Below are 284,128 nucleotides of genomic sequence, written 5' to 3' on the forward strand. Positions count from 1 at the left end.
CTGTGCGGATTTGTTCTTAAGCAAATGCTGTAGTTTCTTTTGCTGAATTGGAATTAATTTGCAAACTGGATACAATTAACTTGGACTTGAATAGAGACTGGGAATGGATGGGTCATTACACAAAGTAAAACTATTTCCCCATGTTTATTTTCTCCCCCCCCCCCCCAACCCTTCCTCAGACATTCTTGTCAACTGCTGGAAATGGCCCACCTTGATTATCACTACAAAAGGTTTACTTCTTCCTTCCCCACCCCCACTCTCCTGCTGGTAATAGCTCATCTTAAGCGATCACTCTCCTTACAGTGCTCAAATAAATTTTAGTCTCTAAGGTGCCACAAGTACTCCTTTTCTTTTTACAGTGTGTATGGTAACACCCACTGTTTCATGTTTTCTGTATTTTCCACTGAATGCATCCAATGAAGTGAGCTGTAGCTCACGAAAGCTTATGCTCAAAAATAAATTTTAGTCTCTAAGATGCCACAAGTACTCCTTTTTTTCTTTTTGTGAATACAGACTAACACAGCTGCTACTCTGAAACCTACTATTCCTTGGTAACTTATTCCAGGAGGGCAACAGAGCTGGCTTTGTGTGCACTTGTTTGGGGGCCTGTGTGAACAGCATCAGATGTGTCTGAATACCCAACTGCTCCTCGAACAGACAGCTCTGTATGTGCTGGATAGCCTCCTAGCACCACCTACTGGGGAGGGCGGAGCAATGTCTTGTCTCCCAATAACACTTGCTTCCCTCTCCCCACCCCAGATAACGTGAAGGACTGGAGCAAGGTGGTTCTTGCCTACGAACCAGTTTGGGCTATTGGAACTGGTAAAACTGCAACTCCCCAGCAGGTATGAATAGGGTTAAGGAGCCTGGTGTCCATCTCTCTCATCCCCTTTCAGAGGGTCTCTCTCTAACTAAAAAACACTCTTCCCTCAATGAGGTTGGTGTTCCAGTAATGCAGCTCTGGTTTCATTACAGGCTCAGGAGGTTCATGAGAAGCTGAGGGGGTGGCTAAAAAGTAATGTGTCTGAAGGTGTTGCTCAGTCCACTCGGATCATCTATGGAGGTAAACAACCCCGGCACCCCTCTCTTCCCCTGCTCATTTCTGCCTTTTGTCTCTTCAGTTGTACAGCTGTTTGCTTGTTCTGTGCCAGGCCAGTGGGGCCACTGTGCTGCCTGAGATAGTGTGGCCTAGTAGACAGAGGGTCAGGGACTCAGGAGACCTGGGTTCAATTCCTCACTCTGCCACTGGCTTGTTGGGTCACCTTGGGCAGGTCACTTCATCCCATGCCTCAGCTTCCCATGTGCACAATAGGGATAATGAAACTTGTTGCCTCTGGAAAGCACTTGAGATCTACAGATGAAAAGTGCAGTCAAGCATGGTGGGGGTATTATTATTACATACTAATGATACAAGCTGGACTCAGTGTGCACTAACTGCCTGCCTGTTCTTTGAAGGACGCTTCAATATCACAACCAGTTTTCCATTGAACTGTAATGATAGGAAAATGCTTCCCTTCCCCACTCCCACCCCTGTGGCAGTGAACTAGCTACTCAGCTTGGTGCCCTGTAGATAGGTAAAAGCTGTTGTATTCTATGCCCCAACCCCATAGCTAACCAGTCACTTTCCCTATCCCACCCACAGCATTGACCATGAATATCTAACCCTTGTTTGGAATCATGCCCACCTTTTGTAGGTTCAGTCACTGGTGGCACCTGCAAGGAACTGGCCTCCCAGCATGATATAGACGGCTTCCTTGTTGGCGGCGCCTCCCTCAAGCCTGAATTCCTGGACATTATCAACGCAAAACACTGAACTGATCCATAGTCCAAAAGGGAAAACCATCATGGAAGGGAAGGAAGGAGAAATAAAGAAACTATATAAGGAAGCTCACCCCTTGCCCCCTCACCCATGACTCCTCCTCTCCCCCCCACCCCCCATTCACTGTAACTGTTCCTCTTGCTAACTGCTGTCATCCTGCTGGATTCTGATTGGCAGAGAGTCTTTTTCCAGAAACAGGGTTTTATTAGTCTCCACCTCTTGCCTGCCCTCTCACCCTCTTAAGCGGGCAAAACTCTGTGTAGGCTTGTGGGTGGGTCTGGCTGGCTGTGCCCATGTGCCTGGTAGACCAATCAGAGTCCATAGCCTGTCTGTCCCTCGCTCCCACCCATCTTCCTCTGCAGTGCTGCAATAAGGAGGTCACTTGGGCTGGGGAGAGGAGGAAAGGCTGCCTCTTGCACCAGGCAGCCTCTGGTTTGATCAGCTAGGAGGGAGGGCTGGCAGCTGACATCCCTGTGAGACATTGTCACTTTTCCATGTACCTTAACCAACGGTGAATAGAAATAAACATGGCACCGGCTTGTGTCCCAGTGCAGTCATTACTATGGGGGGTGAGTAAGGAGGGTGGAAGAAATGGAGTGCCTCCCTCAGGCAGGCCACAGCTGTATAGAGAGGGCTTCCTGCAGGATGAATGTGGTAGGGACAGCATGCTGAGCTGTTTCATACTCCCTTGCGTTCCTTCCCCAGTGAGCTGGGCACTGCTGTGAGAAGTGTCAAGTGTTGGAACTGCCACTGGGGTGAGAGACAGCTGTGGAGGAAACTCAGGCACCCATCTCTGAGTCTAGCCCCTGTGCCTTACCACTGGAGGATTTTCTGCAGTGTCTTCCAGCATGTAAGCTCTCATTTCTGAAAGAACCACACCTGGCTCTCCTGGCTGGGAAGGAACAGTCATTTCATGTTTTGATGACTGGCAGCTTCAGTAATATCCCCTCCAGCTGGCAGTGAGGGGGAAATAGAGCTGCACTGTGAATTGCTCCTATTCATCTCACTAGGGGTCTGACTTGTAAGGATGGATGGCAATGTGGTTATCTTTCACTGACTGGCTCAGTACTGCCCTGATCCAGAGAGGCTCCACTGCCTTGGTGGGGGGGAAAGCAGCGACAGCCTACTCCTGCAGCACTTGTCAGCACTAGTTTCTGCAGGGTATTACATTTGCAGTCTGAGGGGCTTATCCACTTTCCTATCTACTGTGAAGAAACTGAGTTCACTTACTGTACCCAGCACTGTGGGGGGTATTCCTGAGGCTGTGCTACAGGGCCTTCTGTACAACCTGGGTCCTGTTTTCTGATGGTCGTAGGAGCCTTCACACTCTGTTTCCATCCATGGCAGTAACCCTTTCAACCCTGCTGACTTTCCAATGTCCTCTAATTGTTTAAACGGTCAGAGTGAGGCCAAGGGTGGGGCCAGTGAGCATGGGAGGGGCCTGTACTTCCCACCCTACCACCACCACCACCTATAAACCTGGCTAAGAGCCCTCCCTGTCAAATCCTTCCCCCCTCTGACAACTGTTAGTCCAGCTGCTAGCTTGGAGGGGGGAGGGTTGCCAAGAGAAAGCAGCATCCCTTGTCAAACTGAGAACTAGGGGAGGTGCTTATGGTAGAACCATCTCAGGAGAAGGTGCTAGCCTTGGGGACCTGTCCCCTTTAGGAAGCCCTTCCAATGGCACTATTGGTACAGCCTGTACCCCCCAGCTCACTTGTGCTGGCGGTGTTGCTTCATAGGCAGGGCAGAGGAAGTTGAGGGTGGGAGATTGAGCAGGGCTCTACTGGGGGAAGAAAGAGGGGAGATGAAGTCAGATTCAGGTTTGCTATCTCCATCTCACTCAGAGATCCCCACTTGCTTCTTAGCATCACCTCCCTCCATCCTATAGAGATTTCACTCCTTTCACAATCACAGGATCTTTTGTCTTCACTAACTCTACCAGTATGCCATCATTTACCTTGCCAGTGGTGTCAGACTCCTCCCCAGTGTCTGGATGCTGACCTAGCCTTGCCTCTGCACAGAGCTGGGTAGTGTCTGCCTTTCAGCCCCTGAAAGTCTGCTGCTAGATGAGTCCTGTCTGTGATATAGCTCAGTGTACCTGCCTCCTTGGACAGCACCCCTACCTCTACTTTGACCCCTTTGCTGGGTAATGGGGGCAGCTAGCCCCTTAGCTCCATGACATTCTATTGCTGCCCAGCAGGGCCACATACTAGTTAGCTAGGAGGAGGCCTTCAGCCATGGCCACTTTTATCGGGGTAAGGCCTCACAGTTCCTGGGCCCATCAGATCCCTGAGCATGCAGTGCCCCAAGTGGCCTTGTGTTTCCTGTACCCCATTTGTGCTGTGGGCTACAGGCAGTCACTTGGGGTCCTATGCTTTTTGTTCACTGTAGTGTTTTCAGCGCAACTGCTGGACTTTCAGCTGTGTTTGCCCTATATCCCAGTTACTGGTGGGAGCCTTAATTCCATTCAGGGCCATCCCTAGGGGGGTGTGGGGCCTGGGACAAATCAACCTCTATGGGCCCCCTTAACATTTTTTATACAGGTGAAATCTGGTTAGTGAACTTCAAGGGAAGCTGCAGGTTAAATATTGATAGTGCCCAGCTGTATAATTATGTAGTTATATTGTAGTTCTTATGTATAATTATAATGAAGTTCATAGAATTTAAAAAAAAAAAAATTCACCGTGAGGCAGCCCTGCTCCAGGCCTGAGCTTTGCATGGACCCTCGAGCTGGGGCCTAGTGTCTGAGCTGCTCTGCATCCCTGCGGGGAACTCATGGGCCAGGGCCAGGCAGGCTGGAGCAGCCCCATACCCGGCAAAGAAATAAACAGCCATGAAGGGCCTCTCACAGGTTCCCTGAGCTGGGGCCTTCCTGTGAGCCAGCAGCCTTGGCCAGGGACCCCAGGATAGCAGCATTGACCCCTGCCAGATGGGGCGGGGAGGTCCCAGCCTGTGGGATGCCCTCATCCAGCTGTGCCCCCTCCACCTCTGCACTCACCTGCTCTGCTGGCGCCACCTCCTGTCTCTGATCCCACCGCCACCACAGCCCTCTTCTTCCCCCTGGTCTCCCAGACAAACCAGCCATGGAGCCTACACAAGGACAATCGCTGCCACCTCCAGTGCTGTGGGGCAAACCCAAGAACCACTGTCACGATCCCCCCATGGTTCACCCCTGGGATCCCTCAGCCCCTGGGATCCACAAACCCCCCCCAAGCAACACACACGCACACTCTGATGGGTGTGGGCAAAGTATTGCATCTGACACCATGATGTCAAAGCATGGGGCCCCCAAAAGCATGGGGCCCTGAGCAGTGACCCTGATTCACCATACCCAAGGGACAGCTCTGATTCCAGTCTCTCAGGGAGAGTGGGGGGCTTTCTCTGCCATCTGACCCAGCTCTGCCTACACTGGAGCCTGAGTCAAATGTAGGGTTCCTCTTACCTCCACCAATATTTAGGCTCAGCTCCCTTCAACTGAGCAGTGCTATCTAAGGTAGAGATGAGGAAGAATCCAGGGAAATCCTAAAAAAAACAGGCAAGAGTGCACACCTAGTGTTTAAAACCTTTCAGCACCCACGCTATAATGGGCAGAAGGGACTTGCTCTGATATCTTAGGCCATGTTTGTGCACTTCACTCAGGGGTCTGGAGAGAGACAGTGCACCTTCAGGTGAACTTCCAGACTTTCTCACTAAGAGGTGATGTAGAGCAAAGCAGAAGCTCCTTATCTGGTCTATGAATATTACCCTGCAAGGCCTCCCTTTGTCCTGGGTCAGCTGTAGTTAGGGGCTAATTCAGGGATAGGCAAAGGGCCACATCAGGGTTGTGAAATGGTATGGAGGACCAGGTAGGGAAGGCTGTGCCTCCCCAAACAGCCTGGCCCCTGCCCCCTATCTGGCCCCTCCCACTTCCAGCCTCCTGACTGCCCCCTCAGAATCCCTGACCCATCCAACCCCCCCCCCGCTCCTTGTCCCTTGACCACCCCCTCCCAAAACCCCCCCGGGCCCTAATCACCCCCTCGGTATCCCACCCCCTATCCAACCCCCCCTGCTCCCTGTCCCTATCCACACCCCCGCCCCTGACAGGCCCCCTGGGACCCCTGACCCATCCATCTCTCCACCCTCACTCGTCCCCTGACTGCCCCCTCCCGGGACCCCCATCCCTAACTGTCCCCCCAGGACCCCACCTTCTATCCAACCCCCCCTGCTCCATGTCTCCTGACCACCCCACCCCCCCGAACCTCCACCCCATCCAACCATCCCTGCCCCCCAGGACCTCCTGCCCCTTATCCAGCCCCCTCTTCCTCCACCCCCTTACCAGGCTGCTCAGAGCAGTAGGTCAGGCTTATTGGAAAACCTGGGAGGTGGGTGGGTGCAAGCCACGCGGTGGCATGACTGCCGGGGAGGGGGGACAGCAGGGGAGGGGCTGGGGGCTAGCCTCCCTCGCCCGGGAGCTCAGGGGACACGCAGGATGGTCCCGTGAGCCACAGTTTGCCCACCTCTGGGCTGACTACTGTGTCCTCAGTTGGGAGAGTGAGGCAGTTGCTTCGTTCCCTTTCTCCATTCTTCCCTCACTGTTTGTGATGCAACCAATTCTCCCTGGAGCAGGGGCCGTGCTCTCAGGTGGGGCAGGATCTAGTACCAAAGGAGGGGAGACGAAGGTGTTGATCCTTAGCATAGGCCTTTTCCTCAGAGCTAGTCTACACTAGACGTCAGGGCTGGATTAAGACCTTTAGCAGCCCTAAGCACTGAAAAGATTATGGTGCCCCCCCATGTAATTCAAAATAAAAACAATACTATATCGTAAAATACAATTTTATTTTTCAAAATGACACAAAACTTACATATATGCTGAAATTAAAATAGCTTCTGTCTAGATTTTCTGATTGCAAAATTCTAGGTAAGTTCATCGAAGCTGATTCGACAAAGCATGTCCGCTTCCATACACAATAGGGAAAGTGAATCAAGTTGGTCCTGACACGTTGTTCTCTGCGGGTTTTTTATTCATTTCAGCTGAAAAAAAAGAGCGTTCTGCGGAGCAGTTAGTAATCATCAATGTTAGAAAAATACATAGTGCAATCTCTACATTTGGAAATACACATTGTATTCAGTCTTTCAGTATTGTGCCATAAAGATCAATGTGACTGAATTTAATTTTTCCTGTTTCATTAAATTTTGCGCGCATATAACAGTGGAACTGCCATACTTCACAGAGATTCATGTTCAAGTCAACAGGGTATGAGTCAACTAGCTTTTGGGAACCTTGTGAATACTGTTAATCAGATAAATCAATATCATTTAGAAAAATGAATATCTACTTGATACTTCTTTGTACACTTCACCTCTCCTCTTCATATGAGCTTCAAGTGTATCAATTATAGCGTAGTAAGTAGATATGCAAAATTTGTCTCTAGGATTCAATGCTGTTTCTGTTGCACTGCTATCATTTGCTTGTTTTTTCCTGATTCGCTTGCGGGACTGGCCTTCTTTGTAGTTAGTATCAGGCAAGATATCTTTAGGTATGTCTTCAAATCTTTCAAAATCATTCCTCAAAGTGTGTAAGTGGTCTGCTAATGATTAACAGAGGACCGCACATGTTTTCAAATCCAATTCTTTTTCTTGGAGAGCTTGACTTGTGTGGTAAAAGTGTGGTAAAATTTCACTCCACATGGTCAACATGAATACAAACTTTAGTTCTTGTATCTTGTTTGCAATGTTTTCTGCCTCTGTATAGTTTCTCCCTTGTGATTGGTCTTCAGCTATACTTTCTAATGCATCCACAATCTTTGAGTAGGACTCCAGAATTGCACTGGTTGCTACTGCATGTGCCTCCCAGCGAGTATTAGAAAGAGATTTCAACACACAATCATTGCCCAGATATGTTTTAAGAACTCCCCATCGGTGTGTTGAAGCAGAGAAAAATGTATAAAGTAACTGGACTGTTGAGAAAAAACTTACTGCCATCCGATAACAATCAACAGCACTGCAGTCAACAAGATTGAGAGAGTGTACAGCACATGGTATGAATATGGCATATTTGTTCTGTTCTAAAAGCTTCTTCTGCATTCCTTGATAACACCCTGACATGTTGGTAGCGTTGTCGTAAGATTGACCTCTGCACTTTGAGAAATCTATTTTGCAAACTTGGCACAGATAATGCAGTACTTGATTTGCCATTTCTTCACTGGTGTAGCTTTTTAAATTAAGGAATGTTATAAATCGTTCAACTGGTTTTCCATCTGTGGGAGACACATATCTTAGTACAATACTCAATTGATCAATATGTGAAAGATCAGGTGTAGAGTTGACAGATAAACTGAAGTACCCAGCAGTACTTATTTCATCCACAATAGCTGAATGAACTTTGTCACTCATTAGACCAATGAGTTCATCACATATTGTCTTGAATAAGTATGATGGGTTACCTTTGTCAGCATTCCCATATTTTGAGATATGGCTTGCTAAAAATGAGTCAAATTGAGCCAATGCCTGAGATGATGGGGCGTCCAGGATTTCCAGGTTTATGGATCTTGGGTAGCAAATAGAATACCCCAGGTCGGGGTTCCAGGGGTATGTCTGTGCAGATTTGTTCTTGTGCTACACCATTTGCTCAAGAAACTCCCTGAAAAAGCACACATCCACGCCTTCTAGAACAATGTCTGTTTTACCACCAGGCGTAGGATGATCAGTTACAGTCTCTGACACATCCACATGTTCTGGAATGGTGTTTGTTTCACCAATAGAAGAAGGGTCAGTCTCTGAAACACCTACAGGAACGATGACTGTGCTACTGAAAGAAGATGTTGCTTCTGAAGGATTCACTTTGAAAAATGATGTCGACTTTGGAAGATTTTGGAAAACGTCACTAGTTTTTTGTTTCTTTTCTTCCGCCAGTTACGTTTCTGTGCTCTACTCAGTTGGTTATGTTTCATTCTGCCCATTTATCTCAGTTATCGGAACTTAAAAAAAACAAACAAATTACACAACATTATACATATATACACACACACACACACATATAAAAATAGTATAATATGTATATATATATAAGAAAGAAAAAAATTAATCAAGTACATATAATTTAGAAGAATATATCAATAATAAAACAAATGTTTTGCAATACATGACAGGATCTGATTTCCTCACATTATTTCAATCTACATTAGTAGGACTCCCCCCTGGTTTAGGTGGAGATAAGTAATAAAAAGAGAACAGAAAAATGGGGGAAGAGTGCAGTGGAGTGTAAGGAAGTCTAACAAAGTTCTGATTTTTCCCATGATGACTACTTCAATGCTTTTTTTGAAATATCAAATATCAAATTTTTTCCAAAAAAACCCAACATTTTTTTGGTGCCCCCTGCTTTGCTGGTGGCCTAAGCACATGCTTCGTCTGCCTATTGGGTAATCCATCCCTGCTAGGCGTGCTACAACTGCACTGATGCAGCTGTGCTGCTGCAGCGAGTCTGGTGAAGACGCTCTATGCCGATGGGAGAGAGCAACCCTTGGCATAATAAAACCACATTCTTGAGAGGTGATAGCTATATCAGCGGGAGAAGCTCTCCCACCAACATAGTGCTGTCCAAACCAGCATTTAGGTCAGTATAACTTACTTTACACCCCTGAGTGACATAAGTTATACCACTATAACCTGTAGTGTGGAGAAGCCCTCAATAAAAGGCCCATGAAATGGACTTGTCTCTGAATTTGGAAGCACCATTATGTTAAGAGGAGTCACTAGCTGCATCTGGGGCTGCAGGACAGGGCTGGGGGCTTTAGCAGAGCTGGGAGGAAGCCCAGGCCTGGAATAGGAGGCAGTTCTGTGAGTCAGGATTGATGTGAAACCTCTGCATGCTCCTTCACCCTCTTTTGATTCTCTTCTTGCTGTCACCTGCATTTCCACAAGGGATGTCTACTTAAATCTTCAAGGTTTTGACACGATTCAACAAGATTTCCCCCTTCCCTACCCCAATGGTCCTTTTTGAAAGAGGGTATTTATGCCCAGAAGCATGCAAGAAACCCTAGTTCCATTCCTTGTCCCAGGCTCTTGCTAGCTGGGAATGCTGTACATACACAGGCTGCATCTTTATATTCACTCCCCATTTTATGGGCTCTCCAATCTGGACCTAAACTGATTGCCTGTCTTGGAGCGCCCTCGGCTGGCCAATAAGCAGAAATGAAGCAAATTTCATATATTCCATACCCACAGCAATCTGCCACAAAACAGATAGTGTCTGATTCATATCCACTTGTGACCCAGTGCTGGGCTCCCCGCATTCAGCTCTTCAGCTTCCCCTTGGTCATGAGCCAACAATGAGGCAATAACTGAGACCTGTTTGTGACTTCTACCTAGGAGGTTTTGTGTCCCTTGCCTTTGTTTCCACATGGATGTGCAGGGCCTGAACACAAATCTCATTGTAAAGTTCCAGTTCAATCCAAAAACATGATTCCAGAAGCAACAGAGCTCTGGGCATCACAGGGAGTAACACTGCATTAGAGTCAGCTTCACCCAGCTGGCTCAGGCCTTCCTATTCTGCTCTCTCCAGCTCAACAAAGAAAATGTCTTTGCTTGCTGGACTGTTCAGAAACATACCCCAAGGATATTTAGCATCTTCAACTCCCCCTGTTTTTAATGAGAACTGATGACATTCAGCAGCTTGCAGACTGAGGGCCTTTATCACTGCACACCACAGCTGGTCCAAGAGAGAAACTGCGGGGGAATGGGAATGCTGAAGAAAAGTTTTATTCCTCTTCTTAGTTACCAACACAGTGAATGGCCTTTCTGGAGAGAAAAATGACAACCGCTGATAAAGAAATCCCAGGCAATATCTAAGTTAAAATGGAGTTATACGTAAGAGTATGTGTCAGTAATTTAGGGTAAACTATGTTAAAGTGATGGGGTAATTATCCCAAAATCAGGCATTACAAACCAGAAAATTCAAAGGTCGGGTTAAACTTGAAGCCAAATATGTAAAGAAACTATGAGACATCATCACTAAACACACAGAACACCTCCACAGGTCTGCCTTGTGATACCAAATATGATTAGTACAAAGTAGGGCTTGTGGTCCCAGAGTAAAGTGATTTAGCCACAATTTCATAATGAAAGAAATCACAAGGACTAATCACAAGAAGGAGAGAAAAGACTAAACTTCAGTGTGGCAAAAACCACCTTCCCTGGGAACATGGTGTGTGTATGTGTGTAGGGAGTGGGGCATTTCAAGGTGGGGGAATCATATAATCTGCAAGATTCACAGATTTTCCATGAGAAGAAAGCAGAATAATGCCCACCTCTGACAGGGGGACTGTGTGACTTATCCCTGGCAGGCACCAGGCAGTGGGTGCTATGTAAGTAGACAGACTAAGGCTATGTCTACACTACAAAATTAGGTTGAATTTATAGAAGTCGGTTTTGTAGAAAGCGTTTTTATACAGTCGATTGTGTGTATCCCCATACAAATGGTCTTAATGCATTTATCAGGCATTTAGTCGGTGGAGTGCATCCACACTACCGAGGCAACCGTCGACTTCCAGAGCGTTGCACTGTGGGTAGCTATCCCACAGTTCCCACAGTCTCCGCTGCCCATTTGAATTCTGGGTAGAAATCCCAATGCCTGATGGGGCAAAAACATTGTCGCGGGTGGTTCTGGGTACATATCGTCAGGCCCCCCCCCTTCCCTCCCTCCCTCCTTCCGTGAAAGCAAGGGCAGACAATCGTTTTGCGCCTTTTTTCCTGGGTTACCCGAGCAGACGCCACACCACAGCAAGCATGGAGCCCTCTCAGCTCACCGTCACCGTATGTTTCCTGGGTGTTAGCAGACATGGTACTGCATTGCTACACAGCAGCCACTCATTGCCTTTTGGCAGCAGACAGTGCAGTATGACTGGTAGCCATCACTGACATACTCCTGAGTGCTCTTTTAACAGACCTTGGTGAGGTCAGGGGTGCCTGGGCAAACATTGGAGTGACTCAGCCAGGTCATTACCCTTTTAAGTTTCATCTCATAGTGATTCAGTTATGCCAGCAGTCATACCGCACTGTCTTTTAATGAGCAGCGAGGAGATGATGATGGCTAGCAGTCCTACTGCACAGTCTACTGCCAGCAAGATGTATAAAGACAGATGAAGTGGATCAAAACAAGAAATAGACCAGCTTTGTTTTGTATTCATTTTCTCCTCCCTCCCTCTGTGAAATCAATGGCCTGCTAAACCCAGGGTTTTGAGTTCTATCCTTGAGGGGGCCATTCTGTTTCTCCTTGATGCAAAGCCACCCCCTTTGTTGATTTTAATTTCCTGTAAGTCATGTTGTCAGTCGCCCCTCCCTCCATCAAAGCAACGGAAGACAATCGTTCTGCGCCTTTTTTCAGTGGAAACGCCATAGCACTGGGAATATGGAGTCCACTCAGATCACTGTGGCAATTATGAGCACTATAAACATCACATACATTATCCAGCAGGATATGCAGGACTATAACCTGCAAGAAAAGTGAAACCAGGGGAGGAGGTGACTGCAGCGTGGTGACAAGAGTGATGAGGACATGGACATAGTCTTCTCACAAAGTACGGGCCTCTGCAATCTGCACATCCTGGTATTAGTTGGGCAGGTTCATGGCATGGAATGCCGATTCTGGGCCCGGGAAACAAGCAGAGCGGTGGGACCATACCGTGTTGCAGGTCTGGGATGATTCCCAGTGGTTGTGAAACTTTTGCATACGTAAGGGCACTTTCATGGAACTTTATGACTTGCTTTCCCCTGCCCTGACGCGCAGATGAGAGTAGCCCTCACAATTCACAAGCGAGTGGTGATAGCCCTGTTGAAGCTTGCAATGCCAGACAGCTACCGATCAGTCGGGAATCAATTTGGAGTGGGCAAATCTTCTGTGGGGTCTGCTGTGATGCAAGTAGCCAACGCTATCACTGAGCTGCTGCTATCAAGGGTAGTGACTCTGGGAAATGTGCAGGTCATAGTGGATGTCTTTGCTGCAATGGGATTCCCTAACTGTGGTGGGGCGATAGACAGAACCCACATTCCTATCTTGGCACCGGAGCACCAAGCTGGCAAGTACATAAACCGCAAGGGGGTACTTTTCAATGGTGCTGCAAGCACTGGTGGATCACAAGGGATGTTTCACCAACATCAACGTGGGATGGCTGGGAAAGGTACATGACACTCGCATCTTCAGGAACTCTGGTCTGTTTCAAAAGCTGCAGCAAGGGACTTTATTCCCAGACCAGAAAATAACCATTGGGAATGTTGAAATGCCTATAGTTATCCTTGGGGACCCAGCCTACCCCTTAATGCCATGGCTCATGAAGCCATACACAGGCAGCCTGGACAGTAGTCAGGAGCTGTTCAACTATAAGCTGAGCAGGTGCAGAATGGTGGTAGAATGTGCATTTGGGCATTTAAAAGCACGCTGGTGCAGTTTACTAATTCGGTTAGACCTCAGCAAAACCCGTATTCCCATTGTTATTATTGCTTGCTATGCACTCCACAATATCTGTGAGAGTAAGGGGGAAGACGTTTATGGCGGGGTGGGAGGTTGAGGCAAATCGCCTGGCCGCTGATTACATGCGGTTAGACACCAGGGCGGTTAGAAGAATACAGGAGGGTGTGGTGCGCATCAGAGAAGCTTTGAAAACCAGTTTCATGACTGGTCAGGCTACAGTGTGAAAGTTCTGTTTCTCCTTGATGGAAACCTCCCTCACCCCCATTTCATTCTACTTTCCTGTAAGCTAAGCACCCTCCCCTACCCCCTTCGATCACCGCTTGCAGAGGCAATAAAGTCATTGTTGCTTCACATTCATGCATTCTTTATTTATTCATGACACAAATAGGAGGATAACTGCCAAGGTAGCCCAGGAGGGATGGTGGAGGAGGGAAGGACAAGGCCCCACAGCACTTTAAAACTTATTGAATGCCAGCTTTCTGTTGCTTGGGCAATCCTCTAGAGGGGAGTGGCTGGTTGTCCAGAGGCCCCCCACCGCATTCTTGGGCATCTGGGTGAAGAGGCTATGGAACTTGGGGAGGAGGGCGGTTGGTTACACAGGGGCTGTAGTGGCGGTCTGTTCTCCTGCTGCCTTTCCTGCAGCTCAACCATACTCTGGAGCATATGAGTTTGATCCTCCAGCAGCCTCAGCATTGACTCCTGCCTTCTTTCAGCAAGCTGACACCACCTACCATCTTCAGCCCACCGCCTCTCCTGGTGGTCATATTGTGTTTTCCTGCACTCTCAGATTGTCTGCCTCCACGTATTTTGCTGTGCTCTGTCAGTGTGGGAGGACAGCATGAGGTCAGAAAACATTTAATCACAAGTGCGTTTTTTTTCACCTTCTAATCTTCGCTAGCCTCTGGGAAAGAGAAATGCATCCAGCTGGTGGAGGGAAAAAATAAAAAGGGAGTGGTAGTTAAAGAGACACAGTTTATAGAACAATGGGTAGCCTTTCACGGTAAACCTTGCTATTAACATTACATAGCACATGTGCTTTCATTACAAGGTTGCATTTTGCCTCTTATTGAGGGTATGCCGGTTTGGTGTGAGAGATCACACACGCAGTGCTGGGCAACAGAATTCGGCTTGCAGGCAGCCATGGTAATCCACAGTCTTTTGGCTTCTTTAACCTTCACAGCATGTGGGAATGGTTTCAAAACAGCAGTGCCCTCATTTCCCATACGAAGTAGCCGTTGGGTTGGCCATTAAAAATGGGTTGGCAATTTAAAAGGAGGGGCTGTGGTTTCCGGGTTCACATGCAGCAGAAACCCAACTAACACCCCCCCCACACACACACACACACACCCAATTCTCTGGGATGATGGCTTCACCCCTCCCTCCACCACATCGCTAACAGCGGGGAAGATTTCTGTTCAGCCACAGGCAAACAGCCCAGCAGGAACGGGCACCTCTGAATGTCCGCATACTAAAACCACCTTATTTCAACCAGGTGACCATGAATGATATCCCTCTCCTGAGGGTAACACAGAGAGATAAAGAATGGATGTTGTTTGAATGCCAGCAAACACTGGGACCATACGCTGCACTGCTTTGTTCTGCAATGATTCCCGACTACGTGCTACTGGCCTAGTGTGGTACAAGTGTCCTACCATGGAGGATGGAATAAGGCTATTCTCCCCAGAAACCTTTTACAAAGGCTTTGGGAGTACATCCAGAAGAGATTTATGGAGATGTCCCTGGAGGATTTCTGCTCCATCCCCAGACACGTTAACAGACTTTTCCAGTAGCTGTACTGGCCACGAATGCCAGGGCAAATTAATCATTAAACACGCTTGTTTTTAAACCATGTATAATTTTTACAAAGGTACACTCAGCAGAGGTCCCTTCTCAACCTTCTCGGTCCAGGAGCCCTCCTTGGGTGGGTTCGGGGGGTACTGGCTCCAGGTCCAGAGTGAAAAACAGATCCTGGCTGTTGGGGAAACTGGTTTCTCCGCTTCCTTGCTGCCTGCCACTTCCTCGCCCCCAAAACCTGCTTCCATGTTGCCTGCCACTTCTTGGACGGAGTCAAAGCACAGGGTTGGGGTAGTGGTAGCTGCACCCCCTAGAATGGCATGCAGCTCATCATAGAAGCGGCATGTCTGGGGCTCTGAACCGGAGCGGCCGTTTGCCTCTCTGTTTTTTTTGGTAGGCTTGCCTGAGGTCCTTAATTTTCACACGGCACTGCTGCGGGTCCCTGTTATAGCCTCTGTCCTTCATGCCATTAGAGATTTTTTTCAAATATTTTGGCATTTCATCTTTTCGAATGGAGTTCTGCCAGCACGGATTTGTCTCCCCATACAGCGATCAGATCCCATACCTCCTGTTCGGTCCATGCTGGAGCTCTTCAGCGATTCTGGGACTGCATGGTCTCCTGTGATGATGAGCTCTGCATGGTGACCTGTGCAGGTGAACTCACCTCGCTGGCCAAACCGGAAATGAAATTCAAAAGTTTGCGGGCCTTTTCCTGTATACCTGGCCAGTGCATCTGAGTTAAGAACGCTGTCCAGAGCGGTCACAACTGAGCACTCTGGAATAGCCCCCAGAGGCCAATACCATCAGACTGTGTCCACAGTACCCCAAATTAGACCCAGCAAGGCCGATTTCAGCGCTAATTCCCTTGTCGGGGTGGAGTAAAGAAATCGATTTTAGGAGCCCTTTAAGTTGAAAAAAAGGGCTTCGTCGTGTGGACGGGTGCAGGGTTAAATCAAGGTAACACTGCTAAATTCAACCTAAACTCATAGTGTAGACCAGGCCTGAGACCAGAGACCCTGGAATACTCAGGAGGAATTGTGTACTGGGATGATCTTTTGATTTCTTTGCCACCACTAGAACAAAGCACATCTCATGCAGGGATTAGAGCAAGATGAGGCTCTGGTCTGTTGGTCTCCTGCTCCTTCTATCTTGCTCAGCACTGCCAGATGAGGAGTTGAGCAAAAGCCCATGCAGGTGAACTGAAAAGAGGAAAAAATGGAATTTGTGCCATTATTTTGCTTCTTTATGGAGAATAGAGAGTCCTGAAAAAACTTTAAGTGGGAAAGAGTGGGTGGGGCTCTGCTTAATTTTTAATTTTAGAACTGTCAGGAATGCCAAATCTCATTTTCCCTACTTTTTGCTGCCAGCTCCTTAGAGGACACAGATACATGGAGTGGGAGTTCTCTTATTGGGTCACTGAAGAGTCACAGAGTGTTAACCTCTTTTTGTTAAAGATCCTTCTCCAAACTATTTGTTAGGCATTGTATATGGTTAGGTGTTAAAAAAAAAAAGTTTTACACAGCTTGAATTTAAAAACAAAAAACAAAAAAAACCCAAACACCCTTTCTCCTCTCAAATGAATCTGATTTCATAAGAATACACATTCTCCAATCCTCCATAGAGTCTTCCAGGAAAAAGAAAGTAGACAAGACCTGAATTGTTATTGTAAAAGTCAGGCTGGAAAAAAATTAAACACAAACAAAAGCCTTCCAGGTCTTTTTAAATCCATCAAAATAAAAGGAAAGGCGGGGGAAAGGGGGGAAAGCACACAAGCCCTTCCCCTCCCCACTCCCAGAACTGATTTTCCAGATTAACTTTACAAGGTCCTTAAACCATTAGCAATTGAATGTAAGAGCATATCTAGTAAGGTCTCTCCAGGGTTTTCTGCAGGATTTAGAGCTGGAGGGGATGGGCCAAAGCATGTGATAGATTACAAAGGGTCTGAAATGTCCTATGAAGAAACCCCCTCATGATATAAGCATAATGACTGTGGGTAAACACAGAATCAATGGGATGAGCCCCTTCACCACATGGTGTGAAATCAGTCTGGCAAAGTCCCATGAGAAGAAGGGACCCAAGGCAGGATTGTTCCCTATGAATGCTCCAGGAGTTTGCCCAAGAGATGGAGAAGCCCCATCATATAGCATCTAATCCATTTCCCCATAGGACACAGTCAGGGAGACAGCGTGGGAGCAGAGAGGTTGATCTGTGAGCCAACAAGGTAAATGGCAGTTGAAACAGTGTGAACAGAGGAAAGACAAAATGTGAGTAGGGCCCTACCAAATTCACGGCCATGAAAAACAAGTCATGGACTCTGAAATCTGGTCTCCCCCTGTGAAATCTGATCTTTTGTGTGCTTTTACCCCATACTATACAGATTTCACAAGGGGAACCAGTGTTTCTCAAATTGGGGGTCTTGACCCAAAAGGGATTTGCAGGGGGGGTTGCAAGGTTATTTTAGGGGGGTTGCAGTATTGCCACCCTTACTTCTGCACGGACTTCAGAGCTGGGTGGCCGGAGAGCGGCAGCTGCTGGCCAGGCGCCCAGCTCTAAAGACAGCACCCCGCCAGCAGCAGTGCAAAACTAAGGGTGGCAATATCATACTATGCCATCCTTACTTCTGCGCCTCTGCCTTCAGAGTTGGGCAGCTGGAGAGTGCCGTCTGCTGACTGAGGGTCCAGCTCTGCAGGCAGCAGCACAGAAGCAAGGATGACAATACCATACCATGCCATCCTTCCTTCTGTGCTGCTGCTGACAGTGGCTCTGCCTTCAGAGTTGGGACCTCGGCCAGCAGCCGCCGCTCTCCTGCTGCCCAGCTCTGAAGGCAGAGCCACCACCAGCAGCAGTGCAGAAGTAAGAGTAGCAGTACTGCAACCTTCCCTACAATAACCTTGCGACACTCCCCCACGATTCCATTTTGGGTCAGAATCCTTACAATTACAACAATGTAAATTTTCAGATTTAAATAGCTGAAATCATTAAATTTACAGTTTTTAAAATCCAATGACTGTAAAATTGACCAAAATGAACCGTGAATTTGGTAAGGCCCTAAGTATGAGGCAGCAACTGGAGTTGCAGAGGAGGTGGAGGGATGGCTGTTTGAGATTGGGGAAGAGGAGCAGGCTTGTATTAAAAGAGAAAACAAAAAGAGGTTAAGAAGGGAGGGGATCATGAGAATGGAGGCAAAGGAAGTGAGCAACCAGGAGGGGATGGGGCCAATTAAGTAGGAGGAGAAATTAGAAGTGGAGAGCCTTCAAGGAACCACAGAGTCTAGATCAAAGGAACAGGGGGAACTGTGGGGGAAGAGGAAGTAGAATTTGGCAGATCTTGTTGATCAGCACAGTCAAGTGATCCTGCGCAGAGAGGCTGCAGGAGAAAACTGGGTTTGTGGCAAGATTCCTAGGTGACAGATGGACTATGGGGGCTGGGGTTTAAGATGCACATTGAACAGTGACCAGAACAGACTGAATCAGTCCAGTCCCCTGAACAGCAGAACGCAAGAGTCACAGCTTGTGTAACAGGAACATTAGGGCCGTGAAATAGTGTACATTAGAGATCATGGAAATAGCACCTTGGACATTGGTATTAGCTGCACTCTGGTGGTGGCTGGACAGTCACTGACACCGAGCAGGGATGGGTTCTACCTGAATGTTTCCCAGCTGATGATTGTAAACATTGTGGGTTCAAAACAGGGGTGCTGGAACAATTTGTGGAGTGAGGGTGCTGAGAGCCATTGAATCAAATTGTAAACCCTATACATAATAGAAACTACTTCAAGTCAGAGGAGCAGTAGCACCCCCTGCATCCCTAGTTAAAGCACCTACGGTTCAAAATGATTTCCAAGCTTAACTGACAAGAGATCAAAAATGTCAATGCTGGATCCACAGATGCTGTTCAGCCAGCACAGTGCAGCCACAGCATGGCCTAACTGAGTCAACATTAGCACAGCACTGCCACAACCCCAGCACAGGGCAGCCACAGCACCAGCATGGCCTGGCCTGGCTAGCACCTCTCATCTGGAGCTGCTGGGCTCTACAGAGCAGGCCATTTCTGGCAGGGGTTCTGGAACAGTTTTTTTAATGGGGATGCTGAGAGCCATTGAACCAAACTGTAAACCCTGTACATGATGGGAACACTTCAAGCCAGTGAGTGCAGCAGCACCCCTAGTTCCAGCTCCTATGATTGCTGGTGCTCCTTCAGCCATGCTAGGTTGCAGCCCCCTGGGCAGAACAGAGAGTCCTTCCCTCCAAAGCTCTGCACCCCCACCACCCCTCCTTTACAGCACTATGACCACATCACAGCCACCCAGTGGCCCCGCCCCAGTTCCTAGCCCCGCTCGCTCCTGCCTTCTCCCCCCTGCTCGTTCTCAAAGGATCTCATGCAAATCACACACCACCTCCTCCTATCAAGTGGCAGCCAATCAACTTCTGAGTCTCTCCTGTCCGACTCCTGCCAATTTCCGAGGGATTCTGGCCAATGGGGACTTGTCAATCACCAACTGTTGCCATGGCAGCAGATCCTGGCAAGAGTTCCCACCCATCTCCTGGGTTTCCATAGCAGCAATAAACAAACCCTCCGCTTCCCTGCAGGTCCCAGACTCCTGGAGCAGCTCAGAGCTGGGGTCAGGGGAGCAGGTTTGTTGCCCTGGTGCCAGTCCGGACCTAGGTCCAGGGCACCAGCTGGTGCTGGGATACAGGGCTTCTCCCCTCTAGTTAGCAGGCCCCCTCTGGCCCCAGCTGATGCCCTATCCCCACCTGGTGGAGATTTCTCAGGGCCCTTTGTGTGCAGCAAGGTGATGGGTTCTCAGCAGGACTGGGTCTGCATAAGTGTGACTGGGAGCCTCTGCACAGACTGAACTCCTCTCTCCCCTCAAAGGGGGCCGCCAGTGCAGGCCAAGGCACAGCAGCCAGGAGCACGGGTGTAGGTAGGGCAAAGCTCTCCTCACTGCTGGCAGGCCAGGGTTACACACAGGCCCACAGGGGCTGCTGGTCAGGGCTCTCTGGCCGGAATTAAATTATCTTCTAATGGGGCTTTTTCTAGTCTCTGAAGATGTCAGATGAGGAGTTTGATGAGGACTACAGTGCCAATGAACAAGAAAAGGAGGGAGAGGAGGGGGAGGAAAAGAAGGAGCCAACAGAGGAGGAGGAGGAGGTAAGGAAGGCTGACATGGAGAGAAGGACCCTGAGCATGAGGGGAGGGAATTTGTAGGGGACATGGCTGGGGTTAGGGGTGAGCTGGGAGACTGACCCTGCCCAATTTTTGTGTGATGATATCTCTAAGTCTCTCTTTCTCTGACTGTTTGTTTCTGTCTCTCTCCATTCCCCACCTCCCCCCTTCAGAGCTTGTCTCCCCACCTTTTTACAGAGGAGATCTTGAAGGAAGGCCTCTCCCTCTTGTGTAAAACTGGCAATGGCTTGGCTCATGCCTATGTGAAACTAGAGGCAAAGGAAAAGTGAGTGTGATAACATGCAGTCAAATCCACCTTCCACAATACCCACTGGCAGCACGGCAGAAGCCAACATCCTTCCTGCAGCACCCTTTCTAGGTGGATGGGAGTAGGTTGGTGGAGAAATTCTGGAATGATGATTAATGGGGGAATGGATTGCACTGCCCAGTAGTGTGGGCTTCTTTCTGTATGGGCTGTCAAGGTTGGTGGGGCATCCCACTCAATATCCTGGATAGATCACACTCTGAGTTACCTCTGACTGTACCCTGGGATGATGGGAAGGGATACAGACTTTGGGCTGTCATAGAATCATATAATATCAGGGTTGGAAGGGACCTCAGGAGGTCATCCAGTCCAACCCCCTGCTCAAAGCAGGACCAGTCCCAAACTAAATCATCCCAGCCACAGCTTTGTTAAGCCTGACCTTAAAAACTTCTAAGGAAGGAGATTCCACCACCTCCCTAGGTAAGGCATTCCAGTGTTTCACCGCCTTCCTAGTGAAAAAGTTTTTCCTAATATCCAACCTAAATCTCCCCCACTGCAACTTGAGACCATTACTCCTTGTTCTATCATCTGCTACCTGTCATCTGAGAACAGTCTAGATCCATCCTCTTTGGAACCCCCTTTCAGGTAGTTGAAAGCAGCTATCAAATCCCCCCATTCTTCTCTTCTGCAGACTAAACAATCCCAGTTCCCTCAGCCTCTCCTCATAAATCATGTGTTCCGGTCCTCTAATCATTTTTGTTGCCCTCCGCTGGATGTTTTCCAATTTTTCCACATCCTTCTTATAGTGTGGGGCCCAAAACTGGACACAGTACTCCAGATGAGGCCTCACCAATGTCGAATAGAGGGGAATGATCACATCCCTCGATCTGCTGGCAATGCCCCTACTTATACAACCCAAAATGCCACTGGCCTTCTTGGCAAGAACGGCACACTGTTGACTCATATCCAGCTTCTCGTCCACTGTAACCCCTAGGTCCTTTTCTGTAGAACTGCAGCCTAGCCATTCGGTCTCTAGTCTGTAGCGGTGCATGGGATTCTTCCATCCTAAGTGCAGGACTCTGCACTTGTCCTTGTTGAACCTCATCAGATTTCTTTTAACCCAATCCTCTAATTTGTCTAGGTCCCTCTGTATCCTATCCCTACCCTCCAGTGTATCTACCTCTCCTCCCAGTTTAGCGTCATCTGCAAACTTGCTGAGGGTGCAATCCACACCATCCTCCAGATCATTTATGAAGATATTGAACAAAACCGGCCCCAGGACCGACCCTTGTGGCACTCCACTTGATACCAGCTGCCAACTAGACATGGAGCCATTGATCACTACCCGTTGAGCCCGACAATCTAGCCAACTTTCTATCCACCTTATAGTCCATTCATCCAGCCCATACTTCTTTAACTTGCTGGCAAGAATACAGTGGGAGACCGCGTCAAAAGCTTTGCTAAAGTCAAGGAACAACATGTCAACTGGCTCTGTGGATGAGGGGAAAGCAGTGATCTCGTCATAGAAGGCAATTAGATTAGTCAGACATGACTTGCCCTTGGTGAATCCATGTGGATTGTTCCTGATCACTTTCCTCTCTTCAGAGTGCTTCAGAATTGATTCCTTGAGGAGCTGCCCCATGATTTTTCCAGCAACTGAGGTAAGCCTGACTGGCCTGCAGTTCCCAGGATCCTCCTTCTTCTCTTTTTTAAAGATGGGCACTACATTAGTCTTTTTCCAGTCGTCCAGGACTTTCCCCGATTGCCATGAGTTTTCAAAGATAATGGCCAATGGCTCTGCAATCACATCCGCCAACTCCTTTAGCACTCGCGGATGCAGCACATCCGGCCCCATGGACTTGTGCTCATCCAGCTTTTCTCAATAGTCCCAAACCACTTCTTTCTCCACAGAGGGCTGGTCACCTACTTCCCATGCTGCCCAGTGCAGTAGTCTGGGAGCGGACCTTGTTCATGAAGACAGAGGCAAAAAAAGCATCGAGTACATTAGCTTTTTCCACATCCTCTGTCACTAGGTTGCCTCCCTCATTCAGTAAGAGGCCCACGCTTTCCTTGACCTTCTTCTTGTTGCTAACATACCTGAAGAAACCCTTCTTGTTACTCTTAACATCTCTTGCTAGCTGCAACTCCAGGTGTGATTTAGCCTTCCTGATTTCACTCCTGCATGTCCAAGCAATATTTTTATACTCTTCCCTGGTCATTTGTCCGATCTTCCACTTCTTGTAAGCTTCTTTTTTGTGTTTAAGATCAGCAAGGATTTCACTGTTAAGCCAAGCTGGTCACCTGCCATATTTACTATTCTTTCTACACATCGGGATGGTTTGTTCCTGTAACCTCAATAAGGATTCTTTAAAATACAGCCAGCTCTCCTGGACTCCTTTCCCCCTCATGTTATTCTCCCAAGGGATCCTGCCCATCAGTTCCCTGAGCGAGTCAAAGTCTACTTTTCTGAAGTCCAGGGTCTGTATTCTGCTCCTCTCCTTTCTTCCTTGTGTCAGGATCCTGAACTCGACCATCTCATGGTCACTGCCTCCCAGGTTCCCATCCACTTTTGCTTCCCCTACTAATTCTTCCCGGTTTGTGAGCAGCAGGTCAAGAAGAGCTCTACCCCAGTTGGTTCCTCCAGCACTTGCACCAGGAAATTGTCCCCTACACTTTTCAGAAACTTCCTGGATTGTCTGTGCACTGCTGTATTGCTCTCCCAGCAGATATCAGGGTGATTGAAGTCTCCAATGAGAACCAGGGCCTGCAATCTAGTAACTTCCATGAGTTGCCAGAAGAAAGCCTCATCCACCTCATCCCCCTGGTCCGGTGGTCTATAGCAGACTCCCACCACGACATCACCCTTGTTGCTCACACTTCTAAACTTAATCCAGAGACTCTCACGTTTTTCTGCAGTTTAATATCGGAGCTCTGAGCAGTCATACCGCTCCCTTACATACAATGCAACTCCCCCACCTTTTCTGCCCTGCCTGTCCTTCCTGAAGAGTTTATATCCATCCATGACAGTACTCCAGTCATGTGAGTTATCCCACCAAGTCTCTGTTATTCCAATCACATCATAATTCCTTGACTGTGCCAGTTCTCCCTGCTTGTTTCCCAGGCTTCTTGCATTTGTGTATAGGTACTTGAGATAACTTGCTGATTGTCCCTCTTTCTCAGTATGAGGCAGGAGCCCTCCCCTCTTATGCGCTCAGGCTCGTGCTTCCTCCCAGTATTCCATTTCCCCACTTACCTCAGGGCTTTGGTCTCCTTCCCCCGATGAACCTAGTTTAAAGCCCTCCTCACTAGGTTAGCCAGCCTGCTTGCGAAGATGCTCTTCCCTCTCTTCGTTAGGTGGAGCCCGTCTCTGCCTAGCACTCCTCCTTCTTGGAACACCAAAGCCTTCTCTTCGACACCACCTGCATAGCCATTCGTTGACTTCCACGATTCGACAGTCTCTACCCAGGCCTTTTCCTTCCACGGGGAGGATGGACAAGACCACCACTTACACCTCAAACTCCTTTATCCTTCCTCTCAGAGCCACGTAGTCTGCAGTGATCTGCTCAAGGTCATTCTTGGCAGTATCATTGGTGCCCACGTGAAGAAGCAGGAAGGGTTAGCGATCCAAGGGCTTGTGAGTCTCGGCAGTCTCTCCATCACGGCCGTCTCTCCATCACATCATGAATCCTAGCTCCTGGCAAGCAGCAGACTTCTCGGTTTTCCCGGTCGGGGCAGCAGATAGATTGACTCAGTCCCCCTGAGGAGAGAGTCCCTGACCACCACCACCCGCCTCCTTCTCTTGGGAGCAGTGGTCGTGGAACCCCCAACCCTAGGACTGTGCATCTCATGCCTTCCAATCAGCGGAGTCTTCTTCTGTTCCCTTCCCTCAGATGTATCATCTAGTCCATTCTCCGCATTACTACCTGTGGAGAGAACATGAAAATGGTTACTTACCTGTATCTGTGTTGCTGGTACATGGACGCTCCCCTTTCTTCTTCTGGAGGTCACATGCTGCCAGATTTCTTCACCATCCTCCTTTCCCTGCAGTGCAGCCTGCTCTGAATCTTCAGAACCTTGTATCCGTAGAAGCATATCCTGACATCTGTCCAGGAAATCTTCAGTTTCTCTTATGCAACGCAGGGTCGATACCTGTTGCTCCAGATCTTGAACCTTTTCTTCCAATATGGAGACCAGCTTGCACTTTGTACAGACAAAGTCGCTTCTATCCTGTGGAAGAAAGACAAAGATGGCACATCCAGTGCAGGTCACAACAGCTGAACACTCCCCATCCATATTACCTTCCTTCTACGAGCTTCCTCAGGAGTTGTAGTAACTACTCAGAGAAGCCAGCAAGATGTAAGGCTCAGTAGGCTCTCCCCAGGCAAACTTCCTCTTTTAGCCTCTGCTGTTTGCTGCTCAGCTGGTTTGCAGCTGACTGGCTTTTTATAACAGTCAGGCCCACTCAAGGCTCACCTGGAACAAAGCACTCCTAATTCACACTTTTTAAACAACCAATCAAGCACACGGTCAAACTGTCCCCACAACAGACACTCAGATACTCACCAACACAGCCTCCTTAATGCAGCCCTTAGCATACCTCCTCTCAGGCAGATCCCAGGCAAACTCCTTCTGTTAGCCTCTCTGCTGTCGTTGCGCCTTTGTCACTTTGTTAATGGACCTCCTCCCTCCCTGTGTCTACTTCTCCCCCCAGTATCTATATAGACCTGTTCCTGCTCTCCCAAATCAAAGCTGGCACCAGAAGATGACTGGCCAACTGGAGTTCAGCTCATTGGGCCAGCAAAGCATTTCTACGGCCCTGTCTCTCTGGTTGGACTCCCAGGTTGCAGCCGACCAGACATCTTGTCCTGGTGGAGACCTCACCACAGTTAACCAACCCTAAGTTACCTCTGAGATACCCCATTCCAGATCACTCTGATCAGTAGGGTCAGGTAGATGCCCAAATACATTGTTGAGAACACCAATATCAACATCCAGATAGATACGACTGGGTAGATATGATAGATGGATAGATAGATGGATGCTCCAGGAAATGCTCTCAGCAGTTCTCCTCTTGTGAGTAGTGGGGAGGCTTAGATGACATCCCTGGAGCTATGCCCTTTGCACTGATTCCTGGGGCTGTTCAAGTGACTGTGACCACCCCAAACTCAGCAGCCACTTGAATCATCCTCTTCCTCACCACCAGTTGTAATCCATGGACCCATAAGTGTCATGGGGAGGACATTCTTGGGAGACTTTGGAACTCACATCCCTGTGAACTGAGTCCCACCCTGGCCATGTCCACCAGGTACTAGAGAGACCTTCCTGTCTTTCATTAATCAGGAGCAGCCCTTTCTGTTTTGCTGGCCAGGGTGGAAAATGTTTTCTGCACCCTATGCCTGAGTGACCCTGCAAAAAAAAAAAGAAAAGAAAAGGCCAGCCAATCAGGAGAGGTTGGAGGCCCCTGGAAGTTGGTACACAGGGCAACTGCCTTACTCGCCTGCCCCTAGAACCAGCCCTTGTCACTAAAAATGCATTCCAGCCTCCTGACCCTGCAGCCTGGTCCTTCCCCATCTCCCTTTTTCCCCCTCCCAGCCCTCAATGCTAGGACCACTATCTGATGTACTTATCTCTTCACAACCTCTCTTGTTTTGCCCTCAGTTTCTGGCAGCTGACAGCTCCTTCTCCATTCCTGGGAGAGGGCTCCATCTAGGGGTCCCTCAGGGGCTCTATTTCCAACCCCTCTGCTCACTCCATCATCTGCCTTCTCCCTCCTTCTGGTCTGGAGAAGCTTCTCTGGTCATGAAATGTAGGTGAACTGCAGAGGAGGAGTCTGGCTCCCCAACAGTGGGGAGGGGCAGAGTGGAGGAGAGGAAGGGGAGGAAGAAAGCTGAATGTTTGTTTCACATTCACATCCTCATCCCGTGGCAGGGACCTGACAGATATCAGCCTTCTCCAGAACTACATTCATTTGCGTTATGTGGACTTGTCAGAGAACCAGCTGCGAGATCTGTCTCCTCTGGGCAGCCTCATCCACCTTCTGTGGCTGAAGGTGGATGGGAATCGGCTGACCAGCGCCCGTCTCACAGAGCTGCCCTACCTGCAGATTGCCAGTTTCGCCCACAACCGCATCAAGGACACAGAGGGCATTACCCACCCACGCCTGGGCAGCCTCAACCTTAAAGGTAGATGTATACCAGGCCTCACCACAAAGAAGTGCTCCTTGCTGTGTGCTGGGAAGGGAAATAACACTTTTGCTGCTTCCTTCTGTCACTCAGGGAATGAAATCCAGGTGATATCGGGTCTGGATCCAGGGAAGCTGACAAACCTGCACACGGTAGAGCTGCGAGGAAACAAGCTAGAAACCACCGCAGGGCTGCACCTGCCCAAGCTCAAGAACCTTTACCTGGTAAGAGCACCTCACCGCAGGGGCACTATGCCACAGAGAGTGGCGTAGAGACTCCATTGGGGTGTCCATGCACCAGTGTGGTGGTAGGCCAGCACTGTGCAGCCTTGTCAGCCTAAGAGATTAACATGTTTCAAAAAGTCAGGGGGTCACAATCAAATCTTTGGGGCAGATTCTATGACCTATTGTGTTCCTGTCATGCTCAGTCAGTGCAAAGGAAACAGAAACCACCTGCAAGTTCCCTACAGAGAACTGGGGAGCTGTAAACTGCTGGCTCTCAGCTTCTTCTTTTTAACCTATCCCCTCTGCTGCCCTGGGTAGTGGTATAGGGGAGAATAGCATGCTGTGTCAGGTGCTCTCCTAGGCTCAGGTGGAGCAAGTCAAGCTCCTATCCTGCACGCTTTAGGGCTCCCACAGCCGGCAATGGAACAACCAGAGCTACTCACTTCTGTGATGCAGTAGGCAGCCTGCAGGGAAGCTGCTGAACAACTGCAGCAGATAAAGCACTACAGGTGCTCAGGGACCTCCCAGCTAGACCTGCTCCTGTGGCTGCAGGGGATGTGACTCCCTTTAGCTCCCCTGTGACCCCCACTCCCGTCCCTGTTTTTCATTAGTTGTACCCCTGGAATTACTTGAGATCTGGGTCTGGCAGCTCCTCCCCTTAGGTTGGAGGAAGGGAGGGACTTTTAGATGTGGGTGGGCTTGTGCCCATCTGCTCCTAGATTCTCAACAGGAGCAAGGTATGTAGCCCACTCTGGATACCTGCACTCCCATCCTTCCCCCACCCTTGTTGTCTCTGGAATCATTTGATCTTTGGGACCAGTAGCTCCTCCCCTTAAGCTGGGGGAGGCTTTATAGATGGGCATCCCCCTGATCTTTAATAGGTGCAGGATATGAGGTGTGAGGCAGATGGTGCTGTCTTCCTTCTCCCTGACAGGGCGGATTCCAACCCCAGTTTTGAAAGTGTTGTGCAGGTTTTCTTTGAGAATGAAGACTGATAGGTCGGAGAAGGAACTTGTCAGCACCTGAAAGGATTGCCTCTTGGAACAGCTAGAGCTAGAGCAGCTGGGAGGAGAAGCTATTCTTAACTTAGTCTTAAGTAATATTCAGTGACAGGAGCTAACCACTAAGTAATAGTGACTACAATATAATTATGTTCAACATCCTAGGCAGGTAGGGTAACAAAAAGTGATAGAGTGAGTGACCTTAAGCTTTATAAAGGGGGATTTCAGTAAAGTAAGATTAGTCAAAAAGACCTTAAGTTAAAAGTAAAGTCCTTAGAAGCTGACACTTCCTCTGCTGAAATCACTGCTAGCCAGTCAGCTGACTCATTAACCAACCATTCAGTTAAGTGGACAGATTTAAAGAAAACCCTGTTACAAGAAAATACAAAACTGAGAATAGAAATGACTCTGTCCCCATTACTACATTTAAAGAAATGGCGACTCAGACTAGCTGAGACAATTTTACTAGAACAGTTTGGCTAAAATCAAAACAACCTTCAAAGCATACAATTAAAACAGTTATTTTTCCCTCCCAATTTTCTCTTGCTATAATTAGCATTACTATGCTTCCCTGTTGGAGGGTTAACAATATCACCAACCTGCTGCAAAATGCTTCACAATTAGGGACAACAGCCTGCCTCCTGCTCCTGGACTCAGCTTCTCCCAACTCACACAGGGCATATGGCCCTTTGTAAAGCAGCTACCCTCACTGCTTACCCTCATGGAGTCTGACTACAGCAACAGGGAACCTATTGGAGCAGATCCAAAACTACTACACCCAATGCCAGAAGCTTCTGGATGTGGAGTGCTTAATCTGCCTAGCAACAATGACCCAAACACAGCTTATTCCTACCTCCCCTCATTGAGTCTCCTAACGAGATATCTCCCTATTAGCATGTGTTACACTTATACACACATGCTAGAAGTCTAAATACTAAAATGGGTGAACTAGAGTGCCTTGTTTTAAATGAGGAGATTGATATAATAGGTATCACAGAAACATGGTGGAATGAAGATAATCAATGGGACACAGTAATATCAGGGTACAAAATACATAGGAACGACAGAGTAGGTTGTGCTGGTAGGGGAGTGGCACTATATGTGAAGGAAAGCATGGAGTTAAATAAAGTAAAAATCTTAGATGAATCAAACTGTACTATAAAATCTCTGTGGATAGAAATTCCATGCTTGAACAATAAAAGTATAGCAGTACAAATATACTACCGACCACCTGACCAGGATGAGGATGGTAATTGTGAAATTCCCAGAGACATTAGAGAGGCTACAAAGGCAGAATACATAATAATCGTGGGGACTTTCAACTATCCTGATATTGACTGGGTACACATCACCTCAGGATGGGATGCAGAGATAAAATTTCTAGACACCATTAATGTCTGCTTCTTGGGAGCAGCCAGTCCTGGAACCAACAAAGAGAAAGGCAATTCTTGATTTAGTCCTAAGTGGAGCACAGGATCTGGTCCAAGAGGTGAATATAGCTGAATCACTTCATAATAGTGACCATAATGTAATTAAATTTCATATCGTTGTAGGGTGAAAATGCCAAAGAAAGCTACCATAGCAGCATTTAATTTCAGAAAGGGGGACTACACAAAAATGCAGAAGCTAATTAAACAGATATTAAAAGGTACAGCCACAAGCATGAAATGGCTGAAAACTGCATAGAAGCTATTTAAAAACACCATAATAGAGGATCAAACTAAATGTATACCCCAAATAAAAAAAAAACAGTAAGAGAACAAAAAAAAATGCCACCATGACTAAACAGCGGAGTAGAAGAGGTGGTTAGAGGCAAAAAGGCATTCTTTAAAAACTGGAAATAAAATCCTACTGAGGAAAATAGAAAGGAGCACAGCCTCTGGCAAATCAAGTGTAAAAGTATAATAAGGCAGCCCAAGAAATAATGAGCAACTAGTTAAAGACAGAAAAACTAACAGCAATTTTTTTTAAGTACATCAGAAGTAGGAAGTTTGCCAAACAATCAGTGGGGTCACGGTGCTAAAGGAGCACTCAAGTGGCAGACGAGGCTGTTGCAAAGAAGCTAAATGAATTCTTTGCATTGGATTTCACTGTAGAGGATGTGGGGGAGAGCCCCACAACCCAGCCATTCTTTTTAGGAGATAAATCTGAGGAATAGTCCCAGAGTGAGGTGTCAGTAGAGGAGGTTTTGGAATAAACTGATAAATTACAGAGTACTAAATCCACAGGCCCAGATGGTTACACCCAAGAGTGCTGAAGGAGCTCAAAAATGAAGTGGTTGAGTTACTAGCAAGAATATGTTTCAGAGTAGCAGCCGTGTTAGTCTGTATTCGCAAAAAGAAAAGGAGTACTTGTGGCACCTTAGAGACTAACAAATTTATTAGAGCATAAGCTTTCGTGAGCTACAGCTCACTTCATCGGATGCATTTGGTGGAAAAAACAGAGGCTGCATAATCACAGGTTTCAGAGTAGCAGCCGTGTTAGTCTGTATTCGCAAAAAGAAAAGGAGTAAAGAAAAGGCCTCTGTTTTTTCCACCAAATGCATCCGATGAAGTGAGCTGTAGCTCACGAAAGCTTATGCTCTAATAAATTTGTTAGTCTCTAAGGTGCCACAAGTACTCCTTTTCTTTTAGCAAGAATATACAATTTCTAATTAAAATCAAATAGTTTTCCAGAGGATTGGAAGATAGCAAATGTTGTACCTAAAATATTCAAGGGGTGATGCGGGGAATTACATCCTGGTGAGCTTTATCTCTGTGCCTGGCAAATTGGTTGAAATTATAATTAAACAGAGAATAATAAAACACCTGGAAAATCTTGAGTTGATAGGGTCCAACCAACATGGATTCTGTAAATGAAAATCATGTCTCACTAATCTCAAAGCGGAACTCACATAGACTTCAGCTGCAGATATGAGCACTCAGCACTTCTGAAGATCAGCCTCCAGTTCTCAAATAAGACCCCTGAAAATGAGGAACATACAATTAGTGACCACCAGTGAAAAGTGTGGTTGAAGTGATTTGCCCAGCATCCTACAGGAACTCTGTGGCAGAGTCAGGGATAGAATCCAGTTCTCCAGTGCAGCCTTAACTATGAGACTCTCCTTTCTCTTCCTGAAACCCCCTGCTTCCTTCAGTACATGCCTTCCAATTTCTGCAACAAACAAGGTAGGGGGTCCTACAGAAAACAGTCTCCTTTCCTACACAGCTCTGATTTACTCCCTGAGCACCATCCATCCTGTTCACTGAACGAAGCAGTGGTTCTGTGGAAAAAATAGTATGTGATCATGTCACTGAAGATTGTAACATAATGCATATGCATAAGGGGGCCGAATTCAGTTTGCACAGGCAGTTTTAATTCTGGCATTTCTTAACTTTTGAGTGTAACCTTAATAATGTTCTTTTAATGTGGGGTGTCATCAGCAAAGTTGGAACCTTTGGTTTCATTGCACAGACCTCTGCCACTTCAATTAACAGAGTAACTGATAGCAGTATAAGTTGCCATCCTCTGTGTCAGGGGTGGGAAACCTTTTTGGCCTGAGGGCCTCATCTGGGTATGGAAATTGTATGGCAGGCCATGAATGCTCATGAAATTGGGGGTTGGGGTGTGGGCTCCAGCTGGGGATGCGGGCTCTGGGGTGGGGCTGGGGATGAGAGGTTGGGAATGCAGTAAGGTGCTCTGGGCTGGGACTGAGGAGATCGGAGGGCGGGAGGGGGATCAGGGCTGAGGCAGTGAGCTGGGTCCTGGGAGGGGGTCAGGGGTGCAGGCTCTGGGTGGTGCTTATCTCAAGAAGCTCCCAGAAGCAGCAGCATGTCCCCCCTCTGGCTCCTAAGTGGAGGTACAGCCAGTCAGCTATTACTTTTTGAGTCTTTGCTTCAAATTCTTTTTTGGCCTTCCTAATTATATTTTTACATTTCATTTGTCATGAGTTTATGCAACTTTCTATTTTCCTCACTAGGATTTAACTTCCACTTTTTAAAGGATGCCTTTTTGCCTCTCACTGCTTCTTTTACTTTGTTGTTTAGCCACACTGGCACTTTTTTGGTTCTCTTACTATGTTTTTTAATTTGGGGTATACGTTTAAGTTGAGCCTCTATTATGGTGTCTTTAAAAAGTTTCCATGAAGCTTGCAGGGATTTCACTTTTGGTGCTGTGCCTTTTAATTTCTCTTTAATTAACCTCCTCATTTTTGTTTAGTTCCCCTTTCTGAAATTAAATACTACAGTGTTGGGCTGCTGTGGTGTTTTCCCTGCCACAGGGATGTTAAATTTAATTATACTATGGTCACTATTACCAAGCTGTCCAGCTATGATGTAGATCCTGTGCTCCATTTAGGACTAAATGAAGAATTGCCTCTCCTCTTGTGGGTTCCTGGACTAGCTGCTCCAAGAAGCAGTCATTTAAGGTGTCAAGAAACTTTATCTCTGCATCCTGTCCTGAGGTGACATGTACCCAGTCAATATGGGGATAGTTGAAATCCCCCATTATTATTGAGATTTTTATTTTAAAGACTCTCTAATCTCCCTGAGCATTTCACAGTCACTATCACCATCCTGGTCAGGTGGGCAGTAATATATCCCTACTCCTATATTCTTGTTATTAGAGCATTGAATTACTTATTATCCATAGAGATTCTACAGTACAGTTTGGTTCATTTAAGATTTTTACTTCATTTGATTCTATGCTTTCTTTCCCATATAGTGCCACTCCCCACCCCGCATGACCTGTTCTGTTCTTCTGATATATTTTGTACCCTGGTATTACTGTGTCCCATTGATTATCTTCACTCCACCAAGTTTCTGTGATGCCTATTATATCAATATCCTCATTTAAAATGAGGCACTCTAGTTCACCCATCTTATTATTCAGACTTCTGGCATTGGTATATAAGCACTTTAAAAACTTGCCACTTTTTAGCTGTCTGCCATTATGTGATGTAATTGAATGAGACTCTTTTTCATTTGACTGTCTCTCATCAGATCCTACCTGTATTTTGTCATCTTCCATCCTCTCCTCCTTACTAGGACATAGAGAATCTCCATTAATAGATCCTCCTCTAAGGGATGTCTCTGTCCAAACCACATGCTCCTCCGCACCTGTCGGCTTTCCCCCAGCCCTTAGTTTAAAAACTAACTGCTCTATGACCTTTTTAAGTGCCAGCAATCTGGTTCCATTTTGGTTTAGGTGGACTCCATCCTTCCTTTATAGGCTCCCTCTTTCCCAAAAGTTTTACCACTTCCTGATATATCTAAACCCCTCCTCCCTACACCATCGTCTCAGCCACACATTGAGACCCTACAGTTCTGCCTGTCTAACTGGCCCTACGCATGGAACTGGAAGCATTTCAAAGAATGCTACCATGCAGATCCTGGACTTCAGTCTCTTACCTAGCAGCCTAAATTTGGCCTCCTGGACCTCTCTCCTATCCTTCCCTATGTCATTGGTACCAACATGTACCACGACCACCAGCTCCTCCCCAGCACTACACATAAGTCTATCTAGATGTCTTGAGAGATCTGCAACCTTCGCACCAGGCAGGCAAGTCACCAAGTGGTTCTCCCAGTCTTCGCAAACTTAGCTGTCTATGTTTCTAATGCTTGAATCCCCCATAACTATTACCTGTCTCTTCCTGATAATTGGAATTCCCTCCCCTGGAGAGAGATCCTCAGTGCGAAAGGTTACCACAACATAATCTGGAAGGAGGGTGCCAACTATGGGATCATTTCCCTCTGCTCCAGTTGGATGCTCTACTTCCCTGAGACTTTCATCCTCCTCAACAGCACAGCGGCTGTCAGACTGTGTCCCGGAAAGTCTCATCTGTGTACCTGTCTGTCTCCCTTAGCTCCTCCAGCTTAGCCACTCTGGTCTCCAAAGCCCGTACACAGTCTCCGAGGGCCAGGAGCTCCTTCCACCAAATGCACATATACACCACCTGCCCATAGGGCAGGTAATCATACATGCTGCATTCGGTGCAATAAACTAGATAGCTCCCTCTCTGTTGCTGGACTTCTGCCTGCATTATCTTTTTACTCCTGAAGTTCGTTCCTTTGTTGTTGTTTTGTTTTTATCAGGTGATGTCTGGTTTTAAGTTTACAGAATGTTAAGTGTATCTAGCCCCCTGGCTCAAGCTTCCTTGCAAAACTCCCCTGTTAGCTGCTCCTGTTCACTAGCTCCTCTGGTCACTTAGAAGCGGGCTTTTTAAAGCCCTGGTCCTCCTGAGTAGTCCCTGTGATGTTGCACTCCATATGACATTGCAGACCTCAGCAAGTTCGCAGATGACACTAAGCTGGGGGGAGAGGTAGATACACTGGAGGTTAGGGACAGGGTCCAGAGTGACCTAGACAAATTGGAGGATTGGGCCAAAAGAAACCTGATGAGATTCAACAAAGACAAGTGCAGAGTTCTGCACTTAGGAAGGAAGAATCCCATGCACTGCTACAGGCTGGGGATCGACTGGCTAAGCCGCAGTTCTGCAGAAAAGAACCTGGGGATTACAGTGGATGAGAAGCTGGATATGAGTCAGCAGTGTGCCCTTGTTGCCAAGAAGGCCAATGACATATTGGGCTGTATTAGCAGGAACACTGCAATCAGACAGAGGGAAGTGATTATTCCCCTCTGTTCGGCACTGGTGAGGCCACACCTGGAGTACTGCGTCCAGTTTTGGTCCCCCACTACAGAAGGGATGTGGACAAATTGGAGAGTCCAGCGGAGGGCAATGAAAATGATTAGGGGGCTGGGGCACATGACTTACGAGGAGAGGCTGAGGGAACTGGGGTTATTTAGTCTGCAGAAGAGAAGAGTGAGGGGAGACTTAATAGCAGCCTTCACTTACCTGAAGGGGGTTCTAAAGAGGATGGAGCTAGGCCAGGGGTGGGCAAACTTTTTGGCCCGAGGGCCACATTGGGGTGTGAAACTGTATGGAGGGCTGGGTAGGGAAGGCTGTGCCTCCCCAAACAGCCTGGCCCCTGCACCCTATCTGCCCCCACCCACTTGCTCCCCCTCACTGCCCCCTCAGAACCCCCGACCAATCCAACCCACCCTGTTCCTTATCCCCTGACCGCCCCCTCCTGGGACCCCATGCCCCAACCGCCCCCCCAAGACCCCACCCCTATCCAACCCCCCTGCTCCCTGTCCCCTGACTGCCCCCCCGACCCCTATCCACACCCCCACCCCCTGACAGGCCTCCCTGGACCCCACCCCCATCCAACCCCCCCATTCCCCATCCCCTGACTGCCCCGTTCCCTATCCACACCCCTGCCCCCGACAGGCCCCCCAGGATTCCCACGCCTATCCAACGGCCTCTGCTCCCTGTGCCCTGACTGCCCCCCCAGAACCACTGCCCCCCCAGAACCTCTGCCCCATCCAATTGCCCCTGGCTCCCTCTCCCCTAACTGCCCCCCCAGGACACCCTGCCCCTTATCCAACCCCCACCCCCGCCGCCACACCACCCCCTTACCATGCTGCTGAGAGCACCAGGAGCTTGCAGCCCTGCCGCCTGGCCAGAGTCAGCTGCACTGCACACGCGGCGATGTGGCTGCACGGGATGGGGGACAGCAGGAGAGGGGCCAGGGGCTAACCTCCCCGGCCAGGAGCTTAAGGGCCAGGCAGGATGATCCCGTGGGTCGGATGTGGCCCACGGGCCATAGTTTGCCCACTTCTGAGCTAGGCTGTTCTCAGTGGTGGCAGATGACAGAACAAGAAGCAATGGTCTCAGGTTGCAGTGGGGAAGGTCTAGGTTGGATATTAGGAAACACTGTTTCACTAGGAGGGTGGTGAAGCACTGGAAGGGGTTAGCTAGGGAGGTGGTGGAATCTCCATCCTTAGAGGTTTTTAAGGCCCGGCTTAACAAAGCTTTGGCTGGGATGATTTAGTTGATGTTGGTCCTGCTTTGAGCAGGGGGTTGGACTAGATGACCTCCTGAGGTCTCTTCCAACCCTAATATTCTATGATTCTATGATTTAATGAAAATATGCTAATAAGAAAGGAGCCTAGTCTGTGAAAGAAGCTTATTGGAACATTTCTGAGGGCGAGTTTTACCTGCATTTAGTTTCCTACTGTATTAGGCTTAGACTTGCATGTTTTTGTTTTATTTTGCTTGGTAATTTACTTTGTTCTGTCTGTTATTATTTGGAAACACTTAAATCCTACTTTTTATATTTAATAAAATCACTTTTTGCTTATTAATTAACCCAGAGCAAGTATTAATACCTGGGAGAGCAAAAAGCTGTGCATATCTCTCTATCAGTGTTCTAGAGGGCGAACAATTTATAAGTGTACCCTGCATGAGCTTTATACAGAGTAAAACGGATTTATTTGGGGTTTGAACCACATTGGATATTGGGTATCTGGGTGCTGGAGACAGGAGCACTTCTTAAGCTGTTTTCAGTTAAGCCTGCAGCTTGTGGGGGATGTGGTTCAGACCTGGGTCTGTGTTTGCTGCAGGCTAGTGTGTCTGGCTCAACAAGACAGGGCACTGATGTCCCAAGCTGCCAGGGAAAACAGGCTCAGAGGTAGTCTCAGCACATCAGGTGCAGTCCCAAGGGGGTCTCTGTGACCCAACCCGTCACAGTCCCGTCCCCTGGTTAAGGGTTGATGGGTGCTAAAGAGCTTAGGGATCAAAGCCTCATTAAGAAGCTTTCAGCCTTGCCTAGCAGGCTGCTAGGCTCAGCACACACATGGTCAGCACACGGTCCCCCAAACAGTATACCACATGGTATATTTCAGTTAAGCAGCAAGCACACTACAAACACAAACACGCACACTACAGACAACAATCTTACTCCAAAGGTCACGTAATCGCTCCTCCTTCACCTGGAGAACTCCCTCACGACACTTCCCTGTTAGCTGCTCCTGCTCGCTAGCTGAATAAGGAAGTATAATTTACTCCTTAACATAACATAAGAACCAGGGGTCACCCAATGAAATTAATAGGCAGCAGGTTTAAAACAAAAAAAAGGAAGAACTTATTCACACAATGGAGAGTTAACTCATTGCCAAGGGATGTTGTGAAGGCCAAAACTATAATGGGGTTAAAAAAATAATTAGTTAAGTTCATGGAGGATAGGTCCATCAATTTCTATTGGCAAAAATGGTCAGGGATGCAGCCCCATGCTCAGGGTGTCCTTGGCCTCTGACTGCCAGAAGCTGGGAGTGGACAAGAGGGGATGGATCACACAATGATTGCCTGTTCTGTTCATTTGCTCTGGGGCACCTGGCATTGGTCACTGTTGAAAGATAGGATACTGGGCTAGATGGACCATTGGTCTGACCCTATATGGCCATTCTTATGTTCTTTTATTTGCCAGTGGGTTTCACAGATGTTTGTTGACAGCCGACAAATGGTGAGGGATCTTGGGTTCCATTCCAGGCTCTGGAAGGGCGTGTGCTCTAGTGGGCACAGACTCTTCTGCCCATTTCCCCACAAGCTTTACCCTATTCTTCCCCCTCTTCTCCAAACTGTCCCAGCCTCTCCTATAACTGTAATAATGACTGGCCTAGACAAGATAAATCAGGAACTTCTGTTCTCCTGTCACCTAACACAAGAACAATGAGACATTCAATGACATTGAAAGGTGGCAAATTAAAAACCAATACAAGGAAATATTTTTTCACATAACATGTGATTAGACCATGAAATTTATTGACAGAGGTAGTTGTTGAAGCCAAGCACTTAGCAAGATTCAAAGAGGGACTGGACATTTACATGGATAACAAAAATATCCAGTTATAACAGCAAAGCCTACAAAAAATTGGAAGGAACATAACACTTCCCTGTTTCAGAGCTTTAACCATCCTGGGCGCAGATTATCTCACATTTGCTTCCTGCAGTGTTTCTTACCCCTGCCTCTGAAGTGTCTGTTTCTGGCCACTGTCAGAGGCAAGGATGGCAGACTAGATGGCCCACTGGGCTGATCCAGTCTGGCAAGCTCTGTGACCCTGCAAACACATTTTCAATTCATAATTAAACACATAGGGCCACAATTTAGAACCCGAGGCCACAGATTGTGGAAGGGCCACTGTGCTGGTAGTGCTGTGGGTGAGCCATAGGGCTCACTCTGTTCTCTAATCTCTGTTCACTGATCTCAATGCCCCAGTGTAATTCTAGGGGCCACTGTGCTGCAGGGAGGGGTGTGGGTTACTCAGTAGGGGACATGATGCTGCTGGAGGTTAAGTCTTTCACAAAACATTTTTCTTAAGTCCTTGTAGGCGTCAAAGATCCCCTATCCCTTTGCCCAAGTCAGGGTGTTAACCCTCATACTCAAATCCCAACTCAGATTATTTTAGTCTCCATCACAGAATCATAGAAGATTAGGGTTGGAAGAGACTTCAGGAGGTCATCTAGTCCAATCCCCTGCTCAAAGTAGGACCAACCCCAACTAAATCATCCCAGCCAGAGCTTTGTCAAGCCGGGCCTTAAAAACCTCCAAGGATGGCGATTCCACCACCTCCTTAGGTAACCCATTCCGGCTTTACCACCATCCTAGTGAAATAGTGTTTCCTAATATCCAACCTAGATCTTCTCCACTGCAACTTGAGACCATTTCTCCCTGTTCTGTCATCTGCCACCACTGAAAACAGCCAAGCTCCATCCTCTTCAGAACCCCCTTTAAGGTAGTTGAAGGCTGCTATCAAATCCCCACTCAATCTTCTCTTCTGCAGACTAAACAAGCCAGTTCCCTCAGCCTCTCCTCGCAAGTCATGTGTCCCAGCCCCCTGAGGGACTCATCATCCCTAAATTTTTTCCTGCACCTTCTATTGGAAACAGTATTCCACTGAACCTTCTATCCTAAGTCATTGCACAGCACTATTGTTGGATTGTTAAACAGTTATTGTGCCCCACCCCAGAGAAGGGTGCACTTTAGAGGAGTGCACTGGGGGTGATGAGTATGTGGAAAGTGAAAGGGATTTTAATACTATAACATTATTCTGATTCCCTCCTCCCTTTCTCCAACTTTCTTTCCTTCCCTCACCCCAATCTCTCCTCTCCCTTCCTGGTGCTCAGGCCCAAAACTTCATTACCCACCTTGAGGGCCTGGAGGAACTGGTACAGCTTACGACCCTGCATCTTCGTGACAACAAGCTTGAGACCCTGGATGGCTTCTCTAAGAGCATGAAGTGCCTGCAGTACCTCAATCTGCGGTGGGTCCTCCCCTGATCAACTTTGGCCCTGGAGACCCTTCTGGAGTGCTGGGAACCCCCTGTGGGCAATCGGACTGCTCTCCCGCCTTCAGTACCCTGTTGGTGACTGCAAATACACTTTTCTCCTTGGTATTTGCTGTACAGGGGAGGCGATGACAGTGGCTGATCCACAGGGCTGTCTGTACACAGAGGAGACACCTAAGGAAACCCAGAGAGAGGAAGGTCTTTCTTTTTGTCTCTCTCAGCTTGGGGAGCCCCAGGTGCTCAGGATTTTTTGCTGATGAGTCCCTTTCAGTGGGTCATGTCTGTTCGGTCACTTTATTGTTATTTTCACTGGGGGAATCTTAATAAATAGAGTTATTCTCTCTCCCTGTTTTTCTCCCCCCACCCCTCTGCAGCGGGAATGGGATTCTGAATCTTCAGGAGATGGCAAAGCTGCAGGTTCTGCCCATGCTGCGGGCACTGGTGCTGATGGACAATCCCTGTTCTGATGAAGGTGAATTCCGGATGGAGGCTCTGGTGCTGCTTCCCCGTCTTGAGCGTCTTGACAAGGATTTCTTTGAGGAAGATGAGCGGGCAGAGGCCGAGGAGACACGGCAGCGACGCCGGGATGAGGAACAGGTTAGAGCAGAGGAAGCGAGGATAAGGAGGTGGGAAGAGCCTCGGAAAGTAGAAAGACTGGTGATTTTCAGTCTGAGTGTCTTTTCTTTAGATTAAGGGGGAAAAGAAAGCCTAAAGTAGAGGCCCAGAAGAGAGTACAGTGTGTGAAACACCCTCTGAAACATGCTGCCTCACATCGGCCATAAAAAAATGGCTGGAGGCATGTGACCCCTTCGGTAATAAAAGGGTCAGCATTGAGAAACCAGTCAGAACAATTATAGAGCCACCTATCCCACAAGGAGGGAAGAAAGAAACATCTGGAACCATCCTTGTTAACTTCTCCCTTTTCTTCTTTTCCCTCAGGAAATGGAGGAATCTGCCCAAGGAGAAGTAACTGAGTGACCCTCCAGCTGCCAGTAGAGTCCCTCAGAACTCTGTGGGGGCCAGAGCAGGAGTAGGTTGGCCAGGGAGCAGGACCAGTGTTCTACGTCTCCATGTACTTGGCCCTTAGAGACCTTTCCTTTGCCCACACTCCCTGTCTCTCCTGGGAGAGGTTGGTGTCAGACACCCCCCCTATGCCGTCCAAAGGAATGCAGCTCTACTGGAGTCAGTGTAGCACAGGCTCTGCTCCTTGCAAGCCCAAGGAGAAGGAGGGACAGTTAAGGTTTGTGCAGTTTGAATTGTGGAGCCTAAAGCTCCTGTAATATTTTCTGCTTTGAATAAAAAGAATTAATGAATCTGGAGGGAGCGAAGTTCTGAATTATCCTGGGCCCCTCTCCTCTCCTTCTGTGTCTCTGTCTCACTCTCTCCATCCCCTACGTGCTGTTTGCAAAGCTTCTTCTAAATCCTGACTCATTGCAGCTCTGGGTCACATGCTGCTGTCTCGGCCCTATCAGGGGCGTCTCCATCCTGCTGCTGCTGCCGCTGTTGGCTTAGAGGACACATCATCTCCCCTTGAGGTCCTGCTCCTGCATCTTTCCTCAGCTCCATCCTCCTCCTCCTTCCAGCAGCACTTTCTCAGTCTCTTGCTCACACCTGCCTTAGAAAGGTAAGTGCCCTCCTCACATCCAACATCCCCCTTGTGCATCTCTACACTCCCCATCCTGGGGGGCCCCCAGCACGCCCCAGCATTTGGGTCTTTGGAGAAAGGGACCAGCCAGAGAGGCAAATAAACTAGCTAATCTCCCCTCACTTCCTCCTCCTGCTCTCCCCTCCCCCTGCATTCTCCGTCCTCTGCTTCTCTCCTTTCCTTCTTATTTTAATGTCATGCATTCCCCCCTGTCCTGCCCTTATCTGTGCTACATCACAAAGCTGCAGGACAACACAGCTGTGCCTCTCCATGGGGTATTTGGGGAGAGCTCAACCACCAGAGGTAGGTTCTGTTTCCAAGGGCACCCAAGGGAGATGCTGTGGCTTAGAGGCTTACTTGGGGGTAGCTGATTTCTGATGTCTCTGAAAGAGCTTGATGCTAGGAGGGGGACTAATCTGAGGTGTTGGTGAGCATCATTCATGGAGGAGGGACCAGCTTTGCTGAACCCTGGGATCAGGCTAGTTTCCTAGTCTAGCAGGGCGTTGGCAGTATCACAGAGCTGCCTCCCAGGGGGAGGGAGGGGAATAGCCTTGTTCGACATCATGTAGTTCAGAGCCCCACACCCCGCTGGGGGGCAATGATGGGAAGAGATGGCAGCCAAGCAAGTACTAACTGCAGCAGCCACAGCACTGCAGCAGTGTGAGCTTCCTGGGAGCAGTGCTGAGCCTGGGAGAATTACAGCAGTGCCAGCTGCCTTACAGCAGTGCCCTACCAGTGCTTTGTTGTGGAGGACTGCAGCAGGTTGAGGACTGGGGAGGATGGGGGATGCAGCCAGGTTAGCTTCTACAACACCATGCCCTGGCAGTGTGAACTTCCTTGAAGCAGTGCCAACCTGGGGGAACTACAGCAGTGCAAACCTCCTGCCAACATTGCCCATTCCATCGGCCACCAGTCCCTATCCCAGCACTGTGTGATGGCTCCTGTGGAAGCTATTCAGCCTGCCTCTCCCAAGGGCCTGTGCACCCTTCAACCTGATGGCTGCCCCCTTCTTCTTCAGCTGCGTATGAGTTCCAGGCTGTGGCTCTGTTCCAATCTGTTATCCCAGCTTATCCGTCCCTGACCTCCTTTCAGGACAGCACTGCTGCAGCCAGTGAGTTCCAGTGCGGCTCTTCCTCCACCTGGGGCCTTGGAGGTGGAGAACTGGACCGTGGGAGACAGAGAGAAGCAAGGAAGGAAGGGTACAGAGGGGAGAGGAAAGAGGAACAGAGAGAGTGATGAGGCCACTCATCCATGGGGATGCAGTATGGCTGAGACTAGTTCCTTTCCTGTCCTTGAGCCAGCCGCTCTGTGGCCTTTGGCAGGATTGTCTAGAAGAGGAAAATGGACAATCTGGAATGAAGCTGGCAATGTTGCTGCTGAAGGGTTGGGAAATGCTTAGTCGAGTTCATGTGTCATCATCAGGGCTCCACTGTGGGGAAACTCACACTTGTGCCGTCTGTCTCTCCTTGCCCCCTCCCTCCTTTATGCTGCCTGCTAGGCTACTGCCAGGGCACTGCCATGAGGGAAACACACACATGCAGGCCACGACCATGGGGGAAGCGCCTGTGGGGTCTGACAGACTGCGTGAAAAACTCTGCTTGCAGAGCAGCTGCTAGGGCAGCTGATGGGTATGCCAGCCCAGATGGTGGTTGTGAAGGGAGTTGTAAGGGGGAGAACAGCCCTGTGTGGGCTCTAGAGACTCTCAGCTTCACTGGCTGAGATTTCCTAGCATTGGAGAAGTTTTCTGTAACAACATTGTGATTTCCAGACACCAGGAGAATGGGCTTGAGAGCAGCTCCTGCCCCCAGTACGAGCTGCGTCTGGGCTCCCCTCTGCTCCCTCTACCACAGGCACTGCTCACAGACCCTGGTGATGTGTAAATCTCTGCCCACCCCTACCTCACTGTGCCTTGTACTGGGCATTTGTCCCCTGCGCAAAGGCTTTGTAGGGCTCACCAACTGAGAATTGAGTTTTCCCTGGTCTCAGCTTCGGATTGGGTTTAATATCCCCACTCAGAACTGGTTACCCTTGAGGGATGGGGGACTGAACCTGTGTGAACAAGAGAGGAGGGGAGGAGTGATGAAGGAAAGAGGGAGGAGAGAGGAAGCAATAAGGAGGGGCAGAGAAGGGAAGCAATAGGAGCTGGGGGGTTCAAGGAGCTATGGCTTGTGGGGGGGGCGGGAATGGTACATTGAATTCCCCCATACCCTGCTGTAGGGTACCACTCCCTAGAGTTATTGCTAGGCACCTTCTCTGGCAGCCAATAGATAGGTGGCAGTTGGGTGAGAAGACACATGGGCCTCAGATTGTTGGGAAGGGGAGCTGGGAAGGGGGAAGGGCTTCTCTGAACACCCAAAGAGCATGATCCAGCAGGTGAGCAGCCTTCAAAGCTGCTCTGCTCCGGAACTTGGTTAGCTATGACTGAATCTTCAAACCACCTCATCTCCCAACCCACACAATACAAGAGACCTCCATCCTCCCCCTCCCACCACACTCATTAGCATGACTTACATACAGAACTAAAGATTTAAAAGCTGGGACCAGCCCCATACCCCCTTCCCTCCCCCTGGGCTGCAAGACAAGAGCGTTCCCCTTAGTCCATTCCTGGGGCTCCTTAGCACCCACTTTTCCTAATGCTGGGGGTCCAGGCCCTTCCCTCGGGAAGACAGCTCCCTGGGCTCACAGACCCCTCCATGCAAGGGCCCTGATTCCTGTGTTCCTTTGCCTTGTCTCAGTCTCACCCTTTCCTTCCCCTCCCCCCCCCCCCCAAAGCAAAGGTGTCCAACCTGTGGACCTTGAGGCTTTGAAATTTGACCCTCAAGGGTGATCGTGGTATAGAACAGCATATTGGAATTGTAATGGCAAAGGTGCTCCATGAGCTGTGCCCTGCAATTTAAAACTGCAGTGATTGGATCAGCCCCACCACTAGAAACCAGGATCCAGAAGGAAGAGAGAGCTGCCTCCCACTGCTTCACCTGCAGCCCCATTAGCAATTCTACTCTGAGCTGGGAGCACACAGCAGCCGTTAGGCTTTCCCTGGCTGCTTGCCTACTGCCTTGCAGTGGATGGAGGAGAGGAGTTCTGGTTGCTCCATTGCCTGCCAGGCTGTGCGAGCCCCAGGGACAGCAGGACAGTGAGGGGTGGCTTCCTCCCCCACAGCCAGCCTAGGCAGCCCAGGAGTGGGGAAAAGGAGAAGCTGAGAACTACTGACCAGTTACAGTGACTTGATTCTCTGTCCCACTCTTGGTTAGAGCAGCCTGGGGGCTGGCTGGCTCCCAAGAGACCATATACCAGCTGGAGATAACTCCAGCATGCTCCAGCCATGCCTATTCCGGTGCCAGGGCCTCTGTGGAGGGAGATGTAGGTAGGGGTGAAAGTAAGTCGAGTGATTTACCCGTACGATGGGGCCAGCTCTGGACCCCGGAAGGGGCGGGGCCTAGGGCAGAAGGGGCGGGGCTGAGGGGGGTCAGAGCCAGCCCAAGCCCACCCTGTAAGGTAAGTGCCCCCCCTCTCCTCCCCTCCTCCACAAGGGTGGCAGCAGCAGCCCGGGGCTCTGGGGGCTATTTTAAGGGCCTGCGGCTCCCCTGCTTCTACTGCCCCGGTCCTTTAAATAGCCCCCCAAGCCCAGGAGTAGCGGCGGAGAGGCTCCAGTGGCTATTTAAAGGGCTGGGGTGGTAGAAGCAGGGGAGCCCTGGGCCCTTTAAATAGCCGCTGGAGCCCCACAGCCACTACCCCAGGGCTCCAGCAGCGGGACTCTGGAGGCAATTTAAAGGGCCTGGGGCTCCAACCACTGGAGCCCCAGGCCCTTTAAATTGTCCCCTGGGGAAGCCGGGCTGCCGCAGTATGGTGCACCGGTTCTTGCCAGTACGCTGTACTGGGGCATACCAGCTTACTTTCACCTCTGGATGTAGGCACCAACTATGCCAACTCTACACCCGCTGGGTCAGGGCAGCTCCCTTGTGCTGCCTGAGCATGAAAGGAACAGAACATGGCAGAGATTGGTTGTGGCCCCCTGACCATTTTGCAATGTGTTCAGACTTCAGGCAGAAAAGATTGGACAGTCTTGCCCTAAACAACCCCCTTCCCTGAGGAATCACACCTTCGGGCATTTGTCAGCAGTTCACATGTCCTTCCCTTAGCCATGGCTTCCCGGAGCCAGGTGGGTTTTCCCCAGAACCCAACCCCTGCAGCCCCAGAAGCGTTTCTCTGGCTTGTCTCCAATGTTGCATCTACACTTGGGGCAGATTCCCAGCTCAGGTAGATACACACATGCCAGCTCTGCTCGAGCTAATGTGCTAACAATAGCAATGTGGCCATGGTAACATGAGCAGTCGCAAGTGATGGCCTGGACTAGCCAGGCCAAGTACAAACCTACAAGCTTAGGTCGGCTAATCTGTGCTGCTGCTCACCACTGCCCTTGCTACACCACTATTTTTAGTGCACCAGCCTGAGCATGTCTCTGTGAACTGGAAATCGCACCCGGAGCTCCAAGGGAACTCCTGTCACTGTCTTTCTGGGAATGAAGGGCCCAGAGCTGAGCTCTGAATCCCAGATAGGATGTGAGGATTCTGCGATGGAGAAACCTAGAATTGAGCCTCTTTCCTTGCTTCTCCTCCCCCCGCTGCCCATCTCCAACTCTTTTGCAGGAAAGACCAGGATCACCATGTCCATTGAAAAGGTCTATGCCCGGGAGATCCTGGATTCCCGTGGGAATCCCACCGTTGAGGTGGATTTGTACACAGAAAAAGGTATGTGTGACAAGGTGGAAGGAGACTGTGCATTTCTGGACTGTCCAGCACTGGGTGGTAGTGGAATTAGTTCAGTCCTGTGGCAGCCAGGTAGGAAATAGCACCCACAATCTGGATAAGCTTTGTTTCTTCAGTAGCCAGGCACCTTCTTGCAACACCCGGGAACTTGACCACTTAATTCCTGCTGGTGAATTTTCAACTAAGAGAAGTTGGGTCCCAAAGTTGTAACCTTATCAAATGAGTGAATGCGTGGGTGAGTTTGTGCTGATGAGTGTGTAGTGAGTGCACATGCGTGTGTGTCACTGAGCTCCCAGAGAGGAGAAGGCACCTCCCATAAATTCATGTCCTCTGAGAGATCTTCTGTTAGCTGAGGCAGGAGAGGCCTGTGGTTTTGGAGCTGAAGGATCAGAGTTTGTGGCTGGATCTCTAGGTAGGGGTGTGTGTGTGTGATTTCTCTAGTGAATGTGTGCATGCTCTGCAGCATGAATATTCATTAGCCTCCAGCAGGTTTACAGTCCAAAAAGTGTTGAGCTAGTACATGAGTACCAGAGTGAGATACTCACTGGAAACTGAAATAAAACTGCTGATTTCTGTTTGTATGTGATGGGTTGTACAGTACTGTTCTGTGTGTACAGTAACAGCTACCTGTCTGTGAGTATGTTAATGCACGCATGTGTGCCTCCATGTCTGTACAATGTCACAGAGTTGTGTTTCTCTGTCTAGTAGGTATTTATAGAGTCTAGCTGTATCTTCAGGCACGTGCATGATCATGGGTCTTGCATGTTTATAGATTTATAACTCACATGACTGGAGTACAGTCATGGATGGTTATAAACTGTTCAGGAAGGACAGGCAGGGCAGAAAAGGTGGGGGAGTAGCACTGTATGTAAGGGAGCAGTATGACTGCTCAGAGCTCCGGTATGAAACTGTGGAAAAACCTGAGTGTCTCTGGATTAAGTTTAGAAGTGTGTGCAACAAGAGTGATGTCATGGTGGGAGTCTGCTATAGACCACCGGACCAGGGGGATGAGGTGGATGAGGCTTTCTTCCGGCAACTCACGGAAGCTACTAGATCGCATGCCCTGATTCTCATGGGTGACTTTAATTTTCCTGATATCTGCTGGGAGAGCAATACAGCGGTGCATAGACAATCCAGGAAGTTTTTGGAAAGCGTAGGGGACAATTTCCTGGTGCAAGTGCTAGGGGAGCCAACTAGGGGGAGCGCTTTTCTTGACCTGCTGCTCACAAACCGGGTAGAATTAGTGGGGGAAGCAAAAGTGGATGGGAATCTGGGAGGCAGTGATCATGAGTTGGTTGAGTTCAGGATCCTGACGCAGGGAAGAAAGGTAAGCAGCAGGATACGGACCCTGGACTTCAGGAAAGCAGACTTTGACTCCCTCAGGGAACAGATGGCCAGGATCCCCTGGGGGACTAACATGAAAGGGAAGGGAGTCCAGGAGAGCTGGCTGTATTTCAAGGAATCCCTGTTGAGGTTACAGGGACAAACCATCCCGATGAGTCGAAAGAATAGTAAATATGGCAGGCGACCAGCTTGGCTTAATGGTGAAATCCTAGCGGATCTTAAACATAAAAAAGAAGCTTACAAGAAGTGGAAGGTTGGACATATGACCAGGGAAGAGTATAAAAATATTGCTCGGGCATGTAGGAAAGATATCAGGAGGGCCAAATCGCACCTGGAGCTGCAGCTAGCAAGAGATGTCAAGAGTAACAAGAAGGGTTTCTTCAGGTATGTTGGCAACAAGAAGAAAGCCAAGGAAAGTGTGGGCCCCTTACTGAATGAGGGAGGCAAGCTAGTGACAGAGGATGTGGAAAAAGCTAATGTACTCAATGCTTTTTTTGCCTCTGTTTTCACTAACAAGGTCAGCTCCCAGACTGCTGTGCTGGGCAACACAAAATGGGGAAGAGATGGCCAGCCCTCTGTAGAGATAGAGGTGGTTAGGGACTATTTAGAAAAGCTGGACGTGCACAAGTCCATGGGGCCGGACGAATTGCATCCGAGAGTGCTGAAGGAATTGGCGGCTGTGATTGCAGAGCCCTTGGCCATTATCTTTGAAAACTCGTGGCGAACGGGGGAAGTCCCGGATGACTGGAAAAAGGCTAATGTAGTGCCCATCTTTAAAAAAGGGAAGAAGGAGGATCCTGGGAACTACAGGCCGGTCAGCCTCACCTCAGTCCCTGGAAAAATCATGGAGCAGGTCCTCAAAGAATCAATCCTGAAGCACTTAGAGGAGAGGAAAGTGATCAGGAACAGTCAGCATGGATTCACCAAGGGAAGGTCATGCCTGACTAATCTAATCGCCTTTTATGATGAGATTACTGGTTCTGTGGATGAAGGGAAAGCAGTGGATGTATTGTTTCTTGACTTTAGCAAAGCTTTTGACACGGTCTCCCACTGCATTCTTGTCAGCAAGTTAAGGAAGTATGGGCTGGATGAATGCACTATAAGGTGGGTAGAAAGCTGGCTAGATTGTCGGGCTCAACGGGTAGTGATCAATGGCTCCATGTCTAGTTGGCAGCCGGTGTCAAGTGGAGTGCCCCAGGGGTCGGTCCTGGGGCCCGTTTTGTTCAATATCTTCATAAATGATCTGGAAGATGGTGTGGATTGCACTCTCAGCAAATTTGCGGATGATACTAAACTGGGAGGAGTGGTAGATACGCTGGAGGGGAGGGATAGGATACAGAAGGACCTAGACAAATTGGAGGATTGGGCCAAAAGAAATCTAATGAGGTTCAATAAGGATAAGTGCAGGGTCCTGCACTTAGGATGGAAGAATCCAATGCACCGCTACAGACTAGGGACCGAATGGCTCGGCAGCAGTTCCGCGGAAAAGGACCTAGGGGTGACAGTGGACGAGAAGCTGGATATGAGTCAGCAGTGTGCCCTTGTTGCCAAGAAGGCCAATGGCATTTTGGGATGTATAAGTAGGGGCATAGCGAGCAGATCGAGGGACGTGATCGTTCCCCTCTATTCGACACTGGTGAGGCCTCATCTGGAGTACTGTGTCCAGTTTTGGGCCCCACACTACAGGAAGGATGTGGATAAATTGGAAAGAGTACAACGAAGGGCAACGAAAATGATTAGGGGTCTAGAGCACATGACTTATGAGGAGAGGCTGAGGGAGCTGGGATTGTTTAGTCTGCAGAAGAGAAGAATGAGGGGGGATTTGATAGCTGCTTTCAACTACCTGAAAGGGGGTTTCAAAGAGGATGGCTCTAGACTGTTCTCAATGGTAGCAGATGACAGAACGAGGAGTAATGGTCTCAAGTTGCAATGGGGGAGGTTTAGATTGGATATTAGGAAAAACTTTTTCACTAAGAGGGTGGTGAAACACTGGAATGCGTTACCTAGGGAGGTGGTAGAATCTCCTTCCTTAGAGGTTTTTAAGGTCAGGCTTGACAAAGCCCTGGCTGGGATGATTTAACTGGGACTTGGTCCTGCTTTGAGCAGGGGGTTGGACTAGATGACCTTCTGGGGTCCCTTCCAACCCTGATATTCTATGATTCTATGATTCTATGATTCTATGATTTATAATGTAGATTTATATGCATACATGTGCAAGTACTCCTGTGTGTTCATATCTGTGCACATATCCATGTGTATGTGTGTTTGTGTCAGGTTTCTGTCCGCTTCTTGAGCTGAATGTTTCATTCACTTCTTTATTCAATGAAATATCAAAAAAGGATCTATTACCCATCAACCACCCTTCAAACTCAGACTCCCCTAGAAGGGATGGAGACTAAGGTGTTTGAGTATGAGACTGAAGAACAGGCCTCCTGGATTTTAGCTCTAGTCTGAGATGGAGTAGGATATAGTGGGTGTACCCCAGGGAGGAGCTGGGAGTCAGGACACCTGGGTTCTTTATGTGGCTCTGCAACTGTCTCACTGTGTGACCTTGGGAGAGTCCTTTCCCCTCCTTGCGACACAGCTTCCCCACCTATATTGTGGGGAAATGCTACTATCCAAACAGCTCATGGGCTGTAAGTTACATTGAGAAGGATAGGCAAACAAGAAGTGAGCAGGGGCTTAGAATCTTCCCTTTTTCTTTCTTCTTTCCTCTCTTTTCACACCTGTGTTTTGCTTTCTCTCAGGCATGTTCCGCGCTGCAGTTCCCAGCGGCGCTTCCACTGGCATCTACGAAGCTCTGGAGCTGCGAGACAATGACAAGTTCCGATTCCTCGGGAAAGGTGGGGACAGTTCAGCTCCTGCTCACCCTCATTGAACAGATTCAGGCAACTTTGTAGCCCCATTGTGTGTACGTGCATGTGTGTCCTCTCAGGGCCTGATTCTGCACTCAGCACTCCCTGTTTTGTGCTGTATAATTCCACTGACCTCAGTGGAGTCACACAAATATAAAGCTGGTGTGACTGAGTGGAGAATTAGGCCTTGAATCTCCGTCTGTCTCTGTCTCTTTCTTTGTCTTACTCGCTGTCTCTGTCTCTTCCCTTCTCTAGGGGTCCTGCAGGCCGTGGATCATATCAACAGCACTATCACCCCAGCTCTCCTCGGCTCTGTAAGGATTTCCCTTTAATCTCCTTTCTGGGAGGTTTATTTTATTCTCTTTCTTTCTGCCTCTGCCTCTCTCTTCATTTCACCAACTGGGTTGGCACATTGCTGTTCCCTGTGACTCCAGGCACACACCCTCACAGGCCCTTGTGTGCGTGTGCATGTGTGTGTGTACAAGCGACAGGTCTCTGCTCCACTGGGTGGATGGGGTTTTATTCCATACAGCCCTCCCCCGTACCCCAGTCACCATCTGATCTGGCATCTCTCCAGCTGCCCCTCATTGTAAGACTCTCTCCCTCTTTCGCACATGCGCCTCTTGGAGCCCTGCTCATTCCTCATCCAAATCCTCCATTCCTATTCCCATTCGTCTCATCCTCCCCAGCCAGCCTGGCATTCACAATGCTTTGGCCTATGGATTTTGTTTGTGCAGAAGCTGGAATTTCCCATGACGTGTTCCATGGCCTCATCAGATAGTGACAGTGCGTTATGGCCGTAGGGCAGCCACTGTCTGGGTTTACTCAGGATCATCCCTTTTTTGAGGTAGCTGGCCTGGGAAATCTGTAAGGAGGCTCAATACACACTGCCAACTGGCCAGTTGTATGGCCTCAGGATTTCCCCGGATATCCCTTTTTTTTTTTTTTTTTGTACCTTAGAGATGGCAAACCTAATGGCCCAGACATAGAGCCAGTTCCTCACAACCAGAGCAGAGGTGTGATTGTGATGTATACTGAATCTATGTGCTACAGAAGTGTTATATAGTTACACACACAGCCCTCCCTTAGCTGAGCTTTTTTCCACACCTTCCCTTCTTAGCAGATGTGTCTTCTTGCAGGGCTTCTCTGTGGTGGATCAAGAGAAAATAGACAACCTCATGCTAGAGATGGACGGGACAGAAAATAAATGTAATTCCACTCTCCTTTGGCATGGAAAATAGAAATGTAGAATGGAATAGAAATAGAATCACATTTGGGTGATACTGCAGGGCAGACTGAGGGGCACTGGCAAAGCTGTGTGGGGAGCCCAGCACTGGAATACCAGGGGGCTGCAGAGCAGGACTGTGGGAGGTTTAGGTTGGATATTAGGAAAACCTTTTTTCACTAGGAGGGTGGTGAAGCACTGGAATGCGTTACCTAGGGAGGTGGTGGAATCTCTTTCCTTGGAAGTTTTAAGGTCAGGCTTGACAAAGCTCTGGCTGGGATGGTTTAGTTGGGGATTGGTCCTGCTTTGAGCAGGGGGTTGAACTAGATGACATCCTGAGGTCCCTTCCAATCCTGATATTCTATGATTCTATGACACTGGCAGGGCTGTGCAGGAAGCCCAGGGCTGAAATAGCAGGGGGCTCTAGGGTAGGACTGAGGATGTTTGGAGAATTCATTCCTCCCTGATTTTGGAATGTCCACAGCTAAATTTGGAGCCAATGCCATCCTGGGGGTCTCTCTGGCTGTGTGCAAGGCAGGTGCTGCAGAGAAGGATGTGCCCCTATATCGACATATCGCTGACCTGGCTGGGAACGCTGACCTCATCCTGCCAGTGCCCGTAAGAACCTTCCATCCCTGGCTTCAAAGTCCACTTGCAAACAGACTTAGAGAACTGGGGAGGGAAGGTCTGGACTGTGGGAACATGGGGACTTCAAGCACCAACTCAGCAGAGGGCCCCTCTGGTACCAGGCTGGGATATTGCCAGTTTCACCCCCTGCTTATTTCTGGACTTTTCCAGGCCTTCAATGTGATCAATGGAGGCTCCCACGCAGGGAACAAGCTGGCCATGCAGGAGTTCATGATCCTGCCCGTGGGGGCTGAAAGTTTCCGGGATGCCATGCGCATTGGAGCCGAGGTCTACCATAACCTCAAGAGTGTCATCAAGGAAAAATATGGGAAGGATGCCACCAATGTGGGTGATGAGGGTGGCTTCGCCCCCAACATCCTGGAGAACAGCGAAGGTGAGAGACATCGAGAGAAGGGAGCAAAGCCCCCATGCTGAGGCTCAGGGCAGGCTCACAATCCCCCACCCCATCAATTCCCCAGGACACCTGATTCCTAGTTCCCCAGGTGCTGGGTCCCTGCCCTGTCCTTGGTGCAGCAGCTCCCCTGGCTCACAGATCCTTCAGCCTCGAAAGACAGCTCCTTTCTTTTGGCTTAGTCTCTCCACATTTCCAGTCCCCCTAAACAACACCTTCCCTCTGGGCCTTGCACCCCTCACACACTAGCAGACAATTCTCATGTCCTTCCCCCTCGGTCGTGGCGTTGCTCAGCTGGGCTTTGCTCTTTGAATCAGTTCCTAGAACTTCATCCCTCCAGCTCCCACAGCTTGTTACTCTTTTTCTGGGAGTAAGAAGTCCATAGCTGGGCTCAGCATGCCAGGTGGGGTCTCCCCAGAGCCACACAGAGAGGGGGAATATCCCCTTTCTGCTCTGGAACATGAGACCTTGGGATATTCAGTCCCAATGTACATACCCACCCTGTGTTCTGTCCCACTGCAAACTCCTGGATAGTCTGCTGCCCCCTCTCCCCAGGCAGGGTCTTACAAGAGAGGGACCATTCCTTCCTGACCACTCTTAGTTGTCCTGCCCCTCAGGCAGTTGAATATCTGGGGTTTGGAAGGAGTTTTTCCAAAACAGACTAGCGGTGGCTGAATCTCATTCTGTCTCTCTCCCCATCCCAGCTCTGGAACTTCTCAAGGAAGCCATTGACAAAGCCGGCTACACTGAGAAGATTGTCATTGGCATGGACGTGGCAGCATCTGAGTTCTACCGTGATGGCAAATACGACTTGGACTTCAAATCCCCCGATGACCCCAGCCGCTACATCTCTGCTGATGAGCTGGGTGATCTCTACCAAAGCTTTGTTCGTGATTACCCAGGTGAGCTGCTGTGCTTTGTGGATTTGGAAGTGGGGCAGCTTTAACTCACGCATCTTCCCCTGTCTCTGCAGTGGTCTCCATTGAGGATCCCTTTGATCAGGATGACTGGGAGGCCTGGTCCAAGTTCACAGCCAATGTAGGGATTCAGATTGTGGGGGATGACCTGACAGTGACCAACCCCAAGCGCATCGAGCGAGCTGTTGAGGAAAAAGCCTGCAATTGCCTCCTGCTCAAAGTCAACCAGATTGGATCAGTTACTGAAGCCATTCAAGCGTGAGTCCAACCAGCCACCTGCTCCCAGCACCAATCTAACTACAGCACTTTCTACACCGATTAGTCAAATCGGTGCAGTTTTTGTGTTTAGACAAATCCTTGGTCCCCATCACCAGGGGTAAAAGCCCCCAGGACCATTACTGGGAGTGGGGATGTCAGGGTCCCATCCCCAGCAGGTGGAGGCCCAAGAAGGATGATTCATTTACTTAATTTCTCTCTGCAGCTGTAAGTTGGCCCAGGAGAATGGCTGGGGAGTGATGGTGAGTCACCGATCTGGGGAGACTGAAGACACCTTCATTGCTGACCTGGTTGTGGGCCTGTGTACTGGGCAGGTAAATATCAGCTAAGCTAAAATCCAGGCCCTGGAGAGCTTCAGGGAGGAAGAGGGGAGGTGAAGACTGGCACTGAATTAACATAGAGCATGAATCCCCCTCCTACCTCTCAGAGCACGCTCAGGGTCCCATGCGGGACAGCTGGTATATGGGGTGTGTGTCTCACACTGTTCTTTGTGGTGAATATTTTACAGATAAAGACAGGAGCCCCCTGCAGGTCTGAGCGACTGGCCAAATACAACCAGCTCATGAGGTGAGTGGCCTGGGGCTGAGATTGCAAAGGTGGGAATGTCTCTCTGGCTCCACTAGGGGATGGACTCACTGGGGAGGGAGGAACTGACAGTGCAGGGAGAGAGGGAGTCTCCAGGACTAAGGATGCCAGCATGGGCATGTGTCTCCCTGGTACCAAGAAGGATCCCAGACCTGAGTGCAGTACCCTAGGTGCGGTCACCCCAGAGCTGACTTGTCTCTCCCTACTCCAAGACATGATGCCTCTGTGAATGCAGTCACCGCACTTACAGTGGCCTGTTTTCCTGCTCTGCCCCATTCCAAGCTCCTGCGTGACTTGCTGTGTTGTACTTGCTCTCCATGCCCAGGACAGTCTCTTGTGTTGAGGTTCTCAGTTGCACTACCTCTCTTTCTTTCTCTGGCAGGATTGAGGAAGAACTTGGGGATGAAGCTCGCTTCGCTGGACACAACTTTCGTAACCCAAGTGTCCTTTGAACACTGCCCATGGCGCACTGCAACTCCTCAGCCAATTCCCAATGCACAGACTCTGAAGCCACCTTTCCCGAACCATGCCCCCCACCTCTCTCACCTTTTTCCACTCCACCAGCTGGTCTCCTCTCTCCTCAAATCCCTGAGTGCAGGTCTCCCTAGCTGGAATTAACCAAGGGAAAGATAAGAATGAGACTTTCCTTTTGTCTCCTGCTTATGGGTATTGTGGGTGTGTCTGATTATGCGCCGGAGGTATTTTCTTTCATTGTGTGGGTCTTTTCCAGTCATTCTGTTCGGGTATTAGATTGCACGAGCATATTTGCTGGTGTTTTTGTTGTGTGTATAGTGAGCAGATGTGTGTCTGAGTTTGTGTGGTGTCAGGTTGTGTGCATTTCCCTTTGTGTGCTGTGCTGGTTAGTGTGAATCTGCATGTATAGTTGTGTTTGACTCTGTGTGTTGTCAGTGGCTGTTTACTGTGTGGATGGGTGGATGTTTGTGTCAGCGTGTTGTGTGTGTCTCTGCTGATCTCCAAATGTCCTTTTGCCCCAGGTGTGTCTGTGCTGAAGTGTGCTGGAATCTGTGTGGTTGACTTTGAGTGTTGTGTTGAGCTGTGTTTGTCTGCACTTACCATTGAGTTTCACTGATATGTGTCACTTGGTTTGTGTGTGCATGTTATGACTCTCTGGGTCATTTGTTCCGTGAAGTGTTGTTGTGGTATGTGGGTCAGTGCGTTGTGGTATGTGGGTGTGGAAAAGCAAACATGCACACACATACACATATATATCCTTGGCTGCTTCCCTGGATCTCATTCTCACTGTCTCCCTGTCTGTAGCTCTCTCTCTCCGATTCACCCCCTGTTCCTATCCATCATATCTGCTTTGTCCTCTGGACAATCCACCCTCAACTGAGAAAAAGAGACAAAACAGAACTCTAAACTCAATTAAAATCTATTTCACACCTGAGTCCCCTGGCTGAGCCTGAAATTTCTCTCTGTGTGTTACTTCCTGGCAGACAGGAACATACAGGGGACACGATAAAAGTCTTCAGGTATGGGAAAGGTTGTTCTAAAGAGGAGGGTGATAAACTATTATTTTCCACTGGAGACAGGACAAGAAGCAATGAACTTAAATTGCAGCAAGGAAGATTTAGGTTAGACATTAGGAAAAACTTCCTAACTGTAAGGGTAATTAAACCCTGGAACAAATTACCTAGGGAGGTTGTGTAATCTTTGTCATTAGAGGTTTTTAAGAACAGGTTAGACAAACACCTGTCAGGAATGGTCTAGATCAGTGTTTCCCAAACTTGGGACGCCGCTTGTTCAGGGAAAGCCCCTGGCAGGCCGGGCCTGTTTGTTTATCTGCAGCGTCCGTCCGCAGGCTCCGCCGATCGCAGCTTCCACTGGCTGCAGTTCGTCACTGCAGACCAATGGGGAATGAAGCCCACAGTCCACATTGGCCCGCAGCGGCAAATTGCAGCCAGTGGGAGCCACGATCGGCCAAACCTGCGGACACGGCAAGTAAACAAACTGGCCCGGCCCGCCAGGGGCTTTCCCTGAGCAAGCGGCATCCCAAGTTTGGGAAACACTGGTCTAGATAATATTTAGTCCTACCTCAGTGCGGGGAACTGGACTAGATGGCCTATCAAGATCCCTTCCAGTCCTACATTTCTATGATTCTATACTGCATGGGGTTCAAGAAAGTGGAGGAAAGAACAACAAAACAAGCAGCAAGCAAAGGTTAAGAAGGAAATGGTGAGGTGGGGAGAAGTGGCTCACCCCCCATCACACACATATACACACTACTCCTATCCAATAGACTTTCCTCATGGCACTGTCAGAGGAAGTTCACTGCAGGCAGTAGCTCACTGGCTATGCATGTGTTTATATACCCAGAATGCTCTCCTAGCCACCAAATTCTAGAGAAGGAGTCTGACGGATATCTGAGGTAAGAGTCAGTACTGGGGTGTCATGTCCCACCCCATACCCTGTGCCATCCAAAGGAACTCCCAGAAGGAGAAGTTGTGCAAGGAATTTCAATCACTCTCCCCTGTCAAGTTAACATGGGTGGGAGCCATGAGCTGGCCTCAAACTGGTTAGCTGGGTGACACCTATTGGAGATAGGTTGGACTGCAGCTATTTGGGACAGATGAAAAGGCAACAACTGAAAACAGGACTCAAAAGCCTCTGTGGGGGGAGATGTTTCATCTGTGTCCTAGTTCAAAGGGGACAGTCTGCCCCTTGAGGTGTCTGGCTGATAGCCATACCTTCTGTCCTACTGCATCTGAAGGTGCTGGTCAGCATGATGTCTGTATGCTGCCTTGGCTGTCTCTAGGGTTTGTTCCAACTCTTCTTGTGTTCCTCGGATTTGATTAATCAGGTCTGAGGCTGCAGGAACTGAGGTGGCTGTGGGTAGTGCAAGACAGAAACAGGAGTGGAAACCATAATTAGCAAAAAACAGACTCATCTTGGTAGAGACCTGGTTTGAATTATTGTATGCGAATTCCATGTGAGGAATCAATGAGGCCCAGTCATTTTGGTGGTAGTTTGTGAAGCATCAACATGTTGTTCTACTAGCGGTTCAATCTTTCTGATTGGCCATCAGCTTGGGGATACACTGCTAATAGGCAGAACACCTCCCGCCAAAACTGAGATACAAACTAGGACCCCTAGACTAAGGTGATGTGGTCTGGGAGGTGGAACACATGGGTGATGAGGAGGTGAACAGTGTCCTCAGTGGTGGGAAGTTATAAGTAGGGAACAAAGTGCACCATCTTCATCAGTGAACCCTTTATTGTCAGTATGGCATCCCTCAGATTTTGGTAACTCGACAGTGAAGTCTGTTGTAATATTGGACCAAGGATATAAGGGGGTCTTGGTGGGTATTAACAGCCCAAAGGATTTGGTTCAACCCAGGGCACTTTGTTACAGCCACAGGTATCACAAGATGGGGCATAGGCCTGTACATTGGATCACAGTTTTGGCAACCAGAACAATCAACATGCCAGAGAGTGGTCTTTGCCTGGCTGAAGTGTCTGGCCCAGGGGACATCATGACAAATATATAGGGGCTCCAAGTGCGGGTGTCCCTCAGGGATTAGATATGCCTATAAATGAGGAGGAGTCCATCCTTGTGTATGAAGTTACCCTGAGGTTGAGCGCTGGAAGTTAGGAGTGTCTGGGCAAAGGGGTCATCTGGTAGGGAAGAATGTATGGTCACAAATATTTCAGATAGTAGTGATCCCCTGAGGAAGTGATGTAGTTTCCAGATGCAGGGAGGCTCTTCCTTGGGTACCTTAGGATCAGTGGCATATCCCCTTTGTGGAACAGAACATCTGCCTTCCTGTTACAGGATCCAGGGCGGTAGGTGACAGTAAAATCAAACCTTGAAAAAAAGACAGCCCAGTTTAGCTGTGGTTGGGTTAGGGCTTTAGCAGAGCACAGGTATTCTAAATTATTGTGGTCAGTGAATACCCGAACAGGGTGTCTGGCTCTTTCTAGTTAATGCCTCCAGGTCTCAAAAGCCACTTTGATGGCAAGTAGCTCTTTGTTTGAAATGTCATAATTGTGCTTAGCAAGAGAGAGATTGTGGGAATAATACTCACACCCAGAATGGTTGCTGGAGGGGTCTGCATGGGGTTTTCCTGGTGTTGTCCAGTCTCAACCTACCTTATCAAGGTTGGGCAGTCATTTCTCAGAGCCACATGGTGCAGGGGCTTGCCAGGACAGACACCATGTGGCCGGTGCCCCTGTGGTAAAAACACAAGTTCTCTTACCATCAGTTTTCTCATTCAGAAAAGTCCAGTTGGGTCCATGCCAAGTCCACCTGCATGGGCTTAGATGTGGGTGCCTTTGAGAGTGATGCCTGGACACAGAGTGAAATCCCTTTTCTCTCAAGTTGCCTTTCACTACGTCAGGTGGCGATTTGGATGCAAAGCTCAATAAACATGCCTAGATCTGTGGGAGGTTCCATAGAGGCAAGTTCATCTTTTATTTCTTTGCCAAGACCAAGATGGAATCAGTGTAGCTGGCTCAGCTCATTCCAAACTGTATCTGCTGCCAGGCATCAGAAGTGGGCCACATATATTGCAGCTGGCCCCAAGATCTAGTGAAGTTTCTATAGGGCCATCTTCATGGTATGAGCCCAGTGAGGATCATGGAAAATTGTCACAAAGGCCCTCAGGAAGATGTCCAAGCTGGCCAGTATGGCATGATCCTGCTCTAGCAGAGGGGATAGCCAGTCCAGGGCTTTGCCTATTAAAGCTGACAAGCAGTCCCACCTTTGCCTGGTCCATCTGGCAGTTGTTGGGCTGTAGCAGGAAACAGAGCCTGTACTGGTTTGCAAAACCTCCAAATTTGCTTCAGGTCCTGTCATAGGGCTTGGGTAAAGTTATTGTGGTTTTGGGTCCAGAAGGTGGCATGGGATGTGGGGCCCGGGAAGTTGTACCCACTTGCAGTGATCTGTTCCTAGTTTTCTGCCCAAAGCTGATCCATTGTGGCCTGTAAGATTTAGTTTTCCACCTGCAGGTGGGCAATCTGCTCCTAGTGTCTCAGTGCACCCTGGGGCATCTACAATATTGAATCAGTTGGTTCCATACCCTTTTGGGGTAGGATGAACCTAGGAGAAGACAGAAGTGGTCTGAGCAAACTGTGAGGCCTGATGGCCAAGGAGCAGTCCGTAGCAGTGGTCATGTGCACACAGGTGGTCAGGTAGACAGATCAATCGGTATTAGAGGCAGTCCAAGGCAGTGGTTGGAGTTCTCAAGGGGAAAGGTCAGTGAGAAGGGAGGTGAAGTGGATAAGCCTGCAAGGCAAGGTCAGGAGAAGCAACAAGGTCTAGACCAGGGATTCCCAAACTTTTTGCTGGCATGATTCCATTTTAATTAACTGTTTCCTCCCAGGACCCGAGATACCATGGAGGATGCTATTTCAAAGAGCAAAATGGTATCCTCTTTAGAGCTCTTTCACACACTATACATGTGAAGTCACAATGCATAGAGGATGCCATGTTGCTCTACAAAATGTCATCCTCCACACAATGTCATCCTCTCACACACCTTGGGAGGCAGGCCAGTCCTCGCTTACAGACAGCCCCAAAACCTGAAGCAAATACTCATCAGCAACCACACTCCACACCACAGAAACACTAACCCAGGAACCAATCCCTGTAGCAAACTTCATTGCCCACTCTGTCCCCATATCTACTCTAGCAACACCATCAGAGGACCCAACCACATCAGCCACACTATCAGAAGCCCATTCACGTGCACGTCTACTAATGTTATATGTGCCAGGAATGCCCCTCTGCCATGTACATTGGCCAAACCGGACAGTCCCTACGTAAAAGAATAAATGGACACAAATTGGACATCAGGAATGGTAACATACAAAAGCCAGTAGGAGAACACTTCAATCTTCCTGGACCGTCTATAACAGATTTAAAAGTAGCTATACTTGAACAAAAAAACTTCACAAAGAGACTTCAAAGAGAAACAGCATAAGAACATAAGAATGGCCATATTGGGTCAGACCAAAGGTCCATCCAGCCCAATATCCTGTCTACCGACAGTGTCCAATGCCAAGTGCCTCAGAGGGAGTGAACCTAACAGGCAATGACCAAGAGATCTCTCTCCTGCCATCCATCTCCATCCTCTGACAAACAGAGGCTAGGGACACCATTCCTTACTCATCCTGGCTAATAGCCATTAATGGACTTAACCTCCATGAATGTATCCAGTTCTCTTTTAAACCCTGTTATAGTCCTAGCCTTCACAACCTCCTCAGGCAAGGAGTTCCACAGGTTGACTGTGCGCTGAGTGAAGAAGAACTTCCTTTTATTTGTTTTAAACCTGCTACCTATTAATTTCATTTGGTGGCCCCTAGTTCTTATATTATGGGAACAAGTAAATAACTTTTCCTTATTCACTTTCTCCACACCACTCATGATTTTATATACATCTATCATATCTCCCTTAGTCTCCGCTTTTCCAAGCTGAAAAGTCCTAGCCTCTTTAATCTCTCCTCATATGGGACCTGTTCCAAACCCCTAATCATTTTAGTTACCCTTCTCTGAACCTTTTCTAATGCCAGTATATCTTTTTTGAGATGAGAGGACCACATCTGTATGCAGTATTCAAGATGTGGGCGTAGCATGGATTTATATAAGGGCAATAAGATATTTTCCTTCTTCTTCTCTATCCCTTTTTAAACGATTCCTAACATCCTGTTTGCTTTTTTGACGGCTGCTGCACACTGCGTGGATATCTTCAGAGAACTATCCACAATGACTTCAAGATCTTTTTCCTGCTTTGTTGTAGCTAAATTAGCCCCCATCATATTGTATGTATAGTTGGGGTTATTTTTTCCAATGTGCATTACTTTATATTTATCCTCATTAAATTTCATTTGCCATTTTGTTGCCCAATCACTTAGTTTTGTGAGATCTTTTTGAAGTTCTTCACAGTCTGCTTTGGTCTTAACTATCTTGAGCAGTTTGCAAACTTTGCCACCTCATGGTTTACCCCTTTCTCCAGATCATTTATGAATAAATTGAATAGGATTGGTCCTAGGACTGACCCCTGGGGAACACCACTAGTTACCCCTCTCCATTCTGAAAATTTACCATTTAATCCTACCCTTTGTTCCCTATCTTTTAACCAGTTCTCAGTCCATGAAAGGATCTTCTCTCTTATCCCATGACAACTTAATTTACGTAAGAGCCTTTGGTGAGGGACCTTGTCAAAGGCTTTCTGGAAATCTAAGTATACTATGTTCACTGGATCCCCCTTGTCCACATGTTTGTTGACCCCCTCAAAGAACTCTAACTCTAACTAAAGTTCATTTGCAAATTTAACACCATTAATTTGGGCTTGAATACGGACTGGGAGTGGTTGGCTCCTTACAAAAGTAGCTTTGCCTCTCCTGGAATTGACACCTCCTCATCTATTATTGGGAGTGGTCTACATCCACCCTGATCGAATTGGCCCTGTCAACATTGGTTCTCCACTTGTGAGGTAACTCCCTTCCCTTCATGTGTCATTATATAATGCCTGCATCTGTAATTTTCACTCCATGCATCTGAAGAAGTGGTGTTTTACCCACAAAAGCTTATGCCAAAATAAATCTGTTAGTCTTTAAGGTGCCACCAGACTCCTTGTTATCCTCCACACAGCGTCACCTCGTACGTATGATGCATGCAAGGTCACAATGTGAAAAAGATGGTAAAGCAAAATGGTGTGCTCCATGCATCATGACCGCAATGCACCATACATGCGAGGTCATGCTATATGGTGCAAAATAGCACCCTCTGCACACTGGGAATCATTGCGACCCCATCTGCTGATGGCACAGCCCCCTTTGGGGGCACAACCCACAGTTTGGGAACCGCTGGTCTAGGCAGCAACCATCAAGCAACAGCCTGTTGCTCAGACAGTCACAGCTTCCTGTTCCGGTTAGGTTCTTTATATAGGCCAGGTACCCAACGAGAATACTGTCTGTCCAGCCACGCAGGACCCTGGGGCATGGTTCCTGTGGGGCTGTAGGCCTTTAGCACTAAGGCTGTTGGTTAGAAGCCATAGTTAAGCATGCTGCTATGGCAGGAAGGCTAGGGATGCTATCTAGGTACCTCGTGGTCTGGATTAAATAGCAGGCTCCCGACAGCAGTGTTGCAGCTGTGTCATTGTAATGCTTGCAGTGTAGATGTAGTCTGAGCCATCTACAGTACAGTACCCGCACTGCCTCAGAGGGTCGAGCACCACCTACTGATATGGGATTGTGCAATCTGACACCATTTGTGAGGCCACATTTGGGGATAACAAGAAGCATTCTGGGAACTGTAGTTCAGAAATCACCTTGGTAAATGCTCCATTTTCCTGTCTCCCTCTCCTCTCCTTTTCTCAAAATGCATATCTCTTCAGCGGGTAGGGGAGAGGAGGTTGAAGAGGAGGATGTTTGACTGTGGATCTCCCATGAGAGGGCAGTAGTGTCCAAGGACAGAGCTCAAACAGGAGAATGGCAGAATTGCTAAATTGCCTTATTTAGTCTATCTGTCAGTGAGTTTGGCAGGATGAGCAAGGTTACTGAAGTGTGCTTAAGGGGGAGGTCTTACTGGTCAGAAATGAGGGGAATCAGCTGAGCTGGAGTGTGTGCTTGAGGGGCTGGAATTGAGGGGGCTGTAGGTCTGGACTGAGGTGCATCTGCAAATGAGTTGGGAAGGACTGGAATATCAGAAGACTGCTAGACTGGAGTATATTGGCACAGGTGTGTGTGCTGTGTCTTGATAATGATGTTTTATGTGTAATTTAATATGGCAAACATTTAGCATTTTGATATATAGTCAAATGACGTTTGCATGAATACTTGGGTGAGGCAGATCAGCATATCCGTAATGCATATGCTTATAATTTGTGTCTTTTTCAGAAGAGTTTTGTATTGTGTTTATACTTTTAGATAACCAATGAAAACGGTAATTATTTAGAATCATAGTTAATGTTGTTTTGTGATTAAATATGTATTTCTTTGCATCAGATATGAATAACATGTTATATTTATTATGTGGGCACTCCACTATTCATTTCCTTGCTTTTAAGTGCTTAGGCTTTGTAAATGATGTGATGTTGCTTAGCAACCTTAACTGTTTTTTTACACAGTTTCTTAGTTTTGGAATTTCCTAGTTTTGTTGTGTTTTGTTTTCTTCTCCTGTCATTCGTTTTCATTTTTTTCTTTTGTGTAGGTAAATGAAGATATGTTTGAGAAAAAAACTAAATCCATACGATGGGATATATCACCAAATTACTGAATTAGTGAAGTGGGCTATGCTGGTCAAGGTAATAACAGCAGTCACTGAAATTATTGTGAAAAGAATTTGTTAGTGAAGATTCATGGTCAACAAGCAATACATCACCCCAGTATGCCAATGAAGGTTCTGGAAAACACTTGTCAATGGGAACACACTACACACAAGCAATATATCACCTCAGTATCTCTGATTTTGTAAATGAAAGGATTTGTCAATGAGCGCACAATATGTACAAGAATACCTCAATATCTTTGCTTTAGTCATTGAAATAATTCCTCATTGGGAAGGGTATCCTAGACTATATTCTCCATCTGTTTTTTTTCTTTTTGCTATCAGCCTCAATTCTACAGATTCATTTCTAGTTTACATTAAATAGTAATATCATAAATAATTTATTATTTCTGCCCTTGAAAATTGCCGGTTGCACAAACCAATATCAAATGTTTCTATCGGAATATTGTGGTGTAATGTTATTTTAGTTCCAGACTGAAGCATACAAAGAGATGGTAGACACTTCATAACATTTTAAAAAAGGAAGCATTTGTAAATTGCTTAATCTCAAAATGTATTCCCTTTGTTTAGCTGACATTTTCAGAACAAAATTTAATCTGAAAACTGGAAGCATGAAGAATGTTGTTTTTCTCACTCATAAGTGTGTATATCTGTCGGTGTGAGAGTGTGGATGGGAGGAGTTGTCTCAAAATCAACCTTATCACAGGACAGCCTTAATGATGGAGAGCTACTGCCTCCTTATAATATCATACTATTTATTATTATTATTATTTTTATTTTTTATTGATTTTTTTTTCTCACACCGTAAGGGTTGGGCAGCAGTGGAACTGATCTCCTGTAGAACAACATGACCGAAGAAGAGGAGAAGCTCTTCTCCTAATCCTCCTACAGTCTTTGGGATATACACAGGAGAGGTACTGACAAGGCCCCAACTGTTACGGGCTGAGCAACTTCTATGAGATACTGGATACCATCAAGTTTAGGAGCTTGTGGTTTGGTGCTGAAGGCCAAAGACTATACAAAATAAACTATATGATATTGTAGTGGGCCAATTAAGAGTTGTCAAGGTATTGAAAGGGGGGAAAGAGGAGATAATTCGTTAAAGGGGTATTAAATTTATGAGCCAAATGTCCCAAGCCCCCTGGTCAAAGCATGCAGACTCTATGGTTGTGTGGAGCTACAGGGTTGCCTTAGAGATTACAGATACAGTGGCTAAGGGTTGGTTGTAAACAGAGCTGGAGTAAAGCAGGAGAAATGGGTTTGTGTGAACCTTAGGAAGCAGAGACAGAAAGGCAGCCTCTCCTGTTGGGCATGGAGAAGGCTGGTGGCTCTCTGGGGGATTTTCCAGGAAGGAAACTCCCTGTGTGCTCTATGTTGCTACTGCTCCTCAGGCAAACAGGACTTTGTGTATGTTTCTGTAAATAAAGAGATTCACCAAGGATTACCATCTCCTAGATTTCCCATCCGAATGTCGCCACCCCACAAGGCCTTGAATTTCAGCCTTCCACTCAGCCCAAGAGCCAACATTATTATTTCAGAACTTGTTTTGATCATATAATTAAAGACAGCATTGTAAATAGAGTTATATAAGGTGGTGCCCAGGCACTCTCACATTTCCTGATTTTTCAGTGCTTTTCTGGGCAAGTTTAGCATCCTCTTAGCATCCGTTATTTTTATGTTTATTTTTTCTAGTTTCTCTAGGAAAAGGGAGAGAAACTAAATATTCCCAGATCTGGAACATATTGGCTAAGCTGCTACCCCTGGAAAGTATTTTCGCATACATCAAAGTAAAGTGTGATCCCTGCTTTATTCAATCCATACCTGGCAAAAAAGGCACACACTCAATCTATGTGTACAACACAGGACACCTTCTCTTGGAATTCTAGAAAATCATGTGCAGAAAAGTGCTAGAAAATGATAGCATGTTAAATATCAGCCCCATGACTAGAACACAGCTTTTGGTTCTATAACCAGGGCCTGCTCCTCAATACCACCTCTGGCTGAGTCATTCAGCATCTCTGTGGTTTATTTACCCTCCTTGAAAAAAAAATGTAGCTAACAATGCTTTTCACATACCAGTAGATTTCAAAGCTCTTCACAATGATGAGTTAGTGTCGTAACTCCCACTTTACAGTAAGTCCAACTGTGGCCTTGTCTGCACTACAGCACTCATCCATTTATGCTTTAGTTGGTTGTTTGACACCCACACAAGCCGCTTGTGTATATTTGCATCCACAGTAGGACTGTCTAACACCAATTCAAGTAGGGTGGCTGCATCCTTAGCCAGCATCCTTAGCCAGCGAACCTCCTTAGTTTGTGAGCTGAGAATTCCCTCTTTGTTCCCCATCATGTCCCCTCCAGTCATGCTGCCAATGGATTCCCCCTCCCAAAACTACACCCCTGGAAAGGCCCTCTCTAGCCCCACAACCCTTCAGCTCCTTGCCATGCCTCCACATAGCAGTCTCCTCTCCTCTGGCCAAAAAATCAGCCTTACTTGTAGAAACTACTACTTCTCCATGATAAGCCGCACAAAATTGCAAAGTGAGGACTAATCACTTATGCGAATGCATCTGTATAGTTATCTTGTCGCCAATGAATCCCACTCCCATTTGTGTGCTTAACCACCTATTGTGTCTTGTCATAAACACAGATTGTGAGCTTTCTGGGACACAGACTTTGTTTTATTTGTTTGTATAATCCCTAGTGAAATGGGACTTTGATCCATGATTGAGACCTCTAGGTGCTACCAGAATACAAATAATACATTACTTTTTAAAAATACTACTTAACAGAAAGTTAGAATTTCAAAGTCAAGCACTCAGAAGTTAGGATATGTCAGAATTAAGGTTGCATTCAATCCCCTTGTGTGTATACTCTATCATACAGTCTTTAATTACAAAACCACATGCTGTTTTCCATAGGACCCCTATCTCATTCAATGCATGGAATGGATGTGTTCAGGGAATGAATTGGGTTTATAGTGAATGAAGCAGTTGTCTATAGGCTCCATGCCTCATTTGTGGCAGAAGTGGAATGCAATGGGAGCTGTGTGCTGTATATAGGAAGTGGTATAAAATGCTAAGTACTCTGAAAAATCAGGATCTTTTTTTGTTTCAAGTTGGTCACCCAAAATTAGAGTTCAGGCATGAAAATGCATCAGTGTACTTTGGCCTTACTCTCTCTGATCCTGAATTCTTCATGTGTTGTGAGGATAAGTTCATTATTGTTTGTGAAGCACTCAGATATTATGATGACGAGCACCATAGAAATGCCCATGACAAAATTAATAAATCTGTATTCATTGCAGGGTTTGGTGCTGGGCAGTAAATGAGGCCTGGGGCCACACTTCGAATGATGCAGATAAAAAGAAATATTGACTAGTTACCCATTCAGTGTGCACCATGGATCCTGTGGAAAAAATAGTTTGTGATTATGTAATTAAAGACTGTATCATAATTTATACACACAAGGGGGCTGAATTAAGGTTACAGGCAAATTTGATTCTAGCATTTCTTAACTGTTGAGCTCTTGGCTTTGCAACCTTAATGTTCTTTTAATATATTTTTAAATGTAATAAAATACTAGTAACAGGACTAGAATTCTTACGATGCAGCTCCATAAAGAAAAGCTCCTATAGGTGAGCTAAAGCAGCTGTTAGGTGCTGAATATAGAGCACCCGTAACTTCAAAACTTAAACCAACCAACTGAGGGCATTGTAGTCTCTTGATCACTTGCACACTTTCTCTTACACATACATGCATGCACACACACACAATACCTTGTCCTGCTTCCAGTGTAGATAAGGACTGAAATCACCAAGTGGCACCAGTGTGAGCAGAATTAAACCTCTATATGTCAAACCAAAACTAATTAACTACTTCATTAATCACAACTTTTGATCTCTAAATGTAGCTGGTGCATGTATTTTCAATGGCACTGAACTCTGTGGATAGTTTGAAGGGGCAGAAAGCTGCCATTTTTGAGCTAGAAGGACACAAAGAAACATTAGAGAAATTCCAATTTTTTAAAATTCAGGGTAATTTTTTAATTACTTGTAATTTAAAAATCTTTTGTTCAGACTTTACAGAAACTTCTTTTTCTTTGCAATCAGAATAAATTTGGCATTGTTTGAGGCCTATGAAATGCTTCAAGCCAAAATGATAAGATTATATAGAGGCTTAAATAAGGCCTATAATGGGTTTATTATGGATGTCACAAATGTGTTTTCATGCCTGTTCACTTTGTGGGTTTATAATTTTGGGTTAGTATCTCACATTTTCTAGGGCATTCAGCTATTTGCCCCTGTTGCCTGTTCGGCATTATTATTACATTCTATCTGTCTCTTTTGCTCTCCATCCCTCTTGCTCCCCCTCATTCTCAGGTGGAAAGACTGCGATTGGGTTACACTCTCATCCATTCTTGCAGGGCTCAGGGCCCTCTCTTGGCCTCCACGCTAGACTCTCCCTTTGTGCCGTTGCTTGGTAACTGGGAAAGGGGGATGGGACAGGCTACAGGAGGGAAAGATGGGTTGTGGGGGGGAGGGAGTTGTGTGAGCAATTGAAGTGTGTGCAGCTTGTGTAATCCTTCAGGCAGCCTCTGCATGCTGATTAGATCCAGGCCGGCGAAAGCAAAGGCCAGGCATGGAGCCTTGGCCAGCTCGCACAGACACAGGACTAAGGTATTTGGAAAGGATCCCTACCCAAGGTGCACTATGGATGTTTCAGGGAGTGGTATGAGAGGCTCAATAGGGGACACTCTCTCCCCCCCGAATCAGTACTGATCCCAATACATAAGCCCTACCAAATTCACGGCCATGAAAAATGCATCACGGACCATGAAATCTGGTCTCCCCCCGAGAAATCTGGTCTTTTGTGTGCTTTTACCCTATACTATACAGATTTCACGGGGGGGGGAGACCAGCGTTTCTCAAATTGGGGATCCTGACCTAAAAGGGAGTTGCAGGGGGGTCACCAGGTTATTTTAGGGGGCTCACAGTATTGCCACCCTTACTTCTGCACTGACTTCAGAGCTGGGAGGCCAGAGAGTGGCAGCTGTTGACTGGGCACCCAGCTCTGAAGGCAGTTCCCCGCTACCACTACCAGCACAGAATTAAGGGTAGCAATATCATACTATGCCACCCTTGCTTCTGTGCTACTGCTGAAGATGGCTCTGCCATCAGAGCTGGGCTTCTAGCCAGCAGCCACTGCTCTCCAGCTGCCCAGATCTGAAGGCAGCGCTGCCGCCAGCAGCAGTGCAGAAGTAAGGGTAGCAGTACTGCAACCCCTTCTACAATGACCTTGCGACCCCCTCACAACTCCTTTTCGGGTCAGGACCCCATACAATTACAACGCTGTGAAATTTCAGATTGAAATGATGAAATTTATGATTTTTAAAATCCTATGACCATGAAATTGACCAAAATGGGCCCTGAATTCGGTAGGGCCCTACCAATACACCAGCATGCTGCTGGATGATGCTATGCTGAAGGGGGTGGTGTCCGTGAATCAGTAGGGGGTGCTTTCCTTTGCCTCAGGAAGGACAGAAATGGCTTACCAGTACACAGGAGGTGGTATGCTACAGGGAGCAATGTGGGTGATTCAACATGGGGCATTGTGCCCTCAGTAATGACTCCTGGGCCATTGCCTTGTACTAAGATACCTGCTGGAATTCAGAGTGGTGTTTAAAAAAAAGATATACAACTGAAGCCCTAACCTTGGCTCTTGGGGTCCTAAAGATCCCCTGTCACTTTTCTTAATCATTGGCTTGTTATCCCCATGGTCCTGGCCAAATCTCAGTGTAGGAGGTTGTTTCTGCCTCTTTACGTTCCCTCTTCAGTTTCTATTATATATGAGTCTCCTTATCTTTTAGGTTAAATAGCCACTGCCCCAGAAGTGGCTGCACTTTGGTGGCCCCTGAATTCTTAGGATTTCTTTGGTGCTTAAGGAATGGGAGATATATTATTAGTAAGTTTTGAATAAAACCCTTAGGAACTGCAGTCCCATCTATACCTCTCTGGCTTGCTTCACTTGCCTCTAGGCCAGCCCCGTCTCAGAGATACATGGGGGTCTTTGCTCTCAAGCCGGACTCGGTCTGCACCATCCCTTGCCCTGGAGCTACATGGAGGCCTCACTCTCTCTCCCTCTCCTGCTTCAGGAACACCTGATCGCTCAGCACTCCAGTTCCTGAGAGATCCAATCCGTTTCTTCCCTCACTTTTCTCTCGGATTCGGTTGCTCCTGGGTCTGTCTTGCGAAAAAACTCCAGGCTTCTCCCATTCCTTTGTACTGGAGAGTGGGAAGGGAGGAGAAATTGCAGGAAACTGGAGAAAGAAAGGAGAGTGGAGCGAGACAGATTGGGGGAGAGGAGGGAGGCAGGAAAGGAGTGGGACACCATTCATTTCACCTGATTTCAGATGCAGGCTCTCAGGGGAGAGGGTCTGTGGCTCAGAAAGACAAAGATGTTCAGCTGATTCCTGATATTATCTCTGCCCCCCACACTTTATTTTGAGCCTCTGACTGAGTCCCCCTCTCCCTCTAGTACACTTCCCCCAGCCCGTTGACTGAAGGGGGCCCATTGTTAGGTCGTTCCCTTCTGTCCCTCCTGGGTGTCTGTTTTGGGGGAGTTTGGAGAGGGACTCTGAGCAAGAGCCCGCGTGGCCAGGGCCTTGTGTCGCCCATAGAGAAGCGCCCTGCTGAGGCTCGCCCCCGCTCCAGCTCCCCCCGAGCTCCCTCTTTCCAGCCTTATCCCTCTCCCCTCTTTCTCTCCTCCCCCCACCCACTCCTCTGGCTTTGCCCTCCCTCCCCCAGTCCCCGGCGCGGCTCTCACGCGCTTCCCCCGCCCGCTCCCGGCCCCTGCGCTCGCGCCGGGCTCCGAAGACAAACATTTTGTCTAGCGGGAGGTGACTGCCGGGGCCGGGGCGGGGGCGGGGGCGGGGGCGGCAGCCGCCGGGGGGGGGGGTGACAGCGCGGCGGGGGGCGCTTCGGAAATGGGAGGCGGCTAAGGGCGGCCGCGGCCGGAGCGATGGGCGAGCGGCGGGGCGGGCTGGGCGGTGTTTGAAAGCGGGGTGCTGCGCTGCTCCACGGCCCCGCGGCCATCGCTGCTCCAGCGGCCGCCTCCTCACCAGCCCGGGGCCACGGAGCCAGGAGGCGGACGGAGGAAGGGGGCGTATTTAGTGCCCTTCCCCCCCCCCCACCCCGCGCCTCCAGTCGACCTCCTCCCGGGAGCCTGCGGTGAGTCCCGCGCCTGCTCGGGCTGCGCCTGCCCCCCGCCTGTCATTGTCTCTCTCTCACCACCGCCCCCCCCCCCCCACGCGTGTCGGCCCCGGGCGGGGGGGGGGCGAGAGGCAAAGCTGCGGGGGGGGGAGAGGCAGGCCCGCTGCTTAACCCCGCCGGTGCCAGCCCAGGCTGTGCCCGCTCGCAGCGCTGCCTGCTCCGACGGGGATGCAGGGGGTGGGTGGCCCGGGAGGCTGGGTCCTGCAGCCCCGAGAGGGCTGTGGCAGAGCTCGGCGGTCCCTGCTGGGAGGATCCCTGCTGTCTTGCCCGGCCGAGGTTGCGGTCCCTGAGCGCCCCCCCCCCCCGTCCCCGTCCCCGTCCCCGGCCGGGGTGATGGACACGGGGGGGGGGGGGTGCGGCTGCGCTTGCATTGGGTCCGGGGGCCTGTCCAGTCCCCTCCCACGCCGCGGGGGGCCAGAGCTAGCACGGCGTGACGTCACCCTCCGGGTGCCTCGCTGGAGCAGCCCCCTCCCCCCGCCGCCCGGGGAAAGTTGGGCTGGGGGGGTCCGAGCGGCGTTTGTGGGAGCCGGGGGTTGGGCGCGCAGGGATGCGGGGCAGCTGGGCACGGGAGGGATGGGTACGTGGGTCTGGGTGTTGGCTGCAGCGGGGTGGGAGGGTTCTGAATGTGCAACCCGACGCCCGTGCAAGAACAACGCTGGAAAAGCACCAGGCAAACGTGTTGTATTACTGGGATGTCTCCTCCTCTTCTCCTGCCCCCCCTCAGATCATCCCCGGCTCATCTTGGCAAATTCCTTTCCCAGAATTGAGCTGTTGGTTCCTTTCCAGGTGCAGTTTGGGGAGAGGCAGAAATATTTTTTGGTTCTCTTCGGAGTCCTGGTGATTCCCACATAATCTCTTCAGGGGAATAGCCGCAGGAAGAAGGTTTACTCAATCCCCAGCTTCCACCATGGTGGGGACCCACTACCGGCCACTACATGGAAATTCTTCCAAGAAAAACCACTAGATTGCTGCCAGGGCACCAAAGTGCAGATAACTGGCCTGCAAGTGGATTGTCATCAGGCTGGCCTTTGTGGTCCATTCCACTTGGCCAAGGTCTTCTTGCTTGTTCTGTTGGCTATTCAGTTGCTGTTGGTCCTGGAATTGATCACTATGTTTTCCATGGTGTCCTCAGTGTTTTATCTGCAGGCCAGCCACAATGTTTGTTTTGTTCTGTGTTTGTGTTCATTTGTTTGTGGTTGTGCTGGCCATTGTTGTCCAGCGGGTTGCTGTAGTTCTGAGAATTTAGTCACCATTGCATAACCCTATGCATTATCATTACATACTATTGAGTTGCATTTGGATTGTCTTTTATGATGGCCATTGAGTTGCTATTGTGTTGGCCAATTTTTTAATGTTATCATGTTTCTCTTTGTGTTGTGATTGGCTTGGTCTATGTGCTGACTGTTGAGTTGCCTATACTGTTACTATGAGATTGTTCATTGCTTCAGGACTAATAAAGGCACTTCTGTCCGGTTCTGGTTATGCAACATTTTATCCTTATCCAGATACTTCTTCATTATGCCTGGAAGAAGTACCTGTATTTAAGCAAGTGGGTGAAGCCATGCTGCAAAATTCTTACTCATTATCACAGTTGGGTTGTGGATGGAGGTGGTCAAATTATTAATTGAGATTAATTTATTTGAGGAATTTAATTTCTTCTCTCCCCGTGACTATTCCTTGCCCAAGTAATTATTTTCATGTTACTTGTGATTGTATAATGACTTGTCTGTGTGAATAAATGTCAGCCGTTGGTTGCTAGTGACTTGCTTGCTCTGTTCCCTGACTGGATGATCTGGTCTTTCTCAGCAGAAGGACCCCTTTTCCATTTGTGATCTCTGGGAATTGTTTGAATTCTTGACTGAGCTTTTCAATATGGCTGTGAAGGAACCTCCAATGCTAAGGCTGTCACCCAAAGCAATAAAACTCACTCAAACATTTGCAAATTAAATGTCATGAATCCTAATGATAAAACTTGCTGATCCTCTTCTACTGTAGTAATCCCCCTCCCCTCAGATACTGGTAGATGGTTCTTATGCCTCACCTTCAGGCCTGTCTGCATAGAATTACATTGGAAATTAGTGGCATAGTTATACAGGAATAACTCCCCATGTAGACACTTTTATTCTGGAATATGCGTGTCCACATGTGGAGTTATACCAGCATAACTATAACGGTATAATATGCAGTCCCCAATACTGCACGGATCACTTTTTCAGCTTTGTCCCATAGCAAATTTCTGTGTGATTCCTCTTCTTCTCTGGTGTCTTTTTGTTGCTCCTGCTCTCCAGGCATCTCCTGTTCATTGAGAATCTGGGTTTCAGATTATTTCCCCTCAATATGTTAGCTGGATTTGTCCAGGTTTTGTTATTTTGCTGCCCATGTCTCTAATCTCTCTTGGTTATGTGAACTACTTTATTGTCCTCTGTGGGTTTTGCAACCCCTTTCAGTTTAGTATCTTCAGATCCTCAGCTACAAGGTGCCCTAGAAGTGCAAAGTATTTTTCATGTATTTATCGCTTCATCTTCACTGCATTTTCTTAAGGTGGAATTTTACCAGTGAAACAGTAACTAGTTTTACCTTTACAATTGCCAAAAAATAAGTACAAAATATCAACCCTTTATAAAATTCTTAAAGGCTAATAGCCTGAGTATGATTAAAATAGAAAGTGCCTATGAAAAAGAAGTGTTCTTAAAAATCTCCTGAGCCACTTTCAGCTTGTCTTCACTGCAGAGTTAACCCAAGTGATCTTCCCCAGGTTATCCTAGCCTGGGTGTGAGCAGCCACATTGCCAAGCCGTATCTTTGTTACTGTGTGCTCACTGGAACTGCATTCACCCATATGTGTTACTAGGACTTCTGGGGGCAAATCCTAGGATTTTTTGTGCTGCAATAAGTTGAACTGTGCTATGATTCTTTCCCAGTGAATCGTGGGAGAACTCATCTTCCCTTCTGGATACAGGAGGAATTGTGGGAAGGCACTGGAGGACTGTAAGCTCTCAAGTGATTTAGCCTGCATCCTGAGTCATGGCAAAGTGGATGGGTTCCAGCTCAAGTGAAAGTCTCACTTGGGTATTAGCCTGTACCCCCAGCCGGGCCAAATAGCTCAGGTTGAAAGCACCACTAATCTTGGGTGAGGAGGGGTTTGTTTTTGGGCAGGAGGGAGCTTAGAGACAACACCTGAATAAGAGCCTGGGTTAACTCCACAGTGAAGACATGCCCTCACAGGTCATTTGTAATGGGTTTCCTCTGACAACAGTAATTTGTTATTGTAGGGTCTTGTATGTACAACTGTTTGTTACTGTCTCCCATGAGATAACATTTTTTTTTGATGGATTGGGATGGGACCATATTTTCTCCCTGCAAACACAAGGGTAACTACTGTGTCGTCTTTGGGCAATTTTAGCCAGTAATATCCCAGTTGGGTTTTGCTGAGGGAGGGCAGGCAAGTGTTGCCACTCTTCCCCACATTCACTGCCCAGGTGATGTCATTTGTCAGGGATCAGTCTAGCTGGGAGATTTCAGGCTACAATGATTCTTTGTCTTACAAGCTGCCAGTGAGAATTGGGATTTAATTCAAGGATGCCCCTTGATTTTTTCCCCTTCTCTCTGTGTTGTTTCAGAGTAGCAGCCGTGTTAGTCTGTATTCGCAAAAAGAAAAGGAGTACTTGTGGCACCTTAGAGACTAACAAATTTATTAGAGCATAAGCTTTCGTGAGCTACAGCTCACTTCATCGGATGCATTTGGTGGTTTTTTTTCCACCAAATGCATCCGATGAAGTGAGCTGTAGCTCACGAAAGCTTATACTCTAATAAATTTGTTAGTCTCTAAGGTGCCACAAGTACTCCTTTTCTCTGTGTTGTGGAAGTGTAGGATTAGTGAGTGAGTAATTATCCATATTGGGCATCCAGGGTCTCTCTGGCTATGATTCTTCCTGCAGGCAGGCTTGATACTTGAAATGATTTTTAACAGTTATTCTATGAATAACTTCTATGAATGATAGTTTTATCCACAGTTAGGTCATGATTGTTCATTAGGCTTTTCGTGTATGGGTTGCTGAGAGTTAGCCCAGGGTTGTCCATCAGACCATGTCCTACAAACTGATTTCACTCAGGACTAGCCCACGGTCATCTGCTAGCATCTTAGTGATAGCTATCTTGGTGTTAAATTAATACATTTTAAAGCTTGAATGGACCATTATGACCATATAATATGACCCCTCCATTGCCGAGCAAAGGGCGTAGAACTCACGCAGTGATTCCTTCAAGAAGACCATAACTTCTGGTGGACCTAGAGCATATCTTTTAGGGAGACATTCTGTCTTCATTTAAAGATTTCAAATGATGAAGAATCCACCACACTACTTAGTAAACTGTTTCAGTGGTTAATTACTCTGACTGTTAAAAATGTGCACCTTATTTCCTGTTTGAAGCTTCAGTTTTCAGCAGTTGGATCTGGTGTGGTAGATTAAAGGGCCCTTTGCTTTCAAAAATCTTCTTGCCATGTAGGTACTTACAGACTGTGATCAAGTCACTTTTTAACTTTTTTTTGATAAACTAAATAGACTGAGCTTCTTAAGTTTCTCTTTATAAGGCAGGTTTTTCAGACCTAAAATCTTTCTTATAATTCTTTTCTGAATCCTTTCCAGTGTCTCAACATCCCCTTTGAAGTGTAGGCATGAGAACTGAACACAGTATTCCACTAGTGATCTCACCAGTGCTGTATACAGAAGCATCTCCCTACTGCTACTCAATATTCTTCTGTTCATACGTCCATGGATTTCACCCGCCGTCTCAGCCATAGCATTGACTGGGAGCTCATGTTCAGTTCGTTATTCACCATGACCCACAAGCCCTTTTCAGAGTCAATGCTTCCCAGGATACAGCCTTCCTTCCTGTGAGTGTAACCTACATTCTTTGTTCCTTGATGTATGACCTTTCATTTGGCTGTATTAAAATGCATGAACACATTTTACCAAGTAATCCAGATTGCTCTGTATCAGATTTATCTGTCCTTACCATTATTTATTATTCCACCAATCTTTGTATCATCTGCAAATTTATCCAGGATTTTCCATCAGACAGTGCCTCCTTCAGTAATAGTTTCATCCTGAGATAGACCACAGTTGTGCCTTATATAAGCTTTCAATAGACTGTTTGATTCCCCACATACTCACTAGGGAAACATCCTAGTTGTTCTTATGACACTGGGTTCATGTGTTAGTGTTTTCACTGGGTTCAGGGGCAGACCATGTTTGTGCCTTGAGCACTTTAGTTATGTGCAGTGGTTTTGCCCACAGGTTGTCAAAGAGTGCTTCATGTGGATGACGGTTATATCATAATTGCCAATCTGGAAGTGCTTCTGTAGGCTACTGGTGTCCCAAGTGCCTCGAGGGATTTTGGTATCCAGAGATAAATCATAGTTTTTCATTAGGCGACCTGTCTAAAGGTGATAGTTACTCCCAGGTTTAGAACACGATTGTCTCCCATGTGGTCTCTTTATGGCTGATGGTTTCATTCAGGGTTAGGATATGGTTGCTCAAAAACGTTGCCCAATAATTTGTGCACTTTGCATACTATCTTACATAGAGCTTCCTTCTGCCTGATGGGCAGCTGTGATCAAATGCTGAGTGACACGCCTTACCCAATGGGTAACTGCATGATCGACAACTGTGACCTGACCAGGTTAATTCATTACCAGGGGATATTTCCTGATGGGCAATCAAGACTTAGACCAGGATTGCTCTGTTATGTAGTGCGATGCTTCCTGATGGTGGACGATCATGACTGTGTTCTCCAGAGAAGACATCTGTTGACAAATATCTGTGGCATAACTGTAACCATAACCATCACCTTTACAGGCACGTCCTGAGAGGCTACTATGGCCTAACCTTGATTGCAGCCATACACTGTATGGGCACTGCTGAACGAGGGACATTCATATATTGAGTCTCCGGCTTTTTCTCTGGTGGCACTTAATGAGTGGGATTTGGGCTCTCAGGAGCTCAGAGGGAAAAGTGTGTTTTTGTTGTTTTTTTATTCTCCTGGTGTTGACAACCAAGTAACCTGCAGGTACAATCTTGGATGTGCCATGTGCCATACAAATGAGAGGTATCTGTACCTTCTTTGTAATATCACTAGTGAGATCATTCCAGTTAATGTACGGTATTGTGTAGGACATCTGCCCTCTCCAGCTTTAGGTGCAGGTCGGTCAATGAAAAGTCCCTGGTTAACAAGGGCTGACAGGCTTCATGTTTCTGGTCATTGAGTCCTGGCTGATTGCTGTCAGTTCTGAGGTGGCAGAGATTTTGGGGATACCCAACAACCCAAGGTTGATCTTTGCTTTGGTACTCATCTCCCAGGTTCAGGTACCCATTTAGGCAGGATGAGGCCAACTTTTGCTGCTTGCAAAGCTGGATCTTGTTGTTTAGATGTGGAGGTGCAGTAGGGTGGGGATTCTGGGACACCTGGCAGAATCTCTGTTGGAGTTGTGGAGAATTGGTGGGAACTTCAAACATTGACTGTGCTTTGACTAGGCAGGCCATGAAAACTTAGAATCACAGAACTTAGTATAGGAACACTCCATCAGGTTTCCCCCAACCCAAAGTCAAGGGACCAGGACAGGACTATTCTCCATATTCCATTTCGTAGGGTTCCTGCTTCTCAATATTCCAAACAATGGGGCTATAATCTATTCTGATGTGGAGATGACTCTCCCAGCCTTCAGATGCCTCAGTGCTATAGGACAGTTTCTGTGCTGCTTTTCCTTGGCTTATCTTACCTCTTTCCTTCTAGTTCTCCCCACTTATCCTCCCGCAAATTCTTCTCCTATTGGGGTTTTTGCCCCTCAGGCACTTGCAGAGAGTTTTTAAGTCCTCCCTCAGTCATGGCTTCAGTGACGCCAGTGGATTTTACTGTTTGAATCAATCCCCAGTACTTAACCCCTCTAGCCCCATGAGCTTCTCTGTACCTCTTCTCTGAGCTCCCTCTAGTTTGTCACTGTCTTTCTGGGACTGAGGAGACCAGAACTGAGTACAGTGTCCCAAGTGGGGTCTCCCCATAGTACCCACAGAATTAAGTATATGCAGAAAACACAAAAGTGTTCAATACATATTTCTGTTCTGTATTTGGGGGGAAAAATGATGTAGTCATATATGATAAGACTCTTTCCATTCCACTTGAGTCTCTGGAGGATGTTAAAAAGAAGGTATTAAAGTTAGACATTTTTAAATTGGCAGGTCAGTATAACTTGCATCCAAGAGTTTTAAAAGAGTTGGTGGAGAGGAGTTGCTGCAACATAAATGTTGATTTTTAGTAAGATGTGGAATACTCAGGAAGTTAGAAGACTGGAAGATAGCTAATGTTGTGCCAATATTTAAAAAGGGTAAACAGGATGACCCCAGGTAATTATAGACCTGTCAGTCTGACATCAATCCAAGGCAAGATAATGGAGTGGCTGACACAGGACTCAGTTAATAAAGAATTAAAGGATGGCATTAATTATAATACCCATCAACATGGATTTGTGGAAAATAGATCTGTCAAACTAACGTGATATCTTTTTTGAGGAAATTACAAGTTTGATAAAGGTAATAGTGTTGATGTAATATACTTAGACTTCTGTGAGGCATTGATGTGGTACCACATGACATTTGATTTTAAAAAACCTCAAATTAAATAAAATTAACATGACACACATTAAATAGATTAAAAACTGGCTAACTGATAGGTCTCAACATGTAATTGTAAATGCGGAAGATCATTGAACAGGTGATTTCTGGTGGGGCCACACAGGGTTTGGTTCTTGGTCCTACACTATTTAACATTTGTATTTTTAGTATTTGTGTGTGTATAGGGGCTTGTGCTGGAAGAGCAGCTGAGCCCTGCTTAGGGGGTGGAGCTTCTGACTAGGGGTCCTATAACGGTAGCCAGCCAGTCAGGCAGCTGCACAGACAGCTGCAGCGGCACAGGAGCTAGTAAACAGAGCTCTAAACAGGGGAGTTTGAGTGGGAGTTTGCAAGGGGAGTTTGGCTTGTGGTGCTTGTTTGGGGTTTGCTTTTGCTGGGGGGGGTGGTCTTTTTGGTGTGGCTTGTGTTCCCCAGATTAACAGGATTTAGGTGGGAAGGTGATGACAGATACGGAGGCAGCTGTGGGAGTGACTCCTGTAGTGGAAGACACATTGAGGATGACTGGATGTGGAAGCTGTGGTATGTACATGATCCTGGAGGGGGGAACCGGTAAGAGTTTTTTCTGCATGAAATGCCGTCTGATAGAGTTGATGGAGGAAAAGATCCGAGGTTTGGAGAGGCAGGTGGAAAGTCTCGTTGAGTTTAGGAAGGGGTTTGAGCAGATGATGGAGCAAAGATATGAGATATCTGAAGGGAAAAGCTCAGACTCACAGATGGAAGCAGGGCTAGGGAATTTTGAGGGGAGACTGGGTGAGGAAAGTGGTCAGTGGAAACATGTGACTAAAAGAACCAGGCAGAGGAAAAGACGGGCTAGTGAAGGAGAAATAGAGCTTAGGAATAGGTTTGCAGAGTTGGAAAATGAAGAAGGGGCTCAGCAGGTACTTGTTGAAGGTGGAAGGGTAAGGAAGAAGAGAAGAGAGGCTAGTCCTATAGGAAAAGCTGAAGAGTCAAGGGAGACTACACCAAATATGAGCCCCAGGAGGATACAGGATGGGTTGAAGAAGATTATAAGGGAAAATAGGAATGGAAAGAACTTGCAGCCAGAGGGAACCGGGGAGAGACTGGAGAATAGCACCGTCACCAGGAAAAGGAAGGTCTATGTGATCGGGGACTCTTTATTGAGAAGAATAGACAGGCCTGTAACTAGAGCTGATCCAGAGAATAGAAGGGTGTGCTGTCTTCTGGGTGCTAAGGTACGGGATGTAGACCTGAGGTTGAAAAGGATCCTAAAGGGAGTGGGAAAGAATCCCCTAATTATCCTTCATGTGGGAACAAATGATACGGCTAGATTCTCGCTGGAAAGTATTAAGGGAGACTATGCTAGGCTGGGGAAGACGCTTAAGGAAATTGAGGCTCAGGTGATCTTTAGCAGGATCCTTCCTGTTCCTAGAGAAGGGCAACAAAGGTGTGACAAGATTATGACTGTCAACAGATGGCTTAGGCAGTGGTGCTATAAGGAGGGCTTTGGGATGTATGGCCACTGGGAGGCATTCACGGACAGAGGACAGTTCTCTCGGGATGGACTTCATCTGAGTAGGGAAGGAAATAGACTTCTAGGGTGGAGGCTGGCACAACTGATAAAGAGAGCTTTAAACTAGGAATTGGGAGATGGATGGGAGATGTCCAGGAAATCTCCACGCCAGATTTTAGCATTGAGAGGGAAGAAGACGAAGTAAGAAAGGATACAGCCGTGGGTAGGAGAATGTATATAAGGAGCGAGGGCGGTGTGGATACTAGTCTAATAGGTTATACTGGCTGTAGAGTGACTGTGCCTAATAGGGTACAAAATGTGAGCGAGGCCAAACAGCAAAAATTAAGATGTTTATACACCAATGCGAGGAGCCTAGGTAACAAAATGGAGGAACTAGAGCTACTGGTGCAGGAAGTGAAACCAGATATTCTAGGGATAACAGAAACATGGTGGAACAGTAGTCATGACTGGACTACAGGTATTGCTGTAGGGTATGTGCTCTTTAGGAAAGACAGAAACAAAGGTAAAGGGGGTGGAGTAGCTTTGTATATCAATGATGAGGTAGAATGTAAAGAAATAAGAAGCGATGCAATGGATAAGACAGAGTCCGTCTGGGCAAAAATTACACTGGGGGAAGAAAACTAGTAAAGCCTCTCCTACGATAGTGCTTGGGGTGTGCTATAGACCTCCGGCATCTAATTTGGATATGGATAGAGCCCTTTTTAATGTCTTTAATAAAGTAAATACTAATGGAAACTGCGTGATCGTGGGAGACTTTAACTTCCCAGATATAGACTGGAGGACCAGTGCTAGTAATAATAATAGGGCTCAGATTTTCCTAGGTGCGATAGCTGATGGATTCCTTCATCAAGTAGTTGCTGAACTGACTAGAGGGGATGCCATTTTAGATTTAATTTTGGTGAGTAGCGAGGACCTCATAGAAGAAATGGTTGTAGGGGACAATCTTGGCTCAAGTGATCATGAGCGAATTCAGTTCAAACTAAATGGAAGGATTAACAAAAATAAATCTGCAACTAGGGTTTTTGATTTCAAAAGGGCTGACTTTCAAAAATTAAGGAAATTAGTTAGGGAAGTGGATTGGACTGAAGAACTTATGGATCTAAAGGTAGAGGAGGCCTGGGATTACTTTAAATCAAAGCTGCAGAAGCTATCGGAAGTCTGTATCCCAAGAAAGGGGAAAAAATTCATAGGAAGGAGTTGTAGACCAAGCTGGATGAGCAAGCATCTTAGAGAGGTGATTAAGAAGAAGCAGAAAGCATACAGGGAGTGGAAGATGGGAGGGATCAGCAAGGAAAGCTACCTAATTGAGGTCAGAACATGTAGGGATAAAGTGAGACGGGCTAAAAGTCGAGTCGAGTTGGACCTTGCAAAGGGAATTAAAACCAATAGTAAAAGGTTCTATAGCCATATAAATAAGAAGAAAACTAAGAAAGAAGAAGTGGGGCCGCTTAACACTGAGGATGGAGTGGAGGTTAAAGATAATCTAGGCATGGCCCAATATCTAAACAAATACTTTGCCTCAGTCTTTAATAAGGCTAAAGAGGATCTTAGGGATAATGGTAGCATGACAAATGGGAATGAGGATATAGAGGTAGATATTACCATATCTGAGGTAGAAGCGAAACTGAAACAGCTTAATGGGACTAAATCGGGGGGCCCAGATAATCTTCATCCAAGAATATTAAAGGAATTGGCACCTGAAATTGCAAGCCCATTAGCAAGAATTTTTAATGAATCTGTAAACTCAGGAGTAGTACCGAATGATTGGAGAATTGCTAATATAGTTCCTATTTTTAAGAAAGGAAAAAAAAGTGATCCGGGTAACTACAGGCCAGTTAGTTTGACATCTGTAGTATGCAAGGTCCTGGAAAAAATTTTGAAGGAGAAATTAGTTAAGGACATTGAAGTCAATGGTAAATGGGACAAAATACAACATGGTTTTACAAAAGGTAGATCATGCCAAACCAACTTAATCTCCTTTTTTGAAAAGGTAACAGATTTTTTAGATAAAGGAAATGCAGTGGATCTAATTTACCTAGATTTCAGTAAGGCATTTGATACCGTGCCACATGGGGAATTATTAGTTAAATTGGAGAAGATGGGGATCAATATGAACATCAAAAGGTGGATAAGGAATTGGTTAAAGGGGAGACTGCAACGGGTCCTACTGAAAGGCGAACTGTCAGGCTGGAGGGAGGTTACCAGTGGAGTTCCTCAGGGATCAGTTTTGGGACCAATCTTATTTAATCTTTTTATTACTGACCTTGGCACAAAAAGTGGGAGTGTGCTAATAAAGTTTGCAGATGATACAAAGCTGGGAGGTATTGCCAATTCGGAGAAGGATCGGGATATTATTCAGGAGGATCTGGATGACCTTGTAAACTGGAGTAATAGTAATAGGATGAAATTTAATAGTGAGAAGTGTAAGGTTATGCATTTAGGGATTAATAACAAGAATTTTAGTTATAAGTTGGGGACGCATCAATTAGAAGTAACGGAAGAGGAGAAGGACCTTGGAGTATTGGTTGATCATAGGATGACTATGAGCTGCCAATGTGATATGGCTGTGAAAAAAGCTAATGCGGTTTTGGGATGCATCAGGAGAGGCATTTCCAGTAGGGATAAGGAGGTTTTAGTACCATTATACAAGGCACTGGAGAGACCTCATCTAGAATACTGTGTGCACTTCTGGTCTCCCGTGTTTAAAAAGGATGAATTCAAACTGGAGCAGGTACAGAGAAGGGCTACTAGGATGATCCGAGGAATGGAAAACTTGTCTTATGAAAGGAGACTTAAGGAGCTTGGCTTGTTTAGCCTAACTAAAAGAAGGTTGAGGGGAGATATGATTGCTCTCTATAAATATATCAGAGGGATAAATACAGGAGAGGGAGAGGAATTATTTCAGCTCAGCACCAATGTGGACACAAGAACAAATGGGTATAAACTGGCCACCAGGAAGTTTAGACTTGAAATCAGACGAAGGTTTTTAACCATCAGAGGAGTGAAGTTTTGGAATAGCCTTTCAAGGGAAGCAGTGGGGGCAAAAGATCTATCTGGTTTTAAGATTCTACTTGATAAGTTTATGGAGGAGATGGTATGATGGGATAATGGGATTTTGGTAAGTAATTGATCTTTAAATATTCAGGGTAAATAGGCCAAATCCCCTGAGATGGGATATTAGATGGATGGGATCTGAGTTACCCAGGAAAGAATTTTTTGTAGTATCTGGCTGGTGAATCTTGCCCATATGCTCAGGGTTTAGCTGATTGCCATATTTGGTGTCGGGAAGGAATTTTCCTCCAGGGCAGATTGGAGAGGCCCTGGAGGTTTTTCGCCTTCCTCTGTAGCATGGGGCATGGTTGACTTGTGAGGGAGGCTTCTCTGCTCCTTGAAGTCTTTAAACCACGATTTAAGGACTTCAATAGCTCAGACATGGGTGAGGTTTTTCATAGGAGTGGGTGGGTGAGATTCTGTGGCCTGCGCTGTGCAAGAGGTCGGACTAGATGATCAGAATGGTCCCTTCTGACCTTAGTATCTATGAATCTATGAACCTTTTAATAATGACCTGGAAGAAATCATAAAAACATCACCCAAAAAGTTTGCAGATGATGCACAAAATAGGGGAACTGATACAGAGCGATCTGGATAGCTTGGTAAGATTGGCTCAAGCAAACAATATGCGTTTTAATATGGCTAGATGTATACATCTAGGAACAAAGAATGCAAGCCATACTTATATGATGCGGGACTCTGTCCTGGGAAGCAATTGCTTGGAACAAGATTTGGGGGTCATGGCTGATAATCAGCTGAACATGAGCTCCCAGTGTGATTCTGTGACCAAAAGGGCTAATGCAATGCTTGGATGCATAAATGGGAATCTTGATTAGGTGCAGAGAAGTTATTTTACCTTTGTATTTGGCACTGGTGTGATCACTGCTGGAATACTGTGTCCAGGTTTTGTGGCCACAATTCAAGAAGGATGTTGATAAATTGGAGAGTGTCCAGAGAAGAGCCACAAGAATGATCAAAAGATTAGAAAACGTGTGTTATTGTGATAGATTCAAGGAGCTTAATCTGTTTAGCTTGGTAAAGAAACGGTTTATGGGGTGACTTGATTACAGTCTGAGTCCCTACACATGGAACAAATATTTAATCCATCTAACAGAGAAAGGTATTACACAATCCAGTAGCTGGAAGTTGAAGCTTGACAAATTCAAAATGCAAATAAGATGTACAGTGAGAGTACAGTTTTCCAAGGGTCATGGTGGATTTTTGGATCATTGAGAATTTTTAAATCAAGATTGTATGTTCTTCTAAAAGGTATGCTCTAGGAATTATTTTGGGGAAAGTTTGAAGGCCTGTGTTATACAGGGGGACAGACTAAATGATCACCATGGTCCTTTCTGGCCTTGGAATCTATGAATCCATAAGTAGCCTTCAGTGTTGTTTTTTGTTGTTGTTTTTTTTTGAAGGTCAAAAGGGAATGACCATACTGAATGCTGATCATGTTAATGTAGAGGGGAAGGATGTAGCATTGTGGCTTCCCTATATGTGGACTTACTTTGGCCCATGATTGGGTTTTGGGTTCCTGTATTCCACGTATAACATGTAGCTGTGGATTTACCAGTAACAGGCCATGAAAACAACATCCCTATGGTCAACACCAATAAAGAGATGCATCACAAGTCCATAATCAGGATGGAAGAACAGCTAAGAGTGGGTCAGCATCCAGATCACTCTCACAGAGCCAGCCATCAGATGCCTGATTGGAACTGGTCCATGACTTCTACAAGACACTCACTGACCTTCCTGAATAAGTAAATTTTAAACAGTGGTCTATAATTGAAAAAAGAGTGGATAAAAGGGCCGAAAAAAGAGCACAGTGTTATTAATTATAATAATATGGCATCATTGCAGCTCTTTAGGTAAGGTTCGGTTGAGTGTTGTAATTACAGTATCCTCAGTGGAGCATTATGCCAGGGGTGGGCAAACTTTTTGGCCCGAGGGCCTCATTGGGGAATAGAAATTGTATGGAGGGCCATGAATGCTCACAAAATTGGGGTTGGGGTGCAGGAGGAGATGTAGGCTCTGGGGTGGGGCTGGGTAAGGAGTTTGGGGTGTAGCAGGGTGCTCTAGGCTGGGACCGAGGGGTTCAGAGGGCGGGAGGGGGATCAGGGCTGGGGCAGGGGTGTGGGAAAGGGTTCAGATTCTGGCTGGGGGTGTATGTTTTGGGGTGAGGCTGGGGATAAGAGGTTTGGGGTGCATGAGGGTGCTCCGGGCTGGGATTGAGGGGTTTAGAGAGCGGGAGGGGGATCAGGGCTGGGGCAGGGGGTTGGGGGTGGGGAGAGGCTCAGGGGGCTGTCCCCTGATCCAGTGCCTCCTGTAGCGGGACTGAGCCATGTGGTGCGGCCCTGACCCTGCACCCGGGCCAGAGCAGAGCCGAGCCATGTGGTGCAACCCCGGCTGGAGCGCTGAGTGGGACGAAGCCAAGTGGTGCAGGCCTGGCCCCCGACCCAGCGTCCAGGTTGGAGTGCCGGAGGGGCTGAGCCGTGTGGTACGGCCCCAGACCCAGCACCCAAGCTGCTTGGTGTGGCTCACGGGCCGGCTTAAAACGGCTTGCGGGAGAATGTGGCCCACGGAGTGTAGTTTGCCCACCCCTGACTTAGGTCCTGATCCTGTACTGAGAACAGGATTGGTGGATTGTTGCATCCATATGGACTTTCATTATGGTCTGTCCCCGGAGGAGGCCTTGCTCTGTGAGCACAAAATGAATCTTCTGATATTTTCAAGTAATTCCATTAGTTAGTTATAACCATTATAAAATGTGTCCTTAGGAATTATTTTATGGTGAATCCAACTTCTTTTGGTTCCCTATAACAAACTAATTTCTACTTCCACACTGTAAGTAAATCTAAGGCATAGGTTACGGTTAAAATTTATTAATAAGGTGAGTTTTGTATTTAACAACACACTTAGACCTAATTTTTTCTACTTCATAGTGTCATAGAATCATAGAATATCAGGGTTGGAAAGGACTTCAGGAGGTCATCTAGTCCAACCCCCTGCTCAAAGCAGGACCAATCCACCACTAAATCATCCTAGTCAGGGCTTTGTCAAGCCTGATCTTAAAAACCTCTAAGGAAGGAGATTCCACCACCTCCCTAGGTAACCCATTCCAGTGTTTCACCACCCTCCTAGTGAAAAAGTTTTTGCTAATATCCAACCTAAACCTCCCCCACTGCAACTTGAGACTATTACTCCTTGTTCTGTCATCTGCCACCAGTGAGAACAGTCTAGATCCATCCTCTTTGGAACCCCGTTTCAGGTAGTTGAAAGCAGCTATCAAATCCCCCCCTCATTCTTCTCTTCTGTAGACTAAATAATCCCAGTTCCCTCAGCCTCTCCTAAGTCATGTGCTTCAGCCCCCTAATCATTTTTACAGGTTTCAGAGTAGTAGCCATGTTAGTCTGTATTTGCAAAAAGAAAAGCAGTACTTGTGGCACCTTAGAGACTAACATTTATTAGAGCATAAGCTTTCGTGAGCTACAGCTCACTTCATCTAATCATTTTTGTTGCCCTCTGCTGGACTCTTTCCAATTTTTCCACATCCTTCTTGTAGTATGGGGCCCAAAACTGGACACAGTACTCCAGATGAGGCCTCACCAATGCTGAATAGAAGGGAATGATCATGTCCCTCGATCTCCTGGCAATGCTTCTACTTATACAGCCCAAAATGCTTTTAGCCTTCTTGGCAACAAGGGCACACTGTTGACTCATATCCAGCTTCTCGTCCACTGTAACCCCTAGGTCCTTTTCTGCAGAACTGTTGCCTAGCCATTCGGTCCCTAGTCTGTAGCAGGATTCTTCTGTCCTAAGTGGAGGACTCTGCACTTGTCCTTTTTGAACCTCATCAGATTTCTTTTGGCCCAATCCCCTAATTTGTCTAGGTCACTCTGTATCCTATCCCTACCCTCCAGCTTATCTACCACTCCTCCAAGTTTAGTGTCATCTGCAAACTTGCTAAGGGTGCAATCCACACCATCCTCCAGATCATTAATGAAGATATTGAACAAAACTGGCCCCAGGACCGACCCTTGGGGTACTCCGCTTGATACCAGCTGCCAACTAGACATGGAGCCATTGATCACTACCCATTGAGCCCAATGATCTAGCCAGCTTTCAATCCACCTTATAGTCCATTCATCCAGCCTATATTTCTTTAACTTGCTTTAAGTTGCCAGTAATCATTAGCAAATATTTTGTTCTCAGATATGATTTCATTGAATTATAGCTTTCATTTAAAAAATTAAGTTTCTAGTCCTGAGTGTGAAGAAAATCTTAAAAGAACAAAAACCATAACCTGAGTGTAATTGATGCGGTCTTATCTGCCTGAGTCTGCAGGCAACCTAAAACATGGGCTCTTAGTGGTCAGATTACCCATATTCATCTCAGAGCTGTTATTAACTTTGAAACCTGTTGATGACCATTTAAATAGAAATACTGTTAATTATTTTACGGCTGGTTATTTAAGTAGAAACATCCAGATAATGTGATGAGTGGATTTGATGATAAAAATGTTTTTTTTTTTAAAGTTGCATGTAAAGCAGAGCTTGTCTACAGTAAAGTGCTACAATAGCACAGCTGTGCCGCAGCAGTGCTTCATTATATACGCTACCTACCTCAACGGGAGGGCTTCTCCCATTGGTATGGCTAATCCCATTGGTATGGCTAAGAATTCTTTTGTTGATCTAACGCTATCTACATGGAGACTTAGGTTGGCTTAACTACACTGCTCAGGGGTGTGGATTGTTCACATCCTGAATAACATAGTTATGCCAACCTAATTTTCTAGTGTAGACCAGGCCTTAGTTATATATAAATAATATAGCATATCCCCCCCAAATGTATATAATTTACTCTGTGAGTACAAAATGAGTTTTATGAACATATACAAGTAAATTTGTTAATTAGTTTGAGCTAAAAGCATTTTAAAATGACTCCATTCTAAAAATGTTTTTGGTGGCCCAACTTTGTTTGGATTCGTCTAGCAAAGAAGTTCCTGTAGACTGAGAGCAGACTATTTATTTATTTATAGAGTATTCCAGAATCTAAAATATGGATTATTTTATAACTTGTCGGATCTTGCAAAGGCCTTGGGCTGGGTCTACACTGAAAAGTTATATCGGCATAACTACATCTGTCAGGGGTATAAAAAACCACAGCTGAACCAGTGTAGCTCTGCTGACACAGCTCCATCTACATTAGGAGTTATGTCAACGGAAGAGAGCTGTTTTCGTTCAGGAAGGTGATGTTCCTACATAGACAGAAAAACTCCTTCTGCTGGCATAGTGTCTACAAAATGAGATTATGCCATCAGAGCTGTGGCAGTATAGTCTCTGTAGTGTAAACATACCTGTACACACAAATTGATGGCATTTATGTATTTCAGCTGGTCTACACTGGGAATTTATATTGGCATAGCTACATCTCTCAGGGTTGTAAAAATCCACAACACTGAGAGACGTAGCTATGCCGACCTAACCCTGGTGTAGACAGTGCTAGGTCGACAGAAGAATTCTTCCTGCATCCTAACTACTGCCTTGGAGGTGGATTACCTACGTCAACCGGAGAACTCCTCCTGCCAGAGGAGTTCTATGCTGAAGTGTTACAGCAGTGCAGCTGCATCTATGGCGCTGTAGCAGTTTAAGTGTAGAAATAACCTGTCTTTATCTCTTTCAGTATTTTTGTAACGCAGTAACTTTTGAACCACATCCAGTCACTTCCAAAATTTTTGGGACTGTTCAAGGCATCAATGGCCAGAACCCTGTTGATTTGGGGGAAAATCTGAAAACTCAAAGGAGGAAGGAGGGGCTGGGAAGGGGCACATGGAACTCTACCATCTGCTTAGCATAGCTTCTAGCACCTCTGCAATTGTCTACAGATCAAACAACTGGTTGATAGGGGATTACTGGAGGGTGTTAATCGCTGTCTCATCTCTTTCCTTCTTCCCAGTAGAATTTAATATATTGAAACCCTGAATGATTTATCTCCCAGACAAATAACAACGGAGGGGAGGGGATCTGCTTACAGGCCCTGGCAATGGGAGGAGAATGGGGGACTGGTATGAGGGGGAGGGATAAATGGGGCACACAGAACCCCAGGTGTGTGGGGTAAATGGGGAAGCCTGCTATGGGGATGTGGGGGCATGCAACACTCCTGGCAATGGGGAGAAATGGGGAACCCTGGGATAGGGGAATGGGGGCCCTCAGATCCCCTGATGGGAAGGAGATTGGGGGAAAGAGAGAAATGGGGGCACCCATTGAGCCCCTGCCATGGGGAGAACAGAGAACCCTGATTACTCCTGGGGGAATTCTGCACCACTGCATGTGTGCAGAATTCATGTTCCATGTAGATTTCTTTGCTTCCCCACAGATAAATGACTTTCTGACAGGGAAGCCAAGGTAAGCTGAAAGAGCAGCCATGCACCACTCCCTAGTTGCGTAGGTACATTGTTTCAGGCACCCAGAACCTGTGGAGAGGTAAATCACCGCAGGGCTGGGGACACCCCAGCCAGTGGCTCCTACCCTGAGCCAGGATCAGCTGCTAGTCCCAGCTGTGCTGGACGCAGGAGAGGATGGGACTTCTTCTCCCCGTGCAAGGAGTGACTGGGGCTGTATTAGACCCACCCCAAGAAACTTCCCCCAGCTGCAAGAAGATCAGCATCCTCCCCTGTTTACTGCTCCTATTACTCCTCACCTGCGGGAAAAGGGGTCACTGTACAGGGAGCTGCTCCCCCATCCGCCCAAACCCCGTGCATCCGGACCTCCCACACCCAGACACCCCTGTCAAGCCTCACCCCATATGCCCAGAACTCCCCTAGCCCTCCATACCCAAACCCCACCCCACTGAACGTCAACACCTGCATCTGGAGCCCCACTGCACTCAGACCACCCCCCTCACACTAAGCTCCCTGCACTCAAACCCCCAGCCTAATGAGCACCACACCCCTGCACCATGCTGAGCCCCCATATCCAGACCCCCATGCCACTGACCCCCAATTAGCTGCACCCAGACCCCCACCCCACCCAGCCAAGCCCCACTCCCCCAGCACTGGGGCCCCCATCATAGAATCATAGAATATCAGGGTTGGAAGGGATTTCAGGAGATCATCTAGTCCAACCCCCTGCTCAAAGCAGGACCAATCCCCAGTTTTTGCCCCCGATCCCTAAATGGCCCCCTCAAGGATTGAACTCACAACCCTGGGTTTAGCAGGCCAATGCTCAAATCACTGAGCTATCCCTCACCCCTGCTGAGACCCTCACACCCAGACCCCTCTGCTGAGCCCCAACCACTTTTGCTTGGAAGCCCTGCCACTGCAGAGTCCCATTGCCCCTGCACTTAGAACCCCCCAACGAGCCTCTGTGCATCCAGATCCCGTCCCCACCTAGACCTCCCACTGAGCTGGTGGCACCCAGATTGTCTCAGACAGAATCCTCTCGTTTCACACCTGGATCTCCCACCCACTGAGCCCCTCCACACTTGGATCCTGCCTGCTTGAGCCTGCCTGCCTCACACCTGGTGCAGAAGGCCAGGGCCCCAGGATGTTTCTGGGGCAGGCCTAGGCCTTATGCTGTGTCAGGGTCGGGTGCAGCCTCACCACTGAGTCCGTGTCCCTGGGGGAGGGGTGGGGAGGCTGTAGGGTGATCTCCCACTTTTGTGCAGCGAGTGGCCTCGGCATTTATTTATTAACAAATAAAACTTGCAGAATTTTAAAATATTGTGCACATAATTTTTTGGTGCAGAATTTTAAATTTTTTGGCACAGAATGCCCACAGGAGTACTTGATATAGGGGAAGGAAGATGTGGGGAGCCCACAGTACCCTTGGTGTAGGGAGAGATTGGTGGTATCTAGTATGGAGGTACGGAGGACACATGGGGAAGTGAAAAGGTGGTGCATGCAGAGCCCCTGGCATCAAGGGGAGTATGCAGGACCCTGAGAGGAACAGGTGAAGACTCTCAGAGCCCTTGGCTGGTTCGGAGTCCTTGAAATAGAGGGGTATGGGAGGGAGGCACACATGAAGCAGGGGGTGGGGAATGGAGGGATGCAAAGAGCCCCTGGAGTGTGCAATTTAGTCGGCCTACATAAGCTACAAAGTTTAACAATATATTACTTTTGGATTTATGAATAGTTGTAACTGTTTCTGTTTACGCTGCAATGGTGATCCTGTAACATTTCTTTGTCGACTTGTGTCTTATAATGAATACTGTGGTCGATTATTGATTTTGTTTTTGTATCAATTATTTTCAATTGACAGTGGGTGATAGTGTATTACTGCAGGTTAAGTGATCTGTGAAAAGCCAACAGCAAACAAATTCTTCATCCATAGCTCAGCTAGTTGGGCAATTCAGCACTTGGATAGCTGAGCTGCAAACAAAGACTTATGCTCTGAGCTTATTTCCTGGACCTTGAGAAGTCTATAAGAGGGAGAAAAGAGTTCCTGTGCTTTGGACTTCTGAAGATCTGCAGGAGAAGAGCTCCTCACCTGGCCATTCTGCAGAACTTGGGAAATCCCCTTGCCAACTGCTCTCCAACCAGTGCTTCCATGAGCCCATTATGCTCCCCCCACTGCTGTCCTTCCCCCACCCCCTTCCCAGTGTGACGGGGCAAGGCCAGATGGCTATGGAAGAGTAGTGGGAGATAGATATGTTAGCTCCAGGCTAAACAAATCCCTGGTACCAGGATAAGTGAAATGGCTGCTCCAGGTCAATTAAGACACCTGGGGCCAATTAAGAACTTTCCAGAAAGCAGGGAGAATGCTAGGTTGATTGGGATACCTGAAGCCAATCGGGCTGGCTGAAACTAGTTAAAAGCCTCCCAGCCAGTCAGGTGGGTGTGCATGTCAGGAGCTGTGGGAAGAAGTTGTGCTGTTGGAGAAGCTGAGTAGTACACACCATATCAGGCACAAGGAAGGTAAGGGTGAAGTGGAGCTTGAGGAAGTGAGGGCTTCTGTGGGGGAAGTAGCCCAGGGAATTGTACATGTCATGTTTCTAAAAGGTCAGCTACCATAGCTGATACTATTAGGGTCCCTGGGCTGGAGCCCGGAGTAGAGGGTGGGCCTGGGCTCCCTGCCCCCACCTTTGCCCCCTGTTTAATCACTGAGACTGGGAGACAACAGAGACTGTGCAAGGAAGGATAACTTCTCCTCACCTCCCTCGCTGGCTTATGATGAAAATGGCTCAGTAGACTGTGACTCTTGTCTCCAGAGAAAGAAGGGTTACGTGGAGGGTCACAGTGAGCCTCGAGGCTTGCGAAATCCACCAGGAAACGCGGGACCCACGGAGGCAAGGACAGAGCTTTGTCACAACTGGTGTTGGCAGTGGGATTTCGTTCACAGTGTGGCGGAAGAAAGAGATTTTTTAAAAAAAAAGTGCACTGGGGTTTTGGATTTTATTTTGTTTGGTTTTTGTTTGTTTGCTTTATACCACAATGGAGGAGGTGGTAAGAGCTCTGGTACAAGCCACGGCAGCCCAGCAGGAGGCCACCCGGGTTCAGGCAATGGCACAACAGGAGTCTATGTGGCTACAGCAGGAAACCAATCAATTATTGATGAGCCAGGCGACCCAAGATCATTCCCTCTTGAGAGAGGTGGTGGACAAGCTGAAGATCCTCACCACCCAGGCCCGGTGAAACCCTGAGGGTCACTGGTTGTCTGCCAAAGATGACATCAGGAGATGACGTAGAGGCATATCTCCTCTCATTCGAAAGGACTGCTCAGCATGAGGCGTGGCCCAAGGAGCAGTGGGCCAGCATTCTCACCCCTTTTTTGTCTGGAGAGGCCCAGAAGGCCTACTTTGACTTGCCTGCCATGGATGCCACTGACTATACCCATCTGAAGGCAGAGATCCTAGCACGATCAGGGGTGATGGCAGTGGTAAGGGCCCAGAGGTTCTGTGAGTGGAAATACCAGGAGAACAAACCCCCGAGGTCCCAGCTATTCGACCTCATACACCTTGCATGGAAGTGGTTACAGTCCGAGGTGTGCAGGCCGGAGGAGATTTTGGAGACCCTGGTCATAGACCATTACGTGCGGGGACTGCTGCCAGATCTCCGCAAATGGGTAGGCCAGAACGATCCGTCCACGTACGACAAGATGATCACACTGGTAGAAAGACGGATGACAGCCAGGGAACTGACCTGACTACCCAAGGAAGGCCCCTTTCGAAGCAAGCACCCAACCCTAACCCTGGAAGGTTGGGCAGCCAAACTCCTGGGGAGTCCTAGGTGGAAAAATGGGGGGCCGAAAACTAGCGGGGACCCCAGAAGGAAGGGATTGGCCTGAGTAGGGGGAACCCCGGGACTAAACCCCCTAACCCCCGGGATAGGGGAGTGATTAAAAGCAATTATAGATGTTATGCATGTGAGGAGTGGGGACACATAGCAGCACAGTGTCCCAGCACCAAGGAGTCTATGCAATGTAACTTGGGGGATTGGGAGGTCCCATGCTCCCTTATCCACCTTGCGGGGGTCGCATTAGCCCCGCATAATTATACGAGGCCAGTGAGGATAAATGGAGCAGAGACTACAGTGCTTGTGGACTCTGGGAGTGCTATCACCCTCATATCAGGTAAGCTGGTAAAAAATAGTCAGCTGCTACAAGCCAAACACGTAGCAGTGACGTGCGTGCATGGGGCTGTGATCCATTACCCCACTATCCCAGTGGAGATAGAGGTTCAGGGAAACCCCATTGAGGTGACCATGGGCATAGTTCCTAAACTCTCATATCCTGTAGTCATTGGGAGGGACTATCCAGGGTTTGATAATTTACTCCCCCCTGGAGAGGCTGGAGGGAGGTGGGGACCCTGAGGACAGCGACTTATCACTGTGGGAATGTCAACCCCTGATGTTCGCTGAAATTTCTCAGGATCTGTTCTCAGGCCCCCAAAAGACCCGGAAGACAAAAAAAGAGAGGAAGGCCGCTAAGGCCTTGGGAACCCGGATCCTGACCCAGGGCCAGAAGACCTCCCTAGTAGGCAGATGGACGCGAGCAGCCAACAGAGAAACTTCCACCACAGAAGGTGAGCCAGAAGCTGCCCCCAGCCATGACGGAAGCCATTGGAAGAAGCAGAAGCCAGCCCCTGGGAGCTTGGGGAGGTTAGTCCCAGGAGAGAGACTTTTGGGCGGGACCAGGCAGAGGACCCCAGATATGATAACGCCAGGAAAGAGGTGGCCGAGATCGATGGGATACCCGTGGATGGGAAGAAAGATCTCCTGTACTGAATGGTGCAAATGCAGGAGCAAGAGATACAACAACTTCTGATGCCACAAAAACATCAAAAAACCATATTGAGTCTCGCCCACAGTCACCTGTTTGGAGGACACCTGGGGTAGAGAAAACCCAGGCACGGATCCTGCGGAGGTTCTTCTGGCCAGGAGTACATGAAGATGTCCGGCGATACTGCACTTCTTGTCCGGAGTGTCAGTTACATAGCCCTCGCCTGCACTTGCGGGCTCTTTTGATACCTCTTCCAATAATAGAGGTTCCTTTCGAACGGATAGCCATGGATCTGGTAGGGCCCCTAGAGAAGACAGCTTGGAGCCACCAACATGTGCTTGTTGTACTGGACTAGGCAACCCAGTACCCGGAAGCTGTTCCCCTGCGCAACACAGCTTCCAAGACAATAGGTAAGGAGCTAGTACAGATCTTTGCCCGGGTTGGGCTACCCAAGGAGATATTGACTGATCAAGGGACACCTTTCATGTCCAAGTTGATGAAAGATCTCTGTTCATTTCTGCAGTGGATGCAGTGGAATAAGGAAAACAATGCAAGGGTCACCAGGTGGTTCTTATCCCTCCAACCATTCCAGTTCTGCATACGGCACAGAACTGGATGCCACCAGGGCAACGCTGATGGTCTGTTACGAGCATACTGCCTGGCATCCCAAGTTGCCCAACTCTATGGTTTTGAACAGAGGGGGGGATATATGATGGGGCAAGGCCAGATGGCTATGGAAGAGTAGTGGGAGATAGATATATTAGCTCCAGACTAAACAAATCCCTGGTACCAGGATAAGTGAAATGGCAGCTGCTCCAGGTCAATTAAGACACCTGGGGCCAATTAAGAACTTTCCAGAAGGCAGGGAGAATGCTATGTTGATTGGGACACCTGAAGCCAATCAGGGGCTGGCTGAAACTATTTAAAAGCCTCCCAGTCAGTCAGGTGGGTGTGTATGTCAGGAGTTGTGGGAAGAAGTTGCGCTGTTGGAGAGGCTGAGTAGTACACACCATATCAGGCACAAGGAAGGTGAGCATCATATCAGGCCCTGAGGTAAGGGTGAAGTGGAGCTTGAGGAAGTGAGGGCTTCTGTGGGGGAATAGCCCAGGAAATTGTACATGTCATGTTTCTAAAAGATCAGCTACCATAGCTGATGCTATTAGGGTCCCTGGGCTGGAGCCCGGAGTAGAGGGTGGGCCCGGGCTCCCCCCCCCCCCTTTGCCCCCTGTTTAATCACTGAGACTGGGAGACAACAGAGACTGTGCAAGGAAGGATAACTTCTCCTCACCTCCCTTTGCCGGCTTATGATGAAAATGGCTCAATAGACTGTGACCCTTGTCTCTAGAGAAAGAAGGGTTACGTGGAGGGTCATAGTGAGCCTCTGAGGCTAGCGAAATCCGCCAGGAAACGCAGGACCCACGGAGGCAAGGACAGAGCTTTGTCACACCAGCTATAACCTCTTCTTTGTCCCATACCATTTTCTACTGGTAAATATAAGCACATACACCTTATGTGTATATATACATTTGATGTGTTATTTTCAAGGGCAACAATTCTCTTTCATTTTAACAATGTCGCCCTCAGTGCATACATCAAAGAACGGACAATCATTCTGCAACACACAACCTGAGCTCTGACCTATTAATTTGGTATATAATATTATATCGTGTGTGTTTGCATGCATGTGCACATACCTCCGATCCTCTGTTAATATTATTAAGGTTGCAAAGTCAAGTTCTCATAAGTTAGGAAATGCCAGAATTAAGATTGCCCTTATACAGCACTTTATATGTTCACTGTATAGATGTTAACTCTATTAACACCTTTTGGTATTGTTATCCCCATTTTGTAAATGGAGACCCAGAGAAAAAAGCAAAGTGACTTGCTCAGAGCCAGACACAGGATTAGAATTGCTTATTGCCTGATTCCCAGACCTGTGCTCATACCTTCAGATCATGCTGTACTCCTGCTCAAAGTGCTGAGCATGTACAGCTCTCATTGACTTCAGTTGCATTGTGAGCACTCAGCACTTCTGCAAATTAGGCCTTAGGTGTCTTAAGTGCCCCAGGTACTGCATCTGGGTGGCATTCACCTGCCTTCACCAAAAGATCACCCTTTCTCTTCCTGCAGTTCCCTACCTCATTCACTCACACCTTGCAACTTCTGCAACAAGTTAGACAAGAATCCTACACATCATTCCCTACACAGCCCTGATTGATTCCCAGAGCAGGTCCATCCTATGCACTGAAGGAAGGAGGGGTTCTGTGGAGGGGGAAAATGTGACTGTATAGTTTAAAGACTGTATCATTGCCGCTTTTCAACCCGAGTGACTAGTCAAAGTTTGGGGCCCTGTGGGTGTTGGGAGTAGAAATAGGTGACAGTCAGGTATTTCTTTGATGTAGTTTTGTTTATTTACCAAGAACGTAGAAAGTCGTGTGCCTTTCAGTGCAGAAGGATTCAAAGAGCAGGAAATGGCTTCTTTTGCTTACAGCACCAGGAACATTCTTTTCAGTTTGCACCCCTGACCCACAAACCTCCTCCCAGGTTTCTTCCAGAATCAGCCACCATGTTTCAGCTGGTCTTTTAGGCTCTGTGCCTCTCAGGGTATGTCTACTCTTGAAACGCTGCACTGCTGTAGTGCTTCAATGTAGACACCAACTATGCTGATGGGAGAAGTTTTCCTGTCACTGTAGGTACTCCACCTTACTGAAGTAAATTCCTACTGTAGACAAGGGCTCAGTCTTTTCCAGTTTAATGTGTGTTCTCCCCCTCCCACACACAATACTTGTTTGAACCCTTTAGCCACCGGGTGTTAGTTTCTGGATGGACTTTATTAGACTTCGTTTTAGGTGTTGCTCCCTGTCTCTTATAACTATATTAAATGGGGGACTCATTCACACATCAATTCGAAGGAGGTTTTAACTCAACCCATAGTTTCCCAACTTTTGAGCACTTGATCTTTGCAACTCATGAAGCTTTGTTAGCATCAGGGCTTTTTTTTTTTTTTTAGTGGTTTTTCACATTTTTAATAAAGAAAAAAGGCAAAACCTGTTTCTGTTGTATGCACCTGTTACAGCCCCTACCTGCATCGGCAGCAGGGTTTGAACTCTGAACCTTCAATACTGCAGCACAGACTGTACCACTTGAACTAAAGGACTAACTTCACTAGTTCTTAAGAGGAAAAGACTGTTTTCCTCTATGGATCGGCCCTTACCAGCTGGTACAGAGAGCCTCTTGTTCCTCCCTCTTCTGTGGCTATGTGACCCACCTAAGGACTAGTTGGCTCTGGGTTCTTTGCATCTGCTACCTCCATCTAGGTGCATAACTTAATAGACAGTCCCTGTGACTTCTAGGACATTACAGATTATAGTTACAGAGAATCAACGATAGACAGATTATAAGGCAAACATTGTATTCCTTAGAAAGATAGGGGTATGTGACGTTCCCCTGGTGTTATCTGGACTGGTGATCTGCTAGGTCACTCCAATCCTTGACTCTGGGAGCCAGCCTTACCCTGCTGTGCTGTGAGAACCCCCACTCCTGGGTTATTCACGCACAGCCTCTGGCATGTAAACTGCTTGGATTGTGCAACCTAATGACGCTAGCCAATATCTCCAGTCCCAGACACAACCCTAGGAACCTCCTTTTTGCAGTGTCCAGTTATGCCTGCTGGATGCTGCAAGCTTTAATGAGTTTGTCAATTTAACCAAGAATTGATATGCACCACACTTGTTATCCCAAGGGGAGTCTCTGGCACACTTCAAACCAAACGCACTGCTTCAGGTTGAATTAACAAACAAATTTATTAACTACAAAGATAGATTTTAAGTGATTATAAGTCAAAGCACAACAAGTCAGATTTGGTCAAATGAAATAAAAGCAAAATGCATTCTAAGCTGATCTTAACACTTTCAGTGCCCTTTACAAACTTAGATGCTTCTCACCATAGGCTGGCCAGTTGCCCTTCAGCCAGGCTCTCCCCTTTGATCAGCGCTTCAGTTGCTTGGTGGTGATGTCTGTAGATCAGGGGTGGACAAACTTTTTGGCCTGAGGGCCACATCTGGGTATGGAAATTGTATGGCGGGCCATGAATGCTCATGAAATTGAGGGTTGGTGTGTGGGAGGGGATGAGGGCTCCAGTTGGGGGTGCAGGCTTGGATGGGGCTGGGGATGAGGGTTGGGGGTGCAGGAGGGTGCTCCAGGTTGGGACCAAAGGGTTTGGAGGATGGGAGGGGGATCAGGGCTGGGGCACGGGGTTGGGGGTCAGGTGCAGGCTCCAGGCAGTGCTTATCTCAAGCAGCTCCCAGAAGCAGCGGCATGTCCCCCCTACGGCTCCTATGCGGAGGCACAGCCAGGCAGCTCTGCACACTGTCCAGTCTGCAGGCGTCACCCCTGCAGCTCCCATTGGCAGTTGTTCCCTGCCAATGGGAGCTGCGGGGGTGGCACTTGGGTGGGGGCAGCGTGCAGAGCCCCCTGGCTGCCCCTATGCATAGGAGGCAGAGGAGGTACATGCCACTGCTTTCAGGAGCTGCGTGGAGCAGAACAAGCCCCCGACCTCGCTCCCTGGCTGGAGCGCCAGACCCCGCTCCCCAGCAGGAGCTCGAGGGCCAGATTAAAACATCTGGAGGGCCAGATGTGGATTTGTGTTTACAAGTATCTTTATAGTACCACACCCTCTGTTCAGATAGTGTAGTTTGAGATTAGTTTGTTCATTACCCATGGTGTCCTTTGACTCTCTCTCATGGAATCAGTCATTGGCTTTTCTTTCCCTCCAGTGTTCCCCTCTGTGTGGTCTCTTAATTTAATTATGTTTCTGGAATTTTGGTGCCTCAGGTCTGGCAAGATAGCTGTTCAGGAGGATCCTGCACATTAGCTTGCCCTTTGGGGAGCAGTCTCCCAACTCCAGGACAGTACATATACACAAAATCCAGCTCCCTTTTTTGGGGTTACCCTGTGTTTCCTCCTCCCAGCACTGAGTCCTTTCCTGCCCCCTAGAGGGCTGTGATCTGGGCACTCTGGGCTAGGTATGTTTACCCTTCATTCAGTTGTACCTTTTCCTAGCAGCTTTTCCATAACTGCTCCCTGTCCTCACCAGCCTGGGGGAAAACCCCCTTCTCTGTCATTTGGGTCATTTGTGTTCTCACAAACTACCACCTGGCAATTTCCTGGTCTCAACTCCTCTGCTGTCACAGGTGTTGAAGCTGCATCTTGATGTAAAGAGACACAGTTACTTTCCAAAGACTTATCAGAAATAGCATGCTGAAAAACAGGGACATGATTGGGATACCCTCTATCACCCCTTTCTCTGTCCCTGAGAAATCAGCTGTGTGACTGCTCCCCTGCAGGAAGTCAGTTACACAGTTCCTTCTCAAAACCTGGCTGAGTCCCTGGGTGCACAGATGCTGACCCAGCCAACCTCTTAGTGTCCTGGGCATCCTGCCCCAAGTGACTAGTAAGGAGACATTCCTGTATCCCCACTATTCCTTCCCCAGTTTCCTCCTCTGAGCCCCCTCCTAAGACACATTTCTCTGTGCTCCCTAGGAAGGGTTCTGTCTCTTGTTCATCTGCAGAATTCTGCCAGCTAACAACTGGGACAGTTTCCTTAATCACTGACAACACCTCTCCTGACCCTGTGCCTGAGGGCACGTTGCCCTCTGCCGGAAAGGAGCTAGTCTCAGCCCCTCCCATTCTTGGAAACACACTGCTTCCCTGTGTTACAGAATCACGGGAATCCTCACCCACCTCAGTGGTTTTTGAGATCCCCTGCCCCTTCTCTGGGCTCTCCTCTGGGACACATTTCTCAATGCTCCCTAGAACCGGGTTTGTCTCTGATTCAGCTGCAACCTGCTGGCAGCTAACAACCTGGACAGTTTTTTCTCTGGCAGGCATTACACTCCCATCCCTTCCTGATGTGGTGTTGCCTCCAGCTGCAGTGCAGGAGTTGGTCTCAACCACCCTCCCACCTGGAAGCATGTGGCTTCCCCCTGCTGCAGAAGAATCAAAGAGACTATCTCCCATTCTCTCAGCAGTTCCTGAGACCTTACCCTTTCCCTTGGGGGTCCCAGCATAAAACTCCCTTCTGCTTCAGTCAAATACTTTAACCTGAGCTACACAGGAAAAATCACAGGTTGGGGTGTGGGGTGCAGGCTCCAGCCTGGTGCCGCTTACCTTGAGTGGCCCCAGGGTGGCAGCGGCATGCAGCGGGGCTAAGGCAGGCTCCCTGCCTGCCTGCCCTAGCCCCGCACCACTCCCAGAAGCAGTCGGCACCATATCCCTGCGGTTCCTGGGGGAGGGGAGGACAGAGGGCTCTGTGCACTGCCCTTGCCTGCGGGTACCTCCCCCGAACCTCCCACACGCCGTGGTTCCCTGTTCCTGTCCAATGGGAGCTGAGGGGGGTGGTACCTGCAGGCAAGGGCAGCGCACGGAGCTCCGTGCCCAACCCCACCAGGGGCCGCAGGGACGTGGTGCCAGCCGCTTCCAGGAGTGGCCCGGGGCCAGGGCAGGCAGGGAGCCTGCCTCAGTGCCACAGGGTGGCAATCCCGTGGGCCAGATCGAAAGCCCTGATGGGCTGGATCTGGCCTGCAGGATGTAGTTTGTCCACCACTGGCTTAAAGTGTGAACTCCACTTGGAGTAACAAGCTGCACATACACCCTGCTTGCTGCGCCACTGAGATGTTCCCTGGTGTTATCTGGACCGATGATCTGCTAGGTCACTCCAATCCTTGACTATTGGATCCAGGCTTACCCTGCTCTCCTGTGAGAACCCCCACTCCTGGATTGTTCACACACAGCCTCTGGCATGTAATCTACTTGGATTGTGCAACCAAATGACACTAGCCAATATCTCCGGTCCACAACACAACCCTGTGAAACTCCATCTTGCAGTGTCCAGTTATGCCTGCTGGACACTGCAAGCTTTAATGAGTTTGTCAATTTAACAAAGAATTGATATGCACCACGCTTGTTATCCCAAGGGGAGTCTCTGACACACTTCAAACCAAATGCAGTGATTCAGGTAGCATAAACAAACAAATTTATTAACTACAAAGATAGATTTTAAGTGATTATAAGTCAAAGCACAAGAAGTCGGATTTGGTCAAAAGAAATAAAAGCAAAACGCATTGTAAGCTGATCTTAAAACTTTCAGTGCCCCTTATAACTTAGATGCTTCTTACCACACGCTGGCTGGTTGCCCTTCAGCCAGGCTCTCCCCTTTGACCAGTGCTTCAGTTGCTTGGTAGTTTTTATCTGGAGATGGAGATGGAAGTGAGAGGGAGAGCATAGCAAATGTCTCTCCCTTTTATCATGTTCTTTCTTCCCTCTTAGCTTTGCTCCCACCCCCTTCAGGGTCAGGTGAGCATTACCTCATCGTAGAATCATAGAATATCAGGGTTGGAAGGGACATCAGGAGGTCATCTAGTCCAACCCCCTGCTTAAAGCAGGACCAATCCCCAATTAAATCATCCCAGCCAGGGCTTTGTCAAGCCTGACCTTAAAACCTCTAAGGAAGGTGTCATAAATATAAAGGGAAGGGTAACCACCTTTCTGTATACAGAACTATAAAATCCCTCCTGGCCAGAGGCAAAACCCTTTCACCTGTAAAGGGTTAAGAAGCTAAAATAACCTCTCTGGCATCTGACCAAAATAACCAATGAGGAGACAAGATATTTTCAAAGCTGGAGCGGGGGGGAAACAAAGGGTCTGTCTATCTGTGTGATGCTTTTGCCAGGAACAGGTCAGGAATGCTCTTCATAACTCCTTAAGTTAGTAAGTAACCTAGCTAGAAATGCGTTAGATTTCCTTTTGTTTAATGGCTGGTAAAACAGCTGTGCTGAATGGAATGTATATTCCTGTTTTTGTGTCTTTTTGTAACTTAAGGTTTTGCCTAGAGGGATTCTCTATGTTTTGAATCTGATTACCCTGTAAGGTATTTACCATCCTGATTTTACAGAGGTGATTCTTTTACTTTTTCTTTAATTAAAATTCTTCTTTTAAGAACCTGATTGCTTTTTCATTGTTCTTAAGATCCAAGGGTTTGGGTCTGTGTTCACCTATGCAAATTGGTGAGGATTTTTATCAAGCCTTCCCCAGGAAAGGGGGTGTAGGGCTTGGAGGGATTTTGGGGGGGAAGATGACTCCAAGTGGGCTCTTTCCCTGTTCTTTGTTTAACACGCTTGGTGGTGGCAACATAGGGTTCAAGGACAAGGCAAAGTTTGTACCTTGAGGAAGTTTTTAACCTAAGCTGGTAAGAATAAGCTTAGGGGGTCTTTTATGCCGGTCCTCACATCTGTACCCTAGAGTTCAGAGTGGGGAAGGAACCTTGACAGAAGGAGATTCCACCACCTCCCTAGGTAACACATTCCAGTGCTTCACCACCCTCCTAGTGAAAAAGTTTTTCCTAATATCCAACCTAAACCTCCCCCACTGCAACTTGAGACCATTACTCCTCATTCTGTCACCTTCTACCACTGAGAACAGTCTAGATCCATCCTCTTTGGAACCCCCTTTCAGGTAGTTGAAAGCAGCTATCAAATCCCCCCTCATTCTTCTCTTCTGCAGACTAATAATCCCAGTTCCCTCAGCCTCTCCTCACAAGTCATGTGCTCCAGCCCCCTAATCATTTTTGTTGTCCCCCGCTGGACTCTTTCCAATTTTTCCACATCCTTCTTGTAGTATGGGGCCCAAAACTGGACACAGTACTCCAGATGAAGCCTCACCAATGCCGAATAGAGGGGAACAATCACGTCCCTCAATCTCCTGGCAATGCTCCTACTTATACAGCCCAAAATGCCATTAGCCTTCTTGGCAAGAAGGGCACACTGTTGACTCATATCCAGCTTCTCGTCCACTGTAACCCCAGGTCCTTTTCTGCAGAACTGCTGCCTAGCCACTCGGTCCCTAGTCTATAGCAGTGCATGGGATTCTTCCGTCCTAAATGCAGGACTCTGCACTTGTCCTTTTTGAACCTCATCAGATTTCTTTTGGCCCAATTCTCTAATTTTTCTTGGTCCCTCTGTATCCCATCCGTACCCTCCAGTGTATCTGCTACTCCTCCCAGTTTAGTGTCACCTGCAAACTTGCTGAAGGTGCAATCCATGCCATCCTCCAGATCATTAATGAAGATATTGAACAAAACCGGCCCCAGGACTGACCCTTGGGACACTCCGCTTGATACTGGCTGCCAACTAGACATGGAACCATTGATCACTACCCGTTGAACCCGACAATCTAGCCAGCTTTCTATCCACTTTATAGTCCGTTCATCCAGCCCATACTTCTTTAACTTGCTGGCCGTATCAAAAACTTTGCTAAAGTCAAGGAATAACACGTCCACTGCTTTCCCCTCATCCACAGAGCCAGTTATCTCATCATAGAAGGCAATTAGGTTAATCAGGCATGACTTGCCTTTGATGAATCCATACTGACTGTTCCTGATCACTTTCCTCTCCTCTAAGTGCTTCAGAATTGATTCCTTGAGGACCTGCTCCATGCTTTTTCCAGGGACTGAGGTCAGGCTGACTGACCTGTAGTTCCCCGGATCCTCCTTCTTCCCTTTCTTAAAGATGGGCACTACATTAGCCTTTTTCCAGTCATCCATGACCTCCCCCGATCACCATGAGTTTTTAAAGATAATGGCCAATGGCTCTGCAATCACATCAGCCAACTCCTTTAGCACCTTCGGATGCCCCATGGACTAGTGCTTTTCTAAATAGTCCCGAACCACTTCTTTCTCCACAGAGGGCTGGTCACCTCCTCCCCATGCTGTGCTGCCCAGTGCAGTAGTCTGGGAGCTGACCTTGTTCATGAAGACAGAGGCAAAAAAAGCATTGAGTACATTAGCTTTTTCTACATCCACTGTCACTAGGTTGCCTCCCTCATTCAGTAAGGGGCCCACACTTTTCTTGACTGTCTTCTTGTTGCTAATATATCTGAAGAAACCCTTCTTGTTACTCTTAACATCCCTTGCTAGCTGCAACTCCAAGTGTCATTTGGCCTTCCTGATTTCTCTCCTGTATGCCTGAGCAATATTTTTATACTTCTTATTTGTCCAGTCTTCCACTTGTTGTAAGCTTCTTTTTTGTGTTTAAGATCAGCAAGGATTTCACTGTTAAGCCAAGCTGGTCGCCTGCCATATTTACTATTCTTTCTACACATTGGGATGGTTTGTTCCTGTAACCTCAATAAGGATTCTTTAAAATACAGCCAGGTCTCCTGGACTCCTTTCCCCTTCATGTTATTCTCCCAGGCGATCCTGCCCATCAGTTTCCTGAGGGAGTCCAAGTCTGCTTTTCTGACGTTCAGGGTCCATATTCTGCTGCTCTCCTTTCTTCCTTGTGTCAGGATCCTGAACTTGACCATCTCATGGTCACTGCCTCCCAGGTTCCCATCCACTTTTGCTTCCCCTACTAATTCTTCCCTGTTTGTGAGCAGCAGGTCAAGAAGAGCTCTACCCCTAGTTGGTTCCTCCAGCACTTGCACCAGGAAATTGTTATAGTCCCTGACTGACCAAGAGAAGGCGGTGACTCACTCGAGAGTCCAACAGATCCTTTGTTGCTGCCTAGGCCAGTGTCTTTTGTTCCTGTGAGCCTGAACTGGGTTTGTCCCATACATGCCCTGCTGAGGTGTGAACTACCCCTCTGTTCCTGGAGAGTTTTGCCTGGGTTCATTTTAAGCCACAAGGACACATATTCAGCCTCATAACTATATACATGAAATTGCAACCTATAACATTACTATAGCATTACTATAACAACAATGCTCAGTGTATCATGAGCCTTACGAAGATACCCGACATGACAAACTTTGCATTGGATACCAAACAGTCATATTATAAGAATGAACATGGGGGGTGTAGGATGTTCCCCTGTGGTACAGAATGTCACAGGGTAAAATAAAAGAAGGGGGAAAGGTAGGGAATTGGGGATACTAACTGAATAACTAACCAATCACACAGCAATAAGTGAGACTCCCATTAACTTCAGTGCAAACTGGATCAGGCCCTAAATGCTCACATACTAAGAAAATATAACACAAATTTCCACTAGTCTCCCCGCAGCTTTAGGTTGAGTTGGATCTGAATGAGAAGCAAGTGGTATCCCCAGCTGGGAAACCAATAGATGTCGTGTTTGGGTGGAGTGGGTCTGGGGTGGATGCCTCAGGTCCTGCCCGGCTCCAGTGCTCGGTATAGGGTGACCAGATGGCAAAAGTAAAATATCCGGACACATGACGGGGGGTGCTGGGCATAGTGGGTCTGCAGGGCTCTGGGCATAGCGGGTCTGGGGGGAGCTGGAACCACGGCCAATGGGAGCGGTGGGGGTGGGGTCTCTGGCCGCAAGCAGCACGCAGAGCCCCCTGACCCTAGGAGCCAGAGGCACCTGGCGAGGACAGGATCTGAGCAGGGTGGCTCCTGGGAAGAGCCTGGCAAGTCCCTCTGGTTCCGAGGGTTATGGTCAGCCAAGGGGCTCTGCGTGATGCTCATGCCTGCAAGCCCGACCCCTGCAGCTCCCATTGGCTGCTGTTCCCGGCCAATGGGAACTGCAGAGCTGGTGCTCGTGGCAGGCGCAGCTCATGGAGACCCCTCTGGCCTCCCCTCTGCCTAGGGGTCACAGGGTCCTGCTGGCCACTTCCCAGGAGCTGCGCAGAGCCAGGTAGGGAGCCTGCCAGCTAGGGTGACCCGTCCAGCCCTGCACCAAATATCAGGTCAAATGGTATCCCGACGGTACATCGGTCGGGACGTGGGACAAACAGGCAAATATTGGGACAGTCCCGATTTTGTCAGGACATCTGGTCACCCTAGCTGGGGAGGTCTGCTGGGGCCCGCTGATAGTTAGTCATCTCAGGTGCTGTGGAGGCTCCATCTGCCCTTTTTGGTCTCAGGCCCTTTGGCTGAGGTTTATCTACAGTACCCACTTTTTAGTGACACAGCTGTACCACTAAAAGGCGCGCAGTGTAGTTGCTGTTTGTCAGCAGGAGAGAGCTCCTCCCACCAACAAAAATCTTCCACTCCCAACGAGTGGCAGCAGGTTTGTCGGCAGGAAAGCTCCTGCCAACAAAGCACTGTTCACACCGGCGCTTTTCGTTGGTAAAACTTTTGTCATTTGTGGGAGTATCTTCCATCGACCTAGTGCTGTCTATGGATTTTCATATCCCTGAGTGATGTATTTATGCAGGCCTAATTTTCTAGTGTAGACCAAGCCTGGGCTGCTGCTCCTCAGCTGCTGTGTAACCTCGCTTCCCTGCAGCCAGCTTTCACCACACAAACAGTCTTGTGATGGGCCTAAAGCTGTTTGCCCTGCTTGTCAGTTGAGCTCACAGGTTGTTTGTGTCTCAGGCTCAGACTAGACAGGTCGTGTCCAATTTCCCCAGCCTCTGTGCTGCAGTCTGTGGGAACTGCGTTTTCAAGTCCCACAAACTGGCTACACACTGAAACCAATGGTTTACCTATGGGACTTAAATTCAACTGGAATTTAACACTGTCCGGAGAGGAGATCTGGTAAATATTTTCAAACCCGCCCTGGAGTTTTTACAGCATGTTGGGGGGAGGGAAGTGGGGGGAATGTCTGGGAAATACTCTGTAAGAATCTAAGCCCTGGTTATGCAAGCAGGAGTAGCCCCATTTTACAGGCAACTGAACCAACTACCACTATTTGGCAAACTCTTTCTGGGAAATAGTGTAGCTAAGTAGATGAGACTTGACCCTGCTGTATTAGGTGGCAAAGTCTATGCCCAGCTTGTGTAACCTGTGAGGCCTTGCTCAGTGATAAGAGTAAAGGGTACACAATTATTAGAATTTGCAGAAGTGAGACTAGAACTCATGGTCTTCTAGTTCCCAGTGGAATGCCCCTAAGCAAAAGGCTTTGTAGATTTGGGAAAGGAGCAGGATTTATTTTGTCTTCACCCTGCCTGGAGGGTCACTGTGTGCGGACTGCTGAAGTGAGATACTGGGCCGGTGCATGCCTAGTATAAATGGAATCTTGAATGGTTTTGGCAGCAAGACAGAAACAAGCTATGCAATGTGAAACACAGACATGCAATGGCAATTTTCAGTGTTTTTCAACTCAACCAAATTTGGAAAGATTTTCATGAGCCAAGCAAAAGTCAGCTCCCCATTCCTGCTGCAAAACCACGTAGGGGAGGATAGACCTCTTCATAAACAGTCACCAAGAATTTTTGATAATGGGAAGTGTAAGGTACCCACCCATATGAACATAAGAACGGCCATACTGAGTCAGACCAAAGGTCCATCTAGCCCAGTATCCTGACTTCTGACAGTGGCCAATGCCCGGTGCTCCAGAGGGAATGAACAGAAAATCATCAAGTGATCCATCCCCTGTCGCCCATTCCCAGCTTCTGGCAAACAGAGGCTAGGGACACCATCCCTGCCCATCCTGGCTAATAGCCATTGCTGGACCTATCCTCCATGAATTTACCTAGTTCTTTTTTTGAACCCTGTTATAGTCTTGGCCTTCACAACATCCTCTGGCAAAGAGTTCCTCAGACTGACTGTGCATTGTGGAAAAAATACTTCCTTTTGTTTGTTTTAAACCTGCTGCCTATTAATTTCATTTGGTGACCCCATAGTTCTTGTGTTATGAGGAATAAATAACACTTCCTTATTGACTTTCTCCACACCAGTCATGATTTTATAGACTTCAATCATATCCCCCCTTAGTCGTCTCTTTTCCAAGCTGAAAAGTCCCAGTCTTATTAATCACTGCTCATACGGAAGCCATTCCATATTCCTAATAATTTTTGTTGCCATTTTCTGAACATTTTCCAATTCCAATATATCTTTTTTGAGATGTGGCGACCACATCTGCATGCACTATTCAAGATGTGGGCATACCATGGATTTATATAATGAGGCAATATGATATTTTCTGTCCTATTATCTAACCATTTTCTAATGGTTCCTAACATTCTTCTTTGAGTGATTGCTCATATCGATTCCAATTAGGTATGCGTGTGCCGCATGCACAGTTGTCGGAACGGTTTTCCCCTAACAGCACCCGTCGGGTTGGCTGTGGAGCCTCCTGAAGTGGCGCCTTCATGGTGCTCAATATATGACCCTGCCGATCTGGCGCCTCCTCAGTTCCTTCTTACTGCCAGTGACAGTTTTGGAATTGTGGTGTCTTGCTTTGCAAGCTCTCCACATTTCCCTAGCTTCTATTTGGACTGTTTGTATTTTGTAGTTGTTTAGTTCTTAGTTAGTTCTTAGTTATTGTATTTAGTTAGTTAGCTGTTTGGTTGCGGGGTTTACCCTTCACCCTGACTGTGTTCTCCTTGGGAGACTTACATGCCTAAGTCCCAGGAGTTCAAGCCCTGCAAGTCCTGCAACAAGCCCATGCCAACAGGCGACCCCCACGGCACTTGCTTAAAGTGTCTGGGGGAAGCACATCAAGCAGACAAGTGCAGGATTTGTAAACCGTTTCGCCCCAGAACAAAAACAAACAAGACTTTTGCCTCAAGCAACTCCTTATGGAGGCGGCACTCAGACTGCAACCTACATCGGCGCGACAAGAACTGGCACCGAGCTCATTGGTGTGCAGCACCCCGGCAGCAATGGTAGAAGTGGCACCATGGAAGGATTCTGGGAGAGACCCGTGGCACCGCTGCTCCCCGGTGCTGAAACCGGCAGGATCAATCTGGCACTGGTCCCAATCCCTGAGACAGAAGTGGCACCAGAAGCAGGGGAGGAATGGATCTCCGACTCAGAGACCCACCCCTTTGGAGACTGCCAATGGGGTGCATCCCAAAGAGGAGCACCCAGGGCCAAAGTCTTTGGAGCCAGCACCGTTGACTTCGGCCCCGCAAGGGGGACCGTCGAGTTTGGTGCCATTGGGCTCCCCGAGCCAGGCCATTCAGGAGGTGGAATTGCCATCCACCCCGGACATCTTTGAGGCCATGAGGGACCTCATTGCTATGACGGCACCATGGTCCCCGGTCCTTCGAGCCAACCCTCCGGTACCGGTATGTGTGGCACCGTCTTGAGGGAAACCGGTGATGCTCCATCCCTCAGCACTACTGGTGGAATCATGGTGCCGCTCAAAGTCCTGGAGCTGCTTGCAGTCGCAGCACTGGTTGGACTCGCGGCACCGGTCAGACTCGCAGCACCACTCCAGGTCACGCCAGAGCTCCTGATCATGATGCCAATCCTCATGCCGAGCACTGTCGCGCAGCAGGTCCCACTCCCGGCATCAGTCATCCCGGCACCGGTCAGTGTCCCCACACAGATCCTGATCTCAGTACTGCTCCCCAGCATTGTGGCGCCGCTCCCCAGCCTCATGGCGCCACTTACTAGTCCAGCTCCACTCGGCACCGCCCCGGCCATCGCGGTGCTGGTCCCCATCTTCACAGTCAGAGACAGAATCTAGATACTCAGAGCGGGGCCGGCACCGGTTGGGTTGTGGAAGGCCTGAGGTGGGGGCAGGGCCATGGCCTTTGCAGTGGCAGGGACCAGTTCCTGAGCCTGATCAAGGTGTGGTTGGCCCTTACAGAGAGGCAGGACAGGAGGCCCCTGGAGACCAAAAGGGTCAGGAAGACCCTGTTTACTCAGTAGCCTCCTCGTCATCCTCCCTGGACGAGGCGGTTGCAGGCAACTCCGTCTGTGGACCGCTCCCTATAGACAGCCGTGCCCACCAGGAACTCCTTTGCAGGGTGGCACGAAATATGGGCTTGCAGGCTGAGGAGGTAGTGGAGTCGGAGGACCGTCCAAGGGTGGCTCTGCCCCTCATCAAGACTATACAGGACAATGCTAAGACCATTTGGCAGACCCTGGCCTTCATCCCTCCTACTTCCATTTCTGCTTCTACCCTCCCTCCCACGCCCTTTCCCCGTCCCTCTTCAGGGTCCCTCTTTAGGGACACTTCTCATGAGGAACTCCTTATCCAGGAGGTGCGGGCACTCCTCACCATGGGAGTGGTGGAGGAGGTTCCTCAGGAGATCATGGGCAAGGGATTCTATTCTTGATACTTCCTAATCCCCAAGGCCAAGGGGGGGTCTCAGACCCATTCTAGATCTGTGAGGACACAACAAGTTCATGGTAAAGTTGAAGTTCCGCATGGTCTCCCTGGGCACCATTATTCCCTCCCTGGATCCAGGAGACTTGTATGCCACCCTCGACATGAAAGACGCATACTTCCATATAGCTATTTGGCCTGCACACAGGTGATTCCTATGCTTTGTGGTCAACCCCAAGCATTATCAATTCACAGTCCAACCATTCAGCCTCTCAACAGCCCCCCGAGTGTTCACCAAGTGCATGTCGGTCGTGGCCGCTTTCCTCCATTGGAGGCAGGTGCAGGTATACCCCTACCTCAATGACTGGCTGCTCAGGGGCTGCACCAGGGGGCAGGTGGAGTCTCAAGTCCGATTGGTCAGATCCACATCCAAGAGAATGGGTCTCCTTCTCAACTTGAGCAACCTTGGCACCAACCCAACGAATAGAATTCATCGGGGCAGTGTTGGACTCGGTTCAGGCAAGAGCACTTTTGCCAGAGTCCCGATTCCAAGCCATGATGGACATCATTCAAGGGCTCAGGCAATAACCAACCACTACAGCAAGGGAATGCCTAAGTCTCCTCGGCCACATGGCAGCCTGCACTTGCATGCCTTGGCATGCCTGGCTGAAGCTCAGGCCTCTACAAGCGTGACTCGCTTTGGCCTATCGCTCAGGACACAACAGCTTGAATTCAGTGGTCACAGTGCCAGGGCAGGTGCTTGAGTCCTTTCAATGGTGGCTCAATCCTCGGACAGTGTGCAAAGGAGTCCCCTTCAACAGCCCTCAGCCCTCCTTGTCTCTAGTAACGGACACGTCAGCTCTGGGATGGGGAGCGCACTTGGGAGACCTCCAAATGCAGGGCCTTTGGTCGCAGGACAAGCTTTCCCTCCATATCAAAATCAAGGAGCTGAGGGCAGTGTGACTAGTATGCGAGATCTTTCAGGCCTGACTACAGGGTCAATGCATAGCAGTTCTGATGGACAACACCACTGCCATTTTTTACATCAATAAGCAGGGTGGAACCCAATCCTCTCCCCTATGTTGGGAAACGCTCCAGCTGTGGGAGTTCCGCATAACCCGTTCTGTTCACCTGGAAGCATCCTATCTACCAGGAGTTCAGAACACAGTGGCAGACCATCTCAGCAGGTCTTTCCGCAATCATGAGTGGTTTCCCCAGGTCGATCTGTTTGCCACCCAGAGCAATAGAAAGTGCCCAATGTTCTGCTCCTTCCAGAGACACAGCCCAGGCTCAATCATGGATGCATTCCTGCTACCCTTGGGAGGCTGCCTGCTCTCCGCATTTTCCCCATTCCCTCTCGTGCACAAGGTCCTACTCCAGGTCCACAGGGATGGGGCAGAGATAATTTTGGTAGCATCAGCGTGGCCTCAACAACATTGGTACACCACACTCCTAGAACTGTCAGTGGAAGCCCAGGTCACGTTGCCTCTCCTCCCAGACCTGATCACTCAGGACCATGGTTGCCTTAATCACACCGACCTGCAGTTCCTCCACTTCACGGCTTGGAAGCTTCATGGCTGAACCCCATGGAGCTTCTGTGCTCAAAACAGGCAAGGGAGGTCCTACTCGGCAGCAGGAAGCCCTGCACTAGAGCCACATATCTGGCAAAGTGGAAAAGATGTACTTGTTGGTGTGACCAGCGTGTTATACCCCCTCTCCAGACACCTGTACCTCTCATCTTACAGTACCTTCTGCGCCTGAAACAGCAAGGCTTGGCAGCATCCTCCATAAAGGTACACCTCACTGCTATCTCGGCCTTCCACCCGGGAGCATCTGGATGCTCCGTCTTTGCCAACTCTACAGTTGGTCGGTTCCTCAAGGGTCTGGAATGGCTACATCTCCACATCAGGCAGCCTGTCCCCACATGGGACCTTAACCTGGTCCTCTCCAGGCTAATTTGAACCGCTGGTGACTTGCTCCCTTCTCTATCCGTCGTGGAAGGTAGCCTTCTGGTTGCCATTACATCTGCAAGGAGGATGTCTGAGTTAAAGGCCCTTACCTCAGACCCACCTTAATGGTTTTCCATAGGGATAAGGTACAACTCAGACCTCACTCAGTCTTTCTTCCTAAGGTTGTGTCATGCTTCCACACTAGTCAGGACATTTTTCTGCCTGTTTTTTATACTACGCCTCATGCCAGTAGCCTTGAGCAGAGGCTGCGCTTCCTGGATGTTCGGCGAGCACTAGTTTTTTACATCAAGTGCACTAAGTCATTCAGGAAGTTGAACTAGTTTTTCGTAGCTGTGGCAGACCAGATGAAAGGGCTCCCAGTCTCATCTCAAAGAATATCTTCCTGGATCATGTCATGCATCTGCACATGCTACAAGCTGGCCAAAATACCAGCCCCAGCTCTTAAGGCACACTCCACAAGGGCTCAGGCCTCATCAGTGGCGTTCCTGGTCCAGGTCCCGATACAAGAAATCTGCAGGGCAGCAACTTGGCCCTCAGTACATATGTTCACCTCTCATTACGCCATCGTCCAGCATGCCAGAGATGATGCGGCTTTCGGCACAACGGTGCTCCAATCAGCGATTCCATAACTAGGCTTGAGAGTCACCTAACTGGAATCGATATGAGCAATCACTCAAAGAAGAAAAAAGTTACCTTCTCGGAACTGTTGTTCTTCGAGATGTGTTGCTCATATCCATTCCAAACCCACCTGCCTTCCCTGTGTTGGAGTAACCGGCAAAGAGGAACTGAGGAGGTGCCAGGTCGGCAGGGTCATATATTGAGCGCCATAAAGGCGCCACTCCAGGGGGCTCCGCAGCTGACCCAACGGGTGCTGCTAGGGGAAAAACTTTGCGACGACTGTGCACGCGGTGTGCACACACCTAATTGGAGTGGATATGAGGAACACATCTAAAAGAACAACAGTTACGAGAAGGTGAGTAACTGTTTTTTCTGTTATCTTTTTTGCCTGCTGCTGCACATTGAGCAGATGTTTTCAGAGAGCTATTCACAATGACTCCAAGATCTCTTTCTTAAGTGGTAACAGCTAATTTAGATCCCATCATTTTGTATGTATAATTGGGATTATGTTTTCTAATGTGCATTACTTTGCATTTATCAACATTGAATTTTATCTGCCATTTTGTTGCCCAGTCACTCAGTTTTGAGAGATCCTTTTATAGTTCTTTACAGTCTGCCTGAGACTTAACTGTCTTGAGTAGGGGTCCCTGCCATTCTCCGTGTCATTATGAATATAGATATGAAAGGCTGACCATGTTTCTATTTCATAAAAATAAAGGTCAGAAAGCACCACTGTGATCATCCAGTCTGACCCCTTATATAACAGGCCATAGAATTTCACACAGTAATTCCTGTATTGAGCCCAATAATTTGTGATTAAATTACATCATATATTTTAGAAAGATGTAGTGATTCCAGGTGATGGAGATTTTATGACAGCCTTCAGTAATCTGTTCCAGTGGGTAATTACTCTCACTTAAAAATGTGCATAATATTTATGTCTATTTGAAACTGTGTGTTGTACATTTGATCTACATATTGTAGGTATTCCAGGAAACATTTCTGATAAGAAAGAAATTTGGAGTGTATTCAGCTTTGTATTCTTTCTCTGACATGAACCTGGTATGTGGAGATAAGATTAGTTGTCATTATTAAGCTATTAAATAACAGTGTTGGAAGGTTGAATTACAATTGTGCATGACAGTGTGATTTTCAATTATTTGATGTGTCACTTGAGGATGATAGTATGTTGAATTTAAAGTGAGTGTGTTAGAGGGTGTTGGTGTCATTTATGTCTTATGATGGCACTGGGCTAATGCTTGGAAACTGAATGTGAACATTGTCTTTAGCTTAGAATTTCCTTGCTTTTTAGTATTTGCATTATGAGGAAATTCACTTGAGAAATATTAATTCTAAAGCCTTGTCTATACTATAAATCTCATCATTTTAACTGGATTAATGTAAACACAAATGACCAAATTAAGCTAAAACAATATAAGCAATATTGAAACTGATTCAAGTGTGTCTACATGAGGGGCCTGCACTGATTTAAGTAGATCAATTTTAAATTAGTTTTAGTTAAATCAGTACAATCATCCCAAGACTAGGGCTAAGTTAATTTGTATGGAAATTATAGTTATATGGGCCCCAGATGACCTGCAGCATGAGGGGCAGATAAAATATGAATGAAATTAAAGTCACAAGTGCCTTTCACCTGAGGATTTCCAAGCAATCTGAAAGTATTAATTAAATAGATCTCATACTCCCCTCACCGAGAAGTAGGTCAGTATCATTATCCCCATTTTATAGATGGGGAAATTGAGATACAGGAAAGAGAAGTTCCCAAGGTAAAAGAGCAAGTCCAAGGCAAGGCTGCGAATGGGATCCAGGAATCCTCACTCAGAGTTCCTTTGCTTTAACGCACTAGACCCAAACTCCCTTGCTAGAGCAGGGAATAGAATCTAGAGTATCCTCACTTCCCTTGCTATAATCCTCTAGGACCCACTCCCCACCCACAGCTAGAAGAGACTGTAGGAATCCTGATTCCCAGTCTCCTTGTGCTAACCCATTAAACCCCAGCTCATTCCCAAAGCTGTCAGTTAGTCATCTCAGATGCAATGGAGGCTTTGACTCCTTGCTCCTAATGCCTTATCCACTAGATCTACTTTTCTCTCTGGGAACTATCCACCCTAGGGATAGAGTCTGTGAGGGGGCGCATGTCCCAGAGCAGAGATGGAATAGTCTCTCTCTGTGTGGCTCAGGGGAAACCCCACCTGGAATCGTGCACTCAGCCATTGACCCCTCAATCCCAGAAAGACAGTGACAAGCTGGGAGAGCTCAGAGAAGAGCCACAGAAAACACTTCAGGGATCAGAGGAGTCTGAGGAAAGATTCAAAGTTAAATGGGCCAGATTTCGTTTGTGGCTTGCAAAGTCAAGTTAAAGTGCATATGCTTGTGTATATTGGGCACCCCTGCAGATGTACAGCATGAACAGGATTGTCAGCATCTCTGTATAATAAACTTGTTGCAGATGTGGTACATTCATGGGTGTGTGTGTTGTGGAGGCTGAGTTTCCATAATGTAACCTGCAGCAAAGACCACTTGGAGACCATTTCTCTGGTTGAGCTATGACTATTATGTAACTGGGAAAGAGTATTGTAAGGTCAGGACTGCACTGAAACCAGCTGCAAAGAGCTGCTTATAAAGTCAGAAGAATCATGATTGTGAACTTCAATGCTTAACATTTTTAAGCAGTTTCTTTTTTTTAATCCCCCCTTTAAATAAAAAAGTAACCAGGGAAATGAAATGTAAAAAACAATTTGAGATAATGTAAAAATTCAACACCTCAAAAAGTGAGGGGACCGATTTCCTTCCATCACATGGGTACCACTCCACTACAATGGGAGTAAGAGATAATAATCTTAAATAATTTTCTGTGGACTTTCAGTGAGCAAGCGTTAAGAATATCATCTCTTACAAGTGAAGATCCCTAGGTTTATATATAAAAGATATGGCAATAGTAGTAATTTTTTGGCATTTATATCACAAGCTGAGATTTTGGTGTGAAGTGGCCTCATACACACAACTCACTCTCTTTTTCCATTTTTCTGTCTTTGTCTCCCTCTCTGTCCTTCAGGATCCACTAAGAACCTGTAGTATCTCTGGAGTGAGCCCCCCCCCCTTCCGGAGGAGCTGACCTTGCCCTAATCCCTGAGGCCATCATCTCAGTCTCCCGGGGAACAGCGGAAGGGGGGGAAAGTGACACAAATTTATGTTTTCATCCAACTGGGCCAAGGAGAATGGGGGTCCCACACCCAAAAGAATGAAGACTCGACAGAACAAAGACTCGGTATGTGAAAGGGGAGGAGGTGGTGGGGAACCAAGGACTGGAAAAGAAGGAGAGCTGTGGGTCAGGACTGAGGTGCATCAGCAAAGCTATGTGGTGAATGTAGGACTGGAGCAATGGAATGCCGTGGGTCAGCACTGAGGGCTTCAGCAGAGCTGAAGGTGGGGCAGGGATTGCATAGCAGGGGGAGCTGCAGGGCACTCTCAGGGCCTTCCCTAGCTATTCTGGGGCCCTATGTAGCCCCCTTGTGGGGGGCGGGGCTGGCTTAGGGGAACAGAGGGAAACCACCCCCCAGCACTCACCAGTGGCATGGCTTGGGCCGCTGCACTTCCTGCCGCCGGTGACTGCAGGCCCGGCCCTGCTGCACTCCTCAGTGGAGTGGGGGCGGGGCTGGGGCGGAGCAGGGTGGGAAGAGGGGGAGCTGGAGCAGGGGTGGGGTGGGGGCGGGGCAGAGCAGGGGTGGGGGCTTTGGGGAAGCGGTGGAGTGGGGGCAGTGCTGGGGCAGAGCAGCGGTGGGAAGAGGCGAAGCAGGGACTGGTGCAGCATGCAGCTGCGCAGGGTGCCCCAAATTTCATAGATTCATAGATACTAAGGTCAGAAAGGACCATTCTGATCATCTAGTCCGACCTCCTGCACAATGCAGGCCACAGAATCTCACCCACCCAGTCCTACGAAAAACCTCACCTATGTCTGAGCTATTGAAGTCCTCAAATCGTGGTTTAAAGACTTCAAGGAGCAGAGAATCCTCCCTCAAGTGAACCGTGCCCCATGCTACAGAGGAAGGCGAAAAACCTCCAGGGCCTCTTCCAATCTGCCCTGGAGGAAAATTCCTTCCCAACCCCAAATTTTCTGTTGCCCTAACCAGCTGTGTACTTTGTGTATGGGTAAGGATGGCCCTGGGCGCTCTCAGTGTGTTTTCTCTCATTTTAGATGTCAATGCGGAGTGGACGGAAGAAGGAGACTCCGGGACCCCGAGAGGAGCTCAGGTCACGGGGCCGAGCCTCCCCAGGTGGCATCAGTACCTCTAGCAGTGATGGCAAAACTGAGAAATCCCGACAAACTACTAAGGTAGGAAACAGGAGTGTGATATTGAGTGGTACCATGAGGTCCACCAGAAAACCTGGCAGGGATTGGTTCTTCCACCCTGCCTTCAGGAACCTGCTTATCCCGCCATCATTTTACCAAGAGGTTATTCCCCCACTGACCCTTTTTCAGTGTTTGTGTTTGCCAGGTTCTGATCTGCTAGAGAAACCATGACTCCTAAATCTCCAGGGTCCTGTGTCAATCTGTCCAATCTGTCATTTTTTGTACAAATCACTTGTATGTCAGCTCTCTCTCATGTTTGTGGAAGGAGCTCCATGTGTGACCTCTCCCTTGCAGAAAGGACGGGTGGAGGAGTCCTGCACCCCAAAGGGTAGCAAGCAGGGTCGGATGGAGGAGATTTCAGAGAGTGAAGGGGAGGAGAGCAATGCCCCCAAGAAAACCAAAACTGAGGTGAGTTTCCCTTTGCACCCCACAAACACCTCCATGGTGCAGGAAAAAAGGCTCTGGGAGTTCCCCTCCCTCCCTCTTGTGCTGGATCAGGCCCGCGGACCTGTCTAGCCCGCTGCCCTGGCTGTACTGGATCACACCAGTGTGTTGATTACTGGGCCGGCCCACAACATTTTGGCCTCCTCGGTTGGGCCAAAATTTTGAAAGGTATCAATTCTGCCTTCTTCCTTTTCTACTCCTCTCATGGTGCTACTCTGCTACCTACTCCAATAAAAGAGAACTAACAACTTAAAATGCCTTGTTCAAAAATTTTAAGTAACACTTAACTTTCAAACGCCTGAACAGCAAGTGTAACTTTTCTTGTCTGCATAGTAAACACTGGTTTCAGAGTAGCAGCCGTGTTAGTCTGTATTCGCAAAAAGAAAAGGAGTACTTGTGGCACCTTAGAGACTAACAAATTTATTAGACCATAAGCTTTCGTGAGCTACAGCTCACTTCATGCATCCGATGAAGTGAGCTGTAGCTCATGAAAGCTTATGGTCTAATAAATTTGTTAGTCTCTAAGGTGCCACAAGTACTCCTTTTCTTTTTATAGTAAACACTGGCATTTTTATGTATTTGAATAATCAAAGTGGTGCTTTCTGTGCCTGCTTGGTTGCAAAGATTTGAACTGCTTCCTGAAGGTCCAAAGTCTGGGCCAGCTCATGCACTATTGAGATGGTTGCAAGGCCGACCAGCCTCTCCTGTGTCATTGTGGAGTGTAGATGTGTTTTTATTAACTTCAGCTTGGAGATGCTGCATTCTCCATTGGCAACTGTTACAGGAAGTTTTAGAAGTATGCTCAGAGTAACAAAAACATTTGGAAAGAGGGTGGTCATCTTATTTGTGCACATATATTCCAGAACAGCCTTTGGAGTTGATCCTGATGAAATGTATCTTGAAAGGGCTTTCAGTCCATCACCTAAATCACTCACATCAATATTGCGCATGTCATCATGGTCAACACTGCCTCTAGTGCCCTGCATTGCTGGTGTAGGTCTTCTTCAGGTATAGTGAGGAGTTTTGGAATATCATACAACATCCCAAATATACTGCTGTGTTCGTTCCTTGAGGTGCATGAAACGTTCTTCAACTGACTGTATTGCACAATCTAGCACCTGGTTAAAGAATTCAACTTAGAGTTGTTGTTTGGGGTCTTTTATGGGATTATCCCATGCCTCGTAATCAAAGTGTCTTCTTCTTCAGTGACTCTTGTATTCTTGAATGGGTGGGAAAATAGCTTCAGTGTGAAGTTCCTCTGCCAACTTCTGTGCACTCTTCAGAATGTTTTGAAATCCCTCATCTGACCGGTAAGACTGTATGTATGACTTTGCTTTGCCCAATTGTTCCATTGCTCCAGATATATCAAGGTCAACACCTTGGAGTCTCTTGCTTACAATATTTATTTCAAAACAGTATGTCATGCCACAACACTAAGCCACACAGAAATTTGCAGTTATGTATGTTTCTGGTGATTCCATTTCCCTCTGCCACTGTTCTCCCACGAACAGTTGCTGACATAGCATTATCCTCCATAATGGCAACTATGGCATCATCTATCTTTCCAATTTGGTGTTTCATAGGATTTATCGCCCCCACTTGACTTTCCCATTGTGTGGCACTCAGTGGTTTCAGTGTCAGAGAGGATGTTCCCAGATGTTACTTCAAAATTTGCCGTTGATGCAGAGAAAAATACATAGATGCTTCGAATTACATTAAAAAATTCAGCAGCCTCACTAGAAGCTGATGCTGCATCACTGACCACCAAGTTCAATGAATGAGAATTGAATGGGACAAAAAAAGCTTGTGGGTTTAACTCTCTGATCCGTGTCTGCACTCCTCTGTTGTTTTCTCTCATGTTCGTACCATTATCGTAGTCCTGACCTCTCATATCAGCTATCGCAATTCTCGTATCTTCCAGCTTTTTAAGAAGCACATTTGTCATACCAGCTCCTGTAGTATCATCAATGTCAATAAATTCTAGAAAATGCTCTCGGAGAGTCATCATTGCAGAGACATTTTCACTAAGTTCTGTTGTTGTTACAAAACGCACCTTTAAAGTCATTTGTTCTGTATTGCTGATATCAGGTGTGCAGTCCAGAATGACAGAGTAATATCTTGCTGACTTCAGATCTGCCACAATCTTCTGTTTGACTTTTGTTGCCAGTCACTGTATGATCTCATTTTGAATTGTTTTTCCAAAGTAGTGGTGTGTGTACATTTCTTGGGTGGTGACGCTTCTTAGTTGCTCCTGGAGTACAGCATCAAACTCAGCCATCAGCTCCACAATTTGAGGGAAGTTTCCATTGTTTGGCACATACAGCTGATCTGAAGTGCCACGGAGTAGCAAGCATTCTCACAATGGCAATAAGCCTTTTCAGAAAATTTTGCCAGTAAAGAGACTCTGATGCAATCTTCCCTTGATGCTGATCATCTATGGTGGCTGTCAAGATTCCTTCCCCACTCTGAACTGTAGGGTACAGATGTGGAGACCTGCATGAAAGACCCCCTAAACTTATTCTTACCAGCTTAGGTTAAAAACTTCCTCAAGGTACAAACTTTGCCTTGTTCTTGAACCGTATGCTGCCACCACGAAGAGTTTTAAAAAAAGAACAGGGAAAGAACCCACTTGGAGACGTCTTCCCTCAAAATATCCCCCCAAGCCCTACTCCCCCTTTTCTGAGGAAGGCTTGATAAGAATCCTCACCAATTTGTACAGGTGAACACAGACCCAAACCCTTGGATCTTAAGAACAATGAAAAATCAAGCAGGTTCTTAAAAGAAGAATTTTAATTAAAGAAAAGGTAAAAGAATCACCTCTGTAAAATCAGGATGGTAAATACCTTACAGGGTAATCAAATTCAAAACATAGAGAATCCCTCTAGGCAAAACCTTAAGTTACAAAAAGACACAAAAACAGGAATATACATTCCATCCAGCACAGCTTATTTTACCAGCTATTAAACAAAAGGAAATCTAACGTATGTTCTAGCTAGATTACTTACTAACTTAACAGGAGTTATAAGGCTGCATTCCTGATCTGTTCCCAGCAAAAGCATCACACAGACAGACAAATTCTTTGTCCCCCCCCTCTTCAGATTTGAAAGTATCTTGTCCCCTCATTGGTTTTTTTGGGTCAGGTGCCAGCGAGGTTATCTTAGCTTCTTAACCCTTTACAGGTGAAAGGGTTTTGCCTCTGGCCAGGAGGGATTTTATAGCACTGTATATAGAAAGGTGGTTACTCTTCCCTTTATATTTCTGAGAGTGGCCTTTAACCTTAGTCTCATCTCAAGCTCTTTCTACCTATGGAATGCTTTCTGGTGATTTGCTGCCTTCTCATGGCATGCCAGGTTTCTAGCCAGATTTTTCTAGCCCTTTGTTCCTGTAGAACCCAATGTGGCTGGAACATTAAACTGGAAGGGTTTGCAACAAAAAGAGTATGCAGCATTGAGTACATAAGCCATGGCCTCTCCATTTTGTCACCATTGGGGATTTCACACCAGTAATATGTTGGATGGAAACTTCTATTTTCATTGTCTTTGTGGAACATGAATTTTTTTACCTACTGTGGCCCGTGCAGTACAAGGAAGTCCCTTGGGCTACTGCTCAAGTGGGTCCACAGTCGTGGATCATCTAGACTTAAGGAAGTAAACTCAGCAGCAGCTGTTTCTTGTGCTTCTACCACACTCTTCTCTGATTTACACTTTTCTTCAGGCATGGTTACATCCATTTGAGAGATGGAGATATGGATGCTGCAGTAGTAGCCAGGTCACCTGCACTTTGACTAACTGGAAGATCAGGCATTTGTGTGTCTGTATCTCGGGAGAGCTCCTTCCTGCTTAGCTAGAAAAGCTTCCTTTGCTTTCTTTCTTCTTCCGAATGGTGCCCCAGAGGAGCGTTTTCTTCTTTCACTCATGACAGCTGTTTTGTGCCAGCTATAGTGGCTCTCAACACTCAATTGAAGGGGACAAATAACCAGGCTGGTAGCAGGGCCTGAGTGAGGGAAGATATCAGTGTCTTAAGGGCCTAACTGGCTCCTACTACTTCAGTTGGCTGCCTGTTCTCCTCAAGTGGGTTCAGGGAAGCAGCAGGAAACAGGAAGCTCCCTGAGAAGCTGGTGTTAATCAGTCCATGCTCCTCGGGGTGCTAAAGAGGCACATAAGAGGCTCCTTATCCTCTCTCTCCCTGCAGCTCTTGCTGCTTTCTGTTATTCCCTCTCACCTTTTCTCCTGCCTGCCTGTTATGTCTCTTGTGCCCTCCTTCCTCCAGCACAGCACTCCACCATCTCTGTGCATCTAGAGCAGAGAGAATACATATGCACCAGCAGCAGACACAATTTTCTACACTCTGGGTCCAAGTGGTGCAGTCCCACCCCACTCTCCCCTCCCCATCTGGCACTTGAGGCAGCTGCCTCAGTTCGCCTCATGGTAAGGCCAGCCCTGGTTGGTTGTGGGCTGACAGATTTTACCAAGCAAGAGGAGACAATCCTCACCCATGAATAGGCTTCCTCCCACATTTCAGGGGCTTGGCCCAGTCCGAGCATTTCCCTTTCTGGGGCAGGAGGTGGTTGGATATCCCTGTCAGGTCTAGCATGCCTTCCATCCAGCTCGTCCTTGGGGGTTGAGACCATGCTGGCCACAAATCAACACTTGCTGGATTTAGGTCTGCCTCAGCCAGCTAGTCTAGGACCTCCACGCAGCCCTAGATGTGATGAGCTAGCTTGCTGCTTTGTCAATTCAGGGATACTGATTGTGTGTCTGGATTGTCTGGAACTGCCTTACAGTGATTCTAGTTAAGTGGTTATATGAGGGGACTGGCATTAACACTCATGAATTCTCTTCCTGGCTCTGGGAGGGTTCTAGGGCCTAACAGTTTAGAGCAGAGGCTGACTGGGAATCAAGACTCCTGCTTTCTATTCTCAGCTCTTTCCCCAACTCACTGTATGATCTTTGCCAAGTCCTTTCCTTCTCCTTATTATTGTTTGCATTTCAGTGGTGTCTAGAAGCCCCAACCAAGATCAGGCCCATTGTGGTAGGCACTGTACAAACACGCAGTAAGAAAAAGGTTTCAGAGTAGCAGCCGTGTTAGTCTGTATTTGCAAAAAGAAAAGGAGTACGTGTGGCACCGTAGAGACTAACAAATTTATTTGAGCATAAGCTTTCGTGAGCTACAGCTCACTTCATCACTGCATCCGATGAAGTGAGCTGTAGCTCACGAAAGCTTATGCTCAAATAAATTTGTTAGTCTCTAAGGTGCCACAAGTACTCCTTTTCTTTTTAGTAAGAAAAAACTGTGTTCCAAAGAGCTTACCTCTAAATAGACAAGACAGGTGCAGGATTTTTAAGCTCTTTGGAGCAGGACCTTCTTGTTATATGTGAGTAGAGCACCTAGCACATTGGGGGTCCTGATCCATAACGGGGTCTCTACACACAACTGCAATCCACAGAATACTAATACCATTTTACAGATAGGAAACTGAGGCACAGAGAGGTGAAGTGACTGGACCAGTGTCACACTGGGAGTCTGTCGCAGAGCAAGGGATTTATTCCAGATCTCCCAAGTCCCAGTCTAATACCTTAACAACAAGACCATGTTTCCTGTGTAACAGAGATATCAGACATCTGGCCTGCATGATGTATTCATGTGGCCTGCAGAACATATTCACATTCTCCAGAATGTCTGCTTTCATTTTTTGGAGAAGTAAGTTTCTTGCCCTTCTGCTTAAAGAGATGACCTTTTAAATGTGATCCGAGTGTAACTATGCAGTGTTGTCTGCCTGGGTCTGCAGACAGCCTGAGATGAAGACTCAGAGGAGGGAACTCCTCAGTCCCTATTGGGTCTCTTGCTCTTTACACAACAAACATAATATGAAGGAACCACATAGGCACATAGGAGGAGCATCTCACAGCCTCCTTTGGTGCCTTCAGAGAGCTCCAGAGAGGAGACTCACTGGGGACTACATGTGAGGGGTGTCAGAAAAGGGTGACCTTCCTTCTCAGCTCCTATAGCGAGGGGCTGAGAACTTCAGAAAGGAGAATCTCTGGTGCTCAGAAAGGGTTAACTTTTTTGCTCATGCCCTGGGGGGCTGTCTGATATCTCCCTCCTCTCTCTACCTCAGGAGCTACCATGTCCCCAGTCTCCCTCGGATGTTGACAGCCTTGATGGCCACAGTTTCAATGATGAGATGAGCAGTGACCCACGGGACATTGACCAGGATAACCGGAGCACCTCACCCAGTGTCTACAGCCCAGGCAGCGTGGAGAATGACTCAGACTCGTCCTCTGTGCTGTCCCAAGGGCCTTCCCACTCCTACCGTCATCCCTCACTGTTCCCCCAGAGTCCCCCACCCGTCCCTCCAATTGACAGCCTAGCCCATCCACCGGAGTCAGCTTTCAACCTAGCAGGCGAGGTCCACCCTCAGGCCCCTGCAGGTGGCTACCACTCTCAACTTGAGACTCAGGCTTCAAGGATTTTCCAGGCCCAGGCACCACCAGCACCTGCCTCCTCTTCCTCTTCGTCTGCTGCACATGCTCCTCTTTATCCCTCTGCCAGTGTGGTCCAGGGGGGGCCCAAAGCCACTACTGGAGGGGGGGGGCTCCCAGTGCTGGGAGGACGTGAACAGAATCTTGGTGCCAAGCACAACCCACCACCCACTACACCCATCTCCCTGGCTCCTGTGGCAGGGGGTCTACCCCCTCAGAAGACTCCCCCAGGCAACTCCCTGGCAGCACCCCCAGCTTCTGCCCCCTCCTTCCCCCATGTCACAGCCAACCTGCCTCCCCCACCAGCCCTGCGCCCACTGAATAATGCGTCCACCAACTCCAACTCGCCTGGGATGGTGGGGCAGGCATTGAGTGGGCACCTCCCATCGCCCCATGGGATGGGGCAGGACAAGGCACCTGCCCCACCCCCCTCACGTTACCCCTATGCCCCCCCTCCACCCAGCTCCTCTGCTCAGTACCCTCCACCTCCCTCTGCCCAGGCCCTGCCCAGCTACAGTGCCTCGTATGCCCACGCCTTCCCCCCACCCAGTGGCCTCTCTGTCTCCAGCCAGCCCCCCAAGTACACCCAGCCCTCCCTGCCCTCCCAGCCCGTGTGGAGCCAGGGACCACCACCCTATGGCCGCCCCCTGGGCAACACCAGCTCCCACCCCACTGCCTCCTTCCCTGGCCAGCCCTCCCAACAGCCACCACAGCAGCACCACCATGGCCATGGCACTGGAGGGGGGGTCTCCCCAGCCACAGCAGCTCCTCCCCAGCCACCTGGAAGTTACTCCCACCCCTTGGAGTCAGGCACTCATCACCCTTCGCATGTTGCCTATGGGCTACGTCTCTACCCACCCCACAGCCAGGCCACATACAGCCAGGCTCCTTCAGCCGCCTCCTCCTCCTCCTCCTCCTCTTCCCAGGGGACATACCCAGGTGTCTGTGCTCACCCCCAAGGGCAGAGTCCTGCTGCCTACGCCTTCCCTCCGCCACCTCCACCCTCACCTGCGCATGGAGCTGGCCCGCCAGTCACCTCTGCCTCTGTCACTCTTTCCACTGTCATAGCCACCATGGTCTCCTCCTCAGCCCCCTACAAGACGGTGTCACCCCCTGCTCCTCCCTCCACTGTGGCTCCCTATGGAAAGCGGGCAGGCTCACCTGCCCCCACATTCCAGCCCCCAGCTCCCTACAAGCCGGGCTCACCCCCTTCTTCCTCTGCTTCATCATTCCGTGCAGCCACGCCCCCTGGGTACAGGATGACATCTTCCCCAGCAGCTGGCAGCTACAAGGCCCCCTCACCTGCTCCCACTGCCCCCCCATTGCCTGGCAGTATGGGAGCCCCTGCTCCCCCCCTACCACCGCTACCACTGAGCGCTGCACAGATCAAGCAAGAGCCGTCAGAGGAGTACGAGCCCCCAGAGAGCCCAATGCCGCCGGCTCGGAGTCCCTCACCAGCCCCCAAAGTGGTGGACGTACCAAGTCATGCCAGCCAGTCAGCCAGGTGAGCAGGGACGAGCGAGACAGAGAGGGAAAAATAAGACAGAGGGAGGAACATGGAGATGGAGAAAGAAGGGGAGGGAGGAAGGGAGGGAGGGCAGTTTTCCAGGGCCTGCAGCAACAAGTAACCTGCACTGGAATCAAAGAGAGCGACCTATCTGGAGGGTGGGCCTTTTTGCTGGGCATCCAGGAAGGGCTGGGTCGCTGCATCCCCCAGCATAAATTAGAGCAATGCAATTTGCACGGGGGGTGGGAGGCATAGTTGCAGCCCTACACAGTGCCTATACCAGGGAATTTTCCCCTGGCTTTTTGATTTATGGTACCTGTAAGCTGCCATAGTGGCATACAGTGGTGGGAGAGGGGATGAGACTCTCACTCTGTGTGTTTGGGAAAGGAGATTGGGCCACAGAGGTAGGGTGCTGGATGTAAGTGAAAACCATATGAAAAATAAGGGACAACACTTCATTTTAAGGGACATTTTAGGAAACACCATTTCCCTTAGCATATCATGTATTTGTCTCTCAAATGTACGTTTCTATTGTCCTCATGTATACAATACAAATATCATAAGCTTCAGTGTGCTGTTTAAAATGGTGCTTCTTATCAGTTTTCATACATTTCAATACATCTTTGTTCTGAAATCAATTCATAAAACTCTTTACATGTACAATTGAAATAAACTTTAATTTGAAGCTCAGCCTTAACAGAATCAATATTTAGCAAGTCTTCTTACACAAGAAAAATATTCTTTCCGCTGCTGCATTTGAGGTAGAAATGGACATAATAAATTCCATAAGTTTTAAGAAACTGGAAGAAAGAGCTGGCTACCATGTTTCAAAGTCCCACCCTTTCCCCTGCACACAGTATTCACTGAACCCTCTTTGCTATAACATACTAGTGCCCATATGTGGCAAGCATTTGCTATTTACTTAGTCATTAATGAACCTTTCCCTTTCCAGAAGTTTTCTAAATTCTTCCTTGCATTTCCTTACCTGTGTTACAAGTACAAAAACAGGTCTGGGGTCAAGAAACTTCTGAATATTTAATATGTTTTAACAACAGTCTCAAACATGAAGCCACAGCCAACATTTTTGATTTCAGGTACGCAATTCTGTGAGGTCTTAAGACAATATCAGAAGAAAATTTTTTTTGAGCTTTGTGGTTAGTTTTTTTAAAAAGTAGGGCTGTCAAGCAATTAAAGAAATTAATCATGATTAATCATGCAATTAATCGCACTGTTAAACAATAATAGAACACTTTATTTAAATATTTTTGGATATTTTCTACATTTTCAATATATTGATTTCAATAACAACACAGAATACAAAGTGTACAATGCTCACTTTATATTTATTTTTATTACAAATATTTGCATGGTAAAAAACAAAAGAAATAGTGTTTTTCAGTTCACCTAATACAAGTACTGTAGTGCAATCTCTTTATCATGAAAGTTGAACTTGCAAATGTAGAATTATGTACAAAAAAACCTGCATTCAAAAATAAAACAATGTAAAATTTTAGAGCCTGCAAGTCCACTCACCCTGCTTCTTGTTCAGCCAATAGCTCAGACAAACAAGTTTGTTTACCTTTGGAGGAGATAATGCTGTCCGCTTCTTGTTTACAATGTCATCTGAAAGTGAGAACAGGCGTTCTCATGGCACTGTTGTAGCCAGAGGTGCAAGATATTTATGTGCCAGATGTGCTAAAGATTCATATGTCCCTTCATGCTTCAAGAAATTCCAGAAGAAATGCTTCCATGCTGATGATGGGTTCTACTTGATAAATATCCAAAGCAGTGTGGACCGACGCATGTTCATTTTCATTATCTGAGTCAGATGCCACCAGCAGAAGGTTGATTTTCTTTTTGTTGGTTTGGGTTCTGTAGTTTCTGCATCAGCATGTTGCTCTTTTAAGACTTCTGATAGCATGCTCATTCCTCTCAGATTTTGGAAGGCACCTTAGATTCTTAAACCTCGGGTCGAGTGCTGTAGCTATCTTTAGAAATCTCACATTGGTGCCTTCTTTGTGTTTTGTGAAATCTGCAATGAAAGTGTTCTTAAAATGAACATGTGCAGGGTCATCGTTTGAGACTACTATTACATGAAATATATGGCAGAATGTGGTTAAAACAGAGCAGGTGACATACAATTCTCCCCCAAGGAGTTCAGTCACAAATTTAATTAATGCATTATTTTTTTAACAAGCGTCACCAGCATGGAAGTGTGTCCTTTGGAATGGTGACTGAAGCAAGAAGGGGCATACAGATGTTTAGCATATCTAGCACGTAAATATCTTGCAATGCCAGCTACAAACGTGTCATGCGAATGCCTGTTTTCACATTCTGGTGACATTGTAAATAAGAAGAGGGCAGCATTATCTCCTGTAAATGTAAACAAACTTGTTTGTCTTAGCAGTTGGCTGAACAAAAAGTAGTAATGAGTGGACTTGGAGGCTGTGAAGTTTCACATTGTTTTGTTTTTGAGTGCAGTGATATAACCAAAAAAATCTACATTTGTAAGTTGCACTTTCACAATAAAGAGATTGTATTATAGTACTTGTATGAGGTGAATTGAAAAATAGTTTTGTATCATTTTTACAGTGCAAATATTTGTAATAAAAAATAATATACACTTTGATTTCAATTACAACACAGAATACTATATGAAAATGTAGAAAAACATCCAAAATATTTAATAAATTTCAATTGGTATTTATTGTTTAACAGTGCAATTAAAACGGCAATTAATCGCATTAATTTTTTTAATCACAATTAATTTGTTTGAGATAATAGTGTGAGTTAACCGCGATTAATCTACAGCCCTACTTAAAAGATTAGGTTTCTTCAGGCTGAATTCTATATTGAAAACAGGGTCTAATCAACAGTTACTTTGAAGCTGCTCTGTTAAGGTTGATTCAGCCTGTCCTTACTCATACTACAAATTAATGAAATAAGGAAGTCTAGGGATGGTCCCTTAAAATAAGGGATGGGTAGTCACCCTGCATAGAGGGGACTGCGGGGGGGAGGGAGGGGACACAGCAAGGCAAGGGGGTATATCAGGTGTGTGGGGCACAGCTACTCTCCACAGCCCTCACTGGCTCCAAGATCCCTGCACACCCTCCACCTTCCTCGATACATTTCCAGACTGTGCCAGCCCCCTATTCCCCCAGTCCTCCATTTCTCTCACACTCTGACACTTATGCCTCTGTTTTTCTCCACAGGTTCAACAAACACCTAGATCGTGGCTTCAACTCCTGCTCCCGTACAGACCTTTACTTCGTGCCCCTGGATGGCTCCAAACTGGCCAAGAAACGGGCGGATCTAGTAGAGAAGGTCCGCAGGGAGGCTGAACAGAAGGCCCGGGAGGAGAAGGAGCGAGAGAGGGAGCGGGAGAGGGAGAAGGAGAGAGAGAGAGAAAAGGAGAGAGAGTTGGAGAGAAGTGTGGTAGGTGTTGCAGTGACCCCATTGGGGAGAATGGGGCTGAGCAAGGGGTGATGTTTAGGGAATCACGGTGCCCCCTACTGGGGGAGGCTCTTGTTAGCCTCCAACACTGACAAGCTTCTCTGCTCTCTTGCAGAAGATGGCTCAAGAGGGCCGGCCAGTGGAGTGCTCGTCTCTCGGCCCTGTCGCTCACCGCCCATCCTTTGAGCAAGGCAGTGCCGTGGCTACCGTCCCGCCATACCTAGGCCCCGACACTCCAGCTCTGCGCACGCTCAGCGAGTATGCCCGGCCCCATGTCATGTCCCCCAGCAACCGCAATCACCCCTTCTATGTGCCGCTGGGTGCTGTTGACCCCAGCCTGCTGGGCTATAATGTGCCAGCCATCTACAGCAGTGATCCAGCCACACGGGAACGGGAGCTGAGGGAACGGGAGGCCCGGGAACGAGACCTGAGGGACCGGGACCTGCGGGAGCGTCTCAAGCCTGGTTTTGAAGTCAAGCCAGCTGAGTTGGAGCAGCTCCATGCTGTGCCTGCTGCTGCCATGGATCCTTTCCCGCGCCATGGGGGGCTGGCTCTGCAAGCAGCCCCTGGCCTGCACCCTGCTTTCCCCTTCCACCCAGGGCTGGGCCACCTGGAGCGGGAGCGGCTGGCACTCGCCACCGGCCCAGCCCTGCGTCCTGATATGTCATATGCTGAGCGACTGGCAGCTGAGCGGCAACATGCAGAACGGGTAGCTGCCCTGAGCAATGACCCCCTGGCCCGACTGCAGATGCTCAATGTGACGCCTCATCATCACCAGCACTCGCACATCCACTCCCATCTCCATCTGCACCAGCAGGACGCCATTCATGCAGGTGAGGGGAGTGCAAGGGCTCAGGGTGGGATCCCCAGCTTCCCATGCTCTCTTTCCCCCTGTAGATTGTCTCATTGGCTCATTTTCATACTGTATCTCTTGTGTATGCCAGAAAATGTAGGTGCTTCCAGTTCTGGTTTTAGCTTCTGAGCAAGTCTTAGAATCGGCTCAGCCTGCACATGTTCAGTGCTAGTGTAAAAGGAAGGTGCAGGCAGCACCACTTAACGGGCTGTCTTGGCCCTCTCAGTGCTGTCCCTCAATGCTTATGCCCAGCTCAATGACAGCCCTGAGCACTGGTGGGATCAAATGGGAAGCTCTCCATCCACTAGACTCATGTACTCAAGTAGTCCCAGCTCTGCTTAGCTCCTCCACCTCATTCAGGATAGGCCTAAGCAGCCTTGGCTAGTCTTGGCTCAGCCCAGCCCCCCAACTCTATCTTATTAGAGGCACAGAGACCTATTCCAAATGCAATTTTATTTCATTTTTTAAAATGTTGCTGTTTAATAGTATAGAACTCTGTACAATTTTTTAAAAAGTTTTAAGTCTTTATCCTTTTGGACCAATGTGTTTCAGCTCCTGAAAATGCAAGCACAACAGAGAGAGGCTAGCGAGCCCACACAGCACCACATGGCTGTTCTTATCTTACTGGGTGCTGATTTGGGCAGTGTCTGGGGCTGCAGTTCCCAGACTCCTTGACCTGAAAAAGTGAAACCAAGGGCACTAGTAACTATAGACACAGACACACCCCTATGCCCAAAGAAATCCCAGTTCTCTGCTCACCTCCTGATGTCTCCTACTGCCTAAGTTGGGAGATGACTTTGCAGGGGAAGTTTGATAGCTGGGCTACACAGAAAGACCTAGAGGAATGTCCTCCCATCAAAGTTGGGTCCTGGGCATTTATATCTCAGCATCCTAAAGAGAAACAAGGAAAAAGAGAAGTTCAGCAATGACAAGCTCAAGAAAACAAACCCCACCTACCCAATACTAGAAAATAATTGTACCAAAGAGAGGAAGTGCGATATCCCCTTGAGCACTCAAAAGCAGCAGTGCCAGCCATACCAATCTGTTGGGAACCTGGTGACCATATGCTTTGGCATCTGGATAGTTTGTGTAGATCTGTGCCCCAGCACAGATCCACAGATGGCCCCATTCAAAGCAGTTAGAACCAATCAAAATGATAACAGGAGCAAATCAATGTCCATTATTCCCCTTTTACTTCTGCACCTCCGACCAGCATTCCAGCATCTAACACCATATAATGGTATGTGCATCCAGAAGAGGCAGCTACCATACTAAATAGTAACACGCTGATGAGTACAAAGTACTTGCAAGCTGGAGTGCCTACATGTTGGGCATCCAAAAACAGAGGCACCCAAAATGAATGGACATTTTTTAAATGTAGCCCATGCAGCGTTTGGGCTTTATGTTGTGTATGCAATATGTAGCCTCACACCTATGCTGCACATTTGCTCCAGAGGGCTGTGCCTGGAACTGGAGGGTACAGGAAGTGCCCAAATGCCAAGGTCCAGTGATGGTTGCAGAGTAAGGTGTTGCATGTGGCCTTGCAGAACAGTTTTCTGAAAGCTAGTGTGGATACAAGGAACAAATACAGAAACAAATGGGACTAAAAGTGATTAGCTGCATCAGGTGACCTTGACCTGGTTCTGCTCCTAGTACAGAACAGCCTGGCTGTGTGTCTCTCTCCCCTTCCCCCTTTGTTTCTCACTTTCTTCCACTACTTCCATAGCACAGAGTACTTATGGATATCTTCTCTCCTCAGCCTCAGCCTCTGTTCACCCCCTTATTGACCCATTGGCCTCGGGGTCGCATCTCACTCGGATCCCATACCCAGCTGGTACCATTCCCAACCCACTCCTTCCTCACCCTCTACATGAGAATGAGGTGCTGCGCCACCAACTTTTTGGTAAGAATATTGGAGGGAGCTGTGGGGCAGGACTGAAGGGCATCAACACAGCTAGAAGGAGCAGAACTGGGATAATAGTGAGATTAATAGCTGTGTGGTGCTATCACACCAGGACTGGAAAATCAGGGGGCTGACAGGTCAGGATTGTAAGGCACTGGCAGAGCTGTGAGAGGAGAACCCAGGGTTGGAATACTGGACTGGGGGGTGCAATAGGTCTGGATTGAGCAGCATTGATGGAGCTCTACTAGTGGGGCATGATTGAGTCAGGAAGGAGTGGATGATGATGGGGCTGATAATATGACATGATGTGTTCTTTTTCTTGCTTTTCTTTGGTTGTAGCTGCTCCCTACAGGGACCTGCCAGGATCTCTCTCTGCTCCCATGTCCGCAGCTCATCAGCTTCAGGCCATGCATGCACAGTCAGCAGAGCTGCAGCGTCTGGCTCTGGAGCAGCAGCAATGGCTTCACGCCCATCACCCTCTGCATGGAGTGCCACTCCCTACACAGGAGGATTATTACAGGTGTGTAGAACCCACTGCTCGTGGGATTGGGATATAAAACCTTTTGCCTGTGGGGCACTGGTTCAAATCTGGCCCCAGGATGGGGAAATTAATGGGATAAGGGAATGGGATAGGAGGTCCCCTGCCTCAAGGTATCAATTCCAATCAGATCCCAGGTTTGGGGGGACTAGAATATGGAGTCTTTCACTTCTAGGGTGCAACAGTTCCACTATGGCCCCAGGTTGGTAGCAATTGAAAGTCATTCACATCTGATGGCTTTCCATGGCCCTCATGCTAAATGAGTACGTGAGGTCTCAGCCCTGTTCTTAGGAGGGGCAAATGCCTGCTTCACAAAAGCTGGCAGCACAATTGGCACTACTAACTGATCTCCTCGTTGTCAGAGGACTGAAAGGGCCACAGAGCTGGATTCCCCCCTCTCCTCTGTGAGGGGCTGTCTCCGGGACAGGGAGAGCACATTGCAGGGGAGCAATATGTGTGTGTTCAGAAGTGACTGGGTTGTACTGCTCTGGGGATTTACCAAAGATTCAGTTACTGAGCCAGCAATTTTATCAGGGACTAAATTGACTTGAATAAATACAATTCACAATATTAAATCCTCTCTCTCTCTCTCTCTCTCTCTCCATCTTTTTCCTTCATTCTGCTATTGCCTTGCCTCGCCTAGTCACCTGAAGAAAGAAAGTGACAAACCCCTTTAAACGGACCACAACCCTCACAATGACATCATCATGTCTCCCTTTCCAGGGGAGCAACCAACCAACAAAATCCTGGGGGAGGGGAAGCTGTAGAGTGATATATCCTGATCCTACTCAGCACCGTGCAAGACAAGAAGGGGTGGAGAAAACAAGATAGCCACCCTGGGAGCAAAGTGTGGGAGGGGAGAGAAGTGGGGTAGGGAGTAAAACACCAACAAAAAGCTTGGAGCACTGGCTGGACTTTGAAAGAGGCACTGAAAGAGACAAAGTTGGTGTTGCAAAGAGCTGGTGGTACAAAGGGGATCATGGGAGTCCCTTTTCAAAATGGGTGCTGCTCCATCTTCTCTTTTAAAAGTGATTGTGTTCAATTTAAAAAAAAAATGGTGGAAGGCATCTTGAAACTTTTCTCCACAGGGCGGCAGCCCCTTCTGCTTCTTTGAGCGAGCAAACATGGCCATGAGGCAACCACTCAGACCCTGATGGAATTGCTTTTCCAACTGGCCCCATCCCACCCTGTTTGATGTAAGATACGGCTTAGAAGTGCAAGGCATCATGGGACTTTTCAAAAAATGGGCAATGCTGCTTCCCGCACTCCAAACCCTTTCAGGAGTGAATGTGGCAAAGAGATGCCAGCACCATTGGAACTCTTCAGAATGGACAGTGTGACTTTCCCACACAACTCTTGAGGGACTGGGCCTGGCCATGAGGTGCAAAGCACCACAGGACTGTTTTCAAGAAGGTGGCTGTATTTTCTCTCACCTTGAGGGAACAAACATTGCCAGAAGGTGCAAAGCACCATGGGACTGTTTTTGAGATGGTAATTGTCCCTCTCCCTCCCAGCCCACTTGGGAGGGTTGATGTGGTCAAGAGACACAGGATATCCTGGGACTGTTTTCAAGATGGTGGCTGCCCCTTTCCCTTCACCCATTCCAATTGATGTACTTTAACTCATGCACATCCCATTAGACGTGGCAGTTTTGCGTAGCAATTTGTGACTCTCCAATCCGTGTGTGTATGTGTGTCTGATCTCACAGTTGTATATCTCGATCTGTCCCCATATATATATTTACTTAAAACATTAAAAAAAGCTATGGAAAAATACCCAAAGTCCCCCACGTTCCCAGCCCCCAACATGCATTCTAATAATTTATATATATAAATATATATATGAAGCTCTTAAAAAAGAAAAGCAACCAAACAAAAAACCCTTCCAGAAACTGACTTTCTTGTGTTCATTTCAAAGGAGCTGGGAGTAAGGGGATGTGAAAAACAGCACACTGCACTGCAGTGTGTGAAAATGGAGCATGGTCCCCCAGATGCACAGTGGCACTAGCTCCAGGATGGGGTGTAGGGAGATGGGATGTGGCCAAGACATGAAGGGTGACACCTCTGAGATAGGGCCCCCAATGGGGGGAGCAAGTTGGGGGTTATAGAAAGATTTGACATGTGCAAGATATGAAGGGCAGCTTCTCTGAGAACACAGCACCCATGACTGCCAGCCTGAGGTGTTGAGATAAGGGACCTGTGCATGATATGAAAAAAAGGTGACACTTTTAGCAGCACCTAGTGCCAGGTTGTGGTGTGGAGGAGATGGAGATGGCCAGGGAACAAAAGGCAACACCCCATCAGTCAAGTACCCCCAATATTAGAGAAGTGTAGAAATCTGAGGCATAGCCAGAATATGAAGGGCAATACCTTAAGTAGCACAGCACCCCCCAGTGGCAAAACAGAGTGTGGGGGAGAAGAGGCAGGGCCAGAGCATGATGAACAATGCTGCCCCTAACAGCAGAAAACCCCCTTTACGCCAACCTGCTTGCTAGGAGATGGGGCAATATATGAAGAGTAGCACCTCCTGGAGCACAGTAGCCCATAACACCAAATTGGGGGAGGGGAGAAAGTGCCCCCTAATATGAGGTTGGAGTACTGGCAGATGCAGTATGTCTGGGGTATGAGCAGTACAGTAGAACCTCAGACTTGCGAACACCTCAGGAATGGAGGTTGTTCACTATGAACAAAACACTGTGGTGGTTGTTTCAAAAATTTACAACTGAGCATTATCTAAATGCAGCTTTAAAACTTTACTATGAAGAAGAAAAATGCTGCTTTTAACTATCTTAATATAAATGAAATAAGCACAGAAACAGTTTCCTTCCTTGTCAAAGCTTTTTTTTTTTTTAACTTTCCCTTTATTTTTAGTAGTGTATTTTTAACACAGTACTGTACTTGCTTTTTTTGGGGTGGGGAAAGGGGGGTCTCTGACTCTGCTGCTCCTTGATTGCATATTTCCGGTTCTAAATGAGGTGTGTGATTGACCGGTCAGTTGTAATTCTGAGATTCTACTGTACTTTCTGCAACCCAGCACTTCCTAATGCCAACCTGGGTATGGAGGAGATGGGCATGTCCAGGAGCTGAGAGGCAGCACCTCCACACCTCAATGCTAGACATTGCTGTGAGTTTGCAGAGCAGTGGTGCAAATAGAAATCATTTCTTGCACTCATGGGAGGGACACAAGAGAGGGCACGTGACCGCCCCACTTGACCCTCCATGTGACTCCACCCTGGCCCCAGCCCGGGGCCCCCATGCTCTTCCCATCCACTCCGACAGCCCCCTTACTTGTCTAAAATTTTACAACAGATGCAGTTGTAAAATGATGCTTTGGGCCCCTGGTGCCACCTGTACTTCCAGATGTCATTGAGGATCCAGCAGCACCCCAAATTGAAAACTTCTTAAAATGTCTTAAATGAAAGAAGGATGGGAAGGACAATCACCCCCACTTTCCCTTAACACACTATCAGTGCCTCCCTTATGTCCAAAGTAAGCTTCCCCCAAACTAAGCTTCTGCCCCCTTGCCTTTCTCTAAGTATTGCTGTCCACCAGGCATTAGGAAAGCATCTGGGTTTGATGGAAAAGAAGCATAGAACTGTGTGTGTGCCATGTACATCTCGATAGAACTACAGCCCAAATTGTTTTATTATTTTCCTCAGCATGTCATACAGGAGGAGCAATCAAAATCAACCTGGCAGAACATGCATGTGAACTGTCTCTGGACAAATAAGCAATTGATTAAAATCACATTCTCTGATCTTTTGGGGCAAAATCCTGTTCCCATTGAGATCAAAAGGAGTTTTGCTATTGAGTTCAATGGGAACAGGCTTTGACATTTGGAGAGGAAAGAACAAAACCACTCAAGCAAGGGCTATATTGCTTATACCACGGGTATCAAAGGCTGCTGGATCATATGAGAAAGCAGACATCTGATCTTTGTTCATTGCAAGGGAGAAATCAGCAATCAATGAGGCTAGAACAGTCTAGGTACCATATCCAACTCATAAGTCCATCTGCAAAGGATCAAGGAAATATGAAGGCTCCAAAAAGAAAAGGAGTACTTGTGGCACCTTAGAGACTAACAAATTTATTTGAGCATAAGCTTTTGTGAGCTACAGCTCACTTCATCGGCTTATGCTCAAATACATTTGTTAGTCTCTACGGTGCCACAAGTACTCCTTTTCATTTTGCGAATACAGACTAACACGGCTGCTACTCTGAAACCTGTCATGAAGGCTCCAGATTACCTTAAAGTCCTCAGTCCCTTGGTTAGAATGCTCCTATTAGTATATTTTCATAGTCCAGAGGCTAGAGCAGGAAAAAGACTGGAGCAGGAAAAAAGCAAAGTGGATATGGTTCCAGGCCAGGGCCTTTTAGCTTCTGCCAAGTGCCAAGTAAAGGGAAATCTGTTCTTACTGTGAAAGATGGTGTTTGGAGTCACATGGGCAAGTTACATGTCCACCACCCCCACACATATTCTAGTTAGAACATTCACAAAAAATCCATTAAGTGTAGACAGGTGTTTTCCAGGGTCCATTGTGAGCTAAGTGTTCCTTGATGGGCCATTCAACTTGACTTGTCCCTTCATGTGCTGGCTAAATACCTTGTGAGCATTACCATAGGAGCAAACATGTAGTAAACATAGCTAATATTCATAACTTCAGATACCAAGATGAATTCACCTACATGACTATTCCCAAAAGAGATTCTGAAGATTATAGCCTTCCAAGGGAAGCAGTGGGGGCAAAAGATCTATCTGGTTTTAAGATTCTACTCGATAAGTTTATGGAGGAGATGGTATGATCTTTAAATATTCAGGGTAAATAGGACTAATCCCCTGAGATGGGATATTAGATGGATGGGATCTGAGTTACCCAGGAAAGAATTTTCTGTAGTATCTGGCTGGTGAATCTTGCCCATATGCTCAGGGTTTATCGCCATATTTGGGGTCGGGAAGGAATTTTCCTCCAGGGCAGATCGGAGAGGCCCTGGAGATTTTTCGCCTTCCTCTGTAGCATGGGGCATGGGTCACTTGAGGGAGGCTTCTCTGCTCCTTGAAGTCTTTAAACCACGATTTGAGGACTTCAATAGCTCAGACATAGGTGAAGTTTTTCGTAGGAGTGGGTGGGTGAGATTCTGTGGTCTGCGTTGTGCAGGAGGTCGGACTAGATGATCAGAATGGTCCCTTCTGACCTTAGTATCTATAAATCTATGAAAAATCACACCACATACCTGAGACCCTATGTTCCAGCGCCATGCCCCACTGGAGTTTTGTAATCTGTTATGTAACAACAGAGATGGAGTCAGTGACATGACTCTCTTTAGCTAAAAGGGCAAGGTTAATTTTTAGCTATTCAAGTGACTGCACCTTTAGTCAGTGAGGGCATACTGGCTGGCACACATTCAGGTTAATGGGCTTCAGTGTTCCTTTGCAGTTTACTTTTTAATGTTCATAGACCTGGTATGTGCTGAGGTGATTTAAAGCATAACACAGGTTTTTAGGTTTGCAAATCTGTGAACCTCTGCCTCTTTGAGATTTTATTATTATTAATTATTATTATTATTTTGCTGGTCATAATGGGGGAGGGTATTCTCCCCACCCTCTGCTCATGAGGTTATGTATGTGTCTTAATAACAGGTTTCAGAGTAGCAGTCGTGTTAGTCTGTATTCGCAAAAAGAAAAGGAGTACTTGTGGCACCTTAGAGACTAACAAATTTATTAGAGCATAAGCTTTCGTGAGCTACAGCTCACTTCATCGAATGCATGCGATGAAGTGAGCTGTAGCTCACGAAAGCATATGCTCTAATAAATTTGTTAGTCTCTAAGGTGCCACAAGTACTCCTTTTCTTTTCTCTTAGAAAGCATGTAATTTTTTCAGGTTCACACTGAATAACACAGAAAACAATTGTGGCTGTTAAACTTTCTTCAAATTCCATAGAAAATTAAGTTCAGCTATATTTTCCTGTACAGTGATGAAATGGGTGTTTGTATATACAAACTTCAACATGCTTAACTACTCACTTTCCCCCAAAATATGTAGTATTTCAGACTGTTTATATGGAATATGGGAGTTGGGTGAGGAGCCATGTCAGCATATGTATGACTTATTAAAAGACAAATTTTAAATAGAACTATATCCTAAACTGCATTACGATATTGTACCTAAACATTGCCTTTCAATGGGAGATTCAACTTCCTTTATAGGAACAGAACAGACTCCTGAAACTCTTACCATAAAAGTGGTCCACAGACATGCAAATAGTCCCATTGTCTTCAATGGGATTGATCAAATGATTAAGGGTTTACAGAATTAGTTTCCAAACTGTTCTAGATTAAACTGACAATGCCTGAGCTGTCAGATTAGAAGGAGCATCATTCAAATAAAGGTAGGCAGATGCGTTATCAGTCTTAGCCCCATTGCTAAGATGAAGGACATGTTTTCAGCAAAATTCTTGGCCGATTCCTGAGGTAGCTGGTTTAAGGTCATCGGTTTCCAGCATTATAATCTTCACTTATAGTTCTCTCACCCACAAAGCTGGAAAAGGAGGCATTTGTTTTCTTTGTTTTGCTGCTCCAGTTCCATTCAGCAAAATGCATGTTAGATTAGTTTGGCTGCAAAGAATTCTATGTAAACTGGGGACAACACCTATTCCTGTCAAGCTGCAGAACTGGCCTGACATCAGAACCCGAACATCTTCTGATCAGTGCAAGCAGAGGCGTTCCCCTAATGATTTGGACTTGATGTGATGCAGTATGAATGTCATGGATAATTCAGACCAGCGGGGAGAATCAGAATCAAAACCACTGTTTAAACACCTTCTGTCCCCGTCCCCACCATCTTGAAGACTCCTGGCCAATTTAACAGCACAATACATATGCTAACAAACTTAAAGTCTCTATTTAAATTCGTTAGCATATGCATTGTGCTGTTAAAGCCCTGGGAAAAATGACTGCCCGCCCTAGCCGTGTCCTCCTCCTTTAGGGAGCGGAGCGGAGCCCCACCCCGGTCCGCCCCGCCCTTTAGGGGTGAAGCTAGCCCCAAATCTTTCAGGTTCCCCATACCCCCTAAAAAGCTCTTGCCCGTCTTGCGTACGCGGAGAGCACCGCGCTACTGGCGCTACTGGCGCAGAGCTAAATTCGCTACAGGCAGCGCACTCCCGTGCACGTACCAGGGGCTCTACCACGTCTCCCAACCTCCCTTCTAGACCGAAAACCAGCGCTGGGCGCCTGCGGCTGCGCCAGGCAACGGCCCCCTCCCTCCCCTTCCCGTACGTCTCGGCCTTTCTTCCCCTTCTCCGCACGCCAGGGCGGCCGGGGGCGCGTCTTTTCCTTTACACCAATAGGAAACCACCTCATCTACATATGGCTCATTTGTTCAAAAGGCCTATTTTGCGGGGCTCAAAATAGGAACCGCGGGGCACGGGGGGGCCCCGACGTCTCTGTGGGCGTTGTCCAGACCCGCCAAGAGCGTTACGTGCCTGGCTTGCAAGTCACCCTCAGCGGCAGCGCTGTGCGGCCGGGGTGGGGAGCCGCGCTCGGAGCGCAGCCGTAGTGATTTCAGCTCTTTTAGTATTTGTCTAGCAGGTTCCCCGGCCCGCCGGGAAGCCTCTTAGCGGGTGAATGGCAGAGCGGGAGCGAGTCCGGCTGTGCTCTGGCGCGCTGCGGGATCTTGCGGGGGGGGGACTCGGGGTTGCGAATAAGCAGCGCGGGGTACAAAGTGCTCCCCGGGGCGGGGCGGGGCGGGGCGGGGCGCCGTGCCCAGCTAATAGCGCGGCCTGCTGGCGCGGCGGGGGGCGTAGATGGGGCTACTGTGCAGAGCCTGCCCCTCCGCGGGGCGCAGGAGAGGGGCAGCGGGGACCCCTCCCCTCCCCTCCCCGTCTCCGGCAGCATCTCCTCGCGGTCCCTCCCCCACAGCCGTGATTCCTCCCAGCCGCTAGACGTCAGGAGGCGGGCCGGCGGCGCAGGCTCGATCCCTTGCCGAGGCAGCTTCCCCCGCCTGGCCGAGCCCATGGGCCTGGCTGGGGCCCGCTGCGCCGCCGGGGCGCGCTGATATGAGCGATCCCGCCCCATGTCCAGCCTGCAGCGCCCCATGGCTACTCCGGCCCAGCCCCCGCCGGGCTCACTGGGCGCTGAGCAGGTGAAAGGTGAGGGCGCGGGCGGCCGGCGGAGAGCGGCCTCCCCCCTGTGCCCCCTCCGACACTTGTCCGGCCCCCAGCAAAATGCGGCAGCAGCCGCGTGCTGCGCGATGCCCAGCGTCTCGCTCGTTGCACAGAGGGGAAGCGGGAGCCCCTGTCCCCCTCCCAGGGCCAGGAGCGGGCCTGACTCCTCGGCTCCCCCGGCACAGAGGGGAGGGCTCCAGCGCCCCGGGGAGGGCGGCTTGGGCGCCGCGGCGGCTCTCACTGCTGTGCCTGTCTGTCCCTAGCGGTTCTGGCCGAGGTCATCAAGGCCTTCGGCTCCCCAGAGAACGCCCAGCGCCTGGAGGAGGCCCGGGATAACGCCTGCAATGACATGGGCAAGATGCTGCAGTTCCTGCTGCCCGTGGCCACCCAGATCCAGCAGGATGTGATCAAAGCCTATGGCTTCAGTAATGATGGAGAAGGTAGGTTTGCCCTGGTTGGGAGGGCAGGGCAGATCTGGGCTGTGGAAGGTTTCCCTTTCCTCCCTTTGTGTTTGAGGGTCCCTCCTGGGGCAGGGAGCACACAGCCACGTGGGTCTAGGGGAATGGGCAATGCGAGCAAAATCTCAGTTTAGCTGTTGGTTCCTTGCGCAGGATTCTCCACCTACAGCTGCAGCTCCTTTGTCTGGCCACAGGATGGTATCCTTGGTAAACCTACCATCTGGGGAATCTTGTCACCATTTAGATTTGTTCTGAGTTGTTTGCTTTCTTCCCCTTCTCTCTCTTAGGGGTCCTGAAATTTGCTAGACTAATAAAATCTTATGAGTCCCAGGATCCAGAGATTGCAAACATGTCCGGGAAGCTAAAAGCCATGTTCCTGCCTCCAATGACGCTGCCCCCACATGGGGCTGGGACAGGCAGCGTGGCTGCCTCCTGAAACTGGAATCCTCTGCTGGCCTTCCTGGTCGAGGTTGCGTAACACTCGGTGTGTGGGAGTTTTTGGCTAGCTGTATTCCAGGACTGCTCCCCACCATTATCATCAGTGTGCTGCAACTGAGCAGAAGAGCCACCTGCTTCCTGAAAACTCTGCAGCAACTAGCTTATTTGTGCATCTTTGGTTTTTGTGCTTGTGAATAAAAGCTGCTTTGAAAGTGTCCCCCTGTGTTTCTGAGCAAGTCTTTGTCTAGTCTGCATCCTAGTGCTGCTTCCTGGGAAAGAGGGCACTCCCCACTGAATGTAAGGCAGAAGGGAGTTCTGGTTATCTCCTCCCCTACTAGTAGTCCCATAATCCTTGTGGCTCTGCCTTGAGGAGACCACCTTGCATGAGATAAATTTGAGAAAATCATGATTCCCCCATACCACACATCTTAGGCCTGGAAGTAAAAGGCTTGAAACCAGTTAACATTTCTAAGTATCCAGTCTTATAAGCCCAGCAGGGACTGCTGTAGGCCAGCACTGAGAGGCAGCAGAGTGAAGGGGGTTCAGAACTGGAACAGCAGTCATGTAGGTGTGGGGCTACACGTATATCTCTCAACCTGCCAAGACCCAAGCGTCGGATGCAATGGTTCTGTCTAGTTTAGGAAAATAGGTTGTGTTTAAAAATGTGGTAGCAGAGATGACAACTAACAGGTGTTTACACACTAGTTTAGGTTTGTTTAACAGGATCCTAGGGTTGACCACCACAAGGTAACATGTTTTTAAAGGTGTTAAACTGTGTCTTCTTAAAAGATAGTGTTTAACAATGTATAAGTTAAAAGATGTTGGCTAAAGTATTCTTAAACACAATTTATTCTCCTAGTCTAGACAGGGCCAATGTGTGACAAAGACCCAAAATGAGGGGCACAATATATTATTGATGCAGGAAATTTAAGAAGCTGCACAATTCTTGAAGGCCTCTATAACTCAGGGTTAGTATACAGTAGAAAATTAGATTGACTCAGCTACATCGTTCAGGGATGTGAAACCCCTGACTGATGAAGTTAAGCTGACCCAAGTCCCTGTGTAGGCAGCACTAGACTGATGGAAGAAGTCTTCCGTTACCCTAGGTACCACCTGTCAGGGAGGTGGATTTACTGCAGTAATGGGAGAACCCCTCCCATGGCTGTAGTAAGGGTCCACACTGAAGCAGCACAGTGGCATTTTAAGTGTAGACCTCCAGGTGCTTTCTTGGATTTAGAGGCTGATAAAAGGGACCTGTGGTGGGAGAAATAGATAGACTTGTAGCATTTAAAGTGTAGATTTGCCTCAGCCTCATGATTCTGCATTTCTGATGTCATTAATTTTCAACAATAAAAGTGAGGGAACACCACATTTGTGGAGAATGTAGGTACTCTGGGATTTGAATGAGGGGCATTTGACTGATGTGACTGCAGGGCAGGAATGAAGGCCAATGGCAGAGCTGTGTGGGAACCCCAGGACTGGAATAGGAGATGAGCTGCAGGACAAACTGAGGGGGCATTGATAGAGCTGTGTGGGGAGCCCAGGACTGGAAGAGTCGGGAGCTGTGGCTCGGGTGGCAGCTTCCAGGTGACCAAGTTTTATTTGTTTTTGTGTTCTCTGTGATTCTATTACCAGTCCTCCAGTGAGGGCGTAGACTTAGTGGGGCGGAGGCAGGGAGAATAGGCAGTTCCTCCCTTGCTCACCTGCCCACCCCCTCAGGTTGGGTGTCTCCTCCCCCACCCACCTATCTATTTATTAACTCCGGCTCAGGGAGAGATTTGCAAGTGGTGAGACGGAAGCCCTTTGTCCTGGGCCCGGTTGCCTGATCTCAGGCTTCTTCCTTCTCCCTCTGCCCGTGTTGGGGGGGAAGTATTAGGGCTGGAGAGAGAGGTAAGTGGCATTCAGAGCCTTACTGACTGGATTAGACACACATGAGTCAGGGGACTCTTACCAGCCCTGATCTAGGAATGTCAGGTCTGTTAACCATCTTGTCCCAGGCCCCATAAAATTAGCCATGCTTTCCCTCTAAGTGCTACCCCCACTCCATGGGTCTGTAACAATCTTCAGTCCTGAACCCCCTTCCCAGGAAATTCTTCCTGTCTCCTTGGTATCTTCAGTATTGCTTATCTCCTTTTTACTAGGATCCTCTGGCTGAGAGCTGCAGTACTCCAACCCCTTGAGCCTCTCTTATTCCTTTCTTCTCAGGGGGGACCCCTTTGGCCGGGGACCTGATGCCATCCTGTGGGTGAGTGTATTTCTCCAGGGGGTTTCTTGGCTTTAGGGTGTGATCAAAGGACGCTGTGGTGGGAGAAATAGATAAGAAGTGAGAGGCAGACATGGGGAAAGTGAAGACCCTAGAGGGAATGGGCAAGGAGGCTATAAGGGAGCAGGAGTGATGGGATTCAGCAGGGCTGTATTGGGGGGTCAGTACTGCTCACCCTAGCAAAAGTAAAGGCTCATTTGCACTCAAGCACAGATGGGGAAGGGACTGGCCCATGTCTGATGGCAAGTCAAAGGCCGAGCCAGGAATAGAACCCCTGAGGCCAGGCCTCTCCCCACTCTAAACCACAAGCCCTGCTCCCCTTCTGGAGCTGGGAATTGAACCCAGGAGTTCTGACACTCACCAGAAGTGTTTGTTATGGAGATTCCAGCAGACAGCACTGCAGGATGGCACCTTCAGAAAGCTTCCTATACAGCCAAAAGGGCTGGCAGCTGAATTGTTTTGAAACGGCCACTGAAATTCTGAATTCTGCAGAAGGGTCTGGATTTCACAGTGTCACAAGAGTCATGGAACCCAGCATACTGGGGGCCCCTCTCCACCATGGCTTGAGCCACTTGTCCCTGACTGACATCTAAGCCATGGTCAGTACCCAAGGAATTGAAGTCCTTAGCGCTGTAGAAATGTCAGTGAGAATGGAATGAGGATCTTTAATGAGGTCTCTCCTCTCCCTCCCTGTCCCCATGCCCATGGTACAAGAACACAGGGGCATAGCTCCAATGTTCATTCTTCCCATCTGTCTTCCACTCTCTCTTTTCTCCTCTGGAGGAGGGACCAGGCAGAGCATTAACATAGCAACTGCCAGATCTGGTCTGTCTAGTCTAGTCTCCTGTCTCTGACAGTGGCCACAGCCAATTACTTCAGATGAATGTGAAGAAAAGCCCTTGGTTTATTGTGCAATAACTTGTTTCCAGGAGAAGTTTCTTCCTTAGTTAGTGATTGGGTTATGTTCGGAAGCAGGAAACTTACTATCCTTCTGTTTTTTCTTATCTAATGTAAATGTGGATGTTCTTGTTATCCATAAAAATGTCCAATCTTTTTATGAATCCTGCTAAGCCCATGGTATCAGAGAGACAAGGTGGGCACGGTAGTATCTTTTATTGGACTAACTTCTGTTGGTGAGGGAGGCAAGCTTTTGAGCCACACAGAGCGCTTCTTCAGGGCCTCACCAACAGAAGTTGGTCCAATAAAAGATAACTACTTAACCTGCCTGTCGCTCTAATGTCCTGGGACTGACATGGCTACAACTACACTGCATACAAGCCCTTGGTATGGCAGTTTGCAGCACTGAATTCCACAGACCAATAACACGTATTTAAAAAACAAATTCCTTGTTGATTCCTTTTACATTACATTACATTAGCTGCCTTTCAATGTCACTGACAGTCCCCTTGCTCATATATTCTGAGAAACAGTGCATAGGAGTGCCTGATTCACTTTCATTATCCAAGTCCGTATTATTATTAGACAGACAGCATAGTCAGGTGGAGTCAGGAGACCTGGTTTCTGTTCCAGGCGCTGTCACTGACTTGCTAAGTTTTCATGAGCAAGTCACTTTCCTCTCTGTGCCTCTTCACCTCTCACTCTTTGGCCTGGTTTACCCTTAAAGATTAGCTCAACCTAGCTATTTTGCTCAGGCAGGGGTGTGAAAATGTTTTCACCCTGGGCACCATAGTTAGGTTGTAAGCCCCAGAATAGACATGGCTAGGTTGAGGGAAGGATTCTTCTGTTCACCTATTTACTGCTCTTAGGCCTGGTCAACTACCTAGCTACTGCCTCTCTGGGAGGTGGAGTACTTACACTGACAGGAGAGCTACCTCCCGTCAGCATAGGTAGTGTCTTCGCTGCAGCGCTACAGTGGCTCAGCTGCACCACTGCAGCATTTTAAGACAGATGAATTTACCACATTGACAAAAAAAATCCTTCTGTCACTGTAGGAAGTGATAGCTGCAGCCTTTGTTCTGTCTATTTAGACTGTAGGCTCTTTGAGGCAGAGGCTATCTCTGTGTCTAATATGAATGCATTGCCTAGCACAATGCAGACCTAGTCTCCAGTTGCTTCCCTACCGCTACTGTCCTGTATAACTTTCTTGTCCCCTCTTATTTGTTACCTCTCTAAACAGTCCCAGTCTTTCCAGACCTGAGAGAGGGTAATGAGAGATGAGCACAGTGTTCCAGGTGAGGACATCCCACTGATTGGTGCAACATTGGGATAGTTCCAGTAATTCTTCTTCATACCATTGCTCTGCATCTTAAAGCCTTATTGGATTCTTTGATGGCTACTGCCCATTAAGCAAACGTTTCATTGAACCTCCACAAGGACACCCAGGTTCCAGTTAATTTAGAATCCAATAAGATGTAGGATGACAGAATTTCACCTCTCACCCCATGCTACTTGCTTTTCTTAGCAGCCTCTTGTGAGGGCCTTTAATAAAGGTTTTTTGAAAGCTACGTCAGCCAGTTTTCTTTAATCCACTATTTTATTGATAAATTCAAGGAATTATAATAGATGTTCCTTTGCAGAAGCTGTGATGTTTGTCCCTGTTTGTTATGTTCACACAGAGGGTTGGTTTAAAATGCTATTTTTAATCATCATTTCAGCCAATTTTCCTGGTACATAAGTAAGACCCTGTAGTCTGTAATTCCCATGGTCACTCTTAGCGCCTTTTTTCAAGGATTGGTACATTTGCTACCCTCCAGTATAGTTGCTGATTTTAATGAGAGTGCATGTTCTTGTTAGCAGCTCATCTGGTGAGTTTTATTTTTGCCCAGGTGCCTATTGCTGTTTAACTCCTTATTCTGATCCCTTGTGACAATCAGAATTTATCTCTGTGATCTAAACCTGCCCCTGCTACAGTGGAGCTGTAATTTCTGCCTACTCTTTACTGGACAGTGATGCTTTTGAATCATTGACATCTCTAACAAGATGTCTTTGTCTAACCTGAGTGCTCCTTAGCACCTATTAGCTGCTGCCCAGTCCTAGTTGAAGCAATTCCCCAAACTTTATTATTTTCCTGTGCCAGTAATCTAGTTCTCCCTTGACTAAGGTGCTGACCATTCTTTGTATAAATTCTCTCCCTCCCCCTGCCCCCCATCAAATTCCTGTGCCTATTAAATGTAAGTCCCTTTTCTTAACATTAGTTTCGTAGCCATATGTTGAGATTCTGAAGTTCCCCTGACCTAACTGGTCTTTGGTATGGAACTGGAAGCGTTTCAGAGCTGCAAAGCCCCTGGAACTAAGCATTCTTTCTAGCAATCTAAATTTAGCTTCCAGGACTTCTCTCCTATACTTCCCCGTGTCATCAGTTTCAGAGTGTACCACAGGCTCCTCCTTAGCCACCACTAGTAGTCTGTCTAGATGTGTAGGATCTGCCACCTTTGTAGCTGGTAGAAAAGTCACTGAACAGTTCTTACAGTCACCAGTTATCAATAGTCTAATGATCAAATCTCCACAAAACACTCAGCCTGTGCACATCTCACATCTGTATCCCCATTTCCTGGAGCACCCTTCTTGTGGTGAGGAGGAAGGACCAGCCTCCTCTACCTCTGTTGGAAGATGGATCCCATCTCTTTGACCCCCTAGTTCTCCACTTCTCCTCTTCAAATTTCAGAGTAGCAGCCGTGTTAGTCTGTATTCGCAAAAAGAAAAGGAGTACCCGTGGCACCTTAGAGACTAACAAATTTATTAGAGCATAAGCTTTCGTGAGCTACAGCTCACTTCATCGGATGCATTTGGTGGAAAAAGCAGAGGAGAGATTTATATACACACACACACACACAGAGGACATGAAACAATGGGTTTATCATACACACTGAAAGGAGAGTGATCACTTAAGATAAGCCATCACCAGCAGCAGGGGGGGGAAAGGAGGAAAACCTTTCATGGTGACAAGCAAGGTAGGCTAATTCCAGCAGTTAACAAGAATATCAGAGGAACAGTGGGGGGGGGGGGGTGGGAGGGAGAAATACCATGGGGAAATAGTTTTACTTTGTGTAATGACTCATCCATTCCCAGTCTCTATTCAAGCCTAAGTTAATTGTATCCAGTTTGCAAATTAATTCCAATTCAGCAGTCTCTCGTTGGAGTCTGTTTTTGAAGCTTTTTTGTTGAAGTATAGCCACTCTTAGGTCTGTGATCGAGTGACCAGAGAGATTGAAGTGTTCTCCAACTGGTTTTTGAATGTTATAATTCTTGACGTCTGATTTGTGTCCATTCATTCTTTTACGTAGAGACTGTCCAGTTTGGCCAATGTACATGGCAGAGGGGCATTGCTGGCACATGATGGCATATATCACATTGGTAGATGCGCAGGTGAACGAGCCTCTGATAGTGTGGCTGATGTGATTAGGCCCTATGATGGTATCCCCTGAATAGATATGTGGACAGAGTTGGCAACGGGCTTTGTTGCAAGGATAGGTTCCTGGGTTAGTGGTTCTGTTGTGTGGTGTGTGGTTGCTGGTGAGTATTTGCTTCAGATTGGGGGGCTGTCTGTAAGCAAGGACTGGTCTGTCTCCCAAGATCTGTGAGAGTGATGGGTCGTCCTTCAGGATAGGTTGTAGATCCTTGATGATGCGTTGGAGAGGTTTTAGTTGGGGGCTGAAGGTGATGGCTAGTGGCGTTCTGTTATTTTCTTTGTTGGGCCTGTCCTGTAGTAGGTGACTTCTGGGTACTCTTCTGGCTCTGTCAATCTGTTTCTTCACTTCAGCAGGTGGGTATTGTAGTTGTAGGAATGCATGATAGAGATCTTGTAGGTGTTTGTCTCTGTCTGAGGGGTTGGAGCAAATGCGGTTATATCGTAGCGCTTGGCTGTAGACAATGGATCGAGTGGTATGATCTGGATGAAAGCTAGAGGCATGTAGGTAGGAATAGCGGTCAGTAGGTTTCCGATATAGGGTGGTGTTTATGTGACCATCGCTTATTAGCACCGTAGTGTCCAGGAAGTGGATCTCTTGTGTGGACTGGTCCAGGCTGAGGTTGATGGTGGGATGGAAATTGTTGAAATCATGGTGGAATTCCTCAAGAGCTTCTTTTCCATGGGTCCAGATGATGAAGATGTCATCAATGTAGCGCAAGTAGAGTAGGGGCATTAGGGGACGAGAGCTGAGGAAGCGTTGTTCTAAGTCAGCCATAAAAATGTTGGCATACTGTGGGGCCATGCGGGTACCCATCGCAGTGCCGCTGATTTCAAGGTATACATTGTCACCAAATGTGAAATAGTTATGGGTCAGGACAAAGTCACAAAGTTCAGCCACCAGGTTAGCCGTGACAGTATCGGGGATACTGTTCCTGACGGCTTGTAGTCCATCTTTGTGTGGAATGTTGGTGTAGAGGGCTTCTACATCCATAGTGGCTAGGATGGTGTTTTTAGGAAGATCACCAATGGACTGTAGTTTCCTCAGGAAGTCAGTGGTGTCTCGAAGATAGCTGGGAGTGCTGGTAACGAAGGGCCTGAGGAGGGAGTCTACATAGCCAGACAATCCTGCTGTCAGGGTGCCAATGCCTGAGATGATGGGGCGTCCAGGATTTCCAGGTTTATGGATCTTGGGTAGCAGATAGAATACCCCAGGTCGGGGCTCCAGGGGTGTGTCTGTGCGGATTTGTTCTTGTGCTTTTTCAGGGAGTTTCTTGAGCAAATGCTGTAGTTTCTTTTGGTAACTCTCAGTGGGATCAGAGGGTAATGGCTTGTAGAAAGTGGTGTTGGAGAGCTGCCTAGTAGCCTCTTGTTCATACTCTGACCTATTCATGATGACGACAGCACCTCCTTTGTCAGCCTCCTCAAATGGAGTCTTGGGAAAGTCAGTTCTGAAGTGGGACTGCTCTGTAACATCCCTATATGCCATAGCTATTAATATTTCTCTCTGCATCTCCAATTCAGCTGCTTTGGCCTTAATATGCTGTATGTGGACTCTGCATCACCCATGTTGCTTGCACTAGGTGATGCATATGCAATTTGGTTGTGTAGGTATATGTGCTGCATTCTGAACAGTAACCTGGGTAGCCCCAACCCTGGCTAATCCACTGATGCTCTTCATCTCTGAGGCACATCCCAAAAGGATGGTCAAGGGCAGGGAGAACAAGGAAGGATGGTTTTGTAGTTAGAGCACTGGACTGAAATTTGGGAGACCTGCCCGGCTCTGCCTCAGACTCTTTGGGCAAGTCACTTCATCTACCCTGTGCCTCAGTTCCTACCTTGCAAGAGTGTTGGGAGGGTACTTTCTTTCAAGCTCAGCTAGATAGTTCAGAATAGCTGGGTATAGTCTCAGCTGCTTTCGGACCTTCATGGAGTGGCTTACCTGGTGGCAATAGACATTGTGGGTTGGGACTAATTGCACCACTGCAGCTGCTGGGCCAGCATTTGCTGTCTGCATTGGCCCCATACAAGTTTCTATGATCTGCTCTGCACCATTGCAAGAAGCTTTGTGTATTTGGTGTAAGCCTGTTACTGATATGTTGGTGGGGAAGGGAGTTACAAAGCCCAAATGCGTGAGTATAAGACAGGGCCACAGAAGAGTCACCAAAGTAACCCCATCGTGGGTAGGCAGGGAACACACCAAGAATAACTGAGAAGAAAAAGGGAGGGGGGAAAAAAAGCCAAAAGGAGAAGCAGAAGTTTGTGCAAAGCAGCTCAGGGCTGAGGAGCTGATGGCTCAGCGACGCTTCCTGTTCCCTGAGTTGTGCGCTATCTGAGCCACGCACTTGCCTTGCTTCTGTCTGTGCCCTGCCACAGGGAGAGAGAGAGTGAGAAGGGGAGGCAGAGTCAGAGAGAGGAAGATGGACTGAGAGAGGGGGACACTGGAGAGGTAGATGGCCAGAGTAACGCATCGGGAGCTGAGCATTAGGGAGTTGAGCAGAGACAGCAGACGCTTACTTCCCTTTTCTTGCCAGTGTTAAAAGCTCCTTTCTTTACGTTTTTCAAGTTCCTTTGGTTGTAGCTACCTAGCCTCTTGGCTGCTCTCCCTTGACGATGGTGAGGTAAGAGGGGAGCTGAGAAGGTGGTGGGGGGTGGGACAGGTGTTGGGGAATCATTTCACTTGCTCTAGCCTCCCCCCAGTACAGTCCTTTTCTGGGGATGGGCTGGGATCATATCCCAGGGGTGTGTGACAGAGGACCTTCCCAGGCCATCTGTTCTATGACCCCCTCAAGGGTTGGGATCTTTTTCGGGGGATCACTCTGCTCACTGTACAAACCCCTCATAGAGATATGGCTGTATACCCTCTGTCAGCATTCATTCTTTTCTGCTCTCCCCTAGGTGGTTCCACAGGGACCTGAGTGGACTGCAAGCTGAGGCCTTACTCAAGGGACGAGGAGTTCATGGAAGCTTCTTGGCTAGACCCAGTCGAAAGAATCAGGGAGATTTCTCCCTCTCTGTCAGGTGAGTAACTCAGACCCCATCCTGCCACATTGTCGCCATCCCAGGGATACGTGGATGCTTTGCTCTCTGCCTATTCCCCTGTTTACCAATACAATCCCCAGGATATATAAGGGGCTGTGCTTTCTAGCCCCATCGCTCCCTCCCTTCATCCTGCCCTCTGCCCAAAAGATACCCGAGGGGCATCATTGTCTGACCCACCCTTCATCCCTACTTCCTGGCCCCATCCCCCTGCAACCCATCCTGGGAGGGACTTTACTTTCCCTTCCCCTTTTCCTGACCCTCTCCTGTACTTCACCAGACTTCTCCCTGCCTCTTCCCTCAGGGTAGGTGACCAGGTGACCCACATTCGTATCCAGAACACCGGGGATTATTATGATCTCTATGGAGGGGAGAAGTTTGCCACGCTGTCTGAACTGGTGGAGTACTACACACAGCAGCAGGGTTCACTACAGGATAAAGATGGGACTGTAATAGACCTGAGGTATCCACTGAATTGCTCCGATCCCACTACAGAGAGGTATGGAGTAAGCAGAGCAACCATGAGTCTTTTACTGAGGGGCTAATGTTCAACTCCACAGCCTCGCCCTGCACACCTGGAGACTGAGGGGCTAATCCCGTGGTATGCCCCTCTTCACCCCCCTAAACACAGTTTTAGTACCAGACTGTCTGGGACTGAAAGCATAGCCTAGCCCCAACTCCAGAACTAACTAACTCTAAAATGCCCCCCTCTCCGCTCCTTTGCACGCAAGTCTGTGAAATTTCAATGTGGGCCCTGCTTATATTTGGCAACTTTGACTTCCGCTGTCTCATCGGTTTTGCTATTTAAATCTTGTTGCTAAAAGTGAAAATTGTGATGCTAGTTATAAGAAGAGGCCTCAGTCCAGTGTATGACCCAATGCCCCTCAGTCCTGCCCTGCAGCCCCCTTGCTATTCCAGTGCTGGCCTCCCCACACAGCTCTGCCAATGCCCCTCAGTCTTGCCCTGCAGCTCCCCTTGCTATTCCAGCCCTGGGCTCCCCACACAGCTCTGCCAATGCCCCTCACTCCTGCCCTGCAGCCCCCCTGCTATTCCAGTCCTGGGCTCCCCACACAGCTCTGCCAATACCCCTCAGTCTTGTCCTGCAGCCTCCTGCTATTCCAGGCTGGGCTCCCCACACAGCTCTGACACTGCCCCTCAGTTCTGCCCTGCAACCCCCACTGCTATTGCAGTGCTGGGCATCCTGCTGATGGACTTCTCAGTCCATGCTATTCCAGTCCCCACTCGGTCTCCCTCCCCTCCCCTATTTGCATGTGTCTTTGGCACTGTGTTCCTAAATCAAATCAGGTGGTTTGCACTGTGTTGTGCTCTCAGCCCCCTGGCGGTGGGTAGCTGTTCCACAGCGGTGCCCCTCGCCCTATGGCAGGGTTGCAGTCCTGTGTAGGGCGCAGCACGTGTGTCCCTCAGCGTTTTCTCTGCTCCAGTCAGGGCCGTTGGCTTGGGCTGGGGCTCTGCAGCTTCCTCCCTTACTATTGCGGTTGGAAACTTCTCTCCCCCCAGCTCTTACGAAAGCTCCTTTTCTCACTCTCTCCCTGAGAGATTTTCCATCACGTGTCTTCCCTGAGCTGGGTCACAGGGTGGTTAACTATTTCCTCTCTGCAGAGGGGGAGAACAGAGGCCCAGCCCTGCAGTGAGACAGGGCAAAAAGAGCCCCTCACCCCGGCAGGAAGGGCTGCCTGCCTCCAGCCCCCCACAGAATCCCAGGCTGGGAGGAGCCTGCCCTAGGTATCTGAAGACAGGCCAGCTCTTGTAAGGCATAATGAGGCTTTCTTCATTGCCTGGCCCCATTCACGTGATCAAGGTCAGGGTGACAGGGGGTTTATATCACTGTTATGTGACAGCCAGGGTCCACAGCCATTTACTTCAGTGTTAGTGGGTGTGTAAATCACAAACTGAACCTCGATGGCTTCCTAATCACACAGCCATTTCTTGGTCTCCAAACAGCTCCCTCTGCCCCTAAGCTGACATGCAAAATGATCGGCTGGTAGCGTGTGCTTTTACTAAGTCACCACAACCCAATGCTCAGACAAAGAAGAAATGTTGGGAATCGTTTTGGTTTGTGAGTGGTTTCATGAATCTGTTCAAGGTAGAAACAGACTGTGAAGAGTTGGAAGCCACATTACAGCAACCACTGAAGCACAGCCTGGACTTCAGAACAGGAGCATGAAATTGCCACAGCACCGATTAAATGTGAAAGAGGGGCCAAGTGAGCAGCTTACTGTCATGTCAAACGTGCCTGGGAATAGTGGCCTCAGGAAGAGGATTTGAAGTAAAACCAACTGCTTCTAAAAGAAAATTTGACAAATTCAAATAAGAAAACACAAACAACCCCAGCTCACAACAGCTGAGGAAGTCCTTCTAGCTGGATGGTCGAGAGGAGCAGTCCAGGGACCTCCAAACCTACTGGGAGCATTAAGAGGAAATTGCTGATGATGGGACCCTGTACAGAGGATGTTGTGTTGTAATACAACACAGCATGAAGGGAGAAGTACTGATCATAATCCATGGCCTCCAGCTGGGTACTAAGAATGCAAAAGAGAGTTGGAGGTTGCCTTGTCCAGCCACACAAGAATGCTGCCACAAAGGTAATAAAATTTAAATAAGATACCTCTGTGAATAGAGGAAGCCAAATGCAAAGGGATGGTTGACATCACGAGATACATGATCACTCTGGGTCTAGGGTAGAGCTAGATCTACTAGAACTAATAAGAACCTCTTATTAGTGAGCAAGTACTCAGCTTCTTAGAAGATTGAGCTGTTGCAGACCATGCTGAGTAGAAGGGAATAACTATTATGAAGCACTGAGCTCACCAGGGGATTCCACACGTGTTAGTAGCAGAGAATGGCCCACAATTCACGAGTGGTTCATTTCTGCTCTCTGCATTAATGTATCAGTTCCGCACCGCATGCCACGCCCTTATGTGCACTCAAATGCAGTCATTTAGCAGAAGTGTTGGTACAAACAGCAAAGAACTTGAGAATCAAAATTAAAAAGGGTCGTGGCAGATTCATGGAATCCCTATTTAGCTTTGAGTCTATCACAACTCACCTCACAGGCTTTCTTAGAGTCCCCATTCAGAGACCCATGGGCAGCAGGACACAAACCTTAGTGCCACCAGCTAATAGACTTCTTCAGCCAGAGACCAGTGACCCTGGAGTGCTTACCAAAGAGCAAGAAACTGCAATAGAAGAAAATTGACAAGAATGCTGGAGTCACCCCATTGCAAGTGGGAGAGAAAGTTAATTCCAAACAGGAAGGGGCTGGAAACCTTGTCAACAGCTGCACCACTCACTGAGAGGTTGTGTCATAGCCTCTCCTGAGGGTCAGTCCTACAGGAAGAACAGAAGACATGTAGACAAACCCAAGGAGTTTCCATTGACACTCTGTATCTAGTGGACACATAGAATGCTACTGAGAAGGCTTGTGCAATGGCAGAAGTAACACACATGCCTAGTGACTGACAGTGAAAACTATCAAGAGTAGTGAACGCAGACAGACCTACCTCAATGGCCAAAGAGATCCCTGCCAAAGGACCTGTTCTGGGAACAGGAAGTGGCTGTATGATCTGAAAGCCATCAAGCTTCAGAGATGACACATGTCCAATCTGAGTCAGAATAACCTTCTCCTTTGTCAGGGGGTGCAGGTTATTTACCTAGATCAGGCAATTTAGACATCCCATCTGTGTGTGTGTGTGATATTAAACTGGCTGTACTGCTTGAGCATTTGTATTATGTTTCATTTGATTTTCCAAATAAAGGGGGAATTGTAACTGTAGCTACTTACATCACTGGATACTGACCCTGGCTGTGCCCTGCAGTGAGTCACTGGTTAGTGACCCCTGCTTTGTTAGCCTCACCCCGTGAGGGGACTGGGCCAGAACATACAGCTCTTAACATCTCTCTCCCCCCACAGCATCTCACAATTATTAAACCTGTTTTCCACTTAGCTTTCCTCGGGCTCCCTGCCCCTGGCTCACCTGTCCCTTCTGTCCCAGGCCCCATCCACCTTGGCGCTCCTCAGGTACTTTCCCTCCTGGCTTCGCTCAGCCAGAGGCACCTTCCATTCATCTCTCCTCTAACTCTTGTTCCCTCCACTTCTTTCCCCCATCCCTCATCCCCATGTGCCCCAGGTCCTGTCCCTCACTTGGCTTCCCTCTGGCCCTGCAGCCCCCCATTCTTGTCTAACCCTGTCGCATTTTCTCCCAGGTGGTACCATGGGCATCTATCTGGCCCAGCAGCTGAGTCTCTGCTCCAGTCCAAGGCCACCCCCTGGACTTTCCTGGTGCGCGAGAGCCTCAGCAAACCTGGTGACTTTGTCCTGTCTGTCCTGACTGACCAACTCAAAGCTGGGCCTGAGGCCCCACCAACTGGGGCTGCTGGCACCCCTGGGGCACGGCTTAAGGTCACCCATGTCAAGATCATGTGTGAGGTGAGAGGGATGGGACGGGGTGCAGGGAAGGGAGCAAGCAGAGTGAGGAAAGGAAACATTTATCTGTGGCAGCTGTTTGATCTATTTTTACCAACAGGAAAATATGGAAACTGCTAGAATGTTTTTGTATCCCATAATGTATATGAAATCCATGCTAAGGGCTGGGCTATCTACTGTCGGGTTCCTTAGTCCTTGCCTGGTCTGACCAGTGGCTGTGGGGGAGTGTTGATTTTGCTGCATCCAGGATGAGGGAGGAGTCTAGTGCAGACACAAGTGGCAGGAAGACCAGAAGGGAGCTGGGTAGCAATGGGAGCTCCTACATTGGAGGGAGCAGAGATATGCAGAGCCTCAAAGGCCAGCATAAGGTGCTGGTCTGTGAGATTGAAGGAGAGGAGAATCTGGAGACTGAACCAGACAGTTATGCACCTGGGACAGGGAACAAAGTGTGACACGGAGGCCAAAGAGGAAGACAGCGGAGAGAAGAAAGGTCAGTTGTTTCTGGTCTCCTTGGCTCTATGGGGTTCTTCAAAATTCATAGGGAGTTCCAGAAATGAACTACTGAGCTTTGATGAGAAACTGAGGAGCTACAAGCAGGAGAGGAGACCTTGTTGAGGTCCCTAAGCCTAGCCTGGTGGATAAGATCAACCCACACATTTACTAGGTCTTCGCTCACTCCATACCATGATCCTGCTTTGAGGATGCTTTGAGCACAGGGTTGGACTAGATGACTTTCTCAGGTCTCTTCCAACCCTAATCTTCTATGATTCTAACATGGATGGGTTTGGGACAGTGGAGAGTGTATGCAGGTGAATTATGGGGAAACAAAACAACTGACCTTAAACAAGAGCTGGGGGGGAAGTTGACTTCTCTGGGTTTCCATGCAGCAGGACACCTAGGATCAGCTCACCAACTTACAAGTTTGATGTCATCAGAACAAGCTCTCAGTTGTCCATCATGCCAGGAGGGTGTGACACATACCACATGAGATGCACTGCTTCAAACTCAACAGGGCAAGACCTACCAGGGCTTCATGTCCCAGTGTAACAATCTCCTGTGGCACTGGTTGTCAGATACACCATGGGAAGCAGTGGGTCCATTAGGGGATGTGAATAAACACAGCTTTACTCTCTCCAGAATGGGAGATACACAGTCGGAGGTGCTGAGATGTTTGACAGCTTGGCAGACCTAGTGGAGCATTTCAAGAAGACTGGAATTGAGGAGGTGTCCGGATCCTACGTGTACCTGAAACAGGTAAATGGGGTCCTTGTGTCAGGAGTAGTTTTGGGAGCTTCACCCTCTGTCCCTGACTACAGCATGTGTCCAGCTCTGTTGTATCCCTCTTGCTCACCAAACCTTTCCCTTCTTCCTTACCCAGCCCTATTATGCCACCAGAGTGAACGCGGCTGACATTGAGAACAGAGTGCATGAACTAAACAAGCAGAGCCTGGCTGAGGAAACAGCCAAGGCTGGATTCTGGGAGGAGTTTGATGTAAGTGATTGTGTTGTAACTGTCTCCATGTCCTTCTGGGAAGCCCTGCTCTCAATCTTATTCTCTTTCCCTTCTCCATTAATGGATTCATCTCTGTCATAACCTCTGTATATAAGGTCATCTCTGTACCTGGCCCCTATTACCACAGAATCTGAGCGCCTCACACTCTTCAATGAATTTATCATCCCCATACCCCTGTGAGCAAGGGCAGGGTATTAGCCCCATTTTGCGGCTGGGGAACTGAGGCCACAGGAAGGCTGTGCAGAGCAGGGAAGTGAACCCTGAACCCAGAGCAGGTCTCACAAGTCTCCTAGGCTACTGCCCTAGTTACTGGACCATCTTTCCTCTGTGTGCTCCCATTCCCCTCAGTGCTCCCCCCACAATCACAGCAGGTTGCTCTGCCGTAACGATTACCCTTCCCCTTTCAGAGCCTGCAGAAACAGGAGGCCAAGCACCTGTATGATCGGCATGAGGGGCAGAGACCTGAGAACAAGGGAAAGAACCGCTATAAGAACATCTTGCCCTGTGAGTCCTGCCCTCCCATCAGGAAAAGATCAAGGGGCTGCATGTTCTTGCCTGAGTGGGAAGGCTTGCCACATAGAGCCCTGCTTAGTTACCCCAGAGGAAGCCTCAACCTGGCTGGGGTTTATTTGCCCTCCTGTGGGGATGAGCTACAAGGAGCCCCTGACTGGGTATTTAAGGCCATAAAGGATTTAGTGAGAGACATTGCCTCCTCTGCATGGCCTTGTGGGGATGTGTGTGTGCACATCTGGATAGACTGGCTCATTGGGTTGATCCGGCTCAGAAGGCAAGTGTGGGCACTAGGTTATATGGGATTCTTGGTCTGATCTAGTATGAGGGATGGTGGGGAAACAGGGTTTGATGGGCCCATTGGATTGATCTGGAGTATAGAGAGTGGGCTACATGTGAGACCAATGTCTGAATACCTCACTGTTGTGTTAACCCCTTCCTTGCCTCCCTAGTTGATCATTCTCGAGTCATCCTACAAGGCAGGGACCCAAATATCCCCGGAGCGGATTATATCAATGCCAACTACATCAAGGTGAGCCTCCAGAAATGCTGCCATGTCTTGGGGAGGGGGGCAGGGAAAGGGGCACTGGACACCTGGTTCCTGTAACCCCTGCCCTTCCCTTGTCCCTTTGCCCCTCTGTAGAACCAGCTGATCAGCCCAGATGAATTCACCAAGACATACATCGCAAGCCAGGGCTGCCTGGATGCCACCATCAACGACTTCTGGCAGATGGTGTGGCAGGAAAAATCACGCATCATTGTGATGACCACCCGGGAAGTGGAGAAAGGGAGGGTATGTATCTCAGAGGGCCTGCTGCCATGTCTCACACCCATCCTTCCTTCTTTCTCCATTCCCCTTCCCCCCCCACAGCCACTCACCACTTTACCTTTTTTTTTCTCCCTAGGGTTTTTTCTTCTCTGTTAGTCTCCTTGATTCAGTCTTCACCTTTTCTTCTTGTTTCCTCACAGAACAAGTGCGTCCCCTACTGGCCAGAGGAGGGCAGCACGAAAGAGTATGGTCCCTATATTGTGGAGAATATTGGAGAACATGATGCCCTAGAATACAAACTCCGACAGCTCTCTCTCTCACCAACTGACAACGTGAGTACCATGCTCCTGAGCATTAATTGTTCCTGGGACTTTAACTGTGGCTAAGCCTTCAAGGTTGGGAATTTGTAACTGTGGCATTTCAGGTAACATTAGGCAAAGGGAAATGGGACCTGTAACTTCTACCTTCCTGGTTCCAGTCTGGTCCCTGATTTGGGAGATGTGGGAGACTGGCAGGCTCGAGGATCAGGGAGTGGAGCATGGGCGCCTTCACCTCTAGGTCCCTGTTCCAGACCAGCCCTCCAGTCCAGCTGGAGGGCTTCATTGACCAAATATTGTTTCCCTCTCTCTGTCATTTGTTGTTTGGGAACCAAGTTGACCTGTTCTCAGTCTGGAGGCAGAGATCCTCAATCCCTTTGTCATGCAGGATGGGAACCTAAGGGGTTGGGGGACATGGGGAAGATGGGGTGGAACTGGGCACAACCTACCATGTGTGCGTTTTGTTGCCTCCTAGTGTAAGGCTGTGCGAGAGATATGGCAGTACCAGTATCTGAGCTGGCCAGATCACGGAGTTCCCAGTGAGCCTGGAGGGGTGCTCAGCTTCCTGGACCAAATCAACCAGAAACAAGAGAGAATCCCTGAGGCTGGGCCCCTAGTGGTGCATTGCAGGTGGGTGTGGGGCAGTGCCTGCTTATTTCAATGTTCCTGCTGCTGTGCTACAGGGAGTGGGTTGGGTGAGTCTACAGGGGGCAGTCTCCCCAAACACCACACTCTGCAGGGGTCACGGTGCAGCTGGAGGTGACCTCTGTAAACTGAGCACCCTGATTGCTCACAGTCATTAAAGATCGTGTCTGTTCCCCTGTGACTCTAGAGTGAATCCCTTTGTTCTGGCAAATCCCTGTGCTGGCTCTTCCTTTCCACCTCCCGAGAATCATAGAATATCAGGGTTGGAAGGGATCTCAGGAGGTCATCTAGTCCAGCCCCCTGCTCAAAGCAGGACCAATCCCCCCACTAAATCATCCCAGCCAGGGCTGTGTCAAGCCTGACCTTAAAAACCTCTAAGAAAGGAGATTCCACCACTTCCCTAAGTATCCCATTCCAGTGCTTCACCACCCTCCTAGTAAAAAAGTTTTTCCTAATATCCAACCTAAACCTCCCCCACTGCAACTTGAGACCATTACTCCTTGTTCTGTCATCTGCTACCACTGAGAACAGTCTAGATCCAACCTCTTTGGAAACCCCTTTCAGGTAGTTGAAAGCAGCTATCAAATCCCCCCTCATTCTTCTCTTCTGCAGACTAAATAATCCCAGTTCCCTCAGCCTCTCCTCATAAGTCATGTGCTCCAGCCCCCTCATCATTTTTGTTGTCCCCCGCTGGACTCTTTCCAATTTTTCCACATCCTTCTTGTAGTGTGGTGCCCAAAACTGGACACAGTACTCCAGATGAGGCCTCACCAATGCCGAATAGAGGGGAACGATCACGTCCCTCGATCTGCTGGCAATGCTCCTACTTATATAGCTCAAAATGCCGTTAGCCTTCTTGGCAACAAGGGCACACTGTTGACTCAAATCCAGCTTCTCGTCCACTGTAACCCCTAGGTCCATATCTGCAGAACTGCTGCCTAGCCGCTCGGTCCCTAGTCTGTAGCGGTGCATAGGATTCTAACGTCCTAAATGCAGGACTCTGCACTTGTCCTTGTTGAACCTCATCAGATTTCTTTTGGCCCAGTCCTCTGATTTGTCTAGGTCCCTCTGTATCCCATCCCTACCCTCCCGCGTATCTGCCACTCCTCTCAGTTTAGTGTCAACTGCAAACTTGCTGAGGGTGCAATCCATGCCATCCTCCCGATCATTAATGAAGATATTGAACAAAACCGGCCCAAGGACCGACCCTTGGGGCACTCCGCTTGATACTGGCTGCCAACTAGATATGGAGCCATTGATCACTACCCGTTGAGCCCGACAATCTAGTCAGCTTTCTATCCACCTTAGAGTCCATTCATCCAGCCCATACTTGTTTAACTTGCTGGCCGTATCAAAAGCTTTGCTAAAGTTAAGGAATAAAATGTCCACTGCTTTCCCCTCATCCACAGAGCCAGTTATCTCATCATAGAAGGCAATAAGGTTAGTCAGGCATGACTTGCCCTTGATGAATCCATGCTGACTGTTCCTGATCACTTTCCTCTCCTCCAAGTGCTTCAGAATTGATTCCTTGAGGACCTGCTCCATGATTTTTCCAGGGACTGAGGTGAGGCTGACTGGCCTGTAGTTCCCCGGATCCTCCTCCTTCCCTTTTTTAAAGATGGGCACTACATTAGCCTTTTTCCAATCATCCGGGACCTTCCCCGATCGCCATGAGTTTTCAAAGATAATGGCCAATGGCTCTGCAATCACATCCGCCAACTCCTTTAGTACTCTCGGATGCAGCACATCCGGCCCCATGGACAGCTTTTCTAAGTAGTCCTGAACCACTTCTTTCTCCACAGAGGGCTGGTCACCTACTCCCCATGCTGTGCTGCCTGGTGCAGTAGTCTGGGAAGTGGCCTTGTTCGTGAAGACAGAGGCAAAAAAAGCATTGAGTACTATTAGCTTTTTCCACATGCCTATCACTAGGTTACCTCCCCATTCAGTAAGGGGCCCACACTTTCCTTGACCCCCTTCTTGTTCTAACATACCTGTAGAAACCCTTCTTGTTACTCTTAACATCCCTTGCTAGCTGCAACTCCAAGTGTGATTTGGACTTCCTGATTTCACTCCTGCATGCCTGAGCAATATTTTTATACTCCTCCTTAGTCATTTGTCCAGTCTTCCACTTCTTGTAAGCTTCTTTTTTGTGTTTAAGATAAGCAAATGTTAAGCCAAGCTGGTCGCCTGCTATTTATTATTCTTTCTACACATCAGGATGTTTTGTTCCTGCAACCTCAATAAGGATTCTTTAAAATACAGCCAACTCTCCTGGACTCCTTTCCCCCTGTTATTCTCCCAGGGGATTCTGCCCATCAGTTCCTGAGGAAGTCAACATCTGCTTTTCTGAAGTCCAGGGTTTGTGTTCTGCTGCTCTCCTTTCTTCCTTGTGTCAGCATCCTGAACTCGACCATCTCATGGTCACTGCTTCCCAGGTTCCCATCCACTTTCGCTTCCCCTACTGATTCTTCCCTGTTTGTGAACAGCAGGTCAAGAAGAGCTCTGTCCCTAGTTGGTTCCTCCAGCACTTGCACCAGGAAATTGTGCCCTACACTTTTCAAAAACGTCCTGGATTGTCTGTGCACTGCTGTATTGCTCTCCCAGCAGATATCAGGGTGATTGAAGTCCCCCATGAGAACCAGACCGTGTGATCTAGTATCTTCTGTTAGTTGCCTGAAGAAAGCCTCATCCACCTCATCCCCCTGGTCCGGTGGTCTATAGCAGACTCCCACCACGACATCACCCTTGTTGCTCACACTTCTAAACTTAATCCAGAGACTCTCAGGTTTTTCTGCAGTTTCATACCGGAGCTCTGAGCAGTCATACTGCTCCCTTACATACAATGCAACTCCCCCACCTTTTCTGCCCTGCCTGTCCTTCCTGAAGAGTTTATATCCATCCATGACAGTACTCCAGTCATGTGAGTTATCCCACCAAGTCTCTGTTATTCCAATCACATCATAATTCCTTGACTGTGCCAGGACTTCCAGTTCTCCCTGCTTGTTTCCCAGGCTTCTTGTATTTGTGTATAGGCACTAAAGATAACTTGCTGATCTTCCTGCTTTCTCATTATGAGGCAGGAGTCCTCCCCTCTTGCGCTTTCCGGCTCATGCTTCCTCTCGGTGTCCCACTTCCACACTTACCTCAGGACTTTGGTCTCCTTCCCCAGGTGAAGCTAATTTAAAGCCCTCCTCACTAGGTTAGCCAATTTGCTTGCGAAGATGCTCTTTGCTCTCTTCATTAGTTGGAGCCTGTCTCGGCCGAGCAATCCTTCTTGGAACACCATCCCATGGTCAAAGAATCCAAAGCCTTCTCTCCGACACCACCTGCATAGCCATTCGTTGACTTCCACGATTTGACGGTCTCTACTCGAGCCTTTTCCATCCACAGGGAGGATGGACAATAACGCCACTTGTGCCTCAAACTCCTTTATCCTTCTTCCCAGAGCCACGTAGTCAGCAGTGATCTGCTCAAATCCACCCCAAGATCAGACTGGAGATCCCATTCTCATTTCCTGTCCTAATCTCTTGAGCAGTGTTTGTGTGCTGCTGCTAAACAATGCCATGCCACACCCCAGAGGTGGCTGTATTGTAGCAGTGGGTGCAGGACAGCCTCGGAAACTCTTGGAGTTGCTGCCAGTGGCTGTAAGTTGCTGGAGGAATGTGTACATATGGTAATGACATCTCCTGACTTCTGCTTGTGCCCTTCTGTGCAGTGCTGGGATTGGCCGCACCGGAACTATCATCGTCATCGATATGATAGTGGAGATGATCTCCACCAAGGGTAAGCTATTTCCCATGCCCATGCTTTACCTGTAGGGCTCTGCCCCATGGCCAGTCTTCTCTGCCAGCTGGGTCCTAAAGGCCACTTCACTAGCTGGGAAATATCAGGCATGTGAGTGTGAGAAAGTGGTTGCCTGAATATCCCAGGGCCTTAATGGCAGGGGAAGGTGACCTCACCCCTTTGACACAGATCCCACCCTTGGGCCAGGGCTGAGAAGGGGTGCAGGGGGCTGTCACTGGGGATTGTAACTGACCCGTTGGTGGAAGTCTGGCAATGCCTGCTGTCTGTCTGTCCCCGGATAGTAGTTGGATCTCTGGTGCTCTCATTTGTGGATATAACTGCCCAGTCAGTAGAGCACTAGTGTTGCCCAGGGATTGGCACTCCCACTTGGTAGACTTAGAGGCAGGCAGGCAAGGGAGAGGGAGTAGCTCGAGAGAACTGAGGTCTGAAGGTACCAGTGTCTCCTCCCACCCTGGGGAGTGGGAACCTGCTGGGATTAGGTTCCTCTAGGATTTTGTCTGGTGACCTCGCAGGCTGGGGATAGATGTATGGTGAGGAACTCATTGCAGCAGCCTCCAGCCCATAATTGCCTCTTTGCACCCTGTCCCCCAATGCATCATCTCCAGGGCTGGATTGCGACATAGACATCCAGAAGACCATCCAGATGGTAAGGGCTCAGCGCTCAGGAATGGTGCAGACTGAGGCCCAGTATAAATTCATCTACATGGCCATCTGCCAGTTCATAGAGACCACCAAGAAGAAACTGGATGTTATGCAGGTGAGAGTGGGGACACCGTGCACTCAGACCCAGGAGATGCTGTGCTGCTGGCGGTGCTGTCTGTAATAGCCTGATCATGCCCCATTTCCTCATGTCCTAGCTTGGCATAAGGGGCCACGAGGCAGCTGCTCTTTGTCTCCTGCTGCGCCCCATTACCCCAAACCCCGGTGCTGTGCTCTGTCCCATTCTCCAGTCCTCTCTTCTCTTGTTTTCTCATGCAGTCTCAGAAGGGGAGATCCAAAGAGTCTGAATATGGGAACATTGCGTACCCACCTGCGCTGAAGAACCAACATGCCAAGGCCTCCCGAAAGTCCTCTAAGTAAGAGCTGTGGCAAATCAGGGGTCCCCACCCCTCTGGGCGTTAGCTATGCCCTTCCCCACTGCCCCCACCATCACCCGGCCTCCCCACCATTCTGTTGCTGCCCTCCTGGTTCTCCATGCCCCGCTCACCTCTCCAGCTTTCTCACTGTCTCACAGGCAGAAGGAGGAACCAACAGTCTATGAAAACTTAGAGAACACCAGAGGAAAGAAAGAGGAGAGAGTGCGGAAGCAGCGCTCATCTGAGAAGGAGAAACTGAAGGGTTCGCTTAAGAAAAAATAATCTCCCGCTGCAGGTGCGATTGGGGTCTGGGCTGGGATCATATTCCTGGTGAGTGAGGGTCATTCTTTTCTCTGGGTGCCCCAATAAGATCTTCATGTGCAGACCCATCTGACTCTATGGCCTTCTTTATGCGCGTGTTTTGCCAGGGTAACTGTACTGGCAGAGCCCCCTAACTGACACAGCATAGAAGGAATGCTTCTGTCAGCAAGTAGCACTATCCCACTGAAGGACATTTTCTGTGTCAACAGGAGCCCTCTTTTGTCAGCATCTCGCATCTAGGTGGGGGTTTTGCCACACCCCCGGACCAACATAGCTATGCCGACAACTTTGTAGTGTAGACCTGTGCTCTTGCAGTACTTTTCATCTGCTGTTTTCTCTCTCTCTTTCCAGCTCCCCTCAGCTACGGAAGACACCCTGTCCTAGGTCAAAGTGACTGGGATCGCCTCGCTGTCCCTGCACACTCAGTCCAGTAGGCACGTCTGATCTGTTCTGCTTTCCAGCCTGCTGCTTTAAGATACTTTTTAACTGTCAAATAATATCCTCTTTAATTTTCTCTGGCCTTTAACGGTTCAGGCTCATCTCCAGCTGTTTGTCCTCTCAAGCTCCTCTTATGGGAGATAGGCCCCCACAGGGGTTAACCTCAATACCAGCCTAAGACTAGCTGCTCCTGCTAAGTCAGCTGTTGTTTGATGCTGGCCCTTTAAACACCTGCTGCTTAACCCCTTTCAACTCTCCCTTGATCCAAGGGAAAATTCTCTCCATGCCCACTGCCTGTGCCATCATCTCCTCAGCCTTGCGGGTCCACTCGCCTCCTTGTGGTGCTGTAAATATTCATGGATTTGACATGTTGGTTTTGCTTTCCTTTGTAATTAAACCAGGATTTTTGTCTTATTCTTTTATTCTCTGGTGGTTTCAAAGTTTTCACCAAAAATTAGGTTTTGTTTTTTAAAATACTATTTTTATTTGTTTTTGAGCCACAGACTTAGCACAGGGCGTGGAACAGTTGGTTTCCTTGCTTCTGCCAGGGCCTGGTGCATGAATGTGTTAGCAGGTTCTCGTCATGTGCCAGTACCCCGTCACACCAGGTAGTCCATTGACCTGGGAATGGATTGGAACCAATGCTTGAGTGGTGAAAGGCCCCATATGGTATTCCAAACCCACCCTGAGCCAGCCAGTGCCTCTTAGCTGGCCCACCTAGGATCCGGTGCCCTAGAGGTAAAAGGCTCTGTATCCCATTCCCTGTCTCTGTCTGAAGCAGACAGTTCCATGAGTTAGGATATGGTCAATAACTGTGGATTTTACCCTATGTCGTCAGTGGCTGAGGTCCTAACTGCTCAAAAACATACTGTTATTCATGCAGAATAACTTTTTTTCATCCGAGTTTCTGAAATTAGCTAATTAAGCCTGGCACTCACACTGGGTGGTTGGGTAGGGCTTGTATAGGGTTGGTTTGCCAAGCACTGAAATGCAGCCACCTCTTGGTTCAGAGACAGTAGCTGTTCAGCGGCTGCACAGCAAAACCATCACTTCTTGTCCTAAATGATTGTTCAAAGAATTCCATCTCCAATTGTAGCTGCAAGCAAAACGTTTAGGATGAGAGAATGGAATGATCAGAGTTGAAATGTGTTATGGGCCCTGATTCACAGCCCAACTCTTGGGGGAAAAGAGCAGGGTCTGCTCAGTAACACAAGGTTAGTGCCTTGTTGTACCATCTCAGCTGCAGTATCAGGCTTCCCAAGAGTGTTTTCATTTGTGAACTAGATGAAAAGCTATTTAAAAAAACAAATGAGTGGGTTTGTTAACCTGGCCCTGCTGAGGCACAGGAGGGGCTGGTTGACAAAAGTGAATGATGGTGCCAGGTGCTTGGACCCTCAGTGAGGAGCACAGTGTATGAAAATGAACAGATTGGGGAAAAAGGGAAATCACTTAAAAGGCTGTGTCTGTTTCTCCTCCCTGTCTCTCTCAGCACTTTGTCCCAAACCCACCTGTCTCAGAGTCTATACTAGAACATTAAGTCAACTAAAGTTAAGTTGATGTAAATAAAGTGGTGCTCTATGTCCATGCTTGCATCTTCTCCTGGCAGGAGCACTGAAGTGGGGGCCTTGTGGGACAGCTAGAGCCTGGCAGCCCTGGGACTGACAGCCTCTGCTGTAGGCAGGGGGCTCATGTCTGGCCCCTGCCCAGCTGTTTGGCTCACAGCTGGGCCCCCTACACACACACTCCCCAACAGCCTGAGCTGTCAGCTGTGGGCTGAGTTCACAGCTGTGAACCTCTGCAGGGCTGTTTCACAGTAGGGAATCTACCAGCAGCAAAATCAATATTAATTGACAAGTTCACTGCTGCTGTTATTTCACATTTCAGCTCCTGCTCTGGCTGTCTGCCCGTGGGGGGGGAGGGGGGGCAGTCTTCACAGCTGGAGACCTCTCCCCTGCTGCTGATACCCCAAGCTTTGAGCCCCATGGGGGGATCACAACTGGAGCCCCTGGGCTGACAGCCAGGAGCCAGAGAGGTAATGTGAAATAATAGCAGCTGTGCAACTGACAAGAACGTCATTTCACCACTGGTTGGCTCCCTGCAGTGAAACTGAGCTCTGCACAGGGCTCACAGCTCCACCTGTCAGCCATGGGGTGGGATGGGGAGAGCTCCAGCTCTGAACCCTACTGCTGAGGCTGGGAGCCCTGCTGCCACTTTCCATTAAGGAGCTGGAGGGGAGCCTAAGCCTGGCTGGGGCTGACAGCCAATGTAAGTAATGCAGTATCTGTGTAGATATAACTACACTGACATAACCACCTCCATATGAGGCATAATGTGTATGTCAGTGGAAGCAGCATTGCCAGGAAGGGGTTAATCAGTGTGACTCTTGTTGTGGGAAGGGAAGAGGGGCTGTGTCTCCATACTGATAGGTGCTTTGCTGATCCATGGAGGTGCAAGGCAAAGCGACTGAACCAAAGGGCTGATTCTGCCCAGGAAAGGCAGTGTGCAGCAAAGGGTGGCTGGCAGGAAAGGCAGGGTGCAGCAAAGGGTGGCTGGGGCTCTGGCAGAAGCTGGGAATGGGAGAAGTGGTGGGGAAAAGGTAGCGCTGACTGAAGTGACCGTTTAACACCGATGGCCCCAACACCACTATGGGGCAGGGAGGGCAGCCTTGAACTGGGGGAGGGGAGCTGAGACAACTGCCCTGAGGCTCCCCAGGCTGTTGAATAACTAGCACTGTGGAACAGAAACCAGAAGGAAGGAGGCAGCTGCAGAGCAAGGCAGTGTAAAGTGGCAATCGCATTCCTGACCCCCTCCCAGAGGAGCTGTACTGTCCAGCTCCTGCTTGGAACCCATTGCCAGCTGCATGTGCACTTCATCCTAGGCCACACATACAGCCCCAAATCTGGGCTAGATGCCCCTATTTCCTTAACCCAAAGCTAAGCGTTCAACAAAATAATGGTCCTGATACCAGGCTGAAACTCTAGGCTGGGGAATGACGAAAGGAGATAGCTTCTGGTGGGAACATACAAATGGCCACACTGGGTCAAACCAATGATCTGTCTAGAGCAGTAGCCTGTCTTCCAGCAGCAGCCGGTGCCAGATGCATCACAGGGCCTGAACAGAACAAGACAATTGTTGAGTGATCCATCCTATCATCCAGTCCCAGCTTCTGGTGGTCAGAGGACGGTGCCGCATCCCTGACCACATTGGCTAATAGCCATTAATGGATCTATCCTCCATGAACTTATCTAGTTCTTTTTTGAACCCTGTTATAGTCTTGGCTGTCACAACATCCCCTGAACAGCAGCTTTGACATCACTTTGCCACATACCATAAAGGTGGGGTGTGGAGACTGAGACTCTACAGTAGTGCTCTCCTCTGATCCTCACAGATGCCTTTCACCAGTCAATTGCCATCTGTGCAGCAATGACAATTCTTTGGGGACCATCTGGATCTCTGCCAGCTGGTTCCCCTCTCACTAGCACCACATGGTACAGCACTGCACAGCTGCAGAGCAGCTTCTCCCCCTCTAGAGTTGGAATGGTCTAGGAAAAGAGATTCATGAGAGCAGGGGGGGAGCTCCCAGCTGCTGCAGTTCCCGGCTCTCCCAGGCAGCAGTCTAGAGCAGACATTATTTTGATTGCCCTTTGTGTTTTCATCACTGTATGGAAAACGAAGGGGGGGAGATCCTTAACAGGCAGAGCCCCACTTTCCTGTCAGATAGCATAGGGCTCCTACAGCTCAGCTGCTCACCATTTCCATTAATATTTATGGCATTTCCCTTTGGGGATGCCCCAGAGTTGGGAGACCTATCATTGCAGCATTCTCTAAAAACAAAAGGAAATTTCTAGTCCTTTTTCACATGAAGATCCAGAAACTGAACTCATCACGACAGGCAGCTTCTCTTCCTCTCTCCCCACCCCCATAACCCTTTTAAGAGCCTAGGATTATTACACTTTACCCCAACAGCCACTCAAATCTGGCCATAGCTTTTTGGCCATTGTGTTGTGGCAAGTCTAAGCCACTCATGCTGCAACTGAAGGCCCCATGGCTAAAACAAGCTTCAGCTCAGCTAGCTGCCTACAGCCCAAACAGATCCCCTGTAGAGCTGACATTTGGTTACAAGCAGGTCACTTGTAAGTGCCAGAAGCAGAGGTCAAGTAGTGGCCAAATAAACAGTCCAGAAATAGCAAGAACAAGGGGGCAGTTTTCTAAGTCCAGCTCTACTGCCTGGGGCTGATAGTTGCCTGTTCTGTGAAATGGGGATAATACTCACAGAATGCAGAAGGTGCAGAGGCAGGAAAGCGAGTTTAAATCCATAAAACTCTGCTGTGTCCACATGGTTAAATTCAGCCAACCCCCTTCTCCTGCCAAGGGAAAACTAAACATGGCCCAGAACACTGCAAAAATACACTTAGGAAGGAAGCAGCTTAAAATATGCAGAGTACCCAGCAAATGTCCACCCCATTCACACTGCAGCAGGAGATGGGATGGGAGCTCCTGTGTAGGCCTCCTATAGAAAAAATAATAAAAGGAGACCATTTAATTCAGAGGTTTGAGAGGAGCAGAAGGACCAAGGGGGCTCACCATCCTAAATCCAGTTTGTGGCCGAGCAAGAAAGGCAGGGAGAGGGCTGTATTAAATACAGCTCTGTTTATGCAGCCTCCCAAGCAGCATGCTCTGCAGAAAGTGCTCATAGAAGGAGTCTTGCTCTTGTGGGGCTTTTTTCATCCTCTTGGCTCATGCAGCTCAAAAGGCAGTGGAACTGGCTCTATGCAAGTCAAATAATGGACAAAACATGTATAGATGAAGCAGGTGTGAAATTGAGATAAGAGGGTGCTGAGGAAGGGAGATGACGAACCATGTAGGTTCGTTCTTGCTGTGAGCTCAGCTCCAGAGTGTATCAGGCTGGGATACAAGATTGACCCTGCCCAAGTGTGCTGGCAGGAGAGCTTCATGCATCAGCTCCATCACTCCCCCCTAACACAATGAGGGTTTCACACTCTGTCCCCTTACCATCTTGGTTCTGGTCACTGCCATACCCAAGCCCCTCTTCTAAACCAAAATAAACACAGAACTCATTCTCCACTACTAAACACACCTGGGACAAAAGTTTTTGTTCTTTTTTTACTTTTACAAACATTTGAAAGAATCACTGAGCAGATAAAATTATGTGATCTGAGAGCCCAAAAATGTCAGGAGCCTCATGAAACCTTCATTCAGGAGTTTTCCCATGGGGAATGGAGGGCTGGAAGAGAAATTAACAAGAGATTCATTGAAGTGAAAACTAGGTGCTGGTACCAAAACAAAGGCCTCACAGGCTTGGCAGACACAGCAGTTACGATTCTAGACTTTTAAAATCCAAGCACTAGCAGAGGCTGGATGTGAATAACAGGTCCCCAAGGGCTCATACTGCCTACCCCGCCTGAGTTTAAAACCACCAAATGGTATTTAATAGCACCCAAATGAAGCAGGAATTAAACTAGCCAACTGGTGAAGCCCAATGGCATAGATGGCTCCCAACACTGGGGATTGGGTACCAGCTTGGCCATTGCATTACGAATTTCAAAGTAAGTGAGAAAGAACAATCAGTGATAATTAACAGGCACCAGCAGAGGGCCCAGAAGCAGGAATCTTGGATGAGGGAAGATAGCCAAGGTCACTCACACATCTTGCTCTGTCAGTTGGTGTGAATGTTTCTAGCAGTTTCATTTCTTCCCTGGTTTGGTCAGGAGGCTGTCACTGTGGGGATAGAGGAATGAGACATTACAGTCTGGGAGGCACACATGCAGTGGTTAGAAGTTAGCAATTGATCCAGCCTGACATTTGGAGAAGAGTTGGCCTCCAGCCCTGGCTTCACTAGCATGTCTCTCAAAGCTCCATTAGCCCCCTGGGAGAGGTAAAAATTCAACCCATTTTGCAGTGGCAGAAATAAAGGCAGAGGGAAGAAATGACTCAAGATCACACAACTAGACAAGGCCACAGCTGAAATAGAACCCAGGAGTCCTGACTATCAGGCCCCCTGTTTTAACCCATTAACTTAGCCACTGAAGACTGGCTGGCCTTCCCCTGTGTCACACGTGGGATTCAGCTGGGGGACAAACTCTGGGCCCAGGAACAGGAGACCACCATAAACACCATAAGTCTTTGAGAGAATGGAGGGAATTTCAACCTGCTTGGAGAAAGCCTATGGAAAAAGGGATCCTGTACGGAGAAATACACTCCTCCTCTCCTCCCCCGCCAAAAACCACAGCAGCCAAACACACCCACAGCATGCAATTCCCATACCAACCCCTCCTCAGTCTGGGCTCTCCACACCACCTGCGTGTCTCCTCCACTTTCAGGAGCTCACACTGATCCCATCTTGGCCTGCACTGACCATGCTGCTAAAAACACTGATTCACCACCCATCTGGCCTCCAACCTCTCTCATGCATCCATGGCATTATCTCATTCCCATTACCCCAGTATTGGAGCACTTCACAGTGTGATGCATTTGTTCTCACCACACTCCTGAGCGCTACGGCAGTGCTATAAGCCCCATTTTACAGCTGGGGAGCAGACAGAAAACAAGACCTACATCCTCATAGGCCTTTAAGCACCAGACTCCCACTGACTTGCCCAAGGGCACACAGGAAGTCTGTGGCAGGGCAGAGAATTGAACCCAAGTCTCAGGCTAGTGCTCAAACCACTGGACTGTCCTCTTCCATATGGCACACCTCCCTGGCTGCCTGAAACTCTGGGATACCCAGCAGCCCTGCCTCCCATGTGATGGAAAAGGGCTCACAAAAAGTGACCTGTGCCTTACCTTCCTCTGCATATCAGGAGAGGCAGCCACAAAAGAGAAAAGAGAAAAACAATTAGATTTAACTTGATTTGAATCCTGAGCTTTAGAAATATAAGCAAGGCCCTCCCATGCTATCCATGGACTCACCCCACTCAAGAGAAATGTGATTCAGAGGGACAGAGCTCCAGAGGGGTATCTCTGGGGCTCAGAACACCTTTAACATTCACACAGAGAGGGAGTGAGTTTGAGGGAGGAATCCATCTTCTGGAGCTATTTGGAGCCTCTGTGACAACCCCCCCCCCTTTACCTGGTGAAGCCCTCATCCTGCAGGTTCAACTGTAAGTTATCAGCTGTGAGATACACACGGTTCTGCGACGCTGCAATCTGGAAGAGAGACCAAGTGAGGGCAGGGTGTCTGGCATGGGAGCGAGTTCACAAAGGGATGGAGTGAATGAGACCCCTCCACTCAACTGCCACCTTGCACACACATTTTTGGGTGGGACAGACTCTGTGCTTTTGAGTGTAGCCTAAGTCCTTGGGAGGGGATGATGTGTTAAGGCAGGGGTTCTCAATCTGGGGATCAGGAGGTTATTACATGGGTGAGTTGCGAGCAGTCAGCCTCCACCCCAAACCCCACTTTGCCTCCGACATTTATAATGGTGTTAAATATGTAGAGAAGTGCTTTTAATTTAAGGGGGGGGGGGGTCACACACAGAGGCTTGCTATGTAAAAGGGGTCACCAGTTCAAAAGTTTGAGAACCACTGTGTTAAGGGGCTTCCAAGAGAGGCCGGGGAATCCCCATCAGGTTAGCAAACACCTGTCAGGGATGCTCTAGGTTTACTTGGCCCTGCCTCAGTACAGGGGTCTGAACTAGATGACCTCTCGAGGTCCCTTCCAGCCATACATTTCTACACCTGCTAATTGAGGCAGCACCAGTTAAACTTTAAACTCAGTTTAAACACAGATTTAGTTAAAACTGGTGCAAAGTCATGTGTGGACATTCTTAGTCTGATTTAAACCTGATTTATGTTGATTTACCATAAATCAACAAAGAACTGGGTTCAGTGAACCAATATAAGCTAGGCTTACAACCAAATTAGGAGCGTCTACATGGAGTTCAGTATTGGTATAATAGCATATCTTAGTACAAGTATGAATAAGGACAAAGCCATGTCCCACATCCAGTGCCATCAGATTTTGAGAATTAGTGCTCATTTCAACTTCCCATCACATTGACCTTTGACCTCCAAGCAGGCATGTGCCCCCTTTCCCAAACCACAGGGTACTGGGGCCTCTGGGTGGCTGTGGCTGGGTATGGGGTGCTGAAGTTTGATATAGATCTGGCTTTACAGTTGGGGGGAAGCTCCTACCCCCCACACTAAGATCACAGATCAGTGCAGACAACCCCCACCCTGACCAGAATGGTGGGGGTGCAAAGGGGCAAGGTCAGGAGGAAGCAGGTCACATTCGCCTTAGACTCATCACATGGCCTCTGGGATGGGTGGGGGGAGTGCAAACAAGTTAGTGAAGGGGAATGAGACAACCCTAGCCCTCCAACTCACTGTCTTGGAGATGTTTTGGGCAGCTCGGATCTTGCGCAGCTTGATATAGCCTGGGTTCTTGCTCAAAGCTTCACCAATGTGAGGATGACAGTAAGTTAAGGGGTGAAATCTGCTAACAGACCCACCCAGCTTTCCCCTCCTGAGCATCACCAGATTCTCTGAAACAATGCTCATTAAATCACCTTGACCTTTGACCTCATGGGACAGCACAAGCCTCCCCAAGCCAAAGGCAATGGGACTGAGTGGCCGTAGCTGGAAGCTTGATGTAGATCAAGTAAGTGTCAGTTGGGAATGGAGGCTGCAGCTTATCATTTCACAAGATCACAGGCCAATGCAGACAGCCGCCATGCTCTGCCCAGGGAAGGGAGAGAAATGATAGAAGGCGGCAAGTCACATCTGTCTTCAATCCATCACATGGCTTCCAGTATGTGTATAGTGGGCTGAGACAGACTCCCAGAATCCCTGTGCTCCAGCATGCCTCCCCAATCACACCCACAGGGCATGAAAAGGATATCATCTTGGCAGCCGTGGCTTCCCCCTCTGCCTGGACAATCTTCTGCTTCTGTTCCTGCTTGGCCTTCTCCACCAGGAACTGGGCTCGCTGGGCCTCTTGCTGGGCTAGGGAGGGAAAAAGGCCAAAACCAGAGACATGAGAACCAGGTTCCGTCCTTCCAAATCCCATGGCAGGATCCTTCCTACAGTCTATTCCCTGGGGCTCGTACTTCTCACAGCCTGCAGTTATGGTATTCTGGGCCCTTGCCCAGCTAGTCATTTACTTAGATTGTCCATTTTTTGACAAAATTTATGTGTTGGCAGTACCTAGCACAGAGAGGCTGGGGCCCTTAGGCACAACCACAATACAGCTACAAACACTAATAGTCAGGAACTGAGCGTATCTCCCTGAAGCAATAGGAACTGAAGCCTGCTGCAGGAATGGAGAATCTTCTAGTACAGCTTCCATGACCAAGCACTTTCAAATGCTGCCCGTCAAATACACAGGTTCTGGATGCTGGCCAAAGGAGTCTTGCAAGACCTGACTCTGATTATATCCACATGACGTTAGTGCCATTTTAGACAAAACTTTCGGCACTGAATTTCCTTATACAAAAAGGAAAGGAATGGAACTGCCTATGGCTAACTGTCCCAGTAGGATTCCAGAGTTCACCTGTCACAGAGGCAGATGGGCTGAGGATTCCAAAACAGAAGGGCTGCTCCTGCAACATTCATCCCCTAACACTGTGCTGAGGCTTGAGAACAGCACCAACTCACCCACTTGCTTAGCCTCAACAGCCGCTGTGTACTCGCGGCTGAAACTTAGCTCTGTGATGGCCACATCATCCAAGATGAGGCTGAAATCCTTGGCTCGCTCTGTCAGTTCCCGTCGGATTAGCAGAGAGACCTGAAATGAAAAAGTGGCTAGGAGGGGCAGAAGGACTGTAACCCACAGATCTCTTCCCAGTTACCATTCCCTCCAGAGCATCATTGCCCCCCTCCCCTTCAATCCACTTCCTAGGGCCCCTAGTTCCCAATATCCTGAGTGATAAGGAGAGGATTCTTGAGCAAAACAGGACCCTTGCATAGGAACCTAAGACTTGCCAGACCAAGACCCACGGTCCATCTAGTCCAGTACCCTGTCTCTGACAGTGGCCAGGGCCAGCTGCTTCAGAGAAAAGTATAAGAAACCCTGCAGCCTGCAGATGTGGGAAAATGTGACCATATTAGTTTTCAGCCTGGTCTCTAATAGTTAGAGATCGGTTAAACTCTGAAGCATGACTTTTAACATCCCTTCCAAAATGTGTGTTGCCATTAACTAACTCTGGATAGTCCTGATACCTATATGAATATCCACTCTCTTTCAATCCTGCTAAGTTCTTGGCCTCAGTGACATTCTGTGGCAATGATTTCCTCAGTTTAGTCACTTTCAATGTCAGAGTCCTCGTGTTCTTGTGTTCTGAGACAGGGAGAAAAGAAGTTCCTGATCTCCCTTCTCTACAGGGGTCATTACTGTATAGACTTATGTCCCCTCTTATGGCTCCTCTCTAAGGAAACAATCTCAATCTTTCTGGTCTCTTTGTTTTTCCAGGCCCTTGATCATTCTCATCAGTCTTCTCTGAACCCACTCCAGTTCCGCAATATCCACTGGAGATGGAGTGACCAATACTGCACACAGTATCCAGAGAAGGCTGCACCAGTAATTTATATAAAGGCATTATAATATTCCCTGTATTATTCACAATCCCATTCCATATGCCTCCTAATATTTTGTTTTCCTTTTTTGACTACAGAGACTGTCACTAAGCTGTCTGTGTTGCCCAGGTCTCTCTCCTGAGCTGACACAGTTAATTTTGAATCCTGTATGGTGCAGAGGTTCAGCTTTTTCCCTCCCCCATGCATTACTTTGCATTCATTGATGCTGGATTTCATTTGCCATCATGCGGCCCATTCCCTTAGCATGTTTGGGTATCTCTGAAGTTCCTCCCAGTCGCCTCTAGTCCAGACTAACCCAAATAACTCTTATCTGCAGATTTTGTTTCCTCACTGCTCACCCAGGTCCCTTACAGATCATGAACACATATATTAAACAGCATGGGATCTAGTACAGTCCCTTGAATTCCCAGCTTTTAACCTCTAATCAGGATGCAAACTAACCATTTATTCCTACTCTTTACTTCCTGTCTTGTAACCAATTTTTGGCTATATGTTTTTTGGCTACAGCTATATGTTGTCTCTGCCCCCCACCCCCAATGACTGAGCTTCTTTAGTAGGCTCTTGTGTAGGACCTAGTCAAAGGCTTTTTGGAAGTCTAAAGAAATGTCAACCCTTTCTCCTTTATCCACTATTTCTCTTACATGTGCAAGTAATTCTGAGATGTATGAGATATGATTTTCCTTTGCAGAGTCTGCGCAGTTTAGACACTATCAGATCATGAAATTCTAGGTGTTTTGTTTATAATCATTTCAACCTGTGTGCCAGGCACAGATATATGGCTAACTGTATAGTAATTCCTCAGATCACTCCTAGAGCCTTTTTAAAATATAAATACACCATTTTCTATCCTTCAATTCTCTGGAGCAGAGGCTGGTAATGAGAGGGTGACTATTTTGTTAGCAGCTGTGCCACTTCATCCTGAAATTCCTTCTGTAACCAGCTGGACCTGGTGATTTTGCCTTTTAAATTATCAATTTGGAACAGATCTCATCTTCACTACCAGGAAAGAACAGATTATGGTAGGAATCCCTCCAACATTCTTAGTGCTGAAGACTGATGCAAAGAAAACATGCAACTTCTCAACCAAATCCTTAATTGTACCTCTGATAATCTAGGGGACTCACCAATTCTCTCAGGCTTCCTGCTTCTGATATGTTGAAAGAATCCCATTTGTTTTATGTCTTTCGCTATTTGCCCTTCAAACTCTATTTTGGCCCTTCTAATGTCCCTTCTACACATTGTCTCCTATAATTTATGCTCCTGTTTATTGGCTTTGTAAATCCCAACTTTTGAAAGATTTCTGTTTGGCTTGAATAGCATATTAAATCTTATTCAGTTATATTGGTTCACTCCTTGGCTCTCTGGATCCCTTTTAGTTCAACGCACCCATGTTGCCTCAATTATTGTTTTTATAAGTAGCATCAATTCTACATCTTTGGATTTTACCTCTTACTTTTATTGTTTAACTTCTAAAAAGGCCTTTTGACTAACCTACTCATTTTACTGAAATCTCCTTTTCTAAAGTTTAGTCATTTTTTTATACCCTAACTGCCGCATGGATGTTGAGCCTTATTATACTGTAGTCACTATTACTTAGTGGCTCTGCTACTGTCACTTCTTGACTTAACTATTAGTTTCTTAAGACTAAAATGAAAGTATTCTTTTTTCTCTTATGTTGTCTAGAACTTGCTTCTTGGAAAAGTTCTATCTCTCTATTTCCCCATCGTATTTCTCCCTCCCACCCCACCCCCCACTGTTCCTCTGTTATTCTTGTTAACTGCTGGAATTAGCCTACCTGCTTGTCACCATGAAAGGTTTTCCTCCTTTCCCCCCCCCCCCCGCTGTTGGTGATGGCTTATCTTAAGTGATCACTCTCCTTACAGTGTGTATGATAAACCCATTGTTTCATGTTCTCTGTGTGTGTGTATATAAATCTCTCCTCTGTTTTTTCCACCAAATGCATCCGATGAAGTGAGCTGTAGCTCACGAAAGCTTATGCTCTAATAAATTTGTTAGTCTCTAAGGTGCCACAAGTACTCCTTTTCTTTTTGCGAATACAGACTAACACGGCTGCTACTCTGAAATCTCTTAAAATGTCAATCAATTGCTTCTCTAAACTTGGTCCCATTGTGCAACTGGACCAGGCTGTGTGTGGGCAGTTGAAATCCCCCATTATCTTCATTAAGTTTTCCTGCCTCTGATGTCTCTCCACATTGTGCACTCAATTTCCTCTTTTTGATCTAGAGGCCAGTAATACATTCTTACATCTTGGGATTTGTACCCCTGGAGATTCAATGGTGTGGTCCTGGCCAATGAGAATTTTTATCTCACTGGATTCTATAGAATCTTGTAGATACAGCAGTGCTCTGCCATCTCTTCAGTCCAGTCTGTCTGACTTGTATAGATTGATCTTACGGCTCCTTCCTTAGGAGTCTACATTTGGCCTCCAGGATCCCTTTCCTACATTTTCCTGTGTCTCTGGTCCCAACACATACCAGGACCATGGGCTCCTCCTCACTAACCAGAAGCCAGTTGAGGTGTCTCATGGTATCTGCCATCATTGAACCTGGCAGGAAAGTGACTCTGACCCTAGTGTCAGAGGGCTAATCCTTCCACACTAGTCTCTGTCCCTTGTCCATTCTGTGCATCTGGGTTGGGGGTGGGGGGGGAGGAGAAGAGAAGAGAAGAGAGAAGATCACTCAGGCAGGCTCTAGCACCTCTGATAATGAACAGACCTGAGCTCGTTGAGTGATGAGTTGTGAAGCATTGAACTTGGCCACAACACTTTTGAGCACCTCATTGACGATGGAAGGAAGGACCCGCTCCTCATAGTCCAGACCCAGACGCTGGTACATTTTGGGCAGCTCTGCAGCATTGGGGCGTGAAAGGACACGCAGAGAGATGTTCACCATCTGCAGATCTAGGAGACGGAATCAGATTGACTACATTCCCAAAGCCTAGCCTGGCTCCCACCAGCTTCGCCAATACCCCTAAATCTGCAGACCCTACACCACTACTCCAGTCCTAGGCTCCCCTCTTTCTGCTAAAGTCTTACTCCTGGCTTGCAGCTCCAACTCCACTATTCAAGTCCCCTGCTTAGGCTCCACATGTCCCCTAGTATTCCAGCACTGGGCTAATATAGAAACCATGGACAAAGAACTGCGCCCTTCCCCTGTCCTGGTCAAGTAGATGGTCTCACCTTTGGAACCCGTTGGGGAGGAGATTTTTCGGGGTCGAGCTCGGATATCATAAATTATTGGATACTGAAACCAGGGGATTCTGAAAAGCCAAGAAGAAAAATCATGTTATACAAACAACAGAGGTGTCAAGAAAGAGAGAAAGGAGACTGGGATGGAGAGTGTATGTGTGTGCAATGGGAGGGAGGGGGGAACAGTGAATCCAAGGACTTAATAATACTGGAGAAGGATGAAACCATATTTAGGACACTAGCTTAGGACCTGGAAGACCACAAACCCCTTCTCTACCACAGCCTTCCTGCACGGCCTTGCCTCAGTTCCCAGACTATAAAGCAGGGATAATAGCTTCACCCTGCCTCACAGGGGCATGATGAGGATAAATACATCTAAGATTGTGATATGAGGAGCTTAAGTTCTACAGTAATGGGGGCTACACCCCCAGAAGTACCACAGGTAGATCAGTACTAATGGAGCAGTTGAACTATTACCTCAGCTGTTTCCTGCTAAAAACTTTAACTTTTTCCTGTTTTGATGATGACATTAAATTTCTAACAAGTGGATTTTTTGTAGTCTCTCCCTATTTTTTAAATCCAGAAAGTGGGTGTGTCACACTTGATACAGTTATTTAGATGATCTCAATTTAGCTGTGATGTTGCCACCTCATTGCTACAAGTTCCCAACTTTGCTGCTGCCAGGTGGCTGAAGATGGTACCCTGCAAAGCTCTGTCGGCAGCATAGGTCCTTTCAGAGGTACAGCAAGATCTTTAGAATAGTTAGGAGATTTTAAGTTAAGATTTAGGAATACAGGAATGTTTCTGCTCCTGAGATCAAGGCTACTTTTTCAAAAAGGAATTTACTGAGGGTAGCTGTTAAAGTCTTGCTGTGATACCTGCAGGTGATCACAATCAAGAGGAAGCTGGTTCAAAGGTAATCTAGGGATGCAGATGAAACCCCAGGAGCACCCCTCAAGCACCTCTGATCCTTACCTGAAGTGCAACCCCTCGGCCAGGATCGTGTCTGGCTGGATCCCACCAATGCGGTTGAAGAATATTGCCCTCTGGCCACCTTCCACTGCGGGGAGAACGGGCAGCAGTCAGGCAGGGCCAGGGCCGGGGCCGGGGGGGGGGAGAGTGGAGCGCGGGTCGGGCCGGGCCGGGCCAGGCCAGGCCGAGCGGGTGGGGGGTGGAGCACGGGTCCAGTCGGACTCACCGGTGAAGACCGACTCGCGGACCCCGTAGGCGACGGCGCCGGCTCCCAGCAGCAGCTTGAGGGCGGTGCCCATCCCGCGCGGCCCAGCGGGGAGGCGCCCCGCCAAGTCCTTCAGGTTCTGGGCCATGGGGAGTTCGGTCGGGCGCTGCGGCACAGACAGACAAATAGGCAACCGCGTAAGACAGACAGACAGTCAGTCAGTCTCGCTCCCCCGTCCCGTCCCGTCCGTGGGCCCCGACACGGGCTCCCCTACGGCTAGGAGCTCAGCCCCCGCTCCCTGAACCAGTCCTCACCTGCCCCCACGTTGCCGCTACAGGAGGAGGGAGAAAGGGCACCGGAAGTGTCCTGTTCTAACCTCTCCGGCAGGAACCGGTAACCGGAAGCGGCTCACCCCTTTTCCAACATGGCGCCCCGAGCTTAAAAAACCAACCGGGCAGACGCCCGCTTCAAAGATGGCGGACAAACCTGCCTCGCTGCGGGGAAGAAGTTCCTTTACATCACGGCTTCATAATTTCGATCATCGGGCACCACTTCGGATAATGGCAACATCCCAGTAACGGGCTAGGCTGCCGGGAAACGAGATAAAGGGAGGGTAAAGAGCCGGACACAGGGCACGTGACATCGATGTTTAGTTTCTCTTACCGGAAGCAGCCTGTCGCACACCGGAAGTGCTGGGAATATGGGCCGATTTCTAGACTCCGTCTCCGCCGCAGCTGTGACGCTGCTTCCGGTTCTAAGATGGCGGTGCCCAAGCGGCAGCTCCGAAGACCAGTAGGGGACGCGGCGGCAGAGACTGACCCGGCCCGGGAGGCGAAGCAGGCCTGGGGGCAGCGGCGGCGGCTTCTAGTGCTTCTCGAGGGAGCGAGCCTGGAGACCGTGAAGGTGCCGGGGAACGGAACGGAACGGAACGGGACTAGGCTGGGCCCGGCGGGACTCGCCGTGACCCACCTTGTCCTCACTCTCTTCTCACCCCTTTGGTTGCAGGTTGGGAAGACGTACGAGCTGCTGAACTGCGACAAGCACAAATCGCTGCTGCTGCGAAGCGGCCGGGACCCAGGGGAGGCGAGGCCCGACATCACACACCAGGTACGACCCCCCCCCCGTTGTGCAGGTCCTAGGAAGGCCCAGGTCGCTATGCCAGGAACTAGCCCCTGCAGGAGGCGCTTATGCAAGAGCCCCCCAAAAGGGAACGTTTTCTCTGGTCTCCCCCTAACGAGAGGTCAGCTTGTTCTTTGAAGGAGGATTGGCTCTTTTAAAGATTTTTCTTTTAAGTTTTATAAATCACATTACCCATGTAAACAGCCATCTTTTTTAATTCGGCTGCAGCAGAGCTTTTTGTGCACCTTTTCGGCTCTTTTCTTACTGCTTCAGCAAAATAGTCCCTTTTTGCTCACTGTGTCCATACCCTGATGTCTGAGAGCTGAGCTTTCTTTTTAGCATCAAATTCTCTGGTGTCATGTGCTTACCCCATTGTGTGCTTTCTTACTTAAGAGCCTCCTGATGCTCATGGACAGTCCCCTGAACCGGGCTGGCCTGCTGCAAGTTTACATCCACACCCAGAAGAATGTTCTCATTGAAGTCAATCCCCAGACCAGGATTCCCAGAACCTTTGATCGGTTCTGCGGTTTAATGGGTAAGAGGTTCAAACTGCTTCTTCATCCCCCTACTTATGACACTTTGACCTGCTAGCCTGTCTATCTCTTTATTTGCTTCCCCCTCCTCCACTTGCTTGAGCCCTGGGTTCAGTAGCTTTTCCCCTTAAGCTGGGGGAGGGGCCTTCAGATATGAGCCAGCACAGAATAGAAAAAAGAACGAGTACTTGTGGCACTTCAGAGACTAACAAATGTATTTGAGCATAAGCTTTTGTGGACTAAAACCTACTTCATCGGATGCATGCAGTGGAAAATACAGAAGGAATACGCACACACACCCCCCATGAAAAAATGGGCGTTGCCATACCCACTATAACAAGAGTGATCAGTTAAGGTGAGCTATTAGCAGGAGGGGGGGGAGAAAAACCTTTTGTAGTGATAATCAGGATGCGAATCATCAAGGATCTACAACCTATCCCTCACTCTCTCAGATCTTGGGAGACAGGCCAGTCCTTGCTTACAGACAGCCCCCCAACCTGAAACAAATACTCACCAGCAACCACACACCAAAAACACTAACCCAGGAACCTATCCTTGCAACAAAGCCCGTTGCCAATTCTGTCCACATCTATTCAGGGGACACCATCATAGGACCTAATCACATCAGCCACACTATCAGAGGCTCGTTCACCTGCACATCTACTAATGTGATATGTACCAGCAATGCCCCTCTGCCATGTACATTGGCCAAACCGGACAGTCTCTACATAAAAGAATAAATGAACATAAATCAGATGTCAAGAATTATAACATTCCAAAACCAGTCGGAGAACACTTGCATCTTCCTGGTCACTCGCTCACAGACCTAAAAATGGCAATACTGCAACAAAAAAAACTTCAAAAACAGACTCCCATGAGAAACAGCTGAATTGGAATCAATTTGCGAACTGGACACCATTAAATTAAGCTTGCATAGACTGGGAATGGATGGGTCATTACGCTAAGTAAAACTATTTCCCCATGCTTATTTTTTTCCCCCCTACTCACACCTTCTTGTCAACCGTTGGAAATGAGCCATCCTGATTATCACTACAAAAGGTTCCCCCCTCCCAATAATAGGTCACCTTAACTGATCACTCTTGTTATAGTGGGTATGGCAACACCCATTTTTTCATGTTCTTTATGTGTGTATGTATAGATAGATATATCTATCTTCCTACTGTATTTTCTACTGCATGCATCCAATGAAATGGGGTTTAGCCCATGAAAGCTTATGCTCAAATAAATTTGTTAGTCTCTAAGGTGTCACAAGTATTCCTCATTCTTTTTGCTGACACAGACTAACACCGCTACCACTCTGAAACCTGTCACCACACAGTATAGAAGGAAGCCATAAATATTCAGGGCTGAAAATTTTGAGGAAAGATTCAAAGAGCCATATAGACTCAAACTTTAAGGCCAAAAGAGACCATCATGCTCATTTAGTCTGACCACCTGCACGTTGCAGGCTGCAGAACCTCACCCACCCATTCCTGTGATAGACCCATAACCTCTGGCTGAGTTACTGACGTCCTCAAATCATGATCTAAAGAGTTTGTTACAGAAAATCCACCATTTACACCAAGTTAAAACTTAGAGTTGACCCTGCTGCAGGGGAAGGCAATAAAAAACAACCCTGGGTCTGTTTGCTGTGGTAAAGCAAAAGAACCTTCTGCAAGTCTGGGGCTGTAAACTGCAGCCATAGATTGTTTGGGAGAGTGGGATGAGAGAAAGGAGCCCAGGTCTGAGCCTGAGGGGTGCTGCCCCAAGGGAAGGTTCTCCATTGTTAAAGGCATTAGAAATTAGGAGGTTCAGACACAAAACTTGAGGCTTTTCCCAACTCAGCTTGCTGAAGAATAGGTACTCTAATGTTGGCACATGAAAATTTCCTTGTTCTCTTTTTCTCCGACCAGTTCAGCTGCTACATAAACTCAGTGTCCGTGCAGCTGATGGGCCCCAGAAACTGTTGAAGGTAAAAGTTTCTATTCCTAACTGTTGAGGGGGAACGTAATGACTATGTGGTGCTCTGTAAGGGCTGAGAATGTGGTAGGAAGTGAGCCTCTGCTGCTGTACAGAAAAATTGTTTGGAGTCCCAAAATCTCACGTCTAAACCTCAAGCTAAATGTGTTTGCCCATGCAGGTCATCAAAAATCCAGTGACTGATCATCTCCCTGTGGGCTGCATGAAGATAGGCACCTCTTTCTCAGTCCCCAACGTGACGGATGTGCGTGAACTGGTTCCCACTGCAGAGCCTGTTGCAATTGTTGTGGGAGCTTTTGCCCATGGCTTGGTAAGGGTAGTGGTAGCTGACACACCTCTTCTCCCATCATTGATTGCATGGTGGAGCAGACAACCTGTCATGGGAAGCAGGGGACTCTTTCCCTTTCAGTATACATCATGGTATTCCTGCTCTACAGAGAGGATGCTGTTGATGCAAGGCCTGTGCTCACCTGCATGATTGCTTATGTTAAGGGGGTATTCCCTTTCAATTCCTCTCCCAGAATTGCACTGAAATTTTATGATCTTATGCCACAGCCATGCTAACCCACTTCACCTGGATGCAAAATGGTATGAGTTAGTAGCTGTCCTGCCCTACTTCAAGGGTGGGTGCATATCAGTTTTGGGTGGATTGCTGTACATAGTGTGAAAAGTACTGAAGTGCAGCAGTAGGGTCAGTGGTTGGGGATGTTAACTGACTGGATAGTAACATGGATTTCCTACTTCCCCCTCATTCTTCTCTCTCCCCAGCTGAATGTTAACTATACAGAGAAGATGATCTCCATCAGCAACTATCCCCTCTCTGCTGCCCTGACCTGTGCCAAGATCACCACAGCCTTTGAGGAGGCATGGGGGGTGGTGTGAGCCCTCCAAATTGGCCCTGTGGAGTAGGACTCTGATCTTTCTAGAATTGGCAGCTGTTTTTCTACTCGTGTGTGTAAGGAGCACTGAGAGTCAACCTTGGCTGAAGGCTTAGTAGTAGACTTCAAGGCATACTGTGCTGAGCTTTCCTTCCATACAGGCTACTCCCATGGTAAGAGGCCCATAGGCACCCCTCTGGGGCTGCTCTTTCTCCTTATATTAAAATTACTTTTGATAAAGATGCATTTTTGTGCTGTGAATTTTCTAACTGCAGATGAGTAAAGAGGTGAGGACAGATGCTGGAGGGTCTGTGCTTATATTATGACCTTTGCTGACAAACCTATTCCTCAGCAGCAGCTGACAGTACAGTCAAGAGTAACTGTCACTCAGCCATACCCTGGTAAACCTGAGCCAGAGAGGTCTCCCCCAGCACATATTTAACATTCCTTGGACCTACTGTTCCCTGGGGAGGAGGTTCCACCCCTCCTGCTCACCAGAAAAGGCAGCTGAAGCAGGAGTGGGGAGGGGGAAAAAAAAAAACAGGAAACAATTTTTATCTGGGATGACTGAGAAGTAGAAAATTCAGAGGTGTTCCATCCCCACATGGTGGTGTTTAGTGCTTTACAATCATTTGAATTCAGCAGAAAGGAGTGTCCACCAAAGGGCAGCAGAGAGATAAGGCAACATGTAGAGGGTGCGGAAAGTGGAGGGGCATTGCCCTCTACACTCCTCACCACGGGGGGTCTCTGACCCTGTACTCTCTCTTCCCCTCATCACATTGACAGAACAGTTGAACTTGAACACAGAAAACTTGACAGGTGATGCTTTAGCAGGGGATGAGTCCATCACCTGTGACAGTTCACGCATGGTACAAACTGAAAGGAGACAACAGGCAAAGTTAGGAATAAAGCAGCCTCCATTGACATCTGTTATCCCTCAATCCTGACCTGCACCTTTGCCCCCTTTGCTTTTCTAGGCCTCATCTTTCCCTCCCCACTCTGCAGCTGTACCTAAGTCTCACCTTTTGGCTGTTACTCTGCTTTCTTTAGCTTTTCTTTCCATGGCACAAGTGCTCTGCGGATGTAAGGCAACACGAGCAGTAAGGTGAAGAATATCATGTGGCCTAAGAAATAAATAGAGCTATACACCTGTGGGGGGAGAGAGGGGATTAATTATTAGCTTGCATGCTGGTCTCTCCCATCCCCCAAAATCTTGCTGCCTTTAAGGCTTTTATGTACCTTGATCCACTTGTCCCAAGCAAAAAGGCAGAATGGCACCAGTGAGTAACCCATGAACATCCAGTGGATGGTTTGCTGCAGCACATAGTAGAGAGGCTGCAGGATGGTGATAGAGGCCCAAGCACTCAGAACAGGAGAGTCCCGCACTAGGTTGATGGCCTGACAAAAAAGGAAAGAGGGGACAGTATGATATTCCTACTGTAACTTGACATCTGTATGCATTACATTCAGGGCCCTGTGCATTCAGTAATCATGACAGAATTGACCTCTATGCTCCGAAAGATGTAGTGTTGTCAGACTGCAGACAGTCAAACAATGACTCTAAAAAAGAGTTCAGTTTTAATGTGAACCCTAAAGAGATTAGCTATAAACCAGGGTTGTCATAATAAATCACAACTAACACATTAATTTTTTTAATGACATACCTATGGGTGGGGTGGAAGGCATCAACACTGTGCTGGATGGGGTGCTGCACTGGAGCAGCCTGCAGCTGCCCCTGGGGAGGGGGGCTGAAGTCCAGAATCCCCAGCCCTGACCCTCTATTTAGCCCTCCCCTCCAAATTTAAATAAATGGTATTCTAATGTTGTTTAACTGCAATTAAAACTGATTAAATCACAATTAAATTTTTAAATAACTTGACAGCTCTACTATCAACAGTGAAATAGTTTAGTTTTAGCAGATGCAACCAGATCATGTACTTGCAAGTTTCCCAAGTGCCCAGAGCATCAGTTGCCCCCTACCCATATGCCAAACTGGCTTCCTCCCTGACATCTTCTATGATGGAATTATGGATTGTCCACACAGGTGCCAGCAATCCACTTAAGAGCAAACAATATGGTGTAAAATGCAGATACGTAAGGGACAGGTCAATTTTATATTTAATTGAGGTAAAGCTTCCAGCGTGAAAGTTTCCACAGACTCCTGGGTCCTTAGAGCCCATGGGGCCTTGGCTATCACAAGCCATCCCCCTGCTAATATACCAGACACAGCGTACCTGTCTTTCAACGATGACAATAAGGAACTCCATTTGGAAGCACACAAGGTAGCCAGAGTGCAACCCATGCCACACAGCCAGGAAGAACAGGGCCAATGCCTGTGACAGAAGCTTGTTACCCAAGAACTTCAGCCGTTTGAAGATGTAGCTGGAGCCAAGAAGAGAAACTCAGTGCAGTTCTGATTGATTAGCTCCTTTCCCCTCTGCACACTGGGGATGTGTTCTGAGAGACTGAAGGCCTCTGTGTCCCTTCAGTGGGATAAGCAGCAGGGCTGTTCCTGCTGTCTGGTCAACATGCCTCAGCCCTGCCCTGGAGAGATCCTGGCTAATGGGGAGAGGCCAACCTGCTGAGAGCATTCAAGTGCCGGGGTAGGTGAATACTTTGCATGACTGAGCACTTGTCCAATCAAGAGCTGAGTCACGTCATTTCAAAGGGACCACTGAATGGTCTTGAGATGGGAAAAAACTTTCAATCACAACTGCTTTGGGGCCACATTGGAACCAGTGCCCTAGAGACAAAGGGCTTCATACTCCATTCCCAACATCACTGCCCCAGCAAACCCTCCAACTTCTGGCCTGGGCCTAGACTGAGACTGATCGAGACTGCTCTGATTGTGAAAGGCCCCCTGCTCACCGAGCCACCCAGGCATTGGTGTTGATGTTGAAGGAAGCAATGGTCCCTGTGAAGAAGGGTGTTGTCTCGAATAACCAAACCTTCATGTTGGCACAAGCGTCCCACTGTGGTTTCCCATTCTCATCCTGGCCATTGTACCCAAGGCCAACGAGGATGCAGACGCCTTCCTGTGAGAAGCTACATATATCAGGGAAAAGCAGCACCTCCTACTGGAGAATTCAGAGTTGGGCAGTTATAGGCTCCTCCCCCACAATGGCACAGTGCCTTCTGTTGGGAATGGCAGAGATGAGCTGCTACAAGTGGCCTCCCTACTGGCTAGGAAGGGCAGAATTGGGTAGCAGCAGGATACTTCAACTCCCTGGTCTGGCTATTATGTCTTGCTCCCAGCAATTGAAGCCGGGGCCGGGGGTGAAGACAGGGAGATGGATGGATTTTTCCCATCCTACAAAAATACGAAATTTCAAAGTTTTCCCCATTCCACAAAGAGTTTTGGGTTCACCAAATCAGCATTTTCCGATTAATTTATTTTGTCAAAACATTCCCAACCAGCTCTTTGTCGCAGCAGCCCCTGTGAAGGAGGGCTGAGCAGAGCAGCTATAAGGTTCCTTGCTCTGATGCATCTGTCCTACTCAAGTTAAAAGGGGAGGTTTTTTCAGGGCACATCCCCCTTCTGGACTCACCGTGACAAGCCAGCAGGTGACATATTTGTAGAGTGTCACTTTGCCCCAGATCAATATGTAAAAGCAGCGGAACCAGAAAGGCTGTTCCTGCAGAGATATAAAGAGAACCCAGGAAGGGAAAAAAAAAAAATGGTGGCTGAAAACTGTTCAGGTGTTATATTAGCTCTGGCACAACATCTCTTGGATCATGGAGGATAGCCCCTACTGAAGCAGTCCAGTGGAGGGATTCACATTCATGACTTCAGAGAACCCAAGAGCTCAGGTACCCTAAACACCAAGCTAGCCAGCAGTACTGAGACACAGACAGCATTAGGAGATCTGAGCACGTGAGGTCTCATCTCTCTAGTCTGATCTAGTGTTTAAAAGAGAGATGCTCAATTTTATATGGCTACCAATAGTTAACCTCCTATAATCCAACTATTTTACAGCCAAACACCATCTGGAGCAGTAACATAATAGCCATTTCAGAAGCATTTTAGGGTTAATATTAGGGCTGACAAGCGATTAAAAAAATTAATCGCATTGTTAAACAATAACAGAATACCATTTATTTAAATATTTTGGGATGTTTTCTACATTTTAAAACATATTGATTTAAATTACAGACCAGAATATGAAGTGTACAGTGCTCACTTTATATTTATTTTTATTACAAATATTTGCATGGTAAAAAAAGAAAATGTTTTTCAGTTCACCTAATACAAGTACTGTAGTGCAATCGCTATCATGAAAGTTGAACTTACAAATGTAGAATTATGTACAAAAAAAACTGCATTCAAAAATAAAACAATGTAAAATTTTAGAGCCTGCAAGTCCACTCAATCCTGCTTCTTGTTCAGCCAATAGCTCAGACAAACAAGTTTGTTTACCTTTGGAGGAGATAATGCTGCCCGCTTCTTGTTTACAGTGTCACCTGAAAGTGAGAACAGGAGTTCTCATGGCACTGTTGTAATGTGCTAAAGATTCATATGTCCCTTCATTCTTCAACCACCATTCCACGGGACATGTGTCCATGCTGATGACAGGTTCTGCTCAATAACAATCCAAAGCAGCTTTCTTTTTTGGTGGTTTGGGTTCCGTAATTTCTGCATCAGAGTGTTGCTCTTTTAAGACTTCTGAGAGCATGCTCCACACCTCTCATGCCTCTCAGATTTTGGAAGGTTCTTCAGATTTTTAAATCTTGGGTCGAGTGCTGTAGCTATCTTTAGAAACCTCACATTGGTATCTTCTTTGTGTTTTGTCAAATCTGCACTGAAAGTGTTCTTTAAATGAAAAACATGTGCTGAGTCATCATCCGAGACTACTATTACATGAAATATGTGTCAGAATGCTGGTAAAACAGAGCAGGGGACATACAATTCTCCCCCAAGGAGTTCAATCACAAATGTAATTAACGCATATTTAATGAGCGGCACCAGCATGGAAGCATGTCCTCTGGAATGGCGGCCGAAGCATGAAGGGGCATACGAATGTTTAGCATATCAGACACGTAAATACCTTACAATGCCAGTTACAAAAGTGCCATGCAAATGTTTGTTCTCACTTTCTGGTGACATTGTAAATAAGAAGAGGGCAGCATTATCTCTTGTAAATGTAAACAAACTTGTTTGTCTTAGCAATTGGCTGAACAAGAAGTAGGTCTGAGTGGACTTGTAGGTCCTGAAGTTTTACATTGTTTTATTTTTGAGTGCAGTTATGTAACAAATTTTTTTTTTGTAAGTTGCACTTTCACGATAAAAGAAAAGGAATACTTGTGGCACCTTAGAGACTAACAAATTTATTTGAGCATAAGCTTTCGTGAGCTACAGCTCACTTCATCGGATACATTCGGTGGAAAATACAGTGGGGAGATTTATATACACACACACAGAGAACACTACAAGCCGTCAGGAACAGTATCCTCGATAATGTCACGGCTAACCTGGTGGCTGAACTTTGTGACTTTGTCCTCACCCATAACTATTTCACATTTGGGGACAATGTATACCTTCAAATCAGAGGCACTGCAATGGGTACCCGCATGGCCCCACAGTATGCCAACATTTTTATGGCTGACTTAGAACAACGCTTCCTCAGCTCTCGTCCCCTAATGCCCCTACTCTACTTGTGCTACATTGATGACATCTTCATCATCTAGACCCATGGAAAAGAAGCAGTTGAGGAATTCCACCATGTCAACAATTTCCATCCCACCATCAACCTCAGCCTGGACCAGTCCACACAAGAGATCCACTTCCTGGACACTATGATGCTAATAAGCGATGGTCACATAAACACCACCCTATATTGGAAACCTACTGACCGTTATTCCTACCTACATGCCTCTAGCTTTCATCCAGATCACACTACACGATCCATCGTCTACAGCCAAGCTCTACAATATAACCGCATTTGCTCCAACCCCTCAGACAGAGACAAACACCTACAAGATCTCTATCATGCATTCTTACAACTACAATACCCACCTGCTGAAGTGAAGAAAGAGATTGACAGAGCCAGAAGAGTACCCAGAAGTCACCTACTTCAGGACAGGCCCAACAAAGAAAATAACGGAACGCCACTAGCCATCACCTTCAGCCCCCGACTAATACCTCTCCAGTGCATCATCAAGGATCTACAACCTATCCTGAAGGATGACCCATCACTGTCACAGATCTTGGGAGACAGGCCAGTCCTTGCTTACAGACAGCCCCCCAACCTGAAGCAAATACTCACCAGCAACCACACACCAGAACCACTAACTCAGGAACCTATCCTTGCAACAAAGCCCGTTGCCAACTCTGTCCACATATCTATTCAGGGGATACCATCATAGGGCCTAATCACATCAGCCACACTATCAGAGGCTCGTTCACCTGCGCATCTACCAATGTGATATATGCCATCATGTGCCAGCAATTTCCCTCTGCCATGTACATTGGACAAACTGGACAGTCTCTACGTAAAAGAATACGCAAATCACACACATCAACAAATCAGACGTCAAGAATTGTAACATTCAAAAACCAGTCGGAGAACACTTCAATCTCTCCGGTCACTCGATTACAGACCTGAGAATGGCTATCCTTCAACAAAAAAAACTTCAAAAACAGACTCCAGCGAGAGACTGCTGAATTGGAATTAATTTGCAAACTGGATACAATTAACTTAGGCTTGAATAGAGACTGGGAGTGGATGAGTCATTACACAAAGTAAAACTATTTCCCCATGTTATTTCTCCCCCCCACCCCACCCCACCCCCCACTGTTCCTCAGACATTCTTGTTAACTGCTGGAAATGGCCCACCTTGCTTGTCACCATGAAAGGTTTTCCTCCTCTCCCCCCACTCCTGCTGGTGATGGCTCATCTTAAGTGATCACTCTCCTTACAGTGTGTATGATAAAACCCATTGTTTCATGTTCTCTGTGTGTGTATATAAATCTCCCCACTGTATTTTCCACTGAATGCATCCGATGAAGTGAGCTGTAGCTCACGAAAGCTTATGCTCAAATAAATTTGTTAGTCTCTAAGGTGCCACAAGTACTCCTTTTCTTTTTGCGAACACAGACTAACACGGCTGCTACTCTGAAACCTTTCACGATAAAGAGATTGTACTACAGTACTTGTATGAGGAACTGAAAAAATACTATTTCTTTTGTTTATAATTTTTACAGTGCAAATATTTATAATAAAAACTATACACTTTGATTTCAATTACAACACAAAATAAAATATATATGAAAATGTAGAAAAACATCCAAAATATTTAATAAATTTCAATTGGTATTCTGTTTAACAGTGCAATTAAAACTGCAATTAATTGCAATTAATTTTGAGTTAATCACATGAGTTAATTGTGATTAATCGACTGCCCTAGTTAACATTTTTATTTCTAAATTTTAAAGTCCTTGTTTGTTCATGGTTATGTACAAAAACTGATGAACTTTAGAGAGAAATCAGCCATGTCTCCAAGTATCTCAAAAATCAGATCAGTTTCACACTCAAGTGAGTTAACCTGAAGAGTGAACTGGACCTGCTGAGTAAAGTCACTACTTTATTTTTTTTAAGCAACAACATTGATAAACAAGCAGGACCCTGAGTGGATCCTTCGTTTTTGTGTTGGCATTAGGGAATGCTTAGTTTGTGAAGTCTTGAAAATAAATGATTCATGATTTCTTCTTTACCTTTTTTAAGTATAAAAAAATCCTAGGAAACTATATGCAAAGAACTTTGCTATGGTAATGATTAAAGGCTAATCATTACATGATCAGGAAATATAAATGGTTCCAACAGCAACAGTAACTGGATTGCAGTAAGTTTTTTGTTCAATTTATAATTCAGTAGTCGTGGTCATCATTAAATTCAATGCCACTGAATTAGTGGGGGGTGCTTAACATTTGCAGTGACTAACCTTCTGTGATATTTAACTAGGCAATCCTTAAAAGTCCTTTCATTTAGTTTTTTAGTTTTACAATTCCTGTCTTTGAGTAGCTGGTGCCACCTACAGGAATAGATTAGCTTCTAAAGCTCAACTCTTACTACTAAGATTAGTACTTACCAGGTATGCATCAGAGATGAGGTCTTCATCAGAAATATATTGGCTCACTAGGGTATAGGTTACCAGAAAGAAGAGACCTAGGGTAAGGCGCTTGACAGCAGGCACAAGGCTGGGAGGGGGGAAAGAAAGTGAAGATCAGAGATCAAATATTGGAAAGAAACTCAAGACTCCCAAATTGAACAAATTAGAAGTGGAGATAAGGGCTCAGATGGGGCTGAAGGAGGATCCACTGCCACCCCCATTGGGAACTGGGATCAAGACCCACACAAGGCTTGGGCTGGGTCTGCATTGAGTTTTGCAGAGTCAGAACAAAACAACAATACCCAAGAGCAATATTAAGGAGGGTGCTGCATTGTGGCAAGTTTGTAGGCTGCATCCCCCTGAGAGTCAGTATTGACCCCTGAGCTCCAGTGTGGTGCTAGATGGCAATGTAATGCAGGGACTAGCGTGAATATCTTGGTAAAGGGCGCTTGGGGCTCTCATGAGGGAGGGGGCCAGCGTGGCTCTGGTTACCTGTTGGGTCTTTGGCCTGGAACATCAGTCATCTCACCCCTTGCCAGTTTCTGATAGTCTGTCATGGAGAACTGGGGCCCCACCATGAAGGCACCATAGAAATAGGAGAAACCCGAGACCTCCAGTAAGGTAGGAACTCCATGGACTGCAAACCGTTTCTGCTCAGGGTTCAGGGACTCCTGTATCAAAGGGAGTGACATTAACATTGCCCTACACTAATCATGGATTTAACTCCCGCACTCCATCTCCCCTCTGGTTTGAGTTTCAGCTGCTGTGCTCAAAGGTCTCACCAATTCATTGATTCCTGCGTATGCAAGCCTCCAACCCCATAACAGCAACAGTATCTGCATTCAAGGCCCAATCATGGGGACCCACACTCCCAGCTGATCCCTCAACAAGGGGAATTGCAGCTGCCCCCTCCGCATGCCAAGTGCACTAGAAGCTGCACTCCTAGTCTCTAGTTTGCAGTGGCATGCACACACCCCAACTCATACAAAGGAGCACAGGAAGAATGACCCCATGTTGAGATGTCTGTAAGACTGGGGAGTATTTCCGCAAAAGAAGGACCCCATTGTTCAGGACATGGGGAACCTGAAGCCCTGGGGAATGGATTTTATGAGATTTGGGAGAGAATAAGATCCTGTCATGGATCCCAGAGCTGAAATGGCTAGCCCCAGCTGTGATTACTACTGTCCCAGACAATCCCTTTCCACTCTGGAGTTCATGCCCCTATACACATGCAGATGCACCCTCCCAGCCATGGCTTTGCTGAGCTTTGGATTTAGCTCTTTGTCTCTCTCCCCAGAACTTGACTCCTCTGGCCTCCAGAAGTGGAAGAGAGAGATGGGGCTTCACTCACCAAATCCTTCCCTCCATCGTAATAATCGATGGCCAAGCCTAGAGATAGAGGGAGAACAGAATTACGCTGAGACCATCTTTAGAAGGATAAGGTTGAACCCCTAAGGATTTAAACACCTCCTCATCTTTGGGGCAGGAGTGGTGGAAAGTGTATACACAGTGTGGTAAGGGAAGGGAATAGGTGGCATCACTCACCAATCAGCTTGAGAGTCAAGACACAGTGTGGCATGGTCCACTTAATGTCATAATGTTCTGTGGCAGTGAAGTAATAACCAGCCATAAGGTATGTCTGAAACAGACCATGGTATGGATTACTCAGGCTGACTACTCCAGCAAAACTTGTTCTATCCCCTCCCATGGTCACTGCTGGGAAGTAAAGAATTGGGTAGCAGCAGCAGGCTCCCCACTCTAGGTGAACACAGAGAAGAAGGAGGCACTTACTATTTGAAAGCAGAAGGTGGTCAAGACAGCAGTTATCGTGCGGCCCATAAGCCTCAGTATGAGGAACTGGATCAGGACACACAGCAGGGAGTGAGTGAACTGCATCCCTGTAGAGAGAGATGGACTGGGAATTGAACTACACAGCAGCTCCTCACCACAGGTTCTCAAACCGTAGCAAGCTCTGAGCCAAGCAGCCCATTTCTCCCCATATCCCTCTTACCGAAGTTGAAGTAGGCAATTGAGAGTCCTGTTAGGGTGTTGTACAGGTGAATGAGGTAGACCTCCTTCTGGAAGAGGAAATAGCGCTGGAACAAGGCAAAAGGGTACCCTGGGTGGGGAAAGAGACAGGAATATAAAACTTAGCGCAGACAAGAAGACAGGTTTATACAAGTCCAAGCCATAAACCTCTAGGGCCCATTAGTGGGTATGTGTGCTCCTGGGCTCTGTGTTCCCCCTCCCCAGTGGCCCAAGAATTAAGATTGCCTGTGCAATCTTAATTCAGCCCCCTTGTGTACATGCATTATGATACAATCTTTAATTACATAATCACATACTATTATTTCCACTGATTTCAGAGTAGCAGCCGTGTTAGTCTGTATCCGCAAAAAGAAAAGGAGTACTTGTGGCACCTTAGAAACTAACAAATTTATTTGAGCATGAGCTGTAGCATGCAACATACTACTCCTTTTCTATTATTTCCACAGGATCCCTACCTCATTTAGTGCAGAGGATGAATGGTGCTCACTGAATTGGCAGTTATTCAATACTTTGTTTTCTCCTCATTGAACAATGTGTGGCTCCAAGACTTATTTACTACACACTATTCAAACCCTGTTCTGAAGACAAAATTATTCGTTTCCGCATAGACTTTTCTGCAGCACTCATCACTATAGCATACAAGTGCTTCACAAATGTTAATTTATCTTCACAACACCCTGGGAGGGAATAGGATATTATCCTCATTGTGGATGGGAACCTGGGAGGCAGTGACCATGAGATGGTTGAGTTCAGGATTCTGACACAGGGAAGAAAGGAGAGCAGCAGAATACGGACCCTGGACTTCAGAAAAGCAGACTTTGACTCCCTTAGGGAACTGATGGGCAGGATCCCCTGGGAGAACAACATGAGGGGGAAAGGAGTCCAGGACAGTTGGCTGTTTTTTAAGAATCCTTATTGAAGTTACAGGGACAAACCATCCCGATGTGTAGAAAGAATAGCAAATATGGCAGGCGACCAGCTTGGCTTAACAGTGAAATCCTTGCTGATCTTAAACACAAAAAAGAAGCTTATAAGAAGTGGAAGATCGGACAAATGACTAGGGAAGAGTATAAAAATATTGCTCGGGCATTCAGGAGTGAAATCAGGAAGGCCAAATCACACTTGGAGTTGCAGCTAGCAAGAGATGTTAAGAGTAACAAGAAGGGTTTCTTCAGGTATGTTAGCAACAAGAAGAAAGTCAAGGAAAGTGGGGCCCCCTACTGAATGAGGGAGGCAACATAGTGACAGAGGATGTAGTCAATGCTTTTTTTGCCTCTGTCTTCATGAACAAGGTCCGCTCCCAGACTACTGCACTGGGCAGCACAGCATGGGAAGTAGGTGACCAGCCCTCTGTGGAGAAAGAAGTGGTTCAGGACTATTTAGAAAAGATGAATGAGCACAAGTCCATGGGGCCGGATGCGCTGCATCCAAGAGTGCTAAAGGAGTTGGCGAATGTGATTGCTGAGCCATTGGCCATTATCTTTGAAAACTCATGGCGATCGGGGGAAGTCCCGGATGACTGGAGAAAGGCTAATGTAGTGCCCATCTTTAAAAAAGGGAAGGAGGAGGATCCAGGGAACTACAGGCCAGTCAGCCTCACCTCAGTCCCTGGAAAAATCATGGAGCAGGTCCTCAAGGAATCAGTTCTGAAGCACTTAGAGGAGAGGAAAGTGATCAGGAACAGTCAGCATGGATTCACCAAAGGCAAGTCATGCCTGACTAATCTAATTGCCTTCTACAACGAGATAACTGGCTCTGTGGATGAGGGGAAAGCAGTGGACGTGTTGTTCCTTGACTTTAGCAAAGCTTTTGACACGGTCTCCCACAATATTCTTGCCAGCAAGTTAAAGAAGTATGGGCTGGATGAATGGACTACAAGGTGGATAGAAAGTTGGCTAGATTGTCGGGCTCAACGGGTAGTGATCAATGGCTCCATGTCTAGTTGGCAGCTGGTATCGAGTGCCCAAGGGTCGGTCCTCAGTCCGGTTTTGTTCAATATCATCATAAATGATCTGGAGGATGGTGTGGATTGCACTCTCAGCAAGTTTGCAGATGATACTAAACTGGGAGGAGAGGTAGATACGCTGGAGGGTAGGGATAGGATACAGAGGGACCTAGACAAATTAGAGGATTGGGCCAAAAGAAATCTGATGAGGTTCAACAAGGACAAGTGCAGAGTCCTGCACTTAGGATGGAAGAATCCCATGCACCGCTACAGACTAGGGACCGAATGGCTCGGCAGCAGTTCTGCAGAAAAGGACCTAGGGTTTACCGAGGACGAGAAGCTGGATACGAGTCAACAGTGTGCCCTTCTTGCCAAGAAGGCCAGTGGCATTTTGGGATTTATAAGTAGGGGTTTTGCCAGCAGATCGAGGGACGTGATCGTTCCCCTCTATTTGACATTGGTGAGGCCTCATCTGGAGTACTGTGTCCAGTTTTGGGCCCCACACTATAAGAAGGATGTGGAAAAATTGGAAAGAGTCCAGTGGAGGGCAACAAAAATGATTAGGGGACTGGAACACATCACTTATGAGGAGAGACTTAGGGAACTGGGATTGTTTAGTCTGCAGAAGAGAAGAATGAGGGGGGATTTGATAGCTGCTTTCAACTACCTGAAAGGGGGTTCCAAAGAGGATGGATCTAAACTGTTCTCAGTAGTAGCAGGTGACAGAACGAGGAGTAATGGTCTCAAGTTGCAGTGGGGGAGGTTTAGGTTGGGTATTAGGAAAAACTATTTCACTAGGAGGGTGGTGAAACACTGGAATGCGTTACCTAGGGAGGTGGTGGAATCTCCTTCCTTAGAAGTTTTTAAGGTCAGGCTTGACAAAGCCCTAGCTGGGATGATTTAGTTGGGGATTGGTCCTGTTTTGAGCAGGGGGTTGGACTAGATGACCGCCTGAGGTCCCTTCCAACCCTGATATTCTATGATACGGAAGGGAAACTGAGGGGCAGAGATTAATGGCAAAAAGTTCCCTCTAATTTTAGGTGCCCAATTTGAGATGCATGGAACTTTTTTCAGAGTAACTAGCATTATATAGCACTTTATGTATTCAAGTGCAGCTCCCAGTGACTTCAGCTGCTGCTGTGAGTGCTCAACACCTCTGTAAATGAGACCTCAGAAAGTGAGGAATACCCAGTTAGTGACCATCTGTGAAAAGTTTGGTTTAAGGGATTTCCCCAGTATGACACAGGAATTCTATGGTAGAGACAGACTGTGTTAATTATGAGACCATCCTTTCTCTACCTGCAATCCCCAACTTTATTCACCTCCCAGTTTCTGCACCAAACAAGACAGGGGTCCTATAGACAACAGCCACCTTCACTACGCAACCCTGGTTTGTTCTCAGGGTCCATATAAAATGTACAGAGGAGCTGTGAGGCGATAGAATCTTTGGAGATTTTAGCTCTGCAGGGCTCTACTGAACATATTAAAACTAGTTTTTCAAAGGCTTATAAACTTGGCCAAATTTGGGCAGATTTTCACAGGAACAAGCAAAAGTCATCTCTCTGCATCTGGACACAAATTTCAACCTCTGCTTCAAAGCATAGGGGCACTAGAGCTGTTCAAGGAAAATGTCTCAAGGATTAAACAAAAAAACAAAAAAAACCCAACAACAAATCACTCTCAGAAATGGCTGAACCATTTTGGTGGAAACATTCCCCCAAAAAATTCAGCCTTAGGAAGACACCCAATGGGAAATTTCAGACAAAGTTATAAACAATTGAAAACAAAATCTTATATTGGAAAGTGTCAGGCAACCCTAATAATTGCTATCACTATTCGCTCCACCTATAATTATTGGGCTGACAAGTTTACAAATTCGTGGTAGCCAGAGGAACAAACATCCTTGCCAGAGTCTAACACAGAAAATGAGGAACCACCCACAAGGTCCAGGGGCAAACAACTACTTGAAATAGGGCTCTCCATTATGAATGCATTTCCTGAGGCTCAGCAACACATTTGATCATGCTGACACTGACAAGAGTCACAACTACTTGCTTCTCTTGGAAGACAGACACTCAGTCCTATTGGTCAGGAAGTGGGCAAGGAACATCCGTACGCATGATTACATTACCCTAATGCTGCTGCTTACTACAGTCTCATCTTCTCTCTACTTAGGAATCAAAGTACTTCCAATGTCATATTGGCCCGAGTTGAGAATGACCTAAGCTGTTGACCTGGCCCTGTCTATAGGCTATCATAATAATAACAATAAGATAAAACTGTCAATACCTTACAACCTAATACAACCTAATTTATCCAACAGTCTATGCATAAGCTTTAACTATATGGAGAAGTTGAAGAATCTGTTGTTCCATTATTAAGATTATTCAGGATAAAAGAAGTGGGGCGCCAGGTTCTAAAATGAGCGCTAACTTTCTTATTTTGATTAAAACTTATAAATAAATGTGGTAATTAGGATCTAAATTCTCAGAAAATTCATTCTGTATTCCAGTTGCAAATCTCATAATTTTGGGGGAAGTTAACGTGTCCTTCATACATAAGAGGCTGAATTCTTGGTGCAAGTGCAAAACACAACACAACCACAGTTACAAAGCTGTGACCAGTCACTCTACAATATATTCAGTATCTTATTGTTGTATTCTGCACCTCTTACAGGGAAACTATGCTCCCCTTTATGATGACTGCTATTTCTGTCCTTTGTTGTTCTTCCTTCCCCATTCTTCTGTCTCTACTTCTCTCCCTCATCTTTGGGCTTATCTACACTGAGATTGGAATTGAAATAATTAAATCTGTTGCAATTCATACTTTTTGGTTATTTTGGCATAAGTCTGGGCAGAAACTCATTCCAAAATAAGACGGCCTAGTCACCGATTCATAATGAAATAACTGATAACTATTTCAATTCCACTTTCCACATAGAAAAGCCCGAAGTCTCTTTCTTCCGTACAGCATCTTACAATTCCTACACCCCACTCTATCCCCTTAAAATGATCAGCAGTAAAAATGAATCATCATCATCAGGCTTAAAGGGATATGAGACATTTGTCGTCTTCCTGAACCCTGGTACTATAAGATCTGGAGGCCATCAACATTAAGACATCCAAGTGGTGGACATTAGATGTTGTCCATCTCAACACCTGGAGCCATGGAATCAGGACAAACCCATGGTGATAATGGTGCGAAGAGTCAGGAGCCTCATGGCTCACCTTATTTTTCTTTGATACTGAGGGAGAAGACTGAAACTGAGGCTGTCTCTCTGCCCTAGTCTACACTACGAGCTTAGGTCAAATTTAGCACCATTAGATTGATTTAACCCTGCACCCATCCACACAATGAAGCCATTTTTGTCGACTTAATGGGCTCTTAAAATCGATTTCTGTACTCCTGTCCGACGAGGGAATTAGCGTTGAAATCAACATCACTGGGTCAAATTTGGGTTAATGTGGATGCAATTCGATGGTACTGGCTTCCAGGAGCTATCCCACAGTGCTCCATTGTGACCGCTCTGGACAGCACTCTCAACTCGGATGCACTGGCCAGACAGACAGGAAAAGCCCCGTGAACTTTTGAATTTCATTTCCTGTTTGGCCAGTGTGGCAAGCTGATCAGCACAGGTGACCGTGCAGATCTCATCAGCAGAGGTGACCATGGAGTCCCAGAATTGCAAAAGAGCTCCAGCATGGACCAAACGGGAGGTACTGGATCTGATCGCTGTATGGGGAGACGAATCCGTGCTATCAGAATTCTGTTCCAAAAGACGAAATGCCAAAATCTCCGAAAAAATCTCCAAGGGCATGACGGACAGAGGCTAAAACAGGGTCCCGCAGCAGTACTGCGTGAAACTTAAGGAGCTCAGGCAAGCCTACCAAAAAACCCAAGAGGCAAACACCCGCTTGGGGTCAGAACCCCAGACATGCCGCTTCTATGATGAGCTGCATGCAATTCTAGGGGGTGCCCCTACAACTACCCCACACCTGTACATGGACTCCTGCAAGGGAGTCTCACGCAACAGGGATGAGGATTTTGGGGACAAGGAAGATGATGAGGAGGGGGAGGTTGAAGATAGCGCACACCAGGCAAATGGAGAAACCGTTCTCCCTGACAGCCAGGAACCGTTTATCACCCTGGAGACAGTACCCTCCCAACCTGGGCTCCCAGACCTTGAAGGTGGAGAAGGCACCTCTGGTGAGTGTACCTTTGTAAATATAATATACAGTTTAAAAGCAAGCGTGTTTAATGATTAATTTGCTCTGAAGACTTGGGAAGCATTCGCAGCCAGTACAACTACTGGAAAAGTCTGTTAACGTATCTGGGGATGGAGCGGAAATCCTCCAGGGACATCTCAATGAAGGTGTCAGGGAGGTACTCCCAAAGCCTTTGCAAAAGGTTTCTGGGCAGGGCAGCCTTATTGCGTCCTCCATGGTAGGACACTTTACCATGGCAGGCCAGTAGCACGTAGTCTGGAATCATTTCATAAAAAAGCATGGCAGTGTGTGGTCCTGGTGTTTGCTGGCATTCACATAACATCCATTCTTGATCTCTCTGTGTTATCCTCAGGAGAGTGATATCGTTCATGGTCACCTGGTTGAAATAGGGGAATTTTATTAAGGGGGACATTCAGAAGTGGCCGTTCCTGCTGGGCTGTTTGCCTGTGGCTGAACAGAAATCTTCCCCGCTGTTAGCCACGCGGTGGGGGGAGGGGTGAAGCGATCATCCCAGAGAATTGAGGGGGCAGGGGGGTTAGTTGGGTTTGTGCTGCATGTTAACCCGCACACCGCAGCCCCTCCTTTTAAATTGCCAACCCATTTTAAATGGCCAACCCAGCGGCTGTTTGGTATGGGAAATGGGGGCGCTGCTGTTTGAAACCATTCCCATCTTATGAAGGTTAAAGAAGCCAAAAGACTGTGGCTTACCATGGCTGCCTGCAAGCCGAATTCTGATGCCTGCCGGCCCTGCATGTGTGATCTCTCACACCAAACCGGCAGACCCTCAATATAAGAGGCAAAATGCGACCTTGTACCAAATGCACATGAGCTATGTAATGTTAACAGCAAGGTTCACCCTGAAAGAGTCTACCCATTGTTCTCTAAAACGTGTCTTTTTAACTACTACTCTCTCTTTTTTTCTCCCACAGCTGCAAATGTTTCAACGCTCACACTATCATCTCCTTCCCAGAGGCTAGCGAAGATTAGAAGGCGAAAAAAAACCGCACTCGCGATGAAATGTTCTCCGAGTTCATGCAGTCCTCCCAGACTGAAAGAGCCCAGCAGAATGCGTGGAAGCAGACAATGTTAGAGTCCAGGAAAGCACAATATGAACGCGAAGACAGGTGGCAGGTTTAAGATAATAAGTAGCAGGTTGAAGATGATAGGTGGTGTCAGCTTGCTGACAGAAGGCAGGAGTCAATACTCAGGCTACTGGACGATCAAACTGATATGCTCCAGCGTATGGTTGAGGTGCAGGAAAGGCCGCTACAGCCCCTGTGTAACCAACTGCCCTCCTCCCCAAGTTCCATAGCCTCTTCTCCCAGACGGCCAAGAACGCAGTGGGGGAGCCTCCGGGCACCCAACCACTCCACCCCAGAGGACTGCTCAAGCAACAGAAAGCTGGCATTCAATATGTTTTAAAGTGCAGTGTAGCCTTGTCCTTCCCTCCTCCCCCACCCCTTGCCAGTTATCCCCCTATTTGAGTGATGAATTAATAAAGAATGCATGAATTTAAACAATGACTTTATTGCCTCTGCAAGCGGTGATTGAAGGGGGGAGGGGAGGGTGCTTAGCTTACTGGGAAGTAGAGTGAACCAAGGGGTGGGGGTTTTCATCAAGGAGAAACAAACAGAACATTCACACCGTAGGCTGGACAGTCATGAAACTGGTTTGCAGAGCTTCTCTGATGTGAACCGCACCCTCCTGTACTCTTCTAATCACCCTAGTGTCCAACTGCGCGTAATCAGCGGCCAGGCAATTTGCCTCAACCTCCCACCCCGCCATAAACATCTCCCCCTTACTCTCCCAGATACTGTGGAGTGCACAGCAAGCAGTAATAACAATAGGAATATTGGTTTCGCTGAGGTCCAACCGAGTCAGTGAACTCCACCAGCACGCTTTTAAACATCTAAATGCACATTCTATCACCATTCTGCACTTGCTCAGCCTATAGAACATCTCCTGACTACTGTCCAGGCTGCCTATGTATGGCTTCATGAACCATGGCATTAAGGCACAGGCTGGGTCCCAAGGATAACTATAGGCATTTCAACATCCTCAACGGTTATTTTCTGGTCTGGAAAGTAAGTCCCTTGCTGCAGCTGTTCATACAGACCAGAGTTCCTAAAGATGTGAGCATCATGTACCTTTCTGGCCATCCCACGTTGATGTTGGTGAAACGTCCCTTGTGATCCACCAGTGCTTGCAGCACCATTGAAAAGTACCCCTTTTGGTTTATGTACTCGCTGCCTTGGTGCTCCAGCGCCAAGATAGAGATAGGTGTTCTGTCTATCGCCCCACCTGTTAGTGGATGGCTTTCCTGCAGTGGGATTCCCTATGACCTGCACATTTCCCAGAGTCACATCCTTGGTAGCAGCATCTCAGTGATTGCATTGGCTACTTGGATCACAGCAGCCCCCACAGTAGATCTGCCCACTCCAAATTGATTCCCGACTGACCAGTAGCTGTCTGGCATTGCAAGCTTCCACAGGGCTATCACCACTCGCTTGTGAATTGAGAGGGCTGCTCTCATCTGGGTATTCTGGCGCTTCAGGGCAGAGGAAAACAAGTCACGAAGTTCCATGAAAGTGCCCTTACGCATACGAAAGTTTTGCAGCCATTGGGAATCGTACCAGACCTGCAACACTATGCGGTCCCACCAGTCTGTGCTTGTTTCCCGAGCCCAGAATCGGCATTCCATGGCATGAACCTACCCCATTACCACCATGATGTCCACATTGCCAGGGCCCGTACTTTAAGAGAAGTCTGCGTCCATGTCCTCATCACTGTCCTCACCATGCTGCCATCGCCTACTTGCCTGCTTTTGCAGGTTCTGGTTCTGCATATACTGCTGGATAATGCGCGTATTGTTTAGAACGGTCATAACTGCTGCGGTTATCTGAGTGGGCTCCATGCTTGCTGTGGTATGGCGTCTGCAGGAGAGCAGAGTGGCAGTGGAAGTGGTGGGTGGATGATGATGCTGACAGCAATATGGCGCCTGCACAGAAAAAATGTGCAAAACGATTGTTGGCCACTGCTTTCACAGAGGAAGGGGGGAGCAAAGGGTAGGCTGGCAACAGATAGTGCAGTACGACTGCTCGCCGTCGTCTCCTGGGTGCTCGCAGTGCTGCTGGCTGGGAGAGCAGCCTGAGGCAGAATGACCCCCTCAAGGATTGAACTCGCAACCCTCGGTTTAGCAGGCCAATGCTCAAGCCACTGAGCTATCCCTCTGCCAATATTTCAGACAGGACTGAATCTCCATTAGACAAAACTTAAAGAAGAGAATGACCTGAGTCACCCCCATTTATGTCCAGGCGCCTCTGACAGACCTCACCGAGGTCTGCCAAGAGCACCCATGTCAGCCCTCACCGAGGCTGGCCAAGAGCACCCAAGAGATGACAAAGGCGGCTACCAGTCATAATGCTCTATCTGCTGCCACAAGGCAATGAGCTGCTGCTGTGTAGCAATGCAGTCCCACGTCTGCCAGCACCCAGGAGACATACGGTGACGGTGAGCTGAGCAGCCTCCATGCTTGCCGTGGTATGGCGTCTGCACAGGTAACCCAGGAAAAAAGGCGCAAAATGACTGTCTGCCATTGCTTTCACAGAGGGAAGGGGGACCTGACGACATATACCCAGAACCATCCACGACAATGTTTTTTGCCCCATCAGGCATTGGGATCTCAACCTAGAATCCCAATGGGCAGTGGAGACTGCGGGAACTGTGGGATAGTTACCCACAGTGCAATGCTCCGGAAGTTGATGCTAGCCTCGGTACTGTGGATGCACTCCGCCGACTTAATGGTCTTAAATGGGGACACACACAATTGACTGTATAAAATCGATTTCTAAAAAAATAGGCTTCTATAAATTCGACCTAATTTCATACTGTAGACATCACCTGAGATAGCACTCAATGTAGGAGCAAGTCTTTTTGCCCACAGGTTTCAGAGGACAGGACCATGAAGCTGAATAGCTCCAGAAGGGCAGTTTAATAGCACCCTTCCCAAAAACTTGGAACACACTAACTAAATCCTGATATACCCAGGCCCAGAGAGCGAGGCTATCAGATCTTGACTCACCAATGCAAGCCTGAGAACTCAGAGGAACTTCTCCAGGCACTTTAGTGCCAGAGCATGACACCCCTGAGAATTGCCTCAATACAGCATAAGGCAGCCCTCCAGGGTTCACAGGTGTGGTTGGTGAACAACTAACACATGGAACATCAGTCAAGAATTAATAAAATAGAAGAAATAAGAGTTAAAGAGCTCTCTGGCCCACCGATATCAGTTTTTAATAAAACCTGGAGTATCGGGGAAATTTCAGAGGACTGGAAGAAAGCTAATACTGTGCAAATATTTATAAACATACTATAAGGTGATCAGGTTAACTGTAGGCTGGTTAGTCGAACAGTGACTAGGAAAACAATGGGATAGTGGAAAGAAGACTCAAAGAATTAAAAGGATAGAAATATAAATAATGCCAATCAACATGGTTTAAGGGAACTTAGGTTTTTTTCAATCAAATTATTTTTGGTAAGAACTTTGTCAGTTAAGCATGTAATAACTGACATATTAAGTATTATTTGTAGTATTGTAGCACCTTTAGAAGCCCTAGTTATGGAGCAGGACCCCACTGTGCTGGGGGCTGTCAAAAACGCAGTTCCTACCCAAAGAGTTTACAATCCAAGTATAAGACAAAAAGACAACAGGAGGACAGACAGATGGGAATACAGAAAAATGGGACAATATTAGAAGTTACTGACTTTGTATAGAGTTACGGTACATACTAGATCTCAAAATATGGGAAATCATCACTGAATAGAAGCATTTCTTAGGGGGTTCTGCAGGGACTGGGTCTAAGCTATTCAATATTTTTTATCAACAATCATTGCTGATAAGTTTGAAGATGATAAAGACTTGATGCAGTGGTAAATAATGTGAACAGCACAGAACAATCTGGATTGCTTGGTAAACTGAGCACATTTAAACGTGTTTTAATAACGTCAGATGCATCCAGATACAAGGTCATGCATCCAGATCATCAGAATGTAGCCTGGGGGGAGATTGTAACCAGGAAGAGATGTGAATCTGAAAAGGACTTCAGTTCACAACAGATAAACAACTAAACAAGAGTTCCTAGTGTAACAGTGTGGCTAAAAGAGATAATGTAATTCATGGATGTATGAACAGAGGAATATCAAAGAGGAGGAGGGAAATGGCATTATCTCTGTATAGGGCAGTGGTGAAACCAATACTGGAATATTGCATCAGTTCTGGTGTCCACATTTCAAGAAAGGCAATGAAAAAATTTGAGAGGCTTCAGAGAAGAGCCACTAGAATGATTTGTGATCTGGAGCACATGCCTTATAGTAAGAGGCTTAGGAACTCTGTCTCTTTAGCTTATCAAAAAGAAGCTTAAAAAGGCAACCTGATCTTGTTCACAAGCAGAAGGTAACAGATACTAAAAGACTCTCAAAACTAGCACACAAAGGTATAGTCAGATCCAATGGCTGGAAGCTGAAACTAGACAAAGTAAATTAAAAAAGAGTGCCTTTTTTTTTTTTGGACAGTGCACATAATTAAGCAGAACACATTAACAGGAATGTGGTGGATTCTCCATCACTTGAAATCTGAAAATCAAGATTAAATGTCTTTCTAAAAGATTTGCTCTAGTTCCACCACAAATTAGGTGCAAGAATTACTGGATGATGCCATATGGCCTGAGTTATGCAGGTCAGACTAGAGGATCACAGTGGTCCAATCTAATGTTAAAAAAAAAATAAAAAAAAAAATCTATGACTCTACTTGCTCCCCCTTCAAAGCAGAATAGGCATCGTGCACATTAGTCAGCAATAGGCATTGGGCCAACTCATAAGTTCAGCTTGAAGCTAATAGACTTTGCTTCATCTGTCACAGAAGTGTTTGTAATGGTACCCAAGTGACTCAGTGGAGCCTTGGGAGTTTCAGGCCATGCCTACACTACAAACATTGGTTGACACAAACCTGTACACGTGTATACTTGGCTCCTTGTGTCAGCAGTACGCATACGCACCAGGAACGCGTGTAACAACGCACAGTTGGTTGCACTATGGGGAGGTATCCCACTGTGCAACCCACCACCAGTCAGCGCACAGTCTTTTGGGAAGTTTTGGCAATGCACAGTATGGCAGAAATGAGATGCACAGGAGTGTCAACCTTTGATTTAGTGGGGATTGGTCCTGCTTTGAGCAGGGGATTGGACTGGATGACCTCCTGAGGTCCCTTCCAACCCCGATATTCTATGAACTTCCAAGTGTTTAACTGTCTACATCCCCTAATGTCATCTTTATCCCACAATCTTCATGGCTATTTTTCAAAATCACACAAATCCATGCAGCTCTCCTCGCTATTCACCATCTGAGACAGAAACATGGATCCCGCACAGCTCTGCACTACAGTCATGAGTGTTGCAAGCACAGTACACATGATCCTTTAGTATTTGCAAAGCTGCAAGAAGAACTGAATCAATGGGGAACATGATGAATTCTTAGAGGACAGAACGCTGTGGGATGTGTAGAAAAACAATTAAAGGTTGTTGGTGGTGTTCACAGAGCAGCTGTAGATCGTGGAGTGCTACTTCTGGGCCTGAGAAATGAGCACTGACTGGTGGGATCGCATCGTAACGCAGGCTTGGGATGACAAGCAGCAGCTGCAGAACTTTTGGATGCGCAAGGCCACATTCATGGATTTGTGCATCAAGCTCGCCCAGCCCTGAAGTACAGAGACACCAAAATGAGAGCTGCACTGACACTGGAGAAACGAGTAGCGATCACACTGTGAAAACTTGCAACGCCAGATTACAACCAGTCAATTGAGTATCAATCAGAAGTGGGAAAATCCACCGCAGAGGCCATTATCATGCAAACGTGCAGGGCCATTAATCATCTCCTAAGTAGGATTGTGACTCTTGGCAACGTGCAGGACATAGTGGATCAATCTGCAGCAATGGGGTTCCCAAACTGCAGTGGGACACATCCCTATTTTTGCACCAGACCACATGGCCACAGAATACATCAACAGAAAGGGCTACTCTTTTTTGGTTATGCAAGTGTTCATGGGTCACTGGAGACACTTCACTGACATCAGTGTGGGCTGGTCAGGGAAGGTGCATGATGCTTGTATGTTTACAAAATACAGGACTTTTCAGAAAGCTACAAGAAGGGATTTTCTTTCTTGACCAGCAGATTGCCATTGGGAATGTCGAAATGCCAATAGTAATCCTGGGGATCCCAGCCTACCCCTTGCTGCCCTGGCTCATCATGAAGCTGTACACTGGCTGTCATGGATCCACAGGTCTGGTGCTCTGGAACAGTCCCTGGGAGGACCCCTTCAGAGTGTTCAGCCCCTTAGGGTCTTTCACTCTCATTGGGGTAAGCCCATTAGCTTCACTGCCTCATGGGATTGAACCCTGGAGCCTTCAGCACCGCTGCTTACTCCATGAGCTACCCTCAGAGAGTCCACTTGATTTGGACACTCGGGGGAAGGCTTGCACACCCAAAGGGAGCAATGCACCCCCAATTTCCTTAGACTGGAATGACTCTCAGCCAGTGCTTAAAAACAGAAGGGCTTATTAGATGTCTGGAACACAGCATAGAAAGTTCTTGGTTAGCACAGAGAACAGAAAAGTTACAGCAAAGTCCATCTGGCTCTGTCCAGAGCTCTCTCTGACCTATCGAGTCCCGTCCAGAATCCAGAGTCCTCCCTCCAACAGCCCTCACTTTCCAACACCTGGCCCTTCCTCTGTCCTTTGTTCTATTTCCTGGGGGAAAACAGGTCACCTGGCTACCCATCCTTAACTCTTTGTTCTCCAGCTGGTCACAGTCAGCTGGCTTCCTGCAGAGGGTGTTGGCAGCCCTTGGTCATTAGTTATTGTTATGAGGTTATGGAATCTGTGACTTCTGGAGACCCCCTGTGACATTTTCCACTTCAGCCCTGGGGTAGCGGAGCTGGAGCCCCCCCCCCGCATAGTCCCCTGCTGCCACAGGGTGGGTACTGGACCCTCCTTCCTTCCCATTTTGTCAGTTATTTTTAGTAAAAGTCAGGGACAGGTCACAAGCTTCTGTGAATTTTTGTTATTGTCTGTGACTTGTCCCTTTTACTAAAAATAACAGTGACAAAATCTTAACCTTAGTTATAGTTTCCTGCTGTGTCCTGCATAATATCTGTGCAGCAAAGGGAGAAAAATTTCCACCAGGGTAAAAGGGCGGAGGTGAAGCAGTCACCTAGTGAGTTTAAACAGCCAGACAAGGGCTATTAAAAGAGCACCACACAGAGCTACACAGCTCAGGGAAGCTTTGAAAGACCACTTCACAGTGTATCACTGTGGATCACTCTTGGTGTAGTGTGTTTTACCAGGCTCTGCTGTTTTGTGGCCTGTTAAGAACCGTTTGGTGCTTGGTGTACATGTATAATTCTAATACTATCAAACACCTATTAATTTTGTCTGTGACCGATCCTAAGAGTTGTGTGACACTGTACAGCAACATATAATTGGTTGCTTTCAGAAGTGCTAGGCACTCGGCAACATATGTTGTGAACTGATGCAGATAAGTTATGTTCTAAATAATAGAATTTTATTCTGTTACCAAATCACTACACCCCCCCCAAAAAAGTGCAATTTTAAAATAAATGAATTAAAAACTTAATAAAACAAAATAAATTAACAAGAACTGAACTTATGAAGAGAAAAGAACATTCATGTCAACTTCAGCTACACAGACCAACTGTGGTTTTTACAGGTTAGCGTATGTGAAGCTGTGATTGTCTTTAACGTACCCCAGGGTGGAGTCGTATGGATAGTGCAGCAGCCCTGATGTCATATGGAATGTTGGGGGCAAGGCAGAGAGGTCCCATAATAGAGTTCTCAGTGGGTTGCAGAGGAAAGTGAGCCCGGGATTGTTGAACCTGTAAGTCCATCAGAGTTGCAGTATCTGTGATTGCTGCCTGAGAAGCCCCATTATGTCCTGGTGCATTTCACTCTCCTTTTACTGCTGGAACTCCCAGGCTCCTGTCCTTTCCACTCTTTCCTTCTCTTGGCTGTCTGCAATGTTGACCCTCCAAGCCATGTGCTCATGGTCTGATGCAGCACTGGCATGCAAGATCTCACCGAACATGTCATCCTGAGTCCTCTTCTTTCTCTTATCTGGCTCAGGCGTTCCCCAGGTGTGGTGGCGGGAAACTTCAAGGCTGCAATGGCAGCAGCTGCAGAGAAAAAACAGAGCAGTACCGTAGTCAGTATTGTCACAGTCAAGATAGTTACAACAGAAAATGAAAATTAGATTCAGATTCTCCTCTTCCCTTGCACCTCTAAAGTGTTAAACAAGACAAGCTTATGGACACTTATGTTTTTGAGTTCTTGATCACTGGTGCCATTCACAGCACCAGCCATGGTGAGTATGAGCACCATGCATGAGGAAAATAAGAGAATTGCTTGGTTGCATGAAACTATAAATATAGGGAAATGGTATGGAATACTGGCACCATTTTCCACAAGCAGTGGCGATTTTCACTGATATCTCACTCCTGAAGGTAACAAAGGCAGACAGAGAGTCCAGTTGCTCCTGGCATTCCAAAGCGACCCAGGCCTGTACTAACACGTGTACAGCAATAGTGCCTGCCAAAGTTATCGCTGAGTGGTGTGGAGAAAGTTTCCTACCTCAGAGAAAGAAATAAGGCTGCCATCCCTAAAAACCTTCGGGAGAAGATTGCAGAGTAGCTCAGTGAAAGTTTCATCCAGATCTCTCAGAAGGATTCAAGGGACATCCCAGTGTACATAAACTGCCCCACATGATCCTCCTTGCCTAACTCTACAGAGCAATGAAAGGCAGATCACAACACTCTCTCTCTTTGTTGTACCACTATCTCTTCTAGTTTGGATAAATTAATGCATAGTTGATAGCTGCATCCTGTTAAGTTGAGGGTGCCATCACTGTAATGAGAAATAAATTGACACACTTACCTGAGGTTCCTTCCCCTGCACTGGGCTTGTCTGTGCTTGGCTGCCAGGACTGAGTGGACTGCAGTGGAGTCTCAAACAGGTCCTGGTTCAAGGCACAGTTGGACTCCCCAGTTTCAGGTTCCTCCATCCTCCTCTTCTCCCTTCTCCTCGCTGTTCAGCCCAGGTCCTCTGGGTCAGGCTCCTTGGAAGTATCGATGTTAGTGTGTGGAGAGGTGGTGCCTTTGCCAAGTATCGCATGTAGCTCTTTGTATAAGTAGCAGGTCTGTGGCTTCACGCTATACTGACTGTTGGCCACCCTGGCCTTCCGATACACCTGCCAAAGCTTCTTCGCTTTCACATGGCACTGCTGCTAGTCCCCATCTTCTACATCATCCCCTGAACAATCCTCTCATCGATGTTAACATTTCTACAGCTAGTCCATAGCTGTGCTTGTACAGCCTCTTCTCCCCGTAGGCCCAGGACATCCAATATCTCCTGTCTATGCCAAGCCAGAGCATATCTGGAGTGTGCAGCCAACATGATCAGCTGGGCAGCTGCACACAACAACAATGGAGAGATGTGCTCATCAAGCCAGACAATCAGGAAAACACAAATTCATGGGACCTTCTGCTCTATGTAACACCTGGGCAGTGAAGTAATGTCAGACATTGTGGGATAGCTGCTAGAGGACTGTTAGGGTCGACATCAGTCATGAAGCGTCTATACTTGTGCTATATTGACCTTGGCTCGATACCGCTCAGGAAGGCAGTGTTACTATGTCAGCATAACAGGGTGCTTACGTCAGTGGGAGACAAATTTAACTATAGACACATGCACAATTAAGTCGACGGAAGGCCGCTTATGTCGACCTAACTTTGTAGTGTAGGCCAGGGCTCCAGATCAAAATTGGCTAGTTCTTCCACTAATGCACCACTTCTAACCACGAATAAAAAACTATATGCTGTAAACACTAATTTTCACACGTGGAAAAGGAGATCAACAAGGCAACAAAGGCCACTAGATTTCTAGCCTGTTGGTTTCCTGCTTGCTAACTTCAACAGTTTCAAGGAACTCTACACAAGAAGGTTATACTGGATTAAAACACCACCTTTGGTTAAACCAATATAGATAGATCGTCCCTGTATGAATACTCTCCCTCTGTGAATTCTTCCTTCGGCTTAAGTGTGGCTTGTTTCAGTTTAGCTTAAATTGATTCCTAATAGACAAACTAAACCAGGGGTTCTCAAACTGGGGGTTGGGACCCCTCAGGGGGTCACGAGGTTATTACTTGGGGGGGGTCGCGAGCTGTTCTCCACGCCAAACCCTGCTTTGCTTCCAGCATTTATAATAGTGTTAAATATATTAAAAAGTGTTTTTAATTTGTAAGGGGGTGGGGGGTCGTACTCAAAGGCTAACTATGTGAAAGGGGTCACCAGTACAAAAGTTTGAGAACCACTGAACTAAACCAAAGTAATAGTATCCACAAAGCCTTTTGCACTTGCTTAACTAAATCAATCTAAAAATCACATTGTTAGTTAAGCCAGGTTTGCTGTAGCTCACGAAAGCTTATGCTCAAATAAATTTGTTAGTCTCTAAGGTGCCACAAGCACTCCTTTTCTTTTTAGTTAAGCCAGTGCAACTTTGTTTAGCAGTGGTAGCCACTCAGGTTGGAAGAAATGGTAAAGGGACACATTGCTTAAACAGACCCTACTACTTAACAGTTCCAAGTTCATAAAATCAGAGCTCTCAGGAACTTACAACAGACATTCATGATACCTATGTTTGAAGAGAAACTTCAAGTTAATGTCTTTTCTCTGTGAAAAGACTTCTTGGCCCCATACAACCAGTTGGGAGCCTCAATCACTGTATATGTAGCGTCCTAGACCAGATTACAAAAAAAAAGCCCTTTTTAATATGCTATATTTTGACAGAAGATATTCCAGTGGTTCTCAACCTGCGGCCCAATTAGCTGTGTGCTAAAGGCCGCTGGGTCACGCAGCAGGGTCCAGGTTCCCGGCTGCCTGGTGCGGTGGGATCCAGGCTTGGGCTGCTACCTGGCCCCACGCTGCGCGGGTCTGGGGCTGCCACCTGGTCCTGCAGGGTCCGTGGTTTGGGGCTGCCAGCCAGTCCTGCGGAGTCAGTGTCTGGGCTGCCACCCAGCTGCCCCGCCATCTGCTTCCCCGCAGTGGGATCCAGCGGGTCAGGGCTGCTGCCCAGCCCCACACAGCAAGGTCCAGGGTACCTGCCACCCACCCCGGGCTCAGTTCCTGACCCCACTCTGTGGAGGGTTCTCTAGGGTAGAGGCACTGGCCATAGAGGTCTGTGGGGGGTGGGGAACGCTGTGGTTCTCAACCTTTGGCTCAGGTTGTGGCCCACAATGATAGATAGGTTGAGAACCACTGAGTATATTCTCTGAGGTGTACATTGATCTTAGTTATGATGTAATTCTGCCACATAGTTTCTATCCCAGGTGAGGCACGGGTGCAGTGCCCTAGCTGTTAACCAATAAACATGCAGTGTTCCCTCACCCGCCAGGTAGTTACTGGAGCGATATGCCATTTCAATGCAGTCCTGCTAACAAGGTGCCTACACCTTAGCAGGGAGCTACCTAAACAGCCAATTGGGTAGGAATGCTTCTCTGTAGAGATGTTTGGCATAGATTCATGTGTGCGTCATGTGCCTGTCCAGATGTAAGAGAGTTCATATGGAATCAGAGGTGCATGTGATATTTATCACTTACACAGAGTACCAAGGTACTTAAGCTTCAAAAACCCTCAAAATGTAGATGTATTTATCCTTGTTTTACAGCTGGGAAAACTGCAGCACAGTGGGTAAGGGACCTGCTCAAGGTTGCACAACACAGGGACAGGACAGAGAATGGAACACGAGTCCTGAGTTTTACATCCTCTGCTCAGTCAAGCAGGCAATGCTGTCTTATCTCTATATGTACACATTGGCTTTCCAATTTAAAGTGTCCCAAGGAATGGTGTTCCCAGGTCCACAGCCTCTTACACCACAGAGTGAGGACACCAAACACTAATTTTCATTACCTGGATCTCATTCCTTTCAGTTACACCCCCATTTATCATAAAAAAAAATTCTTTGCTTACTAGAGGTTTAGGCCTTTCAGCTATTTGTAAGCTTATTATACCAAACTCTTATCACAGCTTTGACAAGCCAGGTAAACCAAACTCTTTGAACCAGAGTGGGATTCTTCTAGCACCCCAGAGCATCACTTGGAGCACCCTCCAGTTTGTCACTATCTTTCCAGGACCGAGGGTCCAGGTCAAAGCAATGTCTCCGGTGGGATTGTCTGAGAACCACACGAGGAAGGACTCTTTCTTGTTGCTCTATCCCAGCATAAAACACCAGTGGGATTCGCTACCACCTGAGCCCCCTTGGATGTCCACGTTTCCTAGGGGGCTTCTCTCTGACACTGAACATGCACGTGGCATTTCTGCCCAGCCTATGATGTGTCTGCTTAGCCACCCTAGAGGATATGCCCGGGCCCATGCCCTTAACTGTCTGTGCACCCAGGAGTCTGCACTGGCCCCAGTGCAGACGGACAGAGGGCAGCGGCCAGGCACACGCGGCCACACGAGACACGCTGGGGTCTGGCCTGCAGCTCAGGCTGGGGTCCCACGCTGCAGCCGGGGCGCACACAGAGGATGCGCAGCGCAGCGCAGCGCAGCCGCCTCCAAGCCCACGCGCCGGGCGCGAGGGAGACCTTTCACCCCCCTCCGTCAGTTACCGGCTGCCCTGCGCCCGACCCCCACCCGACCCCCGCCCTTACCCAGGAAGATGGAGACGATGAGGCGCAGCGCTTGCTCGGAGGAGCCCAGCGCCTCCGCTGCCTGGGCCAGGCCCAGACCGGACCCTGCCACCGCCATGTTCTCACCGGGCCACCCGGCCTGAACCACTGCCGCTCCCCGAACCCGGCAGCTCCAGCAGCCGCCGGCGCGGCCCCCTCACCTAGGACACACCCACTCGATAGCCATTGGCTGCGCCGATCCTGCTGCGCTCTCCACGCCGCCTCCAATTGGCCAGTGTGCGGCAGCGGGGTAGGACAGAGAGCTAACTGAGGCAAAGGTTACTCCCACCTGAGGGAGAAGCGACGAACGTCCTTGTCAACCAACGATTGGCTGAGCCTCTTCCGGGAGTCAGACTCTGATTGGGCAAGATGGTGCGGGGCCCTGAGCACCGGGCGGGATCCGGCTCCCCATTGGTCATGGCAGGGACAGGAGAGAGCTAGTCGAGGGTGTGGGGTGGGGGTTACTATCGGGCATTAGGCGGACGGCGGAAGAGGGTTCCAACGGCCGCACCTCCAAATTTAAAATAACGTTAGCGTGGGCGTGGTCCAATCTTTTGCATATTTATCATATGCTAATAAGCCTAGCGCCCAATCCGCCTCATTTAGCGTTTCTCCTGCATTTTTGGAGCGTGTCCTATTGTCACCATGCCACGAGTACTGAATTATATGCAAATTAATTTAAATATCCAATGTTCGGGCTCTTCTGTTTTTATACCCTCGATTAATAATTCATCTTATACTAATATTACTTTTGAATATGCAAATATTATGTTCGGAGGTGACTTGCCTCTGCTGTGCTCTGAGCCAGTGCTTTGCGTCGCTGCAGTCGTGTGTTTCTCTTATGCAGCTAGAAAAGGAGTACTGGTGGCACCTTAGAGACTAACTAATTTATTACAGCATAAGCTTTCGTGAGCTACAGCTCACTTCATCGGATGCATTTGGTGGAAAAAACAGAGGAGAGATTTATATACACACACACAGAGAACATGAAACAATGGGTTTATCATACACGCTGTAAGGAGAGTGATCACTTAAGATAAGCCATCACCAGCAGCAGGGGGGGGAAGGAGGAAAACCTTTCATGGTGACAAGCAGGTAGGCTAATTCCAGCAGTTAACAAGAATATCAGAGGAACAGTGGGGGGTGGGGTGGGAGGGAGAAATACCATGGGGAAATAGTTTTACTTTGTGTAATGACTCATCCATTCCCAGTCTCTATTCAAGCCTAAGTTAATTGTATCCAGTTTGCAAATTAATTCCAATTCAGCAGTCTCTCGTTGGAGTCTGTTTTTGAAGCTTTTTTGTTGAAGTATAGCTACTCTAAGATCTGTGATCGAGTGACCAGAGAGATTGAAGTGTTCTCCAACTGGTTTTTGAATGTTATAATTCTTGACGTCTGATTTGTGTCCATTCATTCTTTTACGTAGAGACTGTCCAGTTTGGCCAATGTACATGGCAGAGGGGCATTGCTGGCACATGATGGCATATATCACATTGGTAGATGCGCAGGTGAACGAGCCTCTGATAGTGTGGCTGATGTGATTAGGCCCTATGATGGTATCCCCTGAATAGATATGTGGACAGAGTTGGCAACGGGCTTTGTTGCAAGGATAGGTTCCTGGGTTAGTGGTTCTGTTGTGTGGTGTGTGGTTGCTGGTGAGTATTTGCTTCAGGTTGGGGGGCTGTCTGTAAGCAAGGACTGGCCTGTCTCCCAAGATCTGTGAGAGTGATGGCTCGTCCTTCAGGATAGGTTGTAGATCCTTGATGATGCGTTGGAGAGGTTTTAGTTGGGGGCTGAAGGTGATGGCTAGTGGCGTTCTGTTGTTTTCTTTGTTGGGCCTGTCCTGTAGTAGGTGACTTCTGGGTACTCTTCTGGCTCTGTCAATCTGTTTCTTCACTTCAGCAGGTGGGTATTGTAGTTGTAGGAATGCATGATAGAGATCTTGTAGGTGTTTGTCTCTGTCTGAGGGGTTGGAGCAAATGCAGTTATATCGTAGCGCTTGGCTGTAGACAATGGATCGAGTGGTATGATCTGGATGAAAGCTAGAGGCATGTAGGTAGGAATAGCGGTCAGTAGGTTTCCGATATAGGGTGGTGTTTATGTGACCATCGCTTATTAGCACCGTAGTGTCCAGGAAGTGGATCTCTTGTGTGGACTGGTCCAGGCTGAGGTTGATGGTGGGATGGAAATTGTTGAAATCATGGTGGAATTCCTCAAGAGCTTCTTTTCCATGGGTCCAGATGATGAAGATGTCATCAATGTAGCGCAAGTAGAGTAGGGGCATTAGGGGACGAGAGCTGAGGAAGCGTTGTTCTAAGTCAGCCATAAAAATGTTGGCATACTGTGGGGCCATGCGGGTACCCATCGCAGTGCCGCTGATTTCAAGGTATACATTGTCACCAAATGTGAAATAGTTATGGGTCAGGACAAAGTCACAAAGTTCAGCCACCAGGTTAGCCGTGACAGTATCGGGGATACTGTTCCTGACGGCTCGTAGTCCATCTTTGTGTGGAATGTTGGTGTAGAGGGCTTCTACATCCATAGTGGCTAGGATGGTGTTTTTAGGAAGATCACCAATGGACTGTAGTTTCCTCAGGAAATCGGTGGTGTCTCGAAGATAGCTGGGAGTGCTGGTAACGAAGGGCCTGAGGAGGGAGTCTACATAGCCAGACAATCCTGCTGTCAGGGTGCCAATGCCTGAGATGATGGGGCGTCCAGGATTTCCAGGTTTATGGATCTTGGGTAGCAGATAGAATACCCCAGGTCGGGGCTCCAGGGGTGTGTCTGTGCGGATTTGTTCTTGTGCTTTTTCAGGGAGTTTCTTGAGCAAATGCTGTAGTTTCTTTTGGTAACTCTCAGTGGGATCAGAGGGTAATGGCTTGTAGAAAGTGGTGTTGGAGAGCTGCCTAGTAGCCTCTTGTTCATACTCCGACCTATTCATGATGACGACAGCACCTCCTTTGTCAGCCTTTTTGATTATGATGTCAGAGTTGTTTCTGAGGCTGTGGATGGCACTGTGTTCTGCATGGCTGAGGTTATGGGGTAAGCGATGCTGCTTTTCCACAATTTCAGCTCGTGCACGTCGGCGGAAGCAGTCTATGTAGAAATCCAGGCTGCTGTTTCGACCTTCAGGAGGAGTCCACCCAGAATCCTTCTTTTTGTAGTGTTGGCAGGAAGGTCTCTGTGGGTTAATATGTTGGTCAGAGGTGTGTTGGAAATATTCCTTGAGTCTGAGACGTCGAAAATAGGATTCTAGGTCACCACAGAACTGTATCATGTTCGTGGGGGTGGAGGGGCAAAAGGAGAGGCCCCGAGATAGGACAGATTCTTCTGCTGGGCTAAGAGTATAGTTGGATAGATTAACAATATTGCTGGGTGGGTTACGGGAACCATTGTTGTGGCCCCTTGTGGCATATAGTAGTTTAGATAGCTTAGTGTCCTTTTTCTTTTGTAGAGAAGCAAAGTGTGTTTTGTAAATGGCTTGTCTAGTTTTTGTAAAGTCCAGCCACGAGGAAGTTTGTGTGGAAGGTTGGTTCTTTATGAGAACTTTATCCAGTTTTGAGAGCTCATTCTTAATCTTTCCCTGTTTGCTGTAGAGGATGTTGATCAGGTGGTTCCGCAGTTTCTTTGAGAGTGTGTGGCACAAGCAGTCAGCATAGTCTGTGTGGTATGTAGATTGTAATGGATTTTTTACCTTCAGTCCTTTCGGTATGATGTCCATCTGTTTGCATTTGGAGAGGAAGATGATGTCTGTCTGTATCTGTGCGAGTTTTTTCATGAAGTTGACAGATTTCCACTCTGCAGCTATAAGGGGAGTGTTGTGGGGGGGTGTTGGTTGGCTAGCTCCCAGTATCAAATGAAAGAGTGGATGGGGAATCAGGACCCTGAGACTGACAGGCCCCGGAACAATGGGGTGAGGCCAATGCTCCTGGTCAGCCCGATTGACAGGCTGGCAGGCTAATCAGGGAGTCAGGAGGTGGGGACGGGTTCTCTCCTTTATGTGAGCTGGAATTGCCTGGGTCAGACAGAGTGGGGCTGAGCTAAGGAGAGAGCCTGAGCTCAAGCTGAGCTGGGTCAGATCCAGAGGGGGTCAGAAAAGCAGCCCAGGAAACAGGTCAGTGCTGGGAGCAGTGTTATAGAATCAGCCCACAGAGCAGTCCTGTCCTGGGAGGAGAGCTGCAGCAACCAGTGCCAGAGGGGCCAAAAAAGCAGCCCAGGGAGCTGGAGGCAGAGCAGCAGCAGCAGCAGTGCTGAGGCAGAGTGGAGCTGAAACAGACAGCTAGAGCTGGGGCGGGGCTGGAGCAGCTGGCGAGAGCGAGGGGGACCCAGGGCAACGGGCCCAGTGCAGGGAGTTGCCCCCAGCCAAGACGCCATGCAGGCCTGACTTGGAGGGGGATCGTAACCTCAACGGGGCAGGGTGACGCTGGGAAGAAAGGTCCTGCCACCTAGAGCCTGAGAGTGTGTGGCCACTGCCAGAACAAGTGTCCAACGGGCAGCATCCCTGTAGCACAGCCAGGGCCTGAGAAAGAGGCCTGGGATTTGTGAGGAACAGACTGTGAACTTCCCTTACGTTCCAGAGACGCTGGTTGTGATGTCCCTGTGTCATAGAGCAGGGTTATGTGTTTTCCTTTAACCTTTCCCATTTTTTCCTTATTGTTTTTAAAATTGATTGCTGTTTAATAAATTGTATTTGCTTTGAACTGTATGTAATTATCAATGGGTCAGGGAAGTGTCCAGTGCAGAGAGAGCACTGTGGAGTGGGGACACCTTGGCCCCTAAGTGACAACAACAAGGTTGGGGGTTGAGCCCCCGAAGGAATCCTGGGCCCAGCCTTGTTGGGGTTACGAGGACTCCACCACACAGGATAAAGGAAGTGGGAGCAAGGACTTAGATCCTTTTGCTAGCTATGTCTCCAAGGATCTCAAAAAATCAGATGACTTTCAAACTCAAGTGAGTTAATCTGCCCTTCACCAGGGTAGTGTATAAGCCAGGAAAGTTCCCCACAATAGCGGGACCATTCCCCCACTTACACATAATTAACTGTATGAAAGAGACCTTGCACATAATTAATAAGATGTAAATATTCTCATGCATAATTCATTTTATGCAAATTATACGTTTGCACATTTGTAACATGATTTCCTCATGCATAGCTAAATGTGCATTTTTTCCCCATGTACGTAACTCGTATGGTGCACCTTCATCACTGTCATCATCATCATCGTTCATATATATTTTCTGTGCACAGTGGCTCCCAGAGCAGATAGGAGAGAGATGATCCCTGTCCCCAAGGGATGGCAGACAAAATTAGACATACAGTGGTAATGAGGGTTTGTGGGAAAAGAGAGGGGCCCCAGCATTGTAATAACCCAGTTCCCTACATGGGATGGGTCCATCCGGGGGGAGGGTGTGAGTCTCGCAGGGCTGTGATGCTTCCTGGGGATACCCAGGGGTGTGAGGCACCTTGCTACCACCTGCTTTTAGCCTGAGGAAGCCTAATCCATGTCTGCTGGGAGTCATCTCTCTGCCTCCACCAGCCATGGGCAACACAAGCACTCTTCCCTTAGCCTGCACAGGCTCTGCTGTCCTTCTGCAGGTAACCAATTGGCACACTCCAACCCTTGAGCCCTCTGAGTGTCCTCCTGGAGTGCCCAGCCCTTGATCCACTGGACACTCACAGAATTCACAGATCCGCTGCTCCCAAAGGAACTGTACACCCCAGCTTACCGGTTTCACCTCAGGATCACTGCTCTGCTCAACTCACAGTACTTAGATTTTTTTATAATGAAAACAAGTAAAAGTTTATTTAATGAAGAACAGAGATTGAAATAACAATCTCAATAACAAGCAAATAGGTAGAAATACCAGAAACAATTGGGTACACCCAAAACAAAATCATAATATGCCTTCTAGAGTCTAGACTTAACAAGAAACTTTCCTGGTCTAATGAAGTTTAAAGTTCACCCAAAGACTTTCTCCCAGTATTTAACAGCCAGATCAGCTGTGATCCTCCATTCACAAGACAATTCACAGGCAGCTTGTCTCCTAGGTGAAGGCTACCAGGTACACCCCTATACCCTAGCTATATTTCAGCAATCCATTGTCTGTACTCTTAAACAGGATTCCTTCCCCCCACACTGGTGTTTTTTTCCTGTAGGCTTCTTTCTTGCAGATTTTGCACATTTTATTTAGCTGATGGCTCTGTATGTAAATAGACTCACATTGTAAGACACAATACAAAATGGTCCGCCAGGGAGATCAGGGTCACAGCAAATTTCTTGGAGCCGAGTTTCCTGTTCAAATAATTTTTCTTTTGTTATGTTGTCTCTCACTCAGCCAGTTTGTTCCGTGTCAAAGTTGGGGTGAGTCTGGAGAAGGAAGGAGCAATGACTTTGCAGGTCAGTTTACAGAGGATGTTCCACATACCTGGGACAGCACCGCAGAAGGAAGGGACCTTCTGCAGGAAGTGGATAAACAGGCAGACAATGGCATCACTGGGGAGTGGAGAGCAAGGGGCCATGCAATAAGAGACAATAGTGAGTAAATTGGGAGGGACAAAGGTGTTCGGGCCCTTGAAGGCAGGGACAAGAATCTTGGTCTTGAAACAGTGTAAAGAGGCAAGATAATGTGGTCAGCATGATGAGTCAGGGAGATGATTGTAGTATCTGCGTTTTGTGTGGACTAAAAGGATAGTGATCTGTGTTTCAGGGAATCTAGCAGGAGAAGGTTGCAATAAGTGAGACAGGATATGATGCGGCCCAGAAGAGTTTTCCATATATGAGCAGGGAGAAAGACTTTTGAAAATCTGTGATTCTTTTTTTTCCCCCCTCACCATTTTGCAGATGTAGTGGTTTTAAAACACCTCATGGGTAGCTGGGTCTATGTAGACTTAACTCACAAATAGCTGAGCTCACAATTAACCAAGTTGTTTGAAAAGTTGAAAAGGTTATCGAATACAAATTTATGTCATCCCTCATGTTCAATTAATATTATGTTGATTTTTCAGATGTGTGGTGTTTGTATCTCTTTCAAAAACACCCCAGTGTTTAAAATCTGTTATGGGCAATTATCCATATGTAGATTTATCTCATAAATAATAAAGATGTTGGAAATGTATGTGCACATCAGTATTACAGTGGTGTAGGAGCACCCCTATAGATAAGGTTGTGCCATGACATTTGTTTAAAAGGTGGACCTTTCTAAGTCCTCTAAAATTGACATGTTCAGTTCATTTTAAATTTGGTGTGCCTCAGGAGGGTGAAGAGTAGGATTAGTAATCCAAATGTGGAGTCATTTTGGCCAGGGGTTCCAGAGATATAAGGGCCCATTTAAAAAAAAAAGTCTAGGTTTTTTGGGCTTTTTTTTTTTTTTTTGGGCAGAGTTGGAGATCAAATTATTGACGTGATGCACAATGGTCTCAATCTGTTGAGCTTTATCACAGAGAGTTCATGGCATCTGCTTAATCTTTGAGGGACCCTGTGACCGGGATCCAGTGGGGGCCAGCTGAAGTCACTCAATTAGGGTGAACTGCAAACAGACAATCCCCAAAGCTGGTGGATATTGCAATACTTAGATTTACCAAGCCAGCACAAATCAGCTTCTTTATTACCTCACTGGTTGTCCAGAAGCCAACAACACAGTTCCCTTAAAGTAACCCAGTCTCAGGCCTCCATCCAGGTACTCAAGTCAAATATGATGATTTCTGAAAATCTTATTTCATCTTATAAAAGAAAAGGTTCTTCTCCCAATCCCAAAGGATCGGACACATTACCTTCCAGTTTAATGAATAGTCCATATCTTACCCAAATAAACACTTACATCCCATTCTTATTAACTAAACTAAAATTTATTAAAAAAGAAAAAGAGAAAGTATGGTTAGAAGATCAATATACATACAGACATGAGTCAGTCTTGAGATTCAGATTCGTAGCAGAGATGGTGAGCTTTGTAGCTGCAAAGGGTTCTTTCAGAAATAGTCCATAGATTATAGTCCAATGTTTCTCTTCAGGGTGGTCCAGTCAGAACTGGGATCTCAGTCCTGATGGCTTAGGCTTCCCCCGCATGAAACCTCAAGCAGATCGGAGATAAAAAGGATTGGGACCCAAACATCTTTTATACAGTTCAGGCCTTCTTTGACAGGTCAGAGTCGCTTGGCTTACAATAGGTAATTAGGACAACTTTGAAGTAGGTCCATCACTGGTACTTAGCTATACGAATTATCATAAGGCAATTGCCTGTTCCTCCATCATTCACAGATGGTTTGCTATACATTTCAAAGAGAGATGAATACAGCGATATCCTGTGTTTACAATTCATTTAAATCAAAATGTTCTTTTGATCTCTGAATTATCGTAATACAGCATAAACAGGGACTGTTGATTACATTGTTGACCACTATCCATATATATGTAAATACTACAAAAACACAAACATTATCTCCCCATATGTCTTTAAGGGTTGAATTTGAGTCATTGAGTCAACAGGATATTTAACCCTTTCCGGTCATGCGTCACAGACCCAAACTGAGTACAAAGAAGAAAATGTATTTTTTTTTAAACACTATGGATGTGCCTATTCCAAAAACAGTAAGATCAGTGGTTTTCAGCCTTTTTCATTTGTGGCCCCCTAAAAAGTTTCAAATGGAGGTACAGACCCTTAGAAATCTTAGGCCACAGGTCAAAAATCACTGAACTAGAGGGTTTCCATTCCCAACTGTGACACTGCACCCCATATTCTTTGCAGTGATATTCTCATATGATTCTGACATAATTATAATGTATTTTATGCAAGATAAGTCATGCAAGGTGTCATTGAAAAAGCTATGATTTGCTGACTATGATTATCCCATTTGTATGTGTGACGGGATCCCCGAGGTGCAGCCTGGGACGGTGGGACTGCCAAGCCCCCTTAACTCTCCAGCCTGGGCTGTCTCTCACAATGCTTCGCTAGTGACAAGCAGCAAACCCCTCTAGGCCCTGTAATCACTCAGCACAACAGCATGTGGAGCCCCACACCTAGCTAGATTGCATGAGTGCTCCCAGAGCAACTCATGAGTCACACAGAGATAGGCATCAGCCAAGTCCCCCATCTCCTCACCTTGTACCTCAGGAATATACTGTCTTGCACTGCCCAGACCAGTGCAAATTTATTAATTGGTTCACCACTTCATCAATGGAAAGTGGATATACACCAGCCTTTGTTAACCTGAGCAAGCACACCCTTACCAAACACTTCAGGAAAACTCACGGGTAAAGATAAACAGTAAAAGAAGTTTATTGATTACAAAAGATAGATTTTAAGTGATTATAAGTGATAGGCAAAAAGTGAGAGTTAGTTACCAAAATAAAATAAAATATAAACACACAGTCTAATCCCTCCACCCTATTAGACTAGGCAACATCTAAATTAATCAATTTTTTCACCCCTGGATATTATAGTCTTTAATATACAGGTTTGTCCCTAAAACCTGGGCCGGTCTCCTCTGTTGGAGTCTTCAGTCTTCTGAGTGTCTTTATTGCTTTCAGCATAGGGAAGTGGGGCAGGAGAAAGGCCAAGCATGGCCCCTGTGTTTTGTTTTATACCCTTAGTCCCATGTGCTTGGAGAACACAAGTCCAGGCATGTCTGGTGGGCATTGCTGATTCCACAGGCAACGTTGAGCAGTTCCCCTGGTGTGGCCTGATGCAGATGGGTCATCGCATTATAGCTCCCTTGTTGAACAATGGCTGGTGATTTCTGTTCAGCAGAACCCACCTGGGTGTTGGTGACCTCCCTTGTCACAGACGCCGACTTTCCAAAGCATCAGGGGGTGTTCGACCCCCAGCTCTGTCCCAGGCCCCGCTCCCACGCCACTCCTTCTCCCAAGGTCCCACCCCCGCCTCTTCCTGCTCCCTGCTCTACCCCCACCTCACCTCTTCACACCTAGTTCTGCCCCCTCCCCCAAGCATGCTGCGTCCTCGCTCCTCCCCCCTCCCTTCCAGCCTCCTGTATGCTGCAAAACAGCTGTTCTCAATGGGCGTGAGGCATGGGGAGGGAGGCGAGGAGGCACTGATTCATGGGGCCCGCCGGCTGGCCAGAGGTTCTGAGGAGTGAATGTGGAGGGAGCTGCTGCTGCTTCCTGCAGCTCCCATTGGCTGGGAACAGTGAACCACAGGGAGCTGCGGATAGCTGTGCAAATGTAAACAAACTGATGGCCCACCAGTGGATTACCCTGACGGGCTGCAGGTTGCCCACCACTGATACAACACAGTCTCATAATTTCATATGCATTAATGATATACATATTTAGATAGAAAAATGACTTTCAGCAGATCATAACCCTTCCTCCGATACCTCACATAGCCTGCTTTATATGCAATATTACACTTATATATAAATGAGGAATAAAGGGGGCTCCCCCAAGGTATAGAATGTCACAGTATGCATGTATCATTTTTGTATCTGAAGATATTGACTATGTATCTATTTCAAATATAGTTACCCCTGGGTAAAGCTCACTAGACAAGAAGCTTTCAATCTAGATAGTTGGTGGGAAAGGGCCTATACAGGCAATGGGCCATTAGGAAAAAACAATAGGCCTTAGGAGCTTATCTCCCACCAGCGGAGCCTTCCTGGGAAGGTTACAGACAGCCTTCGAGTAATGGCTGCTGATTCTATAGGGATATGTGATCAGACCACATGATTAGGGCCCTACCAAATTCATGTCCATGAAAAACGTGTCACGGACCATGAAATCTGGTCTTCCCCTGAGAAATATGTATAGTATAGGGTAAAAGCATACAAAAGACCAGATTTCACAGGGGAAGACCAGTGTTTCTCAAATTGGTGGTCCTGACCCAAAAGGGAGGTGCAGTGGGATCAAAAGGTTATGGGGGGGGGGGTCGTGGTATTGCCAGCCTTACTTCTGCGCTCCCATCACAGCTCGGTGGCTGGAAAGTGGCAGCTTTTGGCCAGGAGACCCGCTCTGAAGGCAACACCCCACCAGCAGCAGCACAGAAGTACAGGTGGCAATACCATACCATGCCACCCTTCCTTCTGTGCTGCTGCCTTCAGAGCTGGGTGAATCATAGAATATCAGGGATGGAAGGGACCTCAGGAGGTCATCTAGTCCAACCCCCTGCTCAAAGCAGAACCAATCCCCAACTAAATCATCCCAGCCAGGGCTTTGTCAAGCCTGACCTTAAAAACCTCAAAGGAAGGAGATTCTACCACCTCCCTAGGTAACACATTCCAGTGCTTCACCACCCTCCTAGTGAAAAAGTTTTTCCTAATATCCAACCTAACCCTCCCCCACTGCAACTTGAGACCATTACTCCTTGTTCTGTCATCTGCCACCACTGAGAACAGTCTAGATCCATCCTCTTTGGAACCCCCTTTCAGGTAGTTGAAAGCAGCTGTGAAATCCCCCCTCATTCTTCTCTTCTGCAGACTAAATAATCCCAGTTCCCTCAGCCTCTCCTCATAAATCATGTGCTCCAGCCTCCTAATCATTTTTGTTGCCCTCCGCTGGATGCTTTCCAACTTTTCCACATCCTTGTTGTAGTGTGGGGCCCAAAACTGGACACAGTACTCCAGATGAGGCCTCACCAATGTCAAATAGAGGGGAATGATCAAGTCCCTCAATCTGCTGGCAATGCCCTACTTATACAACCCAAAATGCCACTGGCCTTCTTGGCAAGAAGGGCACACTGTTGACTCATATCTAGCTTCTCATCCACTGTAACTCCTAGGTCCTTTTCTGAAGAATTGCTGCCTAATCATTCGGTCCCTAGTCTGTAGCAGTGCATGGGATTCTTCCGTCCTAAGTGCAGGACTGTGTACTTGTCCTTATTGAACCTCCTCAAATTTCTTTTGGCCCAATCCTCTAATTTGTCTAGTTCCCTCTGTATTCTATCCCTACCCTCCAGCGTATCTACCACTCCTCCCAGTTTAGTGTCATCTGCAAACTTGCTGAGGGTGCAGTCCATGCCATCCTCCAGATCATTAATGAAGATCTTGAACAAAACCAGCCCCAGGATTGACCCTTGGGGCACTCCGCTTGATATCAGCTGCCAACTAGACATGGAGCCATTGATCACTACCGATTGAGCCCGATGATCTAGCCAACCTTCTATCCAACTTATGGTCCATTCATCCAGCCCATACTTCTTTAACTTGCTGGCAAGAATACTGTGGGAGACCATGTCAAAATCTTTACTGAAGTCAAGGAATAAAATGTCCACTGCTTTCCCCTCATCCATAGAGCCAGATATCTCATCATAGAAGGCAATTAGATTAGTCAGGCATGACTTGCCCTTGGTGAATCCATGCTGACTGTTCCTGATCACTTTCCTCTAAGTGCTTCAGAATTGATTCCTTGAGGACCTGCTCCATGATTTTTCCAGGGACTGAGGTGAGGGTGACTGGCCCGTAGTTCCCCGGATCCTCCTTCTTCCCTTTTTTAAAGATGGGCACTACATTAGCTTTTTTCCATTCCTCCGGGACTTCCCCCTATCGCCACAAGTTTTCAAAGATAATGGCCAATGGCTCTGCAATCACATCCGCCAATTCCTTTAGCACTCTCAGATGCAGCACATCCAGCCCCATGGACTTGTGCTTGTTTAACTTTTCTAAATAGTCCCAAACCACTTCTTTCTCCACAGAGGGCTGGTCACCTCCTCCCCATGCTGTGCTGCCCAGTGCAGTAGCCTGAGAGCTGAACTTGTTCATGAAGACAGAGGCAAAAAAAGCACTGATTACATTAGCTTTTGCTACATCCTCTGTCACTAGGTTGCCTCCGTCATTCAGTAACGGGCCCACGCTTTCCTTGACTTTCTTCTTGTTGCTTTTAACATCTCTTGTTAGCTGCAACTCCAGGTGTGATTTGGCCTTCCTGATTTCACTCCTGAATGCCTGAGCAATATTATTATACTCTTCCCTGGTCATTTCTCCAATCTTCCACTTCTTGTAAGCTTCTTTTTTGTGTTTAAGATCAACAAGGATTTCATTGTTAAGCCAAGCTGGTCGCCTGCCATATTTACTATTCTTTCCACACATCAGGATAGTTTGTTCGTGTAACCTCAATAAGGATTCTTTAAAATACAGCCAGCTCTCCTGGACTCTTTTCCCGCTCATGTTATTCTGCCCATCAGTTCCCTGAGGGAGTCAAAGTCTGCTTTTCTGAAGTCCAGGGTCCGTATTCTGCTGTCTCCTTTCTTCCTTGTGTCAGGATCCTGAACTCAACCATCTCATGGTCACTGCGTCCCAGGTTCCCATCCACTTTTGCTTCCCCTACTAATTCTTCCTGGTTTGGTGAGAAGCAGGTCAAGAAGAGCTCTGTCCCTTGTTGATTCTTCCAGCACTTGCACCAGGAAATTGTCCCCTACACTTTCCAAAAACTTCTTGGATTGTCTGTGCACCACTGTATGCTCTCCCAGCAGATACCAGGGTGATTGAAGTCTCCCATGAGAACCAGGGCCTGCGATCTAGTAACTTCCGTTAGTTGCCAGAAGAAAGCCTTGTCCACCTCATCCCCCTGGCCTTATGGTCTGTAGCAGACTCCCACCAAGACATCACCCTTGTTGCTCACACTTCTAAACTTAATCCAGAGATGCTCAGGATTTTCTGCAGTTTCATACCGGAGCTCTGAGCAGTCAGACTGCTCTCTTACATACAGTGCAACTCCCCCACCTTTTCTGCCCTGCCTGTCTTTCCTGAACAGTTTATAGCCATCCATGATAGTACTCCAGTCATGTGAATTATCCCACCAAGTCTCTGTTATTCCAATTACATCATTATTCTTTGACTGTGCCAGGACTTCCAGTTCTCCCTGCTTGTTTCCCAGGCTTCTTGTATTTGTGTATAGGCACTTAAGATAACTCACTGATCATCCCACTTTCTCAGTATGAGGCAGGAGCCCTCCCCTCTTGCGCTCTCCTACTCGTGCTTCCTCCCGGTATCCCACTTACCTCAGGGCTTTGGTCTCCTTCCCCCCGATGAACCGAGTTTAAAGCCCTCCTCTCTAGGTGAGCCATCCTGCTTGTGAAGATGCTCTTCCCTCTCTTCGTTAGGTGGAGCCCGTCTCTGCCTAGCACTCCTCCTTCTTGGAACACCATCCCATGGTCAAAGAATCCAAAGCCTTCTCTCCGACACCACCTTCGTAGCCATTCGTTGACTTCCATGATTCGATGGTCTCTACCCAGGCCTTTTCCTTCCACAGGGAGGATGGACAAGAACAGCACTTTCGCCTGAAACTCCTTTATCCTTCTTCCCAGAGCCACGTAGTCTGCAGTGATCCACTCATGGTCATTCTTGGCAGTATCATTGGTGCCCACGTGGAGAAGTAGGAAGGGGTAGCGATCCGAGGGCTTGATGAATCTCGGCAGTCTCTCCGTCACATCGTGAATCTTAGCTCCTGGCAAGCAGCAGACTTCTCGGTTTTCCCGGTCGGGACAGCAGATAGATGACTGGCCAGAGAGTAGTGGCTGCTGACTTAGGCCCCAGCTCTGCAGACAGCAGCGCAGAAGTAAGGGTGGCAATACACCATACCATACCATCCTTACTTCTGCGCTGCTGCTAGTGGCAGCTCTACCTTTGGAGCTGGGGTCCCAGTCAGCAGCCGCCGCTCTCCAGCTGCCTAGTGCTGCTGCCAGCAGCAGCGCAGAAGTAAGGGTAGCAGTACCGCAGCGCCCCCCCCCCCCACACACATCTCCTTTTTGGGTCAGGACTGTGAGAGGGTGTGATAAATGGAAGGGGAGGGGGTAGCTCCCGTTTATGGACACCCAGCCATCCAGTTAGCTATAAATCCCTCTTGGTAGTTGTTCTCTACTTACTTTACCTGTAAAGGGTTAAAGAGTCTTCTTGCATAGGTAAAAGGAAGGGAGTGGGCACCTGACCAAAAGGGCCAGTGGGAAGGCTAGAACTTTTTAAAATTGGGAAAAAAGTTCCCTTGTCTGTCTGTGTTGTTCTCCCAGTAAGCAGAGACAGGGCTGGAACTAAGCTTTGGGTCAGGTATGAAAATTCACCAGATCTTACCTAGAAACTACTCATTTGAAACCTCAGATATGTAAATAGATCAGGAAATGTCTAGGAAGACACCATTAGGTTTATCTCTTTTCTTTCTTTATAGTTTGTGAACTCCTCTGTGCTAACCCCAGGTCCTTTTGTTTTGCTTGTAACCTTTAAGCTGGACCTCAAGAAGCTATCTTGATGCTTAATCCTTGTAATTGTTGGGTTTGTTTTTTTTTAAACCTAGCAAAAAGCCTAAGTTCCAGATGTATTTTGTTTCTTTTTGTTTTTAATAAAATTCACTTTTTTAAAGAACAGGATTGGATTTTTGTGTCCCTAAGAGGTTTATGCATATGTTGTTCAATTAGCTGATGGCAACAGCTGATTTCCCTTTGTGAAAGGGCTTGAGGGTATCCCACAGGAAGGAATTCTCAAGTGCATCTTTCTGAGTTCTCAAAGGGGTTTTTGCACTTGGGTGGTGGCAGCATCTACCCATCCAGATCAGAGAAAAGCTGTAACCTTGGGAGTTTAATACAAGCCTGGAATGGCCAGTGTTAATTTTTAGAATCCTTGCGGATCCCCACCTTCTGCACTCAAAGTGCCAGAGTGGGGAATCAGCCTTGACAGAGGGCTTTCCCTTTACCCTCTCCCCTGGTTTTCGTCATGCAAAAAGAAAGCAGAAGACCAGAAATCCAAAGTGCAGACAATGCAATGTTTATTGGGATTAGTTTCCAGTAAGCATGTATACCATAACTGTGACGCTGCAGAGCCTTGTTTCCCAGTGTTCCGCCTCACCCTCTTCAGCAGGCATAATTATACCTGAAATGCACATCCACAGTCCCACCTCTTACAACTTATGAACATGTTCTGATTTGGGAGGTTGTGGGTCTGGGGTCTTTATCCTATCTTTTTTGTACCTCATGGGATGGCTAAGGAGTGAGGTTGTGCTATGGTCGGGGCAGGCATTTTTCTGGCCTTTTAGTGTTTTACCTTCATCCCAATCTCCTCTTGTCCCTCCCGACTGGTTGCTTGACCTTGCCTTGAGATAGGAGTTGAGGTAGTCTTCAGGTGTGTGCTCATATATTATACTCCCATCATGCCCAGTAACACTTTAACTGTTCTTATCTGTTCCCATTATACTAACAAACCCATCTGGCTAGGCAGAGGCTACATACACAATGTTTTTGTCTTTTGTTTACACATATTAGTAAGAATGTATGTGTATCAAAAAAATCAAACTCAAAATACTATCTCAGGCAAAAGTACATGCCTGAATCCTACATTGGCACTAGCACTCCTAACAAGGACCCCTACAATTACAACACCATGAAATTTCAGATTTAAATAGCTGAAATCATGAAATTTACTATTTTAAAAATGGTATGACTGTGAAATTGACCAAAATGGACCATGAATTTGGTAGGGCCCTACACATGATGCTGAACTCCATCTTTGGATGTCAGTATCTTTCCACAGACGGGTCTGGGAACCAAGCTTTGAAACAAAGGGTTCCTGCCATATGCAAAAGCTATTAAGGCAGGGAGTGTCATCATCTGGGATTCTTCACTCCCCACACAAGAAGGATCCTGAAAAGACCTGAGAAACAAAGACTGAAGTGGGGGAAGTGCTGGACCCAGGCTAAAGGGATTTCTAGCCTGTGAATGAAATGCCTGGGGATTCTAAGCCCCTTAAGAAACTGCCACCTGCTTGTATCATCTCTTTGGATATAAATAGCAGATTCTCACCCTATTTATTTAGTATATTAAGCTTAGTTTGCGTTTTGTGTTTATTTGCTAGGTAACCTGCTTTGATCTGTTTGCGATCCCTTATAATCACTTACAAATCTATCTTTTGTAGTTAATAGACTTGTTTTTGCTTTATCTAAACCAGTGAGTTGGAGTGAAGTGTATGGGAATCATAATTCAGGGGCAAAGGCTGTTGTATATTCCTCTTCACATTGAGGGAGAGGGCGAATTTTATGAGCTTATGCAGAGCAGTCCCCTGTGCAGTACAATGGTATAATTTTGGGTGTATACTCCAGGTGGGGTGAGAGTCTGGAAAGCTGGGAAATTGGTTGCTGTATGTATTTGAGTGGCTTGGGTAAAGCAGCTCTCTCAGATAGCTCAGTTTGGGTGTGTTGGCGCCACCTACTGTCGTGTTGGGTGATAACAGGGCCTGGGTTAGGCTGGTTGTGTCCCCAAACAGTGTGAACAGTGCCAACCCAGCTGGGTGGTTAGAGGGGCCCAGCGGTTCCTATAGCTCCCAGACTTGCACCCCAGGGGTGACAACTTGTCACAGAGGTGCAGACCCCTTTGTCAATCTTAGACCACAGGTTGAAAGCCACTGAACTAGAGGGTTACAATTTCCACCATTTTATATACTTTACACTCACTCAATAATCATAAGTGCACTAAAATCCAGTTTGTCGGGTTGCTTTGAAATATAGTGTGCCTCATAGGGATAAAATTTGGGGGTCATTTGACCAAGGGGTTCCTTAGTTATTACAGGCCTCCCAGAAAAAGTTTCTTTCTGTTGCCTTCTACTGAGAGGTACTAATGACTGAATGAATCAAAATTCTTTTGATGACTGTGAACTCATCCTTCAATTAACATAACTCAGGGTATGTCTTCACTACTCGCCAGCTCGGCGGGTAGTGATCGATCTATCAGGGATCGATTTATCGTGTCTCGTCTAGAAGAGATAAATCGATCCCCGAATCGATGCCTGTACTCCACCTCGCGGAGTTGACGGTGGAGCCACCGCGGTCGACTCGCCGCCATGAGGACGGCCAGGTAACTTGAACTAAGATACTTTGACTTCAGTTACGCGAATAGCGTATCTTAGTTCGAACCCTCCCCTAGTGTAGCCCAGGCCTAAGGATAAGTTAATCACAACTCCGACCTAACACAAAAGGAGTTTTGAACTGAGTGGCTGGAGGTGCTGCAATTTGTGAGTCATGGGTGCCAATTTTGCTTTGGAGGGAATGTTCCTGGAGGTGGAGGGATAGCTCAATGGTTTGAGCATTGGCCTGCTAAACTCAGGGTTGTGAGTTCAATCCTTGATGAGGCCATTTAGGGATCCAGGGCAAAAATTAGGGATTTGTCCCGCTTTTGAGCGGTTGGACTAGATGATCTCCTGAGGTCCCTTCCAACCCTCATATTCTATTATTCTGTGAGGGGGGGCATTAGGAGGGAGAGAGCAGGCGGAGGGGAATAAATGTAGGTGGATGGAAAGAGAGGTGAAGAAATGCATCCCCCAGCTCTGCCAGTGCACCCTGCTCCCCCTGCACCCCAACCACCCTGTAGCCCCAGCTCTGCTAGTGCATCCTATAGCAGAGTTGCCATTCACCAGGCGCCCCTTGTAGCCAGAGGTGTTTCTACAAGGCCCTGCCTCTGTGGATGGTTGGTCCATCCTTGTTGTGGTCCATCATAACAACTGCAGTTCATACCCATCTCCCTGCTTCTGTCCTCCACAGAGACTTTGCTCTTGCAGAAGCCTAGCCTTCTGGCTTCCTTCCTCTGTCCATGAACACCATGTTCTGAGACAGATGGAAGCAGATATACTACCCTCCTTCTGAGAGCTTCTCCCACTTGGACATGGGAGTGGGGAGCCCTGCTCCACCCTACATTACAGAGCTCCTGATTGTGGGCCCTTAAATTGACGGTGTCCTGGGATCTTCCCATCCCACTGCTAACACCCAGGACCACCTCTTCTCTTCTGGTTTCTGATCCTGTGCTCACAGTAACATCCCTGGAATGGGGTCTTCTGGCCCCCCTTAGTGTAAGCGGGAGAGTGGTCCCACTATTGTGGGGAACTTTCCTGGCTTATACTTTACCCCAGTGGAATGGGCTAGCGAAAGGATCTGAGTCCTCGCTCCCACTCCCTTTACTCAGAGGCCTTCCTCACCTCACAGGCTCCCCTTCCACTCTCCTGTGTGGCAAAGTCCTCGTAACCCCAACAAGGCTGGGCCCCAGATTCCTGGGGGGCTTGACCCCCAACGTTGTTGTGGTCACTTAGGACAGGGGCTAGAGTGTCCCCACTCCGGGGTGCTCTCTCTGCACTGGATGCTTCCGTGACCCACTGATCATTACATACAGTTCAAAGCAAATACAATTTATTAAACAGCAATCAAATTAAAAAAACAAGAAAAAATGGGAAAGCTTAAAGGAAAACCTGTCACTCCACCCTGTGACACAGTGACATCACAACCAGCGTCTCTAGAATGTAAGGGAAGTTTAGTCGGTTCCTCACAAGTCCCAGGCCACCTTCTCAGGCCCTGGCTGTGCTGCAGGGATGCTGAGGGTTGGACACTTGCTCTGGCGGAGGCCACACGCTCTCTGAAGGCTCTCAGACCATTCTTCCCAGCATCGCCCCTGCCCCATAGGGGTTACGATCCCCCTGCAAGTCTGGCCTGCAAGGCCTCCTGGCTAGGGGCTGTGCCGTTATTGACATGAATTGGGACCGTATAGATCACTGGTGCAACCAAGGTCCTGTAGTGGCTCCAAATTTTGTATAAAGGGGGTCAAATAAGGTGCCTAAGACAAGGTTATGGTTTGCTGGTTAGGATTTTGCTATCTGTATGCATGTATCATTTTTGTATTTAAAATTATAAATATTGGCATTATACTGTCTGTATTTCAAACTTGTGCTATGCTTCTGGTTGACACCCCAGACAGTTTGGCATCAGCACTGCCTAGCCTGCTTGATGGCCCATAAAGGACCATCAGCTATACAACTGACCCATTGAAAGAAGGCAGATACACCTTGTGACTCAGCAAGGTATGCAGGGACATGCCTATGGACAGAACGCTAAGGTTTTTTTCTTGCCATGTGCTGGAATGATTGTCTTTGGAACAAAGAAAGAAAGGCCACATGACAAGAGACTATAAAAAGCTGCTGCAGCTCCTCTATTTTTTCTTCAATCCTGCTTCACACCTCTGGAGGGACTCTGCTCTCTGTTCAGAGCACTACAAACTGAAGCTCTGAACAAAGGACTGAATAACCCATTCCAGCTGTGGATGTACTCCAGAGACTTGATTTGAACCTGCAGTTTATTCCATCACTGCTACAAGCCTGAACCAAGAACTTTGCTATTACTGTATGTAATGGATTTCATTTAACAAATTTTAGCTCTCATCTATATCTTTTTCCTTTTATGAATAAACCTTTAGATTTTAGATTCTAAAGGGTTGGCAACAGCGTGATTTGTGGGTAAGATCTAACTTGTATATTGACCTGGTTCTGGGACTTGGTCAAGAGAACCTTTTTTCTTTTATTGGGGTATTGGTTTTCATAACCATTCATCCCCATAACGAGTGGCACTGGTGGTGATACTGGGAAACTGGAGTGTTTAAGGGAAATGCTTGTGTGATTTGTGGTTAGCCAGTGGGGTAAAACCGAAGTCCTCTCTGTTTGGCTGGTTTGGTTTGCCTTGGTGTGCAAAGGAACCCCAACCTTGGGCTGTAACTGCCCTGCTCTGAGCAATTTGTCCTGAATTGACACTCTCAGTTGGGTCTCACCAAAGCCAGCATCGTTACAGGGGCGTCTCCCTATGCTGGGCCCTTGGTTCAGGGTCCGCCTGGCTCTTCCAAGCTACTCACCACACCCGGCTCCGGGCTGCTTCAGCTCCACTCTGCGCCAGCACTGCTGCTGCTCTGCCTCCAGCTCCCTGGGCTTCTTCTCTGGCCCCTCTGGCTCTGGTTGCTGCAGCTCTGCTCCCAGCGCAGGTCTGCTCTCTGGGCCACTCCTGTGACTCTGCTCCCAGCACTAACCTGCTTCCTGAGCTGCTTTTCTGGCCCCTTTGGCTGGCGCATCTCTGTTCCCAAGCTCAACTTGAGCTCCTGCTCTTTCCTTAGCTGGGCTCCACTCTCTCTGACCTAGGCAATTCCAGCTCACATGGAGGACAGGACGCCCCTGGCCTCCTGACTCCCTGATTAGCCTGCCTGCCCTGTCAATCAGGCTGACCTGGAGCACTGGCCTCTCCCCATTGTTTCTGGGACTGTCAGTCTCAGGGTCTTGATTTCCTGTTGACCCTTCCCCTTCCTTTTGATACTGGGAACTAGCCAACTGAAAAAAACACTGAGTTTTAGTAAGGGGACAACATAGAATCATAGATTATTAGGGTTGGAAGGGCCTTCAGGAGGTCATCTAGTCCAACCCCCTGCTCAAAGAAGGACCAATCTCCAACAGTCCCTTTACATTAGATTTAACTGGCTAGGACACCTCATTACAGACCTCAACTTCCCAGTTCTGCCAGTGCACCCCAACCCCCCTGCACCCCAACCGTCCTGCACACCACAGCTCTGCCAATGCACCCCAACATTTCACAAAAGCTATTAACAAGTGTTGGAAGGACATTAATCAGAAAATTGGAGGGTTCATTTCTCAGAGATGAGGTACATGTGTTTGGGGTGTGTGTGTGAGAGAGAGAGAGAGAGAGGATTCGTCCCTCAAACAAAAAACTATCAGTGTCTTGGAACAGAAACTCTGTCTGTAATTTCTCTCACTGGCCCTGCCACAAACTGCACACCCTCCCAACCAGTCTGAAACACATCCAGGAAAACCATTCCACTGTAACATAATTGTCCTTTCCTCCAAGCACTGCATGTGAGTCATGGGAAGTAACAGCAATAAAAATGTTTGTATACTAGAGAATGAAGACTTCAGGGAGATGAGTTTCTTGCTTGCAGGAGCAGGGTACGGTAGTGTGGAAGGCAGCAAATGAATCAGGGGCATAAATGAGGAGGTGTGTTGGCACTAGGCTGATGGAGTCCAGGCTGTGTGAGTGTACTGAGCTGGGTCAGTGTGTGTCATGACTGTGGATCCTAGTTTTCCACAATAAAAAAACCCCCAAATTCTTTGACAAAAAACAAAAATCTGCACTTTTGCACAATTAAAAGGAAATGCTGAACTTTAGTTTCCCTTGCCACTATATATATAGGTATCAGTTGAACAGAATGATTTATTGATATATTTACAATTTTTAAGCAAGTTCAAAGCCTACCAGTTCCATCAATCATTATAAAATAAAATTAATAGAGTTGTGTCAGGGTTCCTTCCCCACTCTGAACTCTAGGGTACAGATGTGGGGACCCACATGAAAGACCCCCAAGCTTATTCTTACCAGCTTAGGTTAAAAACTTCCCCAAGGTACAAACTTTGCCTTGTCCTTGAACAGTATGCTATCACCATCAAGCATTTTAAACAAAGAACAGGCAAAGAGACCACTTGGAGACGTCTTCTCCCAAAATATCCCCCCAAGCTCCACATACCCCTTTCCTGGGGAGGCTTGAGAATAATATCCTAACCAATTTGTTACAAAATCATCAAAGACCCAAACCCCTAAATCTTGGAACAATGGAAAAATCAGTCAGGTTCCTAAAAGAAGGATTTTATTAAAAAAAAAAAGAAAGGTAAAAATCTGTAAAATCTCTGTAAAATCAGGATGGAAAATATTTTACAGGGTATTCAGATTCAAAACACAGAGGATTCCCCTCTGGGCAAAAGCTTAAAGTTACAGAAAACAGGAAAAAACCTCCCTCTTAACTCTGGGAAAATTCACATAAAACAAAAGATAAACTAATCCGCCTTGCCTGGCTTACCTATACTGGTTGCAATATTGGAGACTTGGATTAGGATGGGTTGGAGAAGATGGATTTCTGTCAGTCCCAAGAGAGAACATCCACATAAACAAAGAGCACAAAAAAAGCCTCCCCCACCCCCAAGATTTGAAAGTATCTTGTTCCCTTATTGGTTCTTTGGGTCAGGTACCAGCCAGGTTAGCTGAGATTCTTAGCCCTTTACAGGTAACAGGATGTTGCCTCTGGCCAGGAGGGATTTTGTAGCACTGTATACAGAAAGGTGGTTACCCTTCCCTTTATATTTATGACAAGTTGCAATTTGTATTTCTTACAAATACCAAATACTTCTATGTCTATATTCTATATTTCAGAAAATTGTTTTTTACATGCACAAAAATACTGGATGATCCAGTAACAGTGCATTGTTTCTTTAGTGTTTTCAATGGCCCTACTGTTTCAGCCTCTTGTTTTCATTTCTTTTCATTCAGTTTATGTTTAGTGCTTTTCATGAGTTTTACAATTGTTTGCCTTGGAAAGTAATCTGCAGCCTTGCTGCATACAGCACAGAATAGCACATTACCATCAGCGTGAAATTTGTCTTTGCCAAACTCAGTGACATCGTCTTTAGGATGAGTTTTAAAGTTTTTGGCATCTTTTCCTAACTTTAATTACTCACGTCTGAGGGCTGAAGTGAAATTTGAGATGCATTAAAACACGAATCCCTATACACCATTGAATAACCTCTGTATGCCGGAAGCAGTTTGTTGGAGTATGTTTAGCTATGTAAATTAAAAGCACATTCAAAACTCAACCACAGGAGGGGACGTTTGCACACATTGAATAAGTGACAACTGGTACTTTCAGTAAAATTTAGTTAATAGTTAATATGTTTTCATTTTTTCACAAAATGTAAAAACTAAAGATTCTCTGTAAAAATGCAAATTGCACATTTTTCTGTGGCAAATGGATTTTTAGGACACCTGGTCATGACCTACAGGTCTCAACCCTGGATCTATAAGGGTCAGTGGTACAGCCATGTGCCAACTCTCCACCTAACAGCCTACTAACAATAGCTTACCTGAGACCCATGAAGCCCAGCCTCGGTGTGAGGCCCACCACTGATTGGCAAAGTCCCAGAGTGCCTGATTGGCCCCACGGGCCCTACTTAAGCCAGCAGCAGGACCAGGAAGCTATCTGAACAACTGGGCTACACCCTGCTCTGGACTATGTGGCCCTTCCCTCCCTCAGCTTGATCTCCTGGCATCTGACTTGTAGTTCCTGACCTCCAGTTTGTCTCCCGCCTCTGACCCCCTGGTATCCTGACCCGACCTGACTCTGGTTACCGACTTGTGGTTCTGACAGTTTGTCTCCTGCTTCTGATCTTCCAGTATCCTGACCCAGCTTACTCTTGACTCCTGTGTCAAGACATCAGACTCTGGCCACCAGGTCTGGCCACCCACAACCTGGCTGTGGCAGCTTGTTTGGACCACAAAAAGTCTGCACGACCGAACCCTGTGCAAGAAGGATGGACCTAGCAGCATCAACACAGCCACCAGAAGCACTGGACTGACCCAATGGGCCCTCCGTCTCCAGGAAGATAATCAAGCACTGAAGGCCAAATTGAGCAGCTGACCTTGGACAACCACCAGCTGTAAAGCAAGGCAGCTCAGCACTGAGACTACTGTGCTGTGAACACAGTGTGTGGCACTTTGCCCCAAACAGGGGCCTGCAATACCCTTGACTCAATGTGTCAATGGGAATTGCTGGTGATTACAGACAGGGTTTTGTGAACCAGTGCTGCCTTCTGTTTCTGATGCATCCCCAAATCTATGCCTCTGACTTGGCCAAGGTGGCCTCGGTAATCAGCCTGCTAAAAGGAGAAGTGTTAGACTGGCCCTGACTGCTGGCGGGCCGTAGTCTGGTGCTGTCAAACTGGGATGCCTTTCTTCAATCCATGTCAACATCTTTGATAACCCTCATTGAGCTCATACAGCTGAGGCCGTGCCCAGAGAATTCTGGACAGAGCAAAGCATAGTGGCCTCCTATGCAGCACATTTCTGCCACCTCATGGTGGGTACAGAGTAGAATGAAGCAGCGCGGGTGTACAAGTTCTGGTGGGGCTTGTGGGAAGAAATCAGTGATGAACTGGCCGATGTAGAGACAACTATGGGCCTACATACCATTGAGTGCTTTACCATCTGCATTGATAATTGGCTGCAAGAACAAAGGGAGGAGAAAAGAAGTTTTTTGCGGCCTCCCTACTTTCATACTGTGACCTCAGCTTCTTTATCGCCTGCTGAATCTATGCAAGCTGATTTGGCTCATCAGCAACTGACATCCAAAGAACAGGAATGGTACCGTCAACGTCACCTATGCCTCTACTGCGATGAACACGGCCATGCTATCTTGGCCTGCCCAGTACAAATGCCTCAGAGCTCGGGGAAACAAGCCAGCCCAGGCCCTTGAGAGAAGAGAATATCCCCATTCCCTAGTCCTCACTGAGCTGCACCCTGAGCCCCATTTAGGGGCTTCTCATTTGCAGGTACCTATCCAGCTATCCAATGGATACTCCTCCAACAGATTCTCATCGATTCAGGAACAGTGAACAATTTCACAAATGCAGCTACTGCTCAGGTCCTACAGATATCCCTGCTATGCAAAGCCATGCCTGACACGACTGAAGGTACTGATAGTTCCAGCTGTCTTCAGGTCCAGTTGTGGAGGAGACTGTACTTCTGGAGTTGATTATTCAGGGACATGGAGAAATAATGCAATTCGGCATGATCCATTCCCCGCATTTTCCCCTAATCCTTGGCATCTCCTGGCTAACACTTCATGATCCCTCATGCATTGGCAAGAGCAGATCACTTTCCCCTCAGAATTCTGCCGACAGCATGGCCAGGGACCAAGAAAAGTTGCACCTAACTCTAAGAAGGCTCAGGTAGATGTAGTTCCCTGCATTGAAACATTAACTGGGGGAACTATGGAACACTCTTTCCCTCACATACCATGACTACACTGATGTCTTTGAGAAGAAGAATGCAGAAAACCTCCCCCAACGTCAGGACTACAACTGCCCCGTAGAACTTCAGCCAGGGTGAAGGTACCATTTGGGCGGATATATGCAACATCAGAGCCTGAAATGGTGACATTGTGACACTATCTCAAAGAGAACCTGGCCTGAGTGTTCATCCACAAGTTTACTTCACCAGCTGGCACCCTGGTCCTTTTAGTAAAAAAGATGGATGGCAGCTTCTGCCTCTGTATTGGTCACTGACCACTAAATTAGATAACAAACCAGAACCATCACCTGCTACCTCTGATCCCTGAGTTGTTGGGCCACATGGGGGCTGCTCACATATTCACAAAACTGGATCTCCTGGGAGCTTACAGTCTCATCTGTATCTGAAAGGGGGACGAATGGAAGATTGCCTTTTGCACCCGCTATAGCCACATTGAATATTTAGTTATGCATTCGGACTGACGGATGCCCCAGTGACATTCCAGTACTTCATTACCAATATGCTACAAGACCACTGGACCAGTTTGTGGTGGTATACTTTGTAGTGGTATACACTGATCTTCTCAGATGATCTGGACCAACACACCGCTTATATCTGCACAGCCCTGGAGACACTATGACAACACAGTCTCTATGCTAAACTTAGGAAATGCGCTTTCGATCAGACCTCTACTGAATTCCTGTGTTTTATCCTGTCCCCAGAAGGAATCAAGATGGATCTGCACAAGGCTCAGACTGTCCATGACTTGGCAGCACCCCACAACATACACGACCTACAACATTTTTTAGGCTTCGCAAACTTCTCATGGAGGTTCATGTTGAATTTTTCAAGACAAGACAAGCCCCTCACTGCTCTACTCTGAAAAACACCTGGTTCCATTCGTTGCTTGAGGCCCAGCATGCATTTGAGCAGTTGAAGCTTGCTTTCACTACTGCTCCAGTGCTGGCTCATCCAGACATGATATAAGCTTTCATTGTAGAAGCCAATGCCTCTAGTATGGTGATCAAGGCAGTCCTCTCTCAAAGGCATGGACCTGAGCAGATGCAGCACCCCATTGCTTACTACTCAAAGAAGTTAACTACTGCTGACCAAAACTGTGAGAACCCAAACAAGGAGTTCCTGGCAATTAAGACCACCTTCAAAGAGTGGTGACAGTACTTGGAAGGGGCTCACCATCCGATCTAAGTATTTACTAACCATAAGAACCTGGAGTACCTGCACAGGGCCTAACAGCCGGAGTCCATATAAATTGCTCCCAGCATTGGAGCAGTGCGGCCCAATGCCCAGAGTTCATATAACTCCTCCCTCTCAGGCTGGGTAATGTGGCCTAGCAGCCAGAGTCCGTATGATTCCTGTGGTGTGAAGGGATTGTAGGGGGACCTGGGCTCGCCCTCTCCACTGGGTCCCAACCCAGGGCCCTGGTTGTGGCAAGTTCCCCTTGCCACCAGCTCGGCGGGGATCCACCCGAAACACGCTGAGCCTCTGTGTGGCTTTAACGCCGTTTTCCTCTAAAGTTCCCCTGGGTCACTTCCTACCATAACCTCTGGGTTCTCCGATTTGGGGGGTCCTCTGATCTGTTCCCCTCCTGTGACGTACTCCGTCTGGGCATCAGGGAGGATGCTTGGCTGGCCTCTGGATCCTGGAGCACAGGCTGTCTCTCCTCAGGAGCTGGCGGCATGCCTCCTTCCCCTCCAGCAGTCAGCCCCAACTGAGTAGCTCTGCAGGCTTTTATACCTGTTCTCCAGTTGGAGTATGCCCAGCAGAGCCTCAGGGGCGTAACTTCCTCTGCTAGGAAGGAAGGTTAACACCTGTGGTACCAGTTCGGGGCCGTTTTTCCCCGTCACACACCTTCCCCCTTAAAATAGTCTCCAGGACCAGCTGACCATTGATCGTTTCCTCTTCCCCAACTCAGGAAAAGAAGTCCGCATTCCCATGGGCCTTCCTCAGCAGGTGTAACATGTGGAAGGAATAAGGTTGAAGGGGCAGGAACCACTGCATGATTCGTGTATTCATTTCCTTCATGGTATTAATCCATCTGAGGGGTGCATGGTCAGTCACCAAGGAGAAAGAGTTCCCTAATAGGTAGTACCTCAGTGTGTCAACGACCCGTTTAACTGCAAGGGCCTCCCACTCTCTGGTGGAATACCGGGTTATTCAGGGGAACAGCTTGCATCTTAGGTACAAGACGGAGTGCCCTTCTCCCCCGACCTCTTGTGACAGCAGGGTTCCCAGCCCTACCTCTGAGGCATCGGTCTGGAGGATAAATGGCTTTGTGAAGTTGGGCTGTATCAGTATTGGCTCCCAGGTCAACCATTCCCACAGGGCGCAGAAGGCCTTCTCGCAGTCTTCTGACCACTGGACCTTTCGTGGCTGGGAGCGTCTCATCAGGTCTGTCAGGGGGGCAGCGAGTGTGGCAAAGTTAGGTACAAATTGACGATAGTATCCAGCCAGCCCTAAGAAGTGCCGTACTTGTCTTTTTGTTGGGGGGGGGGGGAAGGGTAGTTCTTCAAGGCTTCCACCTTATCTATCAAAGGGCGGAGTTTCCCCTGGTCCACTATATAGCCCAGATAGGTCACTTCTCGTTGGCCCAAGTGACATTTGGCTGGGTTTGTGGTAAGGCCTGCCTTGCCCAGAGCTCATAGCACATTGGCGAGGTGCTGGAGACGTTCCTCCCAGTTGGCACTGTAAACAACAGTGTCATCGATGTGTGCCACAGTGTACGAACTGTGGGGGTTCAGCACTTGATTCATGAGCTGCTGGAAGGTTGCCTTAGCCCGTGTAACCCAAAAGGCATCATCGTGAATTGGTAGAGGCTGAATGGTGTTGGAAAAGCTGTCTTTTCTCTGAGGTGGGTGCCAAAGGGATCTGCCAATATCTCTTGGTCAGGTCTAGGGTGGAGATGAATTCTGCCTTGCCTAGTCGCTCCCCAGCAGCTCATCTACCCAGGGCATGGGATAGGCATCAAAACGAGAGATCGCATTCACCTTATGGAAATCAATACAGAACCTGACTGTCCCATCCAGCTTGGGGACTAGTACTATTGGGGTCCGTCATTTGTTTCTTGACTCTTCGACCACTCCCAGGGCTAACATCATCTCGAGCTCTTTCCACACTGTCTCCCACATCTTCCTGGGGAGCGGGTGGTGGTCCTCCCTCACTTTATGGCCGGGGATGGTGGTGATATTATGGCTGGTCAATGTGGTCTTCCCTGGCTGGGCTGACAAGACAGTGGGGAAGGCTGATATCAATTGTTGTACCTGTTCCTGCTGTACTGGGTCAAGCTCCTGGCCTATGGCTGCTGCCCCTGGTTCCACCAGTTCACCTGCCAATGGCCCCAACTCAGGTTCTGGATGGTATGGGGCAATCATCAGGCCTGTCCGGTCTCTCCAGGCCTTGAGGAGGTTCACATGGTAGACCTGAGTGTCTTTCCTTCACCCCGACATCCGAACTTCATAGTCGACAGGCCCTATTCACCTGGTCACCTTGAAGGGGCCTTGCCATTTTGCTAACATCTTAGATTCAGAGGAAGGTAGCAACAAGAGGACATGGTCCCCAGGCTCAAAACTTCTCATCTTCGCCCCTTTATTGTACTGAGCCTCTTGACTATGTTAGGCCTTCACCAAGTTTTCTCATGCCAAGGCTTCCAACTCTTGGAGCCGCTCCCACAAGTGGAGAATATTTTGAATGGATCCTCTGACCCAGGTCCCCTGTTCTTCCCATGTTTCTTTCAGGAGATCCAGGATTCCCCAGGGTTTCCTCACATAGAGGAATTTGAAGGGGGAGAACCCTGTGGAAGCCTGTGGCACCTCTCACATAGTGAAGAGGAGCTCTGGGAGCAGCTTATCCCATTGCCGAGGGTTGTCTTCCATAAACGTTCTCAGCATGGCTTTCAGGGTGCCGTTAAATCTCTCTACCAACCCATCCATCTAAGGGTGATAGACTGAGGTCTTAAGGGCATGGATATTCGACAGAGGACATAGCTCCGCCATCAACCTAGAAGTTACATTCGTCCCTTGGTCCGTCAGTATCTCCCATGGCAGACCAACATGGGCAAAGATCTGCAGGAGCTCATTGGCGATGACCAGGGCCGTGGCAGTCCATAACAGTTCCGCCTCTGGGTACCGCATTGCATAGTCGACCACAACAAGGTTGTACTTGTGGCCCAAGCTGCTCTTTCCCAAGGGCCCCACCAAGTCCAGGCCAATCCACTTGAAGGGTGTTCCAAACACCAGCAAGGGCACAAGTGGGGCTTTTGGTATCCCTTTCGGGCTGGCCTTCTGGCACTCAGGGCAAGAGGCGCAGTAATCCCACCCCTCTTGATGGATGCCTGGCCAGAAGAACCTCTGGGTCACCCGTTGCAGTGTTTTCTCCCTCCCCAGATGCCTGGCCCAAGGTACTGAGTGAGCCAAGTGGAGTAAGTTCCGCTGGAACCGTCGCAGGACCAATAGTTGGCGCAGGTCTTCTTTCATTTGTGGTTTCTGGACCACCCGATAGAGTAAGTTGTTATGGATCTCGAAGGGGGGGCCTTGCTGCCGGTGTAGGGGTGGGTCTTCCTCCCCACGGGAGCCAGTCACCTGCTCCCAGGCCCAGCTGAGGATAGTGTACCCCCTTTGTTCTTCAAGGAAATCAGCATTGATATCCAGCCCTCCTTGGCCTTCCCTTGTCGGGGCCTCAGCAGGGGCTCAGCCTCCTTCGGCTATCTTGGGATTCTCCGAGGGCCCCTCTAGGGGGTCGGCTGATGCTGGTTGGCCTAGTAATCCAGGCCTTTTGGCCCGCACACCCCTTTTCCTCACAGGCCAGGTAAGCCACCCTTGCAGGAGGTCAGCGAAGCCCAGCCAAGCACGTCCCAGAATCACTGGGTAAGCTAATTTCGGGGCCACCCCAACTAGGCACTGCCCACCTTGTTGAGCAGCCTCGAGCTGCACCCAGACAGTGGAGTAGGGCTTCACATCCCCATGAATACGCTGCAGGCGTATGGGGGCCCCGGTGGGGCCAGTAGGTTCTACCAGCCCTGCCCGGATGACTATCTGGCTACAACCTGAGTCCACCAAACCCATGGTAGGTGTCCCGTCCACTCTAACTGGTACAACGATCTTACCAGGCTCCCACTTCCGGGCACGTTGACCTGCGGCCCAAACCTGCCCATAATTATAATCCATGTATAGGCACTCCCTCTGGAAATGCCCTATCTATCTGCACTCGTAACACCGGTTTCACTTTCCTTCTCTGGGTGGGATGTTTTGGGGGGTGCTCTGCCTTCCTGACGGGTCATCTTGACTCTGCACGAGGTTCATCCCTGTTGGGTCCCTTGCACTGAGGGTTGGTGGGGTCCCAGATGGCTGGGCATACAAACGGGCTCCCCCCACCACCTTGTGCGCCCCCTGTGCTGGGGTTGGGTTCTGTTCACCCGAGTTCCCCAATTTGGAGTTGGACTTCTCATCTCCCTCCACTGCCAGGTAATCCTCCATTATGGAGGTCGCTTCAGTGAGGGTCTTTGGGCAGTGTCGCTGCACCCACGCTTTCCCCACCGTAGGAAGGGTCTGGAGGAACTGATCTAGGGCCACAGTCTCGGCTACTTGAACGCTTGTCCGGTGTTCTGGTTTTAGCCACCTCCAACAGAGGTCACAGATTTGCTGCACCACGGCTTGTGGTCTGGCCCTTGGCGGGCTCCGCTCTTGGCAGAGTTGCTGGCCATAAGTCTCGGGGTTGACGCCCATTTGGTCCAAGATGGCTGCCTTGACCTTAGAGTATTCCAGCGCCTCCTGCGGATTGAGGTTGCGATATGCGGATTGAGCTGGGCCAGTTAAGTAAGGGGCTAAGATAGTGGCCCAATGTGCAGTGGGCCATTGGATGGAGGTTGCAACCCTCTCGAAAGTCACGAGAAAGGCGTTGGGGGTCGTCCCCAGGCCCCATCTTGGTTAGGCCATCTGAGTCCTCGTCCCCAGCCGCGCCTGGGGGAGGACTTGGTGCGTGTCCTAGCCACGTTGCCGTCTGCTGGAATAGTTGCTCCTGGTTGGCTTTTTATTGAGTAGTCAGCTCTCAAATCAGCTGCTGCTGCTGCTCTTGCTGCTGCATCACCTGCAGTTGCTGTTGTGCTGCTAGCTGTTGGAGCAACTGTTCTTGCTGCTGCTGCTGTTGCACTGCGTACTGCTGTTGGTTGTCCAGCAGCCATTTCAGGAGCTTCTGTAGCTCCGTCTTGGATGTCTGGGTCCTTATTTTAGGCCCTGATCAATGCCACATTCTCCAGCAGTTGTGGCAGGCCTGGCACTGCCCCTTCCCTTTGTGGCAGGGGTGGGATGGGGTGTCGGAACCTCACCACTCCCAAGTTCATACGCTCGCATCTCTGTGGGCATCCTAATGCAGCCTAATGGCTTCCCTCCACGCAATCACCCCTTTGTCGGGGTAGTGTGCCATAACAGTCAGAATTCATATAACTCCTCCCTTGCAAGTGGGGTAGTGCGGCCTAGCAGTCACTAGGGGGTTACATTATTAGGGGTTCATCTCTGCCTGTCATCCTCAGTTGAATGTCCAAATGGAAAGAATCAACCAGATTCTTGAACAGTAATGCTACATCAGCCATCATCAGGATGACTGGTCTTCACTGTTAATCTATGCAGAGTTCTTGTACAATAATGTGGATCACACATCCACAGACCACAGCCTCTTCTTTATCAACTGTCGTTACCACCTGTGATTTCACCCACTACTATCCACATCTTCCTCCAACCCATCTGTCTTCGCCCTAGTATAACCCATCTATCACATCCAAGAGGATGGGAAGGGATACCTTGAAAAGGCGAAAGAGTACTACAAAAGGCACACAGATGAATGTGGGCAACTCTATAGGACAGAAGGTATGGCTTTCAACAGAGCACCTCTGTGCAGAGACCCTCTTGGAAACTATATTGTCTGTTCCTTGGCCTGTACCAGATTCGGCAAATCAACCTGTTCATCTTCAAGCTCCAGCTCCCTTGATCCCTTAGAGAGACACACTTGGGAGCCAGCTGACAATGTCCATGCTCCCACCCTGGTTCAAGGCTTTTGTAGGAGCCACCCCAAGAAACCTGGAGTCATGTCATCCAGAGGGCAGCCCTGGGAGAGGGGGTGATGTCATGACCCACAGGTCTTGAGCCCTGGCCCACAAGGTCTATGGGAGCAGCCAAACACTAATCCTCCACCTGGCAGGCTGCTGACAATAGTTTACCTGGAACCCACTAAGCCTAGCCCCAGTGTGAGGCCCACCCCGAGGTCCGATTTGCAGAGTCCCAGAGTGGCTGATTGGCCCACTGGCCCTACTTAGGCCAGAAGCAGGAACAGGAAGCGGTCTTAACTATGGTCTCGATTCCACTCCTTGCTACCCATTCCCACTACCTGCTCCTGCTTCCCTGGCTTAAATTCCTGGAATCCTGACCTGGCTTGACTCCTGGCATGTGACTTGTGGTTCCCAACTTTCAGTTTGTCTCCTCCTCTGACCCTCTGGTATCCTGACCTGGCCTGAATCTGGTTCTCAACTCATGGTTCTGATCTCCAATTTGTCTCCTGTTTCTGACTCCCAGTATCCAGGGCCGGCCCACAACATTTTAGCACCTGAGGTGGGGAGCTCAAATGACACCCCCAGGCCCCCTCGTTTGGGCCAAAACTTTGAAAGCTCTTATTTCTGCCTTCTTCCTGTTCTACTCCTCTCATGGTACTGCTCTGCTACCTACCCCAATAAAGGAGAACTAACAACTTAAAATGCCTTGTTCAAAAATTTTAAGTAGCACTTAACTTTCAAACGCCTGAACAGCAAATGTAACTTTTCTTGTCTGCATAGCAAAAACTAGCATTTTTATCTGTTTGAATAATCAAAGTGGTGCTTTCCATGCCTTGGTTGCAAAGATTTGAACTGCTTCCTGAAGGTCCACAGTCTGGGCCAGCTCATGCACTATTGAGATGGTTGCAAGGCCGACTAGCCTCTCCTGTGTCATTGTGGAGCGTAGATGTGTTTTTATTAACTTCAGCTTGGAGATGCTGCATTCTCCATTGGCAACTGTTACAGGAAGTTTTAGACGTATGCTCAGAGCAACAAAAACATTTGGAAAGAGGGTGGTCATCTTATTTGTGCACATATATTCCAGAACAGCCTTTGGAGTTGATCCTGCTGAAATGTATCTTGAAAGGGCATTCAGTTTCATCACCTAAATCACTCGCATCAATATCGTGCATGTTATCATATGTCAACATTGCCTCTAGTGCCCTGCATTGCTGGTGTAGGTCTTCTTCAGGTATAGTGAGGAGTTTTGGAATATCATACAACATCCCAAATATACTGCTGTGTTCGTTCCTTGAGGTGCATGAAACGTTCTTCAACTGACTGTATTGCACAATCTAGCACCTGGTTAAAGAATTCAATTTAGAATTGTTGTTTGGGGTCTCTTATGGGATTATCCCATGCCTTGTAATCAAAATGTCTTCTTCAGTGACTCTTGTGTTCTTGAATGGGTGGGAAAATAGCTTCAGTGTGAAGTTCCTCTGCCAACTTCTGTGCACTCTTCAGAACGTTTTGAAATCCCTCATCTGACCTGTAAGACTGTAGGTATGACTTTGCTTTTATCCAGTTGTTCCATTGCTCCAGATATATCAAAGTCAACACCTTGGAGTCTCTTGCTTACAACATTTATTTCAAACAGTATGTCATGCCACAACACTAAGCCACACAGAAATTTGCAGTTATGTATGTTTCTGGTGATTCCATTTCCCTCTGCCACTGTTCTCCCACGAACAGTTGCTGTCATAGCATTATCCTCCATAATGGCAACTATGGCATCATCTATCTTCCAGATTTGATGTTTGATAGGCTTTATCGCCTCCACTCAACTTTCCCATCGTGTGCCACTCAGTGGTTTCAGTGTCAGAGAGGATGTTCCCAGATGTCGCTTCAAAATTTGCCATCGATGAGTTGATGCAGAGAAAAATAGATACATACTTTGAATTACATTAAAAAATTCAGCAGCCTCGCTGGAAGGTGATGCTGCATCACTGACTAGCAAGTTCAATGAATGAGAACTGCATGAGACAAAAAAAGCTCCAGGGTTTAACGCTCGGATCCGTGTCTGCACTCCTCTGTCTCTTGTGCCCTCTCATGTTGGCACCATTATCGTAGCACTGACCTCTCATATCAGCTATCGCAATTCCTGTATCTTCCAGCTTTTTAAAAAGCACATTTGTCATACCAGCTCCTGTAGTACCATCAATGTCAATAAATTCTATAAAATGCTCTCGGAGAGTCACCATTGCAGGGACATTTTCACTAGGTTCTGTTGTTGTTACAAAAAGCACCATTAAAGTTATTTGTTCTGTATGGCTGATATCAGGTGTGCAGTCCAGAATGACAGAGTAATATCTTGCTGACTTCAGATCTGCCACAATCTTCTGTTTGACTTTTGTTGCCAGTCACTGTATGATCTCATTTTGAATTATTTTTCAAGGTAGTGGTGTGTATACATTTCTTGGGTGGTGACCGGAGTACAGCATCAAACTCAGCCATCAATCTCACAATTTTAAGGAAGTTTCCATTGTTTGGCACTGTCAGGGTTCCCTCCCAACTCTGAACTCTAGGGTACAGATGTGGGGACTTGCATGAAAGACCCCCTAAGCTTATTTTTACCAGTTTAGGTTAAAACTTCCCCAAGGTACAAAGTCTTTGCCCTTGGATTAGGTAAATGCTGCCACCACCAAGTGATTTAACAAACAATCAGGGGAAGGACCACTTGGAGTTCCTATTTCCCCAAAATATCCCCCCAAGCCCTTACACCCCCTTTCCTGGGGAGGCTTGAGAATAAACAAGATGAGCACAAACCAGCCTTGGATTTTTAAGACCCAAAAAACCCAATCAGATTCTTAAAAAACAGAACTTTATTAGAAGAACAAAAAAAAAAAAAAAGATAAGAGAACAACTCTGTAAGATCAGAATGGAAGATAATCTTACAGACAGTCAGATTCAAAACACAGAGAATCCCTCTAGGCAAAACCTTAAGTTACAAAAAGAGACAAGATCAGGAATACACATTTCCTCCAGCACAGCAAATTTCACAAGCCAAAACAAAGAAAACCTAATGTATTTTCTAGCTAGATTACTTACTAACTTTACAGGAGTTGGAGGGCTTGCATCCTTGATCTGTTCCTGGCAAAGATATCACACAGACAGACAAAAGCCTTTTTCCCCCCTTGAGATTTGAAAGTGTCTTGTCCCCTCATTTAGGTCAGGTGCCAGCCAGGTTACCTGAGCTGCTTAACCCTTTACAGGTAAAAGGACTTTGCCTCTGGCCAGGAGGGATTTTATAGCACTGTATACAGAAAGGTGGTTACCCTTCCCTTTATATTTATGACAGGCACATACAGCTGATCTGAAGTGCCACGGAGTGCTAGGTTTAGAGTAGCAAGCATTCTCACAGTGGCAATGAACTGTTTCAGAACATTTTGCCAGTAAAGAGACTCTGATGCAATCTTCACTTGATGCTGATCATCTATGGTGGCCTTTAACCTTAGTCTCATCTCAAGCTCTTTCTACCTATGGAATGCTCTCTGGTGATTTGCTGCCTTCTCATGGCATGCCAGATTTCTAGCCAGATTTTTCCAGTCCTTTGTTCCCAACGTGGCTGGAACATTAGACTGGAAGAATTTGCAACAAAAACAGTATGTAGCATTCTGGGTTTTTAAGTACATAAGCCATGGCCTCTCCACTTTGTCACCATTGGGGATTTCACACCAGTAATGTGTTGGATAGAAACTTCTATTTTCATTGTCTTTGGGGAACTTGCTGTGGCCCATGCAGTACAAGGAAGTTCCTCAGGCTACTGCTCAAGTGGGTCCACAGTCCTGGATCATCTAGACTTAAGGAACTAAACTCAACAGCAGCTGTTTCTTGCGCCTCCACCACACTCTTCTCTGATCTACGCTTTTGTTCAGGAATGTGCATGGTTACATCCATTTGAGATAGAGATATGGGTGCTGCAGTAGCTTCTAGGTCACCTGCACTCTGACTATGGAAGATCAGGCATCTCCTCACCACTCACATCCTTAGTGGGGCCGGAAGGCTCACCGTGAACATTTGTGTCTATTTATCTCAGGAGAGCTCCTTTCTGCTTAGTTAGAAAAGCTTCCTTTGCTTTCTTTCTTTTTCTGAATGCTGCCCCAGAGGGGCGTTTTCTTCTTTCACTCATGATTGCTGTTCTGTGCCAGCTATAGTGGCTCTCAATACTCTACTGAAGGGGACAAATAAGCAGGCTGGTAGCAGGGCCTGAGTGAGGGAAGATCAGCGTCTTAAGGGCCTAACTGGCTCCTACTACTTCAGTTGACTGCCTGTTCTCCTCAAGTGGGTTCAGGGAAGTAGCAGGAAACAGGAAGCTCCCTGAGAAGCTGGTGTTAATCAGTTCATGCTCCTAGGGGTGCTAAAGAGGTATCTAAGAGGCTCCTCCTCCTCTCTCTTCCTGCAGCTCCTGCAGCTTTCTGTTATTCCCTCTCACCTTTTCTGCTACCTGCCTGTTATGTCTCTTGTGCCCTCCTTCCTCCAGCACAGCACTTCACCATCTCTGTGCATCTAGAGCAGAGAGAATACATATGCACCAGCAGGAGACACAATTTTTTACACTCTGAGTCCTAGTGGCACTCCCCCACAGTTTGACACCTGGGCTCAGCAACATACAGATTGCTGAGATTGACTTTCTGAATTAATCTCATAAGTAATAATAAATAAGCTATTGTAGTGCCTGAAGAGTCCTCAACTGAGATCAGGGCCCCAATGTGCTAACCACTGAACCAACATGTAGTAAGAAACAGTCCCTGCCCCCAAACAACTTACAACCTAAGAGAAGTGTAATCTACTGGTGAGTGTTACAGGTCTTCCTCTGTGCAGAACTCACAGAGGAAATGAGTCTGTCACAGCCTCAACCACAGAGCTGTGGCTCTTCAGCTTTAGCTATAATGGCTTATGCTTTTAGTTTTGGAACTTCCTTGTTCAGTCCCAGTGTACTGACTAAGCTGCTTGCCATCATACAAGACTCTGTCTTTCCTATTCAGAGGAGCAAGACAGGATATAGTGGCATAGACCAGTGGCAGATTATTTCACCCCAGCTGCAAGAGGGGAGCCAGGGAGAAAATTATAACTGTCATAGTCACAATTTACTCTTTTGTTTGTTCTGCTCCTGCCTCTTGCTCAGGGCAGATTGTAAATTTACAGTCTAGTCCCAAATAGACAAGACAAAAAGCAGGAGAAAGGACAAATTGTTTATCTCCATTTTACAGTAAGGGAACTGAGGCACAGTGTTATTAAGACCTGATCCTACAAGTGATTCCATATGGATGGTCGCCTGAATCCACTTGGGCCCCATTCACTTCACTGGGGCTTATTCAGGTGCAGGGTGTGACGGGTTTGATCTCAGAAATCCCCTTGGGACTGTCACCTGATGTGCTGAGACTACCTCTGAGCCCATTTTCTCTGCCAGTTTAGGCCTCCAGAACCATGCCTTGTTGAGCCAGACACGCCAGCCTGCTCCAATGTTATGCTTATAAGAAGCACACGGGATCTTTTTCAGGGAAAAAGGCAATATGCCGCATTTATTGAGAGTACAGCAGTTAGCATATGCTTTTCAGATACACACACACACCCTATGCACACAGTCCTGCCAGTTGATGTTTATAGTTACCAGTCCAGAGTCTGGATCAATCGAGTGGCCAGCCAGATTGGTTGCAGAGGGGAGCCGGGATCTGTTGGTCACAATCCAATACTCCTGAAGTTGTGGCAAGATGAACCCAAAGTCCCATGGCCAAGCACCCTGTTCTTATAGTCTTTTTCCTCTGTTGAAGTCTATGGATTTTGCTGTGTCAGTTTGTGACTGGTTATTTCTTAATTGGTGTTATCTTTTGATGTTAACATTCCAAAACACCTCCAAAAGGGTCATTCTGTCCTGGTTTCAATTTAATCAATTGTCTTGTCTTTAGGGGTGCCAGCCTCCATCTCGGGGTCTTCAATCTGCCCTTCCTTAATTATGGATGTGCATTGATGGTTTGCTGGTATCGTTAAGTCTCTTCACTCCTTCTTCCTTGTCCATCTGGCTATAACAATGGCCTTCACACCTTATCTTTTCCTGATGCATGCATTCCTCATTCACATAGTCTTTTACAGAGACCTTCAAAGTATACAGCAGTTTTTATGTTGAGCAAGAAAGGCATTGTAAATTAAACCTTACTAAATCTTGTAACCAAAACAGTTCACATTGTGATCCAGGCCTTCAACATTTCTCTAATCTCCTTACCATAGACACAATACAAAATCCTGTTTCTTACTTACTAAACCTTAAAACAAAGAAATGTATATTTAACTAGAGTGCCTAATTTATAATACATATAGGAAAAGATAGTAGACATTATAACTTATCCTAAAACAAAAGGGTGACCATAATCAGTCATAAGGATTGTTCTGGTCTGTCCCTGCCTTAACATCAGTACAGACACTGGCAGTCTGTCAGATGCTTTTCTACCAATGTCCCAGAGGGTCATTCCTTTCTACTATTCAAAAAGGGTGGCTGGCAGGATGAGCAAATCATACATTAATTCTTATAGTACAAATATGAAATCCTGCTCCTACTTATCCCCCTTTTGACACTAAGATTATTAATTGCCAGTGTCACTTCTTATTTAGTCCGCGTAATAGAAAATACTGAGAGGTGTTTTGGGCCTGTAGCTCTAACTTTACATACATTTGTTTTATTCAACAGCACATTCCAGACATCCCAATTAAACAAATACAATTTAAAACCAAAACAATTTAGGGAGTGTAACATTACAGATAGTATGCCAGTAGTTGTGGGAGACCATCCAGAAAATATGTCATACCAACTGAAAGCTGTTATTTGTCTTTCTGCAATAGCAATTCTTAACATGCCCCCTTTGTATGTATAATATGAATGGTTCGATTTACCACATTGCCTTTTTGTTTGTTCTAGGAACTGTGTTACCTTTTAACAGGTGATTGGTAAGTTTCTGCCATTCAATGCCAAGATTGATTGAGAACTCAGCTAAATCAGTTGTGACAAAGTTCCTGCTCTACCTTGGTGGGTCTTGCGCTTATTGGTGGATTTGCTCGCCTTGGAGCTTCACGGCAGCCCTCAGCTTGGCCATTTTTCTGAATTCACAGTCCAGGTCGACTCCTCCTGTGTCTTACCAGGAGTTGGGAGGATTTGGGGGGAACCCGGGCCTGCACTCTACTCCAGGTTCCAGCCCAGGGCCCCTGGAATGCAGTTGTCTAGAGTGCCTCCTGGAACAGCTGTGCGACAGCTACAACTCCCTGGGCTCTACAACTCCCTGGGCTACTTCCCCATAGCCTCCTCCCAACACCTTCTTTATCCTCACCGTAGGACCTTCCTCCTGGTGTGTGATAATGCTTGTACACCTCAGTCCTCCAACTGTCCGCATTCTCTCTCAGCTCCTAGTGCCTCTTGGTCCCAGCTCCTCACATGCACACCACAGACTGAAGTGAGCTCCTTTTTAAAACCCAAGTGCCCTGATTAGCCTGCCTTAATTGATTCTAGCAGCTTCTTGATTGCCTGCAGGTGTTCTAATCAGCCTGTCTTAATTGTCTCCAGAAGGTTCCTGATTGTTCTGGAACCTTCTCTGTTACCTTACCCAGGGAAAAGGGACCTACTTAGCCTGGGGCTTATATATCTGCCTTCTATTACTCTCCTATAGCCATCTGGCCCGACCCTATCACACAGTGCTCACAGTAAGCTGAGACTTTTTTGGTTGTGGCAAATAGTAAATATGATTACTGGTAAACATAGTACTTACATTACATTTACATTTGTCTACTGGTGGGTTGCTAACACTTCCATTCTCCCAAAACACTTCTTCCCAAGAATTAACACATACACAAAGCCCATTATACCGTACTTTGGTCTTATTATTCAATTCATCCCACATACACGAGCCTAGTGAAATGTCTTTACTACAGGGCTCTGGAGCAACAGGCAAGGACAAGCACACCCACTTTTGAGGTACAACCTCTGGTGTTCAATAGCTTCCCTCCCTTCCCAGCCCTCTGGCTCGAGGTCCAGGGTAGCCAGAAGGATCCCATGTGCAATATGGGGAGTGGGCTAACTTTTCGTATGTTTGCTTCCAGAGCCTGTTGGTGTGCGATTTTAACAACAATTTCCCCAATTAAGAGGTCTGGCCTTATTATGCTAGAAACCTACTGCATCCATTCGTACTGATAAGTATCAAACGGTGATATTACCCAAAACATTTTGTGTTCCAAGATGGACAAAGCAATTATCTGCATTTCAGTACATCCCATAGATAAAGCAGTATGGTTTTTTTTACTTCCATTTGTTTCTGTATTAGGCTGTCCTGTAGATGGGACAGAGAGATTAATTTATTTTTAATTACCTCCAGGTCTACAGTATTAATAATCCCTGCTCCAAAACCAGTTCCTCCTAAAATGGTGTCTGCTACTTGAGGATGTTTCCCTGCAGTATTTAATACACAACGGTGCTAGCAACAAGACAAACAACACAAGACAAAACATAGAGTACAAAACACAATTTCTATTGTGACAGTAGATTCATGGTATTCTGGGTTGCTCTTCAGCTGGTATCAGCTTTTCCCGATTTTCTGAAAGACAAAAAGAACATGTTTCTATCCCTTTTGGGGTGGCAGATTATTGCTTAAAATTTTGCCTAATTTAATGGTGTCCAGTTTGCAAATTAATTCCAGTTCTGCAGTTTAGATTTGAATAAAGACTGGGCATGGATGGGTCATTACACAAACTAAAAACTATTTCCCCATGCTAATTTTTTCCCCTACTGTTACTCACACCTTCTTGTCAACTGTTTGAAATGGGCCATCCTGATTATTACTACAAAAGTTTTTTTTCTCCTGCTGATAATAGGCCACCTTAATTTATTAGTCTCATTAGAGTTGGTATAGCAACCCTCATCTTTTCATGTTCTCTCTCTATATATAAAATCTTCCTACTGTATTTTCCACTGCATGCATCTGATGAAGTGGGTTTTAGCCCATGAAAGCTTATGCCCAAATACATTTGTTAGTCTCTAAGCTGCCACAAGTACTCCTTATTATATTCACACTCATTAGCATATTTTCATAAAATCATATGGAGTGCAACATCACACAGGGGTAGTTTCATGGATGATCATCTAGTACTGCTAACTCTCACAGTTTTATCAGGAGTAACATTATATTTGGTGCTTTTCTTAGAGCCCCTGCTCCTAGAATCACATAATTGAGTTAGAACATAAGAACAGCCATACTGGGTCAGACCAAGGTTCATCTAGGCCAGTATCCTGTCTTCCAACAATGGCCAATGCTAGGTGCCCCAAAGGGAATGAACACAACAGGTAATCATCAAGTGATCCATTCCCTGTCACCCATTCCCAGCTTCTGGAAAACAGAGGCTAGGGGCACCATCCCTCCCCTGGGCTAACATCCATTGATGGATCTATCTCCAAGAATTTATCTAGTTCTTATCTGAACTCTGTTAAAGTCTTGGCCTTCACAACATCCTCTGACAAGGCGTTCTGCAGACTGACTGTGTGTTGTGTGAAAAAATACTTCCTTTTATTTGTTTTAAACCTCCTGCCTATTAATTTCATTTGGTGACCCCTAGTTCTTGTGTTGTGAGAAGGCATAAATAACACTTCCTTATTTACTTTCTCCACACCAGTCATGATTTTATAGACCTCTATCATACCCCCTTAGTCATCTCTTTTCCAGGCTGAAAAGTCCCTGTCTTATTAATCTCTCCTCATACGGAAGCCATTCCATACCCCTAATCATTTTTTTTTTGCCCTCTTCTGAACCTTTTTCAATTCCAATGTAACTTTTATGAGATGGGGCAACCACATCTGCACACAGTATTCAAGATGTGGGCATACCATGGATTTATATAGAGGCCATATGATATTTTCTGTCTGATTATCTATCCCTTTCTTAATGATTCCCAACATTCTGTTTGCTTTTTTGACTGCTGCTGCACCTTGAGTGGATGTTTTCAGAGAACTATCCACAATGATTCCAAGATTTCTTTTTTGAGTGGTAACAGCTAATTTAGACCCCATCATTTTAAATCTGAAGTTTCATTTAAAGAGAGTCAATTTCTACCCTTCAAGCTTGAAAATATGACCTGCGTGTACCCTAAAGATTCAAAAATCAGAAGGGTAGGATATGATGAGAAAAAAATAAAATAAAAAAGAATCCCATTCAAATACATCACATAATGGCAGACAGCTAAAAAGTGACAATTTTTAAGTGCTTATATACCAATGCTAGAAGTCTAAATAATGTGATTGGTGAACTTGAGTGCCTTATATTAAATGAGAATATTGATATAATAGGCATCACATAAACTTGGTGGAATGAGGATAATAAACAGGACACAGTAATAACAGGGTAAAAAATGACAGGTTAAAATATATCAGAAGGACAGAACAAGTCGTGCTGGTGGGGGAGTGGCACTATAAGTGAAAGAAAACAGAGTCAAATGAAGTAAAAATCTTAAATGAACCAAACTGTTCCATGGAATCGCTATGGATAGCAGCAATTCCATGCTCTAATAATTAGACTATAGTGTTACCTGAGTTGCCTGTTACTTTGGGGTATGCTGATTTATTAGGGTTACTCTCCTGTGGGAGGATTATTCAGTAATTCTATCAATGTACTGCCTGTGTCACTTGTGTTCTCATACGGAGCTCCACTTCTCCCTTCTGCAAGTTCCCTCCCAATGGAGCTATTCTGCAGGACCTAGGTTCCCTAGGGCTGGGTTCTTCCAGCCCCAGAATCAGGCGAACACACACCCACACATACACACACACACATATTAACAGAGAGCGTCTGAGAGGACTGGATCCGATGCATCCAATGAAGTGAGCTGTAGCTCACGAAAGCTTATGCTCAAATAAATTTGTTAGTCTCTAAGGTGCCACAAGTACTCCTTTTCTTTTTGAGAGGACTGGGTTAATCAGCACTCCCAAGCTGACCCCTTATATGCCCCTTGACTCAGCAGGCTGGGTCGAACAGCACTTCCAAGCTGCCAACCTCATATGTCCAAGGTTCAGCATGTCCCTATCTCCACTTTCACGTTACAATTGTTCTGATAGTAACCCACTTGATGAGCAAACCCCACAGGATTTTTGGGTGCTGCAGGGATCTTTAGCTTTGGTACGAGGAGCGTTGCTGCAGAAAGAATGGGGAAGCCAAAAAACACCCACAAGGGGGAGAGAGAGAGAGAAGCAACCAGCTTAACAATCAAAGTTCTTTATTGCCAAGTAATAACCATATAAGGGGAGCCAAACAAACGAAACAGTTATAATATAGAAGGCTGTACAGAGAGAGAGAGAGATGGGTTCTCATCACTCCCTGAAGCTTGAATTGATCGGGGTTCCCAGGTGGTGGTGGTGGTGGTGGTAAGCTGAGGGTACGGAGTTCTGGAGACAGGCAGAGCCCCCAGAATGATCAGTCAGGAGAAGATGAAGTCCGAATGGAACTGATGCAGATTTTGGATCCAGGCATAAGAACGCTTACTTGAGCATGGGTAGAGGTTTTTGTAGGAAAAGAACAATGGTTCAAGGGAGAACACTAGATTTGTTTATGGGTAAACTGATGACTCAAGGGAATGTACCAAAGTTGTTTTGTTCAGGCTAGACAATAGGAAATGCTCATTCCTGGTTGTGAGCGGTGTTCCTTCGAGGGAACTCACAACACAATTAGGCAGCTTCAGTATTGTGGATACCAATAAAGGATTTATTACTAGAATTGGTCTGATAACTACTGAGCTGGGTGTGGGCAGGCATGGGTTCATTAACATCTGGAGCAGAGATTCCCCATCATGCAGTGCATCTCTGCTTTTCTGGTCTCAGAGTTCAGTGTGGTTCTTGCCTTGGAATCTCTGTTCTCCATTCTGTATGCTAACTGGGATGCCTCCCTGTCCCATCTTCAACGCAAATGAGGCTAGGGGAGTTTCCTTAATCCTGTCATCCTTGTCTGGAGCGTTTAGGTGTGTCTTCCACTGCCTTTTCATTGCTTTTTGTAAGTCTTCTGATTGGCTTTGGTTCAAGCAGAGGCTGGGGGGGGTCTTTCTTAAGTCAAACAGGCTGGACACTGTGTCCTGGTTCCCCAAGAACACAGAGCTGACAGATAAAAAGTCCCCCCATTGATGGGGTGCTTGCACTGTGTGAGTATCCCCATTACATCCTTACTTTGTGGTACCAGGTCTGATCTTCAATTCATTGCAGCTGCCACATCGGTCGCAGGATCCAGCAAACCAGTAGAACCAGACTAATAGCTAGTATACTTTGGAAATCGATGATCACCACAATGGGGTGAAGCATACTATTCAAAAGATCTGTTGCACTGGGGCTCCACCCAAGCAAAGTCTCCTGTCAGGAGCCTGTGTTTTTAACTGTAGCTGCTAGCCTAGAGATCTCCTGGTTGTAGTGTTGAATCTCGAGTTTGCCATTCTCCCCCAGAGTTCGGAGCTTCTGCAGGTCAGTTTTTAAGGAGGGATGAGTTAATAGTCCCTTAATGGCAGTGAGACCCATTCCCAGTGACATGTGGGAAACCTCCTTGTGGAGCTCAGGATAGGCTTTCAAATGTTGTTCAGTCCATATAGGCACAGTAAACATAATATCACAACTAATAATGGTGGTTACATTACAGAAACAGCAATTAACGTAAGGCACCATGGGTTGAATCCAATGTCCATTAATCAATACAATATTATATCTCGTTCTTACACACTCACACGCTTTACCAACATAGACAATAACAGACTCCTCTTCCTGTATCACATCGATGGAACAGTGAGATTTATTCCCAGGTTGTGGGAAGAAGCATTAATCATATTCCTCCAATGCTTGGTCGTCACAGACATAGCCCAAACCTCCTTTTCTCCTACACCCTGTTACATTTACTGTGTTCCACACATTCTCTTTCCACCAGCCCAAGTGTTAGGATCTCTGGAGTACATTACTGAGTTATCATTAATCTGTAATCCCAGTGGGACTACTGGATGGATTATTCTAATTTCTTTGCCTGCCACAGTTATCAGGAATGATTGCAAGCTTTGCTGGTGTTGATTGTACAGAGCATTAACTAGTCTTCACCAGGGCCGGAGGACTAATTCTTCCTCCGTTACATGGGGCCGAATCAAGTTGATTGCCTCCATGGGAATTTGTCCCGTTACAGCTTGCCAAATCATTCCCATGATTCCCATGGCTGAGAGCCTGAGCTTGCTCACACACTGAGGTCAATGAGACACTATTCTGGAGGGACTTTACACCAGACATCATTAACTCTTCGTCTTTTTCTATGAGTCTTTCCCACCCAGGAAATACCTTACTTATTAACTGCTGTTCCTCACTTAACTGTTTTAAATATGCTGTTAATGGGGTTCCCATCTTTCCTATATTTTTGGTTGAATATGATAGTTTATTAGCGAGAACTTCTATGTTTGCGTCATTAACTAAAGAGATTCCTGTTCCTACAGGTGCAATCCAATCTCTTAATTCCCTTTTTACTCTATTTACATGGTCGGCCCCTTGCCACATTCTTACCCATTCATCCCAACCCTTATGGCTAGTTCCAATCAAGGGAGTGCATAGAGGTGCAATGTGAGAGATATTCATGCCTTCCAAGAGGATTTGAACCTCCTTCAGAGAAGACTGAAGTTGAAGAACCAAATGTTCTTGTTGATCCAATTTCAACACATGGGGTCCTGAAATTGGGGCTCTTAAATGTTGGAGGGGAGCAAGATTTGTGATCAGAGGGTCGAATTCCTCTCCTCTTTAAAACTGTTTGTTGTTGTTGGCCCAATTCCATTCTGTACAATCCGGGCTCACGGAATCCCTCCAAAATGGCAATGTGCCCATAGAATTTAAACGAAATTGTTGGCATGAGCTGGTCACAATATGTGCACTTTTATGGAACTACCCAGTCTGAGGGACCTTGCTGAATCAGGTCATGTCCAGCTAAAGTCCAGTTCTACAGTTCTCAGTTCACGAGGAATCATGTGATATTCTTGCCTGCTGGCATGATCAGAGACAGCTGCAGTTCATCTCCGGGTAATGGAGGTATCTGAGTTCCAATGGCAATGATGACACGTAGGGGCATGATTGCTCCCCAAACTGTGGAGGAAACCAGGACTATTCTACACCTTCTGCCACCCAGGAGGCTGTCACTGTTTGCATTTGATGGTGTACGTCTCTTTTGAGACCACAACGGCTTACAGAAGAATGGAACGGCATCTGGTGTGTGTGACGGGTTTGGTCACAGAAACTCTTCAAGACTGTCACTAGATGTGCTGGAATACTTCTGAGAACAAACCCCACTGTCAGAGAAGGCTTTCCTCCACTCCCGGCTTGCGGAGCTGGACACACCAGTCGGCTACAGCACAAACCAAGTGGTTGGGCCACGGCTACTTGCAGTTCACAGAGACTAAGATTCACTTAGCCTAAGGGCTTCTCAGTTAACAGGAATTTTTCCAGCACCCAGTATTCAATCTTTCTGGGAGCCTAAAACCCAAGTAAATCTGTTTTACTCTGTATAAAGCTTATGCAGGGTAAACTCATAAATTGTCCACCCTCTATAACACTGATAGAGAGATATGCACAGCTGTTTGCTCCCCCAGGTTTTAATTACTTACTCTGTGTTTATTAATAAACAAAAGTGATTTTATTAAGTATAAAAAGTAGGATTTAAGTGGTTCCAAGTAATAACAGACAGAACAAAGTAAGCTAACAAGCAAAATCAAACAAAACATGCAAGTCTAAGCCTAATGCACTAGGAAGCTGAATACAGATAAGTCTCACCTTCAGAGATGTCCTAATAAGCTTCTTTCACAGACTAGACTCCTTCCTAGTCTGGGCCCAATCCTTTTCAGACCAACATTGTGGCTTATGACCTGGGTCCAGCCATCATTCACACCCCCATAGTTACTGTCCTTTGTTCCAGTTTCTTTCAGGCATCTCTTTGGGGTGGAGACTCCATCTCTTGAGACAGCTGAAGACAAAATGGAGGGATTTCCAGGGCCTTTTATATTCTCTCTCTTGTGAGAGGAAAACCCTTTGTTCTTCTGTACAAAATCACAGCAACAAGATGGAGTTTGTAGCTACCTTGTAAAGTCACATGATTCCGCTTTTTGCATTGTTTACATGTTATTTTTGAACATTTCCAGGAAAGCTCAGATGTGGATTGACATCTCCCAAAGACCATTGTTAGTTAAGTGTTTCACTTACTCAGAATAGTCCTTTCTCAAGAAGCTGACCAAATGCTTCACTGATGCAACTTAGAATCAAACACATTAAAGTTATGAATATTGGCTATGTACTTGTATTTCAAATACAAAAATGATATAAACATGCAGACAGCATAATCATAACCAGCAAATTAGGACCTTTCCATAGACACCTTACTTGACCTCCTTTGTACAAGATTTGATGCAACTATAGGACCTTGGTTGCAACAATGATCTATACATTCACAGTTCATGTCAATAACATCACACCCTCCTCCTGAACTTACTTCCGGAGACTTGGAAAATGTCCATGGCAGCGGCAATACTTGTAAAATCCCTGTTTTCTCTGGTTACACATTCTCCCAGTACCTTTAAACCCTATGATGTCATTCACAGGTGTTTTAGCAAGGTTTGGAATTCCTGGTCCCCGGGTGCCTGAAAACATGTTGGAGTCTAGTATTACTAACAGAATGCAGATAGCAATATCTGTTAAAGTGTAGGTGTCTTGGCATTTAGCCACCAATGCCACGAGGCAGTGTGCCTCAGTTTACTCTTCCACTTCAAAAGGAGTGTACCCATGTATCTCCTTAGAGTCTCTTAGAGCCATTAAAATGATTGGTAGTTTTTCATCCCAATCCCTCCCTGAGCTTTTTACTTGTTTTTTCAAAGCTTCCTTTAGCGTGCGATTGGTTCGTTCAACTTGTCCAAAGGACTCAGGGTGCCCAGTTATGTGGAAACATTGCTTAATGCCCGAAGCCTTACACAGCTCTTCAATTACTCTGGGAATTTCCATTCTTGAGAAAACTATGTGTAAGCAGGGGAATGGTCCTGCTATTGTGGGGAACTTTCCTGGCTTATACACTATCCTGGTGAAGTGGCTAGTGAAAGGATCATAGAATATCAGGGTTGGAAGGGACCTCAGGAGGTCATCTAGTCCAACTCCCTGCTCAAAGCAGGACCAATCCCCAATTTTTGTCCCAGATCCCGAAATGGTCCCCTCAAGGATTGAACTCACAACCCTGGATTTAGCAGGCCAATGCTCAAACTCTCCCCCATCTGAGTCCTTGCTCCCACTTCCTTTACCCAGAGGCCTGCCTGACCTCAAGGGGTCCCCTTCCACTCTTCTGTGTGGCGGAGTCCTCGTAACCCAAACAAGGTTGGACCCAGGATTCCTGGGGGGCTCGACCCCCAACCTTGTTGTAGTCACTTAGGGCAGGGGGGCTAGGGTGTCTCCAATTCGGGGTGCTCTCTCTGCACTGGATGCTTCCCTGACCCACTGATCATTACATACAGTTCAAAGCAAATACCATTTATTAAACAGCAATCAATTAAAATAAATAAGGAGAAAGTGGGAAAGGTTAAAGGAAAACACATAACCCTGCTCTGTGGCACGGGAACATCACAACCAGCGTCTCTGGAATGTAAGGGATGTTCACAGTCTGTTCCTCACAAATCCCAGACCTCCTTCTCAGACTCTGGCTGTGCTGCAGGGATGCTGCGGGTCGGACACTTGCTCTGGTGGTGGTCACATGCTCTCAGGCTCTAGGTGGCAGGACTCTTCTTCCAGAGTCGCCCCTGCCCCATCAGGGTTACGATACCCCTCCAAGTCTGGCCTGCAAGGCATCTTGGCTGGGGGCATCTTCCGGCACTGGGCCTGCTGCCCAGGGTCCCCCTTGCTCTCCCCAGTTGCTCACCACACTCGGCTCTGGGCAGAAATTGACTGGTCAGGGGTGTCAAGCAACTGGAGACAGCATTAGGAGAGGGGCTGAAGGGCAAAATCAGGGCTGGTGGGGAGGAACAGGAGTTAAGCTCGTGGTGAAGCACTGGCAGAGGGTGACAGAGGGCAAAACCTGGTACAGGCAGGGGCACAGGGGGTAACAGTTACCATAGTGGGACTGAGACACCAGTGTTTGCAAAAATGGTCGGAGAAAAAGGGCTTTTTTATTTCCCCTCTCACAGACAGCACCTCAGCATTGATTTCCCAGGGCTGGGCTCTTAAAGGCACAGGCATCCCAATGCCTAGTCAATGCAGCTCCTCTTTGTCTGATCTAACCTACTGAGGCTATGTCTACACCAGTGGTTCTCAAAGTTGGTCTGCCACTTGTTCAGGGAAAGCCCCTGGAGGCCAGACTGGTTTGTTTACCTGCCGTGTCCGCAGGTTCGGCCGATCATGGCTCCCACTGGCCGTGGTTCGCTGCTCCAGGTCAATGGGAGCTGTGGGAAAGGTGGCCAGCACGTCCCTTGGCCCATGCCACTTCTCGCAGCCCCCTTTGGCCTGGAGCGGCGAACCGCAGCCAGTGGGAGCCGCGATCGGCCGAACCTGCAGAAGTGGCTTTCCCTGAACAAGTGGCGGACTGGCTTTGAGAACCACTGGTCTACACTACAAAGTTCAAAGCGCTGCCACTGGTGCCAGTGCTTCTGGTAATCCACCTCGAGGAGGGGATTAGCTCCAAGCACTGGGAGCCGAGCCCATCCACACTAGCACTTTAAAGTGCTCAAACTTGTTGCGCTGGGGGTGTGTATGATTTTTCACACCGCTGAGCCAGCAAGTTAGAGTACTTTAACTTGCCAATGTAGATAATCCCTGAGATTTAATTCAGTGAAACATTTTACATATATCCCCTCAGGAACAAAGAATCCCTTATCACTGTATCTGAATGCATAGAGTCTCATAGCAGTTTCCTAAATTGTCTTATCTGCTGCTGGGATTCCCTGAATTCCCTGAATTTTTAATTCTAATTTTTTCTTCCTATTTTTAGAGCAGATGTTTATTCTGTTGGATCATCTGACTTCCACTCTGACTGAATTTCTGGCCTAGTGTCAAAACTTTGTTTTGAGTCAATCCACCAATGAGGATTGCATTTTTGCAACTGTTATTTTTGCCTCTCATTCTAGCCCTTAGTGTTTTTCTGCATGTCATTGGGTACAACTAGATTCTCAAATATTCAATAAAGGCAGTATACTATCTCCTATAACGTCTTTCTCCCTGGAAAAAAATCTATTGTAATTTTTGCAGAAAATTAGAACTGCCATCATGGGTCAGACCAATAGTCAGCCTAATCTAGTATCCTGTCTGTGACAGTGGACAAAGCCAGGTGCTTCTAAGGGAATGATCAGACCAGGCAATGACTCAGTGAACCATCCCATTGTTCACTCCCAGCATCTGGCAGTCAAAGGACAGTTTAGGGACATGAAGAACATGGGCCTGCATCCCTGATTATCTTGGCTAATAGCCAATGTACTTATCCTGAAGGACTGATCTAATTCTTTTTTCAACCCATTCATAGTTTTGCCTTTCAAAATATAATGAACACACATCTACAACCCCAAGAATTCTAAAATCATGAGTTATACACCCTCTAGTCAAGAAATTGTAATAAATAAATATATTTTTTGTTTGTGTGCCTCTTTGTTCCTGAGCCTGTAGGGTGCAGTAAGGCCAGTTCCAATGCCTTGAGCCTAAACATCTGAATGAATCTTAGTCTACCCTCATACTGCTCCTGTTTCCTCTCCCAAACATTTTCTATACCTAAGGCCATATCTACACTTTAAGTGTGGGTTAACTCAAGTTATGTCAGCATAGAGTCACTATGGTTACTATGTCATAGACTCATAGAATCATAGAATCTCAGGGTTGGAAGGGACCTCAGGAGGTCATCTAGTCCAACCCCCTGCTCAAAGCAGAACCAATCCCCAACTAAATCATCCCAGCCAGGGTTTTGTCAAGCCTGACCTTAAACACTTCTAAGGAAGGAGATTCCACCATCTCCCTAGGTAACTCATTCCAGTGTTTCACCACCCTCCTAGTGAAAAAGTTTTTCCTAATATCCAACCTAAACCTCCCCCACTGCAACTTGAGATCATTACTCCTTGTTCTGTCATCTGCTACCACTGAGAACAGTTTAGATCCATCCTCTTTGGAACCCCCTTTCAGGTAGTTGAAAGCAGCTATCAAATCCCCCCTCATTCTTCTCTTCTGCAGACTAAACAATCCCAGTTCCCTCAGCCTCTCCTCATAAGTGATGTGTTCCAGTCCCCTAATCATTTTTGTTGCCCTCCACTGGACTCTTTCCAATTTTTCCACATCCTTCTTGTAGTGTGGGGCCCAAAACTGGACACAGTACTCCAGATGAGGCCTCACCAATGTCGAATAGAGGGGAACGATCACGTCCCTCGATCTGCTGGCATTGCCCCTACTTATACATCCCAAAATGCCATTTGCCTTCTTGGCAACAAGGGCACACTATTGACTCATATCCAGCTTCTCGTCCACTGTAACCCCTAGGTCCTTTTCTGCAGAACTGCTGCTGAGCCATTCAGTCCCTAGTCTGTAGCAGTGCATGGAATTCTTCCATCCTAAGTTCAGAACTCTGCACTTGTCCTTGTTGAACCTCATCAGATTTTTTTTGGCCCAGTCCTCTAATTTGTCTAGGGCCCTCTGTATCCTATCCCCACCCTCCAGCATATCTACCTCTCCTCCAAGTTTAGTGTCATCTGCAAACTTGCTGAGGGTGCAATCCACACGATCGTCCAGATCATTTATGATGATATTGAACAAAACCGGCCCAAGGACCGACCCTTGGGGCACTCCACTTGATACCAGCTGCCAACTAGACATAGAGCCATTGATCACTACCCGTTGAACCCGATAATCTAGCCAACTTTCTATCCACTTTATAGTCCATTCATCCAGCCCACACTTCTTTAACTTGCTGGCAAGAATACTGTGGGAGACAGTGTCTCTTTAGCTTTGCTAAAGTCAAGGAACATCACGTCCACTGCTTTCCTCTCATCCACAGAGCCAGTTATCTCGTCATAGAAGGCAATTAGATTAGTCAGGCATGACTTGCCCTTGGTGAATCCATGCTGACTGTTCCTGATCACTTTCCTCTCCTCTAATGCTTCAGAATTGATTCCTTGAGGACTTGCTCCATGATTTTTCCGGGGACTGAGGGGAGGGTGATTGGCCTGTAGTTCCCAGGATCCTCCTTCTTCACTTTTTTAAAGATGGGCACTACATTAGCCTTTCTCCAGTTGTCTGGGACTTCCCCCGATCGCCATGACTTGTCAAAGATAATGGCCAATGGCTCTACAATCACATCCACCAACTCCTTTAGCACTCTCGGATGAAGCACATCCGGCCTCATGGACTTGTGCTCGTCCAGCTTTTCTAAATAGTCCCGAACCACTTCTTTCTCCACAGACGGCTGGTCACCTCCTCCCCATGCTGTGCTGCCCAGTGCAGTAGTCTGGGGAGCTGACCTTGTTCATGAAGACAGAGTCAAAAAAAGCATTGAGTACATTAGCTTTTTCCACATCCTCTGTCACTAGGTTGCCTCCCTTCCTCATTCAGTAAGGAGCCCACACTTTCCTTCACTTTCTTCTTGTTGCTAACATACCTGAAGAAACCCTTCTTGTTACTCTTAACATCTCTTGCTAGCTGCAACTCCAAGTGTGATTTGGCCTTCCTGATTTCACTCCTGAATGCCCGAGCAATATTTTTATACTCTTCCCTGGTCATTTGTCCAATCTTCCACTTCTTGTAAGCTTCTTTTTTGTGTTTAAGATCAGCAAGGATTTCACTTTTAAGCCAAGCTGGTCGCCTGCCATATTTGCTATTCTTTCTACACATCGGAATGGTTTGTCCTTGTAACCTCAATAAGGATTCTTTAAAATACAGCCAGCTCTCTTGGACTCCTTTCCTCCTCATGTTATTCTCCCAAGAGATCCTGCCCATCAGTTCCCTGAGGTAGTCAAAGTCTGCTTTTCTGAAGTCCAGGGTCCGTATTCTGCTGCTCTCCTTTCTTCCCTGTGTTAGGACCCTGAACTCGACCATCTCATGGTCAATGCCTCCCATGTTCCCATCCACTTTTGCTTCCCCTACTAATTCTTCCCAGTTTGTGAGCAGCAGGTCAAGAAGAGCTCTGCCCCTAGTTGGTTCCTCCAGCACTTGCACCAGGAAATTGTGCCCTACACTTTTCAAAAACTTCCTGGATTGTCTGTGCACTGCAGTATTGCTCTCCCAGCAGATATCAGGGTGAATGAAGTCTCCCATGAGAACCAGGGCGTGCGATCTAGTAACTTTCATGAGTTGCCTGAAAAAGCCTCATTCACCTCATCCCCCTGGTCCGGTGGTCTATAGCAGACTCCCACCAGGACATCACCTTGTTGCTCACACTTCTAAACTTAATCCAGAGACTCTCAAGTTTTTCTGCAGTTTCATACTTGAGCTCTGAGCAGTCATACTGCTCCCTTAAATACAATGCAACTCCCCCACCTTTTCTGCCCTGTCTGTCCTTCCTGAAAAGGAGTACTTGTGGCACCTTAGAGACTAATAAATTTATTTGAGCATTGTTAGTCTCTAAGGTGCCACAAGTACTCCTTTTCTTTTTGCGAATACAGACTAACACAGCTGCTACTGTGAAACCTGTCCTTCCTGAACAGTTTATATCCGTCCATGACAGTACTCCAGTCATGTGAGTTATCCCACCAAGTCTCTGTTATTCCAATCACATCATAATTCCTTGACTGTGTCAGGACTTCCAGTTCTCCCTGCTTGTTTCCCAGGCTCCTTGCATTTGTGTATAGGCACTTGAGATAACTCGCTGATCATCCCTCTTTCTCAGTATGAGGCCCTGCCCTCTTGCACGCTTCTGCTCGTACTTCCTCCCAATATCCCACTTCCCCACTTACCTCAGGGCTTTGGTCTCCTTCTCCCGGTGAACCGAGTTTAAAGCCCTCCTCACTAGGTTAGCCAGCCTGCTTGTGAAGATGCTCTTCCCTCTCTTCGTTAGGTGGAGCCCGTCTCTGCCTAGCACTCCTCCTTCTTGGAACACCATTCCATGGTCAAAGAATCCAAAGCCTTCTCTTCGACACCACCTGCATAGCCATTCGTTGACTTCCACGATTTGACGGTTTCTACCCAGGCCTTTTCCTTCCACGGGGAGGATGGACGAGAAGACCACTTGTGCCTCAAACTCCTTTATCTTTTGTGTCACTTGTGTGCATGCCTCCTGGACTCCTTGCCTCAGCAGTCAGGATACTCACCAGAAGCACTTGTATAGATTCAGAGTGAGGTGCACCATGAATAGATATCCCACTGTCCACCCACTGTATTTTGGGAAGCTTTGGTTTGGTAGTGTATGCTGGGTACCAAACAGGTCAGACAGGGGTTGTTGTGGTCATGGGATTCAACTTCCTATAATGCATTGTTAATCATCCACTAATTTTGTATGTATCCCATACATAAATGTATACGTAATGTTTACACCTTTTTTTCTAAACCCACAAACCTGCTTGGCCCTCCTCACTATCTGCCATCTCACATAGAATCATGGACTTTGCATGGCTCTGCACTATTGTCATGAGCGTTTCAACCCAAAGATACATACTCCTTTACTATTTGCAGATCATCAAACATACATATGGGGTGTGACATTATACTCTATATTCTTCATGAAAATATGCTTATTATATGGATATGACATAGCTAATATATATTTTATGCAAGATGGCTGATGTGGGGTATCATTGCAAAACTTAAGACTATTGACTGTGTTTATCCAATCTGTATGCATATAACGTTTGTATCTGAGGCTAGAAATATTGATCATGTCTCTGTATTTCAAATGTGCTCTGTTGGATGAGGCCAGTCAATGTTAGTGGCTTATTGAAGGAATGCACAAACATATAAAGATTACCCCAGGAATTGTGTGCAAGAGAAACCTCTGAATGATAGTGCTATACAATGGGGACTAGTTAACCAAGATCGGATACCTCTACACAGTGGGTGCTGTTTAATCCAGGTCACAGCAAAAAAGCCTCCCAGAAAGTGCGGGGAAGAAAGAAAAGGTGGACAATAACAGGTTTCAGAGTAGCAGCCGTGTTAGTCTGTATTCGCAAAAAGAAAAGGAGTACTTGTGGCACCTTAGAGACTAACAAATTTATTAGAGCATAAGCTTTTGTGAGCTACAGCTCACTTCAAGTGAGCTGTAGCTCACGAAAGCTTATGCTCTAATAAATTTGTTAGTCTCTAAGGTGCCACAAGTACTCCTTTTCTTTAAGTTTTTACAGTGACTAAAGACAATGTCTCTAAAATTAAATGAGAGAGCAATGAGGTGATATGTGTGTACCACAGTTTTGAGTGTAAGTTTTGTGGTGATACCTCTTTGCTCCTTATGTGTGTGTAACAGTGACAGAAGTGGAAGTCTGTATAAAGCACAATGGTAGATTTTCTGCCTATGAACTTGCTTTCCAAAGGAATTAAGTATTTCACATACTATTTATAATGCTTTTCACTACTCTCAATGTTTTGTGTGCATTCAACTTTTTTTATTAATGGACTGTATGTCCTACTATGCAGTGGAAAGGGACTAATAAAGATTTATTTTTAAATGTTCAGACTTTCATTAAGGGTTTTTTATGCAATAGCCATGAAATTCCACTTGCAAAATGTTTTTTTAAATAGTCCTGAAAATATAGGAATGTGGGGTTGGTTCTCTCTACTTCAATAATGTGTTTGGTATCAAGTGTTTGTCTAATGGGTATTTTGATGATGGCGACTAAGCATCTTGTCATACAGCAAAAGTGTCACTTTAGATTTCTTGAGTAATAAACATGTACATAAGGCCGTGACACTAGCCCTAAACCATGGTGGATTTGATTTAAATCATAATTTAAATCACTAGTCAGGAAGACTTGATTTAATCATGGTTTTCTAGATAAAAGTGCGTTCTTGTTGGTTGTTATAGCCTTAATACATATTCTTCACAACTCAGAGTTAGATATAAGTTTCATTTCTAGAAGGTACACACTATACATTTTTAAACAATGATTTATTTAGAAAACTTTTAAGAGTAGTTTTACAGCTATATCAGAAAATGAATGTGTGACATTCTATACCTTGTGGGAGTGTACTCCATATTCCTCATTTTCATATAATCATGATCTTACATATAAAGCATGCCTTGTAAGATATCAGGGGAAAGGGTTAGGGTTACACACCAAACCTGTCCAAAGGAAAGTTTATGGCATACGTTTTTTCCTTTCAGCTTAACCTAGAGATATGCAAAAAATTGGGAATACAACGTAGCTTCACCAGCCCATACCATCCACAAACCAATGGACTAGCTGAAAACACAAACAAATCCATCAAAAGGTAATTTTAGGGCAGGGAAAATTACAGTATTAATAAAAAGGAGAATGCACTATGACAGAAGCTACAAATGGCTTCAAATTTTTAGTACATTGAAACTCAACTTCTCTTTTATTATCCCACAGCACTAGGATGGCCTCTTTATGCCTTTTCGATTTGCATACAATTTTTTTCAGAAAAGACAGTCCTTTCCCCTTCCCCCACAAATAATCCATCACCATTTTTTACAGAGCATTGCGCAAGTTGGTTGCTGACAGTGCGACTAATTGGGATGAATTTCTTGGTGACATATTTTCTTTGCTAACAAAACCAAACATGACAACCAAATTGTCACCCTATTGACTACTGTAGGGCTTTGAGGCAAGATTCCCAGACTGAGTCTCAGACAACTACACGGTAAGTGTCCTTCAGCTTTCAGGTGCATATGTTATTCTGTGATTGTTCATCTTACACAACTCCTTCTCCATTTGTTTCCAAAGCCAACAGATTTTGAGGAACTCGATGAAGAATATTACAGAGTACATCATGAAAACTGAAGCTAGACAAGATGCTGAAACTAAACTAGCTATTAGTAATATTTCAAAAGCACAAGAAAAGCAACAAATACAGTATGCCAAAACTAAGACTCGTAAACATGGGGAAATAACATTCAAGGTTGGAGACACTGTCATGTTACTGAATGCAAGAAGGAAAACAAGAAGGGGAGGGCAGCTACAACCTACCTACGTGGGACTATACACAATTGCCGCTATAGAGGGCAAAAGTGTTAAATTAGAAAACAAGTTAGGGAAAGGTTTAGCAACGTTGTACAGTATCTCCCAACTAAAAGTATTTAAAGAGCCTAAAAATTAGGTGAGGAAAACATATCACAGAGAAACATGGAAAAGGAAACTGCTGTGAATGACACTGTGAAAACCTCAGAGGTAGGAGAAATGGGAGGCAATGTATCTCACAAGCCTCACAACAGCCAAATGGAGGTCTCACACACACAGAAGAGGAGGAATGTGTAGAGTCAGGAATTTCAAGCAGTCATCCAGGTGATTTTGATGACATGGTTATGGAGGATGATGAAGACAGAGAATGGTTTCTCAAAGATATTGCTTACCACACAGTTGTTTTTAAAGAATTTGTTGACACACTTTCCATTTACCAAGCATGTCAATAGTTTCCATGTAGGAATGGAATGTTTGTTCGTAAAAATCATTTCTCTATCTCTTTTGTCCACTATACCACACCAGAGAGGTGGGAGGCACACCAACTTCTATCTAACACCTGGTGATAGATCCAGATGGCTGAAAAGATCTGCTGCTTAAATCAGAATTGTAGCTGGCCAATTTACTCTTGAGTTAACAGGGCAGGGGAAAGTTGAGAGGACAAACTGGAGGCACACAAGTGATGTAACTTGCCAAAGGTTACACAGCAAGTCAGTGGAAATCCTGGCTCTCAGTTCCCTGTACTTTTCTTCAGAATCCCAAATTACAACATTTCTGGATTTCCCTGGTAAATTCTCAAAAGGCCTGATCAGTTTAATCTCTCTGGTATATTCTCCCACTATATTTCCAGCAACAGCTATTATCTAGCAGGTTCATCAACTGAAACTCATCTTTCCAAATGTCATCTTGTGTGTATTTCTTTTTGTGCTGAATGAGAGAAGCCAGATGAAGGTAGGGAGTGTGATTGGTGTGGGCATGTGCTCTCCGCTACAGGTTGCAAATTGCTACAGATAGCAGTTTCACATATCTATCATGTGAGAAACTGCTCTCTGTAGGAATTAGCTTCATCACATACATAGCAGGTTGCATGTAGCAGATCCCTACAGATAGCATTTTCACATACACATATGTGTAAGAAACTGCAATCTGTAGGATCATACTACCTGCAGCAGCGACAGGTCCTACTTTGCTAAAAAAGGCCATCTGATGTAGCTAATTCAAGCAGTCTCACATGTAAAACCAATTTGATAGCTTTCTTTAACAGTGTAACAAGCCTTGTGGATGGGGGGAAGTGATTGACTTGGTCTATTTTGCCTTTAGTAAGGCTTTTGATACTGTCTCCCATGACCTTCTCATAAACAAACTATGGAAATGCAACCTAGATGGAGTTAGAATTAGATGGGTGCAAAACTGGTTAGGAAACAGTTCCGACAGAGTAGTTATCAGTGATTCAGTCAGGCTGGAAGGGCATAACAAGTGGGGTTCTGCAGGGATCACTTCTGGATACGTTTCTATTCAAAATCTTAATCAATGATTGAGATAATGGCATAGAGAGTACACTTATAAAGTTTGTGAATGATAAACTGGGAAGGGTTGCAAGTGCTTGGGAGGATAGGATGAAAATTCAAAATGATCTGGACAAACTGGCAAAATAGTCTGAAGTAAATAGAATGCACTTCAAAAAGGAGAAATGCAAAGTACTCCATTTAGGAAGAAACAATCAGCTGCACACATACAAAATGGGGAATGACTTCTTAGTGTAAGCAGAGTCAGGATGAGCTCCACCCTGACATATGGTGGTGAGGTGTGGCAAGTTGTGGAGAAGAACTTCAGGGGCTGATCTCATTTGCATAGGCACATCTACCCCGCCTAGAATGAGGCCATAGCTGCCCAAATGATCCCCAGTGTCTCTATTATTGGGGCAGGAAGAATAAATTGTTATTACCCTGATTGTGGGAATCAAGGACAGTGGAACTGTACTTGGCCTTTTGTTATCATGGCGGGACTCACTATCAACTAAGCAGCACTCGCTAGGCAAGGGTGATGGGTTCCAAAACCCAGTAAATGGAGAGGGGTTGGGGATAGGTGTTAATATTTGGTGGTATGGAGCCTTTGGTGAGGGCATTACATGCTAATTGCACTTCTTCTTCTTTTCTGTGGAATATCAGAGCTAATTTTGATTCCATTAGGAGTCTAGTTACAAGCTGCTGAGCTGAATTCACTTTGTGCTAATAGTGCACCAGCACTGAGGCTCCCCTACTACAAGCTGAAATTGCAAAAGAGCTAAACTGACTAAGAGCTGAAATCACTGAGTGTTGTGTTAAGTAGTGCGGGAGCCTGAAGATATATTGTGGAGCAGTTTGTAGGATGGCTGGTAGAGCAGAGCGGCTGGTGGAGTGGAGCAGTTTGTGGGATGGGCTGGTGGAGCAGAGCAGTTTGTTGGATGCCTGGAGCAGCTCATGGGGGCATCTAACAGAGTGGAGCTCCATGGAGAGGTGGGGCAATCAGCTTTGGACCACATATGGTGCCCCTTACCCCCCCCCCATCTCTACCAAGGTTGGGAGGTAAAACTCTGCAGATAAACTTTCGAACTCTGGGGCTGCCCTGACCAAGGACAGAGACTTTTCGGTTGTTGGACTTTTGGGACTTTGGGTGATTTTGGGTTACTAGACTCAAGAACTAAAGGGAAAAGACACACTCCAATTTGCTTGGGGTGGTTTTTTTGCTCATGGGTTGTGTTATGAATCCTGTTGGTGGTGTTTCCCCAACATAATGCCACATTGTTTCTCTCTGTTATTAAAAGGCTTTTTGCTACACTCAGACTCTGTGCTTGCGAGAGGGGAAGTATTGCCTCTTGAAGGCGCCTAGCGGGGGTGGTATATATTTGTCCCAGGTCACTGGGTGGTGGCTCGAGCTGGTTTTGCATTGTGTTATTGGAATGGAACTCCTAGTTACTGAACCCGGCCCTTGTTGCTGCCAACTCTGTTGGGCAGAAGGGTTACGTTAGGAAGGAGTACCGTGGAAAGGAATCTAGGAGTCATAGTGGACCACAAGCCGAATATGAGTGAACAGTGTACCGCTGCTGCAAAAAAACAGAACATCATTCTGGGAAGTATTAGCAGGAGTGTTGTAAGTAGAACACGAGAAGTAATTCTTCTGCTCTACTCCACACTGATTAGGCCTCAACTGGCGCCACATTTCAGGAAAGATGTGGATAAATTGGAGAAAGTTTAGAGAAGAGAGACTTTTTTTTTAAGAAACATGACCTATGAGGGAAGATTGAAACATAGTAACAGTTTTTATGTATGTAAGAATCAAGTAGCATTTTTTTACAAAAGCTGTTTCTTGCAAGCTATTCATATCAATAACTGCTACAGATAGCACATTTCTACATGTAGCAGTTTCACACATACTATAATGCAAGAAACTGCTATCTGTAGGCATTTGTTGCTTCGGGCAGCAGTTTTATACAATAGCAGTTTCTTACAATCTAATGTATCAGTAACTGCTACCAGTAGCACATTCCTACATGGAGCAGTTTACTACACTACACCAGCAGCTGGGACCCTGTGTGCATGGCATGGAGTGGGGCCGGCAGATGGGACTCCCAGGCTCAGGGCCAGCAGCCGTAATGCAGGACCCTGCGTGCGTGGCTGGCAGCCAGGACTCCGCATGTACAGCCAGCAGCCGGGACCCCACATAAAACCTGAGGGTGCTGCAGCACCCCTCGAATCCCTAATTCCTGCACCTATGGATTTGGGGACTAGGGTAGGTGTACCTCTTGTTATCCTGCAAAATGAAGAGAGGACTGGCATAACCTGGAGGACAGTGCTTGAGTTGCTGAAAGATCGGTGGTGTTCCATGTTAGGAAGCTTACATCCAGCTACCACGGGCAAGACTCCCTCACACTAGGGGCAGGGAGTAACGAGGTGACTTGCAGTTCTGTGTACCCTCGCAACGTACTCTCCTCAAATGGGGGTGAAATGGACTAGGCACCTGCCTTGGATCTGTTCCTCTCCTCGTGACAGGCCCATGCCATTCAGCTCTGCAAATCTATTGTAGTAGCACCATGTAGTATTTCCAAGGGATATCTGGGTACAAGAAATGACCTACTATTGCCTCTTTCTGCCCATTCAGGATTTGTATTCACAAGGAAAATTGTTTGAAGTTAGGTCCAGTTTAGTGACAGCATTCACTAAATTACTTTTCCAAACGAGATGCAGGATAAAATATGGTTATTTATGCATATTGTAGCTGTTCTTCAAGATGTGATTGCATACATGTATTCCAGTCAGGGGTACGTGCACCCAGCATGCCAGATCTTGGAGAGTTTTCTGCAGTAGTACTCATTGGGGCGGCACATGCACCCTGTGTTCCTCAACATCCTTCCTAAGGGAATATAAGGACAGTGCTGCTGTCTGTACTCAGAGCCGGGTTTACAATGGCGCCAGTGGTGCCAGACCCATGCTCAGAAGGGACCCCAGCCTGCTCTGCTTGCAGTGTGCCCTGAGACCCGCTGACTCCCCTGCCCTCCCCCCCCCCTTGCTCCTCTTGGACTGCCCGCTGGCCAGCCAAGGACTCCTCTCTGTCCCCTGGCTGGACCCCAGTGCCCTGTCTGTCTCCCAAGAGCTGAGCTCCCTGGTACTGGTGCAGAAGCCTGGCCAGTCTTGGCAATCAGAGCAGGGAAGGGGACAGTGGAGGGGGGCTTGGCTGAGCCCCTCCAGGCAAGTGGGTCCTGAGGGAGCCCGGAGAAGGCAGGCCCTGGCCTTGCTGATGGCACCAGACACAGTTGCCTCCCAACAGGGCCAGTGAGTGCAGCCTGGAGGCAGGGAGTGGGGAGTGGGTACCCGGAGGGATGGAGGTGCTGGGCTGTGAGGGGACGGGGAAGATCTGTGTGTGTTGGAGCACTCGGGAGTGGGGGCTCAGTGGGGGGTGCTGGGCAATTGCAGTGGGGCTGTGGGCAGGGGTGGTGTTGTGCCGGGCGCTGTGCATTTGTGGGAGGGTCTTGGGGGGGTGCTGGACATAGCAAGTTTGGGGGGGCTCTAGCCATAAGTTGTCAGGGGGCGTTGAGCTGGGCAGCTGTGTGGCGCGGCATAAGCCTACCCCCAACAGGAAGGGGCACACTGGCAGCACAGGGCTGGGCAGGACACACTGGGCTGGGCGAAGTGGGGCCTCCCCTGCCATACCATGCCCTTGGCTAGCCCTTCGCCCAGGGACCGATCTCCCCGCACCATGCTCCATTACCCCCATGGGTGCCCACAAATATATTTGTTGCCGGGCCCACAAAAGGTTAATCCAGCCCTGCAAGCAGTACTGCTGGGAGCTTGGGCTCAGTCTACTTGAATAGTGACTGCAGGATTGCCTTTTGGAAGCGTGCATCAGATTTTGAAGCAGTTGTGATGGTGTAATGGTGAGTGAAGTTCTGCACAGAGGACTAAGCAGCAGCCCTGTAAATATGGGTACGCTTAAATGGCACAGTAAGCCTGGCTTAGTGTGACCCACACCTGCAGACTGGGCTTGAGCATCCACACTGCATTGGAAACCCAGGCCTCACAACTGTGTTAGTGCACCCATACTGCGCTATGCAAATCTGAGTCCGAACTTCAGCTTCTGGGGCATGTACTGTCATCCCCCATGGTCCTTCTCGCCCTGGCCAGCTGAAGCTGCTCTGAGGCTTTTTCATAGTGGGCTGTGGAAGAACTTGTCTGCCCATCCTGCAGGAGTTTGCTGGAAGTTTTGGGTGGTTTTAGCCCACAAACATATCCAGATGAGCCATTTTGTGTCTGCACTCTCCCAGCAGCCAGAGAGCCATCATGGATCCCACCCAGGTGGAAGAACTTCTCTATCTCATGCTCTCAGTCCTATTTCAAGACATAGGTGAAGCATCTGCAAGATGCTGATGGACATTTCAGTGGCAGGTTTTGAACTGTGGAAGGTACCTCTCAGAGGAGGATACTGACATGCCAGCTCCAAACCAGCTGATGCTGCTCATGTCTGCTGTTGCCTTAGCTTAGATTCCCTCTGCATAGACTGGTGCTTCTTTAGCAGGGCCACCAGCACAGACAGGTGGGGTCAGACCTGGGATGACCAGCAGTGGGTTCACAATTTTTGCATGAAGAAGCAGGTGTTCCTGGAGGCTTGTGATCACCTTGTCCCTGCCCTCCAGCGCCAGGATACACGGATGAGAGCAGCCATGCTAGCCCAGAAGCAGGTCACTACAGCCACCTGGAAGCTGGCTACCCTGCTACAGGCCTATGGCTAACCACTTTGGAATGAGCAAATAAACTGTAGGGATTGTTGCGGCAGAGATTGTGTTTACCCAAAGGTGCTGGGCATTACAAATGTTCCTGAAATAATTGCTGGCTGTCAAAGAATGGACTTTCAAAACTGTGCCAAGGCTACTGATGGGACTCATGTGCCTACAGATGGCCCATTGCAAAGAGCACATGAGCACATAAACTGCAAAGGGCACTACTTCATCATGCTGCCTGTAGCAAAGCAAGACTCACTGGTGCAGCACCTCCTGCTGGTCATCTTGAGAATTAGCTCTCCAGCATACAGAGCGCCTCCTACTGTCCGGTGTCTTGCCTGCTGTTGGCCCCCATGTCCCCCAGCCCCAGCAGTAGCCCTGCTCTCCCCACCCAGGGAAACCCCCAGCCCTCACCCACCTTGCCTCAGTGACTACTGCCAATCATCATCCAGCCTCCGCTCACTGGGGCAGACTGCAGTGTAATGGCCACTCATCATTGGCAAGGGGTTAGGACCAGCTGCCTCTGCCTATTCCCAGGTTGCCCCTCTGTAGCCCTGGTACCTTCTTTAGGCCTTGCACAAGGCCTGCAGCCTGGGGAGTTACCTAGGGTTACCATATTTGAACATTCAAAAAAGAGGACATTCCATGGGGGGGGCGCGTATTTGCTCGTGCCCCCTGCCCCTGGCCCTGCCCCAACTCCACCCTTTCCCCACCCCCATTCCAATTCCTTTCCCAAAGTCCCTGCCACAACTCCACCCCTTCCCTGCCCCATTGGACCCTTTCCCCAAATCCCCACCCTGGCCCCGCCTCCTCCCCTGAGTGCGCTGCATTCCCCTTCCCTCCCAGCCTCGTGAAACAGCTGTTTCGCGGTGCAAGCACTGGGAGCTAGGGGAAAAAAGGAGATCTGCCTGAGATGAGGTACGCTAAGGGCTGCATTAAGGAAGCTGTGTTGGTGAGTATCTGAGTGTCTGTTGTGGGGACAGTTTGACAATTTGACCGTGTGCTTGATTTGTTGTTTGAAAAGTGTGAATTGGGAGTGCTTTGTTCCAGGTGAGCCTTGAGTGGGCCTGACTGTTATAAAAAGCCAGTCAGCTGTGAACCAGCTGAGCAGCGAACATCAGAGAGGCTAACAGAGGGAGTTTGCCTGGGGAGAGCCCACTGAGCCTTACATCTTGCCGGCTTCTCTGAGTAGTTACTACAACTCCTGAGGAAGCTCGTAGAAGGAAGGTAATATGAATGGGGAGTGTTCAGCTGTTGTGACCTGCACTGGATGTGCCATGTTTGTCTTTCTTCCACAGGGCAGAAGCGACTTTGTCTGTACAAAGTGCAAGCTGGTCTCTGTATTGGAAGAGAAGGTTCAAGGTCTGGAGAAACAGATGTCAACCCTGCATTGCATAAGAGAAACTGAAGATTTCCTGGACAGACATCAGGATATGCTTCTACGGACACAACATTCTGAAGATTCAGAGCAGGCTGCCCTGCGGGGACAGGAGGACGGTGAAGAAATTTGGCAGCATGTGATCTCCAGAAGAAGAAAGGGGAGCGTCCATGTACCAGTAACACAGATACAGGTAAATAACCATTTTCATCTTCTCTCCACAGGTAGTAATGCGGAGAGTGGACTAGATGATACATCTGAGGGAAGGGAACAGAAGGAGACTCCGCCAATTGGAAGGCATGAGATGCACAGTCCTACGGTTGGGGGTTCCACGACCACTGCTCCCAAGAGAAGGAGGCGGGTGATGGTGATCGGGGACTCTCCTCTCAGGGGGACTGAGTCATCTATCTACCGCCCGACCGGGAAAACCGAGAAGTCTGCTGCTTGCCAGGAGCTAGGATTCATGATGTGACAGAGAGACTGCTGAGACTCATCAAGCCCTCAAATGGCTACCCCTTCCTGCTTCTTCACGTGGGCACCAATGATACTGCCAAGAATGACCATGAGTGGATCACTGCAGACTACGTGGCTCTGGGAAGAAGGATAAAGGAGTTTGAGGTGCAAGTGGTGTTCTCGTCCATCCTCCCCATGGAAGGAAAAGGCCTGGGTAGAAACTGTTGAATCATGGAAGTCAACGAATGGCTACGCAGGTGGTGTCGAAGAGAAGGCTTTGGATTCTTTGACCATGGAATGGTGTTCCAAGAAGGAGGAGTGCTAGGCAGAGACGGACTCCACCTAACGAAGAGAGGGAAGAACATCTTCACAAGCAGGCTGGCTAACCTAGTGAGGAGGGCTTTAAACTAGGTTCACCGGGGTAAGGAGACCAAAGCCCTGAGGTAAGTGGGGAAATGGGATACCGGGAGGAAGCATGAGCAGGAGCAAGAGGGGAGGGCTCCTGCCTCATACTGAGAAAAAGGGATGATCAGCGAGTTATCTCAAGTGCCTATACACAAATGCAAGGAGCCTGGGAAACAAGCAGGGAGAACTGGAAGTCCTGACACAGTCAAGGAATTATGATGTGATTGGAATAACAGAGACTTGGTGGGATAACTCACAAGACTGGAGTACTGTCATGGACGGATATAAACTGTTCAGGAAGGACAGGCAGGGCAGAAAAGGTGGGGGAGTTGCATTGTATGTAAGGGAGCAGTATGACTGCTCAGAGCTCCAATATGAAACTGCAGAAAAACCTGAGTCTCTGGATTAAGTTTAGAAGTGTGAGCAACAAGGTGATGTCGTGGTGGGAGTCTGCTATAGACCACCGGACCAGGGGGATGAGGTGGAAGGGGCTTTCTTCAGGCAACTCACGAAAGTTACTAGATCGCAGGCCCTGGTTCTCATGGGAGACTTCATTCACCCTGATATCTGCTGGGAGAGCAATACAGCGGTGCACAGACAATCCAGGAAGTTTTTGAAAAGTGTAGGGGATAATTTTCTGGTGCAAGTGCTGGAGGAACCAACTAGGGGTAGAGCTCTTCTTGACCTGCTGCTCACAAACTGGGAAGAATTAGTAGGGGAAGCAAAAGTGGATGGGAACATGGGAGGCAGTGACGATGAGATGGTCGAGTTCAGGATCCTAACACAGGGAAGAAAGGAGTGCAGCAGAATACGGACCCTGGACTTCAGAAAAGCAGACTTTGACTCCCTCAGGGAACTGATGGGCAGGATCCCCTGGGAGAATAACATGAGGGGGAAAGGAGTCCAGGAGAGCTGGCTGTATTTTAAAGAATCCTTATTGAGGTTACAAGGACAAACCATCCCGATGTGTAGAAAGAATAGTAAATATGGCCGGCGACCAGCTTGGCTTAAAGTGAAATCCTTTCTGATCTTAAACACAAAAAAGAAGCTTACAAGAAGTGGAAGATTGGACAAATGACCAGGGAAGAGTATAAAAATATTGCTCGGGCATTCAGGAGTGAAATCAGGAAGGCCAAATCACACTTGGAGTTGCAGCTAGCAAGAGTTGTTAAGAGTAACAAGAAGGGTTTCTTCAGGTATGTTAGCAACAAGAAGAAAGTGAAGGAAAGTGTGGGCTCCTTACTGAATGAGGAAGGGAGGCAACCTAGTGACAGAGGATGTGGAAAAGGCTAATGTACTCAATGCTTTTTTTGCCTCTGTCTTCATGAACAAGGTCAGCTCCCCAGACTACTGCACTGGGCAGCACAGCATGGGGAGGAGGTGATCAGCCCTCTGTGGAGAAAGAAGTGGTTCGGGACTATTTAGAAAACCTGAATGAGTACAAGTCCATGGGGCTGGATGCGCTGCATCTGAGAGTGCTAAAGGAGTTGGCGGATGTGATTGCAGAGCCATTGGCCATTATCTTTGAAAACTCATGGCAATCGGGGGAAGTCCTGGAAGACTGGAAAAAGGCTAATGTTGTACCCATCTTTAAAAAAGAGAAGAAGAAGGATCCTGGGAACTACAGGCCAGTCACCCTCACCTCAGTCCCTGGAAAAATCATGGAGCAGGTCCTCAAGGAATCAATTCTGAAGCACTTAGAGGAGAGGAAAGTGATCAGGAACAGTCAGCATGGATTCACCAAGGGCAAGTCATGCCTGACTAATCTAATTGTCTTCTATGACGAGATAACTGGCTCTGTAGATGAGAGCAAAGCAGTTGGGCGTGTTGTTCCTTGACTTTAGTAAAGCTTTTGACACTGTCTCCCACAGTATTCTTGCCAGCAAGTTAAAGAAGTGTGGGCTGGATGAATGGACTATAAGGTGGATAAAAAGTTGGCTAGATTGTCAGGCTCAATGGGTAGTGATCAATGGCTCCATGTCTAGTTGGCAGCCGGTATCAAGTGGAGTGCTCCAATGGTCGGTCCTGGGGCCGGTTTTGTTCAATATCTTCATAAATGATCTGGAGGATGGTGTGGATTGCACCCTCGCAAGTTTGCAGATGACACTAAACTTGGAGGAGAGGTAGATATGCTGGAGGGTGGGGATAGGATACAGAGGGCCCTAGACAAATTAGAGGACTGGGCCAAAAGAAATCTGATGAGGTTCAACAAGGACAAGTGCAGAGTTCTGAACTTAGGATGGAAGAATTCCATGCACCGCTACAGACTAGGGACCGAATGGCTTGGCAGCAGTTCTGCAGAAAAGGACCTAGGGATTACAGTGGATGAGAAGCTGGATATGAGTCAACAGTGTGCCCTTGTTGCCAAGAAGACCAATGGCATTTTGGGATGTATAAGTAGGGGCGTTTTCAGCAGATCAAGGGACATGATCGTTCCCCTCTATTCGACATTGGTGAGGCCTCATCTGGAGTACTGTGTCCAGTTTTGGCCCCACACTACAAGAAGGATGTGGAAAAATAGGAAAAAGTCCAGTGGAGGGCAACAAAAATGATTAGGGGACTAGAACACATGACTTATGAGGAGAGGCTGAGGGAACTGGGATTGTTTAGGCTGCAGAAGAGAAGAATGAGGGGGGATTTGATAGCTGCTTTCAACTACCTGAAAAGGGGTTCCAAAGAGGATGGATCTAAACTGTTCTCAGTGGTAGCAGATGACAGAACAAGGAGTAATGGTCTCAAGTTGCAGTGGGGGAGGTTTAGGTTGGATATTAGGAAAAACTTTTTCACTCGGAGGGTGGTGAAACAGTGGAATGAGTTACCTAGGGAGGTGGTGGAATCTCCTTCCTTAGAAGTTTTTAAGGTCAGGCTTGACAAAGCCCTGGCTGGGATGATTTAGTTGGGGATTGGTCCTGCTTTGAGCAGGGGGTTGGACTAGATGACCTCCTGAGGTCCCTTCCAACCCTGATATTCTATGATTCTATGAAAAGCAGGCACTCTCTCGAGTGATCAGCATTCACTTTCTTTCTCAAATGATCAACATTCACTCTCTTTCTTGAATGATCAACTCTTCTTTGGGAAAAAATAATAATGGCAAAATCCCAGACGTTTTTAGATATTTAAAAATTCCTCCTGGACGGCAATTTAAGAACTAAAAAGCTGGACATGTCTGGGAAAATACAGACTTATGGTAACCCTAAGTTACCAGGCTGGAGCGCCCCAGCTCCTCTTGCCTTTCCCCAGCACTACTCTACCTCAAGTACCCTTCTCTCCTAGGCAGCCAGGTCCTTCTCTCTCCAGAGCTACAGAGAGACTGACTCAGTCTCTGGCTCACAGCCCTTTTATAGGGCCAGCTGTGGCCTGATTGGGGCATGGCCCCAGCTGTGGCTGCTTCCCCAATCACCCTAACCTTTCACAGAAGCGGGGTAACTGCCCCGCTACACTGCCCATGGTCAGTCATGGGGTAGATTCATAGACACTAATGTGGCATGTATTGACATGGGGCAGATGCCAGGGTGTTCCAGAGACTGGGACTTTACCTTCATGGACAAGTTGGGACATTATTCCCACTGAATGATATTGTTATAAATTGTGTCACTGTCCCAATTGGCTGAATTGGCTGTCCTCTGTCCAGCAAGCAGACTTCATTTTACTCCTGGCCATAGGTAACACACCTCAGTGTTGATTGTGTTTCCAGTTGAGCAGTCTTTGTGGAAATGAAGGGTTAAATACCGAGCAGCTGCATTTGAACCAGGAGTTTCCTTCCAGTTCCTGGGAAGCAAGTGTAAAGTTTTGGGATGGACGGGCTAAGAAGCACAGCCCCAGGGCATTGTGGGATAGCATTGGCTGACTCTTCACACCAGAGACTGATGACCCAAACTTGCACTGCATCCACAGTGCAAAATGTCTGGACTGTGACCTGCATCATGGCGAGACTCAGCTCTGACCCATCCACCCCAGCAAGGTCCATAAGCCCAAGTAAAGAGGGGTTCCTGGCCCGGGTCATAATAA

At 47.4% G+C, this 284,128-nt stretch overlaps 9 protein-coding genes and 2 non-coding genes across 31 annotated transcripts in view; 8 read left to right on the forward strand and 3 right to left on the reverse strand.

Annotated features, from left to right (window-relative positions):
- TPI1 (triosephosphate isomerase 1) overlaps nt 1–2,362 on the forward strand; it is a 10,207-nt gene extending 7,845 nt beyond the window's left edge. Inside the window, exons 5-7 of the mRNA XM_038421939.2 lie at nt 760–845; nt 976–1,063; nt 1,695–2,362. Coding sequence (XP_038277867.1) covers nt 760–845; nt 976–1,063; nt 1,695–1,813 — 293 coding nt within the window. The 3' untranslated portion in view covers nt 1,814–2,362. The remainder of the gene's footprint in view (nt 1–759; nt 846–975; nt 1,064–1,694) is intronic.
- A 17,275-nt stretch (nt 2,363–19,637) lies between these two features.
- LRRC23 (leucine rich repeat containing 23) lies at nt 19,638–40,631 on the forward strand. Of its 2 annotated transcripts, XR_006276752.1 has the most exons (9): nt 19,638–19,980; nt 20,097–20,207; nt 20,396–20,508; nt 26,416–26,669; nt 26,763–26,893; nt 38,897–39,033; nt 39,432–39,654; nt 39,997–40,087; nt 40,495–40,631. XR_006276752.1 is itself a non-coding variant. In XM_043501358.1 (8 exons), exons 2-8 carry the CDS (start codon nt 20,106–20,108, stop codon nt 40,033–40,035), a joined length of 999 nt encoding a protein of 332 aa, XP_043357293.1. In that variant the 5' UTR covers nt 19,638–19,980; nt 20,097–20,105; the 3' UTR covers nt 40,036–40,375. The 2 variants fall into 2 exon arrangements, 1 of the variants encoding a protein (XP_043357293.1); XM_043501358.1 differs by lacking the exon at nt 40,495–40,631 and having other exon boundaries at nt 39,997–40,375.
- ENO2 (enolase 2) lies at nt 40,548–55,117 on the forward strand. The gene is made up of 12 exons (XM_038387197.2): nt 40,548–40,681; nt 45,349–45,450; nt 49,560–49,655; nt 49,923–49,981; nt 50,807–50,876; nt 51,377–51,510; nt 51,691–51,913; nt 52,636–52,833; nt 52,905–53,106; nt 53,330–53,438; nt 53,633–53,691; nt 54,092–55,117. Exons 2-12 carry the CDS (start codon nt 45,366–45,368, stop codon nt 54,159–54,161), a joined length of 1,305 nt encoding a protein of 434 aa, XP_038243125.1. The 5' UTR covers nt 40,548–40,681; nt 45,349–45,365; the 3' UTR covers nt 54,162–55,117.
- A 7,002-nt stretch (nt 55,118–62,119) lies between these two features.
- Nucleotides 62,120–133,667, forward strand: ATN1 (atrophin 1). Of its 6 annotated transcripts, XM_038387151.2 has the most exons (12): nt 62,120–62,408; nt 62,881–62,974; nt 63,768–63,872; nt 115,301–115,513; nt 116,441–116,578; nt 116,891–117,004; nt 123,159–125,026; nt 128,242–128,464; nt 128,598–129,315; nt 131,095–131,238; nt 131,578–131,758; nt 132,420–133,667. In XM_038387151.2, the coding sequence occupies exons 4-12, from the start codon at nt 115,436–115,438 to the stop codon at nt 132,451–132,453; spliced, it is 3,498 nt and encodes a 1,165-aa protein (XP_038243079.1). In that variant the 5' UTR covers nt 62,120–62,408; nt 62,881–62,974; nt 63,768–63,872; nt 115,301–115,435; the 3' UTR covers nt 132,454–133,667. The 6 variants fall into 6 exon arrangements, with proteins under 6 accessions (XP_038243079.1, XP_038243083.1, XP_038243081.1 ...); XM_038387155.2 differs by lacking the exon at nt 63,768–63,872; XM_038387153.2 differs by lacking the exon at nt 62,881–62,974.
- A 5,658-nt stretch (nt 133,668–139,325) lies between these two features.
- Nucleotides 139,326–139,386, forward strand: LOC119850280. Its single transcript, XR_005290805.1, has one exon. It is a non-coding gene; the product is annotated as a U7 small nuclear RNA (small nuclear RNA).
- Nucleotides 139,387–139,566: 180 nt separating this feature from the next.
- C1H12orf57 (chromosome 1 C12orf57 homolog) lies at nt 139,567–141,048 on the forward strand. The gene is made up of 3 exons (XM_038409453.2): nt 139,567–139,920; nt 140,199–140,375; nt 140,681–141,048. Exons 1-3 carry the CDS (start codon nt 139,845–139,847, stop codon nt 140,827–140,829), a joined length of 402 nt encoding a protein of 133 aa, XP_038265381.1. The 5' UTR covers nt 139,567–139,844; the 3' UTR covers nt 140,830–141,048.
- A 1,540-nt stretch (nt 141,049–142,588) lies between these two features.
- On the forward strand, nt 142,589–164,750 carry PTPN6 (protein tyrosine phosphatase non-receptor type 6). 6 transcript variants are annotated; one of them, XM_038409428.2, is made up of 17 exons: nt 142,591–142,721; nt 142,973–143,076; nt 150,359–150,481; nt 150,809–150,998; nt 154,724–154,946; nt 156,081–156,197; nt 156,322–156,435; nt 156,864–156,960; nt 157,419–157,498; nt 157,610–157,759; nt 157,936–158,067; nt 158,528–158,682; nt 162,413–162,480; nt 163,107–163,258; nt 163,480–163,577; nt 163,736–163,872; nt 164,250–164,750. In XM_038409428.2, the coding sequence occupies exons 3-16, from the start codon at nt 150,421–150,423 to the stop codon at nt 163,857–163,859; spliced, it is 1,761 nt and encodes a 586-aa protein (XP_038265356.1). In that variant the 5' UTR covers nt 142,591–142,721; nt 142,973–143,076; nt 150,359–150,420; the 3' UTR covers nt 163,860–163,872; nt 164,250–164,750. The 6 variants fall into 6 exon arrangements, with proteins under 6 accessions (XP_043357187.1, XP_038265356.1, XP_038265337.1 ...); XM_038409409.2 differs by having other exon boundaries at nt 142,592–142,721; nt 150,804–150,998; XM_043501252.1 differs by lacking the exon at nt 150,809–150,998 and having other exon boundaries at nt 142,589–142,721.
- Nucleotides 156,046–179,730, reverse strand: PHB2 (prohibitin 2). Of its 4 annotated transcripts, none has more exons than XM_043501381.1 (11): nt 179,297–179,441; nt 179,074–179,158; nt 178,090–178,169; nt 177,626–177,810; nt 173,952–174,081; nt 173,197–173,300; nt 172,683–172,760; nt 171,427–171,503; nt 171,141–171,146; nt 170,001–170,075; nt 156,046–157,988 (listed from the first exon to the last, which is right to left on the reverse strand). In XM_043501381.1, exons 1-10 carry the CDS (start codon nt 179,421–179,423, stop codon nt 170,042–170,044), a joined length of 906 nt encoding a protein of 301 aa, XP_043357316.1. In that variant the 5' UTR covers nt 179,424–179,441; the 3' UTR covers nt 156,046–157,988; nt 170,001–170,041. The 4 variants fall into 4 exon arrangements, with proteins under 4 accessions (XP_043357316.1, XP_043357309.1, XP_038244345.1 ...); XM_043501374.1 differs by lacking the exon at nt 156,046–157,988 and adding an exon at nt 179,590–179,730 and having other exon boundaries at nt 169,447–170,075; XM_038388417.2 differs by lacking the exon at nt 156,046–157,988 and adding an exon at nt 169,447–169,581.
- LOC119850249 lies at nt 172,359–172,609 on the reverse strand. Its single transcript, XR_005290786.1, has one exon. It is a non-coding gene; the product is annotated as a small nucleolar RNA U89 (small nucleolar RNA).
- EMG1 (EMG1 N1-specific pseudouridine methyltransferase) lies at nt 179,704–184,029 on the forward strand. 2 transcript variants are annotated; one of them, XM_038388432.2, is made up of 6 exons: nt 179,704–180,178; nt 180,281–180,382; nt 180,788–180,929; nt 182,841–182,899; nt 183,068–183,217; nt 183,676–184,029. In XM_038388432.2, exons 1-6 carry the CDS (start codon nt 179,921–179,923, stop codon nt 183,787–183,789), a joined length of 825 nt encoding a protein of 274 aa, XP_038244360.1. In that variant the 5' UTR covers nt 179,704–179,920; the 3' UTR covers nt 183,790–184,029. The 2 variants fall into 2 exon arrangements, with proteins under 2 accessions (XP_038244360.1, XP_043357334.1); XM_043501399.1 differs by having other exon boundaries at nt 179,895–180,178; nt 183,068–184,029.
- Nucleotides 184,030–184,308: 279 nt separating this feature from the next.
- LPCAT3 (lysophosphatidylcholine acyltransferase 3) lies at nt 184,309–214,340 on the reverse strand. Of its 6 annotated transcripts, none has more exons than XM_043501271.1 (14): nt 213,882–214,020; nt 210,110–210,642; nt 193,903–194,010; nt 193,683–193,789; nt 193,437–193,530; nt 193,243–193,280; nt 192,384–192,562; nt 191,871–191,979; nt 187,334–187,420; nt 186,654–186,820; nt 186,020–186,167; nt 185,025–185,183; nt 184,808–184,934; nt 184,309–184,661 (listed from the first exon to the last, which is right to left on the reverse strand). In XM_043501271.1, the coding sequence occupies exons 2-13, from the start codon at nt 210,234–210,236 to the stop codon at nt 184,818–184,820; spliced, it is 1,440 nt and encodes a 479-aa protein (XP_043357206.1). In that variant the 5' UTR covers nt 210,237–210,642; nt 213,882–214,020; the 3' UTR covers nt 184,309–184,661; nt 184,808–184,817. The 6 variants fall into 6 exon arrangements, with proteins under 6 accessions (XP_043357206.1, XP_043357211.1, XP_043357202.1 ...); XM_043501276.1 differs by having other exon boundaries at nt 210,110–210,290; nt 213,882–214,019; XM_043501267.1 differs by lacking the exons at nt 210,110–210,642; nt 213,882–214,020 and adding an exon at nt 214,189–214,340.
- Nucleotides 214,341–284,128: the final 69,788 nt, after the last annotated feature.

This window comes from Dermochelys coriacea, chromosome 1 (assembly GCF_009764565.3).
Source record: "Dermochelys coriacea isolate rDerCor1 chromosome 1, rDerCor1.pri.v4, whole genome shotgun sequence".
Taxonomy (NCBI): Eukaryota; Metazoa; Chordata; order Testudines; family Dermochelyidae; genus Dermochelys; species Dermochelys coriacea.

Excerpts from the sequence above, each read along its gene's own strand:
- LRRC23 (XM_043501358.1), top strand. The coding sequence starts at position 20,106 with ATGTCAGATGAGGAGTTTGATGAGGACTACAGTGCCAATGAACAAGAA. Across the intron at positions 20,208-20,395 it reads CAACAGAGGAGGAGGAGGAG|AGCTTGTCTCCCCACCTTTT; the intron begins GTAAGGAAGGCT and ends TCCCCCCTTCAG. Across the intron at positions 26,894-38,896 it reads AGCTCAAGAACCTTTACCTG|GCCCAAAACTTCATTACCCA; the intron begins GTAAGAGCACCT and ends CCTGGTGCTCAG.
- ENO2 (XM_038387197.2), top strand. The coding sequence starts at position 45,366 with ATGTCCATTGAAAAGGTCTATGCCCGGGAGATCCTGGATTCCCGTGGG. Across the intron at positions 49,982-50,806 it reads CCCCAGCTCTCCTCGGCTCT|GGCTTCTCTGTGGTGGATCA; the intron begins GTAAGGATTTCC and ends GTCTTCTTGCAG. Across the intron at positions 53,107-53,329 it reads GTTACTGAAGCCATTCAAGC|CTGTAAGTTGGCCCAGGAGA; the intron begins GTGAGTCCAACC and ends TTCTCTCTGCAG.
- ATN1 (XM_038387151.2), top strand. The coding sequence starts at position 115,436 with ATGTTTTCATCCAACTGGGCCAAGGAGAATGGGGGTCCCACACCCAAA. Across the intron at positions 128,465-128,597 it reads GAGAGTTGGAGAGAAGTGTG|AAGATGGCTCAAGAGGGCCG; the intron begins GTAGGTGTTGCA and ends GCTCTCTTGCAG. Across the intron at positions 131,759-132,419 it reads ACACAGGAGGATTATTACAG|TCACCTGAAGAAAGAAAGTG; the intron begins GTGTGTAGAACC and ends TGCCTCGCCTAG.
- C1H12orf57 (XM_038409453.2), top strand. The coding sequence starts at position 139,845 with ATGTCCAGCCTGCAGCGCCCCATGGCTACTCCGGCCCAGCCCCCGCCG. Across the intron at positions 139,921-140,198 it reads GGGCGCTGAGCAGGTGAAAG|CGGTTCTGGCCGAGGTCATC; the intron begins GTGAGGGCGCGG and ends GTCTGTCCCTAG. Across the intron at positions 140,376-140,680 it reads CTTCAGTAATGATGGAGAAG|GGGTCCTGAAATTTGCTAGA; the intron begins GTAGGTTTGCCC and ends TCTCTCTCTTAG.
- PTPN6 (XM_038409409.2), top strand. Across the intron at positions 150,999-154,723 it reads TCCGATCCCACTACAGAGAG|GTGGTACCATGGGCATCTAT; the intron begins GTATGGAGTAAG and ends ATTTTCTCCCAG. Across the intron at positions 163,259-163,479 it reads AGAAACTGGATGTTATGCAG|TCTCAGAAGGGGAGATCCAA; the intron begins GTGAGAGTGGGG and ends TTTCTCATGCAG.
- PHB2 (XM_043501381.1), bottom strand. The coding sequence starts at position 179,423 with ATGGCCCAGAACCTGAAGGACTTGGCGGGGCGCCTCCCCGCTGGGCCG. Across the intron at positions 177,811-178,089 it reads CTCCCCAACGGGTTCCAAAG|ATCTGCAGATGGTGAACATC; the intron begins GTGAGACCATCT and ends TCCGTCTCCTAG. Across the intron at positions 173,301-173,951 it reads TGTTGAGGCTAAGCAAGTGG|CCCAGCAAGAGGCCCAGCGA; the intron begins GTGAGTTGGTGC and ends TTCCCTCCCTAG.
- EMG1 (XM_043501399.1), top strand. The coding sequence starts at position 179,921 with ATGTTTAGTTTCTCTTACCGGAAGCAGCCTGTCGCACACCGGAAGTGC. Across the intron at positions 180,383-180,787 it reads GGCCCGACATCACACACCAG|AGCCTCCTGATGCTCATGGA; the intron begins GTACGACCCCCC and ends TTCTTACTTAAG. Across the intron at positions 182,900-183,067 it reads GGCCCCAGAAACTGTTGAAG|GTCATCAAAAATCCAGTGAC; the intron begins GTAAAAGTTTCT and ends TTGCCCATGCAG.
- LPCAT3 (XM_043501267.1), bottom strand. The coding sequence starts at position 214,318 with ATGACCAATGGGGAGCCGGATCCCGCCCGGTGCTCAGGGCCCCGCACC. Across the intron at positions 194,011-214,188 it reads GTTCGTCGCTTCTCCCTCAG|GGTACCCTTTTGCCTTGTTC; the intron begins GTGGGAGTAACC and ends TTCCCCACCCAG. Across the intron at positions 187,421-191,870 it reads TCATCTCTGATGCATACCTG|GAACAGCCTTTCTGGTTCCG; the intron begins GTAAGTACTAAT and ends ATATCTCTGCAG.